The sequence below is a fragment of the Sorex araneus genome, chromosome 2 (assembly GCF_027595985.1).
Source record: "Sorex araneus isolate mSorAra2 chromosome 2, mSorAra2.pri, whole genome shotgun sequence".
In the NCBI taxonomy this organism is placed as follows: domain Eukaryota; kingdom Metazoa; phylum Chordata; class Mammalia; order Eulipotyphla; family Soricidae; genus Sorex; species Sorex araneus.
This window is the reverse complement of record NC_073303.1, coordinates 248,757,046-249,013,372: the sequence shown is the minus strand read 5'-3', so window position 1 is coordinate 249,013,372 and position 256,327 is coordinate 248,757,046. Positions and strand designations below refer to the sequence as shown.

At 54.3% G+C, this 256,327-nt stretch overlaps 3 protein-coding genes across 5 annotated transcripts; 1 reads left to right on the top strand and 2 right to left on the bottom strand.

Annotated features, from left to right (window-relative positions):
- The first annotated feature begins 96,552 nt into the window (after nt 1-96,552).
- On the top strand, nt 96,553-160,716 carry UNC5A (unc-5 netrin receptor A). 2 transcript variants are annotated; one of them, XM_055125824.1, is made up of 16 exons: nt 96,553-96,925; nt 143,705-143,926; nt 148,691-148,834; nt 149,104-149,207; nt 149,889-150,069; nt 150,653-150,820; nt 151,308-151,472; nt 152,843-153,031; nt 153,129-153,431; nt 156,629-156,716; nt 156,858-157,026; nt 157,254-157,487; nt 157,622-157,771; nt 157,953-158,117; nt 159,001-159,179; nt 159,506-160,716. In XM_055125824.1, exons 1-16 carry the CDS (start codon nt 96,856-96,858, stop codon nt 159,669-159,671), a joined length of 2,697 nt encoding a protein of 898 aa, XP_054981799.1. In that variant the 5' UTR covers nt 96,553-96,855; the 3' UTR covers nt 159,672-160,716. The 2 variants fall into 2 exon arrangements, with proteins under 2 accessions (XP_054981799.1, XP_054981800.1); XM_055125825.1 differs by lacking the exon at nt 150,653-150,820 and having other exon boundaries at nt 96,555-96,925.
- A 19-nt stretch (nt 160,717-160,735) lies between these two features.
- On the bottom strand, nt 160,736-174,245 carry HK3 (hexokinase 3). The gene is made up of 18 exons (XM_004611522.2): nt 174,153-174,245; nt 172,777-172,939; nt 172,026-172,180; nt 171,776-171,895; nt 171,187-171,285; nt 169,893-169,992; nt 169,606-169,789; nt 168,165-168,323; nt 167,779-168,012; nt 166,968-167,263; nt 166,431-166,570; nt 166,211-166,330; nt 165,199-165,294; nt 164,891-164,990; nt 162,191-162,374; nt 161,818-161,973; nt 161,107-161,340; nt 160,736-160,994 (listed from the first exon to the last, which is right to left on the bottom strand). Exons 1-18 carry the CDS (start codon nt 174,243-174,245, stop codon nt 160,850-160,852), a joined length of 2,778 nt encoding a protein of 925 aa, XP_004611579.2. The 3' UTR covers nt 160,736-160,849.
- A 5,024-nt stretch (nt 174,246-179,269) lies between these two features.
- On the bottom strand, nt 179,270-252,498 carry UIMC1 (ubiquitin interaction motif containing 1). 2 transcript variants are annotated; one of them, XM_004611435.2, is made up of 15 exons: nt 252,269-252,498; nt 247,941-248,095; nt 245,399-245,483; nt 235,809-235,933; nt 234,180-234,288; nt 233,065-233,804; nt 224,731-224,795; nt 220,688-220,764; nt 213,755-213,858; nt 206,889-207,039; nt 184,054-184,117; nt 182,478-182,664; nt 181,000-181,063; nt 180,204-180,246; nt 179,270-179,743 (listed from the first exon to the last, which is right to left on the bottom strand). In XM_004611435.2, exons 2-15 carry the CDS (start codon nt 248,085-248,087, stop codon nt 179,533-179,535), a joined length of 2,172 nt encoding a protein of 723 aa, XP_004611492.2. In that variant the 5' UTR covers nt 248,088-248,095; nt 252,269-252,498; the 3' UTR covers nt 179,270-179,532. The 2 variants fall into 2 exon arrangements, with proteins under 2 accessions (XP_004611492.2, XP_054983679.1); XM_055127704.1 differs by lacking the exons at nt 233,065-233,804; nt 234,180-234,288 and having other exon boundaries at nt 252,269-252,496.
- Nucleotides 252,499-256,327: the final 3,829 nt, after the last annotated feature.

Below are 256,327 nucleotides of genomic sequence, written 5' to 3'. Positions count from 1 at the left end.
GGGCCGGGGGTCCCTGTCTCTCCCATCCAACCCTGAGTGATCTGGACTCACAATTCCCTCCTCTCTGCCCGCCTGGCTCGAAGCACATTTCGGAGCGGGAAGCCGAAGAAAACCGAAGTACCAAGCATTGAGCATCGCGTGATTATTTCACCCCAGCCAAATGCATTCTAAAGGACAGCCCTTGTTTAGGGGGGAAAAACAACAGCTATTGACAAAAATAAGAAAATAAATTAAAGCTGCAGCTCCTTAAGAGGCCCCTGTCCAATAATTTGATTTCCCACCTCCCCCTGTCTTCTCAAAGGCGGGAACGACGCGATCAATCTTGCCTTTCCATCGCTTTTTCTCCTCACGGCTTTTTCTGAACTGGAAGGGGGGGTGAAAAAAGGAGCTGAAAAGGAGAAAAAGGCGCCACAGTAACAGCACAGTGGGGAGGGCGTTGGCCTTGCACGCAGCGGACCCGGGTTCGATCCCCGACACCCCATAGGGTCCCTGAGCCCCGCCAGGAGTGATCCATGAGCACAGAGCCAGGAGTCAGCCCTGAGCACCATTAGGTATATACACCCCCCAAAAAAAAAGTGGAACCTCACTATTGCCTCCTGTGCTCCAATGGCCCCTCTCCATTTCTGCCCCCCAAGTCCCGGATTGCCCTGTAGGAAGATCCCCCTGACTCCCAGCCCCCCTCAGCTGTACCATCTAGGCGGCATCTGGGTATCTGGGGAGTATCAAGATTCTCCTGCCAGGGGGCTGGAGCGATAGTCCAGCGGGTAGGGTCCGGCATGCAGCCAACCTGGGTTTGATCCCCGGCATCCAAGACGATCCTCTGAGTACCATTGGGACTGATTCCTGAGTGCAGAGCCAGGAGTAACCCTCTAGCAACTCTGGGTGTGACCCCCCCACAAAAAAAATCTTCCTGCCAAATACCCTCATGAGGATCCAGTTCTTCTTCTTCTTCTTCTTCTTCTTTTTTTTTTTTTTTTGCTTTTTGGATCACAGCTGGTGATGCTCAGGGGTTCCTCCTGGCTTTACACTCAGGAATTACCCCTGGCGGTGCTGGGGGACCATATGGGATGCCAGGGATTAAACCCTGGTCGGCCGCGTGCAAGGCAAATGTCCTACCCACTGTGCTATCGCTCCGGCCCCAGAGACCCAGTTCTTTTTTTTTTTTTTTTTTAGCTATGATTGAAACACTTTATTCAAAAATTTTTTCTTTTTTCTTTTTTTTTAAAAAATTTTATTGAATCACCGTGAGATAGTTACAAGCTTTCATGTTTGGGTTACAATCTCACAATGATCAAACACCCATCCCTCCACCAGTGCACATTCCCCGGCACCAATATCCCGGATATACCCCCCCTTTCCCACCCTCCCCCTGCCTCCATGGCAGATGATATTCCCCATACTCTCTCTCTACTTTTGGGCATTATGGCTTGCAACACAGACACTGAGAGGACACCCAGTTCTTTTTTTTCTTTTTTTTTTCTTTTGCTTTTTTTGGGTCACACCTGGCGATGCACAGGGGTTACTCCTGGCTCTGCACTCAGGAATTACCCCTGGCGGTGCTCAGGGGACCATATGGGATGCTGGGAATCGAACCCGGGTTGGCCGTGTGCAAGGCAAATGCCCTCCCCGCTGTGCTATTGCTCCAGCCCTGAGAGACCCAGTTCTTATTAAGAGCGATTTCTCACCCCTTCCCAGCAGCCAGAGCAGCCCAGGGCAGGAGTTCAAAGGTCCGAGCACAGGCATGTCAGAACCCTGATGAAGCCCTGTGGTGCTCAGGGCTGACTCTTGGCTCTGTGCTCAGGGGATCCTAGGGGATTCTGGGGACCGAGCCCAGGTTGGCCGAGCACAGGGCAAACACCCTACAGCTATACTATCACTCTTGCCTCTCCCGCTTACTTACTTTCTTTCTTTCTTTCTTTCTTTCTTTCTTTCTTTCTTTCTTTCTTTCTTTCTTTTTTTTTGCTTTTTGGGTCACACCCAGCGATGCTCAGGGGTTACTCCTGGCTTTGCACTCAGGAATTACTCCTGGCGGTGCTTGGGGGACCATATGGGATGCCGAGGATCGAACCCGGGTCGGCCGCGTGCAAGGCAAGCGCCCTACCCGCTGTGCTATCGCTCCAGCCCCTCTCCCGCTTACTTTCTTTGTTGTTTTGTTTTTGCCACCACACCTGGCAATGCTCAGGGGTTACTCCTGGCTCTGTGCTTAGAGACCATGCCTGGTGGTGCTCAGGGGACCCTGTGGGATGCCGGGGATAGAACCCAGGTCGGCCACATGCAAGACAAAGACCCTCCCTGCTGGACTATTGCTCCCACCATGTTGATTCTTGTTATTGGGATTTGAGTCCTCACCTGGCAGTGCTCTGCAAGGTAATCCTGGCTCTCTGCTCTGTGCCTGGGGTGGCTCTTGGCAGTACTCAGGGGAAACATGCGGTGCCAGGGATGGAAACTGGGTCTGCTACATGCAAAGCCCAGGCTCGACTCATGAAGCATCTCTCTGGCCCCAAATCTACTTCCTATGCCCATGGCCGTGAGCCCATCTCCTCTCCCTGTGGTCAGTTCACAAGACCTTCTGACAATCCTCTCTTCAGCCTTCCTCTAGCTCAGGACTGTTCCCTGGGATCTGGCAGTGAAATCCTGGTGAGGATTTCAACTTCTGCAAATCATAACGTTCCCCAATGGTTAAAGAAGACAGACACATCATCTAGATGGGAATTTTTACTTTCTCATCTTCCAGCTTTGAATATCAAGTGATGGCTGGAGCAGTAGCAGCCACTGCGTGACAGTGAGGAGGAAGGTAAGAGGAACAGCTTCATGGGGGGGGGGGGAGGAAGTGCATGCTTTGCATGCATTGCAAAAGAACTGAGTCTGAACCTGAGCAGCACAAAGAAAAGAAAAGAGAGAAAAAAAAGGAGAGGAAGGAGAAGGAGCAGAAGAAGGTGGAGGAAGAGGAGAAGAAGGAGAAGGAGGAGGAGAAGGAAAGAAATGAGGAGAAGAAAAAGGAGAAGAAGATGAAGGACGAGGAGGAAGAGGAGGAGAAGAAAGTGAAGAAGGTGAAGAAAGAAAAGGAGAAGAAGGACAAGGAGAAGAAAGAGAAAGAGGAGAAGGAGGAGGAGAAGGAGATGGAGAAGAGCACAGTAGCATCCATAGGAAAGATGGGAAGTTGTTCCTTGGCCCGAGAGGCAATGCCTGAGCTTCGAGCGGTGAGTTGGATCGTGCCAGCAGGCAGCCTCTCCGGGCAGCGATCAGATGTCTGTTCCTTCCAGTCAAGCCCAGTTCTTATGAATAATTCTCTATCTCTCTGCTTCCTCTCTAGGTACCGAGCACGAATAATATTTATCGACATTCAGGTCAGGTGCCAGGAGTTCTTCTAGGAGTTGGTGGCAAAGCAGGGAGTAAGAGATAAGGTTCCTGCTCTTTTTTGTTTTTATGTTTTGCCGGGACAGATGGACTTACTGCACAGTAGTTGCAGAACTTTTTTTTTTTTTTGCAAAGGAAAAAGCAAGGTGGGGGGCTGAGATCTTGCAGAGGGTCGGTCCTTGCACGCTGCTGACGCGGGTAGAGTTGAAGCTGAGAATCAGCTCAACCGGCTGGAGCAGAAGCTTTTTTGTGTTTTGTTTCTTGGCCATGCCCCGCAATGCTCAGGGCTTCCTCCAGACACAGGGGTCAGTTCCTGACAGGCTTAGGGGACCTTGTGGAGTGTCAGGGATCAGAGATCGGACCAGGATCAGCTGCAAGCAAGGCAAACATCCTCCCTGCTGTGTTATATCTCCGGACCCTGAACATAGATTTTTTTTTTTGCTTTTTTTGGGTCACACCCGGCGATGCACAGGGGTTACTCCTGGCTCATGGCACTCAGGAATTACTCCTGGCGGTTCTCAGGAGACCATATGGGATCCTGGGAATTGAACCCGGGTCGGCTACATGCTGTGCTGTGCTATCGCTCCAGCCCCTGCATTTTTCTTTAGGATCACAGTCAAAATGGACAAATCCACAGGTTGTGTTGTCATCTTTGCCTTTTTTTTCTTTTGGGGTCATACCTGGCAATGCACAGGGGTTACTTCTGGCTCTGCACTCAGGAATTACTCCTGGCGGTGCTCAGGGGACCCTATGGGATGCCAGGGATCGAACCCAGGTTGACTGTGTGCAAGGCAAACGCCCTCCCCGCTGTGCTATCACTCCAGCCCCTTGCTTTTCTTTTTTTTGGGTCACACCCAGCAATGCTCAGGGGTTACTCCTGGCTCTGCACTCAGGAATCACTCCTGGCAGTGCTGGGGGACCCTATGGGATGGGATGGAGCCCAGGGGGGCCGCGTGCAAGGCAAACGCCCTCCCCGCAGTGCTATCGCTTTGTTTGGCCCAATACAAAATAGATTTTGTAGGCAGAAGCCCCAGGCCCAATGCCTTCACCAGTGCTGAGAGCTGAGTCCTCCCAACCCCGCTGCAGCTGGGAGCAGCCCCTGAGCACCACGGGGTGTGGCCCCCAAACAAACATTGAAGAAAAAGGAGCCAGAGTGATTATACAGTGGGCTGGGTGCTGGCCTTGCACGCCGCTGACCTGGGTTCAATCCTCGGCATCCCATAGGTCCCCTGAGCCCCACCAGGAGTGAACCCTGAGCACCATCAGATGTGCTTCCCCCCCCCCCGAAAAAAGAAAGATAAAAGAAAAAGCCGTGAAAGGGTTTTCAGCAGCAGGAGAAGGACGCGTACACCTCGTATACCGTAGGTGCTTAATAAATGTTGACGGGCTCCACCAGGTGGGATTCCTGCCCCTTCGCGGGCTGCAGCAGCCCGCGCCCCCCTGTGGCGCTGTCTTCCCCGGGGGGCCGTTTGCTCCCTCCAGAGCAGGCGGGCATAATTGCCGCTTTCCACAATGACATAAAAATCTAAAAGGCACAATCAATACAGCGCGGCACACATCATGGTCTTTCATTGCAGACGATAAAAGTGTAAACAGCAGGGGCGGCGGCGGCGGCGGCGGCGGCTCCCCAGGCTGCTGGGCGGGGGGTGGGGGTGGGAGGGGCCGAAGCGCTTCCCCCCAGCCCCACTCCCAACCCCAGCCGCCCAGCCCTTCCGTTTGGGGGCACCTTCTCCGCGCTGGGGTGACCAGCCGTATCGAATCGTACTAGGGGAAAGAAGAGGCTTTTTCTTTTTTTTTTGGGTCACACCCAGCGATGCTCAGGGGTTACTCCTGGCTTTGCACTCAGGAATTACTCCTGGCGGTGCTTGGGGGACCATATGAGATGCCGGGGATCGAACCCGGGTCGGCCGCTTGCAAGGCAAACGCCCTACCCGCTGTGCTATCGCTCCGGCCCCCAGAAGAGGCTTTTTCTTGCCCCAGTGGCAGATACAGTCACCACCTCCCAAACCCATCACTACCCTTCCTCCTGGCTCTGAGCGCAGGGGTCACTCCGGGCAAAGCAGGGGAGGGGGGCGCGGGGGGGGGGAATTTAGGGAGTGTCGGATCAAATCTAAATAGGCTGCATGAACGGCAAGCGCCCTACCCGCTGTGCTATTGTTCAAACTCCAACTTTTGAAAGTATTATTATTATTTTGGTTTGGGGGCTGCACCCAGCGATGTTTGGGGCTTCCTCCTGGCTCTGAGCTCAAGGATCAGTCCTGGCAGTGCTTGGGGGGGGTCCCTGCGGGGTGCCAGGGTTGAAACCTGGACTGTTAGCTTACAAGGCAAAAACACCCTCCCCATGGGACTACCACTCCATCCACATCTTTTTTTTTTTTTTTTTTGCTTTTCGGGTCACACCTGGCGATGCACAGGGGTTACTCCTGGCTCTTCACTCAGGAATTACTCCTGGCGGTGCTCAGGGGACCATATAGGATGCTGGGATTCGAACCTGGGTCGGCCACGTGCAAGGCAAACGCCCTACCCGCTGTGCTATTGCTCCAGCCCTTCCATCCACATCTTTAACGATAATTACTGCTATTCTTTTGCTTTGGGGGCCACACTCAGCAATGCTCAGGGCTTAGTCCTGGCTCTGCACTCAGGGATCACTCCTGGCAATGCTCAGGGGACCCTGTGGGAAGCTGGGGATCGAACCCAGATCAGCTGTGTGCAAGGCAAACGCCCTTCCCCGTGTGCAGTTACTCTGGTCCCACCTTTCTCGATCTTTAAGGCCTCTTCTCTTGCTCTCCTACTGGCACTGGGTTCTCCCCAAATACAGACCCAAGGGACCTGGAGCCACAGCACCGCAGAGAGGGCACGTGCCTTGTGTGCAGCTGGCCTGGGTTCGATCCCCGGCACCCCCTATGGTCCCTTTCTCCAAACCAGCCCAGAACTTGTGACCTTGTGGTTGGGCTCAGATGCCCAGCCACCAGCTCCTGCTGACCAGTTCCGCAATGAGCCCCCCCAAGCAACCACTTCCAGGGCAGAGTGACGGGACCACAGGGAGGGCAGTTGCCTCGCATGTCACCAACCCACCCGGGTTTATGTTCCATCTCGGCATCCTATAGGGGCCCTCAAACAAACAACAACAAAAAAAACTTAAAAAAAAAAACCCAAAAACCCAGGGGGCTGGAGCGATAGCACAGTGGGGAGGGCGCTTGCCTTGCACGCAGCCGACCTGGGTTTGATTCCCAGCATCCCGTGTGGTCCCCTGAGCACTGCCAGGGGCAATTCCTGAGTGCAGAGCCAGGAGTAACCCCTGTGCATCGCCGGGTGTGACCCAAAAAGCAAAAAAAAAAAAACCAGCAAAAAAAAAAAACCCAATCATTTTGTAGGGTGTGAAGTTTTTAGGAAGACGTCGAATTGAGTTATTCATGAAGAAACCACAATGGGCACAGCACCTGCTTTGCAAACATGGGTTCGAGTCCCCACCATCGATCAAGTGAGGACCGTGTGTGCCCTTTCCATCAGAGCCCAGAGGTCACCTCCCAGTTGCTGGGACTCAAGCCTCTGCAGCAAAGCGGGCATTCCAGGCCTTAGCGCTGCCTTCTCCCACCTCCACGATTCTTTTGTGCTCAGCAGCACACGCGTCTTCTTGCCTCTTGTCCTCCCTCCCTAAGCCCGCAGTCTGGGTAGAAGCTTCCGGCACCATGGCCCAGGACCCTAGACATGCCTGGAGTCCAGCCTGTAAGAGGGGGCACATTCCAGTCTGCGGTTATGTCCAACCGGGAAGCAGCGGTTGCAGGATTTGCTCCCTTCCCAGCTGCAAAGCTTCCAAAGGTTGCCTGCAGCTTTCCTACTTTGTGGAGTGGGGGGGGTAGGGTGGGGTGGGAGGCTGCCTCTTAAGCTCCACCCCCCACCCTCCCTACTTGGTGATTGGAGCTCAGAGTCATTCTTCCGCCAGCCCCAGTGTCTTAAGCAAACATGCAGGTACCGTGTGAGCCGGGCCAAGGCCCTGAGGATGGTTTCTGGACCACGTGGCCTCAGGTTAGCCCGTTCACTGAGCTCAGCTAATTGCATTCTCCGAGCTCCTAGCTTTGGGGGTGGGAAGTGGGGGTGGGACACACGGGACCCAGCCTCCAAGGAGCCTCTCTCCCCGCCCCCCACCCTATCATAGGCCAGGTGAGCATCTCCACGCAGCCCCGGCTTGCTGGTCCTTCGCCCGCCTCGGATGCTTTAAATCACCCGCATCTCTTGGGAAGCCTCGGAAATTGTTAATAATAGATAGGAGCGACCCCTGGGAAAGGCTGGCGGAAGACGGTCATTAGCATTTTAATGCGGGCCCCGTCCCCGCGCTCTGCCCTGGACACCCCCGGCTCGAATCTGGAATTGGGGTCACGGTTGGTCCGCCTAAGACACACCGTTCCCCCCCCCCTCACCCGCCCCCGCCCAGCCCCCAGCCCCGCGGCCACGTCTGGGTCCTCGACAGGCCGGGAGCGGGAGCGGCCGCGAGGGGGCGCTGTTTGCTCAGCTTTGCGGCCCGAGACGCGCAGCCTAGCGCCCCCTAGTGGACGGGGAGGGAACCGAGGGCGCAGGGAGCCGCAGGGAAGAACGCGCGCGTGGTCTTAGAACTCAGCACGGACCGCGTTTGGGGGTGCAGAGAGCACCCCCTACTCCTACAGTGCCTGCCTCTACCCTCACCATCCCAGGTCTGCCCACCCTTTCTCTCCTTTCCCAAGCCCCGAGGTTCTGTATTTCTTCTCTTCTTCAAGCTCTGGAACCAGCGATTGACTACACCCGTGAAGTGGAATTGTGCAGTTTTTGTTTGCTTGGGGGCTGCACCCCAGGGGTTCTCGGGGGACACCCTGGCATATCTAGGGCATGGGAGTATGAGACGCTGACCCTCAGACCCAGGCCTTCTGCGTGCAAAGACTGCGCTAAACCCTTAGTTTCTTCTGCCTGGTCTATACCAACCTAAGACGAATTTCTCTGCAGCGAACCCAAGAGTAGGGTTGGGTGTTTCAGCGCCGCTGGGGGCTGCTCCCCTGACCCCCAAACCATGAACTGAAAAGCCCCCCGGCCAGGCCAAGTGACCCCTGTTAAAGAGAAGCAATATTGGGGCTGAAGCAATAGCACAACGGGTAGGGCGTTTGCCTTGCACGCGGTCAACCTGGGTTCGAATCCCAGCATCCTATATGGTCCCCCGAGCACCACCAGGAGTAATTCCTGAGTGCAGAGCCAGAAGTAACCCCAGTGCATTGCAGGGTGTGACCCCCCCCAGAAAATCAAAAAAGAACAAAAAAAGAGAGAGAAGCAATATTGGAGACTGGAGAAATACTCTAGGATGGGTACTTGCCTTGCATGCAGCCAACCTGGATTCAATCCCTGATGCTGCACAGGGTCCCTGAACCCCACCAGGAGTGATTCCTAAGCGCAGCGCCAGGAGAAAGCCCCGAGGGCCAGAGAGATAGTTCAGTGGGTAGGGCTCCTGCCTTGCAGAGGCAGACCTGGAGTTTGAACCCCAGCATCCCATAGGGTCCCCAGAGCACCCCTGGGGGTGATTCCCGAGTGCAAAGCCAGGAGTAAGTGCTGAGCATTGCCAACTTTGCCTCCCACCCCCCCAAAAAAAAAGCCAGGGGGTGGGCCTTGAGTATGGCTGAATGTCACCCCAAACTTCACCTCCTAAGCAAAAAGAAAAGAGAGCCGGGGGCTGGAGAGATAATCCAGTGTGGTGTGGGTCTTGCCTTGCCTGTGGCTGACCCAGGTTCGATCCCTGAAACTGCCTGGTGTTCCCTGGGCCCCACCCTGCGGGATCCCTGAGCACAGAGCGAGGAGTAAGCCCTGAGCCCTGCCAAGTGTGGCCCCCCAAGCCAACCAACCGAACAAAAGGTGGGAAGGAAAGTTTCTCTTCTCAAAGTGACTCATGTTTGGAGACAGTATTGGGGGGGGGGAGTTCTCAAGAGACTCCAGCTCATTCCTGCTTTTCGTGAGAGGGTAAGGGACACACCTCACCCCCTTTTCCCAGGCACCCTCCCTCCCTCCTTGGTGACCCCAGCAGGAGACAGGGTCAGCGCCGGGGGCACAGTTCTCATTGATCCGGTCCTGCCTACACGTCTCTGGGCACCCAGGGTCAGGGAACTGCACGCGGTGAAAAATGGCCTCATCTTCCCTTCCATGCAGAAGCCTCTTTGATGGATGAGACAGAGACGCCACATGCTCGGGGCGACGGGGCCGGCCGAGATTCAGGACTGCGAGGAGGCTGGAGCAATAGGACACCGAGTAAAGCACTTGCCTGGCAGGGGGCTCACCTGGGTTCGATCCCCAGCATCCCGTAGGACCCTGTAGGATCCCCCGAACTTCACCAGAAGTGATCCCTGAGCACAGAGCCAGGAGTAAGCCCTGAGCATCACTGGGTGTGGCCCCCGAACCAACTGTCACTGTCACTGTCACTGTCATCCCGTTACTCATCGATTTGCTCGAGCGGGCACCAGTAACGTCTTCATTGTGAGATTTGTCGTTACTGTTTTTGGCATATCAAATATGCCACGGAGAGCTTGCCAGGCTCTGCCATGCGGGCGAGATACTCTCGGTAGCTTGCCGGGCTCTCCAAGAGGGACGGAGGAATCAAACCCAGGTCGGCTGCGTGCAAGGCAAACGCTCTATCCACTGTGCTATCGCTAAAGATGCAAACTAAGCCGAAAAGACAGTAAGGAGGCTAGAGCAATAGTCCAGTGGGGAAATCATTTGCCTTGCACACCGCTGGCCCAGGTTTGATCCTTGGCCCCCAGTTGGTCTCCTGAGCTCAGCTGAGAGTGATGAGAGCCAGGAGAGCCAGGAGGAGTAAGTCCTGAACATCACTAGATGTTGCCCCCTCCCCCCCAAAAAAAAACAAGACTGCAAGGAGAACAGTGTAAGGGAGTGATTTGGGGGAGGGGGTTCCTGATGCATCAGGTTGTTCAAAGAACTGATCAGACCCCACGATATTCACAGGTTCAGGGGTTCGGGCTGTGCCTATGAAGGTGGCAGAGAACCTCAATCCTTAACTCCTGTCATCTCTGAGGCACCCTGGGGTTGCAAATGACAGAGGACAAGACACCAGTGGGCTTAGACACAGACCGGAAGGCTGGAGAGATGGTCCAACGAAGAAGGTGCATTTTTTGTGTGCCACTGGGTTTGGTCCCCAGCACCACATCGGATCCTTCAAGCATGGCAAGGACAAAAAACCTAAAAAAAAAAGAGACTGGAGCGATAGCACAGCGGGTAGGGCGTTTGCCTAGCACGCAGCCGACCCGGGTTCCATTCCCAGCATCCCATAGGGTCCCCTGAGCATTGCCAGGAGTAATTCCTGAGTGCAGAGCCAGGAATAATCCCTGTGCATCGCCGGGTGTGACCCAATAAGCAATAAATAAATAAATAAATAAAAACAACTGGGGCTGGAGCAATAGCACAGCGGGTAGGGCATTTGCCTTGCATGTGGCCAACCCAGGTTCGACTCCCAGCATCCCCTATGGTCCCCTGAGCACTGCCAGGGGTAATTCCCGAGTGCAGAACCAGGAGTAATCCCTGTGCATCGCCAGGTGTGACCCCAAAAAATGAAAGAAAAAAAAGCATGGCAAGGAGTGACCCCAGAGCACAGAGGCAGGAGTAAGACCTGAGTACCACCAGGTGCGGCCCCCAAACACAAACAAAACCCTCAGTCTGGGGTGTATTTGTGCCTGTCAAGTGGCAGGTCAGGCTTTAGGTATAGGTTTCCAGCTGTGAGGCAACATTCAGGTCTCTTTCCAGCTCTCTATATGTTTCCTAAAACGTTTCCCCCCCAAACACTTGGTGCCCTCAGGCTCACAAATTGGTTCCCAGAGGCAACTTGGACTCTGTGTTTTCTTCAGAACTTTCTGGATTCTCTTCTGGAATTCAGCATCTCTCCTTGACCTTCCTATCCCTGAGTCAATGACGACTGGCCTGGCAAGGCTGTCGGTTGGTCTGGAGACAGTCTTTGCCCGCTCAAGAGTAGGTGATGGCAAAAAAAGGGGGGGGGGTGGAGCGATAGCACAGCTGGTAGGGCGTTTGCCTAGCACGCAGCCGACCCAGGTTCGAATCCCAGCATCCCATATGGTCCCCTGAGCACCGCCAGGGGTGATTCCTGAGTGCATGAGTCAGGAGTAACCCCTGTGCCTCGCCAGGTGTGACCCAAAAAGAAAAAAAAAGAGTGGGTGGTGGGTCCAGTTTCACTTAAACTGCAGATGAAACAGGTCTGAGCAGGGGTCAGGGATGAATCCTCCCAGAGGAAAATAAAAGTCTTTTTCTTTTTTCTTTTTGGTTCATACCCAGCAATGGTCAGGGGTCACTCGTGGCTCTGCACTCAGGAATTACTCCTAGCGGTGCTTGAGGAACCATAGGGGATGTTGGGGATCAAACCCGGGTCAGCCACAAGGCAAATGCCCTCCCCGCTGTACTATCGTTCTGGCCCCTTGGAGGTATCGTTTGACTTTGCCGTGATTTCCAAGAATGGGCTTGAAATGCTTAACCCACTCCAGGATTGAATGAGACTCTGTGATGTACTTTGGTCCAGGTTAAGGGATAGGAACCAAGACTATAAATCAATGTTTTGGGGGGCTGAAAAAGATAGTACAGCGGCTAAGACTCTTGTATGTAGCTGACCTGGCTTATTCCTGGCACTATGTTCAGGGGTCACTTCTGCCTGTGTTCTAGGGACCCTCTGAGGTGTCGGGGATCGAACCCTGGTTGGCTGCTTGCAAGATAAGTGCCCTCCCCGTTGTGCTATCACTCTGGCTCCATCTCGTTGCACAAAGCCCTGGATGTGTCTCTGGACTCTGAGCAGGTGCGGGGAGCACTCAGATGGGAGTAAGCGGGAGACAGGTAAAGCCACCTGCCATTGGGGGTCGATGAGATGGTTGCAAGGGAAGGCCAGGGGTAGGTGACGGTGAGGGTGACGGCCAAACTCCTTCCCTGTCAGCAGCCCAGGGCCCCAGGGCTGGTCAATACTTCATTGACTCCTGCCTTTGTTTCACTGGTTGCACGTGCCTGACTTTAAGGTGCGTGTATGTGTGTGTATGTGTGAGTGTGTGTGTGTGTGTCTTTGTTGCACTGCCAGGCGTTCCCATGGTAACCTCCCGCCACACAAGTACCTTCTTTGGGTACAAGGGGTCCTGGTGACAGCACAGGCACGGCGCAGCACGGAGCGTCAGAACCGCGGACAGGGGCCGCGCCGGGAGCGCCTGCCGACTCTGGTGCTGCAGAACCGCTCCCGACGGCTGTCCCCGTGCGCGCGCGAGCGGGCCGGCTGGGAAGAGCCAGAGCGCGACCCCTCCTCCGGGACTGGAACGCTAGAATTCCAGGAAAAGGAACCTAGACAGAACTTGGGAAGCCTGGGCCAGGGAACAGGGTCCCGGGGCAGAGGGAGACGTGGCTCGGGACCTCCCCAGGGTCCTTCAAACAGGAAGTTCCAGGAGGGCAGAGATGCGGGACGCACATGCAGGAATCTCCGAGGCAGGCGCGGGTGTCATCCCGCAGAGGCTGTGGGGAGCAGCGGAGTTTGGGGGGTGAGTGGAGGATCAGGGCTGGAAATTTTTTTTTGGGGGGGGGCATATCTGGCTACCTCCTGGCTCTTAGAAATCACGCTTGGCAGGCTCGGGGGTGCAGGGGATCGAACCCTGGCCAGCCGCGTGCACGGCAGGCACCCTCCCTGCTGGACTCTGGCTCCAGCCCGACCACCCCACTCCGCGTTTTGAAAAGAGTGTTTGGATTTGGGGAGCTGGGGAGCAAATTGTCTTTCAGGGGTCCCTGGCCTGGGGAGACATATCATTGGCCGGTGCGCTCTATGTGCAGCTGAGAAATAGAATCCTTTCAGCAGCTGGTTCTCTTGGCACACAGCTGGCAGGAGACCGGGTCCCCGGGAACGGTCTCCCCATCAGCAACCTGCCAGCGCCCCGCCCCCCCCCCCCCCGCCTCTACCCTGACTTCCATCTTTTTTTGCTTGCTGCCAGCAAAGGCCCACTCCCTCACCCAGGGACCTGTCAATCATGTCCTACCCTCGCCCCCCCCCCCAGCCCCAGCGACTGAAATTTAGCCCTGATGAATGGGACGCTCAGACCCATGAATCTTCTGGCCGGCTCGGGTCTGAGTGCTCAATCTCTCATAACTCTGTGCTCAGAATGCAGAGTGACATCCGAGACAGCAGGATAAAGGATGAAATAAGAGCCGTGATAAGCGGGACTGAGGGATGTTCTCCCGGAGGTGAGTTTGGCGGGGAGGGCAAATGTCCTAGGGGGGAGGTAGAGCTTCCGGTTTATTCTAGCTTTACCCGGCCCTCAGGCATATCCTAGTGTGAAGGTCCCAAAGAAGGCCCTGAATTCTGTTTATTTTGTTTGGTTTTGTTTTGGGGACACACTCAGTGAGCTCAGGACTTACTCCTGACTCTGCAATCACTCTTTTTTTTTCCTTTTGGGTTACACCCAGCATTGCACAGGGGTTACTCCTGGCTCATGCACTCAGGAATTACTCCTGGCGGTGCTCGGGGGACCCTATGGGATGCTGGGAATCGAACCCGGGTCGGCTGCGTGCAAGGCGAATGTCCTATCCGCTGTGCTATCGCTCTAGCCCCATCAGGGATCACTCTTGGCAGTGCTCAGGTGCTCAGGGGACTCTCTGGGATGCTGGGGTGCTCAAACCTGGGGTGAGAATTCTGGCATGAGAATTTTTTTTTTTTTTTGCTTTTTGGGTCACACCTAGCGATGCACAGGGGTTACTCCTGGCTCTGAACTCAGGAATCACTCCTGGCAGTGCTCAGGGGACCCTATGGGATGCTGGGAATCGAACCCAGGTCGACTGCGTGCAAGGCAAATGCCCTACCCGCTGTGCTATTGCTCCAGCCCCGAGAATTTTTTTTTTTAGGTTTTTGGGTCACACCTGGTGATGCTTAGGGGTCACTCCTGATGAGCTTGAGGGACGGTACGGGATGCTGGGTATCAAACCTGGGTTGGCCGTGTGCAAAGCAAATACCCTCCTACTATCCTATTGTACCAGACTTGAGAATTTGAGAAAAACATTAAACCTTTCCTGGTGGTGGAAACTGGGCACCCGGCTTCTAGCCCTGGCCAATGAGAGTGAGCTGGGAACGGAGGCCTCGCCGTAGGCAGACAGCATCCTTCTTTATTCACGGTGAAGTGGAACTGATGCGCTAGTGTCCCCAAGGGACTTCATCCCAAAGGGACCTCATTAGCTCCCAGAGCTGAATGGTTCAGGATAAAGTCTTCAGATAAGTTTTCTTTTTTTCTTTTTAGATCACACCCAGCGATGCTCAGGGGTTACTCCTGACTCTGTACTCAGGAATTACTCCTGGCAGTGCTTGGGGGACCATACAGGATGCCAGGGATTAAACCTTGGTTGGCCGCGTGCAAGGCAAATGCCCTGCCGGCTGTACTATCGCTCCAGCCCTCCAGGGAAGCCCACCCAGGGCTCCAGCAGTAAGACCAGGTTGCATACCTGTTGGCTTTATTTCCAATTGGCTCTCCTCATGCTCGCAAGAGTACAGCCAGGGAGGCCGGAGCAATAGTACAGCAGGTAGGGCATTTGCCTTGCACGCGGCCAACCTGGGTTCAATCCCCAGAAATTCCTGAGTGCAGAACCAGGAGTCACCCCTGAGCATCGCTGGGTGTGGCCCAGAAAAAGAAAAAAGGGGCTGGAACGATAGGACAGCGGGTAGGGCGTTTGCCTTGCACGTGGCTGACCCAGGTTCGATTCCCAGCATCCCATATGTTCCCCCTTCACTGCCAGGAGTAATTCCTGAGTGCAAAGCCAGGAGTAACCCCTGACCATTACCAGGTGTGGCCCAAATAGAAAAAAGAAAAAAAAAGAGCACAGCCAGGAGCACCAAAGCCTTTTTCCCCATACTGCTGCCCAGTGGAACAGATAGCCAGAACAGGACTGACACCCTCACGTGAAACCTCACTGGCCCCCGTCCTGCTGACTATAGGGCCTGCATGCACCTTTATCAACCCATGACTGTATGATGGGAAGTGCTGTCCTGTTCAGTGGTGCTGACCTGAGTCCACTCTTGGAATTTTCCTGAGGGGTCGAGTCTACCTCAGATGCCTAATTAGGAGATTGGGGATTTTTAAAATTTTTATTTATTTATTTAGGTTTTTTTTTTTGGTTACACCCAGCAATGCTCAGGGGTTCCTCCTGGCTCTGCACTCAGAAATGACTCCTGGTGGTGTTTGGGGGACCCTACGGGATGCTGGGGGTCGAACCCAGGTCGGCCATATGCAAAGCAAATGCCCTACCCGATATACTATCCCTCCAGCACTGAGGACTTTTTTTTTTCTTTTTGGGTCATACCCAGTGATGCTCAGGGGTTACTCCTGGCTCTGCACTCAGGAATTATCCCTGGCGGTGTTCAGGGGACCATATGGGATGCTGGGAATCGAACTCGGGTTGGTCACATGCAAGGCAAATGCCCTACTCGCTATACTATCACTCCGGCCTTTTTTTTTTTTTAAAGAAGCACAAAGGGAGCGATGGCAAATGGATGTTGGAGAAGCCGAAACACTTGATTTCATGCCTCCCATCCATTGCCAGGTATCCGTGGGTCTCCAGAGCTATTGACTCCAATTCTTCCCTAGAAACGGCTGCTTTCTCCCTCCGATCGAAGCCCTCAGTGGCCTCCGAATGTCTTGGTCGCAAGTGACAGAAACCCGATTAAAATTGGCATACGCTAAAGGGATTTGTCTCACATCATCGTAAAACAAGTGCATGAGAGAAAGAGAGACAGAGTGAGATAGACAGAGACAGAGACAGAGAGACAGAGAGATCAGAAAAGTGCCTGAATTCGGCACTTGGAGAGGTAAGAAAACTTCCAGACTTGAACGAATATCTCAAACGTTTGCTTGCTTTTGTTTGGGTAGGGGGGGTCTGTGCCCAGGGCTAACTCTACTACGCTCAGGGATCACTCCCGGTGAGGCTCAGGGAACCCTATGGGGTGCCAGGGATCGAACCCAGCTCAGCCACGTGCAAGGAAAGCGCTTTCCCCGCTATACCATCTCTTTGGCCACTGAATGAACTTTTTCCCCCACTGCCCGTGGACAAAGGCTGGAGCAACAGCACAGCGGGTAGGGCGTTTGCCTTGCATGCGGCTGACCCGGGTTTGATTCCTCCGCCCCTCTTGGAGAGCCCGGCAAGCTACCAAGAGTATCCAGCAGGCATGGCAGAGCCTGGCAAGTTCCCCGTGACGTATTCAATATGCCAAAAACAGTAACACCAAGTCTCACAATGGAGACGTTACTGGTGCCTGCTCGAGCAAATCCATGAGCAATGGGATGACAGTGCTACAGTGCTACAGTGCTCGTGGACATGCGCCCCCTGGTGGACGCATAGGGCGCCGCTTCCACGGCGCCAAGGTGCTTTTTGGGGGAGGAGGGGTTTGTGGGCTGCTTCCGACGCGTGCTGAGCCAGACAGCGTGAGAAATGTGGGTGAATTGATCATGATTGTTGCTATGGAATATCTATTATACACACTGTAGGATAAGCCGCCGCACGCCTGGATTCTAATCAGCTTCCTGCTTCCCGAAGACAGGCTGGTGTGCTGGCTGGAAGAGTCTGAAAGCCGGGGGCCCTGGGAGCCAGCTCAAAAGCCTGGAGTGAAGTTTTGCATTTGCGAGCTGTCAGCGCCTGGTCCGTGGAGCTCCACTAGGAGTGATGCCCCCCCCCCCCACACGCAGCTGCCAGCATCTCCCAGCACCTGCAGGTGTGACCCAGAAAAATAACAACTGCAAAAAAAAAAAAGTGGGGGGCGCGGAGCCATAGCATAGTGAAGCGCTTGCCTTGCATGTGGCTGAGTCAGGTTCAGTTTCCAGCCTCACACGGGGTCCCTGAGCACCACCAGGAGTGACCCCCCCAAGCGCAGATAGGGGTGAGCCACGCCCTCCAAGCGTAGATAGGGGTGAGCCACGCCCCCCTTCCAAAAAAAAAGTGATAAAACTTGAGAGGTGATAAAACTTCCAGAGTTGAATAACTATCTCAAACGTTTGCTTGGGGTTTTTTTTGTGTGTTCTTTTATTTATTTATTTTGTGTGTTCTTTTATTTATTTATTTATTTATTGTGTTTATTTATTTATTTATCTGTTTTTTGGATCACACCCGGCGATGCACAGGGGTTCCTCCTGGCTCTGCACTCAGGAATTACTCCTGGCGGTGCTTGGGGGACCCTATGGGATGCTGGGAATTGAACCCTGGTTGGCCACGTGCAAGGCAAATGCCCTCCCGCTATGCTATTGCTCCAGCCCTGGGGTGTTGTGTTTTTTTTTGTGTGTGTGTGTGTGAGTTTGTTGAGTTTGTTTCGTTTTGCTTTTTTTTTGGCCAAACCCAGTGATGCTCAGGGCTGACTCCCGGCTCTGCACTCAGAAATTATTCCTGGTGGTTCTTGAGGGGCCCTACGGGATGCCGGGATGCCGGGGGGGGGGGGGGGGGGGGAATTGAACCCAGGTCGGCCGCGTGCAAGGCGAGCACTTTCCCCGCTCTTCTATCCCCCCAGTCTGGAAGCTGGAACTCCGAAGACAACTTCCCCAGCTAAATGATCTCTTGTCCCCCCCTTGGCTGCCCTGCAGATCTTCCCTCCAGCCTGGCAGGGCGTCCCACAGGCAGACTTCAGAGGAGACAGACAACTCTCCTCTGAAGGGAAGGGGGTGCCTGGGGGTGCCCATGAGCCGGAGGGAACAGAGGCTGCAGTGGTACCTCCCCACCTCCCCACCCCCTCCAGGGAATGCCAGGGGGATGGCTGGGGCTGGGAGGAAGCTGCCACTGTGGAGACACATTTCCTGCCTGCTGGGAGGTGGCTGGGTTCATAATGAGCATTCTTGCTAATTTGGAGGAATGATTTAGCACCAGGAGGTGCTGGGGAAAACATCCTCGGAATCCAGAGAGAGCGAGGGCGACCCCCATCAAGCCTCGGCCTCCGCAGCCGCCACCGCCGAGCTCAGCCTTTGGAGATGGGTATTTGGTCTGTGGACACGGGGGAGCAGAGCGAGGCAGAGTCTCCTTAGGGAAGAAGGCAGGCAGGAAGGGGCTGCAGGGACAGAACAGCAGGGCGGGCGCTGGCTTTGCACGCAGCTGACCGGGGTTTGATCCCCGGTACCCTATAGGGTCCCCTGAGCAACACTAGAAGTGATCCCTGAGTGCAGAGCCAGGAGTCAGCCCTGAGCATCACCTGGTGAGTCCCTGCCAAAAAGAAAAAAGAAAAAGAAATAAAGAAGGCAGGAAGGTGTGCACACCTAACTGGGTGACCCCCATCCCCCAGCAAGAAGGGAGCTGCAACAGCACAGCAACCATGAGCAGCAAAATAGAGGCAAGGCAGGATTGCGGGGTGGGGTAGGGGTGGGGGCAGTCACGGTGCGGTCCCAGCCAGCTGGGCTCCACCGTGCTCTACACCGGAACTCAAACCAATCCACAAGACTTTTTTTATTTTCTTTGTGGGTCACACCTGGCCATGCACGGGGGTTACTCCTGGCTCTGCACTCAGGAATTACTCCTGGCGGTGCTCAGGGGACCCTATGGGATGCTGGGAATCGAACCCGGGTCGGCCGTGTGCAAGGTAAATGCCCTCCCCACTGTGCTATCGCTCCAGCCCCTGTTTTGTTTCATGCGGGAGCCACATCAGTGATGCTCAGAACTGACTCCTGGCTCTGTGCTCAGAGATCACTGGATCACTGTTGTGATGGTGCTCTGGGGACCCTATGGGGTGCCGGGGATCGAGCCCGGGTTGGCCACGTGCAAGGCAAACGCCCTCTCTGCTGTGCTATCACTCCAGCCTCTGAGGATCCCTGTTTTAAGTGCAGTGGTCCTTGGCTAATTCTTTTGGAGGTTTTGTTTGTTTGGGGGTCACATCCAGTGGTGCTCAGGACAGACTCCTGGCTCTGCACTCAGGAATCACTCCTGGCGGGGCTCGGGGAACCCTATGGAATGCCGGAGATCAAACCCAGTTGGCCACATGCCAAACCCCCAAAGGGGGGAAAATTGTTTCTGTCCTCTCCATTCATCCATTCACTAGGGTCATTATCCTCTCAACCATCACAGGGATCAGGAACTTTTTTTTTTCTTTCTGGGTTACACCCGGCGATGCACAGGGGTCACTCCTGGCTCTGCACTTAGGAATTACTCCTGGCGGTGCTCGGGGGACCCTATGGGATGCTGGAAATCGAACCCGGGTCGGCCGCATGCAAGGCAAACGTCCTCCCCGCTGTGCTATCGCTCCAGCCCCAGCCTCTGGCTTTTGTGTCTTGTGTGTGCGTTACACAGCCCTTTCCCCGGCTGCTGCAACTTTTCATAATGGCCATTTTTCACACCTCCAGGATGTTTCACCAAGCGAATGTTCCCTAATTTTGTTAACCAGCCCTCTGCTGGGGACCATTCAGGTTACTTCCAGTTTTCTGTGTTCTCACTTCTCCTCACTTCTCCCCCCCCCCCCCCCCCCCCGCCACACACACACAAGTACCAGCGCCTGGGGCTGGAGTCACAGTGCAGCGCGGAGGGTTCTGCCTTGCACACACCCCACTGGGTATGCACCATATGTTGGGTTCCACGAGGTCTGCCAGGAGCGACCCTGGAGCACAGAGCCAGGAGTAAGCTCTGAGCATTGTGTGGCCCCAAAAGCAAAAAAAAAAAAAAAAAAAATACCAGCACCAGCCATCACCAAGCGAGGGAGATAGCACAGCGTGTAGGGCACTTGCCTCACACGTGGTCGACCCGGGTTCAATTCCCAGCATCCCATAGGGGTCCCCCGAGTACTGCCAGGAGGAATTCCTGAGTGCAGGGCCAAGAGTAACCCCTGTGCATCGCCGGGTGTGACCCAAAAAGTCAAATATACCCTCCCAAAAGTTATCATCACTGAGGCTATGGAGATAGTACAGCATGTAGGGCGCTTGCCTTGCACACGGCTGGCCTGGGTTCGAGCCCCAGCATCCTCTAGGGTGCCCCAAGCACTGTAGAAGTGATCACTGAGCATAGAGCCCAGGGGAAGCCCTGACCATCACCAGGTATAAACCATAAACCAAAATAATAATAAATAGCAGTGCCGGGGCTGGAGCAATAGTACAGCGGGTAGGGCGTTTGCCTTGCACACGGTCAACCCGGGTTCAATTCCCAGCATCCCATATGGTCCTCTGAGCACTCCCAGGGGTCATTCCTGAATGCAGAGCCAGGAGTAACCCCTGTGCATTGCCAGGTGTGACCCAAAAAGAAAAAAAATAAATTAAAAAAATAAATACCAGTGCCATGTGTTAATTTTTTTTTCCAGTGGAGGTGTTTTGGTCACACCCGGTGATGCACAGGGGTTACTCCTGGCTCATGCACTCAGGAATTACTCCTGGCGGTGCTGGGGGACCCTACGGGATGCTGGGGATTGAACCCGGGTTAGCCGTGTGCAAGGCAAACAAACGTCTCACCTGCTGTGCTATCGTTCCAGCCTCCAGACATGGAAGTTTCTAGAAACACACGCTTTACCCAGAATCCGCAGCCTCCATAGGCCCCTCGCACTCCTATCAAGCTACTTGCAAACGCAGAATATGAACGAAGAGGGGAAACAAGGGACCGGAGAGAGCGTTAACCGGGGCTTAGACTCCCCCCACGGGGTCCACTTTGTTCTCTGCTCCGAGGAGTAATCGTCTGGTCCGCGGTGACATTTCCACCTGGTGGTGGCTCGCTTACGGCTCTGGGGACATTTTTATTTTCTTCTTTAAAGAGCATTTCCGTGGCAGTCTGTGCCACCGAGGGCCGTGGGGAGCCCCCGGCGCTCTGATGCTGTCTCAAGAACAAAGAGGCAGATTTGCAGAAGATCAAATACAAAAGCGCGGGCAGAGGAGACGCGGGCTGGAAGTTCCAGATGAAAACGAGGCGGCGCCAGTCCCCGGCAGTGGGAGTTTGGCCACGATCTGAGACTCTTGAATAATGGAGGTTGCTGCATCCACAGCCTGGGGTGCGTGGCTGTGTGTGCGTGTGTGTGTGTTGGGGAGGGCGTGGGTTGGGGCTGGGGGGGTTATGGAAGGAGAGGGGACTCTTCCGTGTGGCATCCCTGCTGTACCCCCTCCAGCCGCAATGCCAAGAAGTGTGCAGGGCTGGAGCAATAGCACAGCGGGTAGGGCGTTTGCCTTGCACGTGGCCGACCTGGGTTTAAATCCCAGCATCCCATATGGTCCCCTGAGCACGGCCAGGGGTAATTCCTGAGTGCAGAGCCAGGAGTAAGCCCTGTGCATCGCCAGGTGTGACCCAAAAAGCAAAAAAAAAAAAAAAAGAAGTGTGCAGAGAAGAGAGAGAGAGTGGAGGGCCTGAAAGACGGTCTTGCTTTGCGAGCCACTGGCCTTAGTTCCAATCCCTACCCTTGGGGCTGGAGCGATAACACAGCGGGGAGGGCGTTTGCCTTGCACACGGCAGACCCAGGTGCGATTCCCAGCATCTCATAGGGTCCCCCGAGCACCGCCAGGAGTAATTCCTGAGTGCATGAGCCAGGAGGAACCCCTGTGCATCGCCGGGTGTGACCCCAAAAAGCAAAACAACAACAACAACAGCAAAACCAACAAATCCCTGCCTCTGCGTATGGGTCACTGACCACTGCTCGGGGTCACTCATGAGCACAGAGCCAGAACTGGGCCCTGAGGGCTTCGGGGACTGGCCCAACCCTCCCCTCCAAAAAAAAAAGATGAAGGGGGGAGGGTTGGAGGGGGCCGGAGAGCCTGAGTGCCCACAGGAACTTGGGGTTTTCTTGGTTTTAGTTTGGGGACCACATCCAGCGATGCTCAGGAGTTACTCCTGGCTCTGCACGCAGGGACCTGGGATGCTGAGTCAGCCAGATGTGAGGCAAATATAATATCTCTCTAGCCCTTGGGATTTTTTTTTTGGAGGGGGGTGGCACACCTAGCAGTGTTCAGGGGTGACTCCTGGCTCCGTGCTCAGGAATCCCTCCAGCAGAGTTGATTTTTCTCTATTTGGTCTTTTGTCTAGACGTGGGTCCACAGGTCCTCCTCCCTTCCCCTTCCCCCCCTCCCCCTGCCCCGCCCCCAGCCTCCAGCCTCAGGCTCTTCCTGTGGCTTCCTGCTTCTTTCTCTTCTTTGTCTGTTTGTGTTTGTCGGCCACACTCGGTGATGATCAGGGGTCACTCCCGACTTGGCACTCAGGAATTACTCCTGGCTGTACTCAGGGCACCATATGGGACGGGATGTTGGGAATGGAACCCGGCTCGGCTTCTTGGAAGGCGAATGCCCTCCCCACTGTGCTATTTTTGTTTGTTTGTTTTGTTTGGGTCACATCCAGCTGATACTCAGGGGTAAGTTACTCCTGGCTCTGCACTCAGGAAGGTGCTCGGGGGACCATATGGGATGCGGGGGGGTTGAACCCGGGTCAACTGCATGCAAGGGCAACGCCCTCCCCGCTGTACTCTTGTTCCAGCCTCTGGCTTCCTGTTTCTATCCTCCATGTCCCTCCCAGGGGGGGACCTTTTCCCCAAACTAGACACCATCCATCCATCTATCCCGCTTCCCTCCTGAGAAGATGAGAAAGAAGATTCTTTTATTTATTTATTTATTTATTTATTTATTTATTGCTTTTTGGGTCACTCCTTGCTCTGCACTCAATAATTACTCCTGGCGGTGCTCAGAGGACCCTATGGGATGCTGGTGGGAATCGAACCCGGGACGGCTGCATGCAAGGCAAACGCCCTCCCCGCTGTGCTATTGCTCCAGCCCCACCTGAGAAGATTCTAGAAGGTTCTGGTGAGCCACGCCCCGCACCCCCACGGAAGCCCCCCACGTCCGTCCCCCCCCGCGCCCCTGGGCTCTGGACCCCCTACCCTAGCCGAGACTGCGGGATGCCAACACCTTCGCCTCTTCCCTCTGCGGGCGCGGGAGGGGCTCCCGGGGCGGGCCTGGGGGTGCTCAGGGGGCGGCGGTGTGTGCTCCCTGCACCCCACCACCACGCCCCGTTTTGGTCTCTGCTGCCTTTGATCCAGAAGAAACATGCGGGGTGGGGCCCACCTCTCCCCCCAGCCTGGAAGCCGCTTCTGCCGGAGAGCGCGAGCAATTGTGTCCGAGCGCGCCTTCAGATGTACTGAAATGCCGAGATTGCCTGGAGACCGGTGCGGGCGGGAGTGGGGACCCAGCTGGGGGCGGGGGTGCGGGGGGGGGGTGGGAGTCTGGGCGGGTAATTGAGGGTCATCTGCCGGCTTTTGTGGAGCTTCTGCAGAAAGGACTCCGCGAATTTGCTCCCGCCGCCGCCTCCTCCTCGTCCCCCCACCTTTGCATCCCTTCCTCTTTTCCTTAGCTGCGGGGAAGCCTTTTCCTTCACAGGGCCCTGCCGCAGAGTCCTCGGGAGCTGGGCAGAAGACAGCTCCCTGCCTGGCCTCTCCAAAGCTGCGCCGGGGAGGGGGCGGGCAGAGGTAGCACAGTGGGGAAGGCGCTTGCCTTGCATGTGGTCGATCCGGGTTCGATCCCCGAGCACTGTCAGGAGTGATTCCTGAGCACAGAGCCAGGAGTGGCTCCTGGGCACTACCAGGAGTGGCCACAAGAAGAAGCAACACTGGGCCTTTTTTTTTTTTTTTTGGTGGGAGGGTTCCTGAGAGGGATTCATTACCAAGCAGTAAGCCTCGGTGAGGAGTATGGGGGGGGGGGGTGCTGCCAGCACTTGATGGGGGACACTGGAGTGACAGCACAGCCAGGAAAGCGTTTGCCTTGCATGAAGCCAACCCAGGACCTATCCCCAGCATCCCAGAGTGTCCCCCGAGCCCTCCAGGAGTTATCCCCGGCCGCAGAGGAAGCCCTGAGCACAGCTGGATATGGTCTCCAAACAAATAAAAGAAAAAGTGGGGGCTGGAGCAATAGCACAGAGGGGAGGGCTTTTGCCTTGCACGCGGCCGACCCAGGTTCGATTCCCAGCATCCCATAGGGTCCCCTGAGCGCACTACCAGGGGTAATTCCTGAGTGCATGAGTCAGGAGTAACCCCTGTGCATCGCCGGGTGTGGCCCAAAAAGCAAAAACAAAAACAAAAACAAAAAACACGGAGTTGCTGGGGGCTGGAGCGATAGCACAGCGGGGAGGGCGTTTGCCTTGCATGCGGCTGACCCGGGTTTGATTCCCAGCATCCCATAGGGTCCCCTGAGCTCACTGCCAGGGGTAATTCCTGAGGGCATGAGTCAGGAGTAACCCCTCTGCATCGCCGGGAGTGATCTCAAAAAGCAAAAAAAAAAAAAAAACTGGAGTTGCTGACTGGAGCCATAGTCCCATGGTAAAGCACTGGCTTTGCACACAGCCGATTCGGGTTCTCCGGCATCCCCAGAGGGTCCCCTGAGCCCACCAGGAGTGATTCCTGAGCACAGAGCCAGGAATCAGCCCTGAGCACCGCTGGGTGAGACACACACACACACACACACACACACACACACACACACACACACAAAACCTAAACAGAGCTGGAGAGATAGTCCAGGGGGTAGGGTGCTCGCCTTGAATACGGACAACCTGAGTTTGATCCCCATCAACCCCCAGGTCTCCTGAAGTGATCCCCAAGTGACAGAAGCCACGAGGGTCAATGTAGGTTTTTTTGTTTGTTTGTTTGTTTGTTTTTTTGCTTTTTTGGGTCACACCTGGCGATGCACAGGGGTTACTCCTGGCTCATGCACTCAGGAATGACTCCTGGCGGCGCTCAGGGGACCTTATGGTATGCTGGGAATCGAACCCGGGTCGGCCGCGTGCAAGGCAAACGCCCTACCCGCTGTGCTATCACTCCAGCCCCAGGGTCAATGTTTGTTTGTGTGTGGGGGTTTGTTTTTTCTTTTTGACTTTTGGGGTCACACCCAGTGGTGCTCAGGACTCCCTCCTGGCTGTGCGCTCATGAACCACTGCTGGTGGGCTCAGGGGACCCTATGGGATGCTGGGGATCGAACCCAAGTTGGCCGCATGCAAGGCCAGCGCTTCACCCACTGGACTATGGCTCCAGGCAGCGACCCCGGTTTTATCGGGCGGGTTCTCTCTGCACCCCAGGAGTGAGGCTGGTCATTCACGTGTGTCCAGTTCACGGCAGAGCCTCCTACCCTGACACCTCAGTTTGCTTTTGGGGGTAACACCCGGCAATGCTCAGGGGTTACTCCTGGCTCTGCACTCAGGAATAATTTTTGCTTGACGGTGCTTGGGGTATGGGATGCTGGGGATCAAACCCAGGTCAGCTCTGTGCAAGGCAAGCGCCTTCTCCTCTGTCCTGTCACCCCAGCCCAGAGCCAGTGAGGTTTTGCAGCCCCCTACAGGAGCCAAAGCAGCGCGGCGGCCGTGGAGCACTGCATGGAGCCTGCGCTAGCTTTCATTTCTTTATCTCATATTGTGTGCACCAGGTAATCTCATAAACTTGTGGGCAGATCAGGACAGAGCAAGACAACTTCAGGCTATGATTAATGGGAGGAGAATGGCGGGTTACAGAGGAAGAAGGCAGCAGCGGGTCTCTTTGGCGAGCCGCTGGAAACCAGCTTTGGGGCACAGGACCCCCCCGCCCCCCACCTCCCCACCTACACCCCCCACACACACACACCCGCCACCGGCTGCACGGATGACACACCAGGTGGAATCAACCTTGAACGATGCAGGAAATGGTAATTAGGAATCCACCTTGGCCATTCGCTGTGTGACCTTGGGGAGGTCGGCGCACCTCTCTGGACCTCTGCTTCCTCAGGGCGGGCGCGGCCGAGGGCCAGGGTAGAAACTGCTTTTCCTGGGCTGCTGAGAGTAAGGAATGAAGGGGAAGTATAAACAGCTGGTAGCTCCCTGGAAGGGAAAATGCCAGTTCTGGAGTTTCTTACTCTCTTTCCCTCCGTGGGCACCCCTAACTCTGCAGGGGGCTCCCCAAGTCCCCCTGAAGCCCCAGATGCTGGGTACCTGCCCCTAGGTCTCGTCAAATTCAGGCTGGCTCTTTTTCATTTCTTTTCTATTTTTAAAAATTTTGTTTGGGGGGCTGGAGTGATAGCACAATGGGTAGGGCGTTTGCCTTGCACGTGGTCGACCCGGGTTCGATTCCCAGCATCCCATATGGTCCCCTGAGCACCGCCACGGGTGATTCCTGAGTGCAGAGCCAGGAGTGACCCCTGTGCATCGCCGGGTGTGATCCAAAAAAAGCAAAAAAAAAATGTTTGGTTTTTGGGGCCACACCTGAGTGTGCTCAAGGTTGACGCCTGGCTCGGCGCTCAGGAATCACTCCTGGCAATGCTCAGGGGACCCTATGAGATGCCGGGGATTGAACCTGGGTCAGTGGTGTGTAAGGGAAGCGCTTTCCTCACTGTTGGATTGTGCTGGCTCCTGTGTTTATTTCTTGAGGTTGTTAACTTTTTTTTTTTCTACTTCTTGTTTTTTCCTTTTTGGGTCACACCTGGTAATGCTCAGGAGTTACTCCTGGCTCTGCACTCAGGAATCTCTCCTGGCGGTGCTCAAGGGACCCTATGGGATGATGGGAATCGAACCCGGATCGGCTGCATGCAAGGCAAATGCCCTACCCACTGCGCTATCGCTCCAGTCCCCAGGCTGTTAATTTCTTGAGGTGAATCATAGACTTGGTGATTTTTTGGTGTGGGGGGGTTTTGCTTTCATTTGCTTTTATTTTGTTTTGTTTGAGGGGGCACACCCAGCAGTACTAAGGGGTTACTCCTGTCTCTGTCCTCAGGGATCACTCCTGGCAGGGTTCAGAGGACCTTAATGGGGTGTGGGATCAAACCCAGATCGGCTTCGTGCAAGGCATGCACTCTCCTTGCTGTACTATCGCTCCAGTCCCACCCTTTTATTCTTTTTTTTTTTTTTTGCTTTTTGGGCCACACCCAGCGATGCTCAGGGGTTACTCCTGGCTTTGCACTCAGGAATTACTCCTGGTGGTGCTTGGAGGACCATATGGGATGCCGAGGATCGAACCCAGGTTGGCCGCGTGCAAGGCAAACGCCCTACCTGCTGTGCTATCGCTCTGGCCCCGCCATTTATTCTTTTAACCTGTACAATTTTACTTGCTTGGGGGTGTTTTGGCTCACACCAACAGTGCTCAGGTGCAATTCCCAGCAGCTACTCCCAGATCAGTGCTTGGGGTTGCTCCCAGCAGTGCTCAGGAGAATCACACAGAGCCAGAGATCGATCCTGAGCCTCCCGCAAGTATGTTTTCCAGCAGCGGTGCTCATTTGTTTATAGAGTGATAAGAATCACAACCCCGCTGTGATGGGGCGGATGGCTCAGGGGCTCAAAGCACCACGTGGGGGCCAGAGCGACAGTTCAGCGGGGAGGACGCTTGCTTCCTCCTAGGAAGGATCCCGGGCACCCCATTGGGTCCCCTGAGCACCACCTGGAGTGATCCTGAGTGCAGAGTCAGGAGTAACCCCTGAACCCCTGAGCATCGCTGGCTGTGACCCCCCCAAAAAATAAACTCTCCCCCCCAAAACACGTGGTTAGCACTGAGTGCTGGCTACGACCCCAGTAGGGTGACAGTTTAATTTCCAGTGCTCTGCTAAGTGGGCGCACCACCACGGAACAAACGGACACGTGCGCCCAGAACTCAGAAGCTGGACACCCCGGCGAACCGGGATAAGCGCACCACAGCGCCCCCTGGCGAGCGGCACAAACATAACTTGTGTGCGTCAGTTCGGAGTGCGACCCCTAGGGGGCTGCAGTGATAACACCTCAGGGAGGGAGCTCGCCTTGCAGGTGGCCGACGCGATGTGAGCATCCTATATGAGCCATCCCCCCCACCCCGCCCCGAGCACCACCAGGAGTAGTGCCTGAGTGCAGAGCCAGGGTTAAGCCCTGAGCATCGCCCCCGAGTGTGGCCTCAAAGCAAACACATGGGGCAGTTTCCTCCCATCCGAGATAAAGATCTCTCCCGGCAGCGGGGAGGGCTCAGCGCCCCATCTATCTGGGCAGCAGGTGGGCAGGGAGCTGGGGTGAGAGCTGGGCTCTGGCAGAGAGCGGACAGCAGGCCAAGGAAGCATCCAGCTGTGCGGTCTCAGCAGCGAGGGCTGCCTGGGGAAGGGGTCAGAGTTGCCCCTCCTGGGCAGAGAGCCTGTGCCTCAGGGCTCCCCGCCCTACCCTCCCTCCCACCCCTTTAACCCACACACACGCCCGGGTGCCAGCCTCGTTTCCTCATGCGGGCTGGCTTCTTTAACGAGACCATCTGTCTGGCTTTTCGCACTCGGCTGAGCCTGATGGGGCCATCCATCTCCCCACGCCTAAGCCCCCCACAGCCCGGCGGCTGTCTGCCACCCCACCCCACCCCACCCCAAGCTCACCCTCATGCACCACCCCTCCTGCCAACCCACCAGACTCTTGGAGCAGGGGGAGGAGCTGGAAGGTTTGGCCTCCGGCCCTCGTGTTTATTTTTCTCATCTGGCCACATCTGGCCCCGGAGCTGAGTCACTCGCTCCATCTGCTGGTCCTCCCGCTTGGAACGGGGCCCTTTCTCCCTGGCTCCTCGGGCGTCACGTGGCGGCCCACGCGTGCAGCGGGTACCCGTGACAGGTATGGGCTGGGGTGTGTGTATTGGGGGGCATTTCAAGGTCAGTTTGCACTTCCCGAGGGCACATCTGCTGAGGTTCTATGAGGTCAGGTGACTTTTTTTTTTTTTTTTTTTGCTTTTTCGGTCACACCTGGCGATGATGCACAGGGGTTACTCCTGGCTTTGCATTCAGGAATTACTCCTGCCAGTGCTCGGGGGACCGTATAGGATGCTGGGAATCGAACCCCGGTTGGCCGCGTGCAAGGCAAACTTCCTACCCGCTGTACTATTGTTCCAGGCCCCCAGGTGACCCTTAAGCTCCCCTGTTCCCCAAAAAGAGGTTAGGGTTAGATCAAAAATTATTTATGGAGATTACACCCGGCGGTGCTCAGGGCTGGCTCCTGACTCTGTGCTCAGGAATCACTCCTGGCGGGGCTTGGGGGACCCTGTGGGGTGCGTTGGTGACCCGTTAGCGCCTAGGCTGCACAGAAACAAAGCAAGTGTGTGACGGTGGGGGGCAGAGGGTACCTCTGACCCGGGTTCAAATCCCAGCAGGGCACTGCCAGAACCGAGTCCTCTGAATCGGAGTCACTTTGATTTTTCCCAAGGTTTTATTCACTCGTTCTGCAAGCGTATCTATTGAACTGAGATAGCCCAGCCCCTTCCTGGCTCCCCTAGCTGGCCGCCCTATCTCGTGCCCTTTCCCATAGCAACAGCGCCCCATTGGGCCTCAAACCCAGGTCTGTCATTTCAGGCTTTGGTGGTGCCTGACAAGTGGCAAGCATTAGCCAATCACAGCAGGGCTGGGTGCCCTCCCTCACGGTGATTGGCTCAGCGTCTCCAAGTTGAGCCAATCAGAACCAACGTTTTTGTTTGTTTGTTTAGGGTCCACATCTTTGGATGCTCCAGGCTCCTTCCTGGCTCTGAGCTCAGGCATCACTCCTGATGTTGCTTAGGGAACCTTGTGGGGTGCCTGGAATGGAACTTGGGTCAGCTGCGGTGCGTGGCAAGCCCCCTTACCCGCTGCATTATCACTCCAGCCCCCTGTGCTGGATTCTGACGAAATGGGCTGAAAGGGACAGAAAGAAACGTGGGGGACGGTGCAGGCTGAGTTATGTGGCTCCTGGCGATCGGAGGAATTGCTGTGTCCTCCCGACCTCCAGGGAAATCATATCTGGGGAATCGTATATGGGACATCATCACTTGAATATCCCTGAGGGTAAACATCCCCCTTCCAATCATTTTATCCTAATTTGGGGAGCACCCTAGGAAACATCAATGAGTGGATGACAGGGCTTGGGGTGAGCTCTCTCCAAGGAGACGAAAGAGGGATTGAGGGGGACCGAGGAGGCTAAGGCAAACTTTGCTGCCCTGGCGGGCTCCCGGGGATCAGCTATTTAAAGGCTGACGCTGCCACTGACATGCTCCTTGATGTACATCTAAGCGAGCAGTTCCTGCGCTCTGGGCTTTAGTTAATGCAGCGCTGCGGCCGGCTGCGCCAGTGCTCTTTGCGGCGAGTGGATGGCTGCGCGGTCGAGGAGAGAGCGCAGGGGGAGGGAGGAAGGGAGGAGAGAGGAAGAGGACTAGGAGGAGGAGAAGCAAGAGGAAGGAGTGAAAGGAATGCTGGAGGGAGAGGGAAAGAAGAGGAGGAGTAGGGAGAAGGAAAAGTGGCAAGGAGGGGAGGAAAAATGGGGAGAGTGGGCTTGAGCGATAGAACAGCGGGGAGGGCGTTTTTGCCTTGCACAAAGCCGACCTGGGGTTTGATCCCCGGCATCCCATAGGGTCCCCCGAGCACCGCCACGAGTAATTCCTGAGTGCACAAGAATCCGGAGGAACCCCTGAGCATTGCCAGTTGTAATCCAAAAAGAAAAAAATTAAGGAAAAAAATAAAGAAAAATTAGAAGAGCAGGTAAAAAAGGAGGTAGCTAGGGGTGAGAGAAGCAGAAGGAGGAAAAGGAGGTGGAGGAGGAGGGGCCAGGAGAGACAGGACAGTGGGGAGGGCGTTTGCCTTGCACAAGGCCCACAGGTTTGATCCCTGGCATCCCATACGGTTCCCTGAACACTGCCAGGAGTGATTCCTGAGTGCAGAGCCAGGAGTAATCCCTGAGCATCGCCGGGTGAGGCCCATTTGGGGCTCCATGAGGTCAGGTGACATATATATATTTATTTATTTATTTATCTATTTATTTTTGGGTCACACCCGGCAATGCTCAGGGGTTGCTCCTGGTTCGGCACTCAGGAATTACCTCTGGCGGGGCTTGGGGATCCTATGGGATGCTGGGGATTGAAACGGGGTCACCCATGTGCAAGGCAAACGCCCTACCTGCTGTGCTATCACTCTGCTCCCCCCAAAAGAAGTTTTTAAAGGAGGTAGAGGAGGGGAGGAGGGGAGGAGGGAGAGGAGGCGGTGCTGGAGAGGAACGGGAACAGGAGGTAGAGCAGGAGGAGGAAGAGGGGAGCGGAGGGGAGGGGAGGGAAGGAGAAGTCAGAGGAGCAGGAGGAAGGGGTGGGATCAGTAGTGGCCATATTTGACAGCCCAGGTCCTGCCGCTGAGACTCTGCCCTACCCCCCCCCCACCATCGTGGTCATTCCCACGCAGGGGCCAGGCCCTGGCACTTAGAGGAGAGTGTTAAATCCCGATAGGCTAGTGGTATGTCAGGGGCTTTATTTGTGGTGGGACTGAGTGCTGAGTGAGAGTGAGCCACCCCCCAAGTTGGCATTAGTGGCCAAGGGGGTGGCTCCTGGGAGCAATACAACTTCAGGTATGGTTCGATCCAGCTCTTAGCAGAAAGACACTTGGTAGTTTCTGAGACCACATGCTTCCTGCTTCACATGGGGGAAAGAGCATATGTGGTGGGGGCGGGGAGGGTTATTCCCAGCAAAAGTGCTGAGATACTTTCTAAGGGGTCTGGCCAAGGTCACATGACCATTCTCCACTGGAAAGATGGGATACGCTGGTTGCTCGGCGAATGGGCCTGAAAAGGTAGGGAGGGGTGTTAATTCTAAGCCTGTCGGGGGACCCAGCCACTCTAGACAAGTAGGAAGTAAGCTGAACTCATGACTGATACAACTTCGCCTTCTCAGTCAAGATTCTTCCCATTGAACAGATGAGAACACTGAGGCAGAGGAATCTACCCCCTCCTGCTATTTTATCCTTTAGTCTCTCCTGGTCCAGCCTGTCCTCCTCGCCCACCCCTAGTTAACCCAGAGTGCTTAGACTCACTGACTGGGGACCTGAAAGAACCAGCGAGAGTATCTGATCTCTTGGGTCAGGGTCAAAGTCACAGCCAGTAAAGGGCAGAAATAGACGGAGACACTAAGGAATGATCACCCACCTTCCATCTGCCCCGTTGAGACCTTCTTAAGGAAATGAGTAACTTTTGCTGCCTCAGTTTCCCCCTCCCCACAGCCTCCCCTGGGTTCCTGAGGCCTCTGAGCTGGGGTACCCTGATAGATGCCTTCTTGGGTTTCAAGGTTCTGGTCTTTTATTTTTTGTGGGTTCTGGGAATCACACCCAGCAATGCTCAAGGGTTACTTCTGTCTCTGCACTCAGAAATTACTTCTGGAGATACTGGGGATCATATGGGATGCCGGGGATCAAACCCCGGGTCGGGGGGCTGGAGTGATAGCACAGCGGGTAGGGCGTTTGCCTTGCATGCGGCCGACCTGGGTTCGATTCCCAGCATCCCATAGGGTCCCCTGAGCACTGCCAGGAGTGATTCCTGAGTGCATGAGCCAGGAGTAGCCCCTGTGCATTGCCGGGTGTGACCCAAAAAGAAAATAAAAGAAACAAAAAAAAACCCAGGTCAGCTGCATGCAAGGCAGACGCCCTCCCTGCTGTCCTATGGTGTCGGTCCCTCGAGATTTTGCTCTTTGCCCAGGTTTCATCCCTCCTCCTGGTCCTCTCCTTTCTCCCTAATTACATACTTGTTTGAATTTTTTACAAGCAAGTTTTCTTCTCTTTCTTTTTTATCCCCCCTTTTCCAGCGGTGCTCAATGGTTACTCCTGGCTCTGTGCTCAAGAATTACTCCTAGTGGTGTTCCACGTGGGATGCTGGGGATTGAACCCAGGTTGGCTTCGTGCAATGCAAATGCCCTCCTGTTGCACTATTGCTCCGGCCCCGTCTTCCTTTCTTTCTACTGTGAACCCCTCACAAATTTCAGAGCTCTTGAAAGTTCCATGCAGAAGATGCCCCAAACACCCTATCTTGGGCCAGCTTAACAGTCAGGTTTGATTCCTCGGCATCCCATAGGGTTCCAGGTTCCAGGAGCCTGGAGGTGAGTCCTGAACTACTACAAAACAAAACAAAACACCTCATCCTCCCAGCATCTCTGCTGTGTGTGATAATGAAGTCTCTGCGGGTATTTGCCTAAGGCAATCCCTCTTGGTTGCCATAGTGACCAGCCAACCCATTTTCCAGACTGGGAAAGTGGAAGCCTGGGGCCCTGAGGATTTGCATTTCCATCTTCAGTGAATCCCAGGTTTACTTCCTGCTTCAAGTGGGTGGCTGTAAAGAGAATTTTGTCAGCCCCCAGGGTACTGACTGTCTCAGGGTCTTTGTTGATTTGGGGCCAAGCCTGATGGTGCTCAGAGCTTACTCCAGGCTCAGGGGGGACCTGCGGGGACTCGAACCCTAGGAGGGTGTGTACAAGCTGGTGCCTACTTGTATTAACGATCTGGACCCCAGCCCCCCTGGCTCTTGCTCTGAGATGACCCAGACAGGTAGGAGGTTTTGAAATCCAGAGGCATTAAGAATCTCGGTAAGGCTGTGGGGTGGGGAGAGCCAGTCAGTTCCAGCTTCTTAAAGGGGGGGATGCAATATTACCTGCATTTGCCAAGAAAGAAGAAGCTGATTTTGTATTTGATTCTCCACCCCCCTCCATCTTTCAGCACCTCCTTCCCTCCCTGCGCTGTTTTATCTAGTAAATAGGTCTAGTTGTTATTCTCAATTATGATATTAATTCTTCCTCGTGACCCTGGGCTACTTTCCTCCCTACTCAGAGCTGGTTTCTCTGTCCCCACCCACTCAAGGACAAAGCGATGTTCTCCGGGAGGTGGGGAAGTTGCAACCCCGTGTCTGGGGCCAGCCTGGGTCCTCATTACCCAGCAAGGGACAGCGGGAGGCGGGGCAGCGGGCGGTGGGAGCGAGCGGGGGCCGGGTGCGGGGGCCGGGATGGAGGCTTTCATCATTTTCTCCCTCACCTCTCGCCAGACCGCAACCCAGAGCTTGTTAGTTTCATCAACATTTCATTTCCGCCGAACCTCCCCAGTTTTTTTTTATTGTTGTTGTTGTTGCTGTTGTTTTTCCAATAGCCACCATTGGCCTGCGTCTGTTTCGGTATTATTTCAATAACTTCTCAGCCTCTCGCCCCTCCTTTCTTAGGGGTTGGTGGGCGAGGTTGCCACGGGTAATTGGCCTCCGATGTGTTTATTTCCCAGCGCCCCTCTTTCCCTGCCTTCTCCATCTGCACCCCCGCCCCAAGCCATCTGGAATGACTCCTCTTCACCCCACCCCCCCACCTGTGAACCCCAGAAGGCTGGCTTGGGGACTGCGTGGGAGGTCGCAGCTTCCAGGGAACGTGGGCAATGGGATCCCCTTATTGGTGACAGCAAAGAGAACTCGGGGTACCCCACCTACGCGCGCGCGCACACACACACACACACACAGGCTGGAGTTCAGCCTAGGGAGATGCGATTAAGTCCCCAAAGCGCATTTATAATAATTTTGCACGGAGCGATAGCACAGTGGGTAGGGCGTTTGCCTTGCACGCGGCCGACCGGGGTTCGATCCCCGGCATCCCATATGGTCCCCCAAGCACCGCCAGGAGTAATTTTTGAGTGCAAAGCCAGGAGTAACCCCTGAGCATTGCTGGGTGTGACCCCCCCCAAAAAAAAGCAAAAAAAATTTTTGTTCTGATTCACAAAGGGAGACAAATATCGGGCTCTAAGGTGTCAGGAGAGGAAGGTGTGTGGTGCGGGGGCGAGGTAGGGGCGGGTGTCGGCAGGTCCAGTCAGGTGAGACCCTAAAGATTCTTCTGAATTCTCACCTGCCAGGCCTTCCATTCCCTCCAGTCCAAAGGAGTTCCAGGCCGGCAGGAAGCTCCTCCCCCAGAGGAAGCTCCACCCCCGGAGAAAGTTCCTCCCCCAAAGGAAACTCCTCCCCCAAAGGAAGCTCCAATCCCAGCAGGAGCTCCATCCTGGGTAGGAAGCTCCTCCCCCAAGAAAGCTCCACCCCTGGAAAGTTCCTCCCCCAGAGGAAACTCCGCCCCCAGAGGAAGCTCCTCCCCCAGAGAAAGTTCCTCCCCCAGAGGAAACTCCGCCCCCAGAGGAAGCTCCTTCCCCAAAGGAAGCTCCAATCCCAGCAGGAGCTCCATCCTGGGTAGGAAGCTCCTCCCCCAAAGAAAGTTTCTCCCAACAAGGAAACTCCGCCCCCAGAGGAAGCTCCTCCCCAAAGGAAGCTCCTCCCCCGAAGGAAACTCCAATCCCAGCAGGAGCTCCATCCTGGGTAGGAAACCCCTCCCCCTCAGGAAGCCCCGCCCCTCTGGGAGCTCCTCCCCTCGGGAAGCCCCTCCCCCAGGTGTTGCTAGCTGAGGAGATGGCGGGAAAGGAACTGTTTGTTTCTCTGATGGGCAGGGGCTCCTCTTCTGAGTGTTTTCACTGCCCAGGCGGCAGTCTCCGCGGGAGAGGGGCGGGGATGGGATTTCAGCAGCTTAGGGAGGACTTTTGGTCAGATCTGCAGCAAATCCCCTCCTGAGACCCAGGGGAACTGGGAAGTGAGCCGCTGCAAGGAGCCAGGTAAAGTTGCCTTTGGCAGAGGGACGCCCCCTCAGTCCCTGTTTCGGCAGCTGGCTCACCTTAATATTCTGCTGTCCCCAGGGTCCCCCAGGAACACTTTCCAGGGCACAGGGCTGACCCAGGATTGATTCCCAGCACCCCATAGAGTCCCCCGAGCACCTCTAAGAGTGATTCCTGAACACAGCCAGGAAAAATCCTGAGCCCAGCCAGATGCTCTCCCCTGCAAAAAAGAAAAAGACTGTGCAAAGGTCCTGGGGCAAAAAGGGGCAAAATATCTAGGGACCAGCCGACGGACGTGAAGGGGCATTGAGGGAGAAGCCAGAGGCCAGAAGTGGTCAGGCTCAAAGGCAAATGATTCAGGGTAATCTCTGAGGTTCATTTAAGTGTGTGGGGGTGGGAGCTCACCCCATCTGGGAGGAATAAATGGAGGGTACTTTCCTGCAAGCACAAGGAATGCCTGGGTCCAGGGTGGTGCCAGAGGTGTGACTTGTGACAATCCAGCTCTGCTGAAATATTTTTTTAGTTGGGGAGGCACACCCGGAGATGTTTAGGGGTCACTCCTGGCTCCTCGCTCAGAATTACTCCTGGCAGTGCTCCACAGACTATATGGGATGCTGGGGATTGAACCTTGGTCGTGCAAGGCAAACACTCCTTGCTGTATTATCTCTTTAGCCCCTTGTTTTTGTTTTGTTTTGTTTTTAAAATTTTTTATTAGAGGGGCTGGAGTGATAGCACAGCGGGTAGGGCATTTGCCTTGCACGAGGCCGACCCGGGTTCAAATCCCAGCATCTCATATGGTCCCCTGAACACCGCCAGGGGTGATTCCTGAGTGCATGAGCCAGGAGTGACCCCTGTGCATTGCTGGGTGTGACCCAAAAAGAAAAAAAATTTTTTTTATTAGAGAACCACTGTACAGTTATAAACTTATGAACTTTTGTGTTTGCGTTTCAGTCATACAGTGATCGTTTACCCATCCCTCCACCAGTGCCCATTCACCTCCACCAGTGATCCCAGTATCCCTCTCACCACCCCCGCCCCTCCCCCACCCCCTCACCCTGCCTCTGCGACAGGGCATTCCCTTTTGTTCTCTCTCCTTTTGGGTGTTGTAGTTTGCAATAGAGGCATTGAGTGGCCTTCATGTCCGGTCTACAGTCTACTTTCAGCTCGCATCTTACAACCCGAATGGGTCCTCCCAACATCCTCTACTTGGTGTTCCCTTCTCTATCTGAGCTGCCTTTTCCCCCAGCACGTGAGGCCAGTTTCCAACCTGTGCAGCCCCTTGTATTTTGGGGGTGGAGTGGGGAGTGGTTTGGAGCCACCCCTGGCTGTGCTCAGGACTTACTCCCGGCTCTGTGCTCAGACATCACTCCTGGTGGGCTCTGGGGACGGGACGCAGTGCCAGGGATTGAACCTGGGTGGGCTGCATGCCAGACAAGCGCCCTCGCCGCTTCATCGTTGCTCTGGCCCCGAGGAATGTTGAGGTCACACACACGGTGACGCTTGTCCCCGCGGCTGGACATCATCAGAGGATGGGGGGGGGGGTCCTCAGCCCCTTTGCCACCAGGTGAGGACAAGACAGAATATTCCTCCTCTCTGCTGGTCCCTCCCCGCTGATCCTGGGGGCAGCGTGTGTGTGTGTGTGTGTGTGTGTGTGTGTGTGCGCGCGCGCGTGCGTGCCAGGCGCCTGACGAAGGACTCAGACTGATCTGTCTGCTTTGGAGGCCGGCCACCCCCACCACGTGTCCCCCCCACCTCGAAAGGAGGAAAGCTGTTGCCATGGAAGGAGCTGCAAAGGACTCTGGGACTATTTTCACTGCAGAGAATGAGGGGGGTGGAGTGCCGGGGAGGGTTGGGGAAGGTGAAAGGGAAGCCAGTGTCTTTCTTTTGTCCTTGATGCGTTCCAGCCTCCCCGCAGACCGCCAGGGATTCACACCCCCCACACACACACACCCCAACTCCCCCAGAGCTGGACCGTCCATCCATCCATCCATCCGTCCATCCGTCCGTCCGTCCGTCCGCGTCCGCGCAATCTGCTGCCGCCCCAACCCCCGCCCGGGGCCCCCAGCGGTCCCCTCCCCGTGTCCTGCCGGGTGCGGCCGCCGCCGCGGGTGCAAAAGGCAGAGAGAGCGGGTCCTTTCCAGGACGCCTGTTTACCAGCACGACAACAGCAAATGAGGGCTCTTAAGAGGCAGTCAGCGTTTATCCCGGCAAACAAAACTCAGCACAAAAGTGGGGGGAGGGACCCTGGCTCTGAGTCGTCCAGCACTCCGGCAGAGAGGGGGCTTCGCCCACCAGCATCCAGGCATTTCATCGACTCTGGCAAATGGCTCATTTGGAAAATCCTCTTATCAGAATTAGGTCCTCCACATCCATACTTATTTACTTTTCATTTTCATTTTCATAATCTTTCTCTCTCTCTCTCTCTCTCTCTCTCTCTCTCTCTCTCTCTCTCTCTCTCTCTCTCTCTCTCTCTCTCCTTGCCCACCTCCCACGTGTAGGAGTGGATGTGGTGTTCAATTGTCTGACTCTGTCCCTAGCTCCAGGCCTGGATGGGGGGGAGGGGGGCAGTGTGTGTGTGTGTGTGAAATGGGGGCGCCGGGAGACAGGCAGCATCTCCCCGCTTACCAGGACGGGAGCTAGAGACGGTTTCTGGGAAATGAGAGCTGAGAACAGAACTGGGTTAAGGAGATGAGAATGTCCTGACAGGTCCCGGGCTCTGGGGGCTAGCTCTGTTTAATTTGGAGGTGTTGGGGGGGAAGGGTAGCATAGCACATCCGGCAGTGCTCAGAGCTTTACTCCAGGCTCTGCCTTCAGGGATCACTCCTGGCAGGGCGCCGAGGACTCTACATGGTGCCGAGGACCATCCCGTCCGTGCTGGGCACAGCGGGGTCCATCCTTACCCCTGTACTGTCTATCGCTCGGGCCCCAGGTAGTTCCGTTTTCCCGTGATGTCCCAGCCACCGAGGAGATACCCGACCAGAAAGAGGTGGACAGCAGGGGGCCGGAGCGATAGCACAGCGGGGAGGGCGTTTGCCTTGCATGCGGCCGACCCGGGTTCAATCCCCAGCATCCCATAAGGTCCCCCCGAGCACCTCCAGGAGTAATTCTTGAGGTAGAGCCAGCTGAGCATAGCTGGGTGTGACCCAAAAGCAAAACAAAACAGAAAACAACAGGGGCCGGAGCGATAGCACAGCGGGTAAGGCGTTTGCCTTGCACGCGGCCCACCCGGATTCGATCCCCAGCATCCCATATGGTCCCCCAAGCACTGCCAGGAGTAATTCCTGAGTGCAAAACCAGGAGTAACCCCTGAGCATCACTGGGTGTGACCCAAAAAGCAAAACAAAACAAAACAAAACAAAAAAAACAACAACCACAAAGAAAAAATAAAGAGGTGAACAGCTCCAGCCCCCTGGTGCCTGGCTGGCCTCCTTGCTCCAAGCAAGTGTCTGGGTCCTACACAAACGGCGGGTTTCTGTCCAGCCCACCCCACGCAGGCAGCTCAGGCCACCCCTAACTTGGAGAGCCCCAGTGCCCGGAAAACTCAAGTTTACTCCCATCCTTCCAGCCTTATCTAGCCGACAGCGCTGAGAAAAAAAAAAAAAAGCAAGCGTGTATTTGTCTTAATTAAACCTGACTCGGGTCCGGGAAGCCCCAAGCTGTTGTTGGAAACACAAGGATGAGGATGGATTTGCTCTAGGCAGGCCTGCCCCCAACGCCCCATCAGTCAAGACCTGTCTTGCCCGGGTAATAAAGCCACATGTGCCCTCCCCGGGGTGAGTCTCATCCTTTCCTCGCTCTGCTCAGTGATGCTCACAGATGATTTTTTTGGTTTTGTTTTTGCATCACACCTGGCGATGCACGGGGGTTACTCCTGGCTCTGCACTCAGGAATGACTCCTGGCGGTGCTTGGGGAACCCTATGGGATGCTGAAGATTGAACCCGGGTCGGCTGCGTGCAAGGCAAACGCCCTACCCGCTGTGCTATCTCTCCACCCTGCCCACAGATGGTTTAGTGGTTGTGGGAGAGACACGGGCACACCAGGAGAAATACGGACTTGGGAGAGCTGCAGTCATAGGACAGTGGGGGAGGGCATTTACCTTCCCTGTGGCTGACCACGGGGGTTCGATCCACGGCATCCCATGGGTCCCTTGAGCATGGCCAGGAGTTAATTATTGAGCATAGGGCCAGGAGTAACCCCTGAGCATCACTGGGTGTGACCCCCAAAAGGCAAAAGAAAAATTGACTTTGGGGAACAAACAGGATCGGAAGAATGGGAAAATGGCCCCTAGAAGCCAGCCTGTGCCCACGGAAGTGTGGATTGTTTGTGTGTCGTTATGGTTGTTGGTTCTCAGGGCTGACTCCTGGCCCAAGGACCACCCCTGGGAGAAACCCGCTGGGTCCCGCAGGTGCAAGGCAAGCCCCTTATGCTGTCTCTCCAGCCCCCCCCTTAGGTTTTGTAGATTCTCCCCATACCAGCTTCAGAGGCAGGAAGGGCCAAGCTGCCCCCGGGGATTCCTCTCTGTCATTACAGCGCCTCCTCCACCCCCAGCCTGCCTGAAGGGCTGATTGGAGGCTTGGCAGCTCCAAAGCCTGAATTTGGTTTCATTTCCTTCCCTTTCGATATTAACTAGACACTTCCTAGGGGCCAAGCTGGTGTGTCAGTATCAGAGAGAGGGGTGTTTCTCTCTCTCTCCCTCTCTCTTTAAATTTTTGGGTCACACCTAGAGATGCACCAGGGTTACTCCTGGCTTACAGTCAGGAATTACTTTTGACGCTGTTCAGGGGACCATATGGGATGCTGGGAATCAACCCAGGTGAGCCGCATGCAAGGCAAATGCCCTACCCACTGTGCTATCGCTCCAGCCCTTCTTTCTCTTTCTTTCCTTTCTTTCTTTCTTTCTTTCTTTCTTTCTTTCTTTCTTTCTTTCTTTCTTTCTTTCTTTCTTTCTTTCTTTCTTTCTTTCTTTCTTCCTTTTCATTCTTCTTTCTTTTCATTCTTCTTTCCTTCTTTCTTTTCATTCTTCTTTCCTCTTTTATTTCTTTCCTTCTTTCTTTTTCAATTGTTCATTTTTCCTTCCTTCCTCTTTTTCCTTCCTTTTTATTTTATTTTTTTCATTTTTGGGTGCTGGTCAGAGCTTACTCCTGTCTCAGTGCTCAGGGATCACTCCTTGGCATGCTCAAGGGACCATAAAAGATATCTGGGATTAAACTCAGGTCAGCTACATGCAAGGCAATCTATCCCTATCCATGGTATTATAGATCTGGCCCCTTAATTATATTTCTAGAGGCTGGAGATACAGTCAAAGGACAGAGCTCCAGCTTTGCACGTTCAGCTCCTAGCACCCCATGGTCCCTGACTAACTCCTGAACAGAACCAGGAATAGACCCTGAATGAAATTTGGCGTGACCCTCACCCTGTGTATATATTAAGCCTAAATTTTACAATGTTCCAGGACCCAGAGAGATAGTATAGTGGTAAGGCATTTATCTTTCATGCAGCAGACTGGGGTTGGATCCCCAGTACCCCATGTGGTCCCCAAACCCCAATAGGAGTGATTCCTCAGTGCATAGCCAGGAGCAATTCCTTTTTTTTTTTTTTTGCTTTTTGGGTCACACCTGGTGATGCACAGGGGTTACTCCTGGCTCTGCACTCAGGAATGACTCCTGGCGGTGCTCTGGGGACCATATGGGATGCTGGGAATCGAACCTGGGTCAGCCGCGTGCAAGGCAAACGCCCTCCCTGCTGTGCTATTGCTCTAGCCCCCTGGAGCAATTCCTGAGCATCACCAAGTGTGGCTCCCAAAACAAACCACAAATAACCATGGTTGGTTTGTAGTTGTTTTGTTCTTTTACTTTCGGCGGCCATACCTGGTGACGCTTAGGGTTTACTCCTGGCTGTGCACTCAGGAATTACTCCTGGCGGTGCTCAGAGGAGCATATGGGATGCGGGGAACTGAACCCAGGTCGACCAGCATACAAGGCAAATGCCCTCCCCACGGTACTGTTGCTCCAACTCCCTTTGAGTTTTGAGACCATACCTGGAGGGCTTCAGGCTTAGTCCTGCTCCTGTGCTCAGGAGCGACCCCTGGTGGTGACCGAGGAAACTCATGCAGTGCTGGGGAGCTAACAGGGGTCAGCTGCACGCGAAGCAGGTCAAGTACTCGAGGTCAATGCATCCATCTTCAGGCGCAGGTCGGAGGGACGGGCCACAGGGCAGGGTGCATTAGCCCTGGCAGCCCCTTCCTTCATTTCTCACCCTCTGCCTTTCCCTGGTGCCCTCCTGCTTCCTGCAGGCTCGGGAAGCGTCTCTGCGGGCTGATCACTAAGGCAGATCCTTGCGGGCTGGTAATCACCTGTGTTTGCTCTTCACCCCGCCCACCCGCGGGCAAGAACTTCTGGTGGGAAGGAATGTTTCCTCCGTTTCCTCCGCATAGCACGCAGCAGGTGTGCGGGTGCTGTCTGCAGGAGGGAAGGCAGGAGGGATGAAGACAGAGAGAGAAAGAGAGAGAAGGCAGGGAGGAAGCAGGTGGTATGTGTAATAAGGGCGCACCTGTGGGTGTGGGCACGGGGATTTGTGAATGAAGGATTGGGTGCGCGTGCGCACACAGATGCTTGCCTGTATAAAGGGACATCCTCGGAGGGACCGTGATATTCAGCAAAAACAATTCCTCCTTAGGTCCAGAGTAATAGGGCAGCGGGTAGGGTGCTTGCCTTGCAGGCAGATGATCTGGGTTTGATTCCTGGCACCCTGAGTCCCATCAGGAGTGATCCGTGAGCACAGAGCCAGGAGTAAGCCCTAGAGCACAACGGGGTATGCCTCTACCCCCCTACCCAATAAAAACCCCAATTCATCCCAGATCAAGTGTCCATTGGCCTCTGAGCACTCCGGTAAAAGTCAGGTAAATGTTAGATGATTTATTGTTCAGGGGAGATCTAAAACAGAGGTTCCCAGCCTGAGTTGGACTACAACTGCTTTTCAGAAAGGAATAATAATAATAAAAAAAAAACACTCAGGGGGCTGGAGTGATAGCACAGCGGATAGGGCGTTTGCCTTGCACGCGGCCGACCCGGGTTTGATTCCCAGCATCCCATATGGTCCCCTGAGCACCGCCAGGAGTGATTCCTGAGTGCATGAGCCAGGAGTAACCCCTGTGCATGGCCAGGTGTGACCCAAAAAGCAAAAACAAAAACAAAAACAAAAAAACACCACTCAGGAATTTCCTCTGCAACACCTCCCCCCAATTGCGTGCTCCCCAATTGCACCGGAAGCTATTAGTGTCTGCTGGATTGTTCCAATATGCCCCTCAACCCTCCCTCAGGTTACTAATTAGAAAACACTGGGATTAAAAAAAATAAGTAATTGTTTATAGCGATAAGGAGAGGGGAAGGCGCTTGCCTCGCAAGTGTTTTACCAAGTTCCATTCCCATCACTGCATGAAGTTCCTCGGAGCACCGCCAGGCGTCGCTCCTGAGCACAGAACCAGGAATAACGTCTGCCTATTCCCACGTGTGGTGCAAAGACAAAAACAAAACAAGAGGAATTGCAGGACTCAGGGCTTGGGTAGGAGACAGTGTGAGAGGGTGCGCCTAGCCTGGTTGTTCTAGGAGACCGCGGGTGGGGGAGGCGGGCAAGCAGCGGCCCAGAGGCAGGCAGGGGAGAAGGTAGGGAGCAGAGGATTCTGTGCACCCCAAGGGGGGTGACCGAGCTCAGGGACATTCTGAACAGTGTGGGCGCGGGAGGCGTGATTCCCCAGGACCAGGGCTAATGATGGGTGATGGGCGGATGGTGGTCGGAGGCCAGAGAGAAACCCACCCAGAGAAAACGTCTTGGTCTGCAGGGGCGGAACCAAGCAGGGAAGGGAAGGAGCAAAGGCGACAAGGATCCTCCGCGGCCGAGCTGCAGTACCGGGTATTTATAGCATTATCTGTTGATTTTGAAAGCGGAGTCAAGCTGCATTTAAAATCTGAGATTACATCCCGGAGGAAAGAATCAGGTTCTTATTAAAAGAAAACAGGAAGTGCTTCAGGAACCTGGCTTTGGGAGTGGGTGGGAGGTGTTGCAGGGACCCCCCCCTCATCCCCAAATCTTTTAGCTCCCTTGAGGAAGACTTGTCCCTTCTCCTACTAGCACGGGACTCTCCTGAGATGCGACTTCTGGCTGGAAAACACTGGCTTCTACCGAATAAAAAAACAATCCGAGGTTTCTTTACCACGCTGAGTGGGCTTGAAATGGAAAAAAATATCTGCACACACAAACACGCACCTGCAAATATATGCACATGGGAACACACAGATGCATGCACACTTATTCACATGCCTATGTGTGTACATGCACATGTGTGCCCGCACAGTTATACACACATATGCACATAAAACATTTCCACATGTACACACATACATGCATCACTCATATATGCACACATGCATACATATGCATGCACAGCATGTGCACACTCATGCACATACATACACACTTGCAGACATGCATACACATACATGCTCACACCTGCACACGTACACATGTCCATGCACATACACATATGCATGAAAACACATATGCACATCACACATATACACTTGTGCACACATACACACATGCAACACACATGCATATGTATGCACATGTACACATATATACATGTGTTTACACATACACATATGCACACATATTCACATGTCCACCCACCATGCATGCACTTATGTGCACAATGCTGCAATACATATGTATGCACATGTACTCACGTGCATACACATGCATGCATATTCACATGTCCATACACATACATATACATGTGCATGCACACGTGTGTTTACACACATGCAAACAGGCACATTTTGGCTCTCACTGGAGCCCTTGGGAACCCTAAGGGCATCTTCCGCCCAGGCACCACTGTCCTGTAATTATCCTACTTATGCCTCCGGTTCATCTGGGCTGTGAGTGACAGGCACTGGGGGCTGCTGGCTGAGGCATCAAGGTGTGGGCTCCCACCACTGAAAGACCAGGGGAGCCTTTCAGACCCAGCCCTATTGCAAGCTCCGCATACCCCGCTCAAGTGCTGGGTTGCCTCCCACAGGTGGCTCCCCCTCCCCCCTTGGGGTCTCTTCAGAGGGAGACCAGGGGCTGCTCTTAGGGCTGGACTGGGAGCCTTGGGGAGGGGAGACACAAGGCTGCTGGATGAGCCCCGGGCTGTGACCTGCTTCTCGTCCACCTTTTGAGTCTAGAGGGAAACGACTCGGGCTGACGCAACGGGACAGCGGGTTCAATCCCTGCCACCCGATAGGGTCCCCCGAGCACCACCAAGAGTGATCCCTGAGTGCGAAGCCAGGAGTCAGCCCTGAGTATTGCCAGATATAGCCTCAAATTTAAACACAACAACAAAAAAACGGGCCAGAGCGATAGTACAGCAGGTGGGACTTTGGCCTTGAATACAGCTGATCTGGGTTCAATCCTCAGCATCCCGGACCACTGCCAGGAGTAATTTTTCTAGTGCAGAGCCAGGAGTAACCCTTGAGTGCACCGCCGGGTGTTACCAACACTGCCACCCCCTCTCCAAAAAAAAAAAAAAGAAGAAGAAGAAAACACTCCCAAACAGAAAAACAGATGGGCTGGAGTGATAGCACAGCGGGTAGGGCATTTGCCTTGCATGCGGCCAACCCGGGTTTGATTCCTAGCATCCCATAGGGTCCCCTGAGCACCGCCAGGGGTAATTCCTGAGTGCAGAGCCAGGAGTGACCCCTGGGCATCGCTGGGTGTGACCCAAAAAGCAAAAAAAAAAAAAAGAAAAGAAAAACAGAGCAGGCAGCATGCAAGGCAAATACCTTCCGCACTGGACTCTCTCTGACCCAGTGCAAATAAATGCTCCGGACTGGATTGCCACTTCTGTTCCCGGAAGTAGCCACCAACCTGGCTCTGACCACAGGCCCTTCTAGAACTTGCTACGTGATGGGCAGATCCCTGTGGGCACAGCGTGTACTGCAAAAGGATACTGCTCCAGGCTCCTGTTGACCCACCCCCAAGGGAGAGAGCCATCATACAAGCCCAGGCCCTGGGAAGGTGGCTCCATCCTGGGGAGATTCCCCGTTCCACCCTCGGAACCCGCCCCGCACACTGTCCCAGTTTCTAGTCTGAGCGCTGGCTGGTCCCCAGCTCTGTGGGCGGAGGGGTGGAGAGAAGCATGGGGGGGGGGGCGGACCCTGGCAAGTGGCCGGGTGAGTGAGCTCCGTGCACCCAAGTTCCCCACGGGGCGCCAGTCTCCCACTCACGCAGCTCGGCAGAAAGCACATTCTTTGGCCCCGAGGATGTGTTTGCTCTTCTGCCTCGCGCCAAGCATGAGTCACGGCTGCAGAGCCCGGCGCGCGCGCGCTGCAAAGGCGGAGACGCCACGGCCGGCCCAGGAGGGAGGAAGACGCCCCACAGACGCAGGCAGCAGCGGGAGAGTCTGGGGGGGTGACGGAAATGGAGGGGCTGGGGGGGGCGCGCAGACGTCCTGCGACCTCGCACGCCCTCCTCTAGCTTCCTAATTGCTCAGTGATTCAGGGCTCACCTTATTCTTTGTATTTAAACTTATTTTTTCCTTAGTTTTTTTTGGGGGGGGCTACCTGCAGCAGTGCTGGAGGCTGGCTCCGGGTTCAGGGATCACTCCTGGAGGGTTTGGGGGACCCTTTGGGGTGCCGGGGATCGAACCAGGGTTGACTGCGTGCAAGGCAAATGCCCTTTTGTGCTGTCCTGTGGCCCAACCCCCCTCGTGATCAATTTAACTGCTTGGGGTCACCCACTGTCCAGTGGTCACTTGGTTGCCTATCAGGGCTTGGAAAGCTCCTCTGAGCCCCGAGAAAACACAAGAGCTCACAGAGTAGGTGTGTGGGGGGGGGGCGGGGCAGGCAACAGTGTCAAGATGTAGACATGTTGGGGCTGGAGCGATAGCACAGGTAGATAGGGCGTTTGCCTTGCACGCAGCCGACCTGGGTTCAATTCCCAGCATCCCATATGGTCCTCTGAGCACTGCCAGGGGTAATTCCTCAGTGCACGAGCCAGGAGTAACCCCTATGCATTGCCAGGTGTGACCCAAAAAGCAAAAAAAAAAAAAAAAAAAAAGATATAGATGTGTCCTGGGGCTGGAGTGATAGGACAGCAGTGGGGAGGGTGTTTGCCTTGCACGTGGCCAAACCAGGTCTGATCCCCGGCAACCCACAGGGTCTCCCGGGCACCGCCAGGAGTGATTCCTGAGCGCAAAGCCGGGAATAACCCCTGAGCACCACCAGGCTTGACCCCAAAATCAAAAAATAAATTAAAAAGATAAGGATGTGGGGCTGGAGCCATAGCACAGCGGGTAGGGCGTTTGCCTTGCACGCGGCCGATCCAGGTTCGATTCCCAGCATCCTATATGGCCCCCTGAGCACTGCCAGGAGTGATTCCTGAGTGCAGAGCCAGGAGTAACCCCTGTGCATCACAGGTGTGACCCAAAAAGAAAAAAAAAAAAAGATAAGGATGTGGACTGGTTCAGGCCACCGGGAGACCTACCTGCCTTGTCCACGGAGCTGGCACAATCTCCCTGGACACAGGCCATGCGAACTGGAAGCCGGCAAAGTCCCTTTGGGACGAACATGCAGGCCTGAGTTTTGGGGTCCATCCCCCTGGTCACTGGGGCACACACAAAGAATCCACATTCCGTGGTACTCAGAAACCCATGTCCACACCTGTCCAGTACGCCTTTCCGCCTGGTTCCCCAATACCTCCGATCAATCTCTCGAAACAGTTGCCTGGGACGATTTGATTTTGCTTTCTGGGCCATACCCGGCGATGCTCAGGGCTGATTCCTGGTTCTAGGCTCAGGGAGCACTCCCAGAGGTGCTATGAGGTGCCAGGAATCGAACCAGGGTGAGCCGCATGCAAGGCAAACGCCCTCCCCACCAGACTATCAGGTTTCCCGGGTGGATTGGGACGGATCCGCGCTGAGCTCCTTCACACTTGGCAGAAATCTGGACTCATTAGTTCCTGGGTCTAAAGGCTGCAGAGATGACGGCGTCCCTCCCCCCTCCCCCCCACAACAGCAGACAAGAAGCAGGAAGGTAGTTACCGCCTAGCCGGGAGATGATGGCAGTGTTCAGATATATGAGTTGCAACGGTCATGTCAAAAATCAGAATTAAATCTATTCCGAAGCCACCGCAGCAAAGAGCTTGTGATCTATGGTTCTGGTGGTTTCTTTTATGAAAACACCTCTAAAACGCTCCCTATTTTTCACTCGGCGCGCACTCTAAGTGCGTTCCATTTTGGACTTTATAATTTATCTCAGGGCTCCTGCTGGCGCTTTGCTCTCTGCGAGTGAAGCGATGCCTCTGGGCTAAAAGCAATCGCCGCCCTCAGAAGGAGGAGGAGAAAAGCGAGAGTTCAGCGTCTGAAAGGAAAGCGGCTCCCCGCACACCTGGGGGGGGCGGAGGGGGCCGTCTTGGGCCACTGTTTCATCCCCCACGCCCTCCCGCCTCGCGGCAAGCACTCCGGTCCAAAGCCAACCTACGGACACACAGCCAAGAGGTTTCTGCTTCCTGCGTGGGGCTCAGTGGGCAGTGCCCCGAGGATAATGAGTGGAGTGTGAACAATGCGTGAGCTCAGTTTCCCAGCCGCTGTGTGTGTGTGTGTGTGTGTGTGTGTGTGTTCGTGTGTGGTGCGGGAGTGTGTGCAGGGCTCTATTCAAGCACCTGGTCATCAGTGAGTGATTCTCTTGCCTCATTCTGGCTGCTTAGCTCAGGTGGGTAGAACCAGTCCAGGGGTGGGAGCGATAGCACAGTGGGGAAGGCATTTGCCTTGCATGCGGCCGACCCGGGTTCGATTCCTCCGTCCCTCTCGAAGAGCCCGGCAAGCTACCGAGAGTATCCCGCCCACACGGCAGAGCCTGGCAAGCTCCCCGGGGTGAATTCGATATGCCAAAAACAGTAGCAACAGGTCTCACCATGGAGACATTACTGGTGCCCGCTCGAGCAAATCGATGAACAATGGGATGACTGTGCGACAGACAGTGCTAATAGAGCCACAGTCATGGGTTTCAGCCCCCATAATTTACCTGGGGGCAGGAGCGATAGTCCAGCAGAGAGGGCACTGGCTTTACATGGGGCCAACCTGGGTTCGATCTCCAGCATCCCATAGAGTCCCCTGAGCCCCGCCAGGAGTGATCCCTGAGCATCACTGGGTGTTGATCCCAAATAACAACAAAAAGAATCTTGGCCTGAGGTAGGGGAGGCTGGTGAAGAATGCCTGGCTGCTCTGGAAGGATCTAAAAGGGTTGAAGAATATTTTTTTTTGGGGGGAGGGGTGTCACATCTGGTGATGCTCTGGTGTTACTCTTTTTTTTTTTTTTTTGCTTTTTGGGTCACACCCGGTGATGCTCAGGGCTTACTCCTGGCTCTGCACTCAGGAATTACTCCTGGCAGAGCTCAGGGATGCTGGGAATCGAACCCGGGTCGGCCGTGTGCAAGGCAAATGCCCTACCTGCTGTGCTATCGCTCCAGCCCCTATATCTTTTTTTAAAATTGAGATATGGTTACCATCTCAGTTTGGTTACAATTGTGATATGGTTACAATCTAGACGTTACTGGCGCCTGCTCAAGCAAATGGATGAACAACCGGATGACAGTGATACAGTGATGGTTACAAAGTTGTTCGTGATTGTATTGCTCAGGGCTGACTCCTGGTTCTGCACTTGGAAATTACTCCTGGCGGTGCTTGAGGGTCCCTATGGGATGGCGGGGATCGAACCTGGGCCGGCCGAGTGCAAGGCAAAAGCCCTCCTCGCTGTATTACCTCTTTGTCCCGGGGGGGGGGGGGATTGAGCACATTTGTCAATACAGCCCCTGCTGTGCTCATCTGGACCTGAGCAAAGGCAGAGGCCAATGCATGATTTCCCTTCCCTCTTCCGGGGTGAGGTTTAAAGTGAGGCTGGAGGGAAAGGAGTTGATTGACTGAGACCAGGGACCCTGGGGACTCGGGGCTCTTAGCAAGAGCCACAGTCTCTGAACAAGGGATGCCTGTGAGCTGGGCCCCTGCGACCCGGGGGAGGGAAACATAAGCCCTGGGGTCCAGGTGCGAGACCCCTCATCTGGATACCCGGAACCTGTCTTGAACTTTCGTGCCCAGATGACTGTGAATCTCCAAGGTCCCCTGAGCATTGCTGGTGAGTCTCCCCTGCAGCCCCGCCCCAACACACACACACAGGCACGCACGCATGCACGAGGGCGCGCACGCACGCATGCACGAGGGCGCGCACGCACGCTACAGAGGACGTGTGAGATCCTTTACAGCAGAATGAGGAGGAAGGAGAGTAGGAAGGACTTTTGTTGGTCTTACTTCACCCAGTTATTTGCATGCAGCCCACCTGGGTTAACCCCTGGCATCCTATAGGGTCCCCCGAGCCCCACCAGGAGTCATCCCGAGCTCAGAGCCAGGAGTGATCCCTGAGCATCTCTGGGTGTGGCCCCCCAAACAACAACAACAACAAAGAAAAGGACTCTTAGCCTGAGGGAGGGAAGGGTGGGGACGGGTGACCACGATTACTTGTCACATCAGCAGGAGAGGAAGTGATCAAGGAGACGGGAGAGATAGGACAGCTGGGAGGTGCTGGCCTGGCATGCAGCTGACTCCCCACAGAATCCCAAGTACCCACAGGAGTGATCCCCGAGCACAGAGCCAGGAGTCAGCCCTGAGCACTGCTGGGTGTGGCTCCCAAGCAGAGAAAGGATGTCATCAAGCGATGAAAGCAGGGGCTGGAGCAATAATAGCACAGCGGGTAGGGCGTTTGCCTTGCACGTGACCGACCCAGGTTCGATTCTCAGCATCCCATAGGATCCCCTGAGCACCGCCAGGGGTCATTCCTGAGTGCAGAGCCAGGAATGACCCCTGTGCATCGCCAGGTGTGACCCCCCCCAAAAAAAGGAGGGCGCTGGCCTTGCATGCAGCAAGACCTGGGCTTGACCCCAACATCCCACATGGTCCTCCCCGCACCGCCAGGAGTGACCCCTGAGCATCACTGGGTGTGGCCCCCAAAGGAAACAAAAAAGGAAGACTTGGAGGAAACAGGGGAAAGGATTTCAAGAGAAAAAACTGAACTCTTCATTTTTGGATGGGGTTGGATAGTTTTCTCTTGTGAAGTTCTACGTCTTGCCTTCTAGATCTTGGCTATTAACCCCCTATCAGATGAGCTTTGGGTAAATAACTTTTCCCATCCCACAGTCAGTCTTTGTATCCCACTCATTTTCTTTGAGGTGCAGAAGCTTCTTAGCAAGCCACAGGGCCTAAAAGGCAAAAAGGGGAAAAAAAGAGAGAGACAGAGACAGAGACAAAAAGGAAAAGTGTCTGCTCTAAAGGCAGCCTGGAGGGAAACTGGGGACCTTTGTGACCGGAAATGTACACTGGTGAAGGGACTGGTGTTGGAACATCATCTGACTGAAGCCTCAATCATGAACAATTTTGTAACTGTGTATCTCATGGTGATTCAGTTTTTTAAAGAAATTACCAGAAGGCTGGAGCGATAGTACAGCGGGTAGGGCTTTTGCCTTGCATGCGGCTGACCTGAGTTCGATTCCCAGCATCCCATATAGTCCCCTGAGCACTGCCAGGAGTAATTCCTGAGAGCAAAGCCAGGAGTAACCCCTGAGCTTTGCTGGGTGTGACCCAAAAATAATAATTAAAAAAATTCACCATAAAAAAAGAAAGGAAAGAAAAGGAAAAAGTCAAATAGACTTGCAGTCATCCAAATGAGAGGGACATAGGGGCGGGAGCAATAGCACAGCGGATAGGGAATTCGCCTTGCAAGCGGCCGACCCGGGTTCGATTCCCAGCATCCCATAGTCCCGAGCACCACCGGGAGTAATTCCTCAGTGCAAAGCCAGGAGTAACCCCTGTGCATCACGAGATGTGACCCAAAAAGCAAAAAAAAAACAAAAACAAATGAGAGGGACATGTAGGGACCTATTTTGCCTGCAGCCTTTTGTATCAGACCAATCTTTCTGCTGGAAACCAGTGGGAAAAAGGGAAGGGAATTTACTAACACCATTGCTGGAGTGCGGGTTGCTAGCTAGCTCCGATTCAGGGAAAGTTCAGAGACATCCCTCTGAGCTCCTTTGCCTCTTGGCTCAGACATTGTAAAGCTGGCAGCAGAAACTGACAAGTGTGAATTTCACACTGGGACAATGAACTTGGGTGATTTGAGTCTGTTACAAAGTTAGTACCTAGTAAACACCCTTGCTGGGGCCAGAGAGATAGTGCAGTGGGTAGGGCGCTTATCTTGCATGCAGCCAACAGGTTTCAATCCTAAACACCCACCTTCCTTCCTCCCTCCCTCCCTTCCTTCCCCTTCCCACTCCCTCCCCCCTTCTTCCTCTTCCCTCCCTCCCTCCTCCCATTTTCCCTTTCTCCCTTCCTCCCTCCCTCCCTCACTTCCTTCCTTCCTTCCTTCCTTCCTTCCTTCCTTCCTTCCTTCCTTCCTTCCTTCCTTCCTTCCTTCCTTCCTTCCTTCTTTCCTTCCTTCCTCGGTTTTTCCTTCCTCTCCTCTCCCTTCCTTTCTTCCTTCTTCATTTCTTCCTCCCCTCCCTTTCTCCCTCCCTCCCTCCTTTCTTCCTTCTCCCTCTTTTCTTTCCTTCCTTTTCCTTCCCTCTCCTTTTCCTTTCTTCTCCAAACCACCAGGAGAGATTCCTGAGCACAGAGCCAGGATGAAGCCCTGAGCACAGCTAGGCACGACCCCTGCACCCCCGCCCCCATCCTGCAAAATAAAATACATCCGATAAAAGCCCCATTTATTTTGCAGCCTTCTTCACAGTAGCCCCCAAGCTGGAGCAATCCAACTGTCCAGCAAATAAACAGATGCACAGGAAGTGGTTCTTCACGGGACACAATTGCCTTCAGCCTGGAGAAGGAAGTGGAGATGTGCTCCCCACTGTGCTCAGGGGTCTTTTCCAGTGATAGTGCCTGAGAGGAAATCTGGACCTTCATATGCAAAGCAGCATTTTTTTTTTTTTGCTTTTTGGGTCACACCCGGCGATGCTCAGGGGTTACTCCTGGCTGTGCACTCAGGAATTACCCCTGGCAGTGCTCAGGGGACCATATGGGATGCTGGGAATTGAACCCAGGTCAGCCGCGTGCAAGGCAAACGCCCTCCCTGCTGTGCTATTGCTCCAGCCCCCAAAGCAGCATATTAACTCCTGGCTCCCAGGATGGAAATTCTGACATGCCCCCCCCCCCCAGGGCCAGAGAGATAGAGCAGTGGGTAGAGCTGTTTGTCTTGCATGCAGCCAGCGGATGTTTCAATTCTAAGCACCCACCTTCCTTCCCCCCTCCCTCCCTTCCTCCCCCTCTCCACACCCTTCCTTGTGGAGGCGAGGGGCAGGCGAGGGGCAGGCAGTGAGATGCGCTGGTCTCCAGGCAGCAGCTGTGTGTGTCTTGCTGGACACATGCTCTCTAGAGAACCTGAGTTCATGGAGACGGAGAGTGGATGGTGGTTACTAGGGGCTGCGGGCGCTGCAAGGGAGGGTTTGTGTTAACTGGGTATGGTAAAGGGTTTCCGTTTTGCAAGATGAAAGCGTTTTGGTTTTTTTTTTTTTTTTTGGGAGATGGCTGGAGGGCATGGTTGCAAGCCGGTGGGAGTGGATTGAACACCTCTGAAGGGTGCATTTAGAAATGGTGAGGGCTGCGGAGATGCCCAACAGTGCCCGGGCCAAGCTTGGCTTGCAGAAGGGAGGGGTTTGATTTCCAGCACTGCATGGTTAACACACACACACACACACACACACACACACACACACACACACATACACACACACACACCCCGCAGATAATCTGAGCTGGGAGTAACCCAAGGGAAGGAAGGAAGGATTAGGAAGGGAAGGAGGGCTGGAGAGAGGAAGGGAGAGGAAGGAAAGAAGGGAATGAGGGGTGGGAGGAAGGAAGAGAGGGATGGGAGGGAGGAGGGGAAGAAGGAAGGAAGGGAGGGATGGAGAGAGGGGAGGAGAAGAGAGGGAGGGGAAAGGAGGAAGGAAGAAAGGGAAAGGAGGGAAGAGAGGAAGAAAGGGAGGGAGGAGGGAAGAGAGAAAAGGAGGAAAGGAAGGGAGAGAAGGGAGGGAGGTAAGGGATGAAAGAAGGAAGAGAAGGGAGGCAGAGAAAGAAGAAACGAAATGAAAGAATAGGGAAGGTAGGAGAGAGGGAAGAAAGGAAAAGAAGAGATTGAGGGATGGGAGAAAGTAAGGGAAGGGTAGGAGAGAGGAGGGAAGGAAGGGAAGAATGAAGGAGGGGGGGAAGTAAGAGGACGGAAACCTAGGTCGGTGCATGCAAAGCAGGAGCCTTAACCCTGCCTTATTTCTCCGGACCCAGAAATTGATTTTTTTTTTGCTTGTTTGTTTTTGTTTGGGGGCCACACCTGCGGGTGCTTGGGGGGCTGTTATTGATGGCTCTGCACTCAGGGTTGACTCCTGGTGGTGCCTGGGGGACCCTATGGGATGCCAGGGATTGAACTCACTTTGGCCACCACGTGCAAGGCAGAAGCCCTATCCACCGTACTATCTCTCGGGTCCTGGATTTGTTTTGTTGGTTTTTGGACAACACCCATTGAGACTCAGGGGTTACTCCCTGGCTCTGCACTCAGAAATTACTCCTGGAGGTGCACCAGAGACCATATTGGATGCTGGGGATCGAACCCGAGCCGGCTGTGTGCAAAGCAAGCGCCCTACTCACTGTGCTTTCACTTCGGCCCCTGGTCCCAGATTTCTGAGAAAGATATCAAGGCAGTTTATAAGGAACGGATAGGGGCTGGAGGCATAGTGCAGTGAGGAGGGCGTCTGCCTTGCACATGGCTACGGGGGTTTAATCTCCGGCATCCCATAAGGTCCCCTGAGCCTCACCGGAAGTGATCCTCAAGTGCCGAGCTAGGAGTAATCCCTGAGCATCTTTAGCTGTGGCCCCCAAACCACAACAAAACCAGAAGTGAATTCTTAAATATGCCACACACACAAACAACAACAACAAAGAAAACCCATGAGCTAGAAAAGGAAGAAATCAATAAATTGAATTTTAGCAAGATGAAAAATGTTTCCTCGTCAAAAGACACTATCCTGTCTGGCAATGTCTTGAAAAGTGAATTAAAAAAAAATACTTGATGGCAGAGACTGGGGTCATATTCAAATCCTATGCGTGCAAGGCATACACTTTACCTCAGAGTCACTGCCCTCTCACCAGAAAATCGATTCTTTTGGGCCAGGGCAATAGTACAGGGGGGGATGGGCACTTGCCTCACGTGTGGCCAACTGAGGCAATCCCATGGGGCTCAATCCCCGGCATCCCATGGGGCTCCCCCCCACCCCGATCCCTGCCAGGAGTGATCCCTGAGCACAGAGCCAGGAGTAAGCCCTGAGCATCACTGGGTATGGCTCAAAATAAAAAGTAAAGTTTGAATTATTCTAGTATAAAGCCCAACCAGTACTGTTGAATTCAATTAAATCATATATGTATCTAATATATTTGAAAAGAGACAAACCTTAAATATAAAAACATTAAAAGGTGAATAACAAAAGATGGGCCCAGAAAATAATGACAAAAGCAACAAAAAAGTTCAGTCAATTCTATTAGTAGCAGATATAATCGGCTTAAAGTAGAATATTTCCCTAGATATAATGAGGCAGTTCTTAGTGACAAGAGATAAATCCAGTTGGAAAATGCAATCATTCTCTTCATTTTATGCACCTGATTATGTAGCCTACAAAAATAAAGCAAAAACTGAATAGCACTAAGTGAGAAAAACAATGAATCCACAATTGTCATTAGGGTCTTTTTACATAACCCTTCACTAATGTTTGGAGCAAGCAGACCAAAAAAAAAAAATCAGTGAGGATATAATGCATTCATCAAAGTGGACCTGGGGCCGGAGCAATAGTACAGCAGGGAGGGCACTTGTCTTGCACATAGCCAGCCCGGATTCTTTTTTTTTTTTTTTGGGGGGGGGTCACACGCCAGAATGCACAGGGGTCACTCCTGGCTCTGCACTCAGGAATTACCCCGGCAGTGCTCAGGGGACCATATGGGATACTGGGAATCGAACCCGGGTCTGCCGAGTGCAAGGCAAACGCTCTACCCGCTGTGCTACCGCTCTAGCCCCCAGCCCAGATTGAATATGGTTCCCTGAGCACCGCCAGGAGTAATTCCCGAGTGCAGAGGCAGGAAGAACCTCTGAGTATCGCTGGGTGTGGCCCAAACAAACAAACAAACAAACAAACTCAAATTGGACCTAGGTGATATCAATCATAACCTGATGGGGCTGACGCAAGAGTGCAGTGGGGAGGGCACTTGCCTTGCATGCGGCTGACCCAGGTTCAATCCCTGGCATCCCCACAGGGTCCCCATGTGCATCGCCAGGAGTGACTGCTGAGCACAGAGCCAGGAGTCAGCCCTGGGCGTCACTGGTGTGGCGTCCCCCCAAAAAAAAAACCAAAATGTGGGGTTGTTGGGACCGTGGTTCTGAGGGTAGAGCTCAGGCTCTGCGTGCATGCCGGGGTCGCCAGCTCCGTCCCCGGCGTGGCACGTCCCCCGAGCACAGTAGTAACAGGCCCGCGGTGCATACTATCCCGCAGCACGGCGCTGCCGCGTCGCGGGTCTAGCTGTGAACACACACCAGCTGCTTCTCCTTCGGGCTGTTGTGAGCGGCGCTGCTATGGAGACCGCGGACAAACAGCTCGAGACCAGATTTCAGTGCGAAGCGGGAGCAGAGCCAAGAGTGGACCCCGTGGAGCCGCAGAGCTTTCTATTTTTAACTGCGGGAGGACTGGACATACCATGCTGCAAAGTGGGGGAAACATTTTACCTTCCCACTGAGGGGACCTGGGGTTTCCAAATCTGGGGTCAGGGGAGAGGGTTTTGTGGGCTGAGCACGGGGACCGTAACTACCTGGTCCCCTAATCATCACTGGGAGTGATCCCTGAGCACTGTGCAGAGAGTAGCTCCCGAGCACTGTGCATGGAGTAGCCTCTGAGCACTGCCAGGTCTGACTTCCAAACTAAAGCCAAACAAAGCCAAAAAAGAGATTTTTGCATCTGACTATACCCTCAACAATCATTCTTATTTTCTTTCTTTCTTTCTTTCTTTCTTTCTTTCTTTCTTTCTTTCTTTCTTTCTTTCTTTTTCCTTTCTTCCTCCCTCCTTCCTTTCTCTCCTTTCTTCCTTTCCTTCCTTCCTTCCTCCTTTCTTCCTTTCCTTCCTTCCTTCCTCCCTTCCTTCCTTCCCCCCTCCTCCCTTCCTTCCTTCCTTCCTTCCTCCCTCCCTCCCTCCCTTCCTCCCCTCTTCTCCCTTCCTCCCTCCCTCCCTTCCTTCCTTCCCCCCTCCTCCCTTCCTTCCTTCCTTCCTTCCTTCCTTCCTTCCTTCCTTCCTTCCTTCCTTCCTTCCTTCCTTCCTTCCTCCCTCCCTCCCTCCCTTCCCTCTTTTCCCTTCCTCCCTCCCTCCCTCCCTCTCTGCCTGCCTTCCTTCCTTCCTTCCTTCCTTCCTTCCTTCCTTCCTTCCTTCCTTCCTTCCTTCCTTTTCTCTCTTTCCTTCCTTTCTACCTACTTCTGTTCTTTCTTAGTAGTGCTCAGGGGATCATATAGGATGTCGGGGATCAGGCCCCAGTACTCCACGTGCAAGGCAAGCATCTTACCTGCTGTACTATTACTCTGGGCCCTAAAATGACTTTAAAATGTTTGGGGGTTACACCCTGAAGTGCCCAGTGGTAACTCCTTGCTCTGCACTCAGGGATTACTCCTGGCGGTGCTCAAAAGACTGTATGGAATGCCAGGTATCAAACCCAGATGCCTCATGCAAGGCAAACACCCTACCTACTGTCCTATCGCTCCGGCCCTGGCTGTTAATTTAAGAAAGAATGAATGAGGGAAGGAAGGAAGGAAGGAAGGGAGGGAGGGAGGGAGGGAGGGATGAAGGAAGGAAGGAAGGAAGGAAGGAAGGAAGGAAGGAAGGAAGGAAGGAAGGAAGGAAGGAAGGAAGGAAGGAAGGTGCCAGGAGTGATTCCTGAGTGTGGAGTCAGGAGTAAGCCTTGAGCACCACCGGATGTAGCCCCCAAACTAAAAATAAATAAAAGAATAGCCATTTTTAATAGTAGGTTTGCATGATATCTCATTGTTTTTGATGTGCATTTTCCTAACAACTACTGAGAACAAGCATCACTTTGTAGGGGTTGGAGAGGTAGTACAGGGGTTCAGGCATTTACCTTGCACACAACTGACGCTAGTTTCAATCCCCAGAATCCCGTAAGGTCCTCTGAGCCCTGCCAGGAGCCGATCCCTGAGCACAGAGCCAAGAGCAAGCCCTGAGCACCACTGGGTGAGTCCCCCCAAACCAAAACACAAACAAAACAACAATAAAACCAAAACCCCGATAAAACAAAGAACACCAGATGCAGTTAGCACACTGCCATTTACATAATGAAAAGGACCTATTTTCTCGTGGTAGACAAAAGATCTCCGGGAGAATAAATGGCAGGCAGATCGCTCTGGTTGTCTCAGCAGGTGCTCCGAGAATAACGCTGGGAAGGAGACGCTCATGGTCTCTGCTTCCGTCTTTAGAATCACGAGCACTCGAGGCCACGAAAAATAAATGCACGAAGAAGTGTGTGAATGAATGGGCTAAAAACTTTGGGGGCGTTCAGGCCATCCCTGGCAGTATTCAGGGGCTGCTCTGGGCTCATTGCTCAGGGGGTGCTTCTGGCAGTGCTCGGGCGTCCGTGTTGGGATGGAACCCAGGGTGCCTGGCATGCAAAGCCTTCGCTCCGTTCTTGGAGCCCCTTCCCGGATTCCTGAAATGCATTGGAAAAGAAAAAAAATGGCAGAGAAAGTTGGAACGGGACAGCTGGGAGGGCTTCTCGCGTTGCACGCGTGGGTCCACGTTCTACCCCTGGTGCCCCATAGGGAGCCTGTCAGGAGTGATCAATCCCAAGGGCAGAGCCAGGAGAAAGCCCTGGGCACCACAGGTGTGCCCAACCCTCTCCAAAAGAAAGAGGGAAATTTCTTCTGTAGCTTGAAATGATCCAGAGACAAGAAACCCTACCGCCTCCATGGAGCAAATACTCGCCAATGTATTTGATAAAATCTCTGAGTGGGGGGCTGGAGCGATAGCACAGCGGGGAGGGCGTTTGCCTTGCACGTGGCCGACCCAGGTTCGATTCCCAGCATCCCATGTGGTCCCCTGAGCACCGCCAGGAGTAATTCCTGAGTGCACGAGCCAGGAGTAACCCCTGTGCATCACTGGGTGTGACCCAAAAAATAAAAAAAAATCCCTGAGTGGGGGCAGAAGCCATAGCACAGCGGGGTGGGTGTTTGCCTTACACGTGGCAGACCCGGGTTTGATCCAGCATCCCATATGGTCCCCAGAGCACCGCCAGGAGTGATTCCTGAGTGCAGAACCAGGAGTCGGCCCTGAGCATCACCAAAGAGCAAAAAATATCAAAACGTAAGAGACAGCTCAGTTTTTTTTTTTTCTTTTTGGGTCACGCCTAGCGATGCTCAGGGGTTACTCCTGGCTTTGCACTCAGGAATTACTCCTGGTGGTGCTTGGGGGACCATATGGAATGCCAGGGATCAAACCCAGGTCGGCCGCATGCAAGGCAAACGCCCTACCCACTGTGCTATCACTCTGGCCCCCAGAGACAGCTCAGTTTTATGGAAGACCTGGTCACCTGACTTTGCTGATCTTGCACTCCCTAGTACCCCTCTCTCCATCCCTGGAGTCACCCTGGGGAGTGAGTTCAAAGGGCTGGAGGTCTCCCGGGTGTTTGGTGGGTTCAGTTTCTGCATTCCAGAGTTCTGGTTTTTCCAAACACTGTTGAGAGACACGCCCCCCCAGAGCTGGGAGTAGCCCCCCCCAGTATCACAGGGCGTGTCCCAGAAAGCAAAACAAACAAACAAAACCCCTCCCAGACTGTTGAGTCTCTCGGGAGAACCAAGGCCCCTGGAGTCAGCCCTGAGCACTACTGGGTGCGATCCGAAAATTTTTTCAGGGGAGAGGCATAGGAGGGACACATAGGAGGGGAAGGAGGGAGGAGGGCGGAGGAGGGGAGGAGGGAGGAGGCACACTGTCCGTCCCCAGGGATCTGAGCCACTGGATAAACCCCAACTTCCTCACCTCCCCTTCCCTGCAAAACAAGATCCAATTTAATTGAGGGAGGAGGAGAAGAAGGAAAAAAAAAAAAGCTCAAAAGCCCTAACACTCCGTTTATCCCTTGAAATGCAATCAGGCTGAAGGAAAGAATTAATTTTTAATTCCATCTTAATTACTCAGAGAAATCATCTATCGGCCCAGCCTGGCCCGGGGATGCCCTAGTGATCCGTGTCTGCTGCCGCGGGCAACCGGGCGCCAGGCGGAGGGAGGGCGTGGAGGGGGCGGGGCTGACGCTCCGGCCCAAGTACCTTTTTTTTTTCTTTTTTTTTTTTTTTTGCCACACACGACAATGCTCAAATGCTCCAGGATTCACTCCTGGCTCGACTCAGGAATTACTGCTATTCAGGGACCGTATGAGATGCAGGGATCGAACCCGGGTCAGCGCATGCAAGGCAAGCGCCCTCCCCGCTGTGCTATCTCCCTCAGCCCCCTTGCCCAGGTACCTTTGAGGAGCAAAGTAACCCAGAGTGGAATAACTCGGGTGCGCCCCTTCCCACAGCCTGAACTCAATTTCTTTTTTTTTTTTTCTTTTTGGGTCACACCTGGCGATACACAGGGGTTACTCCTGGCTCTGAACTCAGGAATTACTCCTGGCGGTGCTCAGGGGACCATATGGGATGCTGGGAATCGAACCCGGGTTGGCTGAGTGCAAGGCAAACACCCTCCCCGCTGTGCTATCGCTCCAGCCCCTGAACTCAATTTCTTTTTGCTCTTTTGGTTTTTGGACCACCCCAGGCAATGCTCATGGAGCACTCCTGGCTCTGCTCTCAGGAATCACTCCTGGCGGTGCTCGAGGGACCCTCATGGGGTGCCAAGAATCGAACCCGGGTTGTCTGAGTTCAAGGCAAGCACCCTTATACGTGTGTAATAGGAAACTGAGTCTTTGTGTTCCTTAGCAAGTGACAAAAATGTTAATGGAGAATGTGAGCACTTTACAGAGGAGTCTGCCAAGTGGAGGGCCTTCGTTTACCCACATGACCCTTTGCCTAGGTCTGACCCCATTATGCTGTAGTTTCTTGTGAGCCCGAGGTCTGGGGCAGAATCGAGTTTGGAAGTTGGGGACTAGCTACCCGTTCTCAGAAAGAACCTGGGAACTTGCAGGAGGGCTTAAAATGCAATATCTGGGTTGGGGGCGGTGTGTGTGTGTGTGTGTGTGTGTGTGCGCGCGCGCGCGACCAAAATGATAGTGCAGCAGGAAGAGCACTTGTCTTGCACATGGCTGAACAGGGTTTGATACCCGACAACTCATAGGGTCTCCCGAGCCCCGCCAGGAGTGATCCCTGAGTGCAGAGCCAGGAGTCAGCCCTGAGCACTACTGGGTGCGATCCGAAATTTTTTTCAGGGGAGAGGCATAGGAGGGCCACATGCGGCGGTGTTCAGAGCTTACTCTTGGTTCTGCACTCAGGGATCGCTCCTAGCTCAGGGGACCCCATAGGGTGTGGGGTGAACCCGGGCTGGCCTCCCCCCGGCGGTACTGTTATTCCAGCTGCGACTCAAAATATTTTTTGGAGAGGTGCTGGAGCGATAGCACAGCGGGGAGGGCGTTTGCCTTGCACGCCGCCGACACGGATTCGATTCCCAGCACCCCACAGGGTCCCCACGAGCACCGCCAGGTGTAATTCCTGAGCGCAGAGCCAGGAGTAACCCCTGTGCATCGCCGGTGTGACCCCCCCCCAGTAAATATATATATTTGGGGGAGGGGTCACACCCGGCGATGCACAGGGGTTACTCCTGGCTCATGCACTCAGGAATTACACCTGGCGGTGCTCAGGGGACCCTGTGGGGTGCTGGGAATCGAACCCGGGTCGGCCGCGTGCAAGGCAAACGCCCTCCCCGCTGTGCTATTGCTCCAGCCCCCAATATTTATCATTTTTTTAATGTAGCACAGGACAGGTAAAATGAAGCTGCTTATAGTATCAATCAAGGGGAAACTGAGGCTCCCTCTTTCACTAGGACATGGGTGCAGGGAACACAAGGAAACAGCTCAGAGTGCGGGAGGGGGGCGGGGACCTGGCATGGTGACGGGAAGCAGGGTAGAGGGGGCGAGTCGGCAGTGCCCGCTGACACCAGGGAAAGCCGCTGCAATTCCCAGTATGTACACAAGGGGCGCTCACGTCCCGCTAGCCGCATCCAAGGTACCCGGGAAGGACTTGGGGCTGGGGAATCTGGACTTTCTCTGCCCTTTTGTCTCATCCCGGCTCCCAGCGAAATTCAGACCAGTGCTCTGTCCAGGAACGCCCCGGGCCAGCCCTCTCCAGCGCTGTTTTGATGTGCTAACAACTCTTAATGAGGCTCTCCTAATGAGTCACTAAAAATGGCATCATTAGCTTGAGAACAGGACAGTCCACACAACCAAATGTCCAAAACCACCGGGGCAGTGAGCCAGGGAGGATGCGAGAGCCTCCTGGCCGGGCTGCCCGGCCTCTCCTGAGCGCCCCCCTACACCGCACCCCTCCCCCAACCACCACCACCAAGCCCAGGTTTCTCCCCCTTGCAACCGCCTCACCGCCATTCCTTCATCCACCAGCCCAGATGTGTTACAACTCCTTGAAGCTGTGAAGTCTAAGAATTGGGGGTGGGAAAAAGCAAAATGCGGGGAGGGAAAAAAAAAAGCAAGCGTCTAATGATTTGCTGAAATGGAAAAGGGTAGGTGAATGAACACAGAGTTGTTTTTTGTTTTGTTTATTTGTTTTGTTTTGACTCTGTGTTCAGGGCTCACTCCTGGTGGGGTTTCCGGGGTCCATCTGGGATGCTGGGGATCGAACCCAAGTGGGCTGCGTGCAAGGCAAATACCCTGTCCACTGCACTCTCTCTGGCCCCAGTTTCCAACTGTTTAACTCAGTTTCCTAATGCCTGTTACCTAGAAAACGAACATAAAAATGTTGGTTGTGAGGCCGGAGCCATAACACAGCGGGGAGGGGGTCTGCCTTGCTGACCTGGATCCCCAGGTACCCCATAGGGCCCCCCAAGTACTGCCAGGAGTAATTCCTTAGCGTAGAGCCAGGAGTAACCCCTGAGCATCGCTGGTGTGAGCCCCCCCAAACAAAAACAAAACAAACGTTGCATATTCTGGGGAGAAGGGCGACTCGATGGTAAAGTGTCGGCCTAGCAGGCGTGTGGCCCCGAGTTTTGGGTGTTTTTTTTTTTTGGCTTTTTGGGTCACACCCGGCGATGCACAGGGGTTACTCCTGGCTCTTGCACTCAGGAATTAACTCCTGGCGGTGCTCAGGGGACCCCATAGGATGCTGGGAATCGAACCCGGGTTGGCTGTGTGCAAGGCAAACGCCCTACCCACTGTGCTATCGCTCCAGCCCCTTATTCTTTTTTTTTGAGGCCCCAAGTTTGATCCCTGACACCACCCCACATGTTGACTGTGATCTCAGGCCCTGCTGGGTGGTCCTCCACATGATAGCCCTTTGACCAAAACCAAGCGGGTCGGGGGGCCCCAAGCACCATGAGGAGCACTTCCTGAGTCATCCCTGCCCAATGCCAGATTTGGCCCCCAAACCAAGCCAAAGCCAAAACAATGACAACACAGGGAAGGAAGGGGACATGCTGCTTCTCTGGGACTGTTTTCATGCAGGAGTGTGGCCACTCTGGGTTGGGTGACGATGGTCTTCCAGCAGGGGACATGTCCCGTCCTCTTTGCCACAGTCCCCCCCCCCACCCTATAGTCTCCCCTGGTGGAGACCAAGTATTGGTTTCTTTTGAGCATCAGGCATCCCCCATCAATGTTCTCTTGGGAGAATTGAGTGGGGGGCATTCACATTGGTGCAGAGGGAACCATGTAGTGCCAGGAACCACAAGAGCTTGGCTCTTGAACCTATCTCCCCAGCTCTCTCTTTCTCTCTCTCTCTCTTTTCTTTTCTTTTTGGTCACACCCAGCAATGCACAAGGGTCACTCCTGGCTCTGCACTCAGGAATTACCCCTGGTGGTGCTCAGGGGACCCTATGGGATGCTGGGAATAGAACCCAGGTCAGCTGCCTGCAAGACAAACACCCTCCCCGCTGTGCTATTGCTCCAGCCCCCTCTCTCGAGAGCTTTAAGAAGCAAATGTATTTTTCAAAGTGCCTCTTTAACCAAAAGTAGGCGAATGCATGCTCGGGAGGCTGTTTCTTGGCTTCCCTTGAGGATTCACTGAGCTGGATTGAATCTTCCCCTCCCTAGCTCCACCCCACCCCAGGAGGAGTCGGGCCCTGGTCTCTGGATCCTGTGCATGTGATCTTATTTGGAAAAGGGGGGCGGGGAGGGAAGGACTCTGCAGAGGATAATTAAGGAAGGGTCTCTGGGGTTGGAATAATATGCTTGGGAAGGCATTCTAGACAGTATTGCTTATCACAGAACCTCAATCAGTTAAAAGTTCCTGAGCACTGGCAGGAGTAATTCCTGAGTGCCTGAGCCAGGAGTAAGTCCAGAGGACAGCGGGTATAGTCCAAAACACCAATTAATTAATTAAACATTAAAGTTTAAAAGGTTTTTGTTTGTTTGTTTTTGCTTTTGGGGTCACACCCGGTGATGCACAGGGGTTATTCCTGGCTCATGCACTCAGGAATTACTCCTGGCCAGGCTCAGGGGACCCTATGGGATGCTGGGAATCGAACCTGGGTGGGTCGCATGCAAGGCAAACACCCTACCCGCTGTGCTATCACTCCAGGCCCAGTTGTTGTTGTTGTTGTTGTTTTAAAGAAAGATTTGTTTTGTTTTATTTAGGTCTTGGAGTCACATCTGGTGATGCTCAGGGCTTCCTCCTGGCTTCACACATCAGGAATTACTCCTGGTGGTGCTTAGGGGAGGACCAAACGGGATGCTGGGAATTGAACCTGGGTCAGCCACATGCAAGGCAAAACACATTAGCCACTATACTACTGCTCCAGCCCATTTCTGTTCTCTTTTTTTTTTGCTTTTTGGGTCACACCTGGCGATGCACAGGGGTTACTCCTGGCTCTGCACTCAGGAATTACCCCTGGCGGTGCTCAGGGGACCATATGGGATGCTAGGATTCGAACCCGGGTTGGCCGCGTGCAAGGCAAACGCCCTCCCCGCTGTTCTATCACTCCAGCCCCCCCATTTCTGTTCTCTTAAAGTCATCCATCTCGGGATCAGCTGCTATGTTGAAAACTTGTTTTGCTTTGTTTTGTTTTGGGGATCACACCCACCGTTACTCAGGGCTGACTCCTGGCTCTGCACGCAGGGATCACTTCTGGCGGGGGCTCTGGGGATCCTCTGGGATGCCGAGGATCGAACCCAGGTTGGCTGCCTGCAAGGTAGCGCCCTACCCACTATGCTACCTCTCTGGCCCCTCACGGTCCTCCCTCCACGGGCCTGCCGGCCTATACTCCCTTCCTGTCTTTTTCGTTCCCCCACAGAGTTTGACCCGCCTTCCTCCCAGACAGCCCCTTGGTCGGTTTCATCCGAGGGACCCTAACTAGGGCCTGGGCCAGGGGCCAACGAGGCTCCCCATCACTCCCACCCACAGCCCTACCGCTGCCGCGGGGAGGGAACGGGGGGCGCTCCCGCCCCCCTGCACCAACGCGTGCATGCATGCGTGCATGCACGTGTGCGCGTGTGCAAACGCCCCCGCCGCCAACTCAGAGAAGGAAAACAGCATGGCAGCGCCCGCCAACGGGTCCCCTCGCCAATTGTCCCTCCGAGGAGGTGACCTCTCCCCCAAGGCGCTTTCCCCTCTCTCCCCCCACTCTCTCTCTCTCATTTGAAAAGTAATCTTAGTAGCACTCTGAAGTGGGACTTGATTACACCCCGTAACCAAAGTCTCTTCTAGCTGAACATAGTCAATGGGAAAATAACATCAATTACCTGAAATTTTCTTACCAGCCCGCGGGTTCTCTTCTGCTGAGGAGTGGCTTCACCTAGCCCTGGCTGCGTGTCTCGGAGCTACAGGCAGAAGGTTCTTTGAGCCCAGGCGACCACCTGAAAGGCCCTGCCCCTCCCTCCCCGCCAGGCTCCCAGCGGGAGCCAATGAATGCTGAATGTCCCATTTGTCCTTCGCCTGGTCTGTCTGGACCAGCCTTTAGCTCAGAGGACAATTCCTTGCTCGCTCCTTGCATTGGTGAGAGAAAGCGATTTAAAGGAGTGGTCCAGAATGGAGCGGCTCTAGGGGAGTGGGGTGATAGCACAGCGGGGAGGGCGTTTGCCTTGCATGCAGCTGATCCGGGTTCAATTCCCAGCATCCCATAGGATCCCCCGAAGAATACCGCCAGGGGTAATTCCTGAGTGCAGAGCCAGGAGTCACCCTTGAGCATTGCTGGGTGTGACCCCCAAAAGCAAAACAAACAAACAAACAGAATGGAGGGGCTGGAGCAATAGCACAGCGGGTAGGGCGTTTGCCTTGCACGAGGCCGACCCAGGTTCGAATCCCAGCATCCCATATGGTCCCCTGAGCACCGCCAGGGGTAATTCCTGAGTGCAAAGCCAGGAGTAAGCCCTGTGCATCGCCAGGCGTGACCCAAAAAGCAAAAAAAAAAAAAAAAAAAAAAACAGAATGGAGGGGCTCTTTAAAAGGAGGAGGCCCCCCCCATCCCATTGGCTGGTCCCCTTATGCAAAGGGAGAAGGGAGATCCAGGCAGACATGCGTGACAGGTAGAATGTGCGAAGACAGCGGGAGAGGCCGGCTGCCAAGAGTGAGTGCCTGAGGCCCAGAACAGACCGCTTTCCAGAACCACCTTCTTTTTTTTTTTTTAATTGAATCACAGTGAGACACACAGTTACGAAGTTGGTCATGGTTGGGTTTTAGTCATATGATGTTCCAACACCCAGCCCTTTACTAGTGCACATTTCCCACCACCAGTATCCCCTGTTTCCTTCCTGCTTCCCCCCCCACCCCACCCCCTTTCTAGAACCTTCTGAAGGGAAACATCCTTGATCCTGTGCTTGTGGTCTGGGGGATTGTGAGACAATTCTGTTGTTCTGTTCCCCCCACTCCACCCAGTTTCCCCCTGCTGGGGTGTATTTAATTACCCAGCAGCCCTCCCTAGAGCTCTCTCTAAGGCAGGAAACCCCCTAAACCGGATTCAGGACAGCAGGGCCTGGGGCCTGGGGAGGCAGTCGGGAGGGGTGGAGACTACAGCTAAGTGGAGTGTCCAGGCCCTAGGGGAGTGTCCAGGCCCCAGGAAAGGAACCCCTGGCAATGGGGGCAGCAGGCCTGGTCTAAGCGAAGCTTCAAGCTTTGGTTTGTTTTACAGGAGTTTGGAAATGTAGGGTTTTGTGTGAAATCACCTCATCTTTTAGTGAACGCTAAGAGGTACCTAAAAGGGTATCAGAGTGATAGTACAGTAGGGAGGGCGCTGGCCTCGCACCCTGCCAACCAGGGTTCGACCTGGCAACCCATAGGGTCTCCCAAGCACTGCCAGGAGGGACCCCTGAGTGCAGAGCCAGGAGTGAGCCCTGAGCACCACCGGGTGTGACACAAAACCAATCATCATCATCATTGTCATCATCATCATCATCATCATCATCATCATCATCATCACTGTCATCCTGTTGTTCATCAATTTGCTTGAGCGGGCGCCAGTAACGTCTCCATTCGTCCCTGTCACGTGCTCGTGTAGCCCTTTGGCGTATTGGGGGCTCTCTTTCAGGATCAGGGGAATGAGAAACGTCATTGTTACTGTTTTTGGCATATCGAGTACACCACGGGTAGCTTGCCAGGCTCTGCCGAATAATAATGAAAAAATCCCAAAAAAGAGTACAAGTGCTAACAAGACAGTCCCTGCATTGATTTACCATTATAGACCCAGACTCTGACCCTGGTTCCACTGGCTGGGACTGGACACATGCTGGCTGAGAAACATCAGTTGGCTTCCCTCCCCTCCCCTCCCCTCCCCTCCCCTCCCCTCCCCTCCCCTCCCATTCCGTTCCGTTCCCTTCCTTCCCTGAAGCAGCTGGCCCTTCTGCACCTCTCTCCAGAGTGACAAGAGAGGCTGGAGCAATAGCACAGGGGGTAGGACGTTTGCCTTGCATGCGGCCGACCCAGGTTCGATTCCCAGCATCCCATATGGTCCCCCAGCACTGCCAGGAGTAATTCCTGAGTGCAGAGCCAGGAGTGACCCCTGTGCACTACTGAATGTGACTCAAAAAGCTAAAAAAACAAAAACAAAAACAGAGTGACAAGAGAGCCATCACTGACACCCAGAAGACCCCAACCCTTTGGGGACACCTGGAGGCAAGAGCTGAGTCTTTTTTTTGGTGTGTTTGGGAGCCACACCCGGCGATGCTCATGGCTGACCCCTGACTCTGCACTCAGGAATCCCTCCTGGCGGTGCTCAGGGGACCCTGTGGGATGCCAGGGATCGAACCTGGGTCAGCCGTGTGCCAGGCAAATGCCCTCCCCATCATTCTATGCTCTGTCCCCAAGAGCTCAGGCATGGCAGCTCCTGAGATTGGTCTGGGGGAAGGAACTGGGGACAGGTCCTGGGATCAGACCCTGGGAGCTGGGTGTCTCAGCAGCACTCGGAGTTCGTCAGTTGTAAGTGACAGAAATGACCTTCCTGAAGGGGCTGGAACTCTGTACTCAGTAATCCCTCCTGGCGGTGCTCAGGGGATCCTGTGGGATGCCGGGGACTGAACTGGGGTCAGCGTGTGCCAGGCAACGGCTGACGGCTTACCCTGCATGCAGCCAACCAGGGTTCCATCCCTGGGGTTCCATGCGATTCCCCAAGGCCACCAGGAGAGATCCCTGAGCACGCAGCCAGGTGTAAGCCCTGAGCACCACCAGCTGTGGCCCCCAGAACACCACCACCAAAACCCAACCAAATTTCTGAAGCCAAATAAAAAGAGTAACATTATTCACAGTGTATAAAGCCCAGCGATCATTTCTCTGAACAACAACCCTTGCTGCCATTAGGAATATTAATAACTGATCTGTAGCCAGGAAGCTCGTTCTCCAAGTGTGAAATCGTCGGCAATTCTATTTCCCAGTGGACACACCTTGAAGGCATGGCTGAATGTGGGTGTTTCCTGAATGCGGGAAGCTTCGGGCAGCCCCTCGAGGGGCTTCTTTTCTCTGCATTCACTTCATTCTCAAGTCTTCAGCCCCAACAAGCTCAGCCATGCCCCCAGAAAGAGAAGACACCCACCCCCAGCCTCCCCCCAACCCCTGCCTTGAGCGAGAGCAATAGCACAGCAGGGAGCACATTTGCCTTGCATGCAGCTGGCCCTGTGGTCTCCGGAGCACTGCCAGGAGTGGTTCCTGTGATAGCCTGGAGTAACCCCTGAGCATTGCCGGGTGTGACTAAAAATAAATAAATAAATACATTATTATTTATTTATTTAGCTTTTTGGGTCACACCCAGCTATGCTCAGGGGTCATTCCTGGCTCTGCACTCAGGAATGACCCCTGGCCATGCTCAGGACCATATGGGATGCTGGGAATCGAACCCGGGTCGGCCGCGTGCAAGGCAAACACCCTACCTGCTGTGCTATTGCTCCAGCCCAATAAATAAAATTTTTTTCCAATAAATAAATTTTTTTAAAAAAAGAAAGAGAAGACCTCTTTTATGGCTTTTTTTTTTCTTTTTGGATCACAACCAGAGATGCTCAGGGGTTACTCCTGGCTCTGCACTCAGGAATTATTCCTGGTGGTACTCAGGGGATCCTACGGGATGCTGGGAATCAAGCCCAGGCTGCCGTGTGCGAGGCAAACGCCCTTCCCAGTATACTGTCATCCCAGCCCCCTCTTTCATGTTTTTTTTTTTTGCTTTTTTGGGTCACACCCAGCATTACACATGGGGTTACTCCTGGCTCATGCACTCAGGAATCACCCCTGGCGGTGCTCAAGGGTCCCTATGGGATGCTGGGAATCGAACCCTGGCCAGCCAGCGGCGTGCAAGGCAAACGCCCTCCCCGCTGTGCTATTGCTCCAGCCCTATGTTTTGTTTTGTGACCACACCCAGAAGTGCTCAGGGCTGACTCCTGAATCTGCTCAGGGATCACTCCTGGTGGAACCCTGGGGGACCCTATGGGTGCCAGGGATCAAACCTGGGTCAGATGTGTGCACGGTCAGAGCCCTCCCCACTGCACGATCTCTCCGGGCCGCCCCCCTTCCTTCCTCCCTACAATCCCAAGACTCCCCGGAATCAGCTTTAGGCTTTGTCCGTGATCCCGGCTGCGTGGCCCGGCCAGGGACAGGTGTCTCTGCTGTGCCCGGCCTGAGCCATCAGATCTTTCCGATTGAGTCTTTCTCAGCCTTCAGGACTGAGGCAGGGGGAGGGCCGGTCCCATTGAGGGGGGGACGGTGCCTGTCGGAAAAAAAACAACAGCTGTCCCCTCTCGGGGAGGGGGCGGCGAGGAGGGTTGGCGGAACAGAAGGTGGCAGCCTGACAAGCAGAGAGGCGGGGTGTCGCTGGGGGAAGGGGTCCGGGAGGAGGAAAGGGAGGGGGGCTGGTGGGGGGAGCTGGGGAAGCGGCGTGGGGTCACCTGGTGTCAGGGCAGCGCCCGAGGGACACAGACTCACAAACCCTGTGGGGACTTGGCTCGGGCCGTGCTGTGCCACCCACCGCTCACTCACAGGCTCCGCTGCTGGCCAGTTTCTGCTCCTGGCATCCTTCCAGAGGGCAGGGGGCGCGGATGACACACACCTTGCTCAGGATTCTGCGCCGAGGATTTCCAAATTCTGCTCCCCTCACCCGCCTCCCCCCTCCCAAAAAAATAAAACCAAAACATCTTATTGTGAGTCAGCTGTGTTCACAAGCCAAGACGAAGCACCATGGGGGTCAGCCTCTCTTCTGGCTTTTCTATGAGGTGGGTGCGGCCCTGGGCTTCGGGAAAGGTTGATGAGACTCAGAGAGCACCTGGGTAGGAAACGGGTCTCCATGCCCGTGGGGAGAGGAGGGAGTTTATGGGTCTGTCCCACGGATAGCAAGGCTGTGTGACCTTCGCTTAGTTACTTACCCTCTCTGCGCCTCCTGGGTTGACTATCAGTCAAATGCAGGGGTTGGGGTGAAGAGGTAAGAAGAGCCTGGTCCCTGACCTGCACCAGGGACCCTGCCTCCATGCGTCCTCCAGTCTTCCGGCCTCCCATGAGGCCAGCGAGAGGCATCGAAGGCGCAGTAATTATTGTAAAGAGGAGAGTTTAAGTGTTTAGTTTTATGAGCTCGCCGGCCCTCTCTGTCAGCACCGAGCCGCGCGGCTCCCTGAGTGCGACTTAATTTCCTCGGTGGCTCGTTTGCTCGCTTGCCATCATTTTTTTTCAGCTGCTTTACGGCTTGCAGAGCCGGGGCCATGCGTGCTGCTGGTGTCGGCAGTGGCTTTGTGCCCTGGAAGGGGAAGATCCCCCTCAGGGGAGGAGGGAGAGCTGGGGGCGGGGGGGGGGGTGCCTGCGAGGGCCCCAGTGCTGCCGAGGACCACAGGTCCTGCCACCCGGGGGCGTTGCATCGTGCTCCAGAGCTGCAGACCGGGGAGCTAGAAGCCACGTGGCTGTGCTCCTACCCACCCCCCCAAACACCTCGGGATGCGCTCCACCCCATTTTTTGGGGGGTTTTGTTTTGGGGGCCACCCCTGGTGATGCTCAGTGCTTACTCCCAGCTCCACACTCAGGAGTTCCATCTGGCAGTACTCTGAGACCTTATGGAATGCGCGGAATCGAACCCTGGTCAGCCGCGTGCAAGGCAAACGCCCTCCCCGCTGTTCTGTCGCTCAGGCCCCTGGATGCACTTAATTCAACTGATGGTCAGCCCGCCTTGAGCTGGCGGGAGTGCCCCAGTGAAACAGGACTTTAGCCCTGTTTTGTTTGGTGGAGGGTTCGAGGGCACCTAACTCTGTGCAGAGCTTACTCCTGGCTCTGTGCTCAAAGAGCACTCCTGGCAGTGCTCGGGGAACCCTATGTAGAACAGGGATCGAACCTGGGTCAGCTGTACTACCGCTCCAATCCGGGACTTTGACCTCTAGGAATAAGTGGGTATAGAAGTACACCAGCGGGGGCTGGAGCAATAGCACAGAGGGTAGGGCGTTTGCCTTGCACGTGGCCGACCCGGGTTCGATTCCCAGCATCCAATATGGTCCCCTGAGTACCGCCAGGAGTGATTCCTGAGTGCAGAGCCAGGAATAACCCCTGTGCAGAGCCAGGTGTGACCCAAAAAAAGCAAAAAAAAAAAAAAAAGAAGTACACCAGCGGGCAGGGGGCGGGGTGGGCTGGGAGCCGGAGACACTGTCCAGTAGGGCACTTGCCTTGCACGAATCCGACCCCGGTTCGATCCCTGGCATCCTATAGGGTTCTCTGAGCACCACCAGGAGTGACCCCTGAGTGCAGAGCCCAGGAGTCATCTCTGAGTATTGCCGGGTGTGGCCCCAAAATAAACCTCAAAAAAAGTGATGAAGAGAAAATCCTATAAGTGCCATCCATGGTTGCTAGCTTCTTTGACTCACCTGCATCAAGCTCAGCTTGTCTGGGGTTGGCTTCATCTTCACCCATCCCTTCTCCTTCCAAGGACAGCCTTTCAAGAACCCCGCCCCCCGCCCTTGGGAACGCCCCCCAGCCCCCTTTCAGCCTTTGGATGGTGAGCTGAGGCCACACTCACTCTCAGGAGCTGATTGGCCATTTAACAGACTCTGATTGGCCATTTAACCTAGCCCCGCCTCCTGAAGACGGGGATTGGTTCAGAGACGTTCAAATCATCCAATCAGAGTCAAGTCCAAGGGAAGCCAAGTCTTCCGGGACTCAAGTGGAATTTGGGAAGAGACTCTCGTCTTGTAAGGTTGGGATGGCCAATACTTTGCTAGGAAGAATCTGGAGTTTCTCCTGGTGGAGAGTCTGGGGAGGCTCTGTGAGGAGCTTAGGGATGAAACTCATAACGTGGGGGTCAGACAAGAGAAACGAGAAAAACAAGGTGTGTGTAGTAACTTCTTGGGAACTGCTGGATCAAGCCTCATCTGACGCTGATAATACTTCCAGACTTTAGCACTATACCTTTAACATATGTGGTAACCAATCAGACTGGGTTTGTACATCGCTTGCAACCACAAAGCATTCTCACTAAAATCCCCTGTGGGCAGGACCAGTCAGAGAAATGATAAGGAAAGAGAGAGCAGAAGTAGATAAAGGATGCCTACCAGTCAGGGCTGGGGAGAGAGTACAATGGGTAGGGTGTTTGCCTTGCACACAGTCGACCCAGGTTCAATCCCCACCCCAGCATCCGCTGAGGACCACTTGGACTAGTTTCTAAGTGCAGAGCCAGGATTGTGCTAGATACCCGCTGGTGATGCTCAGGTGTAACCCCCGCCCCCCCCCCCCAAAAAAAAAAAACACCTACCCACCTACTTACTTGGCTATGGGAAATCTTCAGGGATAAAAGCAGGGCTGAGGGAATAGATGAATTGGGGGTCCATTTTGTCTGACAGGAGGAACTTGGCTCTTTGGCGTTTGATGAATCACCAATTCCGTGTTGAGTCGGAAGGATTCACAATCGGGACAGTGGGCGTGGTTCCCAGGCTGGGGAGGGAATCCAGCCGACCCTGGGCCCTTCCCTGGCCACTTTGCCCAGGTTTGGTCAAAGGCACCCCGGATCTTCGATCCTTTCTGGGAGGACCACAGCAAGCGAGGGCCTGGGGGAGGTGTCAGGAATGGAGAGAAATCACAGCATTCCCGGCGGGAGGAGGGGAGCGAGCGGGGTGTGAGAAATTCACACTCGCTGTGCCCTAAAACCTCGGGTTGACCCTGTCTCTGTCCACTGCTAGATGGTCCCAAATGTCCTTGACCTCCAAGGGGCCCCCTCAATGCGAGCAACCTTGACGCCGTCCCCCCCGCAACCCCCCACACACACCTTCCACCGGCCGCAGGCTTTGCTCGCCTCGCCTCTCTCTGTTTTGTTTTCGTGGCATTTATTTTAGCGGTTGTCTTCTATTTATGGCATGTGATATTGGCTTTCCATTTATGGCAGTGATAAAAAGACTGCTTTTTCTATTTTTTTTAAACATTTCATTTCTTTACGTCGTTCCACCGCCCCCCCCCCCCTCCTCCGAAGGGAACTGATGAAAAGGCAAATATTAGATTGAACACGTTGGGATGCAGATCTGATAAAACAGTGATGGTGGGGCCCAAGCCACAGGTAGCGACAACGGGCAGGGTGTTTGCCTTGCATGTGACCGACCCGGGTTCGATCTCCGGTATCCCATAGCTCCTCCCTGCCCCCCCAGCATTGCATCAGGAGTGACCATTGAACACAGCTGGGCTCGGAAAGGCTGGGTGGAGGAGATTTACATCAGGAGGCTGGGCAACAAGGATGAGCTTTTATTTTTATTTTATTATTATTTTTATTTTTGCTTTTTGGGTCGCACCTGGCTATGCACAGGGATTACTCCTGGCTGTGCACTCAGGAACCACCCCTGGCAGTGCTCAGGGGACCATATGGGATGCTGGGATTCAAACCCGGATCAGCCGAGTGCAAGGCAAAGGCCCTACCCGCTGTGCTATTTTTATTTATTTATTTATTTTTCTTTTTTGAGTCACACCTGGCGATGCACAGGGGTTACTCCTGGCTCTGCACTCAGGAATCACTCCTGGCGGTGCTCAGGGGACCCTATGGGATGCTGGGAATCGAACCCGGGTCAACTGCGTGCAAGGCAAACACCCTACCCGCTGTGCTATCGCTCCAGCCCCAAGGATGAGCTTTTAAATATTTTAGGAGAGGGGGCTGGAGCAACAGTACATCAGGGAAGGTGCTTCCCTTGCATGCTGTTGACCCGGGTTCACTCCCCCGCATCCAGTAAGGTCCCCTGAGCACTGCTAGGGGCGATCCCTGAGTGCAGAGCCCGGAGTCATCCCTGAACACCACCAGATGTGGCCCCAAAGCAAATAAATAAAGGTTGGGAGGTGTGTCCAGTGCGGCCAGGGAGAATAAAAGCCGAGTCTCCAAGAGTTGTCTGGACCCTATGACAAAAAAAAAATGTGCTTTGCTTTGTTCTGTTGGTTTGGGGGCCACCCCTAGCAGTGCTCAGGGCTTCTTCCTGCCCCAGGAATGTCTCCTGGAGGGGCTCGGGGGAACTATGGGGTCACGAGAGTTGAACCTGTGTCAGCTGTGCTCAGAGCGAGTTCCCAAGCTGCGGTCAGCGCTCTCCTCAGCCGCCTCGGTTGTGCTGTAGGTGGGAGAGTTCTCAGTGGGGGGGGGGGACAGAGCAGTCCTGGTGTGGATTCAAGGAAGGGGAGACCCCCAGGAATGGGTTGAAGTGACCTATGGCTCTGCCCTGGGGAGAGTCTGTAGTTTCTGTTCAGAAAAGGAAAGCTTCAGCTGCATCTTCCTTCCTTCCTTCCTTCCTTCCTTCCTTCCTTCCTTCCTTCCTTCCTTCCTTCCTTCCTTCCTTCCTTCCTTCCTTCCTTCCTTCCTTCCTTCCTTCCTTCCTTCCTTCCTTTCTTCCTTCCTTGCTTTCTTCCTCTATTCCTTTTTTTCCTTTTTACTTTTTGGGGGGCTACACCTGTTAGTCCTTGAGGTCTACTCGTGGCTCTGCATTCAGAAACTTCTTTTTTTTTTTTTTTTTTTGCTTTTTGGGTCACACCTGGCAATGCACAGGAGTCATTCCTGGCTTATGCACTCAAGAATTATCCCTGGCGGTGCTCAGGGGACCATATGGGATGCTGGGAATCGAACCTGGGTCGGCCGTGTGCAAGGCAAACGCCCTACCCGCTGTGCTATCACTCCAGCCCCACAGAAATTTCTTTTGACGCTGCTCTGAGGATGCTGTGTGATGCCAGAGATTGAAGCCAGGTCAGCTGCACGCAAGGCAAGTGCCTTTCCTGCTGTATTCTCTCTCTCTCTCTCTCTCTCTCTCTCTCTCTCTCTCTCTCTCTCTCTATCTATCTATCTATCTCTCTCTCATACCCCTCCACTGCACCTTTCTTTCTTCCTTCCTTTCCTTTCTTTCTTCCTTCCTTCCTTCCTTCCTTCCTTCCTTCCTTCCTTCCTTCCTTTCTTTCTCTTTCTTTCTTTCTTTCTTTCTTTCTTTCTTTCTTTCTTTCTTTCTTTCTTTCTTTCTTTCTTTCTTTCTTTCTTTCTTTCTTTCTTTCTTTCTTTCTTTCTTTCTTTCTTTCTTTCTTTCTTTCTTTCTTTCTTTCTTTCTTTCTTTCTTTCTTTGTCACACCCGGCGATGCACAGGGGTTACTCCTGGCTCTGCACTCAGGAATTTCTCCTGGTGGTGCTCAAGGGACCATATGGGATGCTGGGAATCGAACCCTGGTTGGCCACGTTCAAGGCAAACACCCTCCCCGCTGTACTATCACACTAGTATCGCACTAGCCCCTCCGCTGCATCTTTCAAGCTTAAACTTTATCTTTGGCTGGGGTGTGTGTGTGTGTAGAGGACATACCCAGCGATACTCGTGACTTACTCCTGGCTCTGTACTCAGAAATTATTCCTGGTGGTGCTCGGGGAACCCTCTGGGATGCTAAGGATTGAACCCAACTTGGCCTTGTGCAAGGCAAACGCCCTTCCTGAAGCTTAAATTTAGAGATCCCAGACTCTCCCCCTCTATCCCCCCGCCCTGCCTCGTCTGCATTACCTCTGGGATCTGTTTCACTTTGATCACACCTACAGGAGTGTACGGAATGAACTCTCTCCTCTCTCCCCAAGGGAGCGTGCGCGTGCAGGCTGGGCCCAGGAGGAGGGGAGAATACAATGTGTGTGTGTGTCTGTGTGTGTGTCTGTGTGTGTGCACGCGCGTGCGTGTGTTGTGTTTGCTGGCAGCCAAATCGCAGCAGCGAGCCAGGACTGGAAAGAGGCCCAAGTATTTAGAAATTAAAATAATAAAAGAAAACTGAGCATATGGAGTTTGTAAAGTGCCGTCCATCTTCAGGAGGCATCCAGGCCCTGGGAACGCCAGGGGGGGAAGGCGAGGGGCCAGGAGAGCCGGTGGGAGGGGGAAAGGCGGGTCAAGGAGCAGAGCTGGGGGGAAGGGGAGCTCTTTTGGGGATGTCCTTTTTGGAAGGGGTGAAAAAAAACTGCCTTTTTTGTTTATTTAGTTTTGGGGCCACACCCGGCAGTGCTCAGGACTCATTCCTGGCTCTGCACACAGGGATCACTCCTGGCAGGGCTTGGGGGCCCATATGGGCTTGGGGGCCCAGGGTATCACAGAGGTACTGTCTATCTGTACTATCACGCCAGGCACTGGACCATCCTACAGCCCCTGATCAGACCAGCCCCTTTTTCTTTCTTTCTTTTCTTTTCTTTTTTTTTTTTTTTTTTGCTTTTTGGGTCACACCCGGCAATGCACAGGGGTTCCTCCTGGCTCATGCACTCAGGAATTACTCCTGGCGGTGCTCAGGGGACCATATGGGATGCTGGGATTTGAACTCGGGTTGGCCACATGCAAGGTAAATGCCCTACCTGCTGTGCTATTGCTCCAGCCCCCCCTTTTTTTTCTTTGATTGCTTTGTGGACCCCACCAGGCCGTTCTCAGCCAGGTGGAGAGTTTGTCCCATCCTGCAGTGCCAGGGATCGAACTTGGGACCTTCTGCCTGAAAGGCCAGAGCTCCACCCAATTGAGTCATACCTCCAGTCACCCTCCTGCAGAACTCCCCCAGGGAGAGGCAGGTCACGCCCAGGTGGTCTCAAGTCAGAGGGAGCTGGGCTGGCAGTCTTGACACCCCAGCGCGCGTTGGGGGCTCCCCATTCTGATACAGGAAGAAGAGAGGCTGAGGAAGCTTGAGCTGGAGTTCCTGCAGGAAGGAGCCCTCTAAACCACCCCCCCGCCCGCCCCTCTCTGCCATGGCTGAATAGGCAATCTTGGCAGCCAGAGAGCAAGAGAGGTGAGCTGGCCGGAAGGGATGAGAAAGCCGGTAAATCCCTAAGAGCACTTTGGAGGCAAGACCCTTAGGAGTCCTGAAGGGCTATAGGATCTTCGTGGGCACAGAGAGAAAGGGGTTGGATGGGGTGAGAAGAACAGAGTGGGTCTCAGCCCTTGCCCAGCGGCTGGGCTGAGGGGTGGGGCTTATTCACCACCCCGCCCTGTTCCCCATACAGCCCCGCCCCCGCCCAGTCAAGCCCCACCCCTCCGACCTAGTCCCCGCCCTTCTCCGTAGAGGCCCCGCCCCTCCGCCTCAAGGCCCCGCCCTCTCCACCCCAAGCTTTGCTCCCTGAGCGCTCCTCCCCCCCGCAAAACCCCCCACTGCAAGATGGATCTTCCGAGCTGTGCCAATCTTGCTGCCACCTGTTCGCGCGGCGCTGGAGCCAGCAATGTGGTTCAGCTTCAAGCCCAGAGCAGCTGCGAGAGCGGTTGCCAAGCCCCTCCGGCCCCCTCGCTCCCCTTTGTTGCAGCGGCGGCGGTAGCAGCTTGGGCTCCCAGACTGCGTGTCACCTGCTGTCCACCGCGCGCCCCTCCTCCTCCTCCCCACTCCCCCACCCCCACCGCCGCACTAGGAGAATGGGGGAGCAGGGAATTCAGGCTGCCTTGCGCACCACCCCCTCCCCTCCCCTCCCGGTTCCAGCCTTTCCCTTCCTGACCCTTAAACGCTCCCGGGATTCCCCAGCTTCCTCCGGGAGGGTGCCCCGCCCCGCCCCACCCCCGCCGTGTGAGCCGTCCCCCCTCTCAACTCCAGACAGAAAGCGCGGGGCCTCCAGCTCACAGGGGCTGAGCCTGTGATATGGCTCAGATGGCCCTAGACACCCCCAGACAGAACCTGCCTCAGGGAGAAGGCGGATTCTGGAAACTTCCTCCAGGAGCCCCCCACAGCCCACCCCAGCCCCAGCGTCCCCAGCCCTGCCCCTAACGCTGGCTGGCTCAGGGGACCTGGGAACTGGTGTGTGTGTGGGGGGGGGAAGTCGATGCTTGCCCACCCCTTAGCATTCCCGCAAAGAACAGCGCCTTGAACTCCTTCAGGAACGAGGCAGGGATATAATTAAACTCCTGCGTAGGACAGAGACAAGCAAACTGTAAAGTACCGTTGCAGCCCAGAGAGCTGGCTGCTCGCGCGTGCTGGTGGGGTGCAGACTCACCCCCACCCGCCGGCAGAAAGATGCCTGGTTCTGTCTTTCCCAAACTCCTGGCTGCAGGCTGGGGGACTGGGGGGGGGGGTGCCGCCTTTGACAGCTACAGGGGAGAGATAGACACATCAGAAGAGGGAGCAGGACTCCAGTGGGGATAACACATACATGGAATAAACACAGACTGGCCCGCCGGCCTGGACTCCGGAGCTAGGAGCAGACAGATGGGCTCGGCTCCTGGGTCCCCCGTGGGCTGCCTTTCTCTGCTCCTGGGCAGGGGGGTTGGGGGGTGTCTTTCCTGCCTGATGCCCTGGGTCATTGTCTCCAATACGCCAACTGGTGTGCAGGAAGGGGGTACAGAGGTGGCATCCCAACACCTGTGTGTCCACAGCGGCGATGGTTTCTGGGCATTGGCAGCAGATGGGGGGGGGACTGGAGCTTCCATATCTTAGAGACTGGGGCCGGAGTGATAATACTGCGGGGGAGGAGGGCATTTGCCTTGCCCTCGCTGACCTGGGGTTCGATCCCCAGCATCCCATAGGGGTTTCTCCCAAGCAACACCCGGAGTAATTCCTGAATGCAGAGTCAGGAGTAACCCCTGAGCAGGGCCCCAGATATGACCCAAAAAGCCCAAAACAAACAAATCTTCGGGACTGCTGAGATGGAATCACATCTGGCCTGGATTGGGACCTTGGGGGAACATCCCGCAAAGCCTGTCCCCTACAGGGGGCGCTGCTGGATGCGGGAAGGGGCGGAGGGATAGTGGATGCGGAAGTGGATCACCCACCTTCTTCTGGGTACCCTGGGCTGACCCGGGGGATCTGCAGGTGAGCAGCGGCCCCCAGCCCCTCCTGATTGATGGGGTGGGACCTAGAGTGGGGTAGCACCAGATGCATGAGGCAGAGCTCTTGGGGCTGCTCGTGGCCCTGTTCCAGCCTCTCCCCCAACTTCCCGATTGCTCTTTCGTGAGGGAGTGTCCAGTTCTGTCTTCTCTGGCCTGTGGTTTTGCATTGCTTGGAAAGTTCAAATTCCATCACGGCTTGCAAGAGCTCCGCGTCTTCTGATCTCTCCCTTCTTCTCTTGGGGGCTTATCGTGGTCATTATTTATTTTTGTTTGTTTAGAGGTGCTCGGGGCTTTCTCCTGGCTCTGTGCTCTGGCATCACTCCTGGAGGTGATCGGGAGACCCTATGAGATGCCAGAGACCAAACCCAGGCTGTCCATGTGCTAGGCAAATGCCCTTCCCATTGTACCATGGCTCCGACTGCACTTCGCTGGGGTCATTATTTTTGGAGCAGGCCACACCCAGTTGAGGGAGTGCTCCAGGTTCTGTGCTCAGTGTCACCCCCTGGTGGTGCTTGGGGGACACTACATGGTACTGGGATTCAAATTAGGATTGCAGGCAAGTGGCTAACCCACCTGTTTTCTTTTTAGTACCTCCTTTTTGATCACTCTTATTGTGGGAACCATAAGTGATGGTTGTGGGGGCACATCTATGCCAGGCATGTGCTCTGTCCCTTCAGTCTCATCTCCTGCCCCCACCACCTTCTGGTTTCTCCCACCAGTTGAACATCAGGGCCTTTGCATGTGCTGCGGTCTCTGCCTGGCACACCCAGTCCTCAGTTCTCGTCTCCATCCCCTGGAGAGAGGCCTCTCTTCCTGTTCCAGTTATGCCCGCCCCCCTCCGGGCACCAGCCTGTCCATGGGTTTTGTCATTTGTCTTTTGCAAGGCAAAATCTCTGTGTACAGAACCTCTGCCGTAAGTAGATGGTTGGTTGAGTAGATGGATGGAAGGGTGGATGGCTGGCAAGTGGGTGAATGTTTAAGTGAATAGATAGATATATGCATGAATAGACAGATGGATCAGTGTGTTGGTGGATGGATGGATGGATGGATGGATGAGTGGATGGATGGATGGATGGATGAGTGGATGGATGGATGGTTGGGTGGATGAGTGAATGGGTAGATGGGTCGATGGATGGATAAATGGATGGATGGGTAGGTGGATGAATTAGCAGATTAATTGATGGGTGTATGGATGTATGGATGAGTAGATGGATGGATGGATGAATGGACGAGTAGAGGAGTGGGTAAGGGGATATACGGGTGGATGGATGGGTGAGAACATGGGTGTGGAGGGATGGTTATTTGGGTGGGTGGATGGAGGGACAGACAGGTAAATGGGTGAATGAACAGGCATTCTTCCCATGAAAGCCCTAATCCCTCTGGTGTTTTACTCTCTACTTCCTGCCTTTTAAAAAAGGTATTCCCTGTTCCTGTCCTATTCCCCCCTTTAGACTAGGCACCGACGGACCACTCAGGTAGATTAAAAACCCTCCCCCACAAACTCATGCCCTGGAGCCTCAGGAACCACCTGCTTTCGTCTCTGAATCCCCCTGACTTCAAAGTCCGTTAAAACCAATCCTCAGGAGATGAAAGGAAATCATTGCTCTGGGGTCAGAGATCATACAGCAGGCAGGGCACTTGCTTTGCAAGCAGCCGACACAGGTTCAATCCTCAGCACCGCAGAGGGTTCCCCAATCGCCACCAGGAGTGATCCCTGAGTGCAGAGTCAGGAGTAAGCCCCGAGAGCACTCCCAACCCCCCCTGGGTACACTTCCGCCTCCCCTACCGCCTGCTCCCATCAGCTGGTTCTGCCCACCGTTGCCAGGAGCTAGGAGAGATCACAGGCCCTCAGACCTGACCCAGCCTTGCTGGTGAGCAGAGCACCTTTGTCCTCATGGCAGCCCCCGGGGACCACCTTGGTCACCCCCCAGGGTTATTTTTTGGATGTGGGAAGGCAACCTGACTCTTTGAGGGGGCGATATGGGTAGCCTGTCTCCTCCCCCCCTCTCCTCCTGGGGAACCTTCTGGAAACTGCTTAGATGTGTCTGCCACCAAGAGCAGAGAAAGAGGGTGCTCTCAGGATTTCTTATCTTATCTCCAGGGGGGAAGCAAGGGAGCAGGGTGGACCCCTGGGGACCCAAGAGTCCCCATTGAGGGGCGGGGGGTGCAGGTTCTGGCCCAAGGAAACCTGCTTCTTCTCCTGGAAAATTCCATCTGGGAGGAAATGTGATGAAGCAAACGCCAGAGCGTCACGTCACTGCTAAGCGGGGGCGGGGAGCACACTGCAGATGGAGGCCCCAGAGGAAGAACCAGATTGCAAAAAAAAAAAAAAAAAATTCAGATCTAGCCTAGAGACCTCGGCAGCGCTGGCAGCCCGATCCACCTGCCCGTGCAGAGAAAGGCCAGGAGGCCCCATCCTGGACTCCTCCTGGGAAAGAACGGACACAGGAAACTGGAAATATTCACATCATTTTATTTAAAAAAGGGGGGAGCAGAAGGAGGTGGAGAGAGCGGTTAGGGAGGTTGCTTTGCATGCAGCCAGCCGGGGTTCGATCTCCAGCACCGCCTGATGTGAGCCCCGCCACATGTGATCCCTCAGTTTAGAGCCAGGAGTAAGCCCTGAGCACCGCTGGTGAGACCCTCCAAACAAAAGCAAATTTATTTTGATTTTTTTTGCTTTCTTGGGTCACACCCGGCGATGCACAGGGGTTCACTCCTGCCTCAGGCACTCAGGAATCGCTCCTGGCGGTGCTTAGGGGACCATATGGGATGCTGGGAATAGAACCCGGGTCGGCCGCGTGCAAGGCAAACGCCCTCCCCGCTGTGCTATGGCTCCAGCCCCAAAAACACATTTTTAAAAAAAATTGTATTTTTACGGGGCCAGAGCCATAGGACAATGGGTAGGGAGTTTGCTTTGCGCTCAGCAACTGGGTTCAATCCCCAGCATCACATGGGTACCCAGAGCCCCACCGGTCTGACCTGGGACTGGAAGTCCCGTGGCTTCTGCCTGTCTGTCACTCCAGAGCATCCCCAGGACAGGACCCCCGGGATGCACCCTACGAGCCCCACCGTCCTTCTAGCTCCCAGTACATTGCGCAGCGCTGGCTGAGGCTGAGCCCCAGCCCCCTCCCCTCACCCGCCCTTGGTTCCCGGCCTCGGGAAGCGGCGAGGGCGGGCCGCGGCGGGAGGGCGTGGCGACAGTTTCTGCTCGGTGGCTCAGCTAATACCAGGCTTCAGCGTCTCTCTTCCTCTCAGCCCAGAGACAGTGTCCGCGCTCCTGCAAGGGGGGTTATTTTATTAACCAGAGAGATTAAGCATCTCTCCTTCTAATTACCAGTTTAATTAACCTTGGCACACAGTATGTACCAACCCCCCCAGGGACTGAGTCAGAATTGCTGCGCTGGGTGAATAGCGCCCATCTGTTGGGCGCAGGCTCCAGCTTGTGCTGGGGGCCAAGACAGTGGGAGGGGCGTGGCGTGGGATAGGGGCCGTGGAGTGAGGCTGGGGGCGTGGCACGGGAGGGGGAGTGGCATGTGTTTGTGGGCGGGGCGTGGTGATGGGCGTGGTTTAATAGTAGGGGCGTGGTGTGGTGGATGGGCGTGGCATGCACTTAGCGGGATGGCAAGGAAGGAACTCTGAGGAGTGGGCGGGGCTTCTAGGGACTCTTGGGGAAAGGATACACTGGATATCTGCTTGGCCCCCTCCAGGGCCTCTCTGCAAGTGATTTTGGGCAAGGAAAACCCAAAGAAATCAGAATGGGGGGTTGAGATGTGGCTCCGCGGCAGAGCACTTGCTTTGCATGCGTGAGGTCTTGAGTTTGGTCCCCCAGAGCCACCACTGGGATCCTCAATGCCACAGGCCAGTGTGCAACCCCTAGTACATCCCAACCATGACCACGACAGCGGGAAGGAAGGGGGGTTGCGGGGGAAAAAAAAGCCTGGATCACCATACCTGGTCTGTCTCCAAGTGTTTTTAGGGTTCTCTGGGATTTGGGCTTGGGGTCATACCTGGCGGGGCTCAGGGCACTATGTGGAGTGCTGAGGATCGATCCCGGGTTCGCCGTGTGCAAGGCAAGCCCCTTTCATCTGGCAATTTCCACAGACTCAGTCTCTAAATTCTTAGCCAGTAGAGCACAGGCCCCCAAATATGATTAAATGAGGTGTGTGAATGGAACCTCCACCTCTAGGAGGCTTGCATGCCATACCCACACACATATATTCTTCTCGGAGCTGGGACGATAGTACAGAGAGAAGAGCTGATCCAGGTTTGATCCCCAGCATCTCATACAGTCTCCTGAGCACGCCAGAATGAACCCTGAGTGCAGAGCCAGGAGTCAGCCCTGACCATCACTGGGTATGTTAAAACAAACAAACAAACAAACAACTCAAAACCTTCTTCTTTACACACATCGTCATAGAAACAGAGCCAGGGGGCTGGAGTGATGATCCAGTGGGTAGGGCATTTTGCCTTGCACACAGCTGACCAGGGTTCGATCCTTGGCCCCCCATATGGACCCCAAAGCACCACCAGGATTAATTCCTGAGTGCTGAGCCAGGAGTAACTTCTGTGCATTTCTGGGTTTGACCCCAAAAGCGAAAGAAAGAAAGAAAGAAAGAAAGAAAAAAGAAAGAAAGAAAGAAAGAAAGAAAGAAAGAAAGAAAGAAAGAAAGAAAGAAAGAAAGAAAGAAAGAAAGAAAGAAAGAAGAAAGAAGGAAAGAAAGAAAGAAAGAAAGAAGGAAAGGAAGAAAGAAAGAAAGAAGGAAGGAAGGAAAGAAAGAAAGAAAGAAAGAAAGAAAGAAAGAAAGAAAGAAAGAAAGAAAGAAGAAAGAAAGAAAGAAAGAAAGAAAGCATCATCAGGGCCAGGGATGTGAAGGTACCTTCTGTCCCCCCAGAAGCAGAATCTGGGGATGTCCTGCTAATCAAAAAGCACAAAGGTCTGGGGAGGGGGTGGAATATCGGGTTTTATTTGAAGGCTTATTAAAATCCTAACCTAGTCTGCTCCCTGCTAATGCAGCATTATTGGAGCCTCCGGATGTCTGTGTGGGAGAGCAAAGATGAAGCGTGTGTGTCTGCATGGTGGGAGCGAGAAGGCTCCTTCGAGAGTGTGCGGAAGATGTCTGTCCCTGGGAGGGGGGCGCTTATCTATGTATGCAAATACGCATGCGTGTGTGTGTGTGTGTGTGTGTATGTGTGTGAGTGTGTGTGTCCCAGCATGGATGTGTTTGTGTGTACACAGGGGTGTGCATGTCTCCATGTGGGGTGTGCTCATCTAAGTGTGTGAATGTGTCTGAGTGTGGGGTGAGCTTGTGTGTGCACGCCTTGGCGGGTTAGGGGTGTGTGTGCCCCGATGCCTCTTGGAGACTTTTTTTTTTTTTGCTTTTTGGGTCACACCTGGCGATGCACAGGGGTTACTCCTGGCTCTGCACTCAGGAATTACCCCTGGCTGTGCTCAGGGGACCATATGGGATGCTGGGATTTGAATCCGGGTCGGCCGCGTGCAAGGCAAACGCCCTACCCTTTGTGCTATCTCTCCAGCCCCTCTTGGAGACTTTTGGGGACCAGTATTTCTCCACTGGTTTTTCAACAATGCCCCCATTAGAAGTTTAGTAGACATTTTGCTCAGCTATCCATTCCCTGAAAATGTGATGGTACAAATACACTGTTTATCTGTGTATGAATTGTATACACACATGCACAGTGGGAGGGTGGGTGGATGGATGGATGGATGAATAGACAGACAAGATGGGTAGATGGATGAGTGAATGGATTGATGGAAGATACACAGATAGGCAGGACAGGATGAATAGGTGGATGGAAAGATGGACAGATTCATTGATAGAAGGATAGACAGACAGGATGAACGGGTGGGGGATGACTAATTGGGTGAGCAGATAAATAATGGATGGTTATGGGGGCTGGAGTGATAGCACAGCAGGTAGGGCATTTGCCTTGCACGTGGCTGACCTGGGTTTGATTCCCAGCATCCCGTATGGTCCCCTGAGCACTGCCAGGGGTGATTCCTGAGTGCAGAGCCAGGAGTAACCCCTGTGTATTGCCAGGTATGACCCAAAAAGCAAAAAGAAAATGGATGGTTAGACAGATAGGATGAGTGGATTAATGGGTAAGTGGATGAAAGACAGGATGAGTGGATGGGTGAGTGGGTGGTTAGGTGGGTAAGCGTATGGATGGATGGACTCATAAACAGGATGAATGGAGAGAAAGAGAGAGAGAGAAAGAGAGAGACCATCTATTATAGACAACCAGATATTTTTCTTGGTTTTGGGTCACACCTGGCCATGCTCAGGGGTTACTCCTGGATCTACACTCAGGAACCATTCCTGGCAGTGCTCAGGGGGCCATATGGGATGCCGGGTATTGAATCTAGGTAGGCCAGATGCAAGGCAAGTACCTCCCCTGCTGTTCCAGAGACTCATTTCTTTCTTTATCTCGTTCTTTTCGCCACTTCTTATGGTGCTCCAGGTTTACTCCTGGCTCTGTGCTCAGGGATCACTCCTTGTGGGGTTCGGGAACCCTATAGTGTTCAGGGGGAGCAGACCCAAGTTGACTACTTTCAAGGCCAGCACCCTACCCACTGTATGCTTGCTTGGGCCCAGCACCCCCATTTTTTTCATCTATTTGATGGAGCCATAGCCGCTGCCTACCTGAACCAGGGCCTCCTTTCTGGGAACCCCAATCTCTCCCCCACTTCCGGAGTCCCAGATCTCCCAGCCCTGGAGAAGGGACAGAGAACAGAGATTACTCCGAGTCCACCAGCCTAGCCCGATGATGGGAATGTTTTTTTGTGGGGTTTTTTTTTTGTGTTTTGCTTTTTGGGTCACACCTAGTGGTGCACAAGGGTTACTCCTGGCTCTGCACTCAGGAATCACCCCTGGCGGTGCTCAGGGGACCATATGGGATGCTGGGAATAGAACCCGGGTCAGCCACGTGCAAGGCAAACGCCCTACCCACTGTGCTATCGTTCCAGCCCCCTCGATGATGGGAATGGAACCGTTAAGCCATTGGGGGTTCAAACCCCAAGACTTGGGAGCGAAAGTCAGGTAGTCAGAGAGAGACACGCTCCCATCTCTACCTGGCTCAGCTTGCCTCGGGCACCAAAGAAACCCTCTGCTTTTTCACTTTATTTTTTTTTTTCAGCTTTTGGGCCACCCCCAGCTGTGCTCAGGGCTTGCTCTGGCTCCGCACTCTGGAATCTCCCCTGGTGGACTGAGGGTACCGTACGGGGTGCCGGGGATCGAACCTGGGTTGGCCGCGTGCAAACCAGGCAGGCTCCCTGCTGTACTATCACTCTGGCCCCCTATCCCTCTTTGGAAGACAGGACGCAGCCAAGCCCCCGCCTTGGGTGTCTGAGTGATGAGAACACAAGAGGCCAATTGATGCACTTTGGGCTACGGTCCAGCTCGGCGCTGCCGGGGGGCAGATGGAGGCTGGAAGGAGGCGGGAGGGGCCGACATGGCGGTGGTGTGTGTGTGGGGGGGGTAAGTGGGGTGGGCTGGGGGCCGAGGGGTCGCTGGGAGGGCATGATAGCAGAGAAAGAAAGGTGGGCCAGAGTGGATGGGAGGCAGAGGAAGCCTGATGGAGGGGGAGCGGGCAGGGCGGAGGGTGGGGGTAAAGCCAGGAAGGCAAGCTTCTCCCTCTCTTAAGCTTTTAAAGGCATCCGAGCATCTTGCTAATTGTTCATCTCCCAGAGACGCTAATGAAATTAACTCTGTGAAATGCTCATTAGGTCATCTGCAAAGGGCGCAGTGCCAAGCTGCTGTTTGCTCCAATCCAGCCCTCCTCCTCTTCCTCCTCCTCCTCCTCCTGCTCCTCCTCCTCCTCTTCCTCCTCCTCCTCCTCCTCCTCCTCCTCCTGCTCCTCCTTCTCCTCTTCCTCCTCCTCCTCCTCCTCCTCCTCCTCCTCCTCCTCCTCCTCCTCCTGCCCCCTCAGTGAATATCCTCAGTCCGCCCCCTTCTTCTCTGCAGGGAACACCTCACCTCCAAACCTGCAGGAGAGAGTGCCCAGTGGGGAAACTGGGAAATGAAACTGTGTCGTCAGGGCAACCTCAGAGCCTGCGTTGCCAGCAGATCATGAAGCTGTGTATTGTATGTGTGTGTGTGTGTGTGTGTGTGTGGTGTGCGTGTTCGTGTGTGTGTGTGCATGCATGCATTTCTGTATGCGCGAGTCCCTGTGCATGGTTGAGAGAGCACCTTCATGTAAGGAGCACTGCTCTCGAGTCATGAAACAGTTTGTTCTACTGAGCCGCCTCAGCCAAGAGTTGTGAAGCGGTTCCGAGATCTCAGAGTTTATCCCTGACCGTATGAGCTGAGTGGGAAGGCAAGTGACATCCCTTTCTCTGTGTTTGTACCCCTGTCGTGGAGAGGAGGCGATTATGGGGAGCTTACGGGGATAGATAGGCCAAGTGCAAGAGGAACGCTGGGCAGACCAAACAACACTGGGCGCTGTCCGTGGTCCTGGAGACTCAGGGGCTGGCACAGAAAAGAACTCGGTGCAATATCCAAAGCTGGATGGATGGGAGGTACCTGGGTGAGGGGCAGGGAGCCACAGCGTTGTGTGCCAATAGAGACACGCAGGGAATTTGTGAGTATGGACTGAAACCGTTTTGGAGGGCCTGAGAGAGTGGACAGCGGGCAAGGCACTTGCCTTCAGCGTGGCTGATCCTGAATCCATCCTTTGCTCTGCAAATGGTCCCTCAAGCACCGCCAGAAGTAAAACCCTGAGCGCTGCCGGGTTCAACCCAGCCCATCCTAAGGAAGTGTTGCTGAGTACACATGCAAGTTAAATTTAGGGCATAAGTGGGGATTGTTTTTTTTTATTTGATATGCCAAAAATAGTACCAATAATGGGCCTCATTCCCCTGACCCTGAACATGACGGGGAGGAATGGAGACATTACTGGTGCCCGCTCAAGCAAATTGATGAGCAATGGGACAACAGTGATAGAGTGATACAGTGATGCAGCAAAAAACCTGCTAAAGATTCCCCAGTAGCTTGGGGCTGGAGTGATAGCATAGTGGGGAGGGCATTTGCCTTGTACGTGGCTGACCCGGGTTCGATTCCCAGCATCCCATACGGTCCCCTGAGCACTGCCAGGAATAATTCCTGAGTGCAGAGCCAGGAGAAACCCCTGTGCCAGGAGTAACCCAATGGGGTGCCAGGGATTGAACCTGGGCTGGCTGCACGTGAGGCAAATGCCCTCCCTGCTGTACAATCACTCCGGCCCCCACTTTGTGCTATTTTAATCTCCAGTGACTCTTTTTCAGTGTTCTTGTTGTTTGTCTGTTTGGGGGCCACATCTGGTGGTGTTCGGGGCTTACTCCAGGCTCTGCACTCAGGAATCACTCCTGGCAGAGTCTAGGGGACCCTGTGGGATGCCGGGAATCAAACCTGGATCATTTACATGCAAGATAAACACTCTGCTGTGCTATCACCCCAGGCCCTGATTCCTTACTCTCTTATCTTCTGGTTCTAATTCCGCTCTAACCTGCAGCTGGGAGGATCAGGATTTGGGTTTCCCAGAGGAGAGCACTCTGAGTTGCAAACAGCAAGTACTCACCCAACATCACCTATCCCCTGGGCAAGATTCAAGAAGAGGTCTTTCACCAGGGAGGATTCCTTCTCTGTTTTTTCATGGGCAGAACTCCCAAGGGCTTAAACAGTAGCAAAGAGACAGAACCACTTCGGATCCCTGACACACCAGGAGTGTGTCTTACGGCTTCAGGAACAGCTTGATCCAGGAGCTCGCCCAGTGAGCCAGAATTCAGATTTCTCTCTTCTCCAGGCTCTAGTTTTCTCTGCCCACAAGGGTTTGGCTTACCTGGTGGGAGCTTCACAATCGCCATTTGCCCAGCTCCATCCTCTAGCACCGGGCTGGGAGAGTTTCCTGGGAACCTCAAGCACCCACAGCAAGCAGGGGGAACCTCGGGGAGGGCTGCTAGGAAGATGCCTATTCTGAGGCAGAAATGAAATGAGGGAAAAGCAGGCTGTTATGAACACCAAGAGCCAACAAGTGACCATCAAGAGCCAGTGTTGGGGTCATCACAAACAAGTCTTCCCTGCCCAACTTACTGCCCACTGGATTGTGTGACTGACTGTGTAGATCGGGTTTCTGCTGGTTTTCTTTTTCTTTTTTTTTCTTTTTTTTTTTTTGGGGGGGTCACACCTGGCGATGCACAGGGGTTTTTCTTGGCTCATACACCCAGGAACTACTCCTGGCGGTGCTCAGGGGACCCTATGGGATGCTGGGAATCAAACCCGGGTTGACCACGTGCAAGGCAAACGCCCTACCCTCCAGCCCCTCTGCTGGTTTTCTTTTGTTGTTTTGTTGTTTTTGTTTGGGAACCATACCTGCAATGCTGCAGTTACTCCTGGCTTGGTGCTCAGGGATCACTCCTGGCAGAGCTTGGGGACCCTCTAGGGTGCTGGGAATCGAATTCAGGTCAGCCACACACAAGGCAAGCGCCCTCCCCTACTATGCTATTGCTCTAGCTCCTCTGCTGGATCCTTTCGCTAATTTCCAGCAATGAGCTGGAGGCTGGGGTGATCAGAGGTTTGGGGCTTTTGAGGGGATGGTTGGGCCATACCTGGTAGTGCTCAGGGATGACTTTTGGCTCCGCGCTCAGGGATCATTCTTGAAGGATCCAAGGGAACCCAATGCGGTGCCAAAGATCGATACTGGGTCGATCCTTGCCCGCTGTCCTAACTGTCTGGCTTCACGATGAGAGGTTTTCTGAGTGGGTTAAAGAGAAGCAGACTTATTAGCCTCTCGCAGCCTCTGAGACATCTGGCCTGGTAAGTCGCCTGGCTCTGTTCTCAGTCCTTCCCCCTCTCTGTCTATTGAGTACTTGTGGAAAGTCTCCACGACTTCCCAGTCTCCGCGGAGAATGACAGGAAGCTGGAGAAATTAACAAGCATTCCGCCTGACAATCTCCACCTCGGGAGAGGGCGCCATATGGGAGAGAGGGATTAGATGGGATGTGACAGAACAGACTGGGGATGAAATGAAGTCTCTGCAGTTAAATTTAAAAAGCTGGCGACCCAGGGGCCCCGGAGAGCTAGGACAGCAGGGGAAGGCATTTGCCTTGCACACGGCTGACCTGGGTTCTATCCCTGGCATCCCATTGGACCGGATCCCCTGAGCATTACCAGGGGTGATCCCTGAGCACAGAGCCAGGAGTAAGCCCCGAGGAGCATCAGATGTGACCCCCCAATGAACAAACCATAAGACCATAAAGGCAAGCCAGTGAGCCAACAGGTAATGGGGGACTGCCCACTGCTTATAGTACTGTTGTGTGGGCAGGGGTCCTGCTTTCGGGGGGTGAGGAGAACATTAATTGGAGGATGGGGTGAGGCGGGGTTGGGCCACACCCAGCGATGCTCAGGGCTGACTCCTGGCTCTGCACCCAGGAACTACTCCTGGCGGTGCTCAGGGAACCCTGTAGTGTATGGGGAATTGAACCCAGGTCGGCTGCATGCAAGGCAAACGCCCTTGCGGCTGTGTTATCCCTCTCTCGCCCCTAAAGTCCTAGATTTCCTAGTCTCCTCCCCCTGAGATGGGGATGGCCACGTCTGGGCTCTTAGGTCCCTGAGTCCTCTGGGTTCAAAGTACGATGCCCTATCACAGACCCATGACGGATGGTTCACACCCTGCAGGACACCGGCGCCGCGGAGGCTGCAGATGTGTGGCGCCACCTGCAGAGGGAACCAGAAATTGCAGGTGATGAGCACAGGGACCTCCTGCCATTGAGGGGGGGGGGGGAGCGAGCGAGCGAGAGCGAGAGCGAGAGCGAGAGCGAGAGCGAGAGCGAGAGCGAGAGCGAGAGCGAGAGAGAGAGAGAGAGAGAGAGAGAGAGAGAGAGAGAGAGAGCGCACCATCCCAGCCAGAGAGAGAGAGAGGGAGAGAGAGATAGATGGAGGGGGTTGGGGCGGGTAGAGAGGGAGAGAAAGAGAGGGAGAGAAGGAGAGAAAAAGAGAGAGTCCTCAAGTGCATGCCAATATGATACGTCCAAGTCCTGAACTCAATCCCTAGTACTGTGTCCCCTCCTCCATCACCACCAGCTGTGACCCCGATGGTCCCATTGTCAGGTTCAAGCACGCAGCAACCCTGAGGTTCACAATGCTGGCCAATGGAGGTGACCTTCCAATCCTGCTAAGGTGTCTAACTATTTTTAAAAAATGGGGGTGGAGGCTGAAGCAATAGTACAGTGGGTAGGGTAGGACATATCTACCTAGCACATGGCTGACCAGGTTTGATCCCCGACATCCCAGAGGGTCCCCTGAACCCTGCCAGGGGTGATCCCTGAGCACAGAGCCAGGAGAAAGCCCTGAGACCACCTAGTGTGGCCAAAAACTGTAGCACTATAGCACTGTTGTCCCATTCATTGTTCATCGATTTGCTCGAGCGGGTACCAATAACATCTCCACTGTGAGACTTGCTGTTACTGTTTTTGGCATATCGAAGATGCCACGAGTAGCTTGCCAGACTCTGCCGTGCAGGTGGGATACTCTTGGTAGCTTGCAGGACTCTCGAGAGGAACGGAGGAATCAAACCCAGATCGGCCATGTACAAGGCAAATCCCCTACCCCTGTGCTATCACTCCAGCCCAAAATAATTTTATTTAAAACATTCCTATTCCTGGGTTCACAGAGATAGCACAGTGGGGAGGGTGTTTGCCTTGCTGAGAAGGTAGGGTCAACCCGGGTTCCATCCCCGGCATCCCATAGGGTTCTCCGAGCATGAGTGATTCCGAAGTGCAGAGCCAGGAGTGACCTCTGAGCATCACTGGATATGGCCCCCAGACTAAAACAAAAACAAAAGCTTACCTGTTTGGCCCAGAGGGAGAAAACTCAGACAGAAGTCAAAACAAAAGGAACAAAATGCTTGCTGCTCCCTCCAAGGGTGTCCCCAAGAGGGGCAAGTGAGTGTGGGTCTCGGCAGACCTGATTTGATCCCTGACATCCCATAGGTTTCCCTGAGCCCTGCCAGGGGTGATCCCTGAGCACAGAACTTGGAGGTGAGCCCACATTCCGGGGTACTGCAAGGGCAACCCACCCTGGTATAATTGGCCCCTTGGTTGCAGGTTCTATTTTGGCAGGATCTAACTTCTCCCTCTCATCCTCCTTCCCACCCTTTGTGTCTGTTCTCAAGGCCAAAGGGGGTAAGAGATTCAGGAACCCTGATCTCGTCTGGCCATCTACTGATGAGATCTGGGGGGAAAACAATAAGAACACCGGAAAACAGAACAGCGGGTATTGGCTTTGCACACGGCTGACCCTGATTTTGATCTCTGGCACCCCATTGGGCCCCTGAGCACCGCCAGGAGTAATTCCCGAGCACAGAGCCTGGAGGAAGCCCTGAGCACCGCCAGGTGCAGCACAAAAACCTACAAAATAAAACAAAACCTAAAAAAAAAAAAATTCCAAAGAAAAACAAAACCAAACCAAAAATCAGTGCCGGGTCAGAAAGACGGAAAGACAGCCCAAGAGTTAAGGCTCTCGCCTTGCGTGCTGCTGCCCTGTTTCATCCTTGGTGTCACGTGGTCCCCCAAGCACTTCCAGGGGTCACTCCTGATCAGAGAGTCAGAAATAGTCCCTGAGCACTGCCCTGGGTGGGTGGCCCAACAAACACCCCCCTACACACACACACACACACACCACCCCTGCCTCCAAATAAAAAAAAGCCCTTCCTGGACACACACCAACTTGGATCCTGAAGCAGAATAGAGGGAGTATTTATACTCTGGCCTTCAGGGACCCCCATCCTTAGACCCCTGGGGAGGGAGCAGCGGAGACATTCTTGGTCAATGAGGAGTTTCATGCTAGGGCTCCAAAATGCATTGACCCTGAGGTGCCAGGATGCCAGGGCACCTTAGTGATGCTTGGAGGTCCCCAGAACATCACCCAGTGATTCTCAGAGGATCATGCGGTACTGGGGTCCAAACCTGGGTTGACAACATGTTAGGCGCCCATCCTACCCACCCTCATCTCCTGCTCCCTAGGACTCATTCTTTCTTTTTCTTTTTCTTTTTGGGTCACACCCAGCGATGCTCAGGGGTTACTCCTGACTCTGCACTCAGGAATTACTCCTCACAATCCTCGAGGGACCATAAGGGATGCTGGGAATCAAACCTGGGTTGGCCGTGTGCAGGGCAAATGCCCTCCCCGCTGTACTATCACTCCAGCCCCACTGGGACTCATTCTTAATGCTGTTCCCCTTTAGGAACCCCGTGCTGTGCTGAGGGCTGACTCCTGGTTCTGTGCTCAGAGATCACTCCTGGTGGGGCTTTGGGGACCCTATGGGATGCTGAGGATCAAACCCAAGTGAACAGCATGCAAAGCAAGCACCCTCCCCACTGTACTGTTGCTCCAGCCCCTTATTTCCCTGACTGGGGGCCTCATTGATGGATGTCTGAGAAGGCATCGGCCTGTGGATATGCACAGCGAGAGCGCAGGAGAGACAAGCAAGAAACAAACCTGTGTGGACCACGGGACCGAGTCAGGTTCGTTCCCCGGCATCCCCTATGAAGAAGCAAGGAACAATGGGAGGGGAATCCTGGTGGGATTTGTGGGACCATATGGGATGCCAGGGATGGAACTAGGGTCAGCCGTGTGCACGGCAAATGCCTCACCCACTATACTATTGCTCTGCCCTTTCTTTCTTTCTTTCTTTCTTTCTTTCTTTCTTTCTTTCTTTCTTTCTTTCTTTCTTTTCTTTCTTTCTTTCTTTCTTTCTTTCTTTCTTTCTTTCTTTCTTTCTCTCTCTCTTTCTTTCTTTCTTTCTTTCTCTCTTTCTTTCTTTCTGCCCTTTGTTTCATTCTTTTGTTCTTTCTTTCTCCCTCCCTCCATCCTTCCTTCCTCTCTTAACCCTCCCTCCCTCCCTCCCTTCCACCTTCCTCCCTTCTTCCTTCCTCCCTCCCTTCCTTCCGCCTTCCTCCCTCCCTTCTTCCTTCCTCCCTCCCTCCCTCCCTCCTTTCCTTCCTTCCTTCCTTCCTTCCTTCCTTCCTTCCTTCCTTCCTTCCTTCCTTCCTTCCTTCCTTCCTTCCTTCCTTCCTTCCTTCCTTCCTGGGATTCCATTTTCTGACTTTAGTCCTTCACCCTCATCTGCTTCTCCCTGCTGCAATCCGGGTCCTTCCCATCCTCTCTCCTCTCTCCTGTTCTTCCCTGCTGTTAGTGTCTCCCCAGGAAGGGGGGCGGGGCATTAGGGTCAAGGGGCAACCTGGACACACCCCACACCCAGACAAATGGCTCAGGGCCACAACCCCCCAAACACACACACACACACAGGGTCTGCACCAGCAAACCCCCAAAGCACAGCGTCACATCCAGAAACTGGTAACTACATGGGGCCATTTTCATCTGAAGGACACCTAATTTTTGTTCGATCCCAAACATTTAAAAGAAATCAGATTTCCTCCAAAATGGCTTCTATTGAAACATCGGAAGATAATGGTCATACCGCACCCCCCCTTCCCCTCCCCCCAGAGCACGTGCGGCCAACGAGCCAGCTGCCCCCTCGGCACCCCCGTGTCCGGCGTCCCAGCCTTTCTTCCTTGGGGCAGCGGCGTCTGTCGATGCTTATCTGAGACTGGCTGTTGGGAGGTGTTTTCTTCTTCTCTCTCCCTCTCTCTCTCTCTTTTTTTTTATATATCAGAGTTAAGAGGGAAGCTGAACATTTTTCATAACCCTTCTCTATCAAAAGTGGGAAACAAAAGACAGACCAAGAGAGGGCCTCGTGTATCAAGAAATACCGGAGAGCTTCTCTTTGTGCCAGCCAAGACCATGCTCAGCTGCCCAGCCCGCAGCGCCGGAGCCCCGAGTCACTGGCCCCTGCAAGCGTTCTCCGTCCTCGACCCTGCGCTCCCGGGGCGACCCCTCCCCTTCTTCTCCCTCGGAGACACCCCCACCCCGCCTCCCGCCCCTCCCCCCACCAACCACCACCACCCTCACCACCCAGGGCCCCAAGGAGAGCGTTTGTCATTTCCTTTCTCCTTCAAGGCTATACACACTCTTGTTTATTCTAACCGGATTAAGGGATGGGGGCGGGGAACGGAGGGTTCTCGCCGGCGGCGGCGGAGGCTCGGGGAGCAGACGTGACTTGCCCAAGGTCACAGAGCCGGGAGAAGGAGGCGCCTAAGCCCCAGCCTACCCCTTGGTCTCGGGTTCCCCCCGAAAACGCGCCTCCGTTTTGCACGCCCACGGCTCCCGCGCCGGGCGCGCCCAGGGCGCAACCCCCTAACGCCCGGCCGAGGGCGCTGCGCCAAAGGGGGTGGTTTCCCGGCCGGCGAGGTGCGGGGAAGATTAGGGTTTTCCCCGTGGGGGTCCCGTTGGGCGACGTGGCTGGCAGTGCGGGTGGCCCCCAAGTCTGGCCTGCAGCCTGGCTCGGTCGAAGTGTGTGTGTGTGTGTGTGTGTGTGTGTGTGTTGGGGGGGGGGCAGGCACCCCGCGCGAGCTTTCCCGCAGTCCCCGCTCCACGCCGCGGGCTGGTGGCGTGCGTACCGCGGCGCGCTGGCGGCCCCGGAGCGCGGCCCGGGAGGCGGGGAGTCGGGGTGGCGGGGAGAGGAGGGGTGCCAAGTGCGGAGGAATCGAACCCGGTCCCCCCTTGCCCCGGTTTGCTCTCTGCAGGCTGGCGCAGCTCCGGGGTCGCCGCAGACCCCTCCCGGGCCACCTGTGCGCAGACCGGCGGGTCCCCGAGAGCCCGGATCCGGGCACCCGATCCACTCCGGGTTTCTGACTCCTGGGGACCTCGCAGGGCGGGTGGGAGCAAACCCTCCCCCCCCTTCCTTTGCAGAGTCCCCCCCAAACTTCTCCCCGGGGGAGCCTCGGGCGACGCCGGGAGGGATCCCCAGTGTTGGGGGTGGCCCGCGCGCCCGGGCGCGCGCCGCGCGGGGTGGCCGGGCCCCTCCTTCCCGCACCCCGCGCCCCGCCCCGCCGCCTCTCCCGGCTCCGCAGCTCCAGTCCGCGTTTTGCGGCGCCCGGCGGCCCGCGCTCTCCGGCTGCGGGTTCCGCGCGGCGGCTGGCTCCGTGCGCGGCGCGCTCGGCGCTGCGCTCCGCCCCGGCTGCATTGCTGCGCCCCGGGTGCCCAGGGGAGCCACGCGCCGCGTGCGCCCCGAAGCCGGTCACCCGGCCGCCGCGCCGTCCGCTGGCATGGACCCCGGGGGCGTCCCGGGCAGGGGCTGCGCGCCGAGGCGCTGAAAGCCGCCCTCCCGCCCGCGGGGGACCCTCCCCCCCGCCCCCCGCACCTCCCCGGCCCCGCTCGCCCGTCCGCCCGCGGCCATGGCCGTCCGGCCCGGCCTGTGGCCAGCGCTCTTGGGCATAGTCCTTGCGTCCTGGCTCCGCGGCTCGGGTGAGTCACGCGCGCGCCCCGGGGAAGCGGCTGGGGGGACCGTGCGCGCGATCGCCGGCGGCTAGGGTGGAGGGGAGTATTATGTGTGTGTGTATCATGGGGGGGGGTCTCTGACCCCGCGCTGCCGGCCCGGGCTGGGGGGCACCCCCGCCCCCCGGAGGCCAAACTTTGCGAGGCGGGACGCGGGGGCTGCTTTTCGCTGCTGCTACGCTGCTTTCCCCGCGCGCCTCCCCGGAAGCCTGGGTTCTGCCAAGTCCAAGAGCAGCTGTCAGCGCGCGGAGCTGGCGAGTGTAGACGCCCCACGCCTCCAGGCGGGGGAAGTTTGCTGTTTGCCCGGCCCCGGAACCGGGTCGAGGGCGTTGCATCCACGCGTGGGGCGGGGGCGGGGGGGTGGATGGCGCGGGAGAAGCATGGTTCTGGGGGGGGGTTGCAGATGGGAAGCTTGGGGGGTCCATCCCAGATGTCTGGAGGAAATGGAAGGAGATATGGGGGGTGGGGGGTGCAGTCAAGAGACCGCTTCCGCGTGACCATCTGCCCCAAACTGCCCCTTGGCATCTCACGGTTTGGCACCCGGCCTCTGCTTACGTCCAGAACGCCGCGTCCTCTGTCCCCGAGACACGCTCGCACACGCACGCTGGCAGTGGGGGCGCGCAAACCAGACCCCCCAAACCTCTCTGCCAGACTTGTCACAGCACCACAGCCCAGCCAGCCAGTGGCTCCTGGCTTTTCCCTGCCTTGAGGGGCCACACTGACGCTGGTTCTGGCCTCTGCACCTCTGCATTCCCTTCCCACCCACCTTTCTCCCCTGTCTCCCTAGCGTGGCCTGACCCATGCATACCTGGGGAAGTGGGTGTTCCCCTCATCCTTTGTCTGCTCCCCCCTAGCTTCTCCTGAGCGTGAGCTTTATTTGGGGGGGGGCGGCGGCTCTGGATCTTTACACCCCCCAAAAAAAATCCCATGCAGTTTTCAGAGCTGAGCTTATATGTTTATATGTAAGTGTGTGTGTTGGGGGGGGCACATTTGTGGAAGGAGAAACCTGAGGTGTCGTTAGCCCAGCACTTCTTTCTCTTTGCCCCCGGAGGAAGGCTCTGGGGGTGCCCCTCCAGGTGGCCCAGATGACGAAGAAGCTTAGGGTCCTGGAAAAGAAGCCCCAGCCTCAGAGGCAGGTGCTAACGGAGATCATGAGGGAGATTTCGGGCATCGGCGAGACGGAGTGGGAGCTGGGTCTCTGCGTGTCGCGGCCGGACCCCTCAGCCTCCCTCTCACCCCATCCCATCCCTTCCACCTACCTCCCTTCTCCCCTCCTGCCCCGCTCCGGGCACTCCTCACTTTAACAAACCACCTGCCCCTCCGTCTCCCGTCCAGAGTGAAGGCAGCCCATCACCGGCGCCAACCTCTCAGGGTTATTGGACTGGGGGGGGGGGGGCTACTGAGGTTTGTGTGTGTGTGTGTGTGTGTGTGTGCGTGTGTTTGTGTGTGTGTGTGTGGCTCAGGGGCTCAGGGGTGCCGGTCGCCCCACAGAGCATGGTGGTGAACGGGAGGCAGGTGTGTGCATGTGTGTCTGTGGTGTGTGTGTGTGTGTGTGGCCGGAGGGAGTGAACACAGGTGAGCCTGCAGAGAGAAGTGGGTGACAATGGGGTGCTATGAGTCAGGGTGCCGCAGCCTGTGATGGTGATGATGGTGTGGAGTGGGGTGGGGGGAGTGTGTGCAGAGGAGAGGGACACTGCGTTCCAGGTTGGTCGTGCCACCTGTTGGGGTCTGAGACCACCAGTGCTGCAGGGGAGTGGAGCGCAGAGCCAGCCTCCGTGCACGCAATCTGCAGCCCCATCCCGTCTCTCCTGCGGGGGGGTAGGGGGTAGGGTGGGGGGTAAAGGGTTGGCTGCAATACCTACCTCGACCCCCCCACGCTCTAGGCCCTGGTGCCCCGGTCCCGCTGCCTCCCCGCCCACCCCCCCGGCTCCCCCTCCCCTCCCATGACCCCTCCGTGACCGCCCATCGGTTCCCCCGGCTACAGCAGGGAGCGGAAAATGCGTGCGTGAGTGGCCGAGCGCCGGCCGGCCGGCAGGGGGCGCTCGGGGCCAGAATGTCCGCAGCCTCCTGCTCCCCAGGCCAGGCGCGCCCCCTCCCCTGTCGCCCAATATGGCCCCCGAAAGCCTGTCTTGTCGCACTCACCCCTTCTCCGGGAGGGGGGAGGGGTTGCTGTGCCACACACCTGTCTCCCCACCATTCGCAGGCTCACCTGCCTGGGTGCCCCCGGGAGGTTGGCGCACACCTGGCCGCCTTCCTAGCGCATCCAGAATCATGGTGCTCCTGGAGACGGGGTGGGCGGGGAGCGGGTTCTCTTGGAAGGGGGGGGCTGAGGGACACCCCCTTCCAAGCTGTGACCTCTCCAGGGCCAGCGCCTCCACTATCTAGCCAAAAAAAATTGGGGGGGTTGACGCTACAAAGGGTTACTCCTGGCTCTACGTTTAGGGATCACTCCTGGCAGTGCTCGGGGGACCCTATGGGATGCTGGGGATAGAACCCGGGGTCCGCTGCGTTCAAGGCAAACGCCCTACTGTCTCTCCATCCCCCACCCCCGCCCCACACCTTCCAACCCCAGGCTGGAGCCCTCAGTTGGAGGCTGAGAGGGAGGGAAGATCTCTAAATTCTCCAGAACTTAGAGATCACTGCTTTTATGCTACCCTGGGTAGGGGGGAGAGAGAGAGCTTGGCCCCCCCCACCGCTCTCAGAGGGCCCCTTGTATCAGGAGGAGCTTCCCCACCTCTTCTCCTGGGAACTTGGGGGTTGACATGAAGCCAGGAACCACCCCCAGCCCCCACCCCAAACCAAGTGGCCGGGACTTGTCTCTCCCCAAACAGCTGGCTTTGACCTCTGCCTAAGTTATTCCTGTTTTCCATTCTGTCTTTGTTCTATGGGGATGTAGCACTCCGGGGGTCCTTAGGCCTGAACAGTGCTCAGGGGCCACCAGGGCCACAACTAGTGGCTCTCAGAAGCATGGAGGGAGCCTGGGACCAAATCCGGACCTCTACCTTTTTGGCGGGAGTGGGGGTGGGGGGGAGGGGATGGGAGGGGTTGGGGGCCACACTAAGGGCTTCCTCCTGGCTCGGCGCTAAGGGATCACTCCTGACGGCTAGCAGTGGCCCCTATGTGATGCCGGGGATGAAACCCAGGTCGGTTGTGTGCAAGGCGAACACCCTTCCCGCTGTACTGTTGCTCTGGCCCTTTCTACCTCTTGGACCCCTTCCCTAGCCCTGCACCCCTTCTTGAAGCCTGGTGTTGCCTAGAAGGCCCCACATCTGCAGGAAGTCTGGGGAGGCAGGGTCTGGGCCTAACTCCTCCGGGTGGAGCAGGAGTCCCTTCTCCAGAACAAGACTCCAAGCGCGGGTGCCCACCTGGGTGATGATGCACACTTAAGCCTAAGCCCTCGCGTTGGCCCCGCCCCCTAGCAGCGGGACCCGCCCCGGGCCTGACCCCGCCCCTCGCTTCTGGCCCCGCCCCCTCATGCTCGCCCCGCCCCCTGCACCTTCTCTTCCTCCAGCCCCTCTCCCCCTGCAGAACCCTCCGCATCCCTCCTTTCTCCGCATCCTTTCTCCTTCACGCTTCACGTCTAATCTGTCACCGTGCCCTCAGCTCAGCTGCCCGCGACATTGCCCGTGGCCCCTCCTCTGTCACCCTCCAGCCCCTCCCACGCCCATCCTCCGTCCACGTAGCGGCCAGACTGGACCCCCAAGGGAAGAGCGGCCCTGAACCCCGGGAACGCACCGCCCCTTATCTCCACGTATCGTGGAGTGTGCTGGGGGTTCTCGGTCGGCTGGGATGTCCACGCGCGTAACCCCCCCCCCAAAGAGCCCTGGAGTCCACTCTCTAGCCCTTTGCCTATCTCACGGCTTGGCACCTCGGGCCCTGCCAACCCTGCTCCCCACTTTGTCCCCCAACATCCCTGGCTCTGCCCAGACCTAGATCCAGCCCCTTGGTTGCATATTTTGGGGGGGACTAGGCCTGAATCCTGCCCCCTCCAAACAATCCCATGATTCCCTCCAGGGCCAGTTGCACGGGGATGAGATTTGAGTGGGCTACGGATTGAGGGGTTCATTTTTCATCGCCCCCCCAATCACGTGGGAGCCCGAGGCAGCGTCAGAAGCTTCCGGCTTCAGCTATTTCCTCTGTTTCTCTTGCGACCCCTCCACCCCCCTCACCCCCCCTAGTCACAGACACCCCCATGCTTACTGATTGATGCTCTATTTCCTCGGTCTGAGTTAGGGGTCCCTGGCTGCGTGGGGAGCACTTCTAACCAGGCAGAGAGAAGTTTGCAGCTTCCCCAACACCACCTTAGCCCTAATTCTCCCTCCGTAGCTTTTTTTGGTTGTTGTCATTTGTTTTAGGGCCACACCGGGCGATGCTCAGTGGAAACTCCTGGCTCTGCACTCAGGGATCACTTCCGGTAGTGCTCCGGGCGGTCCTATGGGATGCCAGGAATCGAACCGGGGTCAGCCATGTACGACGCAAGCGCCCTTCCTGCTGGACTGTCTTGCACAGATGATCAAGCTGAGACCCCATGCCCAGGGCTGTGAGACCAGCTCAAAAATGTTTGGGGGTCAATTTCTGATTGAAATCAGAAATTTCTGTTGAGCAGGAAATTTCCTGCCTACCCTCTTCCCAGCACAGATAGTCCCAGATGTGGTTTTTTTTTTTTTTTGAGGCAGGGGAGTAGGTCAAGGGTCGGCCCTCCTGGCTTGGTGCTCTCTGCACCAAGTTTCTGGGACCATGAGGTTCTGAGAATTCTGAGCCCGTGCTCTCTAGCGTTGAACTCTCTGGCTGTCTTTTTGTTTTGTTTTCAGACCACACCCGGAGATGCTTAGGGCTGACTCCTCGCTCTTGTGCTCCGGGATCACTCACTCCTTGGCGAGGCTTGGGAGACCTGATGGGATGTGGGAGATGGAATCAGGATGGCCGCATGCAAGGCAGACACCCTCCCTGCTGTACTGCTGCTCCCAGCCCAGTTTTGTTTGTTCGTTTTGTTTTGGGGTCACACCCAGAGATGCTCAGGGGTTCCTCCTGGCTCTGCACTCAGGAATTACTCCTGGCATTGCGAGGAACGGGGAGGCCCTATGGGATGCTGGGAATCGAACCCACGTTGGCCGCATGCAAGGCAAACGCCCTCCCCGCTGGACTATCACTCCGGCCTTTGTTTTTTGGAGGAGGTACTGGGGATCGAACTCAGGGCCTCCTGGATGCAAGACATGTGCTCTACCTCTGTACTGCTTCCCCAGCCCTAGAGTGCTGCTGCCTTTGGGGATCTCAGAGCTGCAGACTTAGCTGGGAGATGCCATGATCGGACCTTTCCTGATCTCCCAGGTTCCTTCAGGTGGTTTTGTCTGCAGGGCTGGACTTGACACCAGTTGGGGCTGCTGAAGGCTCCTGATTCCTGCCCTCCCACTTTGGGGAGTCAGAAGGGTTCCCCTGCCTGCTGGGGAGCTTCAGCCCCTTTTGCTGTCAGGAGGAAGCTGACAGGGCCGAATTCTGACTAAACACCTGACCTTGACTTTCTACTCGGCAAAATGGGATACAGCTGCCTCCCCCAGGAAGGACTGGCCAAAGAGAACACAGCCCAGGGCATGATGGCAGCAGGCTACACCTGGCAGTGCTCAGGGCTCACTCTTGGCTCTGTGCCCAGGGATCACTCCTGGTGGGGCTCGGGGGACCTTATGGGATGCGAAGGATTGAAATTGGGCTTGGCTGCGTGCAAGGCAAGCACCCCGCCCACTGGACTACCGCTGCAGCCTTTCCTGCTTTTTGCGTCACACCTGGCGTTACACAGGGGTTTCTCCTGGCTCTGCACTCAGGAGTGACTCCTTGTGGTGCTCAGGGAACCATATGTCATGCTGGGAATCGAACCCAGGTTGGCCGCGTGCAAGGCAAACGCCCTCCCCGCTGTGCTATCGCTCCAGCCCCTGCAGCCCTTTCTGGATCTTACTTGTCTCTCTCTGTTCCTGCTCACTGGCATTCAGCACAGATGAGGACAGAGCTGGCAGGACTGGAGTGATGACACAGCGTGGGCGGGGGGTGCTTTCCTTGCACGTGGTCGGCCTGGGTTCAATCCCCAGCACCCTCTAGGGTCCCCTGAGCACCACCAGGAATGATCCCTGAGCATGGAGCCAGGAGGAAGCCGTGGGCACCGCCCAGTGTGGCTCCAAACCCAAAATAAAGACTTGAACTAAGGGGCCGGAGCTATAGTCCAGCGGGGAGGGCGTTTGCCTTGCATGCGGCTGACCCGGGTTCCATCTCTGGCATCCCCTAGGGTGCCCCAAGCACCGCCAGGAGTGATTCCTGAGTGCAGAGCCAGGAGGAAGCCCCAAGCATCTCCAGGCGTGAACTAAAATGTCAAAAACAAAAAAAAAGAGAATGAATAGAGCTGAGATCTTTCTGGGGGGAGGCTATGTCTCACAGTATTTGGGGGAACCACGGGATGCCAAGCATCAGACTGGGAGCCCCCACATGCCGAGCCTGTGCTCCAGCCCCAGAGTCAACTCACACCTCCAGAGGCCGGAGAGAAAGTATCTGTGTTGAGACGCACCTCATTGGTACTAATCCAGGCTGGACCCCTTCGGAGAAGTCATTGCGTCTGGTTTGAGGCACCCCTCCCTGACCCGAACCCCAATCTTCACCCTCACCATCTGCACACACACACACACACACCCACACACACACCATTGCAGGAATAAGAGCCCGATGCAAACATCCAGTGTGCAAAGAGCAGACACACACACACACACACACACACCCTTGCAGGAATAAGAGCTCGATGCAAACATCCAGTGTGCAAAGAGAGCACACACACAACACACACACACACACACACACACACACACACACACACCCTTGCAGGAATAAGAGCCTGATGCAAACATCCAGTGTGCACAGTGTACATAAGAGCACACACACACACACACACACCCTTGCAGGAATAAGAGCCCGATGCAAACATCCAGTGTGCAAAGAGCAAACCAATTGAGGGGTGGGGGTGGGGGGCATCTTATGAGGGTGACGGTTGGGGCATCTCCTGGTTATTGCCTCGGGCTGAAGTTCAGGCCTGAAATATAACATGGCCATGGGGGGCTTGGGCGGGCCTGGGAATTCCGTTTCAGCCCATGCTTCAGCTCCCTGAGTGCTGTGTCACGTTGGGCCATTTGCTTAACCTCTCTGGGCTGCTTGTTCGGAGTCACGGGGGCTTGGACTTGACTGCTCGTGCCAGCGTGGGTATAGCCAGGGAAGCTGGCTGGGGAGCCCCATATGGATCGCACTCGGCACAGGTACCTACCCCCAGGAACCATTCACACCTGCTCGGCACCTGCCTGCTGGCACTTCCTTGCCAGGTGGCTGTCAGGCTGAGGTGGGAATCTTGGGAAGGCAGGAGCCGCGCTTTCCTGGGGATAGCTGGCATTGCTAAAACTTCCAGGACACCTCCCCCTCCCCCAGAAGGCCAGGGCCATGCCTGAGTGTCCCCTCCCCCACCTCACCCCCACACTTGCCAGGTTCTGGGCTGGGGGAACCAAGATCCTAGGGTGAAGCTGGGCTGGAACCATAGCACATAGCACAGCGGGGAGGGCGTTTGCCTTGCGCGCGGCTGACCCGGGTTCGATTCCCAGCATCCCATAGGGTCCCCTGAACACCGCCAGGAGTAAATTCCTGAGTGCATGTGCCAGGAGTCACCCCTGTGCGTCGCGGGGTGTGACCCAAAAATTAAAAAAATAAAACAAAAACTTGGGGCTAGGGAAGAGCGCGGGGTGGGGGGGCGGGACGGGGGGGGGCGCAAAAGCGCAAGGGGAATTTGCATCTCACCTTCATCTGGGCCCCGCCTCCTGTTGCGCGGTCCGGGGGTGGGGGTGGGGGAATGCAGAGTAGGTGGATGCATCCGGGGTCTGTCCACTCAGTAGGTCCGGGGTGGGAAAGGGCAGCCGTCGGCAGTGCCGCATCCGCCAGGGGGCGCTCTTCTGCCCTCTCGTCTTAGAACCCGAGGATGCTTTTGGCTATAAAAGCCCCGCCCAGGCAAAAGGGAACCGGACCTGGTGTCTTTTGTTTGCTCTAAGGCCACACTTGGCGGTGTTCAGGAACTTTCTCCTGGCTCTGCGCTCAGGACTCACTCCTGGCGGGTCTGGGGGGCGGGGGAGCCAGGGATCGAACTGGGGTCAGCCACATGCCCCGCAAACTCCTTACCCCCCTGCACAGCCCCGCGGGGCCCCAGACCTGGTGACTTTTCCTCTTTCCCTTTCATAGCCAGGGACTGAGCGTAGAGAAGCCCCCGGCTCCGCGTAGATTTTGGAGGGGCTCACTCAGGCCCCCCCCCCATCCTTTTTATTACAGGGGTGGGGACCCAGCCAGGGCCTCAGGTGTGCAAGGCAAGTGCTTTCCCTACTGAGTTGAGTCACCTGGCGAGGGCTCTTCAGCTCAGAGAGAGCCCCAGGGGGCACGGTTCGGTCCCAGTTTGATGAGAAGGGGCCCCTAAAATCCTGCCTGGGGGGTGGACCATTTCGGGGGTGGGGGGGCACCAGCATCCAGGCCCCTCCTCACTCCTGGATGTCAGAACTGACTCTCCCGGGCCTTGGGGGTCACCTTGACTTGCAGGCCAGAAGGTGGTTGAGACTTGGGGCGGGCGGGGGCGTCGTCTGGACTTGGGGTGCGCAGCAGCGGCGGGGGTGCTGAACTCTGCCCGCGACCTCCCCAGCCAGGTGGACCACCCCAATCCCATTCTGCCTGGGGGCGGAGACCAGATTGGGGGGTGGGGGGTAGTAAACTGCCGGCTTTCTCCTACTTGTGCTTTTGGGGACTGTACCCCCCGCACCCCACCGCCCCAGAACCTGGTGGCTGGCTGGGATGGGGGTGGTGGGCGCGGGGAAGTGCAAGGTGAGCTCGGGTGGGCGCGCCCGGGATGTGCAATTAGCATCCGCGCCTGCGGGCGGGAGGAGGGAGGAGGGGGACGCGCGGTGGGAGGGGACGCGCGCCCGGCTGACCCCGCCGGGACCCCCCTACACACTCCCCACCCCACGGGCGCGCTGAGGTCGGGGGGGGGGGGAGCCGCGGAGGCGCGGGGAGGGGGCGGGCTGTCTCCACCCGCCGGGGCCCGCGGCCGCCCGCCGGATTAGCGGCCCTTTGTTCGGGGCCTGTTAACAAGTTCCTGGCTGAGCGCTCGGCGGCCGCCCGGGGAGCCGCCTTCAGCCGTGCTCCAGCCCCGCAGCGGACCCCACGCCCCTGCGCCGTCCCGGCGCCCCCTTCCCGGCCCCTCGCCCGCCTCGGGGACCCCCTGGAGGCCGCGGGCTTGCACTACATCCCCTGGGCTTGCCCCTCACCTCCCACCCCACCCCTGCCCCCTCCGCATCTGGAAGGATGCAAATAGAGCCCCCCCTCGGGGGTCTAGCTGTTGAGGCAAGTCTGAAGGAGGAGGTTAGGCCCATTTGTTGTATGCGAATACTGAGGCCCAGCGAGATGGACCGCTGTTTCTTTTCTTACTCCTCTCTCCTTCCCTCTCCCTCTCTCTCTCTGTGTCTCTCTGTCTCTGTCTCTGTCTCTGTCTCTGTCTCTGTCTGTCTCTCTCTCTCTCTCTCTCTCTCTCTCTCCTCCTCTCTCTCCCTTTCTCTCTCTGTCCATTTTTGGCTTTCTTGGGGTCACACCCCGTGATCCTCAGGGGTTACTCCTGGCTCTGCACTCAGGGATCACTCTAGGCAGTGCTCGGGAGATCCGATGGGATTCCGGGGATCGAACCCAGGTTGGCCTTGTACAAAAGCAAACGAACACCCAACCTTCTGTGTGATCGCCCCTGACCCAGAGTTGGGCCCGCTGGCATCTGGTGGCTTCTCCTGACTTTGTCACCTGGCCTGATTCACTCCCCCACCCGCTGCTCCACGCCTCGTCCCTGTCCCCAGTTAACTCTGAAGGCCTTGACTGGTGCCTCTTGGAGGAGAAACCTTGATTTCGAAGCATGATGGGGCCTAATCCCCTCACCCAAGCCCACCCACCCCAGAGGTTTGACTGGAGTCCTTACACCTGGGGAGACCAGACTGCCTGTGTCACCTGGATGTGGCCTGAGAGTGACTCAAGAGTTAGAACATGGAGGGGCTGGAGTGATAGCACAGCAGGGAGGGCGTTTGCCTTGCACACGGCCCGACTTGGGTTCGATTCCCAGCATCCCATAGGGTCCGCTGAGCACCGCCAGAAGTAATTCCTGAGTGCATGAGCCAGGAGTAACCCCTGAGCATAACCGGGTGTGATCCAAAAAGAAAACAAAAAAGTTAGAACATGGAGAGTGGGAGAGAGAGACAGACAGACAGAGACAGAGGGAGAGAGAGACAGAGAGAGAGAGTGAGTGAGAGCGCAGTGAGGAGGGCGTTTGCCTTGCACACGGCTGACCTGGGTTTGATCCCCAGCCTCCCATATGAGTCCCGCAAGCACCACCAGCAGTAATTCCTGAGCCAGGAGTCAGCCCTGAGCACCTCTAGGTGTAGTCCCCAACCCTCCCCCCAGTCCCCAAAAAATAAATAAAAAGAAGGAAAAGTTAGAACACGGGCCTTCGAGCTAGCACAGCATGGAGGACACTTGCCTCGCACGTGGCCAGCCCAGCCTTGATCCCGGGCACCCCATAAGGCCCCCTGAGCTCTGCCAGCAGTGACCCCTGAGCACAGAACTAGGAGGAAGCCCTGAACACTGCCAGGTATGAACCCCACCCCCACCCCCCACAAAAGTGCAGGCCAGGGAGATTGCTCAAAGCTGACAGCAGGCCTTGTTTTTTCTTTTTGCTTTTTGGGGTCACACCCGGTGATGCACAGGGGTCACTCCTGGCTTTTTTTTTTCTTTTTGGGTCACACCTGGCAATGCACAAGTGTTACCTCCTGGCTTTGCACTCAGGAGTTACTCCTGGCAGTGCTCAGGGGACCATATGGGATGCTGGGAATCGAAGCTGGGTTGACCGTGTGCAAGGCAAATGCCCTCCCCACTGTGCTATCGCTCCAGCCCCTCCTGGCTTTTTTTTTTTTGCACTCAGGAATTACTCCTGGCAGTGCTCAGGGGACCCTATGGGATGCTGGGGATCGAGCCTGGGTCGGCCGTGTGCAAGGCAAACGCCCTCCCCGCCGTGCTACTGCTCCAGCCCCCAACAGCAGGCCTTGTGTGAGGGAGTCTGGGGTTCCAGCCCCTGGGTCACAAGTTGCCCCCCCCCCCCCCCGCTTCCCTCGGCAGGGAGAGGCCACTGGCTGTCCCGGGGATTGAACCTGGGTCGGCTGCTGGCAGGACGAGCCCTGCCCGCTGTGCTGTATCACTCCGGCTCCAGAAAGGCCCCTCTTCTCTGTGTTGGGGAGAATGCCATGTGCTATCAGCCCAGATGACCCCTGTCCCCCCCCCCCGACTGGCCCCCAAGACGGACCTGGGGCTTCCAGACTGGTCCCCTTCTGCTCCACAATGATTGTGTGTGTGTGTGTGTGTGTGTGTGTGTGTGTGTGTGTGTGTGTGTGTGTGTAGGGGGGGTGGTCCCTGAGGCGTCCCACTGTGCGGGGATTGGAGCCAGGAGCGATGGCACTCCCCTGGGTGACAGCGTGGATGTGGGGGTGAGCAGGAGGGGACAGGGCCGAGAGGCGTCAGCCCGGCTGGAGCAGACGGCGCCCGCAGGGGGCCCAGCGAGCACCGGGGGCTGGCGCGCTCGCTGAGCTGGGAAGTGACAGGCGGTGAGCGGTGTTTAAGAAAGATTAATCTGGCCGCGCATGGAGGACGGGTGGGAGCAGAGGCTGGAGGCAAGGAGATCAGCCGGGAGGCTTCGCGATCAGCCGGGCAAGAAATGACAAGAGCCTGTCTTCCCGCAGCAGGACGGGCCGGGCAGGGTGGATGGATGCGGGAGCGGTGAAACGGAGCGGCCCCGGGGTGCTGTATGTAGGTGGGGGCTGGGGGGGGCAAGGGACCCGGCGGGGTGGGGCGAGGGGGCGTCTGAGGCTAATGTCATTCAAAGTGTTGCCGGCTGAGAGGAGCCGTGACGGGAAAGAAGTTGAAAAGAACCGGGGGACACCCCCCCTCCGCCACCACCCCATAAAAAACATCCCCGCCCCATCCCCAAGCTGGAGCCTGGAGCCCAGCCCCAGGAAGTGAATTCTCACCAAGTGACTCAAAGGAAATGTCACAGGGAGGCCATGATTCCCCCAGAGACAGGCCAAAGGTGATGGGACAGGACCCAGGACCGGTGGGGGGAGAGGGGGAGGTGACAGGGTGGGGGATGTCTTTGTTTCCTCCAGAAGGGAATCAGCCATAGAAGAACAAGGTTGGGGGGCTGGAGCAATAGCACAGCGGGGAGGGCATTTGCCTTGCACATTGCTGACCCGGGTTCGATTCCCAGCATCCCATAGGGTCCCCTAAGCACCGCCAGGAGTAATTCCTGAGCGCAGAGCCAGGAGGAACCCCTGTGCATCGCCGGGTGTGACCCAAAAAGCAAAAAAATTTAAAAAAAAAAAAGAAGAAGAGCAAGGTTGGGGGCAGAAAGGGGGAGGTGCGGGAGGGCAGAGGTGGCCCCGGCTGGCTGAGAGGTGGTCCTGGCAGGCGGCTGTTGCCTTGGCGAGGTTTGTTGGTTGCTTGGTTTGGGGGCCACCACTGCCTACGCTCTGGGGTTACTCCTGGCTCTGCGCTCAGGGATCACTTCTGGCAGGACTTGGGGGACCATGTGGGATGTTGGTGACCGAAACCAGGTCAGCCGCGTGCAAATGCCCTACCCACTGTCCTCTCTGGCCCCTCTAGAGCTTTTTTAAAAATTATTTATTTATTTTGCTTTTTGGGTCACACCCAGCGATGCACAGGGGTTACTCCTGGCTCATGCACTCAGGAATGACTCCTGGCGGTGCTCGAGCGGCCCTATGGGATGCTGGGAATCGAACTCGGGTCGGCCGCGTGTAAGGCAAACAACCTAACCATCGTGCTATCACTCCAGCCCCCTCCTCTAAAACTTTTAACACAAAGATCACGCCTGCACAAGAGATCGGAGGGCTCAGGGGACCATGTGGGAATGCCAGGAATGGAACCCGGGTGAGCCGCGTGCAAGGCAGGTGCCCTACCCACTGTCCTATTGCTCCGGCCCAGGGGATGGGCTTTCGGAGACACAACATCTCAGGGGATGTCACACTTTCTCCATTAGTTTTTGTTTGTCACATCCAGTGATGTTCAGGACTTACTCCTGGCAGTGCTTGAGGGACCATAGTGGGATGTCAGGGATCGAACCCAGGCCGTCTGCTTGCAAGGCAAGCACCCTAATCACCCCCCTCTCTCTTTCTCTCTCTCTCTCCTGGGTGCAGGCTTGCAATTGACAGTGACAATTACAACAGTGACTGACACTGGAGCCCAGCGGGCGGGCAGAGGCTGAGGCGGGTCAGCGGGAGGGAGCGGCCACTCAGGGAGGCACTGAATTGACACCAATGGTTGTTTGTTTGTTTTGGGGTCATGCCCAGTGATGCTCAGGGATCACTCCTGGCTCTACTCTCGGGAATCACTTCTGGAGGGAGGGAACCGTATGGGGTTCAAGCCGGGGAACTGAACCTGGGTCAGCCGCATGGAACCATTCAATTCTTTTTCTTTTTCTTTCTTTTTTTTTTTGGTCAGACCTGGTGATGCTCAGGGGTTAGTCCTGGCTCTGCTTGGGGCTAATTTCTCCTGGCGGTGCTCGGGGGACCCTATGGGATGCTGGGATTCGTACCCGGGTCAGCCACGTGCAAGGCAAGCGCCCTACCCGCTGTGCTATCACTCCAGCCCCGAACATTCAGTTCTTTGATGATGTCCTGAACTGCCTTCCTTACCAACAGTGCTGCTTATATTATTTTTTTTGCAAGGTTGTGGGGATGTTGTGTGAGGGGGAGGAGATGCCACTTGCCAGTGCTCAGGGATTACTCCTGGCTCTGTGCTCTGGGATAATGCCTGACAGAGCTTGGGAAAATCCAGGGATTGAACCCAGTTCAGGTGCAGGCAAGGAAAGTGCCTTACGGGATTTCTCTTCCCTTTTGTTGCTATTTGTTGTTGTAGTTGTTGTTGTGTGTGTGTATGTGTGTGGGGGGGAGCCACACCTGACTATGCTCAGGGCTTACTCCGGACTAGAAGCTCAGGGACTCCGTGGGGTGCCGGGGATGAAACCCAGGTGGGCTGCATGCAAGGCAGTGCCTTACCCGCTGTGCTATCTCTGCAGCTCTTGTTGCTGTCGGTATTGGGATAATGGGTGATGGGTGGAGTTTGGGAGGGTGGGTCGCGGTGGGTCGTGGGCGTGGGGTGGGGTCACACATGCTTGCTGTGCTGTGACATTGAACGTCATGCCCACCCACATCCTAATTGCAGGGGTGCAATTGCATAGTGACCACCAGGGGTCGCTGTGGTGCTTCTTACTCGCTGGGGTGGGGTGGGGGTCACCTTCCCAGCCCCAATGCTCCAGTATCTTTCATTGTTATGAGACCAAGATCACAAGCTTTTGTTTTAGCACTTGCACCCACTTGTTTCTGTACTAGAGATTGCTCACATATTGGGCCACCCAGTTAGCCAATCCCGGGCGCCTGTGGGTGGCACTGGGAATCGAACTCATGACCTCGTACATGCGAGGCAGATGCTTTTAGTCACTGCCCCCGCCCCTGTGCTAGTTTACAGTCCTCCCAGGAAGTCTTGAGAGTTCCTGTTTTGCTGCCTCATGTGGTTTGAAAATATTCAGTTCTTGGTTTTGTTTTCTGTTTTGAAATATTAAATTCTTTTTTTTTGGCTTTTTTTTTAGGGGGTCACACCCAGCGATGCACAGGGGTTATTCCTGGCTCATGCACTCAGGAATTACTCCTGGCGGTGCTTGGGGGACCCTATAGGATGCTGGGAATCGAACCCGGGTCGGCCGCGTGCAAGGCAGTCGGCCGCGTGCAAGGCAAACGCCCTCCCTGCTGTGCTATCGCTCCAGCCCCTGAAACAGAAAATTCTTATTTGTATTTTTTGCACTGTGCTCAAGGATTACTCCTGGCGGGGTTCAGGGGACCATATGGGGTGCCGGGGACCAAATTCCTGGCTTTGGGCTCAGGAATTACTCCTGGTGGTGTCGCTCCAACTTGGGATTCAAACCCAAGTACTGTGCATGCAAGGCGGGCACCCTGTGCTCTGTAATATCTTTCCGGCACCTGGAATGTTAAGTTCTAGCCCCAATTATTTTCTTCCTCTCCTGGTGTACCCAGCTCGGTTAAGTACCTGAATTCCTGGGCATTGTGGATCTCATGGCTTCAAGGTCCGATCGGGGGGGCCTGGGGGGTGCTAGGGCAGGCTGGCTGGCTGCTAGGGTGAAAGGGCTCCCTTGCCCTCTGCGATCCGGCCTCCCCGAGTCGGGAGCGATCCTCTCCACCCCTCTGCCCCGTTTTGTGTGCGTGTCTCGTCACCAGGATAAATGCAGCTACCAAACAATGCGGCGGGCTGGGTGCTAATTTGTCAGACGCGGTGCGCGGCTGTGATTCCGAATACATTAACATTTTCACATGAAATCATTTCAATTTTTAGTGATTAAGAAGTATTTGTTTTAAAGCATCAGGGTGATTTACTGGCAGCCTCGGGGCGCGGTGGGGGAGCCCCCAGGTATGATGTCACTTGTGTCACCAGCAGAGCTCATGTCTCGCCCCAGCCCCTGCCCCCGTGCCCCCCCCCCCCCCCGTCCCATCCCACCCCATGTCCACTGTGGGACTCCTCGGAGCAGGACTAGAAGGGAAAAGTTTCAGGACAGGGGCATTTGGAGACTTGGGGTCTTTGTTTGTTTTTTGTTTTTTGCTTTTTAGGTCACACCCAGCGATGCACAGGGGTCACTCCTGGCTCTGCACTCAGGAATTACCCCTGGCGGTGCTTAGGGGTTTCTCCTGGCTCTGCACTCAGGAATGACTCCTGGAGGTGCTTGGGGGACCCTAGGGGATGCCAGGGATCGAACCCAGGTCGACCACATTCAAGGCAAGTGCCCTCCTCTGTACTGTCGCTCCAGCCTGGAGACTTGGGGGTTTCAGGTGCTGCCACAGCTCTGCACCCCCCCGTTCTCCTTCAGTCACCAGCCCCCCCTGACTCACCCCCTCAGACAGCTCTCCCTCGCCCTCTAAGCTGTCACATAGTTTTAACTTTTTATTGTTGTTTGTTTTGGGATCACGCCCGGCGATGCTCCTGGCTCTGCACTCAGAATCACTCCTGGCGGGGCTTGGGAGACCCTATGGGATGCCAGGGATCGAACCCAGGTCAGCCATGTGCAAGGCAGATTCTCTACCCACTGTACTATCCCTTTGACCCCAGTTTTAAGCTTGTTTATTGCACCTTAGATCAAAGGTGATCTTTATGTTGGTAGTTTTCTCTCCAACCTTGGTAGAACGTAGGCTGTTTCTTTTTGTTTGTTTTTGGGGGGAGGTCTCACCTGGTGGTGATCAGGGATTATTCCTGACTCTGCACTCGGAATCACTCCTGGAAGTGCTCCAGGGACCATAGCACTGTAGCACTGTCCTCCCGTTCATCTATTTGCTCGAGTGGGCACCAGTAATGTCTCCATTGTGAGACTTGTTGTTACTGTTTTTGGCATATCGAATACGCCATGGGGAGCTTGCCAGGCTCTGCCGTGCGGGCAGGATACTCTCGGTAGCTTCCGGGCTCTCCGAGAGGGACAGAGGAATCGAATCCGGGTCGGCCTCGCGCAAGGCAAACGCTCTACCTGCTGTGCTATCACTCTGGTCCCCAGGGATCATATGGGGATCAAATCCAGGTCGGCTGTGTGCAAGGCAAGTGCCTTACTGACTATATGGCCCCATACCTAAAACAGGCCCTGGTTGTTAAGGGGACACTCTGGATTGGGTGGAGGGATGGATGGAGCATGAATGAGCATATCAGTGAGTGACTGATGAATGAATGGGTGGTGCGGTGAGTGACTAGGTGGATGGATGAATGGGTGGAAGAATGGATGAGCATAGAGGCAAGTGATTAATAGATGAATGAGTGACTAGGTGAGTGACTTGATTGATTGAAGATGGATGGATGGATGGGTCTGAGGGTAGATGGATGGATGGATGGATGGATAGGTGGGTAGATAAATGGGTGAGGATGAAAGGGTATATAAGTGTGTGACTAATAGATGTATGAGTGGCTAGTTGAGTCAGTGATGGATGGCAGATGGATGGATGGATGGATAAATGAGTGGGTGGATGGGTGGAAAGATGGATGAGCATATCGGTGAGTGGTAGATGAATGGGTGGCAAGGTGAGGGACTGAGTGGATGGATGGAGAGAAGATGACTGGGGGATAAATGAATGGATGAGTAGCTGGGTGGGTGGGTGGAGGGGTGGATGGAGGGATGAATGGAGGATGCTTAAATAGTTGGGTGGGCGGAGGTGGATGAATAGATAAGTGGGTGGATGGAGGAAGAGAGGGAGGAATGGGTTGGCAGGAGAATGGGTGAATGGGTGAATTGGTGGAGGGAGGGAAGGAGGGAGAGATGGATGGATGGGTGGATGGATGGGTGGGTGGGTGGATGGATGGGTGGGTGGGCGGATGGATGGGTGGGTGGGCGGATGGATGGGTGGGTGGGCGGGTGGGTGGATGGATGGGTGGGTGGATGGATGGGTGGGTGGATGGGTGGGTGGATGGATGGGTGGATGGATGGATGGGTGGGTGGGTGGATGGATGGGTGGGCGGGCGGATGGGTGGGTGGGTGTATGGGTGGGTGGATGGATGGGTGGGTGGGCGGATGATAGGTGAGTGGGTTGGTGATGGAGGGGCAGGAAGATTCTTCCCAACTACCCTTTTTTTCTTTTTTTTTGCTTTTTGAGTCACACCCAGCGATGGTCAGGCTCTGGCCCTGCACTCAGGAATAGGAATTACTCCTGGCAGTGCTTCAGTGCTTGGGGGACCATATAGGATGCCAGGGATTGAACCCGGGTCTGCCGCATGCAAGGCAAACCCCCTCCCCGCTGTACTGTCACTCAGCTCCCCCCCCCACCCCAATTACCCTTGGGTGAAGTTCCCTGTGACTTGACGGACCCAGTCCTCCCCAGGCAAGGCCCCACTGGTGCCCCAAGCCTCGGACAACTGAGAAGACGCAGAAGCACATTAGCACGGGGACAGGCGCCCACGTACACCTCCCCCTACCGTTACCTTTGTTCTTTAGAGCCTCTCAGGGTGGCTGGGAGCGTCTCTGCGGCGTCCCTAAGGCTTTGGACCGACGAGGACCCAGCTGCTGCAGCCCTCCCAGGAGAATAATGACCCACTAGGGGCACATCCCCAGGGTGGCTCAGGGCTGGGCAAAAAGGACGTGCCTGCAGGGGGCGCGCGTTGCCTGCAGGGGCGCGCGTTGCCGACAGGGGGCGCGCATGTTTGGCCTGTCCTGCTCGCATGTGCCCGGAAGTGCCCAGAGCTTTGCAGAGAAAGCCGAGGAGAGAGAGACCCCTTTAGACCTTTAGGCTGCGTTGGGTGCAGGCCACCCCTTCCTCCCCTCACTGGCATGCATGCCTCCCTCCCCTCCTCCGTGGATCCCCCTCCCCAGCCCCACGCCCCCCCCAGCTCCGACCCCTCCCCCCCACCCACCCCTGCGAAAGGAAAATAACTGGAAGCTTTTATCGTTCAGCAGAAGCAACATCAGAAAACAATTATTGTTTTAATTACCTGCTGTCGCCGTACAAGACAGGGAGGTTGTAAAGTGCGATAAAAATCCTTCATGGTAATGGACTGCCAGCCTGGGCCAGGGCAGGATTTATGGGACTGCAGCTGGCAACCCCAGTCAGCTGCTGTATGGAGACCCCTCTCCGCCCCTCCCCCAGTCTCCAGCTCTCCAGGGCTGGGGGTGAAGGGCGGGAACCTCCCCTTTGTGCATTTGCTGCAGCAGGAAACCCGTGCTGGAGGCGGGGCTGAATTGGATCACCCACTTTGCCCTGCTGTGCATCCCCCCTTCCTCCTTCCCCCCCACCCCACTTTCTCCCTCCAGCCACTCAAGTGCTCTGCATACTTTTGTGGTCGGCCTTGCCCACATCTCGCCTTCCCAGAAACCTTGTCACCTTGACCCTAGCTCTGTCGCCTCCTGCACCTGATCGCTGACACTGCCCCCTAGCGGTGGTTCATCTCAGTCCTCCAGTCCCGCACCCAGTCCCTCCCCCCCTGCCCCTCACACTCAGGGGGTCGCACTTCCGCGCCCAGCTTTCTCCTTCTCAGCAGAGTAGTGCTTCGTCTCGGGGACTCAGAGGAGGCGCTGGTCCTCCGCCTACTTTACCGATGTGGAAACTGAGGCTTGGAGCTGTTCAAGGGTTCGGCGCATGGGCTGGCACCGGGGGAGCTGTGCCAGGGCGCAGCTGCTGGGGCTGGATGGAGCTCGCTGGATAATGCTTGCCGCCACTGCACCTCACTTTTCCTCACCTGTGCAATGGAGGGCCGCGATCCAGGAGGGCTCCCGGCTCTGGGACAGGTTGCGGAGGGGGAACGCAAAGACCCGTGTGGGCTGCTGTCCTCGCAGTTGCCATGGTGATGGAGGCTCCAGCAGAGGCTGCGATGTTGAGTCCGCATTATGCAAAGCCTTTAATGCCACACCAAGCAAGAGGTGGTGGTGGGGGGGCGGCAGAAGATTTCACGTGGGGAAAACTGTGATCTGATCTGAGGGGGCGCGGGGGGGGGGGGTTGCAGGCGTTAGAAGGATCACGGTGGCCCAGAGGCCGATCGGAAGATGATAGGGAGTTGTTCTGTGCCGGAATGATTTGGAGGAGGTTGATGGTCCCCATGCTGGTGCCACTGTACACGCAGGACTTGGACAGGGGCAAGTCAGGGGTCAGCACCTGGGGGGCCTCTGCTAAAGTTTATACCTTCTTTGATCTTCTTATGCATCCAGTTATGCAGAGTAGTTCCTGGGACATGGGTTGCTGGCTACAACCCAGGGCATCCAGATTGAGTCTGGCTTCATCTCCAAACAGGCTTGAGTGTAGCCAGCCAGAAGCCCCTCATTCATTTGTTCCCTTACCTGCTCCTTTATTCATTCCTCTCTGCTCCCATCACCGTGGATTGAGCACTGGGCTCTGAGCCGGCTCTGGGGAATTAGGGTGATATAGAGATTCCTGGGAGCTGGAGACTCTAGCTGGGGAGACAGGCAACAGGCCAGCGTGCAAATGAAGAAATGAAATAATTGCACGCTGTCGGAGTGCTGAAGAGAACAGAGGACGAGCTGATGGGGGGTGGGGGGGTCCTTTCTCCCTTTCTCAGCCTCCCAGTCTTCCTGCCTGTGAGAAGTAGCTTGCGGCTCCCCAGTCCTGCCCGAGATGCATAGCTGGCATTAGCCACCCAGCCTGCCCGATATGTCTCCCTGTCTTCCCTGGATTACCTCTCCCGTTTTACCCATCACTTTGGAACTCTAATATATCCCCCCTGGGCCCTGGAGGGGTGATTTGTTTAAAGATCTTCTCCTCCAAGAATCCTGGGGCGAGGGGGTGGGGAGTGAGAAAAATGCCAGGAGAGGAGGAAAAAGAAAGTAAGAGGGATCTGATTGAAGAACTCCCAGGCCACAGGATAAAGGCATAGAGGTCTCTGCTGGTTCACAGACGGATTTCTCCTGCTGAGGATTTCGAATCCGCCATCTCGCCATCCCCACCACCCCACGGGGACCTTTCCAGGTCCCTGAATCCCTGATTCGGGGTTTTAAGAATCCCTGATGACACTACCATAGGCCAGGGTACCCCCTCTGATTTGCATAGAATCCCTCTGATGGCATTTTCATTGACCAGGGGACCATCCTAATTTGCATAGGATCCCTGATGACCCTTCCATTGGCTGAAGTGCTACCCTCATTTACATAGAATCCCTGGTGATACTTCTATTGGTCAGGGTGCCGCCCTCATTTGCATGCGCGTGCTGTGGGAGGGATACCGGATACAGGATACTGGCGAACTGACCTCAGCCCTGTGGCTGGGCCAAAATGTCTGGGTGGCAGTGCCAGTGGGCAGGTGCCAATGAAGAAATTCCAAGGCAGACGGAAGTCCTGTGGGCCCTGCCAGAGATATTGCCCCCTCGAGGCCAGCTCCTGAGGCTCAGCAGCCCGGAGTGTGCCAAGTGCGTGGATGCCCCCAGGTCAGCCCAGCTTGAAGTGCGCCTCCCCCTCTGCCCCCCCCCCCCCCCCCCCGCCATCACTGACATCACTGAGTAGGGGCCTCAGCCAGGATCCTCTGCTCACCCCAGTCCAAATTTCAGGAAATTCCCTGATCCCGTCCCAACACTTACAGATGCTCCAGGCTGCCGATGCATTTCAGTCTTGTACTGGCGTTTCCCTGCCTGGCTCCATCCTCTTCTCTCCTGTCAAACATAAAATCCTTGGACTCTCAACAACATACAGCAGCTGGCTCCCCCCCGGCCGCGTGCAGGTGGGGGAGTGAGGAGGGGTGGAGAGCCCGAGAGTGCAGGGGTGCAGAGGGACCATGGCTGTGATGGGAGAGTGTAAGTCTGTGTCCTGAGTGTGTTGTGAGTGTGTGTGTGTGTGTGTGTGTGTGTGTGTGTGTAAGAGAGGGAGAGAGAATCTGTGAGTCTGTGTAGATGTGTGACCATTGTATTTGTCTGTGTTTTGTGAATGTGTGTGTTTATGAGGACGTGAGAGCGTAGGTGAGCATGTGTGTGAGTATGTGTATACTTATGAGTGTGAGTATGCACATGTATGAGTGTGTGGCTGTATGAGTCTGTGTGTGTATGTGTGGCAGTGTGAGTCTGTTTATGAGTGTGCTTATGAGTGTATGAGTCTATGTGTGTGTGTGTGTGTGTAAGTGTGTGTGGGGGGTGAGCCATAGTACAGCATTTGCCTTGCACACAGCTGACCCAGGTTCAATGCCAGACATCTCCTGTGATGCCCTGAGCACCACCAGTGATAATTCCTGAGTGCAGAGTCAGGAGTAAATCCTTAGCATTGCTGGGTGTGGCCCAAAACAAAAAACAAAAGTGTGTGGGTGTAGGAGAGTGTGGGGGTGCTCCGTGTCCTTCGCATTATCCTAAGTGTTCCAGGAATGTGGGTGCGCACAGAGCGTGTCTGTAAAATGGATTCATCTGGAATTGGAAGCAACTGCCTCTTCGTTGATAAGGAGTCGACAAAGAAGGGAAACAAAAGGTCTGAGTCGCAATAAACAGTCTTGTGGAGCGAGGAATGTGAGATACTGAGGAAGTGAGCTCCGCCAAGAATTGGCACTAATCCCCCCCCCCTTCCTTTAACATTTAAATAAAAGATCCAGGGGAGGATGTGTATACAGTGAAATCACCGAGTTTATGGTTAAATCTAAACTCTCCCGGGGGATGGTAAAATGCCAGGCTGGTGAGGAAGAAGCTGGAGGGGAGAGCTTACCTCCTACGGTGGTGGGTTGGGCAGAGAATGGCCAGCGAGGTTAGGATTGGGCGGATTGATGGGGACAGTGCCCGGAAGGGTGTTTGTTCCTAAGAACAAACATAGGAGACAGGGGCTGGAGCAATAGCACAGCGGGTAGGGCATTTGCCTTCCATGCGGCTGACCTGGGTTCGAATCCCAGCATCCCATATGGTCCCCCGAGCATTGCCAGGAGAAATTTCTGAGTGCATGAGCCAGGAGTAACCCCTGTGCATCGCCGGGTGTGACCCAAAAAGAAAAAAAAACATAGGAGACAGGACTGGGGCTGAAGCTATAGCACAGAGGGGAGGGCGATTGCTTTGCACTCGGCCGACCCGGGCTCGATCCCTGGCATCCCATAGGGTCCCTCAAGCACCACCAGGAATAATTCCTGAGTGCAGAGCCAGGAGTAACCCCTGAGCATCACTAGGTGTGATCCAAAAAGAAAAAAAAAAGACGTGGTTGGGCAAAGAATTTTTGTTTTTTGTTGTTTTGGGCCATACCTGGCGGTGCTCAGGTATCATCACTCCTGGTGGGACTCAGGGGACGGTAGGGGTGCAAGGCGAGTGCCCTCCCTGCTGTACTATCCCTCAGACCCTGGACAAGGAATTTGTAAGGGGCCACAAATGATCCCCTCCTGAGATGCAAATGCAAGGTTCCACTCTCCAAAAAGTGCTTGCTGAAAGTCTTACCTTCTTGACAGGGTAGGGTGGGGGTGGGGGCCCTGACATTATGGAGTACGTGACTCCTATTGCAAACTCTTTTTATATTTAATTTTTTTGTTTGTTTTTGGATCACACCCAGCGGTGCACAGGGGTTACTCCTGGCTCTGACTCAGGAATTACCCCTGGCGATGCTCAGGGGTTTCTGTGGGATGCTGGGAATCGAACCCGGGTCAGCCGCGTGCAAGGCAAATGCCCTACCCGCTGTGCATTTGCACACTGGGGCCGCTCCAGCCCCTATATTCTTAATTTTTAAATTTTTGGTTTTGAGGCCACACCCAGCGATGCTCAGGTGTTACTTCTGGTGCTGCACTCAGGAATCACTCCTGGTGGTGCTCGGGGCCAGGGAGGTCAATGAGATGCCAGGGATCGAACCCAGGGCCAGCCATGTGCCAGGCAAACACCCTCCCCCGCTGTCCTATCACTCCAGCCCCCAATATTGCAGGCTTCTGTGAGGTGAGAAACTCATTTTTCTTCCTGAACTCTCCTTTTTGTTTGTCTTGGGGCCACACCTGGTGGTGCTCAGGGCTGACTGCTGGCTCTTCACTCGGCTTCACCCCTGCCGGGGCTCAGGGGACCCTAGGGGATGCCGGGGACCAAAGCTGGGTCTGCTGGGGGCAAGGCAAACGCTATCCCTGCTGAACTATCTCTCCTAACCCCAGGCCTCCCATTCGTACATCTTGGAGTGGAAGGAAAGATTGGGGGGGGCGCGGGGGTGCTGCTTGGCCACGGCCAACGGTGGAGTCGAGACCTCCTCCAGATTACAACACGCAGGTGACCATTTGAGTCCAAGTTGGACCTGTCACCCAGGGTCACGATGAGCAGGGATGGGGGTCGTGAACTGGAGGAGCCTGCTGGGGGGGGCAGCTTAATGGTACAGAAGGGGACTGTGAGGGAGTCAGGGGCTGTGAGGGAGTCAGGGGGGTATGAGGGAGTCAGGGGGGTATGAGGGAGTCAGGGGGCTATGAGAGAGTCAGGGGGGTATGAGGGAGTCAGGGGGGTATGAGGGAGTCAGGGGGTATGAGGGAGTCAGGGGGTATAAGGGAGTCAGGGGGGTATGAGGGAGTCAGGGGGCTATGAGGGACTCGGGAGGCTGTGAGGGAGTCAGGGGGTATGAGGGAGTCAGGGGGTATGAGGGAGTCGGGGTATGAGGGAGTCAGGGGGCTATGAGGGAGTCAGGGGGCTATGAGGGAGTCAGGGGGGCTATGAGGGAGTCAGGGGGGCTATGAGGGAGTCAGGGGGCTATGAGGGATTTGGGGGGCTGTGAGGGACTCAGGGCTGTGAGGGATTTGGGGGGCTATGAGGGACTCGGGGGGCTATGAGGGGCTCGGTGGACGTCTGTAAGAACCAGAACGCGCCTCGAGAGGGGCGCCTGTGTCCCAGCCCCACCCCAGCCAGCCCCGCCGAGGTAGGTTTCAACCCAATGAAAGGCTTCTCCGGCGGCACTCAGCGGGGAATAAATTCTGAAAATCATTTCTCCCCCGAGGGGCTGCAAGCTGGAAATATAAATTGCTTCCAGAAAGGTTGGGCCGTGTCTGGCTCCCGGAGTCAAGAGTGGTGGTGCCGGGGCAGAATGGGAAATGTGGGGGGCCCGAGTCTGGGGGGCTTGATGTCACAGAGGAAATTTCTCCCTGCCGGATGCCTGCGCCCCGGCTCGCAGCGGAAACCCGGCTCCGAGTGCCTGTGGGTCTATATTTAGGGCCGGCTGCTGGCTGCTGGCTCTGCGAGCGAGCGAGCGCGCTTCCTCTGGCGGTTCCACCTCTGTTCTGGTTTGGGTTTTTGTTTGTTTGATTGGTTGGTTTTGGGGGGCCACACCCGGCGATGCTCAGGGCAACCTCCTGGCTCTGTGCTCAGGATCACTCCTGACAGTGCTCGGGGGGGGGGGGGACCCTGTGGGGTGCCGGGAATCAAAGCTAGGTTGGCTGCGTGCAAGGCAAGCGCCGTCCCCACACCCTCCCCACTGTACTATTGCTACAGCCACGGTTTTTTGTATGTTTGTTTGTTTGTTTGTTGTGTTGGTGGTGGTAGTGGTTGGTGTCGCCACCTTTGGAGGTGTTCAGGGGCTAGTTCTGGCTCTGTGCTCAAGAGTGATTCCTGGGAGCTGGGGCAATAGCACAGCGGGTAGGGCGTTTGCCTTGCATGTGGCCGACCCAGGTTCGATTCCCAGCATCCCATAGGGTCCCCTGAGCACTACCAGGAGTAATTCCTGAGTGCAGAGCCAGGAGGAACCCCTGTGCATCGGTGCATCGCCCGGTATGACCCAAAAAGCAAAAAAAAAAAAAAAGAGCAACTCCTAGTGGTGCTCAGGGGACCCTATGAGGTGCTGGGATTCAAACCCAGGGGTGCAAAAGTAAGTGCCTTAAGCCCTTCAGCCCCTTCATGTCTGTTCTGAACCCCCATTTTCTTCCCACCTCTCAGACCTCTGTTCATGTTCTTTTTGGGAAATTCCCAGGTTTCCACTCTTTGGGGTGGGGCAGAACCCTATGAATAATTCTTGGTCAGTTGGGCCAGAGGTTCAGCCCAAAGACCCATCGGTGTGGGGCCATTCGGAACTGGCAGTCCAGCCTGGCAGCCTTAGAAGCTTCCAGGGCCACACCTAGTGATGCTCAGGGCTCTCCAGAACCTCACCTCGGGCTGAAGCCATCTCATAGCACTTGCCTTGCACACAGTCCTTCTGGCTTGATCCCCAGCACCACGTAGGGTCCCCCCCCAGCCATGCCAGGACGGATCCCTGAGCACAGAGCTAGAAGTGAGCTCTGCACTGCTGACTGTGGCCCACAAACAAACCAACAACCACAAATATCCCCAAACTGCACCCAGAGGTGCTCGGGAAATCAAGTGGTCCAACCTGGGTCACCCTGCACCCTAAACACTCTACTCAGGAGTATTCGGAGTGATCACTGAGCACAGAGCCAGGAGGTCGCCCTGAGCATCACCGGGTGTGGCCCCCAAAACCAAACAAACAAAACCCCAATTCTGCCGGCCCTTGATTTCCACTCTTACAGTGCTGACCTCTTGTCCCCAGTGACCCCTGTCACCAGCCATGTCCTCACAGCTGGCAACTGTCCCCCTGCACAGTTCTGTCCAGCAGGTACCTCACTTGGCAGTGCCCAAGCTGGTGGGGATTGGGATTTTCCAGTCTCGCTCCCTCCCTCCCTTCCTCTTCCCTCTCTCCCCCTCCCTCTATCCCTCTCTCCTCTTCTTCTCTCTTTCTCTTTTCTGTTTCTCCCTTCTCTCTGTCCACAGCCTGTCTCTACCTGACCTCCTCCCTCCAGAGTCTCCAGCAGGGATGAGCTGAAATGGGGTCTGAGGGGGGCTGGAGTGATAGCACAGCAGGTAGGGTGTTTGCCTTGCACGTCACCGACCCGGGTTCAATTCCCATAATCTCATGTGGTTCCCCGAGCACTTCCAGGAGTGACTCCTGAGAGCAGAGCCAGAAGTAACCCCTGAGCATCGCCAGGTGTGACCCAGAAAAGCAAAAATGAAAAAAGGGGTCTGAGCTCCATAGGGTACACATACCCCGGGAGAGCATAGGAATCTCAGAGTGGTCAGCTGCCCACACTGGGCCAGGGTCACTATCAGGACTCCAGCAGGTTGGCGTTTATGCCCGCATATCTGTCTCAGAGTCTTGGGAACCAGCAGGGGAGGCAAAGTTAACAAAGCCCTCCTCCCTCTTCAGGCTTCTGAAGATGCTCTGGGCTCTTTCCAAGTCGTCTCGGATGGGTCGGGTGGGTCGTGAAGCGCGGGGGTTGAGGGGGTCCAGGGCTGCGACTGCCCCGGGTTGGTGGTCTTCAGTACCACAGACAGCGCCCAGTCCACACACCTTCAGCACCACGGACAGCGTCACCCCCAGTTGCCCTCCTAGGGCTACACCTTTCAGCTCCCGCGATAACTAACGTCATTTCCTGAAAATTCAATTATTTATTCAAGGTGGGTTCGATCCCCTACATCTCACAGGGTCCCCAGAGTCCGCCAGGAGTAATTCCTGGGCGCAGAGCCAGGAGTAAGCCCTGAGCACCACCGGGTGTTCCCCTTCCCCTCCCAAAAATAAAAATATACAGCGGGTAGGGTGTTTGCCTTGCACATGGCCGACCCAGGTTCGATTCCCAGCATCCCATAGGGTCCCCCGAGCACCGCCAGGAGTCATTCCTGAGTGCATGAGCCAGGAGTCACCCCTGTGCAACGCCGGGTGTGACCCAAAAAGCAAAAACAAAACAAAACAAAACACACCCAATTACACAAGTGGAATTAAGGGGACCGTAGTCCTGTGTGCTGGGGACTGCAGGCGGGAGTGGGCGTGGCTACGGGGGGGGGCTGTGAATGTGGGGAGGGAGGGCAGAGTGGGAGTTCAGCCACAGCTCCCCGGGAGGGCTAACACTCCCATCCAAACTCATCCTAATCCTGTTGGTAGAGTCAGGGGGAGTCTGCTACCCCCCCGCCCCCGCTCAGAGTGTCGGAGCAGAAGCCTGCGTGATTCAAGGGCGTCTCCGTCCTTCATCCCATGAACACTCGGGGCGGGCAAGGATAAAAGGCCAAGACAACGTCTTCTTCCCTGCCAGGTCTCCCCAGATTCCAGCTTCTAAGGGTTATTTTTGGTCGCTTGTTTGTTTGTTTGGGGGCCACACCCAGCAGTGCTCAGGGCCGCCTCCTGGCTCTGTGCTCAGGGATGACCCCTGGCCAGGCTGGGGGTTGGGCTGGGGGATATGGGGGTGTCAGGGATCCAACCGGTGCCGGCTGCATGCAAGGCAAGCGCCCTACATCCTGGAACCATCCTGACCCCCGCCTGCTTGGGGTCAGAGATTTCCCCTCCCCATCCCCGCCTCTCCCCTTGTCCCCCACCTGTGATGGGGTGCTCAGCGGGGGTCCTGCTGAGTCTGGCTGCCCCCTGCTGCTCTTGTGAGGCGCTCAGTGACACCTTGGCGAGAAAAATGCCAAGAGAGGGAAAGTTGGTTATGAATTATTTGACTTGTGGCTACTTATAGACACAGAGTAGGGGGGGCTGTTTACAGAGGTAGGAGGGAGTGAGGAGACAGAGGGGACCCCCCCAGGGGCTTGCAGAGAGGTGGGTGGGGGCTGGGCTGCCATTATGCAAATGAGGTTGTGGGGACAAACGCAAGGTTTTACTTTTTATTTATTTAATTTCGGGTTGGGGGCCACACCTCTAGCTGTCCGCAGGGCCGAGCTCTGGTTCTGAGCTCGGGGGTCACTCCTGGTGGTGCGTGGGGGGAACCCCGCGGGATGCCGGGCATTGAACCCAGGTCAGCCGTGTGCAAGGCATACGCCCTCCCCCCTGTTCTATCGCTCTCTGGCCCCCGAACACACAGTTTGAAATAAAGGCTGTATCTGAACACGGGTCCAAGCTGACGGGGGTGCCGAGTCTCCGAGCATGGCTATGGGTCCCAGACAGGCTGGGATCCATCCCCACAGCGCCCCAGGATCCTCTAAGATGGGAGGTGGGGCACGCAGGGGTGCCCTGGGCCCCCGAGGGGAGTGGGGTCAGTTCTTGCATCTGTATGACCACCCCTACTTTATTCCTCGTTATTGTTGGTTTTTTGTTTTTTTTTTCTTTTTGGGTCACACCCAGCGATGCCCAGGGGTTACTCCTGGCTTTGCACTCAGGAATTCCTCCTGGCAGTGCTTGGGGGACCATATTGGATGCCGGGGATCGAACCCGGGTCAGCCGCGTGCAAGGCAAACGCCCTACACGCTGTGCTATCGCTCCGGCCCCTTTTTTTTTTTTTTTTTTTTTTTTTTTTGCTTTTTTGGGTCACATCCGGCGATGCACAGGAATTACTCCTGGCGGTGCTCAGGGGACCCTATGGGATGCTGGGAATCGAACCCGGGTTGGCCGCGTGCAAGGCAAACGCCCTCCCGCTGTGCTATTGCTTCAGCCCCATCGTTATTGTTGTTTTTGGGGGGCCACACCCGGGGATGCCCAAGGCTCACTCCTGGCTCTGCGCTCAGGAATTGCTTCTTGGCAGGGCTCCGGGAACCTGATGGGATGCCGGGGACGGAACCCGGAGCGTGTGCGTGCACGGCACATGCCCGCCCCCGCTGGACTGTTGGCTCCAGCCGCCGGGGATCTGTAAGGCGGCCTTTCATTTCTCTGGATGTAGTTCCGTGACACCACCTCGGGGAAGCCCTCCAGGTGCCCCCATCAGCGTGCCAGGGCTCGCCTCCTCCCCCAGGGGAGCCCCTGAGCGTGGCCTGGATTTTCAGGGTTTTGCATCTCCCCGTCCTCCGACCCCCCTCCCACCACCACCATGTAAAATTCCAGGCTGTCATCACTCCAGCTCGGGGTTGCGCCCAGTCCTGGCACCTCTGTGTGCCCAAGGGAGCCCTGGTGCCGGGTGAACTGGCCCGGAAGTAGGTCGTGCCGACCTTGACGTCCGCCAAGGAACCAGTGTCGTCTGGAGCGAGTGTCCCAGCAGGGCGAGGGGGGCGGGAGGACACGCTGGGGAGTGACCACGTCACAAGGGCACCTCACCCTCTCCTCTTGCGGGCGGACAGACAAAGCCTCAGCAGCTGATCTCCCCACTCACCCGCTGCGTTCAGGAGAGGGTCACTGCTGACCTTTGGGGCCCACCCAGCTGGGGGACCGTCCTGCCTGGGCCTCCTGAGGTGGGTAGGGGACCCGCCTCATCAGCCACAGAGGATTCCAGTGCCAGGGGATGAGGCAAGGGGGCGTTGGGGGTGGGGTCCCTCGGCAATTTCTTCTCCTTCAATTCATTAAGACCTTAAATTTTCTCCTTAATAGACTTAAAGTTCGTTTTCAGGGGAACGAGCGCAAAGATAATTGATAATAAACCCCGCGTTAATGCCCTCGGTTTACTGTATGTAATTTATAGCTCTGATTGCGTCTCTCCGTCCCAATTACCCATTTAGCCGGGCCGATAACAGCAGTTCAATCAGCCCGATGCCCACTTTTATAGATTCCAGCCCGAAAGCAATAAATACCCTCGCAGGGAGACGCGTTTGCTGATCTTTTTTTTTTCTTTTTTTTATGAAGATTTAAATATTCATGCAATTATTAGTGATTTATTAAGCGCTAATGACCCCTGCAAGGGGTGGTAAATCTTCCCGAAGACAAAGCCCCCTCTGCCCTCCCCCTCACCACCCCCCTCCCCCCGCCATGCTCTCTCCTTTCCACCCCCCCCCCAAATATGAGACTCCAGCCCTGGCACCGCGGCAGGGACTGTAGAGCGGCACGCGTTACCTTGGCAACCGCTGAGCTGTGAGGCTGAGGGCAAGGGGTGGGGGTCAGGCCGGGGCGAGGTAGGGTTTCCTGGCTCCTCCCCCATCAGACTTGCCTGGCTCCTCCCCCATCAGACCTGCGAGGGGTCACCCACTGCCCACGCCCCTGCTAATGGCCTGACCTGGCCTCCTCCTGCCGCCTCCTTCTCCACCTCCTCCTCCAGGTTGGTCTCCTTGAACACCCCGTCCGCGGCCCACCCCAACCTACCTCCTTCCTCTTGCCTCTTATTCTTAAGAGGCAAGTCGGCCTCCCCTTTTCTTTAATTTTTCAAACAAAGGTTCCCAAACTGACTTCGCCTACGACCTCCTTTGGTTTTTCTTTTCTTTACTTTGCGGGGGGGGTGGGGGGTGGGGGGGGAGGCGCGCTCGGCAGTGCTCAGGGCTCACTCCTGGTTTTGAGCTTCGGGATCACTTCCTGGCAGTGCTGGGGGGGCTTATGGACGGTTGGGGATCGAACCTTGCCTGATCCTGTGCCATGCAAGTGCCTTTCCCCTGCACGACTTCTCCGGCCCCCACTGCACCATACTCATGGGGAGGGGGGACCCCACAAAAATCTGAAGCCCGGGGCTGGAGCGATAGCACAGCGGGGAGGGCGTTTGCCTCGAACGCGGCTGACCCGGGTTCGATTCCCGGCATCCCATAGAGTCCCCCGAGCACCGCCAGGAGTAATTCCTGAGTGCATGAGCCAGGAGTAACCCCTGTGCATCGCCGGGTGTGACCGGAAAAGCCAAAAAGAAAATCTGAATTTCCCCCCCCTACCCCCACCATCAGTAACAACAGCCTTCTTACTCCTGGCTCTGTGCTCAGGGATCACTCCTAGAGGGTCCTGGGGACCCTTTGGGATGCCGGGGATCGAACTTGGGTCAGCCGTATGCAAGGCAAATAAACGTTCCCCCCACCCGGTACTATCTATCACTCTGGCCCCCAAACCTTTTCTTCCATTGAACCAATAGCCCCGCAGAATCGCTTTGGGCTACTACCACCACGCGCCTCCAGGGGGCAGCGTTTCATCCCTTGGGAATTGGGAATGGTAACATGTTCCTTTCTGCATGCATCAAGCGTGAGAGGGTATTTGGGAGAGATTGGCGGGGTGGGTGTTCTGGGTTTAAGCCCAGAGAGGGCAGCTTCTTGCCTCGGGGGGCACAGCAAGACCCCCGCTCTTCCCTCCCCCTCCTCCCACCTCCTCCAAGTCCCTCCAAGACCTCAGAGCCCATTAAAGGGGCAGGAAAGATAATGAACGGAGCAGGAAAACATGAAATCAATATCAGGAGAAGGAAGTACGGCCACCATGAAGTGAAATAAACAAGCTGATAATTATTTGGACAGCCGGCAATTAAAGCGGGGTGAGGGCTCATTACTGTCTGGTCGGGGTACGATGGGTGCAGCCAGCCACCCACTTCCCAGCTGGTGGGGTGCAACCAACCCAGGCTTCTGCCTGCCCAAATTTGGGTTGGGGGGAATCTTCTGTGAGCCTCTTTTCTTTTCTTTGTTTCTCTTCTTTTTGCTGTTTGGGTCACACCCGGCGATGCTCAGGGGTCACTCCTGGCTCTGCACTCAGGAATCACGCCTGGCAGTGCTCAGGGGACTGTAGGGGATGCTGAACCTGGGTCGGCCGAGTGCAAGGCAAACGCCCTCCACGCTGAGCTCCAGCCCTGCGAGGCTCTTTTCTCGGGGTGCCGGGGCCACACCGACTGCCCGGCCCTCTCCTGGCTTGCTCTGGTCAGCCAATGGATACCCAGAGCAAAGGTGGGAAAGTGGGTCACCCCCTCAGCCCACCTTCTTCCCACTTATCTCGCACCCCATTTTCTGCTTTCCGGATCAACCTGTGAGTCCCTGCCTCCCCCTATAGTCCCCCCCCACCAGAAACTTAAAAGGGCCAGAGCAATAGAACAGCGGGGAGGGCACTCACCTCACATGCAGCCAACCCAACTTTGGTTCCCGGCACCCCATATGGTTCCCTGAGCATCACCAGGAGTGATCCCGGAGCTCAGGGCAGGAGTAAGCCCTGAGCACCTCTGGGTGTGGCCCAAACCCCTACCCCCCAAAAAAAAAACCCTGCCTTTATTTTTATTTATTTATTTATTTATTTATTTTTGCTTTTTGGGTCACACCCAGTGGTGCACAGGGGTTACTCCTGGTTCATGCACTCAGGAATTACTCCTGGCAGTGCTGGGGGACCCTATGGGATGCTGGGAATCGAACCCGGGTCGGCCTCGTGCAAGGCAAACACCCTCCCTATTGTGTTATCGCTCCAGCTCCCCTGCCTTCCTTTTTCTTCTTAATTTTTTTTATTTTATAAAGTAGTTCACAATATTTGATTATATTTTATATTCAAACACCAATCCCACCGCCCTTACACCTTCCCACCACCATATTTCGAGTGTTTCCATCCCGAACCCCAATCCCTGCCCCAGAGAACTGAAATAATATAATTTTTTTTTTTTTTTTTTTTTTTTTGCTTTTTGGGGTCACACCTGGCGATACACAGGGGTCACTCCTGGCTTTGCACTCAGGAATCACCCCTGGCGGTGCTCAGGGGACCATATGGGATGCTGGGAATCGAACCCGGGTCGGCCGCGTGCAAGGCACACGCCCTACCCGCTGTGCTATCGCTCCAGCCCCTGAAATAATATAATTTTTCCCTCTAAGGAAGCTTGCCTTCTACTCTGAACCCCATCATATGTGGTGCGGTACTCTCGGAGTCTGGGTAGGGGTGTCCTTTGAAGAGTCGTGTGGCCACATTTGCAGCCCTGTGACCCAAGAAAAGTTTTACTCGTGGGTGAGGTTCGGTGGCCGTGAGTGTGGTGGTGGTTCAGTTCTGGAGGTCTCCGGCTGCTGAGAACCCTGCCTTCCAGGGTTCTCAGTCTAGAGGTTGGGTTGGGGTGGTGCAATGATGGACTCCAACAGCCCCCCAAGCCTCTGCCTGCGCCCCTGAAATAGGCTCCCCTGAGCCTGCTTCTTTTGGTGGGAAGCGCCGGCATCATTCCTGACAGGGCGTGGCAGGTCAGCAGGGTACTGGGGACCCAACCAGGGTCAGCCACATGCAGGGACAGTGCCTGAGTCCCTGTGCGCTCTCTGCAGCCGGGACCCCCTCGCTCAGGTTTGTAAACTTGCGGGAGACTTTGGATTGGGTCCAGTCCATCCTGGGGCAGCCAGCTTGTCTGCACGGAGTTTAAATGAGCTGTGAACATTTCCAGACAGGGCATGCCACAGGTCGTGGGGAGGAATGGAGGCATGGAGGGAGGAAGGAAAGGAGGGAGGGAGGGAGGGAGGGAAGGAAGGATGGAAGGAAGGAAGGAAGGAAGGAAGGAAGGAAGGAAGGAAGGAAGGAAGGAAGGAAGGAAGGAAGGAAGGAAGGAAGGGAGATATTCAAGTATTGTAGTTTTTCCCAAAAGAACCAATTCTAGAAAGGAGGGTGGGAGAGAGAGGGAGGGATGGAGGGAGGGAATTTTAGGGATTTTTTTTTTTTGGGTCACACCCAGCGATGCTCAGGGGTTATTCCTGGCTTTTGCACTCAGGAATTACTCCTGGCGGTGCTTGGGGGACCATATGGGATGCCGGGGATCGAACCCAGGTCGGCCGCGTGCAAGGCAAACGCCCTACCCGCTGTGCTATCGCTCCGGCCCCCAGGGATTTTTTTTTTAACAAGAACCAATTCTGGGAAGGAAAGGAGGGAAGGAAAGGAAGGAAGGAAGGAAGGAAGGAAGGAAGGAAGGAAGGAAGGAAGGAAGCTAGGAAGGAAAAATTCAAGTATTGTAGTTTTTCCCAAAAGAACCAATTCTAGAAAGGAGGGTGGGAGAGAGAGAGAGAAAGAGAGAGAGAGAGGGATGGAGGGAGGGAATTTTAGGGATTTTTTTTACAAGAACTAATTCTAGGAAGGAAAAGAGGGAAGGAAAGAAGGAAGGAAAGAAGGAAAGAAAAAAGGAAGCGAGGAAGGAAGGAAGGAAGGAAGACAGGAAGGAAGAAGGGAGGAAGGAAGGAAAGAAGGAAAGAAAGAAGGAAGCGAGGAAGGAAGGAAGGAAGGAAGGAGGGAAGGGAGGAAGGAAGGAAAGAAGGAAAGAAAGGAAGCGAGGAAGGAAGGAAGGAAGGAAGTGAGGAAAGAAGGGAGGAAGGAAGGAAGGAAGGAAAGAAGGAAGCGAGGAAGGAAGGAAGGAAGGAAGGAAGGAAGGAAGGAAGGAAGGAAGGAAGGAAGGAAGGATGGAAGGAAGGAAGGATGGAAGGAAGGGTATCTTGAAAGAACCAATTCCAAGCCAGGCCTGCCTCCGCGACAGTGGTTGGGGGTCGTTGGATGAACCCCTTTTCCTCTCTGCTTCCCGTGGTCCCCATGACACCGGGGTTTGTCTCCCCTGGTCCTTCCGAAGCCCAGAGAGGCCAGGGACTTGTCCAAGGTCACACAGCAGAGAGCAGCAGCGGGGGCCTGAGCTCCAGCCACCCGGGGAGGGCTCCCCTCCACCCCCTGAGGGGGTGCCCTGGGCCTGTCACAGGAAGGGACAGGAATGACCCCCAGTGCCCAGCCTGGGGCTGCCGCGAGGGAGGGTGACCCTCAAAGTCATCCGCCATCCTTGACCTCCAACCGTGGGACCCAGAACTGGATGCTGGGGGGCAGAGGGGGCAGGCCTGCGCGTGCACAGTCTGATGGAGGAGGCATCCCCGCCCCCCGCCGTCAGTCCAGGGAGTCAGCTCCGGACCAGGGTGCCGAGCAGTGAGCCTCATACAGAGAGAACAGAGGCGGGGGGCCGGGAGTATAAAGTGGGGGTGAGGGAGTGTTCCCAGAAGACTGGGAGGGGAGTCGTGAATGCCCTGAGCTGGCCGCAGGGGTGTTGGGGTGCCGGGATGAGGCTGCTGTAGGGAGGGGTGCATGGGGGACGTGGGAAACTGTGGGGTCAGCCCAGCGCCAGTGAGAGTGACCGTAGAGCTTACAGTGTGGCATCAGAGTTTCTTCCTACAGCGGGGCCAGAGTACAGCGGGTTGGCTGTTTGCCTTGCTGACCCGGGTTCGAGCCCCAGCATCCCCAGCCAGGAGTGATTCCTGAGCACACTGGGTATGACCCATCCCCCCCAAAAATCACAACAACAACAATAATAATAATAATAGTGTGGCTAGAGAATCTGCCCCAAGGGCCGAGGCGCTGTTCCACCCCCGGCTGCCAGGTCCCCAGGGCACCACCAAGAGTGACCCCTGAGCAATGCTGGGTGTAGCACTGTCGCACTGTCATCTCCTTGCTCATTGATTTGCTCTAGCGGGCACCAGTAACGTCTCCACGGTGAGACTTGTTGTGACTGTTTTTTGGCAAATCGAATATGCCATGGGGAGCTTGCCAGGCTCTGCCGTGCGGGCGGGATACTCTCGGTAGCTGGCCGGGCTCTCCGAGAGGAATTGAACCCGGATCGGCCGCGTGCAAGGCAAACGCCCTACCCGCTGTGCTATGGCTCCGGCCCATTGCTGGGTGTAGCCCCCAAAGAACAGGAATCATCTGGTTCCTCCAACTGTGTTGAGGATTGATGACATCACCCCAATCTTACGGGGGGGGAGTGCTAAGTGTGAGTGCGTGTCAGTGAGCACGTGTGTGTGTGTGGGCAGGGACAGGGAGCTTCGAGCTGGGTGTCCCCCCTCACTGACACCCTGAGACTGGGAGGCTGTAGGACCTCCCTCCTGTCCGCCGCCATCCCTGAGCCCAGGGACCCCCTGCCTTGCCTGGCACTCCCAGCCCTACCGGGAGCTGCGCGGCTGCCTCTGAGCACCCCCAGCCCCCCACACCGGCCCACGTGAAGCCAGTGAGGCATGAAATGGTTCCGAGTCGGGACAGGGCCTGAATGAAATGAACCACCGGCAACGCTGCGAAAATGCCGATGAGGGCCAGAGCGATAGTCCAGCAGGGAGGGCATTTGTTTGCCTTTGCACATGGCTGACCCGGGTTCGATCCCCGACATCCCGCAGGCACTGCCAGGAGTGATTCCTGAGCACAGAGACAGGAGTCAGCCCTGAGCACTGCTGGGTGTGGCCCCCAAAACAAATTTAAATGCTAATGAGGTCATCAGTAACACTTCCAGGAAACTCCGCCATCCCCTAGGCTGGACCTGGAAGTCACCCCGGGACCGCGAGTGTTGGGGTGCCAGGGCAGATCCCGAAGCCTCAGTGGCATCAGAGGAACAGAAGTATGGAAGGGGGGTGGGGGCTAGAACGATAGCACAGCGGGGAGAATGTCTGCCTTGCACGCAGCTAACTCAGGTTTGATCTCCGGCATCCCCAATGGTCCCCGAGTCCCACCAGGAGTAATTCCTGAGTGCAGAGCCAGGAGCACCGCCGGGGGTGACCCCCAGAACCAAAAAGGAAAGTATGGGAGGCTGGAGCGACAGCACAGCGGGGAGGGCATCTGCCTTTCACGCGGCTGACCCGGATTTGATCCCTGGCATCCCTCACGGTCCCCTGAGCACCGCCAGGGGTAATTCCTGAGTGCAGAGCCAGGAGTCACCCCTGAGCATCACTTGGGTGTGGCCCAAAAAAGTAAAAAGAAAAAAAAACGAAAGAAAATATGGAATGGGGGTGTCTTATGTTCAAGGGTGCGAGCAAGGAGGGGGTGGGTGGACAGGAGGGAAGGGAGGGGTGTGACTGGAGGGGGCCAGCTGCTGGCGGACGTCCCCCTGCCTCCCTCGGAGACTGTCCCGCAGACCCACCCCAAGGACCGAATGACCTTGAGCGAGTCCTTCCCCTTGCTCAGAGCCCGCGCAGCCCCGCCCCGCCCGCCGCGGGCTCCCTCCCTCGGCCCCTCTCGGCCTCCTGCCCAGCAGGGAACTGAGCCACCGAGTCTCGTCTGCGCGAGGCTGCCAGCGACTCTGGCTGGGCTCGGAGGCAGCCAGCCAGGGGGGCTGGGCTGCGCCAGCATCCGCCTGTGCCTGGTGGAAGGCTGAGCCCCAGGCTCGTGTACAAACACGCGCGCGCGCGCACACACACACACACACACACACGCACACGGCCCGCGCGCGCCCGCGCGCACACGCGCACTCCCCCAAACAACTCCTCTCTCCTGACCGCCCCCCCTTCCCAAACCCGCACTGAATCAACAGCCACGCAGGCTCCACCGGCCACGGAAGATCCCGGCACCCACCGTGGCAAGGCTGCCTTCCCCACTCCTCTCTGGGCTGTGTGACCACATAATTGCCCTGGATTCCATTCTATTTAATTGCAGCTTATTAAATTCTAACCAGCCAATTATCAGCCACAATTACAGCTTAATTCGGGGACACAATAGCTATTTTATCGTTTGTTAATCAAATGCTTATTTAGACCTCGGCTTTTATTAACTGTTTCTCGGCCCCCCCAAGCAAGGCCCTGGGGCAAGAGGAGAGCCCCAAAGGGAACCTGTGTCCCCCCCCTCCAACCCCTCCAGCGCCCCCTCCCCCGCAAATCCCTGCATACTCTCCCGGGCTTCTTAAGTTCCCCAAAGTCTGGGGGTCTTGACCAATGGTGGGCCAGTGACGTGCATTTAGTGGGGGGCAGCTGAGTTCCCGGGTTCACAAACTCAGTGTTTCTGGGGGCGCTAGTCGGTGCTTTGTCCCGGGTTAGATTCTGGGGGGGCAGCAGAGAGCAAAATAAGTGGGGTGTCTGGGCCAGAGAGGTAGTAGAGCTGGTAAGGCCGACCCCAGTCCCACCCCTGGCATCTCATATGGTCCCCCTGAGCCCCACCAGGAGGGATGCCTGAGTGCAGAGCCGGAAGTAAGCCCTGAGCGTACATTACCAGGTGTGGCCCCCCGAAAAGTGAGGTACCCGTGGTTATGACAGGCTGTGGAAAATGGGGAGCCAGAGAATGACAAGCCAGTGGACGACTTAAAATACTGGGAGGAGGGGCTGGAGCGATAGCACAGCGGGGAGGGCATTGGCCTTGCACGCGGCTGACCCGGGTTCAATTCCCAGCATCCCATAGGGTCCCCTGAGCAGCACCAGGGGTAATTCCTGAGTGCATGAGCCAGGAGTAACCCCTGTGCATTGCCAGGTGTGATGCAAAAAGCAAAAAACAAACAAACAAACAAAACCCCCCAAATCCTGGGGGGAACAATAGCTGGGGAAGGATGGGGGTGATTTCAAATGGCGCAAGGAAGGGGTGGTGGGTGTGCAAGAAGAAGAGGGGATGCCAAGCCAGGTTGTGGCGGTGGGGGAGGGGATTACAGGTCCCTGAGAGAGCATGTGCAAAGGCCCTGTGGTGGACGAGCTTGGAGAGTTGGAGAAAAGGGCATGGGCTGGAGAGATAGAACAGGGCCTAAGGCCCTGTATGTGCCGTGTATGTGGCAGAACCCAGATTTGACACACCCCCAGCCCGCACTGCGTAGGAGTCCCCCAAGTGCCATCAGGAGTGATCCCTGAGCACTGAGCCAGGAGTCCCCCCAATAATAAAAATTAGTGGTCAGAGCGATAGTACAGCAGGGAGGGTGCTTGCTTTGCTGCAAGCAAGTGTTCGATCCCCGACACCTCATGGGATCCCCTGAGTGCCGCCAGGAGTGATTCCAGAGCCCAGGAGTCAGCCCTGAGCACGGCCGGGTGTGACCCCCAAAACCAAAATATAAATACATAAAAAGATTAAAATTGAGAAACAAAATCCTTGAGGGCAAAGTGTGGTAGGTGTGGGGCCCCAGGGTCCAGAGGCTGCCCTCTGGCCGCCCTCCGTGGCCTGATGACCCCAGGCAAGCCCCGAGTGGCCAGGTCCAGGCCTGTAGATGAGCTGCAGGGGCGGGGGGAGAGGGGGGTGCTGGAGCCGGCGCAGCTGCGTGAGGCCCAGGAGCCGCCGCTCTCCTTTGTCCTCCAGCCAGCCACGTCTGTGTCTGTGATCAGTTCCCTGGAGCCCACGGGGAAAGAGGGTGACCTTCCCGCGATCTTGGGGTGCTGCTGGTTGCGGCCGCTTCACGCTCGCGTTCCGTTCCCAGGGACACCGGAGCGCATGCGCGAGCAGGGCCAGGCGAGCTGCCGGGTGCCTGGGCGGGGGAGACCCGGGGGTCACCCCCATCTGTCCCCTCCTCCGCCCCCTGCGCCCTCCTAGACAAGAGGGGCTGGAGGGACGACCAGTCCTACCCCCCCACCTCCATGGAGTTTGAGGAGGTAGGCAGGAGGGGTGTCGTGCCTGACTCCCCTTGTCCTGATGTGCCCCAAATGAGGAAACCGAGCTTAACAACGGGGGTGGGGGAGGGGAGCCTGGAGTTTGGTACAGCAGGGAAGGTGCTTACCTTGCACCCGGCGCACCCAGGTAGGATCCCTGGCACCTCTTTGGGTCCTCTGAGTCCCGCCAGGAGTAATCCCAGAGCGAAGAGCCATCCCCACCCCCACTGTGACTCCTGCCACCCTCCACCGGCCCTGCGCCCCGCAGATCTGCCTCTGCGCCCCAGGGACCAGCAGGAGGATTCTGGGATGGATAGATGGATGGGCAGGTGGTGGGTGGGTGGATGGGTGGGCGGGTGTGTGGATGGATGGATGGATGGATGGATGGACGGACGGATGGATGGATGGATGGATGGACGGATGGATGAATGAGTGGATAGATGGATGGATGGATGAATGAGTGAGTGAGTGGATGGATGGATGGATGGATGGATTGATGGACGGACGGATGGATGAGTGGATAGATGGGTGGATGAATGGATGAATGAGTGAGTGGATGGATGGATTGATGGACGGACAGATGGATGGATGGATGGATGGATGGATGAGTGGATAGATGGGTGGATGAATGGATGGATGGATGAATGAGTGAGTGGATGGATGGATGGATGGATGGATGGATGGATGGATGGATGGATGGATCGGGTGGGTGATTGGATGAATGGGTGGGTGGATGGACGCATGAGAGATGGGTGGATGAATGGTGGGTTGATGGCTGGATGCATGATGGATGGGTGGGTGAATGGTTGGGTTGATTGCCGTATGCAGGGGTGCGTGATGGATGGGCGGATGGGTGGGTGAATGGGGGGTGTTGATAGCTGGATGTACGGGTGTGTGGTGGGTGGCAGTTATCCATGTCTGGGACCTGGAGGTTAGGCTATTCTCTGCACCCACCTTCACCCCCCACGTTTTCTGCAACCAACCAGCCAGGTGCTGTTAGCCAGAGAGAAAGGGAGAACCTGAATAATCCAAGTGCCACCTCCTTGGGGCCAGCAGGAACCGGGTGTGTGCTCTGGGGTCTTTTGTGTGTTTGTTTTGGGGGCCACACCCAGATCGAGACTTCCTCCTGGCTCTGCACTTGGGGAATCACTCCTGGTGGGGCTCGGAGGACCCCCTGGGGTGTCAGGGATGGACCCAATTATTGGCAGCGTGCAAGACAAGCGCCCTCCCCGCTGTCCTCGCCCCAGCGCCCCCTGCTAGCACGCGCTCTGTGCCGGGGAAGGCCAGAAGCCGCGGGTTTCTCCGCTACACCCCGTTTCAAATCCAGAACATGCCCCAGAGAAGGAGCAGGGGGAGGGAGTGGCCCCGCCAGCCCGCTGGCCAGAACCACTCTCTGTCCCCCTTGAGCCCAGTGGACGGGGAAAGGGTCTGGTGGTCGACAGGGGCTGGACACAGCCACCCTGGGAACAGGCCACGCTCACCTCCCCCCCACTCTCCTTACAAAGCCAAGTTCCTGAATAGCTTGATTAATCACACCTCATATTTTCATGGTGCTCTTAAAAATAAAGCATTTGAAAGCACTTTCACACCTACCCCGGGCTTCCAAGCGACACAGGCAGGCCCTAGCGTTTAAGACTGCAGGTGAGAAAGGATGGGGTATGGGCAGGGGGTCCTCAGCCTCAGCATGGTGGGATACAGAGAGGGGGAGAGGAATTTTCGTGTCGCCTGTTCCTGAACTCTGTCTGCATCCCTCCTTGGGATAAGCGAGAAGCCCCCTTTGAATTGAGCGGACACTTATTTAGGGAGGGGGTGGCACCATAGGGTGGTCATGTAGTCACTCATCCAACATCTCATCAGCATCCCTTCCACACCCAGGCTCTGGCCCCATGGAATTCCTGGTCGAGTGTGCAAATGAGTTCGCCCCAGTCTGGACTGAGCCTGGAGGGAGGTTCTGGGGACAGGGTGGGCCCTGGAAGGAGTGGTGAAGAAGAAGGTGAATCCAGGAAAGCTCCCCAGAAGAGGAGGTCTACTTGCTGAATCTTTAGCCACTGGGCAGCCAGATGGGTGATCGTAAGGCGGCAGGTCTACCATGGCCCTTTGTGCTGGATGCTTCACTGTCTGTTTCCCCACCACTGCTTCCCCCACAGCCCCCATGATCCTTGCAGTAAAGTTGAATTCCTTTCAAGAATTGAAATGGCCCAGGGCTGCATAGTACAGCGGGTAAGGCACTTGCCTGGCTTGCAGCTGACTCAGGTTCGATCCCCGGCACCCCCTAGGGTTCCCCTGGGCATCTCCAGGAGTGATCCCTGAGCAGAGAGCCAGGAGTAACCCCTGAGCATTTCGGGTATGGCCCCAAAACAAAACAAAACAAAACTTTTAAAAAAATTTTTTGCTTCTTGGGTCACACCTGGAGATGCACAGGGGTCACTCCTGGCTCATGAACTCAGGAATTAACCCTGGCGGCGCTCAGGGGACCCTATGGGATGCTGGGATTCAAACCCGGGTTGGCAGCGTGCAAGGCAAACGCTCTCCCCACTGTGCTATTGCTCCAGCCCCAAAACAAAACTTTTTAAATAAAAATCCCTGAAGATGGGGGTAGCGGGGAGGTATACTGTGATTCTTGGTGGTGGAATATGTGCACTGGTAAAGGGATGGGTGTTCGAGAATTGTATGACTGAGACTTAAGCCTAAAAGCTTTGTAACTTTCCACATGGTGATTCAATAAAATAATAAATTAAAAAATAATAATAAATATTTTGTTTTAAAAATCCCTGTAGAGGGCGGAGTGATACTACAGTGGGCAGACACTTTCCTTGCAGGAGCCACCCCAGATTCTGTCTCCAGCACCCCACGAGGTCTCCCGAGCCCCCAGCAGTGATTCTTGAGCTCAGGGTCGGGAGTAACCCCTGGGTGCCACTGGGTGGTACCAAAAAATGTACCCCAGGCCCCTTTGGAATCACCTGCTTTGACTCTCCCCTCCATGCTGCCCTCATTGGATCTACCTCCCCCAAAACTGCTGCTTTCTGCTCACGAACCTCATGAGACCTCAAGGCAATCTGATCGCCAGGACCCCACTCCCATGCCAGCCCCACAGATCCGCCCCAAGCAAGCCCTCAGCCCCTTCAGTGGCACCCACACCCTTTATCAAAGACACCCCCAGATTTGCAACCCCCCACACCTGACACCGAGACCCAGGACCTCCCTGTCCTTGTTCTTCATTTTCTCTGGCTTGAATGGAAAGAGCCTGAGCTCGGGCTCCTCCCTCCGCTCTGAACAACTAAATGAATGAATGAATGAGTGGGTGAAGGAAAGAATAAGTGAGTGAGTGAATAAATGAAAATGAATCAATGGATGAATAAGTGAGGGAGTGAAGGAATGGTTGAAGGTCAGGTTATGGGTGTCCCAGGCTGAACTTTGGTTACAGAATTTCTATACATGTTGCACACGCGCGCACACACTCACACACACAGATACACACAGGTACAGTTCAACACATGCACACCCTTAAATTCTCGGGTGCACACACAGCCCCTGGCATCCCTGCAGAGATGTGGGGGTGGGGACAGCTGGATCAGTGCTGCCTATGAGGTGTCAGTTGGGGCCGACAAGGGTATCCCGTGCCCTCCTGAGAGAGGGGGAGACCATTTTGGACAGTTACAAGGACTCACCAGAAGTGGGGGGCCCCACCTCAAGGCCTCTCAGAGCCACCTGCAATTCCAGGGGACCTTTGGGGGTTCCCGTGGAAAGTGAGAGGGCCTTTGACCTGAGCTGCTGCTTGTAGGGGGGATGTGGCGTGAGAAGGCTTTGGGGGAGACCGGGGAGGTAACAGGGATCCGTCTGGAGACCCGTGGGACCTGCATCTCCCAGTTGTCCTCATGTTCACAGTCTAGCCGCTGTAGACGGCTCACTCTGAGGCCCTGCCCACTGCAGGTGCCCTGTATCGGGCCACGCCCACAGGAGGCCCTGCCCTTGCTGGCCCCGCCCACTCCGAGGCCCCGCCCTGCCAAGGCCACGCCCACCAGCGCCCCTTCCCTCCCCTCCAGTGGACAGGCTCTGTTAGGACTCAGCTCCTGTAGATTCCTGGTGGGGAAGATGCGGCGGAACCCCAGGAAGAGGCACTGAGCTCAGGAGAGGGAGGAATTGTTAACACAACAGAAAAGGGGGGTTTCCAGCCAGAGTGGAAACAGAAACCTAGAGGTGGGGGCAGCAGAGCTGGGGGGGGCTTTGGGGGAGGGGCTTCTCCTGCATGACAGAAGGCCCGGGAGACGTTCTGAGAAAGATGCCTGGGGATTGCGGCCAGGTGTGACCCTCATAGCGCGCAATGACATACCTGCACAGGGCAGCCAGAGACACTCAACTATTTGGGAACAGCCCATGGAGACCCACCGGGGTGAATCTGATCGGCGGCGGCTGAGGAATGTGTCATTTGCCGATGCGCCAGCGGACAGAAGCAGTCCCCTGGGCAAGGCAACAGGGAGGAGTGGGGAGTGCGGCAAACAGGGCTGGGGAACCAAGATCCTTCATGGAGCCTGCTGGCATCAGCGAGACAAGAAAGGGAGGCCCCCCATTGGGGGTTCTGAGGGAGAGGAGGCAGCTACTGCCCTGAAGGAAGCTTCCGGTCATCCCAAGTGGCCATCTCCCGCGACCTGAGTTACTCACGCACATGCACGCACAGGGTGGGGTGGGGCGGGGGCTCAGTGTCCTTGCTTGAGGGCAGAGCTGGGTCTGGAGGTAGCCCAGGTGCACCCACTAGCTGTGCCCCCGCCCTGGGTGGGGAGAGGAGCCGCGCCAGCCTGGCGTGACGGAGGCCCTGGAGAAGTGAGGTATGTCTCTTATTGGTCACAGTACATTTATTTTTCATTAGCAGTTAAATGCGGACATGAGGGATTGTGCTGGGTTCAGCGGGCAGCTGACGTGAGCAATGCTTGGCCCCGTGATCGATAGGGGAGATTTGGGGGCGGGGGGGGTGGTAGTGGGCAGGCAGCCCCACACCCCACCTCCTGAGACCCAGCCCACAGGCCAGGGGGCTCCCCCCGGGGGCTGCTTGGGAGCATCCAGCTCGCCCTCGGGGTCTTGCGTGGATGCTGTGGCTTCTCAGAAGGTTCTAGAGATCACTGAAAAAAACTGCCCCCCCCTTTCAGACCCTCACACGAAGGGTGCCATACATACCTCCCCCCACACACACACTGCGCTGCCTGATTTTGGGTAATTGCTGCTTCCTGGAGAGTGAGGGGTTAATGGGGAGAAGGAAAGGAACACGCAGGAAGGAGCAGGGCTGACTCCCCCCAGCCCAGCTGTGAGATGTCTAGACGCCCCTCCCTTCCTCCTGAGGGCCTCTGCAGAAGCCCGTGGTGATGGGGGCCCTGAGGGGTCTCCAGGAAGACGTTTGGGGTGCAATGGGGCAGACCTGATGAGCTTTCCCCAGCTGCCAGTGTGGTCCTGGCCCCCTGACCTTCACCGCGGAGCTGCAGACACAGACACAGGCAGAGGGAGCGGGGGAAGCCACCGGAGGGAGGGAGGACGCGATCAAGGAGAAAGCGAAACTGTCCCGGGGTGGGGGAGGGGCGCGGGGACCCTCCAATCCTGTGGACACTGCCCTGCCCCTATAAAATATCCTCCACTTGCCCAGTCTCTCCCTTGCCTCATCCTGAGGATATGGCACCTGCCAGCTGTGGGCCTCAGTTTCCCCATCAGCACCCATCCCAGATGAGGTACCTGAGAAGGTTTCTTTGCGGGGGAGGTCACACCCAGCGGATGCTCAGAATTTTTTTTTTTTTTTTTTTTTTGCTTTTTGGGTCACACCCAGCAATGCTCAGGGGTTACTCCTGGCTCTGCACTCAGGAATTACTTCTGTCAGTACTGGGGGGACCCTATAGGATGCCGGGCATTGAACCTGGGTCAACCACGTGCAAGGCAAACACACTCCCCACTGTATTATCGCTCCGGCTCTCAGGATTTATTCTCGGCTCTAATCACTCCTGGTGGTTGCTCTGGGAACAGTATGGGATGCCAGGGATGTACCGTCACTCCGGCCCCCACGGGGAGGTTTCTGAGTTGAAGGTGAGGAGATGCCAGGTGCCTTTGGAGATGGGACATCATTGGGTCCAGGGGGCAGCCGGCTCAGGTAAGGGGTGCCCTGGGCTCAGCCCCTGGACCAAGCCTTGCTCATTCCACCCTCCTCCTGGTTCATTTCATGTGTACAGGAGAGGATGATGCCCCAATCATCCCAGGACACCTCCAGGCTTGGGCACCTCCCTCCAAGCCATGGTCCTGGGGTGACAGGGACAGACTCCCACACTGGAAACAGAAGAACTTGTGCCTCCGGAGAGATGGAGCAATGCAGATGCTGGGGCGGGGGGTGGGGGTGGGGTAGAACCGAGAGGCCCCCTTAGCTTTGAAGATGCCTACGGGAGAGAGTGAAGAGAGGCACCTCCCGATCTCAGGGGTGATGGGAGTGATCTTTTCCGCCCAGATGACAAACAGCAGCCTCCCAAGGTCACCCCTCAGAGGGCCTCTGGGGTCAACCCTGCTCCTTCTTAGTGTCCAGCCGCCCCTGCCATGTGTTAGGAAGTGGTGGTGGGGGGAGGCTGGAGGGATCCGTTTGGTGAGCAGAGGTAGAGGGTGCCTTCCCTCTCACTCCACCGCATCCCCACCATTCTCTCTTGGGGTTCCGGTGATCGATCAGGGTCAGACTGCTAAGGGGGTTTACCTCTGCCAAGGCCTCAAAGCCAATTACCTGTGTAATTAGCAGCCGATGCCTTGGGACATGGTTGTGGTTTTCAGTTAAAATTAGAAGGAAGCCCACATTCAGGTCTCCTTGAACGGTGGCACGTGGCTCAGGTCCACATCCTGGCTGGTTCCCCCCTTGTCCTGCTGGGCCGGTGGGAAGTTCAGGCTCTCCAGCCCCGCCCCTCTTACTTTTTTTTTTTGGTCATTTCCTGAGTTGGAAATGACGACGGGGCGCTTTCTTTGCACATTGCTGACCCTGGTTCCATCCGCTGCACCCCATAAGGTCCGCCAAGCACGGCCAGGAGCTATGCCTGAGCGCAGAGCTAGGAGTAAGTTCCAGTCCCCAAAAGTGGCTCAGAGGGCTGCAGGATTCTTTCTGTCCCTCGGGTTTTCTCCAGGACCTGCCGAGACAGTGGGCTACTCTCCAGATCCCTAGATCTTGCCCCAAGGAGCACCCCTGAGTCGCTACTGCTGGTCCCTGAGTTCTGCTAAGCCTGATTCTCTCCCTGGACAGGCAGGAAGCGTCCCCACGCCCATTTTCACAGAGGGGAGTCCGGCCCCCTGGCTGCCCGCCTGGCCATCGGCTAGGTTCCAGGGGTTCACCGCGTCCCTCCTGTTTTCCCCTTTCTGCTGCAGGCGCCCAGCAGAGTGCCACGGTGGCCAACCCGGTGCCCGGCGCCAACCCGGATCTGCTGCCCCACTTCCTGGTGGAGCCCGAGGACGTCTACATCGTCAAGAACAAGCCTGTGCTGCTGGTGTGCAAGGCCACACCCGCCACGCAGATCTTCTTCAAGTGCAATGGGGAGTGGGTACGCCAGGTGGACCATGTCATCGAGCGCAGCACAGACGCCAGCAGTGGTGAGGGGCGTGGCCCCGAGGGTGGGCGGGGCTCGAGGGGCGGGGCTCCGCTGTGGAAGGGCGTGGCTAATGAGGCTGGGAGGGAGTGGCTCAAGGAGGCTGGTGGGGAGGGCGTGGCTACATGGAGTAGGAGGGGCGTGGCTCAAGGAGGCTGGATGCGTTAGGAGAAATGAAGTTAGGAAATTTGCTTATACATGGATGAACATCTAGAGTATGGTGCTGAGTGAAATGAGTCAGAGGGAAACGGACGGGCATAGAATGATTGCACTCATTTGCAGGATATAAAAATACATAGTGTGAGAATAGTACCCAAAACCAAAGGCCAGGAGGACTGGTAGGAAGTTTGCCACGAGTTGTGGGGGAGGGAAATTTGGACAGAGAAGGGAGCACTGTGACAATGATCACTCTGGAGAAGAACTAAGTGCTGAAAGGAGGCAAAATCCTTTCAGTAACAGTATGGCAAACCACACTACCTAAAAGGAGAGGAGGGGAGAGAGGGAAAGGGAAAGACACAGAGCAGGGTGAGCATTAGTTGGGGCCCGGAGAAAGGAATATTTCCCAAGCCAGGAGGTGACACAAGGTGACACACAAGGCACAGGTCCCCAGAGAAAAGGTGAGGTGACCTCACAGTCCTGGGGGATTTCACACTGCCCAGTGCCATGGCCAGGACTCTGGCTGACTCTCCGGGCAAGTGGCAGGCAGAAGGGGTGGATGACAGGGATGCTGAATAGAAAGCAGGGGGACCTGGAGGAGGGGATCTGGGCGTCAGCCCAGACACTGGTTCCCCGAGTCCTGATCTTAGGCAGTTGGTGGTTGCTGGGGACCAAGAGGAAATGGAGAGATATATCCAGATTATCTGGCCGTGCACGCAGCTAACTGAGTTCGATCTCCAGCGCCACACTGATGTGCCTCCCTCAAAAAAAAATAATAATAATAATAGTGAGAAGAGTCAGGGATATAAAGGGGTAGAATGAGACCCTGAGTTTGAATCCCAAGCTCCCAGGTCCAGCCCCTGGTACCAGCAGGTCAGATCTTGGTATCTTGGTCTCCCCTGACACTGTTCTGCCCTAGCAGTGTCAAATAAAGACAAAATTGGGGGCGGGGAGCCTGAGGGCCACTCAGCAGTGCTCAGGGCTTTCTCCTGGCTCTGTGCCCAGGGATCACTCCTGGTGGGATTCTGGGAACCCTGAGGGGTGCTAGGGATGGAACACAGGTCAGCTACGTGCAAGGCATGCACCCTATCCGCTGCATTATTACTCCAGCCCCAAAAGATAAATAAAATTAAAGTACGTTTTTTTTTTCTTTTCGGGTCACACCCAGCGATGCACAGGGGTCATTCCTGGCTCATGCACTCAGGAATTACTCCTGGCGGTGCTGGGGGACCATATGGGATGCTGGGAATTGAACCCGGGTCGGCCGTGTGCAAGGCAAACGCCCTACCCACTGTGCTATCACTCCAGCCCCAAAGTACGTTTTTTTAAATGAGAATGAAGGAGAGCTCCTCTTTTATGTTTTGGAAGAAAGTGGGAGCCGTGGGATTCTGCTGGAGACCCTCTGCACGCCCTTCCACTCCCTGCACCCCACGCACAGAGCTCAGCCCCCTCCTTGCAGCCTGAAGAGCAACCCTCACCCCCCAGCCCTTGCTGTGGCGACTCCCCTAGGGGAGGGAGGAAGGCTGGTGGCAGTCACAGGCGAGGCGAGCCACAACCCCCATACCCGCCCGCCCCTCCCCCTTCACGCCCACACAGTCTTCCAGCTTGGCTCGGTTCAAGCCTGGCAGAGAATGGAGTTTCTCGGAATGGAATCGGCCTCGGGAGCTTCTAGCCTTGGAGCTTCGAGCCTCGAGCCTCCCAAGGACCAGTGCTTGTGACTTTGTCATTGACAGCGTGGGTCTCTAACCCGGACCAGCTGCGCGCTGGGGGCGGAGCCCGTTCCTACTCGCAAATATGCAAATGTGCCGCGCGCGGCGTCCGCCGGCTGCGCACCAGACTTTGCCCCAGAAACGTTTTGTATCGGGGAATCTAAGGTCAGCCTGACTCTTCAACCCACCCATCTCTGGGGGAGGGCGGCGGTTTGGGGAGCACAAGAGGGGGGGTCTAGGCGAATACCCCAGGGATTGAGCACCCCTGTATGTCACTCATTGGTCCTCCTTCCCGATCCAGCAGACCAGGGTTAGAGACCAAATCTTCTGATGCCATAAAAATGGAAATTCAGAGCTGGAGAGATAGTATAGCAGGTAAAGCGTTTGTCTTGCACGCGGCCAACCCTAGGTTTGATCCCTGGCACCCCAAAGAGTCCCCCAATCCCCGCCAGGAGTGATCCCTGAGTACAGAGCCGGGAGTAAGGAGAATCCGCTCTCTGGATGTTTTATAAAGAATAGAAATTTGCAAATCCCGGGGCTGAACTGGGGGTCAGTGAGAGAAAGCACATGAGTTCGAACCCCAGCAGCAGAAAACATTTATTTTGTGGTTGTGGCTGGGCAGATGGCTCCAAGGGCATTTGCTTTGCATGCAGGCACCCGGGCTTTGGTCCACATGGGCTTCAAGCATCAAGGTGGGAGTAGTCCCTGAGCATCACCACGTGTGACCCAACCCCCCCCAAAAAAAATCAAAAATAAATTTAAAAAAATGTACTCCTCACATGCCTGCCCACACCTCACATGACTTTTGGTCAGTAGGGACCCCTTCCGCACCCCCGCCTCCCCTGCCCTCCGCTAGGCTGGCATCTGCCCCACAAAAGGGAGCGGTGGTTAGTTAGCTGTAGGGTGCATAAACCCCGCATGCGGAACAAGCCCTCCGCCCCCATCCCGACCCCAGGCAGGGCAGAGGCTGGGCTCTTCCTCCTCTCCCAGTGTTGGTGGGATTTAAGGGCGGGCAGCGATGGGACCAGGCGGACGCTCCAGCTGGAATTTAGCGCGGCCGCGGCAGGAAGGGGCGGGGCTGGGAGGGAAGCCGGGGGGCGGGGAGAGCAGAGAAAGCGGAGCTGAAATTGAGCGCTTTGCGGCTTCCTAAGAGTTATTGCGCGAGTTGAGTTGCTCCCAACCCCTTGGCGGCCGGAGAGGGGGAGACTGGAGCAGGACATCGGGCTCCCAGGAGAGAAAGGAGGTCCCGTTCTAGCTGTTCTAAATGCTCCTTGGAGAGAACCCCGGCTTCCCCTCCTCCACCCCACCCCTGCACCTTCCCTGAGTTTGTGATCAAAAACCCCTCGTCAGAGACTCCAAGATTGTATCCCCAAGGTCTTCTGTGCACGAACCTTGGGGCATCCCTAGTTGTCAGCCTTCACCCCATGCACTCTCCCTCCCCCACCCCTGCCTGAGGAGGCGTGCACTGGGGTGCTTTGAGGTGTCGAAGAGAAAGGAGAGGCAAGCATATAGAAGGATCCGGGTTAGCAGTGGTGACGCCCCCACTTCCTTTGAAACTCCCCCTCCCTAGAGCAGGGGTGATCGATGAAAAAAAAAGTGGGGAGGGGTGAAGAAGGGGTCAGGTTGGAGGTCAGGGAAGATGTGTTAGAGAAATGAGGAGAGAAAACAGTCTCCCGGGCTGGCTGCTCGCGGGGACCCTGGCTCCCCGCAATGCGGCCCTAATTGAATTTCTGTGTTAACAATGGGAACAGCACAGCAGCCCCGGCCTCTCTGCCGCTCCCTGATAAGCCAGTGACCCAAAAGAGATTGGGGTCAGGAGGAGAAATTGGAAACAAACAGTCTTTTTCACTCCTGGGGACACTGGTTTGGGATGCGAGGGGACCGGGGATGGGGAGGGGGGGCGGGAATTGGAGAGGGACCAGGAGCTGGAGGGGGGCCTGACGGTCCTTCTGGGTTTTCAAAAGGACCGAGTCCTCCCCCCACAAGATTCCCTCCCCCTTCAATTTTCTGAGTTTGGCCGTAGGTGTAGGCAAATAGCTGAATTTATATCTTTCTCTTCCTTTTTTTCCTTTTTTTTAAAAAAAAAATTTGGTTTGGGGGCCACATCTGCCAGTACTCAGGGCTTACTCCTGGCTCTGTGCTCAGGGATCACTCCTGATAGGCTCAGGGGACCATCAGGGATGCCGGGGATCGAACCAGGGTCGGCTGCACTCCAGGCAAACGCCCTACCCGCTACATTATCGCTCCAGTCTCCCATCTTCATCCTTGACAAACAGTTTCAGGGCTTGTACAGTACGGCGAGTAGGGCTTTGCCTGGCACGCAGCATCCCACAGAGTCCCCGAACATCGCCGGGAGTTAGTCCTGAGCTCCCTGCCAAGAGTTACCCCTGAGCATTTCTGGGTGAGGCCCAAAAAAACAAAAACAAACAAGCAGTCCCCCCACATAATCCAATTAGTGGGTGCAGAGTGGATCCTATGACCCCTTTCCTGGCCAGCGCCCTTTCTATAGACGAACCCCACACCAGCAGCCCCGTTGCTCCCCAGAGCCTGGGCACACGTAGCTCAGCACCCTGAGTGTGTGCGCTTTTAGTTCAGAGGGCCCCCAACACCTGTCTCTTGTTTTCTCACCTGGAGGTATGTGAGGAAGTGGGTTGAGCCCTCGGGGCGATGATTGCCCCGGTAATTCTATTGTTAATAGCTATTATGACATCAGTACTTGTCTGTTAGCGCCAGGCTAAGGGTCCACTAGAACGTCTACTTAGTGCCCAGTGGAGTTGGTGGGCGGAGCGAGTAGTAGGTGGGCGGGGCGAGTAGTACGTGGGCGGGGCGAGGGTGGGCCCTGCAGCATGTGCCTCCAGTGCTGGGGCGCTGACCACGCCCCTGCTCCCCGCCCCACCCACCAGGGCTGCCGGCCATGGAGGTGCGTATCAACGTGTCCAGGCAGCAGGTGGAGAAGGTATTCGGGCTGGAGGAGTACTGGTGCCAGTGCGTAGCGTGGAGCTCCTCGGGCACCACCAAGAGTCAGAAGGCCTACATCCGCATTGCCTGTGAGTCCAGGGCCACGGGGGTCACCACGGGGGGGCGGGGATGGTGATGAGGAAGAAGGTCCCCTCAGAAAGCCTTCAGTTCCAGCCGGATGGCTGCAGGAAGTCCTAGCGGCTGCTGCTCACACCTCTCCATCTCTGTCCCTCCAGAAGCGTAGGACTCCCCCACCTTCTAACCTACCCCACTCCCGACCCCCGGCGCTTTTGGGAGTCAGACGTGGCGCTGGCCTGACGTTCGCAGACTGGGAAAACGCCTTGTTCTTCTCCCCCAGATTTGCGCAAGAACTTTGAACAGGAGCCGCTGGCCAGAGAGGTGTCCCTGGAGCAGGGCATTGTGCTGGCCTGCCGCCCGCCCGAGGGCATCCCCCCCGCCGAGGTGAGGGGGGCTTTGCTCGCAGCGGTGGGTGTCCGCCAGCAGAGGGACTGAGTTTCTCCTTGAGATGTTCCCGCACCCCTAGCCCAGTTGTGGGGGGCAGAGTCTGTATCTTTCCCACACCAGCTCCCCCGCTGCAGGCTGCCCCCTCACACACCCCAGGGTATGCGCGGCACACAGATATGGGCTTTGGATTCAGAGGGCCCTGGGACTGGCTGGCACTTGGAACCTTAGCAAAGGGTCCAAAGGCATGGCAGGAGGAAGACAGGGAACCCACAAGTGGGAAACCCTGGGTAAGCTCCAGGGAAGGACTCCCACGTCTCAAGTCCTGGCCCAGGCTGATGCCCACCCTCTAAACCCTACCCACCCTCTGGCTCCCAGGCCAGAGCAAGAGCTGAGACCGGCAGTGAGGGGGCGTGCCCAGCAATGAGGGGCGTGGCCTGGTGCAGGGGCATGACAGGTCGTGGTCTAAATGGGAGTGCCCAGCAGCGAGGGGCGTGGCAGAGTGCTCTGGACGGGGCGTGGTCAGCAGAGAGGGGGCGGTGCTGGCGGTGCAGGGGCATGACAGGTCGTGGTCTAAATGGAGTGGCCAGCTGCGAGGGGCGTGGCAGAGTGCCCTGGACGGGGCGTGGTCAGCAGAGAGGGGCGGGGCTGGCGGTGCAGGGGCGTGGCTCTGTTCCCCAGGTGGAGTGGCTCCGGAATGAAGACTTGGTGGATCCTTCCCTGGACCCCAACGTGTACATCACGCGCGAGCACAGCCTGGTGGTGCGCCAGGCCCGCCTGGCGGACACAGCCAACTACACCTGTGTAGCCAAGAACATCGTGGCCCGTCGCCGCAGCTCGTCGGCCGCTGTCATCGTCTATGGTGGGCTCCGAGCACTGGCGGGGCGCGAGCGGGGGCGATGGGGAGCCTTATGGAGGTGACATCGCCGTGTAGCTTTGGTCGGGGGGGGGCGTGGAGAAGGATCGCAGAGGCTGATTCAGGGCAGGTGGGAACGGTGGCTAGGGGCAGGGTCTGTGGCACTGCGGATATGTGGGGCTGACTTGGCTTTCTGGGGAGCAGGGAGAGATGAAGGCCCAGGATGGGACTCTGGGGAGTGTGAGGGCCGTGCCGGCTCCAGAGAGCCCCTCCCGGCGCATCAAAGGGAAGGGTACAGGAGTATCCCTGAGAACATCTGGACCAGAGCTGGAGGCACCTAGGAGCTGCCACTAGGTCTGGGAGCCCCCGGCGTGCTCAGCACCCCTGGCAGAAGCATCTGTGGAGTGTCGCAGGGGGGCGTGGCACAAGTGTGGGCCCCCACTTTCTGGGACCCCTCTCCCAGCCTGGCCCCTGCTCCGGCCTGCGTTCAGGGCCCAGTCCCCCCTCATGCCCTCCCGCCTGGGCCCCTCGGGGCCAGCATGGCAGCGAACCCCCGCTGCCTGACCCTGGCCCTTCTCTGTCCGGCCAGTGAACGGTGGGTGGTCTACGTGGACCGAGTGGTCCGTCTGCAGTGCCAGCTGTGGGCGCGGCTGGCAGAAACGGAGCCGGAGCTGCACCAACCCGGCGCCTCTCAACGGGGGCGCCTTCTGTGAGGGGCAGAATGTCCAGAAAACAGCCTGCGCCACGCTGTGCCCAGGTACCAGTGGCCGCCACCGCCCGCCTCCTCGCTCCTCACCGTGCCATCTCCGTGCCCGGCTCCATCTGCCCCCCATGGCTCCATCCCACCCGCCTGTCCGCCTGCCCGCTGGGCCAGGCTCCGTCTGAAGCCGGGACCGGGGTTCTATGGGACAAGAGGTGGGGCTGGGTCGCCGGGGTTGAGGTGCAGTAATCAGGCAGGGGTAGGGCTGAGCAGGGGCGCAGGGATCCGGGGGAACCCCGGGGGGCATCCATGCGCTCGCACCGCGGCGGGCTGGGGCGCCCCTGGGGTGGGTCTAAGCCCGGAGGCCAGGGCTCATCCCGCCTCCTGCCATCAGCATGCATCACCTTACAGGCAGCCCGGGTCCCCCCCCGCGCCACATTCTGGGCCAGCGGGGCGACTTCAGCGGGGAGGGGGGGCGACCTGGACTGCACCCCCCCGGCCGACCATGCCACCCCTGCCTCTATCCCGTCTGTCTCGCATCTAGTGGACGGGAGCTGGAGCACGTGGAGCAAGTGGTCGGCCTGCGGGCTGGATTGCACGCACTGGCGGAGCCGGGAATGCTCGGATCCAGCGCCCCGCAATGGCGGCGAGGAATGTCGGGGTGCAGACCTGGATACCCGCAATTGTACCAGCGACCTCTGCGTGCACAGTTAGTCCCCAGAAGCCCCCCTCCCCCGGTGGGCGTCCTTACAGGATTAGCTGCGGGGTGATCGGACTGTCTCTCCGAAGCTTCCCATACCCAGGGACACCCCAATACCTACCAGGCCTCCCCAGAAACATTACAAAAGCCCAGGCACCTCCAGAGTCCCCACTCCTCGGCCCCCTCCCCCCTCCCCGTCCCCCCAATGCACCAGCGAATCCTGGGAGGGTTCCAGATTGGGGAGGCCTGTTAATTACAAAGCCATAACTAACAATTAAAGATCTCTGTTAGATTTTTTTTTTCCTCCAGAGCACGCCCTCCCCCATGCTTTCAATTAAAAACCTAATTATCTGTGTCAATTCCTTTCTGATGGACACTTCTTTCCTTCTGCAAAGCCCAGCTCTAAACCAATATAACGCTAGGGGCCAGCGCGGTAGTCCAGTGGGTAAGGTGCTTGCCTGGCACGTGGCCAACCTGGGTTCGATCCCCAGCACCCTGTAAGGTCCCCAGAGGCCCACCAGATGTGATCCCTGAAAACAGCCAAGAGTAAACCCTGAGCACTGCCAGGTGTGATCCCAAAACAAAAACAACAAAAAAACTGGATCATGCTATCTCTAGGGAGTTTATCACTTTCTCCCCAGATCTGGAACAAGCACACACTGAGGGTCCTGCTCCTAGTTTAGAGACGGGACAGAAATCAGAGGGGCAGACATACGCACTCCCCTCCCCCTCCCCCCAAACACATATCTTTGAGGATCCTAGGAGGGCAGAATCTTCAAGCCCTGCGTGAGACCACCCCAAAAAGGGGGCTTTTTCCCCATCCCTATAATCTGTCAGCAAATTTGGTGTGCTTTTTTGGGATTTACGGGGCAAATCCAGTGGTCCTCAGGGATCACCTGAGCACCTGAGCATTCAGTAGACTGGGAACACCTGTAAAGTCGATTAGAGGCCACCCCAAAAGCCTCCGTCCCTCTCCGAGAGCCCGGCAAGCTACCAAGAGTATCCCACCCACATGGCAGAGCCTGGCAAACTACCCACGGTGTGCTCGATACGCCAAAAACAGTAACAGTCCTCATTCCCCTGACCCGGAAAGAGCCCCCAATAAGCCATCGGGCCACACTAGCACGCGACAGGGATGAATAGAGACATTATTGGCTCCCGCCCGAGCAAAATCAATGAGCAACGGGATGACAGTAATACAGTGATTGGGAGCAAACCCAGTGGTGCTCAGGGATCAAACCCTGGTGAGCTGCGTGCAAGGTCAGCACCCTACTCAACTGCTAAGAGTGACCCAGCAAGGGGGCACCCGGTAGGTAAAGGATGCAAGCAGCTGCCACCCTGGTCCTCAGCCTGCTGCCCCCACCACCCCTCTCCCGCAGCTGCCTCTGGCCCCGAGGACGTGGCGCTCTACGTGGGCCTGATCGCCGTGGCCGTGTGCCTGTTGCTGTTACTCCTGGTTCTCGTCCTTGTTTACTGCCGGAAGAAGGAGGGCCTGGACTCGGACGTGGCCGACTCGTCCATCCTCACTTCCGGCTTCCAGCCTGTCAGTATCAAACCCAGCAAAGCAGGTGGGATGTCCCGGAAGTTCCGACCTTAGTCCCGCCCCCGCCCGCTCCACTTCCTGCCAAGGGCTGACCTGGTTTAAGTGTGTCTCTGTCTTTGCAGACAATCCTCATCTGCTCACCATCCAGCCAGACCTCAGCACCACCACTACTACCTACCAGGGAAGTCTGTGTTCCCGGCAAGATGGGCCCGGTACCAAATTCCAGCTCACCAATGGGCACCTGCTCAGCCCGCTGGGGACAGGCCGCCACACTCTGCACCTCAGCTCCCCAGCCTCGGAGGCGGAGGACTTGGTGTCTCGCCTGTCAGCTCAGAACTTCTTCCGCTCCCTGCCTCGTGGCACCAGCAACATGGCCTATGGCACCTTCAACTTCCTCGGGGGCCGGCTGATGATCCCAAACACAGGTGGGAAGGACCCCGGAGAGTGTGTCCCCCTTTCTACGTACAAGGAAAATTTTTTTTTTTTTGAGCCACAGCCAGTGATGCACAGGGGTTACTCCTGACTCTGCGCTCAGGGATCACTTCTGGTGGTGTTCAGAGGACCCTATGGGATCCCGGGGAAAGAACGTGGGTCGGCCTCTTGCAAGGCCGTACCCAATGTGCTATACCACGGAACTTGAATAGCAAGCCCTACAGCCTAGTGCTTCATGGAAGCAGAGAGAAGCTCACCGCAACACGCGTGCGCGCGCGAACACACACACACACACAGTTTCTCTTGTGTTGCTCAGTCCCGCAGGTAAAGAAAGGGGGTCGAGATGGAGAGGATGGTGAGCCAGCCTATGTGGGCTGGGCCCTGGGTTCAGATGCTGCTTAGGATGAAAGGTTTGGGAAAAGGGGCTCTTCCAACTCTCAGAAAACCCACAGAAACAACACAGACCCCCATTAAACCCCTTTTGTTCTTTTTTTTTCTTTTTGGGTCACACCCGGCAATGCACAGGGGTTACTCCTGGCTCTGCACTCAGGAATCACTCCTGGCGGTGCTCGGGGGACTATATGGGATCCTGGAATTCGAACCCGAGTCCGCCGCGTGCAAGGCAAACGCCCTACCCGCTGTGCTATCACTCCAGCCATCCCCCCCTCCATACACACACTTTTGTTCTTTGATCCTCTCCGTGGCCCTTTCCTTGCAGTTGTTTGGATGCTTGGGATTTGCACAGGCTGTGGAGCTCACACATGCTCAATAGGGGGCGCTGTGGCTCTCATCGTGTTCGCTAGGGGGCGTTCACACATGCTCACTAGGGGGCGCTGCGGAGCTCACCCATGCTCTCTAGTGGGCGCTGTGGCGCTCCCTGGAGTCATTGTGGTGCTTCACATGTGCTCAGTTTCTCACTCCGCATCATGCTCCTGGCTCCGTGCTCATGCACCTCTCTAATTGCAGTGCTCCCTCCCACACACTTGGCTGCGCATCAGAGGCTGCACCCTGTGGGGGGTGCGAGAGGCCCCCAGACAGCAGTGTGGCCAGCAAGGGGAACCGCAGCTGGGTGCAGGCGAACAGCACTGGGGATCGAACTCTTGGTCTCGATGCTTGCAGAGCAGGTGCCTTTAGCTACCGCTCCAGGCGCCAGGAGCCCTCCGAACTCCCTCTGGGGCACCCTTGCCCACCATCTCCCCCCTGGCTTCCCTCCTGCAGATCTTACTCCCCTCCTTGCTGAGGGAGTGACAGCCCAACCTCCGTCCGCTGCCTGCAGTGATCTTGTCTTTCCTGCCCGTGGCAGCCACCCTCCAAACAGACACACACACACACACACACACACACCCTTTGCCTCCTGGCCACCCCCCATTGCTTCATCAGCTCCTGGGGGGCTTGACCTGGAGGCTTTGTGAGATGAGGTGATCTGGCCTCCCAGAGCTCCCCTGACTACTCTCCCTTTCTCTGCCCTACTGGGATGAACACTTCATGAGGTTTCCACTCGTTTCTTTTGAGTCATCAGCCTTTGCAATAAGTGAACACATTATTTTTAAAATTTATTTTATTTTATTTTGCTTTTTGGGTCACACCCGGTAATGCACAGGGGTTACTCCTGGCTCTGCACTCAGGAATTACTCCTGGTGGTGCTCAGGGGACCATATGGGATGCTGGGAATCGAACCCAGGTCGGCCGCGTGCAAGGCAAATGCCCTACCCACTGTGCTATCGATCCAGCCCCCGAACACATTTCTTATTTGTTTATTTTGTTTGTTTGAGGGCCATACCTGGCAATGCTCAGGTACCCTATGGGATGCTGGGGATAGAACCCCCGTCTGCAGCGTGCAAGGCAAGCACCATCTCTGCTGTACGATTGCTCTGGCCCAGCGTGTGTGTGTGTGTGTGTGTGTGTGTGTGTGTGTGTGTGCACCTCCACCTCCCAGAATGCTCACTCTCTTCTTTTTTTTTTTTCTGCTGCTGACTCTGTTCCCTGAAGCTCCTGTTCCCGGAAGCAGCAAAATTATGCATGCTTTGGGTCCAGGTTGGATAAAGTCAGCGCATTTGTCCCTTCTTCTTGCATCATGAGCCTCAGACTGCCCACTTGCAGGGCAGGGACATGCAATAAACCCTTCTCCAGCCTTTGACCCCTCCTGTTAGCCCCCCTCCACCTCAGGGGGCTGCTGAAGAAATAGGACCGTGCTAGGGCACTTGCCTTGCACGGGGCTAATCTGGTTGGATCCCTGAGTTTCGCCAGGAGCGACCGCTGAGCAGCACTTGAGCATGCTCCCCCTGCCCCCCGGAAGAAAAAGCCAGTTCTCCAATGCTGCCCCTGCTAAGTGCTGGCACCGGCTGGGCCCATTGTGGCTGAAATGGGGCGAGGCTGGTTCAGGTTGAGAGGGTGGGTGCCGGTGTGCTTTGGGAGTGGTTCTAGAACATCTGGGGCTCAGGCTGTAGAAACTTCCAGAAGAGTCTTGGGAACTTCAGGCCAAGCACTTTGAAATGCAGGTCAGGGTGGGTCTGGATAGTGCAAACGTTAAGGCACTTGCCTGACACACATTCAACCCCACTTGCTGCCAGGGGTCACTCCTGAGCACAGAGCCAGGGGTAGCCCCTGAGCATCTCAGGTTAGGGTCCCAGACCCTTCACATAAAACCACTAAAATGTCAATGCAAGCCAGAGGAGGAGGAGGGCAGGATGTTAGCAGGCCTGGGAAGAACAGAACCAGGCATAGGTTAGGGGGCTCCTGGGGGACTAGAGTTTTCTAGCAGCTCTTAGGGCCACCCTGTGTGTATGTGCTTTCAGGTTTTTCATTTTTGAAAATGAAAAACTACACTATCACTCAGGCCCCTGGAGTCACTTTTTTTTTTTTTTTTTGCCTTTTGGCTCACACCCATCGATGCTCAGGGGTTACTCCTGGCAATGCTTCAGGGACCTTATGGGATGCTGGGAATCGAACCCGGGTTGGCCGCGTGCAAGGCGAACACGCTCCCGACTGTACTATCATTCTAGCCCCCTGGGGTCACTCTGGGGTCACTCTTGACTCCGTTTCAAGCTCGTGTGGCTGGGGCGCAGGCAACGCCTCCTTCCCCAGCTTGGCGCGATCCTGCCCATCATCAAACAGACTCCTAGCAGGTCATCGGAAAAGTGGATGTTTGGTGTCTGGTCACCCAGGGGCTTCCCCCCCTTCTCTGTCGCAGGCATCAGCCTCCTCATCCCCCCTGACGCCATCCCCCGGGGAAAGATCTACGAAGTTTACCTCACACTGCACAAGCCTGAGGACGTGAGGTGTGGGCGCACAGGCTGTGGGGGGTGGGGCTCCCCCTCGCGGTCACCCTGCCCATCCCCCACCCCAGGGTATCAGGATCCCCCACTCCCAGGAGGACCCACTGACGCCTTGCCCCCCCCACCCGCCCTTCCCCACTTGAGGTTGCCCCTAGCCGGCTGTCAGACCCTGCTGAGCCCCATCGTTAGCTGCGGGCCCCCCGGGGTGCTGCTCACCCGACCCGTCATCCTCGCCATGGACCACTGTGGGGAGCCGGGCCCCGACAGCTGGAGTCTGCGCCTCAAAAAGCAGTCCTGTGAGGGCAGCTGGGAGGTGAGTGCCCAGGCACCCCTAGTGGTGCTCGCCTGGTGGTGGGGGGGATCTGTGATTCTATGGGTGCACCCCATTATTATGGGACTCAACTGAAGTTTTTGTGTGAACCTCCCCAACCCGGGGCTCAGTTGGAGTCTGCCTGTACCCCCCCACCCTAGCATGGGGCTCAGCTGGAACTATCCCTCCCTCCCAAGCCTGCCCACTGAGTTCTGGGGTCCTGCCCGCAGGATGTACTGCATCTGGGCGAGGAGGCGCCCTCCCACCTCTACTACTGCCAGCTGGACGCGGGCGCCTGTTACGTGTTCACGGAGCAGCTGGGCCGCTTCGCGCTAGTGGGCGAGGCCCTGAGCGTCACCGCCTCCAAGCGCCTCAAGCTGCTCCTGTTCGCCCCGGTGGCGTGCACGTCCCTGGAGTACACCATCCGCGTCTACTGCCTGCACGACACCCATGATGCCCTCAAGGTACCCCAGCACCTTCGCCCAGCCGGCCAAGGGGAAACCAACCCCGCCCCGCTAATCCCCCCGAACCCCCGGTGGGTGCGGAGCCAGTGGGAGGTGGGGGGCGGTGCGAGCTCCGCTGATCGGCGGTGCTGCAGGAGGTGGTGCAGCTGGAGAAGCAGCTGGGAGGTCAGCTGATCCAGGAGCCCCGCGTCCTGCACTTCAAGGACAGCTACCACAACCTGCGTCTCTCCGTGCACGACGTGCCCAGCTCCCTCTGGAAGAGCAAGCTTCTGGTCAGTTACCAGGTGAGAGCTAGCACAGCGCCTGCAGGGGGCGCGCCTGAGACCTCCGACTGCCCTGGCCCCGCCCCCTGCGCTGGCCATGCCCCCTACTCTGACTCCGCCCCGTGATGCCCCGCACACTGCACTGGCCCTGCCTCTCTGCTCCACCTTCTGCACTGCCTCGACTCTCCCCGCCCCTCCCCAGGAGATTCCCTTCTACCACATCTGGAATGGCACGCAGCAGTACCTGCACTGCACTTTCGCCCTGGAGCGCGCCAGCCCCATCACCAGCGACCTGGCCTGCAAGGTGTGGGTGTGGCAGGTGGAGGGCGAAGGGCAGAGCTTCAACATTAACATCAATATAACCAAGGTGGGCAGCGGCGGGAGTCAGCCCTACACCGTCCCCGTCCCCCCCCCCCGCCCCATCCCCTCAAGGCCACTGGCTAGATTGAGGCAGAGGCAGAGATGAGGGAAGGAACATGGGGGGGCCACGAGAGGGCGGTATATGGAGCAGTCCCTCACCCCGGCGGGGTTTGGGGGGGAAGGTAGTAGTAAGAAGAGACATTCCGGGAAGATTTCAGACTGGACCTGAAGATAAAGTATGACAGGCGGATAGCGGAACCAGAGATGTGGTTCAAGTGGTAGAGCACACGCCCGGCACGTGTGAGAGCCTGGGTTTGAGTGCTGACGCCTCCCAGCACCTGGTCATGGCCTCTACTAAAAAGAGAAGAAAGGGGCTGGAGCGATAGCACAGCGGGCAGGGAGGGCATTTGCCTTGCACGCGGCCAACCTAAGTTCGATCCCCAGCATCCCTTATGGTCCCCTGAGCATCGCCAGGAGTAACCTCTGTGCATCGCCAGGTGTGACCCAAAAAGAAAAAAAAAACCAACGACAACAAAAGGCCAGAGAGTTTTTGTAGCATTTTCAGCGGGTTTTCATAACAAACAATACAAAATATATTATTTAGGTTCTGCTTTGGGGCAGGGGGTGGGGTTGGGGATGGAAATATCCAAAATATGGTGGTAGAAAGATGTAGTGGTGGTGGGATTAGTGTTTTAATATTAAATGTAATCAAATATTATGAACTACTTTATAAAATTAAAAAAAAATTAAAGGCCAGAGAGATAGTACAGAGGTTACGGCAATGCGAGAGGCCCCAGAGTACCGCCCTACGTCAGAGGCGGGCAGCATTGGGCCTGGGGGTGGGGGGAAACTTCTAAACTAACGGGCACTTGGCCCCTTCCTGCCCCCAGGACACGAGATACACAGAGCTGCTGGCTCTGGAGAGTGAAGGGGGGGTCCCCGCCCTCGTGGGCCCCAGTGCCTTCAAGATTCCCTTCCTCATTCGGCAAAAGATCATTACCAGCCTCGACCCGCCATGTAGCCGGAGCGCCGACTGGCGGACTCTGGCGCAGAAACTGCACCTGGACAGGTGGGTGGGAGGAGGGATGGGGCGGGGCCTGCACGCTCAGGGGCGGGGCCTCCATATCGGGGCGGGGCCTGCATAATAGGTAGTGGGGGCAGGCCTGGACACTGGGGCCGGCAGACCAGAGGTGGGGCCCGCAAGCCTGAGGGCGGGGCCTGCAGAATGGGAAGTGGGGCAGGCCAGGACACCCTGTGGGGGCTCCCCCAGCTGCCCCAGGGGCATCCCGTGCACTGGGTGGAGAGAGGCTCTTTCCTGGGGAGAAAGGAAGGGGGTGCACCCCCCAGGGGCGGGGCAGACCTCTAATAATGGGCTCCCCGCTTCTTCCCACTCAGCCATCTCAGCTTCTTCGCCTCCAAGCCCAGCCCCACAGCCATGATCTTGAACTTGTGGGAGGCCCGACACTTCCCCAACGGCAACCTCAGCCAGCTGGCCGCCGCCGTGGCCGGTCTGGGCCAGCCCGACTCGGGCCTCTTCACCGTATCGGAGGCCGAGTGCTGAGCCGGCCGGGCCACCCCCACACCGGCGCCTACACTTCACCAGCTTTGGCACCCACCAGGGACAGATAAGCCACCGGGGATGGGCGCGAGAGGCCCCCACCCCGGCCGAGCCGCGCGGACAGGACCCTCGGGAGGACGCGGTCCCGCCCCCACCTCGCCCACACTCACGCCCTTCCTCGGCCTGGCCACCTCCTCTGGGGTGGGGGGTGGGGGGGTTCCCGGGGACCAGCGTCTGGACCTTCTGTGTGTGTCTGCCCGTGCCATGCTACCTCCCCTCTTGCCCCTGGCCAGGGGGCCGCATCCACGGCCATGCACGCACACGCTGGGCTAGGGATGTGCCCTTCCCCCCACCCGGGGGGGCTCCCACGGAGCTGGATCTTATGCAAACATTTTGGTGCCTGCGGGGAGGGGCCCCAGTGGAGAAGGCCACTTCCCAGGCTTCCAGGACTGAGGGCCACAGACGGATCAGGGGGCAGCCCCTGGGTTCAGGCACATGACCACCACGGGCACGTGCCCCTGCATGTCTGTGTGCTCTTCACACCCATGTACCCCATCGCCCTGCCCCCTGGACACACAGACACACGCATCTCACGCTGGTCACCCGGCTGCCCCTCACGTGTCTCACGCCTGGTGTGGTTCTCCATTGGCCCTCTGCTGCCCGCTTCTCCCACCCACCCACCCATCCACCCACCCAGGGGTTCGCCGGCTCCCACCACTCCTTTCCCGTCCCCGCCCTCCCCCGGCCCCCAGCTGCGTGGAGCTGCGCCCCCCCTCCCCATGGGGCGCGTGATTATGCAACAGTGAGTCCCGGGGCTGACCAGGGCGAGTGTGCGTGCTGTGTCGTGCCCGTGGCCAGGGCAGCCGCTGCCCCTTACCCCCCGCGCAGGGGGGGAACCTGGCGTGTGGAGGTGGCGCCCCGACTCAGTCTTTAAGTGCCCTTTGGCGCACTTACACTTGGCCTTATGTTCACAGCCTTGCCGGCTGCCGGGGCGCGTAGGGATTTTAGCGGACGTGAATGTAAATAAATTATATATATATATTGCTAACCCGGTGCTCCCTCTCTGGGGGGTGGGAGGAAGTCGGGGAGGAAGACTGCGGGGGGGGGGGTCGGGTTCGAGGTAAACTGGGGATCAAGGTGGGGATCCTGGTTCCACGTGCGGCTGCTTCCTGGCGATTTCTTCAGGCCCGGGCGGTCAAGGCAAGGCGGCAGGCGACAGCAGTGACCAGGGCTGCCCCTTTGCCGGACCCGTCTTCCGACTGCAGGAACGTGACTTGGCAGTGAGGTGCCAACTCGCGCACGGTGGCCGCCACCAGGCCGGAGAAGCTACGAGGGAGAAAGGGGGGGCGGGGCTGGGCCCAGTGCGCACCCCAGGTGTGGTCCCGCTCTCTGCTCCTGGCCGTGCCTGCCCTGCCCGATCAGCACCCCCCCGACTCACTGGGGGTGCATCTTGTATAGGGTCCCGTCCACGCCCACCGACACGGCCAGCCTGTCCAGGCCACGGTTCTCACGGATCTTCTCCACCACGGCGGCCACGCCGGCCCCACAGAGCTGCGCGGCCCGCCGAGACACGGCCTGACACACCTCGAGCACCATCAGGGCGTCATCGGAGGTCAGGTCCAGCCCCAGGTCCTCCAGGATGGAGCGGACCTGTCGCAGGGCCAAGCTGTCGCTGGGGCCGGGAGGGAGGGGCGTCCGGAGGGGCGGGGTCTACGTCAGTTCCCCGGCTCTCGCGAGACCTGGCCACCCCGCGCTCCAATCTCCAGCTTCCCACGCCTGCCCGGGGCACTGAGAACCCCAGCCCGTAAGCGCCTTGCACACGACGTCATCACCCGGGTTCCATCCCAACAGCACGTACAGTACCCCCGAGCATTGCCAAGGAGTGATTTCTGAGCACAGAACCAGGAGGAAGCCCTAAGCACAGTTGGGTTGCCCCCTTCCAAAAGCAAAAAAAAAAAAATCCCAAAATGTGCACCCAGAAAGACTTTTGAGGCATAAAGGGAGATAATGCATCTTTCTTTGGGGGGTTGGGGGGGCTATACCCGGCGCTGCTCAGAGACCCTGCAGTGTCGGGGATCGAACCCAGGGCTCCCCGATGCAAAAAGCCTGCAGTGCAGCCCTCTGATCTATGCACGCGGCAGCGAGGCACCTTTCAATCTCAGAGAGAAACTGGGTCTTGAAGATATCTCGGGTGCGAAGGCGCTGGGTCTCCCGGCCCCGGAAGAGGACCCCGAGGCTGGTTAAATGCAGGAGGATGTGCCGGACGATCTCCCCCAAGTACATGCCGCTGATCATCTTCTCAAACCTGTGAGAAAGGGCAGGTGTGTGTGTGTGTGTGTGTGTGTGTGTGTGTGTGTGTGTCTGTGTGTACGCGCACGTGCATGCATGTGTGTGCGCGCATGCGTACGTGTGTGTGTGTGTGTGTGTGTGTGTGCATGGAGTAAGCCCTCACCCTCAACCCCACTCCTCGCCCTGCCAGTGGCCCAGCACGACCCCACAAGCCCCCAGGGGTGAGCCGGGACCTCTGCTTGCCGGGGTTGATGGAGCCCTGGTCCACGTCCGCGTCGAAGCGGGTGCTGAGCGCGTCCAGGGAGCCGTCGTCCCCAAAGGCACCCCATTCCATATTAACGCACATGTGGCCCGAGTTCCCCGAGGCGCCCGCCACGTTCTGGAGTTCTTCCATATAGCAAGCATTGGTGCCCGTTCCTGCAGACGGCGGTGGAAGCCCGTTAGGGATGCGGGGAGTAACTCATGCCACGCCAAGATGGGGCAAAGTTGGAGCACGTTCCCCACCTCTCCGTCTCCCGTGCTCCCCACCTGCCCTCCCCCCACTCCAGGCTTTTGCTTTCCCCTCCATAGGCGCTTCTCCCCACCCTGGCCTCTAGGGGGCGCTGCGAATAAACTGCCCCCGCAGTCTTGCCCTAGCAGATGTGTTGGGGTCTCCCACTGTCAGCGAGGCCAGCCCCAAGTCTCCAGTCAAAGCAGCAGGTATGGGATATCTATCTGGGGATCCCAGAGCCCCCAAATGGCCAGAGCATGCCTGATAAACAGGCCACACTACTTCTGCATCTGTGCCCAGTTTGAAGCGCAGAGAAGGGGACCAGAGTGGGAACTGGGGACCTGAGTGATAGTACAGCGGGGAGGGCGTTTGCTGTGCACAAGGCCGACCCAGGTTCAATCCCCGGCATCCCATATGGTCCCCCATGCACCGCCAGGAGTAATTCCTGAGTGCAGAGCCAGGAGTAACTCCTGAGCATCACTGGGTGTAATTAAAAAAAAAACAAAAAACTATTGTAGCACTATCCTCCTGTTGTTCATCCATTTGCTCCAGGCACCAGTAACATCTCCATTGTGAGACTTGTTACGTTACAACGAGAGTTGTTACTGTTTTTGGCATATGGAATACAACACAAGTAGCTTGCCTGGCACTGCCACAAGGTGTGGCGGGATACTCTGGGTAGCTTGCCGGGTTCTCCAAGAGGGGCAGAGGAATTGAACCCAGGTCGGCCGGGTGCAAGGCAAACGCCCTACCCGCTGTGGTATTGCTCAAGACCAGAATGGGAACTAGAGTCTATCACGTCCATCTCTCCTTCCAAGCTTAGTTTCTTTTCATTTTTTTTCTCTTCTTTTTTTCCCTTTTTTTTTTTGTCACACCCCACTGTGATCAGGGACTACTCTGGCTCTGTGCTCCAGAATCCCCCTTGGTGGAGCTTGGGGGACTATATAGGCTGCCAGGGACCACCCCTGACCAGCTGTGTACAAGGTAAACACCTTACCCGACATACCAGCTCTTTGGACTCTTAAATCTCATTTCTTTACAACTTACCCTCTTATTGCACCTTCTTTTTTTTTTTTTTTTTCATTTTGGGGGTGGGAGGGCACACAGCAATACTCAGAGGTTATTCCTGGTTCTGCACTCAGAAATTACTCCTGGCAGTGCTCAGGGGATGCCGAGGATCGAACCCCAGTCAGCTGCGTGCAAAACAAATGCCCTCCCCGCTGTACTATCGCTCCAGCCCGTTTTTTTTATTTTTTGTTTTCAGGTCACACCTGGCTATGCTCAGGGATCACTCCTGGCATGCTTGGGAGACCACCTGGGACGCCAAGGATTGAAACTAGGTTGGCCCCGTGTAAGGCGAGCATCCTACCCACTGTACTGTCCCTCTGGCCCTGGACCCCCTTATTTTCTCAGCTTCACGGCCTTTGAAAGTTGACTTAATTCAGCCATCCACTGTCTGTGCTGGAGCTGAGGTTAGTCCCGGGACCCTGCTGGAGAAAGCAGGAAACTCCCTTTCTCAGCTACATTTCTCTGTCCCTTTGCCTTGCCCCAACTGGCCACTGAGGGGTACTTCATAAGGTGGCATAGAAGGATCTGGTACTTTTTTTTGTTTTTGCTTTTTGGGTCACACCCGGCGCTGCTTTGGGGTTGCTCTTGGCTCTGCACTCAGGAATTACTCCTGGTGGTGCTTGGGGGACCATATGGGATGCCAGGGATTTAACTCAGGTAGGCCGTGTGCAAGGCAAACGCCCTCCCCGCTGGACTATCGCTCCGGCCCCAGATCTGGTACTATTCCCCCCTTCCTATACTCGCAGTCCCCAGCACTGACCCACCAGCCATATGCATCCCCCTCCATCCTTCCTCAGGAGCCTTGGAGACATTCTCTCAGCTGCCTCAAAAAAACAGATCCTTTAGGCCAGAGCAATAGTCCAGCAAGGAGGGTGCTTGCCTTGCATGCTGCTGACCCACATTCTATCCCTGGCACCCCATAGGGTCCAAGCCCTGCCCCACCAAGAGTGACCCCTGAGCACAGATTCAGGAGTAACCCTTGAATCCTGCCAGGTAGAGCCCCGAAACCAAACCAACAACTGAAAAATCAGATTCTTCTTAGAAGGTGCACGATCTTAGAGGAGACCAAGGGGCTGGTAAGTTCTTCAAGGTCATTGCGTGGCTGGAAAATTTACCCAAGGTCGTGGCCTTGCCCAGGGTGACCCTACCCAGTATTTCTGCCCAACCCCCAGCTCTCTTGTCTCCCCAACTCAGGTTCATTCTGCAGCTGGCTCAGAGCAGAAGGACTGTCAAACCATCACTAAGCTGTGTTCCGGAGCAACCCCCCTCCACCACCACCAATCTATTGTGTTTCCAAGGGCTCCCCTGGGTCAGAGCAGAGGTGACGGGTTCCACAGGAGACATTTGGGGCACAAAAGAGCAGGACCCTCCTCACCGACAATGAGGCCGACCTCGCAGCGGGGGTCCTCGTAGCCGCAGGACATCATGGTCCCCACCGTGTCATTGACAATGGCGACCACATTCAGCTCCACTCCCTGCGCACAAAAGGACACGCTGCTCAGTTGCTAGGCAACGTGGTCGCCACGGCAACTGGCGCTGGACCCAGAGGTCTAGACTGCAGAGGCCTCCCCCACCCCCGTCGGGAAGCAGGAGTCGCTTTGCTTCCCCCCACCCCTCCTCCATTGAAGTACGGCCCCATCCCTCCTCCTCCCTCCCCAACCTTCACTGGAAGCTGCCACTTACCTGTCTGCGGCCAATGGCTTCCCGCAGTAGACGCACCACATCGTGGCCCTCGCAGTCTGAGGCTTTAAAACCCTTGGTCCAGTTCAGGAGGATGCCCTGCGGTGTGGGTGCACGGGGGAGGAAGGGATGGGAACCTCCCACGGCCCCCCCAAAGCTAACATCCCTTTTTTTCTTTCCTTTTTGGTTTTTGGGCCATATCTGGTGATGCTCAAGGACTTACTCCTGGCTCTGCACTCAGGGATCACTCCTGGGTGCTCGGGGGACCTACTGGGATGTCAGGGGTAGAAGTCGGGTTTGCCACATGCAAGGCAAACCCTCTCCGCTGTGCTATGGCTCTGGCTCAGCCAGAAAACTTGGAAAAGTCCCTTCGAGAGGCAGCAACAGGCTTCTGCTGGTCTAGGATCCAGCGCTCAAGAGACACAGTCGCACCTCCACAAGGCCATCCTGCCCAACGCCATCGACCCCCCCTGTGACCCAACCTCACAACCTCCAGGTTGCTCCACCGCCTATGGGCACATCAGCGCTGGGAAAAAGCGGGCGGGCCTTTGCCTGTCGTGGCCTGGGGCCATACCCAAGGGTGCTTAGAACCTATTTCTGGCGCTGTGCTCAGGAATCATTTCTGGTGGGACACGGGAGACACTATGGAGTGCACAGGATCAAACCAGAGTTGGTCACGTGCAAAGTAAGTGCCCTAACCCCTGTAGAATCTCCCAGCTGCCAACCTAGCACCGTGATGTCTCCCTTCCTGGCCCCCTAAAATGCATGCCAGTTGTAGGGTTCAGGGCTGGCCCCTTCTTTTTTTTTTTTTTTTTTTTGCTTTTTTGGGTCACACCTGGCGATGCACAGGGGTTACTCCTGGCTCTGCACTCAGGAATCACTCGTGGCGGTGCTCAGGGGACCATATGGGATGCTGGGAATCGAACCCGGGTCGGCCGAGTGCAAGGCAAACGCCCTACCTGCTGTGCTATTGCTCCAGCCCCCGGGCTGGCCCCTTCCGGAGCCCCAGCTTTACCTGGTCCAGGCCCAGCTGCCTGCAGGGGAAGGAAAAAGTGAAACCCAGCGGGAGGCTCTGCCCACTCAGGCCCCGCTGCTGCTGAAAGTCCACGATGCAGTCAACGATGTGGTCGAAGAGCTGTGGGAGGTGTGCATATGAAGGAGGGGCTCCCCGGCCGACCCTTCCCCATCCCCCGGTGCCCCCAGCCCCCATCCCAGGTCCAGGCTCCCTGGGGTACCTGCTGTCCCGAGCCCTGGGCCACACACTCAGGGATGGAGTAGACCTCATTGGAGATCCGCACGCTTCCAGCCGCCAGGCGCACCAGGAGGACCCGGAAGTGGGTGCCCCCAAGGTCCAGGGCCAGGAAGTCCCCACGCTCTGTGGAACAGAGGTCTGGGTGGTAAAGCAGGGCTGGTGGAGCAGCCCAGCCCATACCATGCTGCGCCCCCACCTGGGACCACGTCCTAAGTTGTGCCCCAACACCTCTCACTCTTCCAGCCCTCGCCACAGCCACAGCTCAGGCCATGCCTCCATATTAGGCCCAGCCCACACCACGCCCCCAATCATGGGCACGCCCCCAAACCGGGCCACACCTCCATTCTGGTCACGCCCCCAGTCTGAGCCACGCCCCCAGCCCTGGCCCAGCCCATATCACACTTTCAGCCATAACCACGCCCCCAAACTCGGGCCACACCTCCATTCTGGTCACACCCCCAGCCCCGAGCCACGCCCCTAGGAGCTTATAGCCCAACAACCCCCACCGGCTGGTCCTCACCGCTGCCATCAGGTGTGGCCCTGACGTAAGTGGGGAGCATGCGGAGGGAGGAGGCCTTCCCTTGGAGCCCCCTGGCCATGGCCTCGCGCATCTGCGCCTGCACGGCTGCCAGCTGCTCTCGGTTCAGCCGGAAAGGTGCCAAGGTGGAGGCCAGCAGGCTCCGGTGGGCGGCCAGGCGGGCAGCCACCGCCGTCACCATCGCCACCCCCTGGCCGCCGCCGTCCAGAGAGCGGTGGAAAGAGACATCGCACTCGGGGACCAGGAACCCCACGGTCTCCTGCAGGATCCGGAGGAAGCTAGGAAGAAGCAGAGCAGACCGCACCTGGGCTCGCTGCCAGTTCCGGCCTGCACGGCAGGCTAACCCCCTGGCTCCCAGCCCTTTCCTTCGAAATCACTCTCTACCTGGTACATCTAAGTACATCTAACCAGTTTCCAAGAAAACAACGCAGCCAGCGGTCCCCGCGGCACCACACCTACAGAGCTGTGTCACCAATGCCACCCACGATCCTGAGTCTTTTTTGAGGGGGTGCAGCCATCGATGCTCAGTTGTTACTCGGCTCTGCACTCAGGAATTATTCCTGGCAGTGCGCCAGGGGACCATATGTGGGTTCTGGGATGGAACCTGGGTCAGCCGTGTGCAAGGCACCATCCTACTCGCTGTCCCATGTCTCCAATCCCAATCCCTGGCTCTTTTGAGGGCAACACACTTGGCGGTGCTCAGGAACTACCAAACCCGGTGCTGGGGGCCCCACGTGGGGCCAGACGAAACGCATATTCCATCCTTTTGAACGCTCGTGTCCCTTCCCAGTACCTGGGCAGCTGTTCGAACACTCGGCCTCCGGTGGCCACGGCGAGCTGGAGGCGCGGCTGCTCGCGGCTGTGCTGGAGGCGGGAGAGGACCGCGGCCAGGGCGGCGGCGCACAGCCGGGCCGCCCGCGCGCACACGGCCGCGCACAGGCGCTGCACCCGCGACGCGTCGGCCGCTCCTGCGCTCAGGCCCAAGCGCTGCAGGACGGCGCGCACGCGGGTCTCCCCTGCCGAGGGGCTGCGGGCGGGGGAGGGGGGGAAGTGTGGGGAGAAGGCTCAATGCGGGGTTCCAGCCAAGTGGCCCCCAGCCCCACACTGGGGAGAGAGCTGCCCAGACCCGTCCACTGTCCCTCCCAACACCCCGCCCCCACTCCCATTCCTCCCACTTACGCCTCCTCCATCTCCGCCAAGTCCTCCAGCCCGAAGCCGCCCGGCTGCAGCAGAGCTGGGGGGGCGCGGCCGCCAAACAGGACCCCGGCCTGAGTCAAATGCACCAGCACCAGCCGTACCAGCTCCCCCAGGTACAGACCCCCGATCATCTTCTCAAATCTGCGGGGACAGGCACCCGTGTGTGGGGGGGTGGGGGGGACGCACACGGAGCCTTCTCTAAACCTTCCACCTATCTACCCAAGGCATTTGGGGTGAGCCTTAAATTGAGGTTCCATCAACAAACAGCTCCCCCCATGAGATGCTCACCCACACAGCTGGGGGCTCCCCAAGGCCTCTCCTTCAGCGGAAGTTCACTTCAGGGAGGCCTTCCGGGGGGTCGAGGACCCAAAAAGGGGGATGTGGCTGCTTTGTTTTCTCTGAATTGCCACCCATCAGAACCAAATAGCACAGAGGGTAGGGTGTTTGCCTTGCACGCAGCTGACCTGAGTTCGATTCCTCCATCCCTCTCAGACAGCCCAGCAAGCTACCGAGAGTATCCCACCCGCACGGCAGAGCCTGGCAAGCTCCCCATGGCGTATTCGATATGCCAAAAACAGTAACAACAAGTCTCACAATGGAGACATTTACTGGTGCCCGCTTGAGCAAATCGATGAACAATGGGACGACAGTGTTACAGTGCTACAGAACCAGTAAGGACAGGGAGTAAGGGATAGTCAGAAGGAAATTTAGCTCTAGAAGGAGTATATTTGGTGGTGCAAAGGGTTACTCAGGGCTCTGAGCCCAGGGACCACTCCTAGTGGGGCTTTGGGGGGCCCTACGGGAAACTGAGGTTTGAACCTGGGTTGGCTGTGAGCAAGGCAAGTGCCCTCCCCACTGTACTGTTTTTTTAGGGGGTTGGCTTTTAGGGGGGCCACACCCTTCGATACTCTGAGGCTACTCCTGGCTCTCCACTCAGGAATCACTCCAGATGGTGCTTGGGGGACCATATGGGATGCTGGGGACCGAACCCCAGTCGGCCATTTGCGAGGCAAACACCCTCTGCACCGTGCTGTAGCTCCAGTCGCCTTCCCCCTAGTTCTAGAACCTTGGGCCTTTGCTCCTTTGGGTGTGTTTTTTTAATGTTTGTGAATTTGCTTGGGGGGCTGTACTGGTAGTGCTCGGGGCTGACTCCTGGCTCTATGAGGAGTCAGGGCTCATTCCTGGCAGGGCTTGGGGGGCTGTATGGGATGCCAGGGATCGAACCCCGGCTGGCTGCATGTAAGGCAATAACCCTTCCCGCCGCAGGATGCAGCCCAGAGCCTCTGCGCCTCTGAATTGGCCAGGACACCCCCTAACCCCCAGATGTTCTAGAAACTCGCCCCTAACCCCCAAATGTTCTGGAAACTCAAGTCCAGGAAGGGGAGGGGACAGACACGTGTCAGGCCACAGAAGGCCAGGCTACCTTTGGGCCCCGGGGTTCAGAGACTCCAGGTCCAGGGTGTGGTCGAAGGGGGTGAGCAGGGGGGTCAGCACCCCGTCCTGGCTGAAGGAACCCCACTCGACGCTGATGCACACGCGGCCCCGGTCTTCGTCCAGTGCGGACACGTGAGCGGCTTCCTCCATGTAGCACGCATTGGTGCCTGTGTCTACCAGGGAAGACCCCCAGTGAGGATTGTCACACCCCAGGGGGCAGCTGCCGTGTCTCCACCGCCCCCCCAATCCACGCCGCCCAGCCAACGCCCATCTCACCTACGACAAGCCCGATCTTGCAGGGCCCGGCCCCCCGCTCGCAGCCCATCATGGTGCCCACGGTGTCGTTGACCACAGCGACCACTTCCACACGGCGCGCCTGACCACACAGGGAGGGAAGGGGTCAGCGGAGACCCAGAGATTCCAAAGGAGACCCCAAATCCATGTACCTCCACCTTCTCAAGTTTTCCTTTTTTTTTTTTTCCTTTTTGGGTCACACCCGGTGATGCACAGGGGTCACTTCTGGTTCATGCACTCAGGAATTACTCCTGGCAGAGCTCAGGGGACCCTATGGGATGCTGGGAATCAAATCCAGGTCAGCCACGTGCAAGGCAAAAGCCCTACCTGCTATACTATTGCTCCAGCCCCCTCAAGTTTTCTGATTTTTTCCCATCTGGTTTTAGGGCCACACCTGATGGTATTCAGGGCTGACTCCTGACTCTATATTCAGGAATACAGAGTGGCAGTGGTGAGAGGGCAATATACGGGGTGCTGGGGATCAAACCGGGGTTGGCAGGTTGACCATGCGCAAAGCAAGTAGTTTACCCACTACTATCTCTCTGGTCCCTTTTTTCTTCTTTTTTTTAAAGCCTCAGTCTCCCTACCTGTAAAAGGGGAGCATTTACCCACAACCATCCTGCTAAAGGACATGGAGGGGGCTGGAGCAATACCACAGTGGGTAGGGTGTTTGCCTTGTACTTGGCTGACCCCGGTTCAATTCCCAGCATCCCATATGGCCCCCTGAGCACCACCAGGGGTGATTCCTGAGTGCAGAGCCAGGAGTAACCCCTGAGCATCTCCAGATGTGACCCAAAGGCAAAGAAATACAAAAAAAAAGAAAGCACAGTGGGGAGGATGCTTGCCTTCCATGTCACTGACCCAGGTTTAATCCCCGACATCCTTATGTTCCCTTGAACACTGCCAGGAGTAATCCCTGGGTGCAGAGCCAGGAGTCAGCCCTGAGCACCACCTTGGCCCCCAAAACAAAAAACAAAAAATAAAACATGTGGAGAGAATGTGGCTGGGAGAGAGCTCAGGGGTCAGGGCACTTACCTTGCAAGCACAAGGACTCAAGTCTGACCCCTGGCGCCACAGGCCCCCTCCCAACACCCCCTCCCAATCACGTCGCATCCTTGGGCCTTAGCGTTCCACTGTTCAGCCCGGTTGTCTGATTCCCGCCAGGAGTGGCCCTGGGGCTCCTGAGCACTGCTGGGGGAGCCCCCACAGCCCCTAGAAAACGTATCTCAAGAGGGAGAGTCAAGCAGGACTTTGTGGGCAGCCCCTCTGCACTCACCAGGCCCTGCCGTTCAATCGCTTCTCTCAGCAGCTGGACCACGTCTCGGCCTTCCACACCGCTGCATCGGAAACCCTTGGTCCAGGAGATGAGGGTGCTCTGGGGGGCGGGGTGGGGAGGTTAGAAAATCCAGAAAGGGGCTGGAGTTATGGCACAGTGGGTAGGGCGTTTGCCTCGCACTCGGCCAACCCAGTTCAATCCCCAGCATCCCATAGGGTCCCCTGAGCACCGCCAGGAGTCATTCCTGAGTGCAGAGCCAGGAGGAAGCCCTGAACATCGCCGGCGTGACCCAAAAAGAAAAAAAAAAAAAGGAAATCCAGAGAGCAAACAGCAGGGAGGGCGTTCGCCTTGCATGCAGCCAACCCAGGTTCAATCCACAGCATCCCATAGGGTCCCCTGAGCACGGCCAGGCCGGGAGTAACTCCCGAACTCCTGAGTGCAGAGCAAGGAGTAGCCCCTGAGCATGACTGGGTGTGCGTCACCCCACTGCCCCCGCAAAAAAAAAAAAAAAAGAAGAAGAAAAACAAAGCAGGTCACTTGTCCAACATCTGCAGACCACCGCCCCACCGCCACCTCCCCATCCCCTTACCTGGTCGAGGCCTGTCTGGTGACAGGGGAAAGAGAAGCTGAACCCCAACTGCAGCCTATGCTGGACTCCAGGGAGGGCGTCCAGGAACTCCGCCAGGCAGCGGGTGGCAAAGTCAAAGAGCTGAGAAGTGGTAGGGGTGGGTCTCAGAGAGGCCCTCCCTCCCCTTCCCCCTCCCCCTCCCCCTCCCTCTCCCCACACAACCTGAGCCGGCTGCCCTGTGGGACCCCAGGAGCCAGCGGTGGGCTCTCACCTGCTGGCCAGGCCCTTGCATCACCTCCGGGGGGATGATGAACTCCTGACTCCGGGGCTTTATCCTGGGCCCCTCGCTGCCCGTCAGGGTCACCCAGAGGACACGGAGGGAGGCGCCCGTGGCCCCCAGCTCCAGCACCACCACGTCACCTTGCTCTGCAGGGCGTGGAACTGGCTGGAGCAATCCTCCTGCCCCCCTCCCCCACCCCCAGCCCCTCTTAGTCCCCCAGGATCCTGCAGCCTCCTATCAAGGGACCGGGAGGAGACTGGGGGCATGGCCCAATGGGCTGAGCACAGGCTTGGCAGGGGGGAGCCCCAAGTTCTATCCCGAGCACCGCAGGACCCCCAGAGCACCAACAAGTGTGGCTCCAAACCCGAACCCCGGGGGGGGCGGATAAATGGGGGGGAGGGGACCTGAGCCTAGGGGACCGTTGGTCCAATGGCCAAGGGGCAGGAGCAATCGTACAGCAGGCTGGGGTGCTTGCCTTGCTTGTGGCTGACCCGGGTTCAATCCCTGGCATCCCATGTGGGTCCAGAAGGTGCCTGCACATGGCAGATCCAGGTGGGACCCCCCCTCACCAGGTCCCCTGATTCCTACTGGGAGTGATCCCCGAGCACAGAGCCAGGAGTAAGCCCTGAGCACAACTGAGTGTGGCCCCCTAAAGAGTGGGGGGGAGGTCTTAGAAGTAAAGATCTGGTCAGGGGTAAGGCGCACCCGCCCCGGAGTGCCCCCCACAGGCCTGACCACACACCAGTGCCGTGGGGGATGGAGCCCACGTAGGTGGGGAGCATGCGCACAGCAGGGCCCGGGCTGGCTGGGCCCCTCAGCGCCTGGTCCATGGAGCTCCGGAGGGCGGCCTGGATCTGTCGCAGCTGGGCATCGGTCACCAGGAACTGCTGCAGACACGCCTGCATCTGGGGACGAGCAGGCTGACGCGGGGGTGCCCGTCCCTGGTTCCCGAGGCCCCGAGGGCCGCCCTGCCTAGTTCCCACCTTTCAGCTCCCGTTCAGACCGGCCGCCTCTTTGCACATCCCCGGGGGGGGGGGCCTTCCCGACCCCTTCCTCTCCTCTGCCACCATCAGGCTGCAGAAAAGTCCCAACCCCTCCACGGCCGAAATTCCAGAGCGGTCACAGGGCCCCGCAGAGCTGTGTGTGAAGGAGCCCACACACCAAGGGACCAGAGCGATAGTACAGTAGATACGGTGCTTGCCTTGCATGTGGCCGACCCGAGTTCGATCCCTGGTATCTCATCTAATCCCTTAAGCACTACCAGGAGTGATGCCTGAGTGCAGAGCCAGGAGTAAGCCCTGAGCATCAGTGCCCCAAAATCAAACCAAAAAAACCACCACCAACAACAATAAGGAGTGAATGCTGCTAATTTTCTTTTCTTTTTTTCTTTTTTTGACTTTTTGGGTCATACTCAGGGATCACTTCTGGCTCTGCACTCAGGTATCACTCCTGGCGGTGCTTGGGGGACCCTATGGGATGCCGGGGACTGAACCCGGGTCGACCACGTGCAAGGGGCGAGAACCCTGCCCGAGTGCAAGGCACTCTGGGGCCAACTCCCAGTCCTGCAGATTCTGGGTGGACAAAGCGGAGTTGAGATGGGAAGTTGGGGGACTAGGGCCCCTGGAAGGCACCGCTGGGAGGACAGTGTGTCCCCCAGAGGTTAAGGGCTGGGGGACGTGGTCAAGGATGGAAGGAAGCCTCGACTATAAACCCTTGTTGAACTTGCAATTGCATTTGGTTATTTGTCTGTTTTTTGGGGCCACACCCGGTGATGCTCAGGACTTGCTCCTGGCTCTGCACTCAGGATTCGCTCCTGGGGACTCTAATGGATGCTGGGGATCGAACCTCGGTGGGCCGCGTGCAAGGCAAATGCCCTCCATGCTGTGCTATCGCTCCGGCCCCCTGCTGCTTCCTGGCAGGAAGCCCTGAAGTGCTCTGAGCTCTCGACCGTTCTGCACTGGGAGGACTCAAGGCCCTGAACACCACCTTGAGACTGTGTGAAGGCCCCAAGGAGATGGTGCCCAGGTGCAGGGGGAGCCTGAGGCCCCTCTCCCCCTCCCCCTGCAGCCCCTGGATTCCAACAGGCCAGAGGCGGGTGCGCCCTGGGGCTGAACTCACCAGCTCAGAGCTGTCTGTGGAAGGCCCGGCTTCTGGAGGGTTCTGGGGAGTCCTTTCGCCTTCCTGAGGCGCTAAGGGCCCAGGAGGGTCCATGTGGGTCCTCGTTAGGGATGGGTGGTCACCTACGGGGGAGAAATGAGCAGCCTCCTGGTAAGTTGGGGTCCCAGCCCCTCCATCCTCATCTTCCCGGGGTGATCAGGAGGGAAATGGTGAGTGGGGCTCAGTACCTTTGGATTTCAGCATTCTTTGCACTCAGGGATCACTCCTGGCAGTGCCCCAGGTGGGGGTGTCCCGTGTGGTGCTGGGAACCGAACCCCGGTCGAACACCTGCAAGGCAACCTGTGGTACTATTTCCCTGGCCCTCTTCAGAACCCTTTGCAGGTCCTCACTTGACATCGCTCACAGCCAAACTTGGTCCCCTCCCCGCTCCTGCCCCCCTGCACTCTCTCCCTTCTCTCATCACCCCCAAGCATCCCCTTGGGCCAGCCCCGCCTTTTCCTCGGCCCCCACCTTTCCTGCCCTCTCTCGGGCAGGTGAGGCCATGATTACGTCTCACTGTGGGAATCTCTTGTCCCCGGCTGGAGAGATCACCCAGGAAGATCATAAGGCACGTGCCTGACCCCTTTTCGGTCAAGCTGACCTCGGTGGTTCGCCAAGGAAGGTGACCCTGAGCACTGAGCCAGGAAAAGGCCCTGAGCAACGCTTGCTGGGTGTTTTCTCCGCCCCCAACAAGCTCCACCCCCTTTCTTTTGTCTCTTGGCTTTGGTACCCAATTTCTCCTAGACATTCTTCCGAAGATTCTGGTTGTCTTGGAAACTTTCCTCTCCCCCTAGACAATGGGGGAAACCAGGGTTCTGGCCACAGCTTTGCTTTTCTTCTTTTTTTGAGGGATGGGGGTGGGGTGCACACTGGGCAGTGCTCAGGGTTTACTCTGAGCTCCAGGATTGCTCCTGATGGGGCCTGGGGGACCCTGTGTAGTGTTGGGGATCAAGTCTGCAAGTGCCCCAACATGATATGCTCTCTCCAGCCCCAAGTCTTCTCACCTGGTGATGCTCAGGGGTTACTCCAGGCTAGGTGCTCAGGGACTGCTCCTGGTGGTATTTGGGGGACCGTATTGGGTGCTGGGGATTGAACCCCAGTTGGCGACATGCAAGACGAGCGTCCTACCAGCAGTATTATTGCTCCAGCCCAGTCACCAAATTGTGTGTGTGTGTGTGTGTGTGTGTTGGGACCACACTCAGCAATGCTCAGGGCTTATTCCTCTGCATTTAGGAATCATTCCTGGTAGGTTCAGGAGACCATGTGGGGTGCCGGGGATTGAACCTGGGTGAGATAGATGCATGCAAGGCAAGTGCCCTACCCACTGTACTATCTCTCTGGCCCTGAGGAATTTTTAAAAATTTTCCTTTATTAATTTTTGCCTAGTATCAAGAAATCAGTTTGTATCAGCTCATTGCAAAGTCGCCTATCCCTACAGTTTCCATCAAATGCGATGAGTTTCACAGAGGACATGATGGGTATCGAGGATGCAACCAGGGACCTACAGCAATCAGCTTTGGAAAGAGCCCTGGGGGTAGGTGTGGGAAACTTGCATGTTTGATGCCAGCTGGCTGGAACGTTTGTTCACTCACTCACTCTTTTTCTTTTTGGGTCACACCCGGTAATGTTCAGGGGTTACTCCTGGCTCTGCACTCAGGAATTACTCCTGGTGGTGCTCGGGGGACCATATGGGATGCGAGGGACTGAACGCACCCTGGTCAGCGCGGGCAAGACAAACACCCTCCCCGCTGTACTATCTCTCTGGCCCTCTCAGCCACTCTCTTTTGTTTTAGGGCCACACCTGGCAGTACTCAGGGCTAACTCCAGGGCTTACTCTGTGCTCAGGCATCACTCTTGGCAGGGTTTGAGGGACCATACGGGATGCCGGGAACTGAACTCTACTCAGCTGGATGCAAGGCAAACACCCTATCTGCTATACTGTTGCTCTGACCCCCACCCTCTGCTTTTTTTTTTTTATATATATAGTTTTTGGGCCACAGTTAAGAGGTGTTCTGAACTTATGCCTGCCTCTGCATTCTGGGATCACTTCTGGCGGTGCTTGGGAACCATCTGGGGTGCTGGGGATTGAACTAGTCACGTGCCAGGCAAACACCCTACTCACTGTATTCTCTCTAGCACTCCGCCCTCCTCACCCCATATTCACTTTTTTTTTTTTTGCTTTTGGGGTCACACCTGGCAATGCACAGGGGTCACTCCTGGCTCTGCACTCAGTAATCACCCCTGGTATTTCTCAGGGGACCATATGGGATGCTGGGAATCGAACCCGGGTCGGCTGCGTGCAAGACAAACACCCTACCCGCTGTGCTATTGCTCCAGTGCCCCCATATTCACTTTTCCCATCATCTGTTCTACAATTATTTTTTTCCCCCAGTGGTGCTCAGGAAACACTTGTCAGGCTTGGGGACCATATGAGCGTCAGGGATTGAACCAGGCTGGCAGGGTATACGAAATGCAGATGTCCTACTGCTTTACCATTGCTCTGGCCCCAGGTCTATTCTTTGGGGGGGGGATTGGATTTTTGGCCATACCCTACAGTGCTCAGAGCTCACTCCTGGTCATGCTCCAGGAATTGTATAGTGCCAGAAATTGAAGCAGGGTCAGTTGCATGCAGGGGAAGTGCCTCAACACTTACCCCGTGCTATCTCTTTGCTCAACTCTGGTTTATTTGAGACCCCCCCCCAATAAATTTTAGTGTTTACCCTCTTGGAGAAGAATCTATTGCATCCAGCAGTGTCCTGTTGTTGTTGTTGTTATTATTAATATTAGGGCGTTTGCCTTGCACGTGGCCGACCCGGGTTCGATTCCCAGCATCCCATATGGTCTCCTCCGCCCCTCTCGGAGAGCCGCTATCGCTCCAGCCCCATATTTTTTGTGTTGTCTTGAAGTCACACCAGGCAGTGCTCAGCGCTTATACCTGGCTCTGTGCTCAGGGATCACTCCTGGTGAAGTTTGCGGGGGGACCTTAGTGGGTGCCAGGATTGAACCTGGGAGAGGCGTGTGCCAGGCAAGGCCCAACCCCGCCGTCCTATGGCTCTGGTCCTACTTGGCTCTTCTTTGAGTGACTGGAAGTCTTTCGGCTCCAGCTAGCGGGTGTTGTCCCGAGGGACACCTGGCTTGGTGGACTCGGGGTTCCATCATTCTCCGCAGAGGCCGAGCAGAAGCTGAGGCAGGAGAGGGGACGAGGGGCAGGGGGGCGCCTGCTTACCTCAACAGCAGCCGCGGGTCACTGTCTCAGGCTGAAACTCTCCTGGCTCTCCAAATGTGGTATCTCACTGTGCTGGTCACACCCCAGAGTGAAAACTGTTTCCGTGTTATACCGTCCCCAAGTCCCACCCCCGACTTTCGCCACCCCTTACCAGTCACCAGCTAAGGCGGGATTTCGCAATTCCTTTTTTCAATTTTAGGGCCACACCCTGCAGTGCTCAGGGCTTACTCCTGGCAGACTCGGGACCCATATGAGATGCCGGGAATTGAACCTGGGTCGACTGCATGCCGGGCAAATGCTCTACCTGCTATAGTTGCTCCAGCACCTGCATTTCCTTCTAAATCTGCCCAGAGAGTGTGCAGAGACAGCCAGGGCAGTGTGACCCCAAGAAGTGAGAGGTCTCATGGGCCATGCTGGGGAGGGTGCCCATTGGATTACTGACCAGGGAGTTTAGGCCACACGTGGCAGTGGTCAGGGGCTATTTCCGACTCTGTGCTTAAGAGTGACCCCTAGTGGTGCTCAGGGCAACATATGCAGTGCTAGGGATCAAACCAGGCTTGGCCACATGCCCCTCGACCACCAGGTACTGGGCCTCAGAGAGAATGATTCTTAGTCATCTCCGGAACGCCAGGATCTCAGTTCTAGTCATCACAGCAGACAGGAATCCAGTAATTATTATTTTTTGGACGGGGACCTGATGGTGCTTAGGGTGTTATGGAAATTCAAAACCAGTGAAAAAACATTTGATATGCTGGAAAGTGGAAAAACTCAGGTGGTCTTTTTTTTTTTGGCCATACCCAGGGTGCTCAGGGGTCAATCCTGGTGGGGCTTGGGGGACCATATGGGGTTCCGAGTATTGAACCATGGTCAACTCTTTGAGGCAAGCACCCTGACCCACTATACTCTCTGGTCCTGCACTCCATTTCTTTAGTTGTTTTGGGGCCACACCCAGCGGTGCTCAGGGACCACCCCTGGCAGGCTCTGGGGGTCCCTTACACAATGACAGGGGTCATACTCAAACTGATCGTGTTCAAGGCAAGCACCCTACCCCGCTGTACTATCCCTCGGATCCCCTTGAACTCAGTGTTAATTATGGCGGACCCAGCAGAGCCTGTGGCCCTAAAACTGGGCCCCGAACAAAGGTGAGAGCTGCTTTCTAGAACAGATGGCGGAAGGGGCACCTGCAGACAACTGGCAGAGGAGTAAAGCAGCAGAAATTCCCAAGCCTGTGGTTTTGCAAAGCAGGGTCTGAACCACAAGGACAGGAGCACACTGGGAGGACGTCCCCAGGCCAGAAAGCCTGCGCTGGGCTACCCCAATGCATCCCGTTTGTCACGTCGCCCAGACTCCGCTTCTCCTTGGCAGCTCCTGCTCTCTGGGGCTAGCCTGTTTGCAAGGGGTTACTCCTGGCTCTGCACTCAGGAATTACTCCTGGCGGTGGTCAGGGGACCCTATGGGATGCTGGGAATCAAACCTGGGTCGACCGCGTGCAAGGCAAACACCCTACCTGCTGTGCTATTGCACCAGCCCCAGCCCCTGAGAATTCTTGACTGGGTGAAGAAGTGAGATGAAGTCCCAGGCTGTGGAACGGCAGGGACAGCAGAATCAAAAGGAGGCGTCAGTGGCTGTGGCCTGCTTCTAGCAAGCTCTAAGGGGACCCCGCTCCCAGGAACTGGGTGCCCTCTCATGCAGTGACTCTGGCGGTGTGCCAGAGACAAATAACGGGCTTCATGTAGATCCACATCTTCTCTGAGTCTCAGGACTCGCTCCAGCCCTTGAGCTGCCTCACCACAAACCCCGGGACCCAAGGAAAATAAAAAAAAACAAACCAAAAAGCACCAAGACGCACCAGAAAAATACAAACATAAATATATTTCCATTTAACTCGGAAGGAAACTCCAGCAGGCTGTTAGAAACACAGGTGTCTGGAGAGGTCGCAGGAAACAAGTAACAGAACGCTGAGTGGCCGCAGTGGCAACTACCACCTCGCCGAGCCCAACAACGAACCAGAGGCTGCGAGGACCAAGCAGCCTCCCCCGCCCAGCCCCCCGTCCCCGCCACCACCCCCCCCCATTAACTGCTAACGGTTCTGCCAACTTTCGGGCCCAAAGGCCTTCAGGATTTCTTCCTCCTGCCTCTGCCACCTTTGGTCCGTGGCCGGCTCCCTGGCGGGGCAGCGAGCTGCTTTTTGAAGTCCACCAAGCAATCCGTGGCTTCGGAAACAGGCACAAAAGACTTGATGGGCGACTCACTGAGGTTGAGCGCGGCGAGGGAAGTAGGCCTCTCTCTGCTGCAGCCAGCTTCTTCCATCCCAGAAGAGGGCACCCTAGAAAAAAGGGGTGGGGGGAATGTGTGTGTGAGTGTGTGTGTGTGTGTGTGCGCGCGCGCGCACGCAAAATGCCATATTCAATATGCACCCGGGCCCAGGGCACCAAGTCTGGGGGGTGCCTTGCGTGGAGCTCGGAGCTTCTGGACCGGCTTCCACACGCTCTGGATCTCTTTAACCAGAGGAGGAGGTGTGGCCTGATTCCCAACTACAGGGGAAGCTGAGTGCAAGGCAGACGGGAAGTAGCAGCTACACCCTTGGTGTACCTGGTTCAGACACCGCAAGTTACCCCGAGAATCCAATCAGTTCGGAGCCCCGGCAACCATGAAGGCCAGGGAGCACACAGCAGGCCACGTGGCCCGGGCCTGGGTGATTCCTGGCCTCGAGCCTGCCAGTTAAATGTGGGTCCAGGGTCCTGGAAGTGCTGGCAGCCACAGGTTGGGGGCCCCGGCCCGCTTACCTGCAGGTTCCTGCCCCTGAAGACTCAACCTTCACCTCGGCGTCTGCAGAGGAGAGAGGAGGTCGCTGAGAGCGTGGCCGAGGCTGCTCCCCCGCCCTGCGCCCTTGTTTTTCCTGGGGCTGCCACTGCAACTGTGTGTGGCTCCCCACCCCCTCCTGAATTGTGACTGCTCGACTCCCACGGCCAAGGACCAGAGGGGAATCCTGTGGAAGGGGCCAGCTTGGAAGCAACCCACTCTGAATCTGCACTGGAGGAATGAGGACATTGCACGTGTCTGCAGTGTGTGTGTATGTATTTTTGTCTGTGCATGTGTTTGTCTGCAGGCAGGCAGCGGGGGGTGGTGGTGGTGTGGGGTGTGGTGTGAGTGTGTGTGTCTCTGCCTGCAGTCAAGGAATGGCTGTGTGTCCCCGGCAGCTGCTTTTCCACAGTCCCCAGAAGGCACACACCAGATCTGCTTGGTGGCAATGAACTCATCTCAGCAGGCTTAAGCAAAAGCTCCACTCTAGTCTAGGAGTAGCCCTGAGCACTGCCAGGTGTGGCTCCAAGACAAACACAATAACAAAGAAACAACAAAAACTAGTTTGCCTGATGAGTCTCAATTCCCATCTCATCATGCTAAAGTGTGTGTGTGTGTATATGTATGTGTGTGTGTGTGTGTGTGTGTGTGTGTGTGTGCAGGCCTGGCAGAAGCTACAAACATTGGGCTCTGTGTGTGTGTGTGTGCCTGGCAGAAGCTAGGAGCACTGGACTGGTGTGTGTGTGTGTGTGTGTGTGTGTGTGTGTGTTGTCTTCTCACCTGCTGTCTGGTGTTCAGACTGTTCCAAGACACTGAGCAGTCGGCCTTCACTGCGGCCTTTTTCCTGGGAGAGCAGACAGATGAAAGGGCTATTACCACCCGGCCGAGAAGCAAAATCACAATTTCTGGAACCCTTCTCACACCTGCCTCCGAGAGAGAAGAGGTGTGGCGCCTGGCTCGAGGAAAGTTCTCTGGCTTTCGAGTAACGGACGCACATCCATGAAAAGGAAGCCAGCGGGGACAGGGTACACTGTTATGCCAATAACATCTCAGGGCCAGGACAAAGGATTCCACAAGTGCGGACGTCTAGTAGCCTCTGAGCTGTGACATCTTGGGAAGGAAGCTATGGGGCCATGGGGCCCGAGCAACAGGACAATCCATCAGGCACTTGCCTTGCCCGCAGCCAACCTGGGTTCTGTCCTCAGCATCCCACAGAGTCCTCCAAGACCCTCTAGGAGTGATCCCTGAGCACCAACCAAGTGTGGCCCAAACACCCAAGAAAAATAATTCTTGGGGCCAGACAAGACAGAAGAGGGCTAAGGCGCTTGCCTTGCCTGAAGTCAGTCCAAGTTCAATCCTCGGCACTGCATAGGGTCCCTCGAACACGCTGGAGGGTTCCTGGCCTGAGGACAGTCAGTCCAAACCAGGAAGAGTTCCCAGCCTACCCCCAAACATTCCCTGCGGCTAGAAAGGTGACCGTCCAGGAGGCCAGGCGCTTGCCTTGCACACAGCCAGCCCTGGCACTGTACACGGTGCCCTGAGCACATCCAGGATTCTGAGCACTGCTGAGTGTGGCCCCCAAATCAAAACAACAACAACAGTAGCAACAGCAGCAGCAGCAACAACAACACTACCTGAAGAAGATGCCCCGAGAGGTGTGCTTCCCCTACTGTGTTAAGGCACACACATACAGAGTATAGCATCAACTATATTTAAAACTCAGAGGCTGGAGCAACAGCACAGCGGGGGGGGGGGATTTGCCTTGCATGAGGCCGACCCGGGTTCAATTCCCAGCACCCCATAGGGTCCCCTGAGCACCACCAGGAGTAATTGCCGAGTGCACAGCCAGGAGTAACCCCTGTGCATTGCTGGGTGTGACCCAAAAAGCAAAAAAACCTCCGGGGCTGGGGAGGGGGGGAGGAAATTTTGTGTACCATATAAGTAAAAATATAAATAAAAATAACCCTTTGTTGTATTTTTGGTTTTGGTCTGTGGGTGTGCCGGGCCATGTCTGGTGGTGCCCGGGGGCCCACTCTGGCTACTGGGATTCCAATCAGGCCTCAATCGCATGCAAGGCCAAGTGCCAGCTCTCTGGCCCCTAAAACAATGGAAGAATTTTGCAAAGCACAAATCTTGCTTCGAGATAAACTGAGGAAGGGGAGGGGGGGAATGGCAGCAGAGGGTAAGAGAGCCCCCCTCTCCCAGGAGACACCCTCCCAGAGGGCCAGGAAGCCTTTTCCAGAGCGCCCCACACGTACCTTGGGGTTCCCCTGGCGCCGGGGTGGTGGCTGCCTGCCTTCTGCGGAGGAGCCCGAGTGCTGCCAATGCCCCGACGTTTCTCCCCGGCTGCTGGTGGCCTTCTTGGCGAGGCGCAGACAGGCCATGACGTGCCCATGATAGTCTCGGAATGGGACCCGGGCTTTGCAGAGGTAACATTTCTCATTCCTGGCCCACCGGGAAGTGAGGGGAGAGCAAGAGGCGTGAGCTGGGGCCGCGCGTGGGGGATCCTGCCGGGGCCCTGAGGTCTCTCTTCTCGAGCGCCTACTCTCGGCCCCGGCTCGCCAAGAAACTGCCCCCCACGTGGCTGAGTGATGAGTGGTTTCCCCAGGCTGCCCCCCTGTCACGCTGGCAGTGGATGATAATGAAATCAGCTCCTCTAACGATCTCCAACACCGCTGATTGCGCGTCACATAAAATATGCCATCAAACGCTACCGAAATGAAGTGGGATCAGTCGCCCCCCCCTTTGCAAAGGGAAGTTAAAATTGAGATGGAAAAGGAACACCATAAGCATTAAATCAAGACGACGGTTTCACTAGAGTGGATGAACTTGTCTGATTAGTAAATCAAGTCCTGTCGCCAGGCCGATTTCCTGAATTCTACCACCCGGCACCCAGGCGACTAGGAAGGGCCCGGGAGTGTCGATTAAACCAGGGGCTTTTGCCAAATTTCATGGTTATTTTTAGAGAGGAAACTGTCCTCTAGAGAAGGGTTCCTGGGCATCCATCTGTGACAATGGAATCTTCTTTTTTGAGGGGGGGGCAGGGGATTTGGGCCACACCCAGCAGGAAAAAAACCGGGAGAAAGGAAAGATTGGGGGGGGGGAAATGAGAGAACTACAGGGGAGGGGAGGGGAGCGGAGGGGAGGGGAGGGGAGGGGAGGGGAGAGGAGAGGAGAGGAGGGGTCGGAGGGGTAAAAGAAGAGAGGAACTGGAGAGGGAGAAGGAGAGGGGAAGGCAGGAGGGAAGAGACAGGAAGAAAGAAGAGGGGCGGGAAAGGGAAGAAGAGAGACGGGGAGGACGGAAGAGGAGACTGGGGCATTCCAGTAGGATCTAAAGGCGCCAACAGTCAGTTCAGCCGGGGTGAACCAAAGACTCCCAGACTGTCAGGCCTGCTCTGGCCAGGCACGGTGGGCAGGGCACTCACCCTGCCCTTGGGGCGCACTTTCATAGTCACGCTGAACCCCGGAACTCAGGAAGTCTTCTGCGTTGCCCAACCTTTTGCAACTCAACTCCGGTTTCCTTGGCAAAACAACCGCTTCCCCGAAGCGGCACAAACGCCGCAGCTGGGCTCGGCGGTGAACAAGGAGGAAGCGGAGTTGTGTGTGGGGTGTGTGGGGGTGTGCACAGCTGGGTTGTCTTAGGGTCATGGAAAGGGATAGACGCCACCTCATCCACAGGGTTATGGGTTATGAACCCGTGAGAGGCAAAGCAAGGCACCTGGGGCTCACAAAACGAGGGGAAGCAGGGAGTGGGTTTGAACCGGGGCCATGCAGCTGAACACCCTCCCCACCCCAACTCCACCCCCCTGCCCCCCACCCCTACCCCTTACTCACTTGTCAGCATCAGAAGTCTCGCCTAAGCTCCTACTCCGGGCCTCTTTTTGCCTCCGAGTCAACACTTTGAATCACAAAAGCAAAGCAAAGGATGAATTAAAAAGAAAGCAAAGCAAACCTGCTCTTTCCTTCCACCAGGAAGCTGGCAAGGGGGCTCTGCCCAGAGACAATACAGCAACATGGCGGGAATCTGCCCTGCACGCGGCCAATCCAGGTTCAACCCCCAGCACCAGCACCAGTCTCCCAGTCCCTCCAGGACGGAGCCCTGAGCACTGAGCCACAAGTCACCCTCCCCGTCCCTGCCCAGCTCTGCGGGTATGGCCCCAACACTCCCTCCCCACAAAAAAGTCACAGGGAAGGGAGTTCAAAGGCGAGCCTTAATCCCCCACTCTCCCTGGCCCTGTGCTGTCACTCGATTCAACACAGCATGTTGACTTTTTTTTTTGGGGGGGAGGTCGCTTTTTGGGTCATACCCGCCGATGCTCAGGAGGTACTCCTGGCTCAGCACTCAGGAATCACTCCTGGAGGTGCTCAGGGGACCCTGTGGGGTACCAGGGAGCGAACCCGGATTGGCCGCGTGCAAGGCAAACATCATACCCGCTGTACCCACTCGGGCCCAAATCATGTTTTCTGTGGGTGCACCTAAATTTGTTTTCTATGTGTGGCACCCCACCAGGAGCCTGACGAGTCAAGAGAACAGGCCCAGGAGGCAGTCCTCGGAAGGTCGCCTCCGCTTTAGCTAATGCTGCTGGCTTCGCTCGCTGCCAGCCTGGCGAGGGGCTGAGACACTGCCGTGCCGGCCCCTGGCTTCCCAGACCGGCGGGATACACAGTGTTATTAAAAAGGGTTCCTGCATGCCGCCGCCGGGGGCTGCGTTGCCCACCCCCCGTCGCTCCCCTCCCACCCCCAGCAGACATGGGGACTTCAGCTCTGTCCTTGTTCCCGTCAGCGGAACATTGCATTCTGGGGAGCTCATCTGCTGCCTGATCCTGTCATCTGCTGTTATTAGCTCCCTTTTCCAGCTCTGTGTCATCGACACAGATGACAAGGATGCGGTTCTACGTCTTCATCCAAGAAGCGGGGTGGGGGAGGGCGGAGAAATGATTGCCGCGACCCAACGACGACAACGGAGGAAACGGTGGCGTGCTCCCAGAGAAGCCCAACTTCTTCCCGGTTTAAGTTTCGTTTTCATAACCGTGCGTCTCCTGAACTGCATCCATGTGGAAATAATTTGGGGAACTACCACAATTATGAAAATGGGATCCTTATTCTGTTTTTGAATTCTGGGGTGGGGGTGGTGTTCAGGGGTTATTCCTGGTCTTGGGCTCCAGAGCAGCTGCTGGTAGTGCTTGGGGGGCCCCATGGGGTGCCAGGGATGGATCCCAGGTGGGCTGCATGCAACGCTGGCATCTTCTCCTCTCCAGCCTCAGGGTCCTTCCTCTTAAGGATCTGACACTTTACTAAGGGAAACGGCACATACTTTCAAGTCATTCTAACACCTGTGTAATGAAATATGCATAATACAATAAGATCATACAAGCAACTATTAATCGTGTTTGTCCCAGGGGACAATGACAGGGACAACTGGAGTAGAAGGTGGCCTTTTTTCAACAGTAGACATTTCTGTATTAAGTGAATTAAGAATTAACAGGTTAGAATGAGACCAGGGTTTGAGAAAGGACAGCAGTTAAGGAGCCTGACTTGCACATGGACGCTCTGGATTCAATTCCTGGCTCCCATAGGGTCCCCGATGGCCAGCGACACGAAAGGCAAGACCCTCTGTAGTATATCTCTGGCCCCCAGCTTGACGTAAATATTTTTTTCCTAAGGGGTTTAGGTTTTGTGCTACACCTGGCAGTGTTCAGAGCTTACTCCTGGGTCTGTGCTCAGGGATCACTCCTGGCGGGTCTCAGGGACCGAAGATGGTGCAGGGATTAAAGTGGGGTTGGCGTGTGGCATACAAAACAAGTGGCTTAACCTCTAGACTATTTGGTCTCATCCTTGTTTGGTTTGTTTTATTTGGCAGGGGAGGGTTTGGGGTCATAATCAATGACGATTAGGACTTACTTGTGGGTCCATATGTGGCACCAGGGATCAAACTGGGGTTGGCGGTGCGCAAGGCAAGCAACACCCCTCCTGTACCCTATACTCCTTGCCTGGCCCCAAAGAAGATCTATTTCTTTCCTTTTTTTTGCTTGCAGGCAGAGGAGGGGAAGTCGGCTTGGGCCATACCCAGAGACGCTCAGGGGTTACTCCTGGTTCTGCACTCAGGAATTAACTCCTGGCAGTGCTGGGAGGGGGGCCATATGGGATGCCGGGGATCGAAGCTAGGTGAAAGCTGAGTGCCAGGCAAATGGCTGCCCTGCTACACTATCGCTCAGGCCCAAGAATCTATTCCTAAGGCCCTCTCAATCCAGAGGCTGTCCGGACAAATAAAGTAGTGCAATAGAAAGGCAGCCTGGACAGAAGTTATACAAGCACCTTCAAACCCACCTCCTATTCTATCAGGCAGCCCACATTTCTCCATCTTTCGTACAAGGACTGCAGGAGAGATTTTATCAAGTGCCGGGCTGAAATCAATTCTTGAAAAGGCTGGCATCTCCCAGATTATGGGAGTCTTTTAAGAGATGTTTTCTCTCGTTTTCTATTTGTAGCCCATCTGGACTCCCCTGTATGTCTCCCCCAGAAGCCCTCGCCAACCACGCCACAGACAGAGACAGAACAAGAATTAATTGCCCGCTGCGCTGCCCGTACACCTCTGCCGCACCCTGCCCATTTCTGGCTCTGTGCCTGGCTGCCGTTTCTCCCCTGCAACTTTCTGAACTCTGGGCTACCTTCAGACATTTTGCTTTCCTCCCTCCATCAGTCTCGGCGCAGCCAAGCACAGAGGAGATGCTAATCATTATCTGCCAAATGAAATCAGAGCAACGGATTTGGAGAGGTGTGTGTGTGTGTGTGTGTGTGTGTGTGTAAAAAGCTCTGAATTTTTTTTTTCCTTTTCTTTTTGGGTCACACCCGGTGATGCTCAGGGTTACTCCTGGCTCTGCTCTCAGGATTACTTCTGGCGGTGCTCAGAAAACCATATGGGATGCTGGGAATTGAACCTGGTCAGCTGCGTGCTAGACAAATGCCCTACCTGCTGTACTATTGCTCTGGCCCCTAAAAAGCTCTGAATTTATGGGAACATACTCTGTGCTAGGCCCTCTGGAAGTGGAATTTCTTTGGTTTTTTTTTCCTTTTTCTTTTTTGGGTCACACCTGGCGATGCACAGGGGTTACTCCTGGCTCTGCACTCAGGAGACTATATAGGATGCTGGTAATGGAACCTGGGTTGGCCGTGTGCAAGGCAGATGCCCTACCCGCTGTGCTGTCGCTCCAGCCCCTGGAAGTGGAATTTCTTAATTCTTCCAGCAACCCTGATCACCATTCTCTGCCTTTTACAGAGGACAAAAGAAGAGTTAATAACCAGTCAAGATCAGAGCTAAACCAACAAAGCACAGGGCCCCGAAAAGCAATGCAAATGAGGCTTGATTCATTACTCTGCTATTGAGGGGGGAAGTGGGGGCTTGGCTCTATGCTCAGGGGACCCCATGGTCAGGGAGTGAACAAGGATAACCTGCATGCAAGGTCAGGGCCTTAAGGCCTGGACTATTTCTCAAAGAAGCATCTACTCCTCAGCAAGAGCGGGCTGCCTCTCCTGGGAGGGGAGAGGGTAAAGGAGAGAGAGGAAGGGAATGTGTGGTGCATGTAATGGCAGCGGGGAGGGGAGTTTGAGGGGACTGAGGCGGCAGGACGCTGGCAACCGCCCTCGAATTCGAGGCCTACTGGTTAGGTCGACAGTGGGCTGGCACGGGTGTTTTCTCATCCCCTTCGACACCAGTGGTGCTGATCTAGGTGCTGCAGTGTGACAGGGCCAGTTCAAGGGCCACAGGCAGAGTCGGCCGTCTGGAACCTCAATCTAGAAACCTTGCTCTGGGGAACAGCAACCCGAGGGAGCCACGGCGCCTGAGGACGACACCACCAGGACAGCAGCGACGTGGGCAAAGTGAGAAAGGCACTTGGTGTCCTGCAACCCGGCCACCACTTGGCCCTCCCTGGAAACACCCGCCAGGAGACGGAAATAGCCTCCAAGAAGCTGCTCTTGCGTCTTCGCCTGGTGTTATTCAATCACAACGCAGCAAGACTGTGGATGGAGAGCTCTCTGACTGCAGGGTAAAATTTTTTGCAATGAAGGCCAAGATGGGGTTTAACAATCCATTGGGTCATCTCAGCCAAGCTCCTGCCCCTGAGTCTAAGCTACCAAATGAAGGAAAACAGCACCTACGGGGCTGGAGAGAGTACAGTGGCGCGTTTGTCTTGCACGCCGTCAATTCTGGGCTGGGTCTGTGGCACCCCATGTGGTTCCCCCGAGCCCTGCTAGGAATGATCACAGAGCCAGGAGTGAGTCCTGAGCACTGCTGCTGGGTGTGGCCCCAAACCAACTAACCAAGCTAAAAGAAAACAGCATTTACCTCCCAGCTCTGGGCAAAGTCCACACTACATGATCAAATCAAGTTATAAGTAGGGGGGCTGGAGCAATAGCACAGCGGGTAGGGCGTTTGCCTTGCACGCGGCCGACCCGGGTTCGATTCCCAGCATCCCATATGGTCCCCTGAGCACCGCCAGGGGTAATTCCTGAGTGCAGAGCCAGGAGTGACCCTTGTGCATTGCTGGGTGTGACCCAAAAAAGCAAAAAAAAAAAAAAAGTTATAAGTAGGGCTGGAGAGAGAACAGTGAGGAATCCGTATAGCAGATCCTGGTTTGATCCCTGGCACGACTCCCCAGGGTCCCCTAAGCACCACCGGGAGTAAGCCCTGAGCACTGGAAGGGAAGGAGAGAGGGAGGAAATTCCATGGCAAAGAAAACATCAGTTACTATGATCTAATCCTCATGATTATTCTTGCAGGTTTGTCTCAGCCTCATACAAATATTCAAGAAGCTGTGCCTGCCGGTCAGTCTTAAAATTTAGGTTCTGGGGCTGGAGTGATAGCACAGTGGGTAGGACGTTTGCCTTGCATGCAGCTGGCCCGGGTTCGATTCCCAGCATCCCATATGGTCCCCTGAGCACTGCCAGGAGTAATTCCTGAGAGCATGAGCCAGGAGTAACCCCTGTGCATCGCCAGGCGTGACCCAATAGAAAAAAAAAAGTAATTTAGGCTTAGGTTCTATCTCAGCGCTGGAGAGATAGAGGAGAAAGGACTTGCCTCATCTTCGGCAGACTCTGGTTCAACCCCCCGCAATGCACAGGGTCCCCTCCCTGAGTACTGCCAGGGTTCACCCTGGGCAAAGAACCAGGAGTCAACTTTAAGCATCCCAGGATAAAGCCTAAACAAAATCAAATCAAATTTGGGTTAGGTTTTTATTATTATTATTATTATTATTATTATTATTTGCTGGGGCTGAGGGAGACTTGGCCCACACCCAGTGCCGAAGAGGGGACCATATACAACGCCAGGAATTGAAGCCAGGTTAGCTGCGTGCAAGGCAAGCGCCTTACCCGCTTGGGCTGTCTCTCCAGCCCAAGGGGTTTGTCTTAAGTGGCCTCCAAGTTCACTCTCACCGACGGAACGGACAATAACCAAAGTGTCACGGGACAATTACATAAACATCAGCACACCGGCTTCCCGACTCCAAAGGAGGAGTCAGAAATAAACGCGCTGGGGCCTGAACAGTAAACGGGGCGGACAATGGCTCCCGGGGGAGGCTTGGAAATCAGACCAGGAAGAGCACTTTGGCAGAATGATGGGCACGTCTTCTCGGCTTGGCTCCCGTAACCTCCAAACCACCCTGGCAGACAGTCACCCGCAGGGAGGTGTGGTGCTGTGGCTGAGCCCAGCCTGGCTGCAGCATCACGAGCTGTGGGCACCCCACCTGCATGGGGAAGGTGCATCCAACTTGCACACGGCTGGCCTCCTTCAAGACCCCCTGCCAAGTTCCGATCCAAAGGGCCACCCGCCATTCACCCCATCTTCCACTGCATCATCTGCCCTTATGGAGATACATACTCATGTAACGCTCGATCACATCCAACACAATTTCAAACGGCTCCTCTGTGCCCTGAGCCAGTCTCCCAGGACGCGAAACAGAAGCCCTGGGTGACTAACTGCTACCTTCAGTGGCCCCACAAAGCAAGGGAAGTTCTCAATCTTCATTTTTTGTCCTTTGTTTTGGGGGCCCCATCCAGTGATGCTCAGGGCATATTCTTGGCTCTGCACTAAGGGGATCACTTCTGGGGGTGCTCATGGGGGCACATGGGGTGCCGGGGATTGAACCTGGGTCAGCTGCATGCAAGACCGGCTCCCTAAGTCACTGTACTATCCCTCTGAAGCAGGCAGACAGCTGGAATGCCCCACTAGCGAGGAGGTGACAGTCCCATTGGGCCACCCGCTCCTGGGGAAGCACCATCCGCCTTTCAGGCTGCAAAGAGGACAGTAGGAAGGATGTTGCTTTGCAGGCGGCTGACCAAGTTCGATCTCCAGCACCGGAGACGAGTAATTCCTGAGTGCAGACTTCAACATCCCACTTTTGGGCATGGGGGGTTTTGGCTTTCCTGTTCTTGAAATGATCCTGGAATCCTGATAGACGATCTTCAGAATTCCCCCATGGGTTCAACCTCCTCTGTAGCAGCTGCTTGCCTCATCAGCCTCAACGGTCTTCTGACTTCCTCTGCCCGGGGTCCAGGCTCCAGTTTCCCGGAATTCTTCAGGCAGTGTAGCTGGTGGTGGCCAGGAAAGCAGCGCCCCAAGAACACCCTCCAAGGCTAAGTGCTCGTCTGCCTGAGGCCTTCCCACCCAGCCTTCGCCGGCCCGCTTTCCCACGTCACCTCCCCAAGTAGAACTGCAGTTCAGCCCCGAGTAGTCCACAAGCCTGCTATAAAACTGACATCCAGGTGCCGAAGCACTGGTATTGTGGGGAGGGTGTTTGCCTTGCACGCAGCTGATCTGGGTTCGATCCCCAGAACCTTCGATGGTTTCCCGAGCCTATCAGGAGTGATCCTTGGGGGTAGAGCCAGGAGTAAATCCCGAGCATCACCATATACACACACCAAAATTCATATCCAATATGAACATACCTTTTTTTTGGGGGGGCCACACCCAGCAGTGCTCAGGGCTTACTTCTGGTTCTGTGCCCAGGGATCACTCCTGGCAGGGCCAAGGGGATCATATGGGTTGCTGGGGGTCGAACCCAGGTCAGCTGTGTCCAAAACCAGCACTTTACCCGTCGGACTATCTCTCTTGCCCCTTGAACAATCTTTAATGAATCAGTGCGGCAAGGGAGAATCTTCTTCACAAGTCTAGTGCTCTTCTTGCCTTTCGGAATAAAATGAATCTTTTTTTTTTTTTAAACACTAAGAAGAAAGCATCTCTGAGCCTGATCTGAGAGAATTCTTGAAACAAGCCTGGTCTGCCTCTTGTTCCACTCAACAGACCTGTTCTCTCAGGTATTAAACTCAACTTGCTGTTCTTCATTCTCAAGATAATTTCTAACTCAAAAGCTCTATGTGGGCTGGAGTGACAGGACTGTGTGGTGGCCACTGAATCACTGGCACTGGGAACGACTGACCACAGAGCCACAAGGTAAGCCCCGAGCACCACTGCGTGTGGCTTGAAAACCCAAACAACAAGAAAACCCACCCTCTACGGGCCTGAGAGATGGCTCAAAGCCCTGGAGTACAAGCTTGGAGTCCCAGCACCACCTGGGCCCCTGAGCACCGCTGCTGGGAGTAATGGCCAGCACCGTGGTGCTCAGGCTCACTCAGGCTCTGTGGGGTCCATCTTTCCCCGCTGTACTCTCTCTCCAGCCCGCCATGGAGCACTTCTATTAACAGCCCTCAGGGGCCGGGATCCAGAGGGCCCAATGCATTGAGAAGCAAATTAAAAAAAAAAAAAATAGCTGAGGCCTTAGTCCTTGAAGTTCCCAGCGGGGACTTCGCCGCCAAGCCTGTTGGCAGTACCGAGCCGCCCTCTTTGCCGTAAAGAGGCTGCCTTGGTCCTCCGCACGGTGTAGCAATTTCCTTCCACGTTCCGAGCTCAGCCTGCTTTCTCAAGACCCACTCCAAGGCTGAGCTCTTGAGCAGCGCCTTCCGTGCGGCTGGAGTTAGTCCCTGCCTTTATCAGAGAAGCACAGCTCGTCTGCTTAGCACTTTTCCTGTGAAGACCAAGGTGCTCAGAAACCGTTCTCCTTCATGTGCCCGCTGCAAGGCTAAAGGGATGAGACACTCCCGAGACGAACCCTTATATCATGAAATTCTTTTTTTTTTTTTTTTTGTGGGTGGGAGTGTGTTTGGGTCACACCAAGAGATGCTCAGGATTTACTCCTAATTCTGTATTCAGGGATCTCTCCTGGCAGTGCTCGGGGCACTCTATGGGGTGCCAGGGATGAATTGAGGGTGACTTCGTGTAAGACAAGTGCCTTAACCCTGTAGTATCTCTCTAGCCCTAACTATACCTGTTTTGGAGAGGACCATGGAGGACGTGGGGTTGGGTTGGGCCACATTTGGCAGTGCTCAGAGATCAACCCTGGATCTGCTTCAGAGATCATTCCTGGCTAGCACTGCACTATTGTTCTAGCCCCACACAATTCTTTTTTTTACCCCCACCCAATACAATTCTTATTTAGATTCGATAATTAAATGTCTGTGCTATATTTTTGCTAATGTTGCGTTTGGCCTACTCCTGGCTCTATGCTCAGGGGTCACTCCCGGCAGTGCTTGGAGGACCCTATGAAGTGCTGGGGATTGAGGCAAGTGCCTTGACCCTTGTACGATTTCTCGAGCCCTAGAACTATTATACTTTTATGAACAAAATCCCTTAATCTATGACGGATTGAATAATTTAGAGGTCTTAGAGAAACAGTTCTGTCTCTGGGTCCTGCTAATACTTATTACAATATTTATAGTTCAATCTTTTTCTTTAAGGGCTAGAATTTTTACTTAAGCAATTTGACAATTTACATCTAGATTCTTAAAAGAATTCATTTCTTCAGATGCACAAATCTTCTGTGGGAATCGACTCTGAGGAATCATGTGAATTTAGATGAGGAGGGAGACAAAGATATTTCATCAAAGCATTATTTATAACAATGAAAATTTAAACAGCCCCATGTTCAAATGCACGATGAAATACTATGCCAAAATAGAGATGGATTCAAAATTAAGACTGAAAGGAAATAAACCAAAATATTAACTGTAATTGGCAGTGGAGAAGTTGGGTTAGGGCTGATTAGTCGTGGATGATTATTTTTCTATACTGCCAATTTTTTTCCAACAAGCAAATAACACTTTTAGAATTGAACAAAAAAAATGTTTGGGGCCAGAGAGAGAGAGAGAGAGAAAAGCAAGAAAGGCGCTTGCCTTGCATGCAGCTAAATGCAGCTAACCCTGCTCTGACCCCAGGTACCACATATGGTTAGGAGCATCATCAGGAGTGATCCCTGAGCACAGAGCCACAAGTAAGCCCTGAGCACCCCCGGTGTGGCCCAATCACTAACCCCCCAAACAGAATCACTAACAGCAATTGAGTCCAAGCCTATATTTCTACAGTACTGCTTCCTGTGGAAAGACAGCTCTACATTTCTGCCTTTCACTAATGCCCACTGGACTTCGACCCCTCAGAAAGCAAAAGGGATGGTGGGAACAGAACAGAAACGCACAAGCTCTTGAAAGTGTTTGATCATGTGACAAGCACAACTGAACATCTATGCAAATGGAATTGTCCAATTTAAGAACCAAAGCTGACAAACAACCTAGAGGTGCCCCTTCCTGAGGTCAGCCTCTTCCTACACCAAAATCCCCTTACAGAGGAGACGCCTCGACTCAGAAAATGACAGTCTTGTTACTGTCTCAAACCAACACACAGTTCTACCATCAATTCTGAGAACAATGAGGAGGGAGACATTTGGGTGGTGTTTGGGGGCCACACCCGACGGTACTCAGGGCTTACTCCTGGGGCTCAGTGCTCAGGGGAACCCTATGGGGTGCTGGGGTTTGAATCTAGATGGGTCACGTGAAACTGGGCAACACGTACATTTTTTGGTTTTGGAGTCATACCCATTGATGCTCAGGGGATACTCCTGGTTCTGCATGCAGAAATTACTTCTGATGATGCTCGGGGGACCATATGGGACACCGGGAATCAAACGCCATTCACATTGTTTTCTGAACCAAAGTGTTGGGGTAAGATGATTACTTTGCATGCTGCTGATCCCTCGCCCCACAAATGGTTCCCGAGCACTGCCAGGAGAGATTCCAGAGAGGAAAGCCAGGTACAGCCCCACCACCACCAGATATGGTCCCTCAAGCCAACCACACCAAGTCAAATGCTCTTCTCTAGAGAATGCTATGAAATCATCCCATGGGTTTGTTTCAGGTCACTGAAAAGTCGACCAGGTCAATTCTATGGAAACAGATTTTGAGTTCCCAGGATGGGGAGGGTGAAGATTCTTCTTTCCTGCCTTCCTAAAACTTGACCAAGGCTTTGATGCTTGACCAGGGTGTGTGGGGGGGTAGTGGTGGTGGTGTAACCCAAATGTCGCAACGGAGAAAGCTAGTTCCGGTGTCATGTAGTCCTGGAAGGAGATGAGCTTGGGACATCTGTAAGCATCACAAGCTGGACAAGGACCAGTATCTTAGGGTGAAAAGGAGGTACCCCACCTCCCTAGGGTTCATGAGCTAGAGTTAGTCTTGGTGGCGCTGAGATCGTGCTAATGGAGATGACTAATCTAATCTTAATTCATGAACTTTCTAAAAATGCGAGCTCGCGCTGCCTGAATTGCAAAGTGTGACTCGCTCCCTCTCCAAAGTGGTTCTGAGCTGTGAAGATCCCTTCCGCGGTGCGACGCGCAGTGCTTTGGCAATTGGCTCAGGTGTTAATAAGAGCTATTTTATGTCTCAAGGTAGGAATCCGCCCACCTGGCAGAAGAACACCACTAAATTGAGTCTTGAGACCTGGCATTTCGGCGGCAAGGCAGAAAGAGGGGTGAAAGGAGCCCAGACAAAATATAGCTAAGAGCAAAAACGATGGGGGGTAGCGTGGGGAGGCAGCTCAGTGGTAGTATACTGCTTATGCGCGGAAGGCCTGGGGTTCCACACCTGGCACTGCAAATCCGAGGGACAGACAGAGAGAGAGAAGAGAGTGTGTATGGGGGGCGGGTGGAGTGCATGCAGAGGGAGAAAAAAGAGAGAAGACTACAGACACCTAGGAAACAAGCAGACACAAAATTAGCCAGTCTGCCCTTTGCCACATGCAGCTTCCAGAAAATTCATTAATGCCTATCATGGAGATGCCATAATAAAGATTCTAGAGTTTGAAAAAAAGTTGTTGTCCAGAAAGTGCCTGAGACTAAGTAGCACAAGGCTGCAGGCACTTACCTTGCAGCGGCCAACCCTGATTCTACCCCTGGCATTGTCCTGGTTCCCCCAAGCACGGCCAGGGGCCACTCGAGCACAGTGCTGGAAACCGTTTCTGAGTAGCATCAAGTGTGGCTCCCGCCAAACAGAGACATTCCCACGACAGAGGAGGAAAGGCAGCACGTGGCTGTAACGCTCCCAGAAGAGAGAGTGCGGACCACGCGCATCTGGTGTGGAAGAACTGGTCTCCGAGCTGAGTCTCGCTGCCCTTGCCGAATCAGCACTGTGGCAGCAAACTCCAGGCAGAACCAGAGACGAGCACGCCTCAAGGAGGAGCCGACGCAACGGCTAAGCCCACAAACATCCCTTTGCCTTTGCTTTGCCTTTTGTGCCCATTTTACCGACCCATGCCACTACCTGGGGGGATGAAGGCAGACATATATATACATACACACATACATCTCTATATGTGTGTGCATATATTATATATGTGTGTGTGTGCATCGAGAAATGATCACCACAGAAGTGTAGTCAACATCCATCACTACTGCCCTCCAACATCACTGCCGTGCCCCACCCCATTTCAAATAGTTTCCAGTTTCTTTCCTTCTCGTGAAAATTTGGAAAATCTTTTCTCCTGGCAACTTTCAAATATGCTTACTACACCATGTGATGAACGCCAGCCCGCAGGCCGTCCATTATATCCCTGGAACTTATTTATTTCATAACTGGGAGTTTACCTATCCCTCACCTCACATCTCTGGCAAGCATCAATCTGTGCTTTGTATGCCTGGGTCTTTTCCAGATGCCACAAATAAATGGGATCCCATAGTATTTGTCTTTCTCTGGCTGACGTACTTCACTTAGCATAATGCCCTCAAGATCCATCCATGTCGCGAATGACATTTTCTTCTTCTTTTTGTTGGAATGATAATATCCCACTGTGTCTAGATACCACATTTTATCTATTCATCCATCATAAAGACATCGACTGTTTCTAGGACTTGCCGATTACGAAGAAGGCTACAATAAACATGAGAGACTGAAAGAAGACAGATCTCAAGCCGGCTCTACGGAAAGGGGTGTGTGTGTGTGGGGGGGGGTGTGTCTGTGTGTGTGTGTGTGTGTGTGTGTGTGTGTGTGTGTGTGTGTGTGTTACCAGAGGTCGAACCTGGGGTCTCATACATGATCCACCGCTCACAAGTATTCCCAGTACCATCTTGCTCCTCTTAATAAATGAGGGGAGCCTGGCAAGTGGGTGGGCAGAATCCTAACCTTGGGAGAAAAAAGCGCTTGCTCCCTCACCACCCCGCACCCCGACCCCCAGGATTTACTCCTGGATCTTCACTCACAAATCACTCCTAGCAGGGCCCATGGGACCCTATGGGATGCCGGAGATTTTCCTGGCCGTGTGCAAGGCAAGCAACTTACCTACTGTGCTACTGCTCCCTCCCACCGAGACATTCCTTCTCCTTCTAGCTGCCCTTCTTAAACCTGCCCGGGTGCCAAGATTCCTTTCCCAGTCTCTATGCCCTTGCTGTTCGCACCAATCAGATCTTTCTGCAGGGTTGGCACTGCTTCTGCTTCTAGAAAGAAAGCTTTGCCCGTGGTCACCTAAGAAGGGGTGATCAGTCCAGGCTGATCAGTTTGCAAATTTGCTGGAACAGGGAGTGGAAACACCCAGAAAGCACCTTTGATGCTAAAGGCAAATCACAAGTCATTTATATAAACTCCTAAGAATATTAACTAAGAACCTCAGAGATACCTGGACAAAGCTCAGAGAATGATTCTTAAGTGATTTAAAAAAAAAATCTGGCCACACTAGGCAGTGCTCATGGCTGATCCTTGCTCCCAGCAGTGTTCAGGGGTCCATGTAGCACCAGAGATGGAAGTGGGTCTCTGTATGCAAAACATGTGCTCAGCGCATTGAGATGAGCTCTCTCTGGGCCCAGAGGATAATCTTATAAAAAGAAACACAAATTAGGGACAAGAAAATAGTACGGCTGTTATGGGTGCATGTCTAAATGTCCCGGAGCCAGCTTCCATTCCTGGAACCACCGACATTGTCTGACCATTGCTGGATACGATCCCGAGCCCCCCAGCTATGCCGAGGCGGCCCAACTATCCCTGGAAGCATTAGATCCTTGGGTCTTGCATTAAACCGCTGGCCCAGTTAGCCAAGAACTGCTAGTAAGGCCACTAGGCCTCCTGAGTACTGTCCAGGACATCTCAAACGTAAAAATTAATCAAATAAAGTACAACTTTTAAATTTTGTTTGTTTTAGGGTTCCACAAGGCAGTGCTCAGGGCTTACTCCTGACTCAGTGCTCAGGGATCACTCCTGGCGGTGCTGGAAGAACCCCATACATATGATGCTGGAAGGTCGAACTGGGCTCAGCCACATGCAAAGTCCCCAGATTAGCTTTATTGAAAAACAAAAAGAAAAACCAGCAGCAAAGAAGAGGGTAGAATGAAATGTTGCTTTCCACCTACCAAACATGTGCCAAGATTTAAAAAGAAAAAAAAATCGGTTAGTAGGACCACCTCAGGTGGTGCTCAGGGGTCACCAGGGCTGTACTCCAGTCCTGCTCAGAGGGCAATGGCAGCATAGAGGACCCAACCACCGAGCCACATCTCCAGCCATATGCTGCCATTTATTGAAGAAGATTCTTCAGCGTTTGGCCTGATGTGATGACAGGAACGCTGTCGGAGGCGAGGGGAGAATTTCACAGAGTCTGACCTTTCCAGAAAGCCATCTGAAAACTTCAGGCGTATCATCGCGTCACTCCACTTTTAGTAGTCCAATTTTAAAAAATAACTCTCAAATTCAGGCAATTTTATCAAGGCTCACTCCTATTTTAGATACATGTCTTTAATAGAAAGGGAAAAAAAAAGGTGAAAAACCCATGCACAATGTAAGGAAAACACTTAAATAAAAACCTTGGGCCGGAGATATAGCACAAGGGATAAGGTGCTTGCCTTGCACGTGGCTGACTCTGGTTCGATTCCCAGCACCCCAGAGGGTCCTGAGTACCACAAGGAGTGCTTTGAATCACGAGAGTAAGCTCTAAGTACTGCAGGGTCTAGCCCCCAAAATAAAGTGGAAAGGGAAAAGAAAACAAAATAAAAACAATGAATCTCTTCTTGGGCCAGAAAGATAACACTGGCCTTCCATATAGCTAAATCCCACAGGATCACCAGTTGGATCAGCACGACTGCCAATGGCAATGCCAATTGTTTCCTGGGCACCACCAGGGATTACTCGTGAGCTAGCCCCTGAGTACTGCTGGGCATAGTACAGAGACACCCCCCACCACCTCCACACCCAGCAAAAAATAGATATATATCTACTCTGTCGGAAGGAACCCCTTCCTCCTCTATGACTCTATTTGCGCTTTCTCCCTTCAGTCCAAGACCGTCCCTAGACCAAAATGGTCAGATACAATTCTGAGGTCCCAAGAAGTTCTGTATCTCATCCCTTCTCCCACCCCAACCTAGCACCACACTTCACTTGGCAGTAGCACGTGAACCTCTCTGATAAGTGGAATCACTGTACAAAGCAATGAGTGTGTGACTTCAGAGATGCTATTATTTTTGAAACATCAAGATGTCAGAGAACACATGAAAGGTTCAAACACTGTTTACCACCAGATAACCACAACTGTGGCTAAACTCGATTCCATGAGATGATAAGAATAAATTCTGAGAGTCAAGTAGGTAGGACCTACAGGGAGTGGCCAGGGAAAGAGGAAAAAGGGGTAAGGAGCTTCTCCTCCATGAGGCCAACTCTGGTTTAATCCCCAGCACCTGGACCCCACCCCCAGGACTGCTGGATGTGACCCAACCCCACTCCTCAATCCCAACAATGGACCTACACCCTTGTGCAAAACACAGAGATGAACACTTGCAATGTGGCAGCCACCCTGAAACCACGGTGGGCCAGAAGCCACCAACTGTAGGTAGCACCCAACAAGAAAAGCCTCCTGAAGACAAAAACCCCTGTTCTTGCTACACCATAGAGCAGCTTTTCTGAGAAGAAAAGAACCTCTCCATGTGAACCCCTGCGGTCAGGGTGGGTTTTGGTACCACCGTGGGAGGAACTGATGGCCAGATGCCAGGTGCTTGCTCATCCTGCCTGCTGAGGGAGACCCCCTCGCGTGCTGGGGAGAGGATTCTCCCTGCCCCTCGAGGACTCTGCAGTCAAACACAGCTCGTCTTGCTCTTGACGGATTTAGAGTCTCGGGAGACAGTTCCTTTCAATAAAGGCTGCCAGTCTAAGGCTGCTGGCAGATCTTGGCCCCCTTGCAAAGAATCTATCTGCCACAGAGACACAAGTGGAGTCTGAAGATGGAGCGAGACATCACAGCATTCCAAACGCCTTGTCTGAGGCTGACTTCCCAATGACTGGCAAACTGACTTTTCTTTCTGCCTTCCCCCACTTTGGTTTTTGCATCATACCCTGGCTGTGCTCAGGGCTCATTCCTGGCGGAGGTCTCTATGGTGCCAGGGATCCCACCTGGGTCAGGTGCGTGCAAGGCCAGCCCCTCTGCTATCTCTCTGACCCTTAAGGTGTACGGTGACTTGAATCCTATTTCCAACACCTGCCAAATAAAATGATTTTTAAACTGGGGGACGCGTGAATTCCTGTCACTGCAGAGGGGTGGCGTAAAATATTTGGCCAGAGTGAAAGGTTTGCGAAGTGCAATGATGGGTGGGAGAAAGTACAGGGGTGAAGGCACTTCACTGCATGCGGCTCTTTCTGGTTTGATCCCAGACGGCACACAGGGGGCCCTGAATACCACCAGCAGTGACCCTGGGCACAGAGCCAGAAGTAAGCCCTGAGCAACACCAGGTGTGGCCCAAACCCTCAAACAAACCAGTAGGAATGTGCAATGACCACATATGAACTCAAAATCCAATACGTAATGGATCCACGGATTTTCTGGCATATTTCTGCTCTTCCCTATCAATATCTACTCACATTTCTGCCACATCCCTAAGAAACTGTGTCTGCACGTTGTCTTGGTGGTTTTGACTAGGTACCATTGGTCTGTGTGTGCATGTCCCACCTTCCCGACCACACGAGATATCACGGTCTGGGCCAGAAAATCAGGCATGGCAAATCTAGGTTTTGCCACAAAGAAAAGTCAACTTGGTCTAATTTCGGAGAGAAGTTTCACTTTAAAGATGTTCTGAGCTGAGATTTTGGCTAAGCAACTTGAGTCAAATCTATTCCCGGCCTCAGTCCCTCTCTGTTAGCTGACAGGCAAATCTCTAGCAGGGATTCTTTACCTCCACCCACCCGCTCGCCAACCACTACTTTCCCGGAGAGATCTATGAAGAGAAACTCCACTCTCCGCAAAATTCTGACTCAGAAGCACAGGCCTAGGCCCAGAGCACCAACAGAGGAGGCTTTGCTTCCAGAACTCTCCTCTGGATTGCCCGTCATTTGGCATGTGTGTGTGATGGGTTGGGGGTCTGGGCCACATCCGGTGGTACTCAAGGCTTACTCCCGGCTCTCTGCTCAGGAATCACTCCTGGTGATGTTTGGGGGTCCCTATGTGGTGCTGGGGACGGAACTGGCTGCTTGCAAGGCAAGTATCTTACCCTCTACGTTATCTCTCCAGCCCCTTCCCTGCCTTTTTCCCCCTGGCCGTTCCGGTGATCGAATTTGTCTTTCCCTGGGCTCCACCTGGGGTGTGGGGCAGCCTCTCCCTTATGTATCAGCACACAGAGACCTGGACCCCAGAGAGACTTAGCCAGGCAGAAAGAATGTTCCATAATAACAGCGGCTACCATTTATTGAAATGGATTGCATGCCCGCCGCGCGCTAGACCCGGCGCTCGGTGCTTCACAGAGGCAGCTCTGATTCTCTGGCAATCCTGAGGATGTCGAGCTAATATTACAAATGAGACACCTGACGTGCTCAGAGGTCGGGTCATTTGTCCAGCGTTACCCAGCCTGACAAGGATTGCAGCTGGAATTTAAGCACAGATGGGCCTAGCACTGAAGTGTGCCTCTCCCACTCGGTCATCTTGCCAAAAATAGAATGCTGGCTGGTCTCCCAGCTTCCACCCTTGCCCCCCTCCCCCGCCCCACCCGCAAGGATCTATTCCCACAGCAGCAAGCTTGATCCTTTCCTCAAATATCAATTCTTGCTTTGCTCAAAACTCTCCAATGGATGCCCTCCGCTCAAAGCAACGGCTTACATCCTCACGGGGGCCTAAGAGCACTAGGGTCCGGGTCGGCTTCCTTGTCGCCCTGCCAGTGACCCCTTCTGGCATCGCTTGTCCTCTCCTGCACTTCCTCCACACACCAGCCACGCCCACCTCCCCCAACCCCTCATTCATACCAAGTCTGTCTCTTTACTTCTCCGGGTCTCTGCACTTCGTGTTCGTGACGGCCAGCATTCTCCTTTCCACCACCAAACCCTCTGTGCCACCACCTCACTTCCCCTGGGGCTCTGCTCACCATCACCTTTCCACTGGGCTCTTCCCTATTTGATTATTTATCTATTTATAATATTATCTTGAGGTTCTGGGGCCACACCCAGCAATGATCAGGGATCACTCCTGGCAGAATTTAGGTGACCATATAAAGTGTCGGGGAGGGAACAAGGGTTGGCTACATGCAAGGCAGGCCAACTATTTTATTTTTATTTTTTAATTTACTTTATTTTTTATTTTATAAGTTAGTTCACAATATTTGATTACATTTAATATTCAAACACCAATCCCACCACCATTACACCTTCCCAACACCAAATTCGGGATGTTTCCATCTCAAATTCCAATCCCTGTCCCAAAGCAAATCATTAAGAATATATTTTGTGGGGCTGGAGCATAGCACAGTGGGGAGGGCGTTTGCCTTGCACGCAACCGACCCAAGTTCAATTCCCAGCATCCCATATGGTCCCCCGAGCACCGCCAGGAGTAATTCCTGAGTGCATGAGCCAGGAGTAACCCCTGTACATCGCCGGGTGTGACCAAAAATTAAAAAAAAAAAAGAATATATTTTGTATTGTCTATTATGAAGAACTGCTGAACATGTTTACAAAAGTGTTCATATAGGAAACAGTGTGAAGATTGTTCTATTTTGGCTGGAGCCATTAAGACATTCTATAGGATATCACTAACATGTTAAAGTTTGGGTGATGTCAGCTTTGGTATGTATATCTGAAAAAATATACATGTGTATATATGTCACTGTCACTGTCATCCCGTTGCTGATCGATTTGTTCGAGCAGGCACCAGTAATGTCTCTCGTGAGATTTACTGTTACTGTTTTTGGCATATCCAATACGCCACGGGTACCTTGCCAGGCTCTGCCGTGCGGGCGCTATACTCTCTCAGTAGCTTGCCAGGCTCTCCGAGAGGGGCGGAGGAATCAAACACGGGTCGGCCTCATGAAAGGCGAATGCCCTACCACTGTGCTATCGCTCCAGCCCCATAAGTGTATATATATAGTATATATGTTTACATGCATATATATATTTACCTCTATGATTTGTTCAAGCCAACTATTTTAAATTGCCTGATTTTTTTTTTTTTGCTTTTTTTTAGTTTTTGGTTTGCGGGCCACACCAGGCAATGCTTAGGGGTGGGTTCCTCCCAGCTCTGTCCTCAGAGTTTATTCCTAGGGGATACTCAGGGGATCATACTGTCAAACTGGGGTCAGCTGCATGCAAAGCACCTGAACCCTGAGCTACCTCCCCAACTCCTAAATCACTGCTTTCTGAACCAATATCCCTTTCTCAGTTCTTCCCCCTCCAAAATTACTGACCACTCTTTATATGGCCAAACTTTGACCCGGGACTGCATCTGGTGTCCCAAGGCATTGCCAGGAATAAAAAATGGTCAGCACAGTGCCAGGAACAGCACCAGCGGGTGTGGCCCAGAACACAACTCCCCCCCCCCACCTCCCTCCCCCTTCCTGCCCCAGGGGGAAAAAAACCACAACTACCTTGACCTACTGCATGTTTACTTGCTGTCACGATCCCATACCAGAACAAAAATGTTCTTGAGAAGAGGTGCTGTAGATACTGGGACTGTATCTGATAGGCAGGAGGTACTTAAGATTTACTGAATGAGTGAATGAGACTCTTCAGTCCTCCCTGGTGTTTAAGTGAAAATATGAAAATAGTCACAAAGAAAGCAATGAAAACACAACCTGCCTTTGTCCTCATGGAGATTCGCTTAGCAAATCCTCTCCCTTCAAACAATGCACCGACACAAGTTTTTTCCCCACAAGGGGTGAATTGATGAATTGATGGCCGTGCCATGGAGCAAGAAACTGAGCCGACAGAGGCAACTTACCCGGCGTGGAGTATTATAATCAAATAAAACTTACAGCCAAGTTAATCAGACACATATTTAATGATATGCATAATTGTTATTGTGCGGCACGGTAACTAGGCATAAATGGGAGACACTTCATGTAAATGACTCTAATTACTATTTCTTTTACACAACCAAACCAAGCATGTCTAGGATCAGATTTGAGGGGGCGGGGGGGGCTGGAAGGAGGGGAAGGCTGGAGGCTCCCAAGGGGAGTTAAGTCCTCACTCCCTGTCTCTTCTTTTTGGTTTTTAGGCTACACCTGGCTGTGTGCAGGCCTTATTTCTGGCTCTGCATGGAGGGAATGACTCCTGGGGTTGCCTGAGGGACCATATGGGGTGCCGGGGATAGAATTCAGGTCAGCTGCGTGCCAGGCAAGACCCTTACTCGCTATGCTCCTTCTCCAGCCCAGTAAGTACTCTCAAACTCCGTCCCCGAAGACACTGGCCTCATGATAAGCCCAATTTACCTAGCCTCAAAGGGAACATTCTCTTCCCTAGGAGAACAACTTTATTTACTTTTTTATGGTGGGGAAGGGGGTTGGGGGCCAAACCCAGTGGTGCTCAGGGCTTACTCCTGGTTCTTTGCTCAGGGGTCACTCTTGGTGGGGGCCCAGGGGGTCATAGAGTGTGGCGAGGACTGAACTTGGGTCTGTTAACTGGTGCAGAAAACAAGTCAAGACAATGAACCTGGGGCCAGAGAGACAGGACAGTGCTTAAGGTGCCTGCCTTGCCTACAGCTCACTCTGGTTCAATCCTAAGCATTGCAGAGGATCCCCCGATCCCTGTCAAAAGTGATGCTGAGCACAGAGCTAGGAGTAAATCCTGAGCACCACTGGTACAGCCCCAACCATGCCATCCCTGCAAAAAAAAAAAAAAAAAAAAAAAAAATCCCTGTAGTCTGAATGAATTCATGTCCAGTCTTTCAGTCCTATGCCTTGCTCCCCTGAAATGCTGCACCTCTCAGATCACCTGGCCCACCTGACCCCGACACTGTCAGCTCATCAACATGCTCAAGGCGACCTATGTCTACCCTAGGGGTGAGAAAACTGAAAAACTGAGACAGAGGCCTGAATCCATTACCACAGCAAGGACTTGGGTCTGTGAGTCTCTCCCTCCTATACCACTGGGCAGAACAGACTGAAAAGCAGGTACTGCAGCGTTTGAAAGCCGCCTGCCAGTAATAAATACCAAAGCTCCTGAGACATCCAAACGTGCCCGTGGAGGGCGCACTGGGAGATGCCAGAGGAGCGATTCCATACCGCTCCTAGCCAATAATTCTGACACAGGAAGGCCAGCTCGCCCTGGCACCAAGCCTCATTTAGCCTCTTCAACTCATTTATCTCTGGCCCTCAAGGCCGGGCAAGCCATCGACTGGGCAACCTGAGACCTGCTGGAGAAGTGTGCTGGGCGAGGCAGAATGGAATCTGTCTCTTCTCCGACCACCAAACGCCCAGCACTTTTCCGGGCTCGGGAGCTGACTGCTAAAAGGCAAATGAGAGCGCTCTGGTAGATTCAAACCACATCTAAGGTCCTCGTGCTTCATGCTGCTTCCATTCAGTGGAATGTGATAAGAAGATTTAGCATCCCCTATTTTCCTCTTTTTTGGGGGGTGGTGGGTGGAGCAAGGCGGGGATGTACAGGAGCCATATCTGGAGGTAGCTTGGGGTCACTCCTGGTGGTGTGCAGGGAGCCCTGGGATCAAAACCAGGGTTGGCTGCCTGCCAGATAATCAAGTGCCTTCACATCTGTACTATCTTTCTGGTCCTTAAAATACTGCAATGCAGGGCTGGAGAGAGAGTATAGCAGGTAAGGCACTTGTCTTGCACAGTTGACCTGGGTTCCAGAAATAGTGCCTGACTCATGCTAAGGGATTAATGAATTAAGCCACAGTGATGTCAGTAACGCTCCTGAACACCTAGTTATGTTTCAAAAACAAGTGGTTTCCATTTTCCATTTAGGGCAGGTAAAGTACATCCTTATTTAATCAACAAGGAAACACAAAACGAGTGCTTTTCTTTCCTGGAAATCTCAAGCTATAAAACCTGGGGCTGGGGAGACAGAACAGTGGGCACAGCGCTAGCCTGGCACACGGCTGTCCTGATTTCGATCCCTGTCACCCCACAGGGTCCCCCAGACCTTGCCAGGGGCTGTCTTTAGGTCTGGTTTCTACCCGAAAAACCCCAAACCCACCCACTAAAAACAAAGGACTTGTTTTGGGGGCCACACCAGATAATACTTGGGGCTAACTCTGGGCTCTGCAGTCAGGGATCATTCCTGGTGGGGCTCTGAGGGACCATACACAGGGTCAGGAATTGAACCCAGGCGGGCCACGTGTAAGGAAGTGCCTACCCTGCTGTACTATTGCTCCAGTCCCCTCAAGGGACTTATTTTGAATGAAAAATTAAAATGGGCAGCTCCAGCACTTGAGTCCTCAAAGCGCACAGGCATCTCGGTATTTATCTATTTATATAATGAAATGTGACATCCACAGCCACTGCCTGATTTTTGGCCAGCTGAGAGCCAAGAATAAGTTGAAACATTCATAAGTGGAAGATTTTTTTCTTTTCCCTCCCCTCTCCCTAAAGGTTCATGCAACAAAGGAATTTGAAAAGTAGAGGCTGGAGCGATAGTACAGACGCAGCGTGTTTGCCTAGCATGTGGCCGACCCAGGTGCAACCCCCAGCATCCCATATGGTCTCCCAAGCCCCACCGGGAGTGATTCCTGAGCACATAACCAGGAATAAGTAAGTCCCAAGCATCAACTATGGGCCAAAATCCCCAAAAATGGAAAAATACTAGAAAATTAACCGGAGAAAAACAAATACAGAGACTGAAGGAACCTCCATTTTAGGGGCCAGAGAGTTAATACAGAGCTCAGGGTCCTTTGTCCTGCATGCCTCTGGCCCAGTTCCATCCCCAGTACCATGTACGATCCCCAGAGCATCACTGGGTGTGCTTGGAGGTCCTGGAGCACTGCCAGGGAGGCCCAAGTGATCCCTAGCACCATAGGTCCTGAGCAACACGTCATGGTTCTTGCATTGTACTGCCAAGAGTGACAAAAACCAGGGGTCAGGCAAATAGCGGCACTTGGTGCCCCAATGCCAAGTCCGTACCTGTCTCCTGCTCCACGAGCCCATTGCAGTACATGGCATGCAGCTCGATCTTTGCAGGCGGGAAGCCTTGGTTGCAGAGAGGGCAAGACACCTGGATGCTGGACAAGAACGAAGACGGACGGGCTTTCTTCTCAGCATCCCCGCTACCAACCTAAAACACACAAGGAACAGCAACGGTTAAAACTCTACTTTATAAATGTGCCCCTTGGCCCCCAGGAATGGCAAGGGATTCCAAGGGCCACATTTCATGTCCATTCACAGAGACATTCCTGAGCTAAAGCGATGACAGCAGGGAGGGAGGGTGCTTGCCTTTTATGTGGCCGATATAGGGTCCTTTCCCAGCACTGGAAAGGTCCCCTGAGCCCTGCTAAGAGTGATTCCTGAGTGCAGAGCCAGGAGTCAACCCCCAGCACTGTCAAGTGTGGCCTAAAAAATTGGGATGGGGGTGGGGGGAAAAAGCACTCTCAGGGCAGATAGTACAGCAGTGAAGGTATTTGCCGTGCAAAAGGCAAACCAGGATTTGACCCCCAGCACAACACAGGGTTCCCCGAGTAACCCCAGGAGTCAGGCACAGCCTCCGAGCACTGCTAACTGTGGCTTGAGTCCCCTATCCTGTCCCCCCTTAAAAAGGAAAAAAAACAAAAACAAAACAACCTTCAAGAGACATTCACAATCGCTTTACCAAACTGAAGTCTGAGAGAGACATAAATGTCGTGAACACTTCTCCAGGGCCTTCCTACCATGTGAGAGGTGCTCGGCAGGTGTTAACTCATTTAATCCTTCTAATAATAATCTTACCATGCCCTGAGCCTACCCTGTTTTCAGAGGAGAAAAGTGCTGTGGAGGATGGAAGATGCTACAGGTGCAAGCAGCTGGTTCCACACTGCACAGTCCCCCAAACACTGCCAGGTTCCTGCCTCAGCAGAGTCACGAACAGCTCCTCAGCCCCTCTGGGTGTGTCCCAACCCCCTACTCCCTGGCCAAAAAAACAAACAAACAAAAAGTTGCAAACCAAGAGCTTGCCTAGCACACAAACCCCGGTTTGATCCCCGGCACCCCATATGATGCCCCAGCAGTATCAGGAGTGATTCCTGAGCACAGGGCCAAGAGCAAGCCAGGTGCACTACTGTTTGGGGCCCCAAAACAAAAAACAAAAAAGCAATTAGGACACATATCTAGAATGCACCCAACCTGGAGTGACTCTGGGTATCACATGGTCACACAAGTATTGTGTTGGGGTGGCCTGGAGCAAGTCCAGCACCGCAGGACCCCAAGCAGTCACGTGCTCAGGCCCAGGAACTGAAACAACAGCGTGGGCTGGCCAAGAATCACCAGTGGAGGATGCTTGGATGGGCTCGTTCCAACAGTCCGGATATCAACAGCATTCTAAAGACTTGTTTTTTTCCTTGGGTGGAGGGTGTGGGGGAGTTTGAGCCACCCTCGGAGCTCTGTGCAATAGACCGAACCCTGGCAGTGTGCAAAGACCCACATGCAGTGCTGAGGACCAAAGCACTGCGGTCCGCAAGGCAGTGCATCACCTGTCTGACCTGCTACTCTCCCTCCGGCCCCTGAGACCTTTTTCAGTCTCTTCTAAGACCTGTGACCCGCATCGCTCCAAGACCCAAAGAGTTAGAAGACAAAAGGGCTCAAAGCAAAAGCAGCACCTGTTAAAGAGGGAAGTTAAGAACCTAGCTCGCCCTTGGATCAATAAGGCAATGCTACTTGGGTTTTATTTGTGCCTCCCATGTTGCAAGAGGAAATACGACTACAAGGAAGAAGGCTAGGAGCAAAGTCCTGAAGACGATCGGGTGATTCTGGCCAGGCTATACTTCCACCTGACCTCTCCTCTGCCTCTTGGTGTTTTATAGCCATCGTTTCTCCCCCAGTTGCTGGAGCTTCTCCCAGGCAGGGCCCTTTTACCTTTATAGGTCAGAGCCAAGAATTCTGCAGTGATTAATTCAACAGGAGGTGTGAGCACTGCAGCCAACAAGGCCTCGCTTGCATCAAAGGACAGCCTGTCCTAGCCGATCAATGTGACAGTGTCCCACATGGCTTCCACTGCCACTGACAAGCAGGGTGCAGCGAGGCTGGCATTACAGCTCACTACAGGGGAAAAAGAAAATCCTCTGGCACAATGATCCAGAGGCCAACCTCAGTGGGAGGGCCCGGAGAGCTAGCATAGGGGGAAAAAGGCTCTTCCGTGGCCAGCAACTGACCCCAGTTCGATCCCTGGTACCACTCTAAGCACTGGGCCAACAATAAACACGGCACGTGTGAACCCAAAAAAGAACAAGCCTCAATGGGAGATCAGCCGAGCTCAGAGGTCGGTGGTTTGGGGATTCGATCTTGTTTCATTTGGTCTCTAAGTTTAGGCTATCTCTAAAATTGACTGCCTGGGAATCTAGTCAGGAAAGAGGGAAACGTCCAACTAAAGACCAAGCCAGAGTTTTCACTGGCTGGAGAGACAATACAGGAGGTAACCCAGGTTCAAGCCCCCAGCATCATATATGGTTCCCCAAGCACTGCCAAGGGTCACTCCTGAACACAGAGCTATAGCTCCAGAGTACTGTTGGGTGTGGCAGCCCCCCCTCCTCCCCCCAATTGTTTCAACAATTGCCGGAAAATGTCATTTCAACACCCCGGCCTTTTACCTAAAAGGCACACTTTAAGGGGCGAGGAGTGGCTTAGAGGGCAGGGCAGGACATACTAGAGCCCAGTATTTGATCCCTGGCACAACACACGGTCCCCAGAGAAGGTTTTGGGGAGTTTGGCCCACCCCCAGAGGAGCTTGGGGGCTATTCCTGAGTCCCCAGAGCACTGTCAGTAGCAACCCCCAAGCACAAGCAGTGGAGCAAGGAGTAGGCCCCCAGCCCCAAGTGTGCCTCCCAAAGGAAAAACAAAAGCCCCCAGCACCCAATCTGGTACACCTGAGCCCCACCAAGAGTGATACCTGAGCTACCAGGTGTAGCCCCAAAACCAAACACCAACCAGTTGAGGGACTAGGGAGACAGCAAAGGTCTAAGGAAATGCTTTGAAAGCGCATGGCCCTGAGTTCAGGGCCAAGAACAATATTGTCGCCCCCGCCCCAGCACTGTGGGATGTGGCCATGGTGGCACTTCAGGACCAGTGCTGATGGTGACCCCCCATCACTGAACACGAGGGGCACAGAAACACATCAGAAACACAGAGCTGGGAGAAGTGTCTCTAGAAGTGCCTCTGAGCCCGTGCTCCCAAACGCGACCCCACCCCCCAACAAAACAAAACAACTATTTCAGAATGGAAATGTGGCTCAAGTGATAAAGTACACCCCTGGCCTATACAAGGCCCTTGGGTCAACCTCCCGCCCCTGAACACTACCAGCTGTGGCCCCCACAACAATTTAAAAGAAGTAAAATGATTATTTGGGCAGGAGAGACAGTCCAGCAGGCAGGGCACTTGCCTTGCACACGGCTGACCCAGGTTCAATCCCTGAGCCCTGAATGGTCCCCTAAGCTCCATCAGGAGTGACCCTGGAGCAAAGAGCCAGGAGTGTTGAAAAGTCCGGAGTACCGCTAGGTGTGCCCCTGACACCCCGCAATGCCTAAAATAAAGGGTGTTTGAGCCCAGGGAGGTATATGCCCGATCCCTGAGCACTGCCAGGAGTGATCCTGAGCACAGTACAGGAATAAGCCGTGAGCACCGCTGGGTAAGCAACCCCCCTCCCAGCCCAAGCAAAGACTTTTTTGATTCTAAACAACCTCTATTACCTCCTCTGAGAACAGACTAGATTTCAACAAAGGGACGCTCTCAACCAGGATGTTCAGGAAATATTGTTTCCCATAGCACCTGACCCATGCAGGAAATCCAATCAGGTCGGAAAACCTCACTGCCAGAGATATTCCAAACCCTTCCAACACTGGTGAGCAATGAGCTCTCTCCAGAGCGAGCTAATATCAGCAACAGCAGCAACACCCAGCGAAGCAGTAACATAATAACGGTTTCCGCCTGCCTACTTCTACTTCTGCCCAATCTTGCTGTGAGTTTCATACTCCTGATCCCATTTCATCTACAGATATGCCCAGTAAAAGACTTGTGAGTCTCATTAAGAAAACTGGTTCTTGGAGCAGAGATAATACAGTGCTAGGTAAGGTACTTGTCTTGTAATACCACTCTGGTCCCTACTTTCAGCTTTGTTTTTACAACTTTTCTTTTTGTTGTTGTTTTTTGTTTGGGGGCCACATCCAGTGATGCATCAGGGCTCATTCCTGGCCATGAGCTCAGGAATTATTCCTGGCAAGGCTCAGGGGGGCCCTTATGAGGTGCTGGGGGTGGAACTTCACTCAACCGCATACAACACTACCCACTGTACTATCTCTCCAGCCCTTACTTTAAATCCCTAAGAGTAGGGAAAAAAATTATCCTTTTTTAAGAATGCTTCAGATATTATATAAAAGTGTAACCGAAATCTGTATTTCTAAAATGACAGAAAACAATTTTTCTATGGAAAATATTTCCAACTCCCCCCACCCCCAACATTTTCAAAACGGATTTCAAAGATTTACAAATCTCTTCAAATCATTCTTGACAGAGGGCCGAGGGGAGAGCTCAAAAGGCTGGAGCACAGGCCTTGCTTGTGCTCCAATTCAAATCCTGGCACCACATACCCATACCTCTGCCCCCCCCAGACGAGTACAGCCCTGGTGGCCCCCAGCATCATGGGGTGCAAGCGGCCCTGAAGCCTCAGGTCTCTGCAGCCAGGCTGAGGAGCACCAGGGATGGCCCCCTGAGTAATGTTTGGAAGCCCCTCATTTCAATCTATTTTTAGGCTATTTCAGCCTAAAAATAGAATGCTTGATAAATTCTGTTTGTAGACTCAGTAGGAAAAACTCCATGCCATTTTGAGGGATGGGTTTTTTTTTTTTTCTTTTTAGGTCACACCCAGCAATGCACAGGGGTTACTCCTGGCTCTGCACTCAGGAATTACTCCTGGTGATTCTCAGGGGACCCTATGGGATGCTGGGATTTGAACCCGAGTCGGCCGCGTGCAAGGCAAACGCCCTATCCGCTGTGCTATCACTCCAGCCCCGGGTGGGGGGGGATCTTAACAGCAAATGGTACCAAGGCTAGAGGGGCACTGCCATTCCTCAAGGTGAGGTGATGGGGCTCTCTTAAAAACAAGCAAACAAACAAACAAACAAAAAGCCTTGGGGCTCTCTCAACCATGAGCCCCAACCCTTTGGGCTCTCTCCCTGGCCCCGAGAATCTTAGAGGTATGAAGTTGTGCTGATCAACTTCATGGCTGACACTAGATATGCCAAGTTAGGAAAGATAATGAAACCAGAGAGGTGTTTATTTTAACTGCCATTTTTTCTTTTTTGGTGGGGGGTGTTGGTATGTCTGGGCCACACCCAGCAGTGGTCAGGACTTACTCCTAACTCTGTGCTGCTACGTGCACAGGGCAAGTGCCCATCCCACTGTACTATCCCTCTTGCCCATTATTCTAACTCTTATATCCTGACTCTGCCATCTTTTTGTTTGTGGGGAGGAGCTGCTGGGGGTGGTTTGAGGCACAGCTGGCAGGGCTCAAGGGCTATTCCAGGCTCTGTGCTTAGGAGTAACCTCTGAGGACACAGGGGTGGGGGGGTCAGCTAGCATATAAGGCAAGTAATTTACCCTCTGTATTATCTCTCCGGCCCCTGACTCTACATTTCTGATCAAGTCTAGAAATAAGGGCAGAAAACTATGCCATAATATAAACATAATAAGGTGTCCTAAGATATTTCATTTGTCCCCTATCAGTATATAATGAAAAGGCCAGAGGGAGAGCACAACAGACTGAGCACGTGCTCTGCAGACAGCAGGACTGCTCTGACCCCAAGCACTGGCGCTATGTGGTCCCCAAGGAACACTGGAAGACTCTAATCCCCAGAACCACTGGGGTGACCCAAAACTACCCCCCACCCCACCCATAAAAAAAGTTTGCACTTGGGTGGAGATAATACAGTGGAGAAGGAGTTTGCCTTGCACACAGGCTGATCCAGGTTTAATCCCCAGCACCCCACATGGTCCTCAGGAGTGATCCTTGAGCACAGAGCCAGAAATAAGCCCTAAGCACTTAGAGGTGTGGCTCAAAACCCAAAATAAATAAACAAATAAAAGGTCTGTAATCAGTATGTAATGGGAAATAGCACACATTTTGAACATGATTCTAAATTTAGCTGTATTAGCAGTCTGAATTTGAGCAAATAACTTAAACATCCTAAGTCTCTATTTGCCCTTCTATAATAGGAAAAGTATATTACAGTACTCAAGAAATGATTGCTGCTTGAGCTATACGACAGTTCAGCGATTAGGGTATTTGTTTTGTACGTGGCAGACCTGGGTTCTTTCCCAGCACCCCATACAGCCTCTGAGCCGGCCAGGTGTGACCCATGAGCGAAGAGCCAGGAGTAATCCCTGAGCACCACCAGGTGTGGCCCAAAAACTAAATACAGAAGAAGAAAAAGAAAAAGAGAACTGGGTAACAACTGTTAGTTTAAGAAACAGGGCTGAGGGGCTAGAGTGATAGCACAGCGGGTAGGGCGTTTGCCTTGCACGCGGCCGACTCGGGTTCAAATCCCAGCATCCCATAGGGTCCCCTGAGCACCGCCAGGAGTAATTCCTGAGTGCAGAGCCAGGAGTAACCCCTGTGCATCGCCGGTGTGACCCAAAAAGCAAAAAAAAAAGAAAAGAAAAGAAAAAAGAAACAGGGCTGAACTCATCTTACCTATCAGAATCTTATCTCTGAGGTCAACAACCCCAAAGGTACGATTCTCAGGCACCTAAACCTTTCCACATTACATCAGAGAGAGGATTACTGAGGGGAAGAAAAGGCAGGCAATATTTACCTCCTTCTTGGTCATGACAACTTTCACTTTATCCAGGGTCTCTCTGCTCCTTGAAGAAACTTCTCTTTCAGGGTCCAAAGTTTCTGGGGAACTTAGCTGTGTCTCTAGAGTAAAACAGTGAAAATCACATTAGTGTCCACTCAGTATTTTCCTTGTTCAAACCACAAATGCCTATTTCCCCTCAATTTTTGGACCCAATAATGCCACAGAGACGCTACAGATCTAAAGCATTTCTTCTTAAAGCTTGACCGAGAGCAGAACTCTCCAGTTTGGGTCATACAATGGTTCAAATCCATGCACAGGTGTCTCATACCATATAACACCATCACAATCAAGCCATAAAAACATTTCTAACACCCCCTCCGAAAACACTGTGTCTCCGCCCTCCTGCTGCCAACCCCCTCCCCAGGATTCTCTGCAATGACCAATCTATTTTATACATTGCTGGGATTTGGCTTTTTATGGGCTGTTCTATAAATGAAATAATACAGTGTGAGTCATCACTTTGGTCAGACTTCTTTCATTTCGAGGAATGAATTGTGTTGTTTCATGAATTGGAAGTGGAATCCTTTCTCTTTTTTTCCCCACTTTTGGGGCAAAACCTAGTGGTGCTCAGGGATTACTACAGGCTCTACACTCAGGGATCATTCCTGGCAGGGCTCAGGGAACCACATGGGGTGCCAGGGAATCGAACTCGGGTTGGCCATGTGCAAGGGAAGTGTCCTACCCACTGTACTATCGCTCTGGCCCCAGCAGTGAAGCCCTTTGACGGCTGACTAGCATTCTATTGTTTGAACAGATTATGTGTTTAACCATTTGACTGGTTTCCAGGGTAAGTTCTGGTTTGCAGGTAAATTCATTTTGTTTAAAAAAAAAACAAAAACCCACAAACCTGTCAGAGCATGTGGGCAGTTCAAGAAAGTCAGGAAAAATATACATTTTTTTAAAAAGGGACCAGAGTGATAGTACAGCAGGTAGGACATTTGCCTTGCATGTGGAACTGGGGTTCGATAGCTAGCACCCTTCGATGCCTAGCACCTTAGAGCAATCCTTAAGTGCAGAGCCAGGTGCCCTGAGTACTGCCAAAACAAAACAAGAAAACAATCAGGAACAACAGAAACACAGGCAAAAATAAAAATAATAATAATAATGATAATAGATCCTAGACAGCTAGAATTCTTTAATGTATTCTTTGTTTCTGGGCCACACCTGGAGGTGCTCAGGACTTTACTCCTGGCTCTGCATTCAGGGATCACTCCTGGTGGTGCTTTGGGAACCAGGTGGGGTGCCAGGGATTGTATCCAGGAAGGCTGTGTGTAAGGCTAGCGCCCTGCCCACTGTACCTCTCTGGCCCATCTTTAATGTATTCTGTAAGCATTAATTCCATAAACACTTATTGAACAAGTTATTAGCACAGGGAAAGCTACTATCGATTTAGAGGTAAAAGGTGAAGGTTCCTTAATTCCCAGCCCTCTCTCCATTATCTATTGGGTCAGGAACATTGATATCGGGTCCAGATTTGTATTTGGGGGCCACAGACCTGGCTGAGTGGTAAAGTGCGTGCCTTATATGCAAGACCCCCCAGCATAAATAAATAAAAATAGGATCCGTAGGCCAAGGATGTGGCTGGTGAGCACAGGCCCTGCATGACCAGGTCCTGGGCTGGATCCTGGCACAGCTAGACGCCTGAGTATGGGACAGGACATCACAACAGCCCCTGAAGTGACGGGGGGGGGGGGGGGGAGAGGGCCCCGAGGCTTTTGAGACTGGTTTGGGAATTAGTCAACAAGAGCTCCTAATCAAATCCTGTGGGATGACCTGCTTGATCCAGTTGCGTTAGTGTTAGCCATGGGCTTTCCTCATTGTTCTGACTAGGGTTGCCTTTACATTTATTTGTGTGGTTTCAAAAGGAAGATCTACAGACCCCCAAGTGAAATATTTACTTTCTAGTCTTGTATTACCAAACAAACAAAAAAAAAGTTTGTCTGTCTCTGATTTTGACATCTATCATGTAATATAATAACAATATCTACATTTCAAAGGACAAAATATCTGGCCAAGAAATTCATCTCAGAACACACACACACACACACACACACAGAGTTCAGTTCTCTGTGATCAGAGTCTATGCAGCTAACTGGTACGTCACAAAAACAACAAACGATCCATGTTGAATAAATAAAGTACCTGTCAGATGCTAGGGTATTCTTTTGAATCATAAAAGGATTGAATCTATTTCTGAGTTAACTATATTTTAATATGTCCTAATTTTTTTTTAAGACTGAATAACAAGCACACATACACATAACGCACACACACCCAGAGAAACAGATTTTCACTCCCTTGTTGGAAAAAAAAAAGGCTTAGACCGCATAATTTTCAAAATCTTCTTGTCAGATTTCCTGGAGAGATAGTACCAAAAAAGACATTCAGTCTTTTGAGTTAAGAACTGCTGGGGCTTGCGAAATCATACAGCAGATAGGCTGCTTGCCTTTCGTGCAGTTGACCCAGGTTCTATCCCTGGCACTGCTGAAGGGAATGGGTCTCCCTAATCCCACCAGAAGGGACCCCTGAGTGCAGCTGCCCTTAGGGATCTGGCCATGGCCACAGAATAAAAAATAAACAAAAAGAAATTACAAGCTGGTTTTTGTTTGCACTACTGCCAGAATTGCTTAAACTCGGTGGTGGAGACTGGCATATGTGAAGCTCTGGGTTCAACAAAACAAAAAAAAAATTAAAAGTCTTGAGTTGGGGGGCTGGAGTGATAGTACAGCGGGTAGGGCATTTGCCCCGGGTTCAATTCCCAGTAACCCATATGGTCCCCCGAGCACCACCAGGAGTAATTCCTGAGTGCAGAGCCAGGAGGAACCCCTGTGCATCGGCAGATGTGACCCAAAAAGCAAAAAAATTTTAAAAAAATTTTTAAAGTCTTGAATTAACCTTTCTGCAAATGGCCAAAATGTCTAACCATAAAGACAACTTAGGAGGCCCCTTGGAAAGAATGGCTGGGGCAGGAGTAGTACTGCAGAGGGTAGGGCGTTGGCCTTGTACTCGGCCCACCCTGGTTCTCAATCCCCTGCACTACAGAGAACACCCTGAGCCCCTCCAGGAGTGATCCCTGAGCACAGAACCAGGAATAAGCTTTGAGCACTGCTGAGTGTGGCCCAAACACCCCAGCAGTGCATGCGAGCACTCGCACACACACCCACCCCACCCCCCCACACACAGAAACAACAAGACAACAAGGCTAGTAGTTTGCATAATACAGGTCTAAGAACAATCCTTCTTCGTCAGAATGAGTCACATCTAGAAAGGTATTAAAATTCTGCATCATGATACCTGGAATTAGACCCCTGAAAGTGTCTCAACTATGAGCCCAGGGAATGAAGCGAGCTGGACTACCAGCCCTGATCTGCATTCCTTCCCTGGAAACCCACTTGTTGGGACAATTTAGATCCACGGCATCTAAGTTATCTATTTCAAGAGAGACTCAGGAGGAGTCTGGCTCCATGGGAAAGGAGTTCTATTTTCTTAGCCAGAGGAACGGTAATGTTATGGCATCCTTTTGCGATCTCATTTAGAAGCAGTTTATGTCAGCAAACAGTTGGACTTAATTAGCAGGCTAATGACAGCCAGTCACGATCACAAAAGGGATCTAACCTCGGTGATGAAGGGTTGGCTTGCCCCCCACCCCCACTCCACCCATTAAGCCAGGGCTTTCCAGATTATTATATTTGCAGGTTCCTCCCGCCTGGCCCCCCGTGACATCACAGGCCCTCTACCAGATAGAGAGGTGCCCTACAGGCTAGTGGAGTCAGCAGTCCCCGGCAGAGAGGGGGGAAAGCTTTCTTTGCCCCAGGATTGCACAGCAGCTTCGAGTTCTCCTGCCAAAGGTGGGAGCCCTTGGTGGGGCGCTCTTGGTGGGTAGCCTTTGGCAGTCAGCCTAATACGTTTCGCATGAATTCAGAAATTACTTTCATGAAGAACCAACTAGGGGGGGATGTTGCAGAGATACTACAGCAGGCAGGGCAGCTGCCTTGCATGCCACAGGCCAGAGTTCAATCCCCAGCACCCTACAGGGTCCGAAAAAAAGAACCAACAGTACGGATCCCCAGCACCCCATATGGTCCCTTGGGCACTGCCAGGGTCACTATCGAACACGAAGCTAGAATAATTCCTAAGTACCACCAGGTGTGCCCCAACAAAACAAAACCCCACAAGAAAAACAAAAAAATCAAGAGAGGTAGCACAAAGGTTTACTTTGCATATGTCCGACACTGGTTCAAATCCCAGGCAACATGGATGGTGGCCCAACAGAAGAGTCCCCAAGACCACTGAGTGTGGCCCCAAACCCTCCCCAACTACCACCCAAGAACCAACAGAGTGAAATTTAAAAAAAAAAACGTTTTTAAAAAGGCCTTTTGGAGGGTCTGGAACGATAGCACAACGGGTAGGGCATTTGCCTTGCATGTGGCCAACCTGGGTTCGATTTCCAGCATCCCATATGGTTCCCCAAGCATCGCCAGGAGTAATTCCTGAGTGCAGAGCCAGGAGTAACCCCTGAGCACTGCCGGGAGTGACCCAAAAAGCAAAAATAAATAAACAAATAAAAATAAAATAAAAACATTTACAAGACTTTCCTAGATAAATTAGTTTGAGTCTTTGTGGGAAAAATGTAGGGGGTAGGGGAAAGGTCAACATAAAACCCCAAGTCCCTCCGAGCCTAAAAGGCTATACGATACCTAACAGAAAGCTATAAGTGACTTAGAGGAACTTCTCTATAACACTCGCTGCTCCAACACAATAGGAAGTCCTTCAACCTCACAGCTTCTAGAAGTCAAAAGAGGCTGGAGAGGGAAAGGCAATTGCCTTATACACGCCAATGTGTTCAATCCCCCACACCCACAGGATCCCCTGAGCACTTCTAGGGGTGATCCCTGAGCAGTGCCAGGAGCCAGGAGTAAGCCCTGAGGATGAACAGGCCTGGCCCAAACACCCTGCCCCATACCCCCACTCCCCCCCACCGCCCCCGCCTATAAAATGTCGAGAGAAACTGGGGAGACTGTTCAACTGACTAGAATGAGTTTCTGAGTTTGATTCCCCAGCACCACAGTCTCCTGAGCTCTGTCAAGAATAATCCTGAAACGCTGAGCCAGAGTAACCCTGAGCACCACCAGGTGTGGCCCCCAAACAAAAACTAGTTAGGGGGCTGGAGCGATAGCACAGCAGGTAGGGTGTTTGCCTTGCACACAGCCAGCCTAGGTTAGATTTCCAGCATCTCATATGGTGCCCCGAGCACTACCAGGAGTAATTCCTGAGTGCAAAACCAGGAATAACCCCTGTGCAATGCCAGGTGTGAACCAAAAAGAAAAAAAAAAAAACCAAGTTAGATAATACCCAAACTGCGCAACAATACTCAATTTCTAGTCTCCTTGTGCAGACTCATATGAAAACCAAGGAGCAGGGCTAGGGAGACACCTTACCAATGGCCAGTGGCAGAGTTCAGGCCAGCAGAGTTCCACCCCCAGCGCTACAGCGCCACCCCCCACACCCAGTACTGCCAACCTAAGCTACCTCATGCCTGGTCACCAGGAGTGATCCCTATGAAAAATCCTAATAATGGGGCCTGAGAGATAGCATAGAGAGTAGGGAGTTTGTCTTCCATGTGGTTGACCTGGGTTCGATACCCAACAACTCATATGGTCCCCAGAGCACTGCCAGGAGTAATTTCAGAGTGCAGAGCCAGAAGTAGCCATGAGCATCATTGGGTATGGCCCCAAAACCAAAAAAAAAAAAAAAAAGAAAAAGAAAAAAGAAAGAAAAACTCTAATAGGGACTAGAATGATAGCTCAACAGGCTGAGCATAGATATGCATGCGGGAAGCCCACGGTCAAGTTCCAGCACCACATGGTTCACCAGGGGTGACCGTGAGCACCAAGACAGGAGTTGCCACCCTTGAACACCAGGTGGCCCAACCCCCCACCACCTCCAAACAAAACAAAGAAAATCATAATAATTAGTAAAAGGTTCTCAGAAGAAGAAAGGCAGATTAGAAGACAGTCTGACCCTGAGAATTCAGAAGCCAAAATATAAAATTCCTCTTGGCTCTGAATGCTGAGTTCTCAGTCCGTCTGCTTTGCGGAAAACAAAGAAAGTAAAGAAACAAACAGATCCAGGTGCCATAGAGGTTTCACAATAAAAATACCTTTGAGGAAAAAAGGCTGAGATTCAGTCAATGTCCATTTCAAAAAAGGAGACAGCCAGAGCATGTGACAGCTGGAGCACGTGGCAGACCTGGGTTCTATCCCTAGCATCCGATATGGTCCCTGGCATCCCTGAGCACTGCCAGGAGTGATCCCTGAGCACAGTGCTAGGAGGAAGCCCCGAACACAGCCAGGTGTGACCCAAAAGACAAACAAACAAAAAAGGACGAAATGAGAACAAAACAAACAACAACAAAAAAAGAATACTGGAGGGGGCTGGAGTGATAGCACAGCGGGTAGGCTGTTTGTCTTGCACGTGGCCGACCCAGGTTCGATTCCCAGAATCCCATATGGTCCCCCGAGCACCGCCTGGAGTAATTCCTGAGTGCAGAGCCAAGAGTAACCTCTGAGCATTGCCAGGTGTGATCCAAAAAGAGAAAAAAAAAAAGAACATTGGAGTGATAGTACAGTGGGGTACACTTGTCTTACATACTGCCACCCCCAGTTTGATCCCTTGCACAGAATACGGTCCCTTGAGAATAGCCTGGGGTCACTACTGAGCACAGAACCAGGAGTAGCCCCTAAGTACCACTAGGTACGTGACTCTAAAGCTCCTAAAAAGAGACAGAGGGTGTATGTACACAAGTCTATATGAGTATGTGTGATTCCCTCAGAAAGGTGGGAAAACAAATGAGGGTGAGAAATAGTTCGAGCAAAGTAAGGTGCTCACCTGGACACACAGTGATTTCCTCTGCAGAACCCTCTGGCCGAGGGACGGAACTTCTCTTGCTGGGCAAAGTGGCAACGCTGAAAAAGACGCAAAGCCCCCAATGAGTTTCCCCAGAAAAATCACCCAGAACACAGGCCAAAGTAGTGCTGAGTCCCTACCAAAGACTTCAGCTGTGGAATCCTTACAGGCCAACTGGAAGCAAGACCCAGAACCCGGAAAATCAACATGCCCAGGACTGTGGTTCCAGTGAAATCACAGATAAGGAACCTCCCACCCCCACCCCCACCACACACACACACACACACACACACACACACACACTTTGGGCATCTTCATACACAAAAGTGGGGGGATTAAGGAGGATGTATGAGGGCCAGAGAGACAGGTTAAGACACTTGTCTTGCCCATGGCCAACCCAGGTTCTATCCCCAGCACTGCATATGGTAGATGCCCAGAGCCCCACCATGAATGATCCCTGAGCACCATGAATGATCCCTGAGCCAGAGAAAGCCCTGAGTACTGTTGGTTGTGGCCAAAAAACAAAATCAAAAGCCAAGATGTCAAAAGTGCTTGAAGGTCCCTCACTGCCTCCTGAGGCTAGGGATTTATATGCCCTTAAGAGAGGATATGAAGGGGCCAGAGAGATAGTACAATGAGTAGGGCACTTGCCGTGCATGAGGCTAATCTTAGTTTGATCGCTGGCATCCCAATGATTGCCCAAACACCACCAGGAGTGATCCCTGAGCACAGAGCCAGGACTAAGTCTTGAACATAGCTGAGGGTGATCAGAAAAGCCCAAAACCAAAAGAGAGAGAGAGAGAGAAACATGGAGGTTCTCCTGGCAATATGCTTGCAAGATCCCTGCTCACCTGACAGTTAAATGTCTCTCAGGACGCGTCTTCCTGAGCAACAAAAATAAGATGCCATTCCAAATGATCCTACAGTAAAATTCTGCCCACACACGTTGAACATCTCTTCCGAGAAAACCCTGATTATGAATTGCTCCCCTCATCCACCTTCTGGTTTCCCTGCCAGCTCACGGGGGTGCAATCTTCCTGGCACGGGAAGCAAGGCTGCAAGCCCCGAGCCTCTGAACTAACCCTCCTCACGCTTCAGAGCTTCGCCAGGAGTTCGATCAAGTATGCAAGAGGACACTGAAACACACACAGCCCGCCCAGCAGATGTGGACCAGGGAGAAGAGAAAGGAACCGCCTCCGCTCCGTGATAAACAACGGAATCCTGATAGGAAACCACAAGTGATTTCTCTCTCAATAAACCATCTCAGTGCCTTTGTTTTCAGAGCCTAAGCCAAACCCAGTCTACTCTGTGCGTGACAGGAAGGTTCTTTTCAAACGGTCCATGGCCATACAATTTGCTGACACTTCTAAAATGGGCTAATCAATTGGAAGGCAAACCACATTGCCTGCGAGTCCAGCTCTCTCCTGGTGACACACTGTATAATCATTTATTAAAACCTCCATCTGCTCAGTACAAGGCTCACCACCACAGAGCAGAGGGGGCGGCAGGAAGCAGAAGGCCGACTCCAGTTAAAACCACTTCCAGAACTATCTTGACAGCGGGAGAATCAAACCAAAGCCATATTCTTCAGCTCCACAAGACCTACCTACTCCTAGCCCCTGCGCCCAAGTGCACAGACTAAATTGCAGCCAATGGTAATCGAGCCTCAACATGGAAATAAAGGGTCACACGATGCAAAATTAAGCTCGCTGATAAGCTCCAAAGGTCAACAACTAGACATACAGGGGGAAAAATGATGAGTCCAATCCAGTTAATAGTGCTGTTTGTAATCCGTCAACCACCATTTATTATTAAAGTGAGAATACATAAAGTCAGGAACCCTATCAATCAATCAGCAAGAATAATTGAGGAGGGAATACCAACCCGACCATTTAAGAGAAAGCTGAGACACAATCAGATGAAAAGTGGCATACAGAGGCCAGGAAGAGGGCACAGAGGTTAAGGCTGTTGCCTTGCTTGTGGATGACCCCAGTTTGATCCCTCATACTGCTGAGGGTCCCCAAAGTAATGCTAGGAGTGATCCCTGAGCACAGAGCCATCAGTAAGCCCTGAGCACTGCTGGGTATAACCCCGAAACTCCTAACCCTCCCCAAATTACTGCTGTTTATAATCCATTAAGCACTATTATTTAAGTATGAATACTTAAAGCCAGGACCCCATCAATCAATCAGCAAGAATAATTGAGGAGGGAATACCAACCTGACCATTTAAGAGAAAGCTGAGACACAATCAGATGAAAAGTGGCACACGGGGGCCAGAGCAATAGTACAGCGGGGAGGGCATTTGCCTTGCACACAGCCTACCCAGGTTTCATCCCTGGCAGCCCATATGGTCTCCTGAGCCGGTGAGGAGTGACCGCTGAGCACTGCAGGGTGTGGCCCAGCCCGACATCTCCCACCCACCCTCCCATCCCCGCCCCCAAAAAGAAAAGTGGCAGGAAGGGAGGATGAGTCAATTTAGTGTGGCCCAAAGGAGGGGAAAGCTTCAAAGAGGATGTAAGTCAAAGGAGTCAGTCTAAAAGATATCTGTGGACTGGCTCTACAGCTGAAAGACGCTCAGCAGCAGGAACAGAGGAGGGGCTTAGGAAGACTACAGGGGGTTAGAGAGAGTACAAGGGACAAAGCCATCTGGTGCGATCCCTACTACCACATTAGGTCCCCCAGCCCCAGCAGGAGTGCTCCCTGAGTAGAGTCAGGAGCACAGCACAGCTGACTGTGGCCCAAACCACCCAACAACAAAAAAGGAGGAAAACTGAAAATAAAATCCTTCAACTTGACATAGAAAATGAGAGTAGTAGAGCCAGCGAGTACAAGGGCTAAGGCTCGCACACGACTGACTCTGGTTCAATCCTCAGCACCACATTTGGTCCTCCGCCCAGTACCACCACAGGTCACCCAGGCAGACCAAAAAACACCTGCACATACGGCCCCAATCTCCCCACCACCACACATTCACACTGGCAAGAGATAGTATAGTACAGTGGGTAGAGCAAGGCCAATCCAAGGTCTGATCCCTGGCACCCTAAAGGGTCCGTGAGCCCCACCAGGATCCCTGAGCCCAGAGCCAGGAATAAACCCTGTGCACTGCTGAATGTGGCCCCCATTTTTTTTTTTATTCGACTGTTTTCGTTTGTGAGTTGCACTCAGTAATGCTCATGAGTTACTCCTGGCTCTGTGCTCAGGAATTCCTGGTGGTACTCGGAGGACGATATGGAACACTGGGGACAGAACCCAGGTAGGCCACTTGCAAGGCAAGCAACCTACCCACTGTACTATCTCTCCAGCCCCAGCTCCCTAAATTTCTTAAAATAAATAACAAAAATAAAAGGGCTTAGGGGCTGGAAAGAGTACCGTGGATAAGGCACTTATTTGCATGCAGCCATCCTTGATTTGATCCCCACCATCCCACACGATCCTCCAAAGCCCATCAGAAGTGATTCCTGAGCGCAGAGCCAAGAGGAAGCCCTGACCACAGCAGAAAAGCCCCGCAAAATAAAAGGGCTTTTAAAATAAAAGTCTGGGCTGGAGAGACAGTACAGCAGGTAGGGTATTTATCCTGCATGCAGACAACCCAGGCTTGGTCCCTGGTATCCCATATGGTCCCCCGAGCATCACCAAGGATGATTCCTGAGTGCAGAGCCAGGAGTGACCCTGAGCATTGTCAGGTGTGGCCCAAAAACTAAAAACAAAAATTAAAGACATTGGGGCTGGAGTGATAGCACAGCGGGTAGGGCGTTTGTCTTGCACACGGCCGACCCGGGTTCAATTCCCAGCATCCCATATGGTCCCCCGAGCACCGCCAGGAGTAATTCCTGAGTGCAGAGCCAGGAGTAACCCCTGTGCATCGCCGGGTGTGACCCAAAAAGCAAAAAAAAAAAAAATTAAAGACATTAAAAAAAAAATGTTAAGCCCTGGCAAACTGTCCTACATCAGATGCACCTGTGGTTCATCTCTCTTTCTAGTATTTCAGGAAGAAGTGAGCCCCCCCAACATATCTGCTCTTACCTTTTGGATGCAGATACAGAGTTTCTTTCTTCAGAGGTTCCTTCAAGAAACAGCCCTTGGGAAGACTGCAAAGAAACAGGCCATAGTTTACATACACGGGCACAGAGGAACTGATCTCCCTTGTCTTAGGATAGTTTCGGCGGTGCCAACTGTACCATGCAGCAGCGAACAATGAGAACAAATGCTTTGAGAGCAAGTGCCGCCATTTCCATCCAAAGTTCAGCCCGCAGAGACAGAGGCCTGAGGGTGAAATAACCAGGGATGGATCACCTATGAACTTTGTGATCCCAGAGAAGTCAACCTCCGAATCTGTCTCCTTGCATGAACATGGGGATTAAGTTCAGCTCCTCAGTGTTCGAGTGAGAATGGAAGCCAGTAACAATGCAGCCTCACACTTGCTGAAATTCAACACACTGCACGTTTATTGGTAAGTGAATTTAAACAAACAAGCAAAGGAGTCTTTTTCAGAAAAAGGAAACTTAGGGTGTTGTTGATGGGGGGAAAAGGAAAGAGAAAGGTCACTTTTCTTTTCTTCGTCTTCTTTTTTTTTTTTTTTTTTTCTTTTTGGGTCATACCCACATTGCTCAGGGATCACTCCTGGCAGTGCTTGTGGGACCATATGGAATGCCAGGGATTGAACCTGAGCCGGACACGTGCAAGGCAAACACTTTACCCACTCCACCTCCTGAAAGGTCACTTTCAGTAGAAAAACCGGGAAAGGGTGGAACAGGGAAAAAAATAAGGCCCTGGTAATCTTCCATACAGCAGACCCAAGTTTGCTCTCTGGCACCCCCTAAGGTCAGGACTAAGACCTAAGCACCACCAGGGGTGGCTCAACAACCGCCTCCCCGCTGCAAATACTGGGGAAAATGCTGTCCTTTGTTGGAAGTCTCTGGGGAACAGCCAAGTCATACCCCAAGCTGAAGCTTCCTTTGCTACAAATGTGCCACGATGCTAGATTCTAGGATATCTGTTAAGAAATGTGACCAACAGCAACTGATCCAAAGCTTTTCTTCTTCGATTCATCATTTCAGCTGGTATAAATGTCAGCTTATTAACTGGAGGTGCACAAAAGCAGCTTCCGCTGCCTGGGTGGGGGAGCACAAGTAGTGGGATGGGGGAGACTTTGGAGGTGGTGCCTGAGCTGGGAGGCTTCCCCCAGTTGATGAAAAGCTTCCAGTGGAAATTCTCAGGGTCTCCAAGAGGATATAAATAATCTAAACAAGTGAGGCATCCCGCTTGCCACTCTGCTCAATGATGAAATAGACTAAAAAACAGGAAGCGCCGAGATGAGGCTTCAGTCACGGGGAAGATAAAGTTGTCCAATGATCAGGGATGCAGTCATTATGAAAAATGGAAGTTCGGCAAAACTGTCAGAAGGACTGAAATACAACAGCAATAAATACTTCACCTGACTATTCGTTGGAACCCAGAAGTGACAAAAACCGTTTCATTCCAGAATCAAAGAGGGGGAAAAAAATAATTTTTTTTAAGCCAAAACAAAGGTAAATACTGACACCTAGTGTCTGGTTGATAGAACTTTGTGTTTTTTGGATGACTATAAAATAGCCTGGGATTCAGAAGCAATCAAGGCACTTAGAGGTTATAAAAGATCTCCATTCTCACTTTACATTCAAGAATATCTCTACTCCAGGTGGGACAGTACGGAGAACAAGGTGTCTGCCTGCCTTGCATATGGCCAACTCTGGATTGAGCCCTGGCACCAGATGGGGTCATCCTCTGTACATCACAAGGAATGATCCCTGAGCACAGAGCTAAGAGTAAGCCCTGAACCCCACCCCCCAATCTCTACCGTGCCATTTTTTTTTAAATTGTACTTCTACCCTGTGCCAGACCTATGCTAATCATTTTGTTTACGCTGTTTCCTTTAATCTTCACAAGAACCTTTGAGGCAGAAACCACTCAATTATCTTAGCAATGAGCAAAATGGAATTGTCCATTATATAATTTGCCCCAAATACCACAGAGCTGATCCGAAATAGAGCTGCAATTTCAGAATCCAAAGTCCATGCTTTAATCAGCACTGCGGAGTTCACGGAAATGCTCTTCCCCGCCATTTCCACGCTGAATCCAAAGAACGTCTCCATTTCAATAAACCCTGTTTAATTTCTACACTTACAAGTCAGTGGCAGGCAGTCATGTGAATGTCAGGGGGAATGTGAGGTCCTCCCAGAATATGAAAACAATATAACAAAACAAGTGAACAAACTCTTGATTAGAATCCCCAAACCTAATCAAGGGAAACGAAAGTACGACAAGAATATTAACTTGAAAAAAGTTGTGGCCAAATCAAGACATTGCAATCTCTGTTAAGAAATATGTTTCTGGGGCTGGAGCGATAGCCCAGCGGGTAAGGCGTTTGCCTTGCAGGCAGCCGACCCGGGTTCTAATCCCAGCATCCCATATGGTCCCCTGAGCACCGCCAGGGGTAATTCCTGAGTGAAGAGCCAGGAGTAACCCCTGTGCATCGCCGGGTGTGATCCCCCCCCAAAAAAAAAAAAAAAAAGAAATATGTTTCTGGAGCTGGAGCGTTAGTACATTAGATAGGGTGTTTGCCTGGTACACAGTTGACCTGGGTTTGATCCCCAGCATGGCATATAGTCCCCCAAGCCCCGCCAGGAGTGATTCTTGAGCACTGCTGGGTGTGGCCTAGAAAGCCAGGGAAAAAAAGTTCTGAGGCCAGAGTGACAATACAGAGAGCAGGGTATTTGTCTTGAATACTGCCAGCCTGGGTTCAATTCCTGCCACCCCATATGGCACCCCCAAGACCTGCCAGGAGTGATCCCTTAACACAGAACCAGGAGTAAGCACTGAGTGCCATGAGGTACAACCAAAAAACAAAACAACAACAAAAAAGAATTATGTCGACAAAATGGGATAGCTCTACAAGGAATCTAAAGAAATTTCCACCTCTAGAGCACAGGTGGGGAATGCTGCAGGTGTGGAAATGGCCCTGGTGTATGATGGGACAGACACAATGCATGTCACTAGCTGCCTGCATCCCATCTGCCTGTATCACAGGGCCCTCAAATCATGTTATAATTAATATCCAAATGGCTCTGGATGGGAAAAAGTTTCTCCACATCTGATCTAGAAGCAAGCAGTGTCTTTAACACAAATGCTGATGATTAGGTCCAGGTTTGGTCACTGTTCTCTTTAGAACTGGTAGGGCATCCTGCTCATGACAACAAAGTACTCTTTGTGATCAAGGGAACTAGATTTAATTGGTAGTAACAAAACTGTGACAGAGATTGCTTTGGGGTTTTATTTGGTTGGCTTTGGGTCCACACCCAGAGAAACTCAGGGGTCACTCCTGGCTCTGCACTCAGGAATTACTCCCGGCGGGGGGCTCAGGGGATCAGTCATATGAGAAGCTGGAGATGAAACCCAAGTCAACCACATGCAAGACCAGCACCCTAACCTGATGACAACCCACTTCTTTTTTCTTTTTTACAGGGGGGAAGGGAGCGGGAATTGCCCAGCGGTGCTCAGGGATCATTCCTGGCAAGGCTCTCCCTGCCTCAGGGTGCTGAGGATCTAAACCAGACCAGTCGCGTGTAAGGCAAGCACCCTATGTTCCATGCTCTCTCTGGACCCATGATCAGAATACTACTTGTTGGGTTCAGAGAAATAGTAAAGCACACAGCTAAGGCACTTGCCTTGCATGTAGCAGACCAGGGGTTTAATCCTTGTCAGCCTATAGGGTTCCCCCAAGCACTGTAGAGATCCCTGAGCAGAGTCAAGAGTAAGCCCTGAGCACCCAAACCATACATAAAGAAAACTTAAAAGAATCTTATCTGTAGCATTAAGCTGTCGGGGAAGTTAAGAGAACGTTCCGTCTAATCAGGTCAGTCACCTGATTCGGACCCAATTCCAGGCTATTCTAAAGACCCTGGCTGCTTTTAAACCCCAGTACAACCAAGTCTGTGCTCTCAAACTCTGGCCGCTGAGGTGCTTTTTCAAGTTACCCACTTGAATTACAAGCATGTACTGTTCGTTCTTTTTGGAGATAATTTGCTCTCTCAAGAAAAGAAGCAGCCTCTGATATGCAAAAAGAAAAACCACCCTAACTACAAAACATGCAATCGTTAGCATGACATCACCTAACTTTCCTTTCGGAGAAAACTGGCCAGTCATTAGCACTGTTAAGGAAAATGCTTGCCAGAAAGTCCCCTTCCAGAATGTGGGCAAGGGTGCATGGGTCCCACAGGAGCCTCCACGATGACCTTTGGCCCCTCAGAGAGAACTGTTATTGACCAATGGCCTATGATCTCAGAAACATCACGCCAGTTCTTTTAGGGGAAGACATGAATTACTAGTCCCATTTTATAGATATAAAAATGAAAATTCAGAGAGGCTAAATTGGCTTGCTCCTAGTTACAAAAACACGAAAGTCAAATTTCAAACTTTGATATTATGAAATTTCTCATAGCTACTGCTTTCTGAAATCTTTTCATGAGTTAAAAAAAAAGGCAGAATAGTGGCACAATAAAACCAAAAATTTATAGTCCAATAACACAAACAGCAACAGAAGACAATATGCAGCATTTGTAATTATGATTGCTTTTATGATTCTCAGGGAAAAAATATGTAAACTTTTACACCATGTAGACGTGTGAGAAAAAAAAAACTAAAGAGGCAACTTAAAGGATGGGTTATTAAGGCACTTGTGTATAGCCAACCCTGGTTCGATCTCCAGCATAGAAACAGTCCCCCCCCCCCACGCCCCAAATACCACCAGGAATAACTTCCCCTGAGCACTACCAGATATGACCCAAAAGCCAAAAATATAAGACAAAAAACACTGAAGAGAACACATAAATGTCCCCAAACAAAATTGTTTCAGTAAGTTAAAGAAAACCAGACATGAAACACATGTGGGGGTGAGAAATTAGTGGGGGTGAGAAAAAAACTAGAAAACTACACTTACTATCCCAAAGGATCGTGTCCCCAAATAAAGGAAGGTGCCAAAACACCAAGATTGGTGAGTTAGAAAAACACCCACGGGGCTAGAGCTAGTCTAGGGATAGGGCATGTGCCTTACATGAAGTCATCCCAGTTCAAATCCCTGGCACCACCCCCACAAATAGCCCCTGAGTACCCCCACATGTGACCAATTCCTCAAAAAATACCTATAGGGGCCAGAAGAAACAGTACAGCAGGTAAGGTGTTTGCCTTGCATTTAGCTGATTCAGCTTCAATCCCTGGTATCCCACAGAGGCCTCCAAACCCTGCCAGGAGTAATCCCAAGCATGCCAAAAACCAAAAGTCTGGGGTGCTGGAGGGAGTGTACAGCAGGTAGGGCGCTTGCCTTGCACGAAGTCATTCTGAGTTCAATCCCTGGCATTCGGTATGGTCCCTTGAGCATCGCCAGGAGTAATTCCTGAGCACAGAGCCAGAAGTAAGCCCTGAGCACCACTGGGTGTAGCACCCTTGGTGGGAGGGGGGAATCTAACACACCAGAAAAAGAATAGAAAGGGGCCCAATCCATTCATAAGGGACACAGCAGAGATATTCTCTCTCATCTCAGTCTGCCAAAAGCTCCCCAGAGCTATTGCAGCTCTGTGAATGGAGCAGGTGGTACTTATACAATGCAGGCAACCTGTCTATTTATACCTCAACAGAAGACAAACTGGCAATCGCTAACAAAATCCTAAATGACTATTTCCTTTGATCTACCAACTAAATCGACAAGAAATTCTCTAATATACCTTTCCCAGGTGGCTAAAAATACTCTCCGTCTAAGAGTAATCACTGCAATCATGTTCGTAATAGGAATTCTGGCTGGGGCCAAAGAGGTAGGACAGGGAAGGAAACAGTTTGGCTTTGCTTGCAGCTGACCCTGGTTCCATGCCCAGCACCATATAGGGTACCCTGAACACCGCCAAGAGTAACCCCTGAGCACTGCTGGATCTAGCCCAACCACCACACACAGGTGCACACCACACACACACACACACACACACACAGAAGAAATACTGGAAACTGAATGTTCATCTAATAGGGCACTAGATAAAATTAACTCAATCATACATGGGGTATGACAGAGGCAAGGATAAGAGAGAGAGAGAGAGAGAGAGAGAGAGAGAGAGAGAGAGAGAGAACAAGAGAGAGAGATTTTCTTCATGGTTATAGAATTCCTTTGTGGAGATTTAAAAAAAAACTAAAGGGCACAAGAAATATGCTGGGTTCAAGGCCCAGAATGAAAGTACAATGAGGCCAACCCAGGTTAAATCCCCAGCACCCCACTAGGCTCCCAGAGCCCCACCAGGAGTGACTCCTGAGCAGAGCCAGGAGTAAGCGCTGCTGAGTATGTCCCAAAAAAACAGAAGGAAAGAAAAATAGAAATATGACTGGACACTACCACAGAAATGGGGCCTACCTCTGTAGGTGGGGCAAGGACAAAGACAGGGATGGCCATTCCTTGGGGAAAAAAAAAAACTCAAGACACTCTGGGAGGAACAGATACCAATGACAACACTGATGATATCACCAATTATCAAAACAGGAGATTGGGCAAAAACAGAATGTTAATGGGGTTCCTCTTCGATGTCTTGATGGTGATTGCACAACTTTATAAATATACGGGCAGATTGTACAGCAGGGAAGGTGCTTGCCTTGCACACAGCCAGCATGAGTTTGATCCCTGGCACTGCATATGGTCTCCTGAGGCCTGCCAGGAGAGATTCCTGAACGTAGCCGGATATAGCCCCCAAACAAACAAAAACAAAACAAATAAACAAAAAAATGAACCAATTCTTTAGGCACAAGTTTGGGAGTCCCCTTCTACCCCTTTCACAGCCCATGATGGAACAATTCCCCTTCCCTGAGTTTCAAGTCTCTTAAGAGTAATCCTGGCAAAAAAAAAAAACGGGATGGAGCGATAACACAGCGGATAGGGCATTTGCCGCCTTGCACGCAGCCGACCGGGTTCGATCCCCAGCATCCCATATGGTCTCCCGAGCACTACCAGGAGTAATTCCTGAGTGCATGAGCCAGGAGTAACCCCTGTGGATTGCCGGGTATGACCCAAAAAGCCAAAAAAATAAAAAAGAGTAATCCTGGCCATGTGCCCCTTTTGAGAGCTTCCCCCCATAGCACCCCACTTGGCAAAAACACCCTATGAGAGCCGGGCGATACTTCAGTGGGTTGAGCACAGGCTCTGCATGCAGGAGCCCAGATTCCATCGCCAGCGTCACATGGTCTCCTGCGCACAGATAGGAGTGACCCCAAAACCAAAAAGGGGGTGGGTGGAGAAAGTAAATTACAAGGTCTGAGGGAAATTTAAAAAAAAAAAAGTGAAAAAAAAAAAGTGAGGGAAAGAGAAAGTACAAATGTGTGCTAACAAATGCAATACGGAAAATCTGGAACAATCCACTGGAAACTAGCACTAAAGACTGACTCCAGGAAACGGGTGGCTGGGATGGGAAATGAGACAAGGCTTCTTTTATTTATAGCTTCTAAATTCTGAGGCATGCAGACATTACTGTTATCTCTTGGAAATGTGAACTGCTGTAGACAGAAGAAAAATTTCAAGACACAGACCCAAAAAATGACTTCATGTTCATACCACCTGACTGAATAGTTTTCCAAAAGTAGGGCCAAATAAACAATAGAACATGGGGCTGGAGCGATAGTACAGCGGGTAGGGCATTTGCCTTGCAAGCGGCCAACCCGGGTTCAATCCCCAGCATCCCATATGGTCCCCTGAGCACCGCCAGAGGTAATTCCTGAGTGCAGAGCCAGGAGTACCCCTGTGCATCGCCGGATGTGACCCAAAAAGCAAAAAAAAAAAAAGAGAGAGAGAGAGACAGTACAACAGCCAGGGCACTTGCCTTGCACATGGCTGACCCAAATTCCATCCCCGGCAGCCCGCAGGATCCCCCAAGCCTGACCAAGAGCAATCTCTGAGCACAGAGCCAGGAGTAGTAGGCCCTGGGCACAGCTGGATATAGACCAAAAACATACCCAGAAACAAAGAAATTGTATACCTAACGGAAAAAGATACAAGATAAATTATGCACTGGGAGAAAGGAACAAAAACTATTACAAGAGAGTTCATTTTATTGAAAAAATATTTTAAATATATTTTTTATATTAGAATGGATGACTGGCTCTCGGTGCTGGGATCATGAGCAATTTTTCTTCTTTATACTCTTCAGTGCTTCCCCTGTTTTCCAGAATGAGCATGTGTTACTCTAACCATCGAAGGAGATTTAAAGAAAACCACCACCAAAGGAACAGAGCACTACAAGTCAGCCTGGTTTAATTTCCGAATCAATTGTCCTTAATCACAGCACCGCCGGCCCTTACCTGACCATGACTCGTTGTGGGTTGCTCTTCCTCCAACAAAAGATTCTCTTGCAAGCTTTCAACGGGGCTTTCTCGGAAATCCGTGGGCTTGGCGTGCCAGGCAGTGGCCCTAGTCTCCTGCCTCACCTCTGTGTCTTCATCTCCTGCATCTTCGGAGCTACCTTCCTTTTGCTCACTAGCCTGATCGCCTTGGCCACATTCGCTCTGGATCAGAGAGGGAGGGCTGGGTAACACGGGGTCCCCAAAGCCTTTTTTCCTTAAGAGCTGCCTCTGAGCCTTTTTCAGACTCTTTTGATACACCTCCAACTGGCAGAGAATGACCTTGGTGTACTGGTTAGGGTCCACACCGGCCGGGCAGAATGGAACACCCCAGAAGTAGTGCACTGTGCCCTCAGCGTCCTGGAGACATTTAGCCTCTGCGGGTGCAGGCCAACAGGGCCTAGCTGTGTCCCCCCTACCCTGGGCAGCCTGGGGATATGCGGAACCCTTCCCAGTAGTTTCCTGAGGCTTCCCCAACACTGTGTGCGCAGTCAAATGGCCAGTACATCTGTCAGCACAGTTAGCGTTGCCATTCTCAAACACTGGCGAGTTTGACTGCTCCCAGCTTCCCGAGCTGTCACAGCCCGACTCCTCTTCTGTGCTTTCAGGGTGGTCCCAGGGCTCCTCTCTGTCCTCAGCCTCGTTTCCCTGACTGATAAGGGAGCCTTTAAACAGGGATGGAGGTCCCAGATGCCATTTGCCTGTAGGTATTTGAGAAAAAGTAGGGCTCAGGACCAACTTTTTTACGAAGCGAGATTGGTAAGCTAGCTCTTACCAAGAATTACATCATAGGGGGTGCTGTTTGGCTTTTTTGTTGTTGTCGCCGTTTTTATGTGTATGTGGTTTTGTTTATTTTTTAAGGCTCTTCTTTGGGTTTTATCAAATGTTGGTTTCTCCTTGGAGATCAAAAGGATGCTGGGTATTAATGTGAGCTCAACTTACTTTCTCAACGAACCTCTTTAATAACACCAACAGGACTTTGGGGCATGTCTGTTCTAGCTACGCTCGGTGAGAGCGCCCTTGTGGTGTATGGTTAGAACTTGATGAGTGTAAGGAGTCAGAACAGGGAGACATGCCTTCAGTGGTCCCCGAGTCTGTGGTGTTCTCTTGGTGGGACTGGGAAGATGACGGTCCAGTGGCCGGAGGTCCAGAGCTGGAAGCTGGAGCATCCGAAGGCCGGCAACTCTGAAACGAGTGATTCCACAACCAGACGAGGTAGATTATTAGAACAGCGACATAGGCAGGGGTCACAGCAAGGACATATGGGGAAGGCCACTGTCTTTAAGAGACTCTGCTCTCCAAATCGCAGTCACTGAATTCACTGGAACTCTACGAAGGGTAGGCAGCATGCAGAGTGCAAAGCACTGGACTCAATCTCCTACTCTGACTCCTTTGCTGATCTGAGCAAAGGGAACAGCAAAGAGGAAAAGGCAGGTGTTCGATGGCCAACTGGTAAATATCCTCCACACGCTTCACATGCAAACAAATTTCAGTAAGGTCCAGAGAGAGAGAGAGAGAGAGAGAGAATGAGCAAGACAGAGAGAGAGCGCCAGAGATAGCAGAGGTTAAAAGCACTTTCTATCGCCCCTCCCCTGCGATCAGACCCCCAGCACACATATGGTCCCTGAGCAACAGTCAGAACAGTCCCTGGCTACTATCAGGTGTGGTTCTCCCCACCAAAAAAACAAACCAAACAACAACAAAAAGAAGGGTAAAGGGCCAGAGAGATAGTACAAGAGGTAAGGTGCTTAACTTGCCTTTGGCCAACCCAGGTTATCCCTGGCACAGCATAGGGTCCAACCAGGGAGTGATCCCAGAGCAATCAGGAGGAAGCCCTGATGTAGGCCCCAAATACAAAAATAATCCTAAGTGGCTAATTTTAATGCCACAATTCAATCACGTAGTCAAATCCCCATAAACAAGCAGGACCATCATTTGAACACGGTCCACATTACTCCTTCTTCCTCTCCGGAACCCACCTCTAGTTCTCCTTTCTCCTCCACTCCCCAAACAGGCGTGGGGAGCACCTCTGGGTTGCTAGGAATGTGGGTCACTGGCAATTTTTCAAAACTACAAACAATCCTAAAGACTAAGGGCCAGAACTGACAGTATGGTGAGGAAGGCACTTGCCTTGCATGTGGCTGACCTGGGTTCAATGCCCACACCCCAACATGGTTCCCCAAGTACTGCCAGGAATGATCTATAGTCCGCAGCCAGGAGTAAGCCCTGAGCACTGCCAGATATAGCCCCCAAACAAAATAAATAAATAAATAAAACCCACTGAAAATCTGTGGGGTGGAAACAAACTGCTTTCTTAGAAAGGAACAAAACGCGCCTTTCTAATGGAGGTCTTGGGGCTAGACAGACAGTACAGCAGGTAGGATGTCTGCCTTGCACACAGCCAATCCAGGTTCGATCCCTGGCATCCAAGATGGTCCTCCAACTACCACCAGGGGTAATTCCTGAGTGCAGAGCCAGGAGTGACCCGTGAGCACCGTCAGGTGTGGCCCAAAACACAAAAATCAACAATTTGAGGCTCCAGTCATTCAAAGGCCTTTTTAAATGAATTATGAGAAACAAAGGGGCCAGGTGAAAACCCTCAGAACAATGACTAGAACTAGTCCTGAGTACAAAAGAGCCCTGGAAAAAAGCCATGCAAATCTGATCCAAGCTCCCGCCAAATGGTATCAATACAGAATATTTACATTCAGGCTTTCAGCAATGGCCTTCCTCAAGAGTGCCTCCTCTTCTTCCTCCTGGCTGTTCACTGCCCTAGCTTCCTGCTCACTCATTTGAAGAGCCAGCTCGAACTGTTCCTCCTCTGTCATCTCTGTAAGAAAAAGGGAGGGAGAATGAATGAACAAACACTGGCAAGCAATAGAATGAAGCAATATTTCCACCAAAGGCCCAAACATATAGTGCAATTTTATCTTTCTTTCCCTTTTTTTTAAATTAAAAAAAAAGTTACCCACATCCTAGAGTGTTCAGAGCTTAGTCATTATTTTGTGCTCAGAGATCAGCCCTGATGGCGTCTCAGGGGACCCTATGCAGTGTCAGAGATGGAACCTGAATCAGCCACTAGCAAGGCAAAGGTATTAAACCTCTCTAATATCTCTCACACCATGATCTTATTGAGGAAAAGTTAGGACTAAAAAGATTATTATAGCCAGCAGGGCACTTGCCTTGCACATGACTGACCTGGGTTAGATCCCTGGCACCATATATAGTCCCCTGAGCACCTTCAAGGACATGTTCTTGAGCACAGAGCCAGGACAAAGACCCTGAACATTGCCAGGTGTGCCCCATCCTGCCACCCCCCCAAAAAAGGAAAGTCCCACAAAGCACAGTGGCCAAGATCATTTCCTGAACAATAACAGTCAGAATCCTGACTTAAGTAGTCTGCAAGTGTCCATAAAGCATTTTTTGCCAGCTTTGTTCACTACTTTCTCTCCAGTGTATGGAAGAATGCCTGGTACTAGGCTAATAATAAATATAAACAAACCCAGAAATGGACACCAATGCCAAGGCTTCCAGAGTTCCATCCTAAGCAAAACCTGGTCCCACCCATACACCTACAGAAATGACCCCTCAGCACTAAACCAGGCATAGCCCCCTCACACCCCTCTCCCAGCACCACTAGCTATGGCCCCCAAACAAAAACATGTATATTTCTTTAAACAAGCATAACAAATTTTAAAATGAAAAATTAAGGCCGCAGAGGTAGATAGCACAGCAGTAGGGCGCCTACTTTGCATGTGGCCAACCTGGGTTCAATCGTGGCAACTTCCAAGGTCCCCCAAGCAGCACCAGGACTGATCCCTGAGCAAAGAGTCAGAAGTAACCCCTGAGTACCACTGGGTGTGGTTCAAGAACAACAACAACAAAAAGAAACAAAAATTAAAAAGGGGATCAAGAAAGTTAAAATAGAAAAAGAGATCAGATTAGGGTTGGAATTATTGTACAGCAAGTAGGACATTTGCCTTGCACGTGGCTGATCTGGGTTCACTCCCCAGCACCCCATACGGTCCCCTTAGCACCAGTAGGAATAGTTTCTGAGCACAGAACCATGAGTAACCCCTAAGCATCACCAAGGGTAGCCCAAAGCAAAACAAAAAAAAAAGAAAAAAGTAAAAGAGATCAGAGAGCTAGTAAAAGTGATTTCAGGCACTTGCCTTGAATCATGATTCCCCGAGCAATCACCAGCAGTGATCATTAAACAGTCAGGAGAGGTCCCTGAGGACCTCTGGGTATGATCCAACCCCCTGCCACCCCCACCCCGGCCCAAACAGAAAAGAAGCAATCAAATATAAAAATAATGAGCAAGAGATCCGAGCAGTAACTTCACAAAAGCCACCATTGGAACATGAGAAAGGATCATTAGCAGCAAGGAAATGCAAGTTAAAATGCTACACCACAAGAACTGCGAAAATGAAAAAGACTGACGTGCCTAATGAAGCCATTAAGTCAAGAAAAAGTTGATTACATCCTCCATGTTCAATTTCAGAGAACCAAAAAACCGTGTAATGTAAAAGAGAGAAATCTGGGTTCCTTGCAATACGCCGCTTTTCAACACACAAGTTTTCTGAAAGTTCTAGACAGATGATGCTCCAAGGTCTTGCTGGAGGTAGCCGCCAGACCCACTCTTTCCAACAAAATCGCACGGCCTCGGTGGGCTTGCATTCTCCAAGGAGGGAGGACACCAGAACTGAACTGTGGTTTCTTTTTCTTTTTTTTAAATTAGATTTGGGGAGTCACACCCAGAATGCCCCAGGCTCTGTACCCAGGGATCAGTCCTGGTATGGAGCTCAGGGGACCCCCAGGAGGTGCCAAGAATTAACTGCACATAAGGCCAGGGCCCTAAACCACTTTCTGATCGCTCCAGCCTGATTATGCAGGTCGAAATTTTGATTCAGGGAGCCAGAGAGGTAGGACAGGTGTTAGGGGACTTGCTTTGCATGCAGCCCACTCCTGACTTCATCCCCAGCAAGGCATGATGTTCCGAGCCTCCCGACACCACTGAATATGAGCCAAACCACAACCTCACCCCACCCCCCAACACACACCCAAATAAAGACAACTCTTGATTTTGATTTTTTTCTTTTTGGGTCACACCCGGCGATGCACAGGGGTTACTCCTGGCTCTGCACTCAGGAATCACTCCTGGCGGCGCTCTAGGGACCATATGGGGTGGTGCTCAGGGGCTCATATAGAATGCTGGGAATCGAACCTGGGTCAGCCGCGTGCAAGGCAAAAGCCCTACCGCTGTGCTATGGCTCCAGCCCCTGATTCTGATTTTTTTCCGCAGTCCAGGGAGGGTTACTGATCATCGCCCTCAGGCCTAATTGTTTTATTTTTTGGCTGTTTTGTTTTGTTTGCTTTCTTTTTTGGTCTTTTGGGCCCAGCAGTGCTCAGGGCTTACTCCTGGCTCTGTGCTCAGGGTTCACTCCTGACAAAGCTGCTGGTCAAAACTCAAAACCAAAGTGGAACCATGTGGGGTGCCGAAGACTGAATCCAGGTCTGCCACATTTAAGGCAACCGCTTTACCCACTATACTATGGCTTCAGGCCCACTGTTTAACGTGCAGCAGACACACATGTAGAGTCAATACGCATTTTTTCCTTCCGTTTTTTGGTTTTCTAGGCCACACCCTGCTGCATTGCCAGGGATCAAATCAAGGTCAGTAAAAACAAGGTAGGCAAGCACCTTAGCTCCTGTCCTCTCTCTCTCGCCCCAAAAAATACAGTACTTCAGGATTTCATGTGGAAATTGCCTTGACTCTATAATATTTTAGTTCACACATATGTAATACAAATAAAAAAAATAGGTGAAAATGGTCATGAGGATTAATTATATGTAAAAACAATGTAATTATGGTACCTAAAAAGAGCTCAATCATTATTAAATGGGGATTGGGCCACACCCAGGGGTACTCAGGGCTATTCCTGGCACTGTGCTCAGAAATTACCTCTGGCAGTGCTCAGGGGATGAATGTGATGCCAGGGATTTGAAAAGAGGTCAGCAGCAAGGAAGCAAGCGCCTTCCCTCCTGTACTAACTTGTCTTCTCTGTATCTCTCCTACCCAGCAAATTTTGCTACTGTTATGTTACCAAACTTAGTCATGTTAAGTATAACCTTAAGTATATTTTAACTACAGGATACAATCATTTAACTTGACAGGACCAACATTCTGTGCTAATCAGTAACCATAACTGTGAAGAGATCTTCCTTTGGGGTTGTTTGGGGGTTTTTGGGGGGTGGGGGGAAGGAGTTGTCATGGGTGGGAGGGAGGCTTGAGCCACACCAGCAGTGCTCATGGGGACAGAGGTAGTGTCAGGGATCAAGGCAGGACTGGCTGAGCGCAATATATTCTCTTATGAGCCCTGAAGACATTTGGAGAAAAAGGGGCCCAGTTATACTCAGGGGTTACTCCTGGCTCTGCATTCAAGAACTGCTCCTCACAATACCCAGAGGACCATATGGGATGCCAGGGATCAAACCCACGTCTGCCTTCTGGCCATGTGGAAGGCAAACACCCTCCCCACTGTACTTTCTCTCTGGCCTCTCCTAAAGACACTTGTATTCACAAGTCACTGTCTCATTTCTCCACATACACTAGGGTTTTCTGTTTGTGTTTTTGCTTTTTTGGGGTCACACCCAGCAATGCACAGGGGTTACTTCTGGCTCTGCACTCAGGAATTACTCCTGGTGGTGCTCAGGGGCTCATATAGGATGCTGGGAATTGAATCTGGGCCAGCCGTGTGCAAGGCAAACACCCTACCTGCTCCAGCGGGTACTATCACTCCAGCCTCTCTACATCCACTAAGACCTGAGATTTAAGTTCAATGAAAATCCCTGCTGAAGAGGACACATTTCACCTGGCCTCAACTATTAAGTATCCAACTATGAAAAGAAACAGGGGGATGGAGCACTTGTACATGGAGTGGGGCGCCTGAATGCAGGTGACCCTGGTTCAACCTCTGGTGTCCATATCATTCCCTGAGCATGGCCAGGAGTGATCCCTGAGTCCAGAGTCAGGAGCAAACCCTGAGCACTGCCAGGTGTGCTCAAACATAAATAAAAATAAATTAAAAAAAAAAAAAGCAGGAGAAAACAAACTGAATCCCATGCAAGATAGAAGCGAGCATGTCACCTTAAGGAGGACGTCAACAAGTGTCAACACCAGCCAGATGCTCCAGCTCAGCAGCTCAACTCAGCAGTGAACTCTGCAGAGCTACACAACGGGGAGGGAAGCTGATTATGCGGATCACAATTTATGATGATTAACGTCTCCCAACATTCAGGTTAGCCTCCCGCAGAGATGGGCAAACAGGCTGTTAACAATCCAGAACACGCTCTAGATATTACCCATCCGAGAACTGCGTCATTCATCGCTATTTCTACTGGCTGTGAGAGCTCATTTCATAACAAAGAAAAAAACTAAACAAGATAAAGACTTGTCCTGCCCCCGGCCTTTGCTGAAAGCAACCTTTTTCTCATGTAGCTCTGTAACTGTGATAAAGCTGATTTAACTGAGATCCAGGAACCACTTATATACGCAAAAGCCAATTTGTCACACTCTTCAAAGCATTAAGACACTGTCATGAGGTGGGAGAGATAGTGTAACAGATAAAGTGTCTGCCTTGTATGTGTCTGACCCAGGTTCACTCCCTAGCACCTTATGGCCCCCCCGAGTCCACCAGGAGGGAACCCTGAGTGCAGAACCATGAGTAAACCCTGAGCACTGCTGGGTATAGTCAAAAAACAAACCCTAAGAAAGCACCCTTACTCTAGGCCAGAAGGTGCCTCGCTCAGCGAGTGTGCATACTTTCCACGTGGGAGGCCCGGGTTTGACTGCTGGCACCAAGTTTCCCAAGCACTAGGGATAATCCCAGAGCAACACACTAGGATTAGGCCCTGAATACCACCAGGGATGGCCCAACACAAACAAACAAACAAACAAAAAAGAGCATTAAACTGCTTAAAGCCCAGGTAATGGTTATATCAACTATACCACGCTAACTAAAAAGTCTCAGGGGCCAGACAGAGCACAGCGGGTAAATTAACTGCTTTGCACCTGGGATTCAATACCTGTAACCACACAGGGTCCTCCAGGGCCAGCCAGAAGTGATCCCTGAGCGCTGCCAGATGGGGCAAAAATATATGTATATACATATATGTGGCATATTAAAATATGTATCTTAGGACTGGAGAGATAGTACAGCGGGTAGGGTGCTTGTATGTGGCCGACCCAGGTTCGATCCCCAGCATCCCATACGGTCACCCATGCACAACCAAGAGTAATTCCTGAGTGCAAAGCCAGGAGTGAGCCCTGGGCACTGCCGGGTGTGATCCAAAAACAACCTAAAATATATATTATGTATTATAATATGTATGTTTATTTATACTTTTTTTTTTTCTTTCACTTTTTGGGCCACAGCTACAGATGCTCAGGACTTCTCCTGGCTCTCTGCTCAGGTCATTCCTAGTAAGGCAAGCGCCTTACCCACTGAACTATGTCTCCAGCCCGGAAACGGGTTTCCTAAGGCGCCCAAAGGGCCAAAGTTTCTTCAAGAGTATGACTGCCTGGGACAAAAACTGAGCAAGATGCAAGGAGAAAGAGACGAATCCACTCTCGTCTCTGGAAACTTGGACGCCGATCAGAAACAGGCAGCTCTGGGAGGCAGAAAATCAATATGAACTCAACACCACCATTAATCAACCGCTTGTAATGGACATGTACAGACTACTTCAACCACTAACAACAGAATACAGAATACACGTTCTTTTTCAGCTCCCTCAGAACATTCACCAAGACAGACTACATTCGAGGCCATAAAACACAACTTCACAAATAAAAAGCAACAGAAATCAGACACTGGCCCTCAGACGCCGTTGGAATTAAACTGGAAATCAAGGGCCGAAAGATATATCATAAGATAGACATACTGTACCTCACTCACTAATGCTTAACCTGTAGATCTAAAGAAAGGGAACATTTTTATAGCCACCTGTGATCCATACAACACACAATTTCTTATTTCACACTGTAGTAAGTAGTTAATGTGAAAATTTATTAGAAATGACATGAGGTTTGACCAACTTTAAAAGCATCATTAGTTTACTGTCACGACTTGGTTGCCTTTCAAACCAACAAAACATATAATTTATTCCATTGAGAAGTTGTGGGTGCTTTTAAGTGTATTTAAAAAAAAATCCTCACTTGTCAGGGCTGGAGTGATAGCACAGCAGGTAGGGCATTTGCCTTGCACGCAGCCGACCCGGATTTGATTCCCAGCATCCCACATGGTCCCCTGAGCACCGCCAGGAGTAATTCCTGAGTGCAGAGCCAGGAGCAACCCCTAAGCATCGCCGGTGCGACCCAAAAAGAAGGAAAAAAAATCCTCATTTGTAGGGCCAGAGGGATAGCACAGCAGGTAAGAGACTTGCCTTACATGCGGCTGACCCAGTTTTAATCCCCAGCACCCCATAAGATCCCCTGAATCCTCCCCAGGAGTGATCCCTGAGCACAGAGACAGGAATAAGCCCCTGAGCACAGAGAGGGAAGGAGGGAAGGAAGGAAGAAGGGAAGGAGGGAGGGACATAGGGAAGAAGGGAAAGAAGGAAGGGAGGAAGGGAAAGAAGGAAGAGAGGGAGGGAGGGAGGAAGGAAGGAAATCCGGGTAAGAGTGATACTACGGCAGGTAGGGGATTTGCTTTGCATGCAACCGACCCAGGTTCAATCCCCAGCACCCCATATGGTCCACCGAGCACCGCCACAATTAATTTCTGAGTGCAGAGTCAAGAGTAACCCTGAGCATTCCTGGGTGTGACCCAAACAGCAGGGGGAAAAAAATGCAAAAAAAAAAAAGAAATCTCAAATACATGGAGACTAAGCACAGTAACATGCAGTTCAAAGAGAAAAAAAAAAACACCTCAAGAGATATATATTGTGGCCGGAACAATAGCACAGCAGGTAAGGCACTTCCGATGCACACAGCAGTCCTGGGTTCAATCCTTGCCATCCTTCATGATACACCAGTACACGCAGAGCCAGAAGTAAACCCTGAGGATTGCTGGGTGTGGCCCAAAAACCAAAAAGGAAAGAAAAAATACACACACACACACACACACACACACACACACTAAAGGAAAACGAAAATGCCACTAAAACAAAAATGCCACTTTACAAAATTTGTGGGCTGTGGTTAAAGCATTACTTAGAGAGACATTTATAACATTAAGCACTTATGTTAGAAAAGAAGACAGATGTCCATTTCCTCACCTAAGTTTCCACCTTAGGAAACAGAAAAAGAACAGCAAATTAAATCCAAAGTAAGCAGAAGAAAATAATAAGAGTGACAGCCAAAATCAATGCACTTAAAAACAAGAAATCAATGAAGAAAATAAAACAAACCAAAGGTTGGTTCCTTGAAAATGAGCAATAAAATTGATAAGCTGGTCCAGAGTGACAATACAACACGTAGAACATTTGCTTTGTAAATGGAGGTCCCTTGAGCATCACCGGGAGTAATTCCTGAGTTCAAAGCCAAGAGTAAGCCCTGAGTATTGTCAGGTGTGGCCCAAACCCCCCCAACCCCCCAAAGAAAATCGGTAAGCTGGGGTTGTAGTGCTAGTAGAGCAGGCAAAATGCTAGTTTTGCATGCAGCTGACCAGCACCCAGCTTGATCCCCAGCACCCCTTAGGGTCCCCCAATTCTGCTGAGAGTGACTCCAGAGTACACAGCAAGGAGTAAGACCCAAGCACCACGGGGTATGGCCAAAGTAACCTACGTTTCCCCCCACGCCCCACCAAAAAAAAAGACCTTACTATGGAGCTGGAGAGATGGGGTCAAAGGCACGTGCTTCCTCGCATGTGGCCAGCCCCTCAGTTCCAGCCCCGGCTTCACACAGGGTACCCACAGGCACTACCAGGGATCACTACTGAGCATCAAGTCAGGAATAGCCCCCGAGTATAGCTTGGTGTGGCCCCCAACTCCACTTAATAAAGGCATAAATAAGGAACTACAAGGGGCCCGTGCAACAGTAATCCCTAGCACCAGATGCACACACATACACACACACACACACACACACACACACACCCGCCCCGAGCCCTGAAGCAGGAATAGACCCTGAGGACTACTTGGTGTGGCCCCAAAATCTCAATCAAGAAATGCATAAATAAGGGCCGGAGCGATAGCACAGCGGGTAGGGCGTTTGCCTTGCACGCGGCCGACCCGGGTTCAATCCCCGGCATCCCATAGGGTCCCCTGAGCACCGCCAGGAGTAATTCCTGAGTGCAGAGCCAGGAGTAACCTCTGTGCATCGCCGGGTGTGATCCAAAACTAAAAAAAAAAAAAAAGCATACATAAACCATAATACCTAAAGGGGAGGGAGGGAGGGAAGAGAAGGAGAGGGGAAGGAGAGGAGATGGGGGAGAGGGAGAGAAAATTATTATCGCTCTGGTCCAGGATCCTCCTTCCCTCCCTCCCTCCGGCTCTCCCTCCTGGAAGGCCAGGGAAGGGCGGGCAGGAAGGAAACTGGGGATACTAGTGATGGGAAGTGCACACTAGTGAAGGGACTAGTGATGGAACATTGTATGACTGAAACCCAATCATAAGCAACTCTGTAACTGTGTAACTCATGGCAATTCAATAAATAAATAAAAAAGAAATGCATAAATAATGAACTAGAGGGGCTGGTGCGATAAATGCAGGAGGTAGGACACACACCTTGCATGCAGTGGCACTGGGTTCAATCCCCAGCACTGCATGATCCTCAGAGCATCACCAACTATAGTGCAGGTAACTTCCAACCCCAAGTTGGGACCAAGCAGCACTACATCCTCACACCAAACTACAGTGAGGGTCCCCAGATCTCCTGAGCACTGCATGGGGGTCCCCGTATCCACCCTCCACACACTCCAACTAAAACAGAAACCCGAATGGATTACATATAGCGTTATGACCACAGTTTTATGAAACATGCTTCAGCCAACCGTTTCTAGAGAGACAGGGGTACTTAACCATTGCATTTTTAAAACCATTCTCAGCATTAAAATGGAAACATACGGGGGCTGGAGCAATAGCACAGCGGGTAGGGCGTTTGCCTTGCACGCGGCCGACCCGGGTTTGATTCCCAGCATCCCACATGGTCCCCTGAGCACCGCCAGGGGTAATTCCTGAGTGCAGAGCCAGGAGCAACCCCTGTGCATCGCCGGGTGTGACCCAAAAAGCAAAAAAAAAAATAAATAAATAAATAAATAAATAAATAAAATAAAATAAAATGGAAACATACGTGCAATTTTTCTCTTAGCCAAACCCTTGGCTCTATTGGACTGTTTCATTTTTGTATTCTGCAATCCATTCTCTTCCTTTGGTTCCTGTTGTAAAACAAGAAATATGATCAGCGCAACTGCCATTAATGAGTGCTCTTTTCACCTCCCCTACAATAGAGGGTGAACTCTGAACCAAGAGCAAGTGCTACTAGAAATGTTCCCAGAAAACAAGGAAAAAAAAAACAATCTTCATGGCACAAAAAGAAAAATACGTAAGATATGGAACCAATGCAACTCATACAAATAAAAATGCCAAAAATGAGGTCAGAGGGCCGAAACGATAAGATAGCAGGTAAGGCACTTTCCAAGCATGTAGCAAACTAGGGTTCAATCCCCGGCACCCCATAAGGTCCCTGAGACCACCAGGAATAAGCCCTGAGCACAGCCAGGTGATGCACAAAAATCCAAAAAAAAAATTAAAAAGTCAACCTTTGGGGCTAGAGAGACAGTGCTGTGGGTGGGGCTCTTGCCTTGCACAGGGCAATCCAGGTTCGATCCCTGGCATCCCATATGGTCCCCCAAGCCCTGTCAGGAGTAATTCCCTGAGTGCAGAGCCAGAAGTAACCTCTGAGCATGTGATGTGCACATCACATCCCTGAGGATGTGCACCACTGCCCAAAATACGTCAACCCGTAGGAAATTCATAAATTGGAACTTCGTTTCTTTCCTAACATCATAATTGAAATGTTGATTACACAAAAGAAAAAATTTTCTATAACTGGTTACAAAGAAGGAACAAGACCAATTTTGAGGTGACCAAAGAGATAGCACAGCAGGGAAGGCTCATATGCTCCGTGCCAATTACTTTTGGTGGGGAGAGCAGCTTGGAATCACACCCTAAAGCTCAGGAGTGACCTCTTGTATGTTCTGGCATGCCAGAAATCAAACAATGATAGGCAGGATGCAAGGTAATGTGCTTTAACCCTTAAACCATCTATCTCTAAATTTAAATATAGAACCTCCTACAATTTGTTTTTGATCTCAAGGCCACACCAAGCAGTGCTCAGGGGCTTGAGGGACTTTCTTTTCTTTTTTCTTTTCTTTTCTCTTTTTTTCCTTCCTTCCTTCCTTCCTTCCTTCCTTCCTTCCTTCCTTCCTTCCTTCCTTCCTTCCTTCCTTCCTTCCTTCCTTCCTTCCTTCCTTCCTTCCTTCCCTTTAAGTTTCATTCCACGGGGCTGGAATGATAGCACAGCGGGTAGGGCGTTTGCCTTACACGCGGCCAACCCGGGTTCGATTACCAACATCCCATAGGGTCCCCTGAGCACCACCAGGAGTTAATTCCTGAGTGCATGAGCCAGGAGTAACCCCTATCTATGCATTGCCAAGTGTGACCCAAAAAAAAAAAAAAGTTTCATTCCTTGCCCTGGCAGGCCCCTTTATGAAACTCTTAAGTCTCCTTACAGAGCCAGATCAGTAATACAGTGGGTATAATATTTGCCTTGCACATAGCCAACCTGGGTTCAATTTCTAGTATTCCATATGGTCCCCTGAGCACTGCCAGGAATAATTCTGAGTGCAAAGCCAAGAGTAACCCCTGAGCATCCTGGGTGTGACCCAAAAAGCCACCAAAAACAAAAAATTATTTACATACCAAAATAAGACTGATTGGGGCCGTAGTGATAGTACAGAGGGGAGGGTGTTTGCCTTGCACACAGTTGACCTGGGTTCAATCCCCGGCATCCCATATGGTTCTCAGAGAACCAGCAGGAGTGATTCCTGAGTGCAGACCCAGGAGTAACTCCTGAGCATCACCAGATGTGACCCAAAATGCCATAAATAAATAAATAAATAAATAAATAAATAAATAAATAAATAAATAAATAAATAAATAAATAAGGCTGATTAAAAATTGGGAGTCCTGGGGCTGGAGCAATAGCACAGCGGGTAGGGCATTTGCCTTGCATGCGGCCGACCCAGGTTCGATTCCCAGTATCACATATGGTTCCCTGAGCACTGCCGGGGTGATTCCTGAGGGCAGAGGCAGGAGTAACCCTGTGCATCGCCAGGTGTGACCCAAAAAGCAAAAAAAAAAAAAAAAAAAGGGAGTCCTAGGTTGGAGCTAACAGTACAGCAGATAAGACACTTGCCTTGCACTGAGCAAACTTGGGTTTGATTGCAGGAACTGCACTGGGTTCCCTGGGCCCTGCCAAGAGGATTCCCAGAGCACAGAGCCAAGAGGAAGACCTGAGCACCACTGGGTGTGGCCCCAAAACCAAAACTATACAAATAAACAAGAGTCCAGCCAGCTGGATTAGGTTGTTACAAAACAGTGGTGGTTAGGAGGCTGAGTCAGAGATCCAGCACTCTTCAGAATGCTGACCTGGGGCCAGAAAGTACAATAGGAGCTTAGAGGGCTTTCCTTACAGGCAGTCACTTCAACCAACCTGCTGGTCCCCAGAGCACCACCAGAGGTCACTCCTGAGCCCAGAGCCAGGAAGCGTCCCTGAGCACCTTCAGGTGTCCCCAAGCCACCTTCCCCCAAAATAACAACTGAACACTGACCTCCCCCTCACTATCAGAGATGACAATGAATGCATCCTCAACTCTGCGCTTTCTCTTCACAGAGCTGGAGCTGCTGGTTTCCACCTCTGTCTTCTCGACACTGTGAGGCTCAGCAGGATCTTTAACTTTCTTCTTTCGCCGTGGCATCCTTTTGTCTGAAAGATAAGAAGAAACAATTTACGCAAACAAAAAAATTGAGTTTTCAGTATACCCTGTGATTTGGTAATATACAAGAAAGCAATTTCTATTAGGGGGCCAGAGAGATGGGACAGGGGTAAGGAACCTGCCTTGCATGCAGCCAACCCCAGTTTGACACAGGGTCCCCTGAGCACCACCCGGAGTTAGCCGTGAATACAGACAGTCAGGATACCTACACCAACCATATGCCAGGTCATTAAGGGCCAGATATATAGCTCAATGGGTTGGAGCAGAAGCTTTGCGTGTGCAGATCAGGGTTCCACTCCTGACTTCATTTGTCCTGAGAACTACAGGAGAGACCCCATGCCTTCCCACAACAGGGTCCAGAGTAGACCCCAAGCACTGCCAGAAGTGGTTCAAAAAAGAGGGGTGGGAAGAGTGATAGTACAGTGTGTAGGGCTTTCCTTGAACACAGCTGACACAGGTTCGATCCCTGGCACCATATAGAATCCCCTGAGTCACGTCAGGAGTGACCCCTGAGCATAAAGCCCAGGAGTCAGCCCTAGTCACCACCAGGTGTTCCTCCCAACAACAACAACAAAAAAGATTATGTAAATTACAGTGCCTTCACCAAAAAAAAAAAAAAAAAAAAGCAGGGGCCAGAGAGATAATACAGTGGGTCGGGCGCTTGCCTTGCACACAACTACCCAGGGTTCAATCCCTGGCTTCCCATATAGTGATTACCCAAGCACCGCCAGGAGTAATTCCTGAGTGCAGAACCAGGAGTAACCCCTGAGCCTCACCAAGTGTGCCCCCCCCTCCACCAAAAAAAAAAAAAAAAGAACATAAAACTCTTCTACCTAAAACCGAACCATGTACAGACTTCCAAAGAACCACAGCAGATAAGGGATCAGTAAAATCAGCATCAAGTAGAGACACAATCCACAGGTACAAACTCCAAAATGACAGCGCTTCCTGAGATCTAATCAGGGTTCCATCAGTCATTCTAAAAGCCACGCAAGGCAGTAGTCTAGGTTCAAGAGATAGTACAGCAGGGGCTGGAGCGATAGCACAGCGGGTAGGGCGTTTGCCTTGCACGCAGCTAACCCAGGTTCGATTCCCAGCACCCCATATAGTCCCCTGAGCACCGCCAGGAGTAATTCCTGAGTGCATGAACCAGGAGAAACCCCTGTGCATCGCTGGGTATGACCCAAAAAGCCAAAAGAAAAAGAGAGAGATAGTACAGCAATTAGGGCGCATGCCTAGCATGCACCTGACTCAGGTTCAGTCCCTCACACCACATACCTGCCCCCCAGTGCCAGCAGCATGGCCTGGGTTCTACCCAGCACCACAGAGCCCGAACAGCATCACATCCTTTGCCTCCCGTGTTGAACTGCAGCAAACACTGGCTGACAATCACTGTTGGGGGGGTCCCAAAGCCACCTGACCCCTGCTTCAGAGTCTCAGAAAAACAAGTCATTCATCAGCCCTTCCAAAGAGCTAAGCCAGCACACAGAGGTCAATGTCTTATTTCAGTTGGGACCCAGCAAAATGAAGAGGTCACTGAAATAATGGCTTGTCATCAATTACTCGAACTGAAGCTGTGGAATGAATTGCCACAAATTGTTTTCCAAACAGGAAAAGCTCAATGCTGACAAGCCTCTTCTTAATCATACCAGCTGCAAGGAAGATGTCTCTGAAAGAATAGCATAAGCACAAAAGATGACCCCCCCTATAATGAGACCTGTAATAATATTTTAATAATCCCGTCGTAACATCTAACATTATTACAATGACATTTACTTCACAGGTAGCATTCTTGGCAATGTCCTGGAAAATCTCCAAGTTGGGAACTTACTCGGCATTTTCTTTCAGTACATCCTTCATCTTGAGCTGAAGAACAATCACTGCCAAACTAATTTCAAATCGTGACATGCTACCTACCAAACTGTCAAAACTGCTTCGAAAGCTTGGGGGCATGAAAAACCTGAGCAACAAAACCTTTCTGAATGACTGGCTTTTTCCTCTTTAGTCAAGCAATGTGGCACCGAGCTCTTCACGTGACAGGTACAGAGTTTAGTTCTTACCATATTATGGAAAGGTAAGTGCACAGAAGCACACACACCCACAAGCATGCATACACACCTGAGTTCTCACACACACATACCAGGAGTTATTCCCAGTTTGCAATCAGCCTCAATCTGTCTTTCTCTCTCTAACACATGTTACGGTTGAGTTGTGTTTTTTTTTTTTGGGGGGGGCACACTTGGCTGTGCCCAGAAGTTACTCCTGGCTGCTCCCACTAATGGCTGGGCTCAGGAGCCCTTATGGAGAGCTTAGGACTGACTCTGGCTAGCCTCATGCAAGGCATTCACCCTACCCTCTCTACTGCTGGACTGTTACGCTGGCCCAGGTATTTCCCAATAGAAGTCATTTTCTAGGTAGACCGCTACTTGAAGACCCGCTTTTGATCACTATTTTGCCTCTGGAGAAAGTGATTCCAAAATGTCAGTAACTGAGCCCAAAGAGAGAGTACAGTGGGTAAAGAATTTACCTTGCAAGCCGCTGACTGAGATTCCATCCCTGGTACCCCACAGAGTCCCCCCCCACCAGTCCTGTAGGAGTGATTCCCTGAGCACAGAGCCAGGAGTAAGCCCTGAGCACCGCTGTGTGTGGCAAAATTAATTTTTACACATGTGTGTGTATGGTCTAGAGCGATAGCACAGCAATAGGATAGGTGCTCACCTTTCATGTGGCCAACCCGTGCTCGATTCCTCTGCCCCTCTCGGAGGGCCCGGCAAGCTACCGAGAGTATGGAGCCCGCTCGGCAGAGCCTGGCAAGCTCCCTTTGGCGTATTGCATATGTCAAAAACAGTAATAAGTCTCTCAATGAGAGACGTTACTGGTGCCCACTCAAACAAATAGATGAGCAACGGGATGACAGTAACAATGTGTGTGTGTATATATATAATATATATATGTGTGTATTTCTGTAAGTCAGCGGGGACTTGGACGCTTCAGTGGATCGGTGACAAGCACAGCATTTCTGAGGGTCCCTTTCCCCTCCTCCCCCCAGGCCCTTCTAGATCTCAAATCCCACATGCCCTGCGGCAAGAACCTGGAGTCCCTGCGCTTAAGAGTCCAAATCCAGCCCTCAGGTCTGAGCGATGGAGCACAGCGAGGAGGACGCCAACCAGGCTCGACCCCCGGCACCCCATTGGGCTCCGAACTACCGCCGGGTGTGGCCCCCAAACCAAAACAAAACTCGACCCACTCAGTTTCCCTGCTACAGCTGCCACTTCTACGCTTCTACGATGAACTTCTCATCTGGGTTTAGAAATCCGCCCAGTCCCTCCACCCACCCCCCACCCACTCCTGCTGTTCCCCTGCACATGTGTGTGTGTGGGGGGGGGGGGCGGAGACACAAGGGCTTACCCAGGTGCTTTTTTTAAAATTTTATTTTGAGGGGGAGCGGGGTCTGGGTCTCACTTTCGAAGCTCAGAGCTTATTACTCCTGGTGGCTCTGCATTCAGGGATCACTTTCCTGGCGAGGCTCGGGGGTGGGGGGGGGGGAACCTACGGGATGCTGAGGATCGAACCCGTGCAGGACAAGCGCCCTCCCGCCGGATTAGCGCGCCAGCCCTTGCCCAGTGTCCACCCCACCACCACCCCCCACCCTGCCCCGCCAAAGCAAAAAAAAAAAAAAAAAGCAGCAGCTGGAACGTAGACAAGGGTAGGGGCGGCGGGGGGCGGCACCTCCGGGAGGCTCGCGGACACCGGCCGGCCACGGCGACGCGGGGGGCGGGGTCGGAGGGGGCGGCCCGGCCCGCGGGAGGCGGCGCCCGCGCGCGCGGCTCACGCGGCGGCCCCCGAGCGCCCACCCGGCCTCCCGAGGGCCCCACCCGTCGTCCCGAGCCGCCCACGCGACGACCACAAGGCCACCGGTCGCCCGCAGGCGCCCCCCGGCAGGTCCGGGCACGGCCCGCGGCGTCGGGAAGCCGCCCCCTCAGCCCACCCCCCCCCGAGTGCCCCCCCCAGACCCACAACATCCCACAGCCGCTCCGGCATCCCCAGGCGCCCCCCCCGCCCCCGCCCCCAGCCCGGCCGGCCTCGGCGCCCCTCGCGCCCCCTCAGCGTGGGCAGGCGCCCACTTCAACGTCCGGCGCTCGGGCCGGCCGGCCAAGACTCACCGGCGGCGACGGCGGCGCAGGCCGCGGTTCTCCGGGGCACGAGGAAGCGGGAGGCAGCAGATAACGCGCCCGCAGCCGCCCGCCGAAGCCCCTCAGCCGGCGCGCGGGGGGTCGTGGCGTCCGCCTCACGTCAGGCGCGCCGAGAGGCCGCGGGAAGAGTAGAGCGGCGCGCTCGGAGGGGCCGGCGGCGCGCGCAGGCGCACAGGCGAGCGCGGGCCTTCCGCGCGCGGACCGACCTGCCGCCGGGAGGCAGCAACAGCGTGGGCAGGGGCGGGGCCCGCGCCGGCGTCGCGCTCGCTCATTGGCCCGCGCTCCGGGCGCCGGGGCCACCCAGCGGCGGCGAACCGGGAAAAGTCGCTCCGCCACGCGCTTCTGGACGAGCGTCTGTGGGAGCTGGGGGAGTGATGATGGGTGCCGGCGACGGCCCGGAAGTGGGGACAGGAACGGTCCCTAAATGTCCAAGTGCCCTCATGGGAGGCGGGGCTGAGGTGGGGAGGGCGGGAGCGGGAGTTTGCCTTGCAAGGGGCGGACCCGAGTTCGATTCCCGACACCGCCTAGGGTCCCAGGCGTGATCCCGGAGGGCAGAGCCGGGACTAAGTCCTGACACCGCCGTGGGTGGCGAAAAAACGCAAAATCCTCCAAGTTTACTCACTATTATACGGAAGGGAAAACTCTTAGCTGTGTCAGCTGGAAGCGTGAAGTGAAAATAGTCACTTTGGGGGCCGGAGCAATAATCCAGCGGGGGGCGGGGAGGGGGGGAGCTGGAGCAATAGCACAGCGGGAAGGGCTTTGCCTTGCACTAACCCGGGAATAGACCCGGGTTCGATTCCCAGAATCCCGTATCGTCCCCTGAGCACCGCCAGGAGTAATTCCTGAGTGTAGAGCCGGGAATAACCCCTGTGCATCGCCGGGTGTGACCCAAAAAGGAAAAAATAATAATAAAATCCAGCGGGGAGGGAGTTTAGTTTGCCTTGCCCATGGCCAACCTGGGTTTCTTGACAGCTGGCAAGATTAGACCTTGACGGGCTGGAGCAATAGCACAGCGGGTAGGGCGTTTGCCTTGCACGCTGTCGACCCGGGTTCGAATCCCAGCATCCCATAGGGTCCCCCAAGCACCGCCAGGAGTAATTCCTGAGTGCCATGAGCCAGGAGTAACCCCTGTGCATCGCCGGGTGTGACCCAGCAAGAAAAAAAAAAAATTAGACCTTGAGCACTGCATGGGGTGTCCCAAAAACTTCACCCAAATAATAAAATGAACTGCTTTAATGTTAAAAATCATTGTTGTTCATTTGCACTGGAGCCATAGCACAGTGGGCAGGGCGTTTGCCTTGCACGCGGTCGACCTGGGTTCGATTCCCAGCATCCCATATGGTCTCCTGAGCACCGCCAGGAGTAATTCCTGAGCATATACACTCCTAGTACCATATGGGGTGCCGAGGATCAAACTCGGGTCTGGTGAGACAAGTGCCCAACTCGCTGTGCCATCACTCTGGCTTGTTGAAGCCAAAACTCGCCACCGCGCCTGCACACCTCACTGCCCGCCACTCCCCTCAAACTCCGCAGTTAGAAGTCGCTTGTATCCTTGCTCCACCCCAAATCCTTCTCGTCCTGCTTCAGAAAGCCCATCGGGACACAGACTGTCCTATGTTCTCTCCGTCATGCATGAGTGGAAGCTTACAAATAATCATGACCTGGAGCCAGAGATATGGTCCAGCAGGTAGGGCTTTACCTCGCATGTGGCCGAGTCAGTTTGATCCTCAGCATCCCATTTAGTCGCCTGAGCACTACTCAAAATGATCCCTGAGCACTGAGCCAGGAGTAAGCCTTGAACACTGCCAGTGTGACCCAAAAACAAATAAAAACCCACAAGTAACCATAATGTGAATCTCTCCATGGCTTCATTTTCTCTATGGGGTGCAGGGTATGGAACCCAGGTTAGCCACATGCATGGCACACGCTGTACTATTTCGCTGAGCCCAACAAAGTAATTTTTAAATTATTGTCAGGTTGTGGAACTAATATTTTTCTTCTTATTTGGCCATGCTAGGGATAGAACCCAGGACCTCACCCATGCAAATACTCTGCCTCTGAGCCACATATGACCTAGTAGCAATTTTTTTTGCTTTTTTTGGGGGGGTCACACCCGGCATGCACAGTGGTTACTCCTGGCTCTGCACTCAGGAATCACCCCTGGCGGTACTCAGGGGACCATATGGGATGCTGGGATTCGAACCCGGGTTGGCCACGCGCAAGGTAAACAGCCTACCCACTGTGCTATCGCTCCAGCCCCTGACCTAGTAGCAATTTTTAAAAGTAAGTTGCAGGGTTGGAGAGAGGGTACAGGAGAAAAGGCAGCTGCCTGTGAGATCTCCTCGGGGGCAGAGGCTAAGTGGAAACAGGCCATGGCAGAGCAAAAACAATAACAGATTATGACATGACCGCTGGGAATAGCAACTAGGGAATCTTGTAAATAAGTGACAAGAGAGAACAGAGCGATAGTACAGCCTGTAGGGCTCTTGCTTTACAAGGGGCTGACCCAGGTTCAAGCTCTGACATCCATAGGGTCCCCAAGCATCGCCAGGAGTAATTTCTGAGCACAGAGCCTAAAGTAAGCACTGAGCATTGTCAAATGCTCTCAAGTCCCTGAGCAGGCCCCCAAAAGGAAAGAAAGAAAGAAAGAAAGAAAGAAAGAAAGAAAGAAAGAAAGAAAGAAAGAAAGAAAGAAAGAAAGAAAGAAAGAAAGAAAGAAAGAAAGAAAGAAAGAAGGAAAGAAAGAGGGGCTGGAACGATAGCACAGCGGGTAGGGCATTTGCCTTGCACACGGCCGACCCCGGTTCTAATCCCAGCATCCCATATGGTCCCCTGAGCACCGCCAGGGGTAATTCCTGAGTGAAGAGCCAGGAGTAACCCCTGTGCATCGCCGGGTGTGACCCAAAAACCAAAAAAAAAAAAAAAAGAAGAAAGAAAGAAGGAAAGAAAGGAAGAAGGAAAGAAAGGAAGAAGGAAAGGACGGAAGAAGGAAAGGAAGGAAGGAAGGAAGGAAGGAAGGAAGGAAGGAAGGAAGGAAGGAAGGAAGGAAGGAAGGAAGGAAGGAAGGAAGGGAGGGAGGGGCTGGATCGATGGCACAGCGGGTAGGGCGTTTGTGTTCCACACAGCCAACCCGGGTTCGATTCCCAGCATCCTATATGGTCCCCCGAGCACTGCCAGAAGTTAATTCCTGAGTGCATGAGCCAGGAGTAACCCCTGTGCATCGCTGGGTGTGACCCAACAAGCCAAAAAAACAAAAAAAGAAAGAGAAGGAAAGAAAAGGAAGGAAGGAAGGAAGGAAGGAAGGAAGGAAGGAAGGAAGGAAGGAAGGAAGGAAGGAAGGAAGGAAGGAAGGAAGGAAAGAGAGAGAGGAAGAAAGGAAGGAAGGTAGGTGTCAAGAGCCTTATTAAGGATCAACCCAAAAAAAAACTGGGTCCCTCAGAGACCCATACCCAATGCAGACAGCTAATCCACGATGCATGTAGGTGCCAAGGAAACAGTTTATAATTAGGAGATGACTAGGAGAGAAAATTTGTTTTGGTTTGGTTTAGTTTGGGGCCACACCCGGCACTGCTCAGGGGTTTCTCCTGGCTCTGCACTCAGGAATCACTCCTGGCAGGGCTCAGGGGACCATATGGGGTTTGAATCCGAGTCAACCGCATGCAAAGCAAGCGCCCTTCCCGCTGTACTGTCACTTTGACCCCATGAGCAGGAATATCTTTATGTGTTAACATGATTGGGTTTTGTTGTTTGTTGTTGTTTTAACGGGTCCACACATGGCTGCACGCTCAGCTTACTCCTGGCTCTATGCTCATGGATCACTCCTGATGATGTGTTGAAACTGTATTATATAGGGGATCGGGGATTGAGCGTGGGTCAATGGCGTGCAAAGCAAACACTTTACCTGCTGTATTATATCTCCAGCCCCTGACTTGGATTAGTTCATGAAATTAACTTATAGGACAAATGAGAGGTGCCGTGACGACCAGCAGTCAGGGACTCCATCCTGACCAAACCAATAGACAAATTTTC

Bases quoted from the DNA above. Each gene is read 5' to 3' on its own strand.
- HK3 (XM_004611522.2), bottom strand. From the start codon at position 174,245: ATGGACCCTCCTGGGCCCTTAGCGCCTCAGGAAGGCGAAAGGACTCCC. The intron at 171,896-172,025 runs GTGAGAGCCCAC...ACCACTTCTCAG, and splicing joins TGCAAGGGCCTGGCCAGCAG to CTCTTTGACTTTGCCACCCG. The intron at 162,375-164,890 runs GTGAGGAGGGTC...CGCCGTCTGCAG, and splicing joins CGAGGTCGGCCTCATTGTCG to GAACGGGCACCAATGCTTGC.
- UNC5A (XM_055125824.1), top strand. From the start codon at position 96,856: ATGGCCGTCCGGCCCGGCCTGTGGCCAGCGCTCTTGGGCATAGTCCTT. The intron at 96,926-143,704 runs GTGAGTCACGCG...TTTCTGCTGCAG, and splicing joins GTCCTGGCTCCGCGGCTCGG to GCGCCCAGCAGAGTGCCACG. The intron at 143,927-148,690 runs GTGAGGGGCGTG...CCCACCCACCAG, and splicing joins CAGCACAGACGCCAGCAGTG to GGCTGCCGGCCATGGAGGTG.
- UIMC1 (XM_004611435.2), bottom strand. From the start codon at position 248,087: ATGCCACGGCGAAAGAAGAAAGTTAAAGATCCTGCTGAGCCTCACAGT. The intron at 220,765-224,730 runs GTAAGAGCAGAT...CGTCTTTTTCAG, and splicing joins TCTGTATCTGCATCCAAAAG to CGTTGCCACTTTGCCCAGCA. The intron at 181,064-182,477 runs GTACGTGTGGGG...CTGCTCTCCCAG, and splicing joins GGCGCCAGGGGAACCCCAAG to GAAAAAGGCCGCAGTGAAGG.